The sequence below is a fragment of the Netta rufina genome (genome assembly GCF_964035555.1).
Source record: "Netta rufina genome assembly, chromosome: 2".
In the NCBI taxonomy this organism is placed as follows: Eukaryota; Metazoa; Chordata; class Aves; order Anseriformes; family Anatidae; genus Netta; species Netta rufina.
Window position 1 is genome coordinate 69,051,558 of NC_140124.1, and position 288,358 is coordinate 69,339,915.

A 288,358-nucleotide genomic window follows, 5' to 3' on the forward strand; every position below is an offset into this window, starting at 1 on the left:
GGGCTGTACTTCTCATTTCATAACAGTTATGCTGAATGTTTCTCTTATGCTGGAATGGATGAATTTAGGCATCACTCCCCGTTCTTATTCCTGGTATGCATGGCACTAAAAAGTTGCAGTTCAAAGCTCTAAATTCAGGAAGTAGTGGGAAAGTCAAATAATAATGTAGGTTGGTTGTCCTGTTCTTCAGTGTGCCTGATGTGCTAAGCAGCAGTTAAGTTTCCTTTTTCTTCTCCGAAGGAAAGATAGTACCTACCTCATAGGAGTGACACAAGGGCTGTTTCAGGAGTGTTTTGAAGCTACTTGAGACTTGCACAATACACTTCCATGAAGATAGTAAGGTATCACACTGCTGTAGTGTGGTGGTAACTGCATAGATTCATATTATGTCAGTTTAATCCCTTCACTGAAGAGTTTAGCAGCTTTATATTAAGACTTTTCTTAAATATGCAGAGGAATTGCAGTTAACTGATGGGGGAGAGTAAAGCTAGAATGAGCAATCACCTTCTGTGAAAGCTTAAAAGTGGGATAAGTAAGTTCTCCTCACGCTTCTCCATCTAACTTTAAATATTCCCAGGGATTTTTTAATCAAAGAAATGATATAGATTGTTCTTATACATACAATGGACAGTCAGAATTTAAGAATGACTGGTTGTTTTGAATGATTAAGTTCAGATATACTGCAAGTGAAATGTTAATTTAAGAATTTACCTGCTGGTTTTCATTTATAAGTGAGATCAGATCTCTTGGAAAATGGCTGCAGGTTTTTTTTTGTAAAGTAAACTTGAAGTTTTCTTAGCATCATGTAGCTGCTTTTTTTTTTTTTTTTTAAATAAAGCATGAGTATGGCATTAAAAAGCCTGAGTGGTACTCGGGTGCTCTTTTCCTTGATAAGTAACCTGTAGTAGCAGATACGCAAAAAGAATGAAAACACGCTGTACTTCAAAAGCTGCTATTTTGCAAATGTATTTGTAGTGGAAATAATAGCTAGGAATTATTCTGTGAGGAAGTATTCTGTGATATCCTGGACAATGGTTAAACACTTGGATTAAAAATCAAATATCCTTAGAAGGATAAGGGAGGGCACTCAAAATAATTTTTGAATCCTGATTTGTTAAAAACCAAGCCATAGTTCTGCATTTCCAGATGGACTAACCTGTAGGCAGTGTGAAAAGGATCTGTTAAGGTGCCTAAAGGCTGCTGAAACACAAGGTGGTAACAAGGCTAAATCCCTGCAGCTTTAAGGTGTGTGCTGTTGTCTGACTGAGAGAACACTACTCCAGGCAGTGATACCCGAAAGTATCGCTGAAAGTTCAGGTGCATGTACTACACCTAAACAGAAGACAGGGTAAAACTTCTGGGAGGGATTAACTCATAAAGCAAGGTAAGTTTTTAATCAATGTGATACTGCATTACATCTGTGTGGATGTAGAGTCTCACTAAGGTTGTGGGAAAGAATTCACTATTAAAACCTGGTTTTGTTCTATCTCTTAGCATTTAGTGCTAGTTGGAAATAATTGATGTGATAATACCTTATGATAATCTTTCACTTTGCCTCAGTTCATCTCTGAACTATCCTAATTAAGTGATTATGAAGTGGTAGATACTAATGCAGGTCACTATAGCAGAAGGCAGTGTCATTCATTTCCAAGTAATATAAAAATTGCGGAACTAGAGGAGAACAGCAGCATATCAATAGTACTTAGGGATGATCCATATAGTGAGTTGAGGTGATAAGATACTTGTATTTAACCCTGTAGTTGACTGATCTAGTGCCAGGCCCTCTTCTGCTTTTGTCAGTGAAGACTAAGAAAAGCAGCAAGATGACCAAGCAATCTCATATCATAACAAGCTTTTCTCTGCTGTGGCTTACTGTATAGCTGAGGTCTCCCTAGCCCCTATGGAGTAAGATGCTGGAAAGCACTGTCTTCTTAAAGAGCAGGTAGATATAAGCTGATGGCTTGCTTTTGCATTAAAATTGCCCTTTCAGTGTTCTCTTAGCTGTAATCTCACTGGTTCAATCACTTCTAGTGTGTATTTGCTGCTCTGTTCTTTTGTGCTTAAGGTATAATTAGTGATTCCTGGCTATAAGTTGCCTCAGTTTCCCTGTTACTGAAACTGTGTAAATGGGGCCTTTCAACTCCATGTGAGCTTGACTGTTCATAGACAAATAGGTTCAAATCTTGTTTTCAAAGTGTTTTTCCACTAATGGTAAGTCAGGGTGTAATCATATTCATCCAAAATTCTGAAGCATCTTTTCTGGCAGGCACAGCCCTGGTTCTGCAGCACTACAGAAATAAGTAATGCACGGGACTGAGTTTGGATCATGTGTGTTAGATCCAAACCTCAACCAGCAAGCTTCCAAGAGAAAGAATAAACTGTTTTGATGGCTTATTTAGCATGAGTCCATACAGAAAGGAGGAAAGTCTCAAAACAACCTAGTGCAGGCTTCCACTAGAAAGAAAAAGCTAGAATTTAAATAATATTGCTATTGTGCTGTGTTTCTGGGATTACAGCAGCTGCCCCTGCTTGCCTGCAGCAGTAATACATACAGGCTGCTAGCAAGGATCTGTTGACAAACTGCAAAGAGCCTCCAGCTGCACTTCTGCAGTAGAACACTACAAGGAACCCTGGGAGGAGCTGCTATCTCTTAATTGTTGTTCAAATTAAGTGCCTTCATTTTTTAAGCAGGTGTCTTACAGCTGCTAAAGAGACTGCTTCAGATCACAAAAACATAAGAGGTATATTCACCAAATGCATGCAATAAACACAGCACATGGCTTTGCATCCTGTGCCAAAATCTGTTACTCATTAGGTGCACAAGTTGCTCACTTCTCCAGATCCCTTCCTTTCTCTTATTTACAGCCCTGGCAAGCCCTTCTGACTGGTGTGGTGCAGAGCTGGGTTGCAGGTAGCTATGCAAAAAGGCTGCTGTGGTTTCAGCTCCTCAAGATAGACAGATAACAATCTAGGCTGGAGATCAAAAATCAGAACAGCTGTGTTGTGGTACAGACTTCTGATGGATTGTGATGTCTACCCAGACAGCTCAATACTTTGATTTTTCTTCATCTGTGGAATATAACTGACCTAGCAGGTGCAACCTTGAAGCCTGTAGGCATATAGTAAGGCTTCAGTCACAAGTGTCTTGAAGGCAACAGATGAAATGGTGTTAAATATCCTGCCAGCAAAAATCGATTAACTGGCAGAGCGAGTAAAGATGTGAGCACTGCATCCCACTCAGCAGTGTGTGAGTTAGCACATGTGCCCCCCCCCCCATGTTCTGCCTCCTCCCCTAGTTGCTGCCTGGGAGCTCTGTGCAAGTAGAACCACACTTTGACAGAGGGAGAGAAAAGTATTACATTGTTTTTTGTTCACAGCCAGGTAAGCACTTTTCTATTTCTAAGCACAGGTCACAGGTGGCAAAGCTTGACTTGGAAACACTGGGGAAGAAGTGTTTATGGGTTAAAGCAAATCTGCATCACAGAAACTCACAACTAGCACTGCCCTCACCCTAAAATAAAACACAAGTATCTTAAGTGCAGATTTACTAAAAGTCAAATGTTACTTATTTAAAACAACAGCTAGATTCTAGTGCAAATGTAAGCAGGCCTCCTTCTCTGTACCATCAGGTAAGAGGAGCTGGAAGGAAAGGTTAACACACCATGCCAGTACAATCTCCTCATTTAGGCACTAGGCATTGCAGAGCTGTAAGCTAGTGCGTTCCTGCAGTATTTTCCCTTGAGCACAGCAGAAGCTAGAATTAATACTGTAGCTAGCAGTATTTTACTTACAGGTGTGCCACTGTATGCACAGGCTGGAATCAAAGCTACTTTTAGTACTTTTCCCATTAAGAATTGCAGAAAGATTAAAAGGTTAGCTCACCAAAAGCTCCTTCTTCAGGGTACCTGGACCTTATCAGGTGCAAGGTCCTTGATATTGGTGGGACATGAGAGTGCTCAGCTTCTCCATGAGCTGAGTCTGCACCAGCCAACACATGGGTTGCTTTTACCCAAAAGTAACTGAGCTTGCTCATGTGTTCGTTCCTGGGTTTAGAGGAGGAGCTGCTAGGCTTGTGTATGCTGTATGCCTGTGTATGCATGCACATGCTTGCACAGGACCATTTTTTTTAATACCCACCACAAGCACACACATTTTGCTGTTCCTAATCATGCATTGCGACAGAGCTGTCAAGCATTTGGCTGACATTTTGTCCTAGCCTTTCCACCTTTTTACTACTAGCATGGCTACAGTCCACATGCTGCTACAGGCTAAGAATTACCCAGTGAGAGTCAGCCTGCAGCAAAGCTGGCCTTTACCACGTTAACCTCTGGCTCTAAGATGGTGAAAATTGGTTGGGTCTTCCCTGATAAGATGCCTTTTCTCCAGAAAGCTTCTTATTTACAGTGCAATACTAACTGATGTTTGTAAACTACTTTACAACCCTTTGTTGAAAGGCCCTGGAGAAGTTCAAATGATTTCACAAAAGTGTATTGCAAACGCCCATTGTACAGGGTTTCCTCATACATTACTGGCAGTTTTCCCTGCAAGACCAAGAAACAAATCTGGCAGGGGAGAAATAAACGAACACAACAAAGGAGGAAGCTGTTTTCAGTTCCTACTAAGACTGCTACAAGGCTTCCTACCACATTACACAGTGGCCTGGCCTCTCCTGGATGCTGTGCCATTGTTACTACACCATTCTGAGGGGCAATTACTGACATTTTCCTTTCCACCAACGTGAGAAGTGTTACACTCAGGGTCAGGCTCTGTGAGCCAAGTCTTCCAACTTACTCTTATTTAAAATAGGAAATGCCCTTCAATGTATTTTTTTTAGGCAGAGAGGGGACTTGAAAAAAGACTGAAAGTAGGAGGCAATACTGGAATTGTTGGAAAGCTTCAACAGTACTTCTCAGCTCCATCTGTACTCAGTGTCAGCGCCACGGGATGGTTTCAGGTGCATGCTGAAATGAAGGCATCTTGGCCCCCTTCCTAGGCATATCCAAATGTTTGCATTTCCCTAGAAAATTAAAACCAACTTTCTCCTCTGTTAGCCACCCCACCAACACTATCGTCTGTACACAGTTTGTGCCACTTACCTGAGGTGGCAGGCAGCCCACGACAGCAAGGTAGACAGACAGCCCCGTAGCACACAGGCTGTGCAGCCTCCTGCCATCAACCCGTGGTTTTCACTACTGTCCTTGAGCAGGCCGACTTCTCCACTGCCCTTCTCCTAGGGCCGCCTGCAGTTCCCCCAGCAGCAGGAGGCCTTGCTCCAAAGAGCACTGCCAAAGGCGAGCCGCTCGGCTCCCGGCTGATACCAAGCTCCTGGAGCACCTTCCGCTGAAGCAGGCAAAAACTGTGAGCTGGGCTCCTCGGAGAAACTTCTGCTGAGCATTGGGATTACAGATGCTAAACAGCAGCAAAGAGAAGATGGAGGAGCTCTGGGTGAGCATAAGGCCTTGTTCTGTAAGCAGCAGGAAGCCCCTCAATTACAGCTGTAGAGCAAGTTCAGGGAAGGGTTGTCTTCACAGGGTTTCAGTGTCCTGGGCTTCAGAAGCTGTAGAATTTCTTTGTGAAAATAAACTAATAAGAGCATGAGATGGGAACACAGCACAGAGCGTTCTCTGTGCTATTACAAGAAGAATCCAGTTAGTTTCTTTGAGGAAAAAGAAAAAAATCTTATTGGAAAAACAGTTTCATAAAGATCTTGTTATAATACAGAACACCTGCCACTGCTTCAACAGCAAGCACTACACCCACACACAACCAACCCCCTCCTTTAAGTAGTGATCCACTGATGAGCCCTGGCAGCACCTGGGGATGCCCTTGCAGCCCTCGCACCTGGAAGAGTTACATTTGGTGAGAGATCCTTAAAACATGGAATAATTCTCCAGAGTACTTTTTTCTGCTGTGCTCCCCCTCAGTCCCCTAGTAAGTCCCAACCAAACTTGTGCACGTCAGGACAAATGAATCTCTTAACTTCATAGGAACAAAGGCACGTGCCACCAGTGTCTGCTACCTACTCAACAGGTAGAAGAAACGCCTCATGCTTGTGTGGTATGGATCCATCCTTTCAGGACTGGTGAGAGGGGTTTCAGTCATCTAGAATCACACTCCTAATAACACAACCTTCAGCTGAGGTGGTTAGTGAGATAGCAGCTTGGCCTTGTTGAGAAAGGCTCAGAGCTGCTGAGCACAAGCTGGGACATCTGTAGGACATGCTTTAGGCTCTGGAGGAGGCTGCATTTAAAAAAAAAAAAAAAAAAAAAAAAAGTTCCTTGTCCTGCTAAATGTCTTTACTTCAAAGCCAGAGGACCAGACTGTGACCGTACACACCATTAGCTCAGGAATCCCAGCTGTGCTCAACCTCCTGTTATTTTAGGGACGTTGCCACTTTCTGTAGTCCTGTGAGCCAACATGGCACTAATTGCCTGAGACTAGGGAAATACTGTTGTCTGCCAACAAATTCACAGATACCTGTTGTCACCAGTTTTGGGACAGTGACAACATTTTGCTTCTGGACATTTGTTTCCCGTCTCTCCTGCGTGAGCACATGAGGAGATGGAGCCAGAAGAGGGCTGCTGCACACCCACTCCCTCTGCGGGCGAGGCTGGAGGCCAGGAACTCCAGAGCACTCCTGGGACCCAAAGTCCAGAGGTGACAGGAGTGCTAACAAATTTCAGTACACACACTGCAGCCAACCGATCATCTCCCCAGGCCAGGCACAGCACAGGGACTAGAGAGGGAAAGCACCTCATGCAGCTCCTAGGAAGGAGAGCTGAAGTGCCTAGCATCACCGACCAGGTGCCCACAGATCCACACTCCACACCACGAGAAAGCCACAGCACCTCCCTGCGCCTCACCACCAAGGTGGCCCAGCGGTGGCAGAGGCCTCAGCTCTACCCCAAGCAAACCTTAGCGCCCTGGGACGAGCACAGGGACTCCGCACCCACAGCACCGTGGTGAGGCGGGCCCACAACACAGGCCGCACGGCTGGGCCACGCTCTCCATCCACATCAGGGGTGCGAGCTTGCGGCTTCACCTTTAAAAAAGCTGAGAAAAAAAGCTTTGGGGAATAAAGCAGGGAAGGACCAAGTTCGATGAGAGCTGTGGAGCCCCCCTCACCTCATCCCTGTTAACTCCATACTTCAGGCCAGATCTGGGTATTGCTACCAGAGGGAGGAGGAGAGGAAAACGCCAACAAGGAGCAAGGTTCAGCTGGCCAGCCCAGTGTTACCCTGCTGAACACGCTGAACAGGGAAATTCCCCACCCAGGGACACCAGGTACAAAGTTAGAAGACAACAAGGGGCTGGGCAGACAGCTAGCGCCCTTCCGCCCTTCCGTGGCCAATATCAAGTGCTTCCAAGCCATCTACTTCGTAAATCATTGCTCACGATCTCTTCCCAGCCATGTAAGCTCATCCCACTGTTTTTTTTTTTTTTTAACACCTTCTGACACTGCTTGTACATGAGTTTCCCATCAGCCTCACAGGCTTGCAAGAGGAAGGGAGATGTCTCATGCCAATAGGTGTCAGAGGGAAAATGAGATTTTCTGTAGTTCTCCCTCAGAAATCATTTCAATCCCTTCAGCCACCCCCTTTGAGGTAATTCAGAGAGTCCTGCCTCATCAGATTTCCTTGGTTTTAGGCAATGCTGACTGGTTTTACTGTAACCTCTCCCTGTTCAGCAGTGAGGAATTGGATCCTCACCAAAAAAAGCCCTGTGGGGAGCCTTAGCAGCTGCCATGATGGCACCAGAGGCTAGAAGAAGGAAAGCAGAAACAGGGCATGCAGTAGTCCATGGGTATGGCTCTCTGATGCTGAATTTGTTTCACTTCTCTACCAGAAAGACTCATCCCACCAAGACTTAGGATGCAGATGCTCCGATACTCTATGGTTCCCTGGCCTCCAGAACTGGATACGCAACTCAGATGATTCTTCGGCTCACCATCCTGTGAAATGCATTTTATTTGTAAGAAAGCATATAAAATGCAACTAAGGCGGCTCCAACAAGATAAAACAAAGGATTTTTCTCTTTTGACACATGCTTGTGGCTTTCCAATACATCCCGAAGATTTCACAGCCATATGCATATACGCAAAAATAAAACAAGGATGGCAGAAAGCTCCTTTTACACAGAAATCAATCAATACGCTCTCCATCACCACACCGCGCCGAAAGGACGCTCCCTTGTGACCATGGGGTTATGGTTAACAACGAAAGGACATGCAGCTCTGAGTTAACACCTGTACAGGAAAATCAGCACCAATGTCATTTTCTTCTGCTTTCAGCTGCTATTTTAAGAAACTGCCACCAAAGAGGAGCACCATTTCAAAGGGTTTCAACTACCAGAGAACAAACGCACACGGATTTTCAAAGTGTTACAGCTACCGCTGGTTCAAACTCTGTCCAAATGAAGGAAGAGAAACAGTACTACTAGTTATGCAGGACAGCTCTGGTTTGCATGCTGTCCTCTAACAGAAAAGCTTGAAAGCAAGTTACAACAAACCCACAAGAAGAGCCACGTCCATTTTGTAACCTATAATTTTTAAATATAACATTTTATTGCTTAGATGGTTTGATACAGAACAACTTTTACTTTTATTTTGAATTTGGAAGTACTGTACAACTGAATAAAAAGAGGAATAAAAGTACCAAAACAAATGTGTGATTCTCTGTTCATGTGGCATAAACCAGTCTTGTACACAATTCGTAGCAGCAGTTTAAGTTCCCTTTAGAAAAATATGAATTCTACACATTTATTACTGTTTCCTGCATGGGATGAAATCACTAGGATTAAACTTCCTTCGTGGATAGAGAGAGGAAAGAAAGGAGACACACAGAGAAGAGAGAAAATTATGAATCATTCTGAAAATGGAATCAGACTGTCACATAGCCCCGAAAAGTTATTTCAGAATAGCCTCAAACAAGGTTCTCTCATTAAAAAACAAATAAAAATCTTTTTTTCCTTTTTTTTTCCTTTTTTTTTTTTTTTTTTTTTTTTTTGCGCTTTCACAGTCAAGTGCTTAATGTAGTGATTGAATTATCTCCAAGTTAAGTCCATTGCAACTCAGGCAAAAGAATTTCAGAAGATCCTTTTTTTGTTTGTTTTTTGTTTTTTGTAAAAGCCCTGAGAGAAGAAAAAAATAAAAAGATTCAAACAAAAATCGTATAGAGACAAATTAGCTGAACATGCAAACTAAAGCCTAAGATTCACCCATAGTTTAAACACATTATAAATTTCACAGTTTAATATTGGGGGAGGGGGGGAAACAAAAAAACCCAACAACAGCAACAGTTCTCAGTCAAACTCAGCTAATAAAAATGTCAATAAAATGTGGCAAGACCTTATACTCTACTAGGATATAGATAAAGGCTAAATAAAGCTTTAAATCAATAGTGATTATTGCTAGCAGATGTCCCGGCAGGCTGCTGGGAATTAATTACTTGCTACATTGTTCTGCAGCATATAGTTTAGTAATGGCTTCTCCCCCACAGTATTGCGCAGTTTAGTGTGGAGAGTTGCAAAAAAAACAAAAAACAAAAACAAAAAACTAAACAAAACAACAAAAAAAAGAACAAAAAACAAACAATAAAAACCAAAAAATACCCAAAATAATAATAATAATTATTATTATAATTATAATAGTAATAACAATTTCAGGGATGTGTGAACTGGTTTTAATTAAGTAGAATGCACCTGGGTAGAGTTTTACATGAATCATTGGTTCTGACTGATTTATCTATCTGGCATTAGCTTTGTTTCTGAACTGGTTCATACATCCCTATTTAAAAACAAAACAGAACAAAAACAAAATAGAAATCACATATACCTCAACCATTTTTTCTTATTCTATTTGCAAGAATATTACTCAAGAAGGTTTCTCTTCCTTTGAATTCTGGACAGTTAGATTTCAGTCTCCAGAAATTTTTGGAGAATTTTAATATAGATATAGATATATATAGATATATATTATATAATATAGAACGGGTCTGAGGCCCACTTCCTCCATGTCTGATGAAAGCAGGAAAAGCGATTCTGCAGGGGTGGGGAGGATCACAGTGCGGGCTTGGGGGGCTGCAGTGGTGGAATAGCACAGTGAGGCTCCGGCAATGCTATTATGGCTCTGTCTGTCCCAGAGGTCATGACTGAAGGACGATTAACAAACAACGACAAGAACAACAAGAACAAGAACAACAAGAACAACAACAACAAAAACACTGTGCGCTCCTAAAAGCGCACAGCTACAGTAGGAGACATTTTGCCTAACCCCTTCAATCCTGGTGGCTGGAGTGTCACCTGTTGCCGGCAACAGGAGCCATTCGGAGAAATCCCAGCTCCCAGCATTAAAGGGGTTAAATTATCGATATGAAATTTAGACACACACCTCAAGTCTTCAAGCATCAACCCCAAAATCTCAGGAAGATTTTTTTTTTTAATTTACTTTATTTATTTTTAACATGTCTTATATCTGTAGTTTTATTACCAGTAGTATTCTCTTGCTCTAGAACATGACAGTAGCAAGATCACGGTAAGGCTCGCATTTCTCTCCTGCTTGCTTTCAACTGGAAGACTGAAAAACTTTGCTCGTTAAGTAACACTCGCTGTCACCGACGTGACTGCAACGAGACCCACATCGTGCTTGCAGTGCCTTTCTCACGCACGCGGAGGGTCCTTCGGCCACCCCCTTCTCGCAGGCATCTTCTCCCAGGTGCCCCCCCCAGCACACACACGCACACACGCTCGCACACGCACGACACACGCTCACGCACACCCCACCACGAGTGAGATGTTCCCCTGTACGGGTGTGATGGTAATTTGCTGGCCTCCATTTGACTCTCCGGTCAGAGGAAGGGTTTCATTTAAAGTACAGTAGAAGAGCTGCAACATAAGAAGAGGAGTTGGTGAAAGCTTGAAGTCAAAAACATTTAGAGAGGGGATCCAAGCTGCATTATACATCTGCGTGGGCAAATATTGCCCATTGGTTTCTGCTGACTGCAGAGACAAGCGAACTGATGAATTTATAAAATAATAATAAAATAATAATAATAATATATTGAAGCAAATCAAACATATATAACAGCGGGTGCATAATTTCCATAGGTTACGTTGCTATGTAACTCTTCTCTGTATACACACTCAGTCCACGACGGCCAGAAAAAAACCCTAGTAACTACAACACCATTTCTAATGCTGAAAAGTGGAAACAAGTATGAGGTTGAAATTCTTTGTGTTTCCTGCTTTTGGCTCGAACCACTTTGAACACCTTCAACTGCCACGTTGTTAATGCCTGGAACAGGCTTAATGCTCCACCCTGTGGCAAATGCAAGAACATCTACTGAGAAAAAAAAAAAAAAATCAACATCTCATCTGCATTTCCTCTGACTATTTTGTATGAAATTCACATAATTTTCTTCCAGTTATTGGCTGTGGTATCCAAGGGCCTCCCACCCCACTGCCCCATTTCCAGCTCAGAGAACAAACACAGCGACTATCACAGATATACAAGACCAAGCTCACACACACCAATACAAAAGGTAACATTAATGCTTAAATGAAAAAGGTCCTCTCCAAATAATTCATTAAAATATTAAAAAAAATCATTTTTGAAAAAAAAAAAAAATCTATGATACCAAAAGATCTAATAAAGTAGTAAGGCACTCAAATCAGTATATACTGTAGTCTCTTGCATTATTATACTGAAAGGCATATGGCACTGCATCCAGTCTGCCATACTCTCCCCACAGCTCTAGGTCGCTCTTCCAAAACGAGACCCTGGAAACCTTGCTCTGCTGGCTTTAGTTTGTGTGCTGGGACGGGTCCGACCTCCTAGCAATTCATTCCACCCCCAAGAGCTGAGGCGCACTGTCTGCAGAGGCAAGAATGTGATTCATGGGAGACTTCTTGTTGTGCATCTCCAGCAAGTCTTGAATGAAACCCGGCGGTCTCTCGAGCTCGGAGCTACCCCGAGCTTCCTGGTCTTTTGCGGTCTGTTTCTGTGCGCTCTTGGTGGGCTCCGGGAGGCAGGCGCCAGCCCCTCGCCCGCTCGGCCTCTCCTCTCTGCCGGGGGAGTCCTTGGCCGTGCCAGCCACGGACTCTTTTCGGCTTCTCGAGGTGGATGGGTGGCTGCCAACACCCCCCGCGGAGTCGCACTCGTTTTCTGAGATGGGGTTGGTGCCGCTGTGGCTCGACTCGTTCTCGCTGTCTTCTCCGCACCTCGACTGGGTCTCCTCCTTGTCGCTCTCCTTCCCGTGGTTTCGAGTATTTTTGATTTTCTGGTGTATGCGCTGGTGACGAACCAGGCTGTGTTTCAGAGTGAAGGTCCGCTCACAGGTTTGACACTTGTACGGTCTCTCGCCTACAAGAGAATGGAAGTGCAAAGTCAGCCGTAAGGTCACAAACGCACCGCCCTCCTGTTTCAAGCAGCATGAGATGCTCCACACCCTGCAGATTCAGTACCTTCATTGAACTTGGGTGCCACATTTATGCAGGTTTTTGCCTCCGTACCATCAAACCAGCTCATGGTATGCAAGCAGGTATACAGACGAATGCCATGGGGCACAAATGAAAAACCAAAACCTAGGTGTCTGGAGGTTTCTACAAACTTGGTATGGCCCCGCTCTAAGCAGGGAAGAAGACCATACGCCCCAGGTGCCTGTGAGCATCCCATCTAGGTTAGCCAGCAACTTTTCTGGAAGAACTCTGTAGTCACCCTATGGAGCTTAAATGCGTTCGTGAAAGCAGCCACCTGCACTGCTACAGCAGCTCCCCCTCCACGGGTGCTCGATGTTACAGGTCAGGCCCCGGTATATGCAGAGAGAGGGGATTTGAGATGGAAGGGTAGGGATATTGCCCAGCCACCTGCGGTCAACAGGACTTAAAAATGAAAAAACATCTCCCTCTCTTAGACGCTGGCAGGCGAGTAATACCCGAGTTACTTAGCTAAGTCAAAGAGAAGCTGTCGTGAATTACTCAACACAACAACCCCTACTCTTTTTGTGAAGCAGGCTGATGGCATCGCTGCGTTTCAAGAAAGAATAAGCAGCTACAGGGCCTAGATTTGTCAGGCATTTACAGGACACCAGAGGTGTCTGTTAGAGGTGATCAACATTTACTGACCGAGTGGAAAACATCTGCCTTGGGATATTGTTTACAACGCTGTTGATATTCCTCAACCTGCTGCTCTACTCTGATCTCTGATAGGAGCAACAAATGAAAGCCCCTAAAAAACCTCTTTACACCTGTGCAAGAAATGTTACTCTCCAGGCAAAATTCTTCCACTTGCTTTGCAACCTTAAGCCTCAGAGCAGCTGCAAAGCTGCTCCTGTGCTGTAATTGACAGGCAGTTTGCTCTGCTTCCAGAACCGCTTTTTGCACCTGAAATGCTTCAAGAGTTTCCTGAGCATGAGTTCATGGAAAAACAACACAGCCACAGCCCCACTGATAAAATTCCCCCAAACTCCTGATGAAGCAAAGTGCCCCAAGGTGCTACCTGCCACTGCTGCCCTACCAACGCTGAAGAACCAAAGGTCCCACCCTGATGGATTCAGCTTGATTGTAGCTATTAAAGACTTCTCAGCAGTGCAATTCCACCAAGACACCAATTTGTGCAAACAAGCACACAGAACAACACTTTTGAGGCTAATTTCTCTGTTATAACACTTGGGATCATTAAAATGTAAATAAATTACAAAGTGTAATGTAAATAAATTACAAAGACTGGCTGCTGTGTACAAGCTGCTCCTGCTGTCCCCGAGAGGTGTGACACTTCTGAGCAATGTTTCTCCCTGGTGCCCTGCTCAAGCACCTGCTATTGACAGAGGTCAGGGGACAGAGCTCCAGCCCCGTGCCAGGAGCTTTTTCAGCCGGCAGCCTTTGCCCATCCACCACCTGGATGCAAACACTGCAGTGCCATGGCTCACCCTGCGCTTGGGAAGGGTGCCCCAGAGCCCCCTACAACTACGTGCCAGGGGGCAGCCTGCACTGGGTTGGGGAAATTGTTTTCAGCCTGATTTCCATCCATAGGCAGGCACTGCAACAGGGATCCCTTACACGCTTATGTGTGCCCCTGTGCTCCTCTTTCGAGTAAAAGAATTACAAAAACTTCCCACACTTATCTTAAAAAAAAAGTTATAACCAAAGTGTAGGCAATATTACATAGACAGCATTCTGCCAATATGTCTGAGTGAGTGGGATGGAGAGAGGAAAGAGGAGAGTCAACTGGCAGTATGGAGGCAAAACCATCACTTGAAAATGCACTGATCTGAACAGTAGGTACTTAAATTTATTTGAAGAAAGCACTGACCCATGTTTCTATTCAGCAGCTGGTCTATGTTGAAATATCCTTCAGTGTCAAATAAGACAGAGAAATGAACAGCAAAGAAATTGGCATGTCAACAAGGTCTGCCTATCTCAGTGTGCAATGAAAACATTTAAAACACACACTATGGGATCTCCACAGACACACACCAGTGTTACACTCATTTGGGTATAAAGCTCGGAGTTTGAGATACTAGAATCTTCCCAAAGCTTCTGTATTAGTATAAAAATAGGCACGAGAATGGGGCCCACCCCTTGTTTCACTCAAGATTTGAGTCTTCGATGCCAGAAAAAAAACAAGTCATCTCTGCACTTCAGAGGTCAATATTTACAGTTCAGAAGGTAAAACGTTTGGTTAAGGCACTGGTCTTTGGTGTAGGTTATTGAACCTTTACCTTCAAGTACAGCACAAATATTTTGTACTCAAAGTTAATCTCAAAGATACTGTCTTCAGCAGAAAGCGCCTTCAAAAGACACAAAACTTCAAACTGCACCAGCTTCCTTTCCCACATTGGAACAGCTCACTGACAGGTAAAAATACATCATTAATAAGGATGAATTAATAAGGATGAGTGATTAATTCACCCTTGAGCTGGCTCATGACTTCATCTCCTTCACAATGCACTACTGAAATTTATCCCATAAAGCAATCTCAAGTATTTTAACTGCCGAGCCAAGTCATGAGGCAAAGACTTTACTACCTGTATTCCACTTTCTCTGCCCAAGTTTGAAGGAAAAGCAGAGTGCCAATTGTAGCTGTGCCTTTCACTCAGGCAGCAGGTCATGCACATCATCAGCATAGTAGCATGTCTGACAATCAGACAAAAACCCTCTTTCTTTCAACTTCTGCTCAGAGAAGTCTTATCATGTACTGCCACGCTTCTTCACTGCTCATCAAAATACTGGGAAGAGTAATACTGGGAAGAGGTAGAGCCATGCACACACCGTGAGAAGGGAGTGAGAAGCTGGACAAGAACAATTGTGTGGAGCTCTCCATATCTGCCTTCACCCCTGAACACTCTAAGTAAGCATAGGGGAAAACTGTTTGGGAACTGAAGGTAAGGCAGTGTTGTGACTATTCCTGCTCCCTTAATAGGCTTTGTATGCAGCATGGAGATTGGGGCAGAGAAGATACCTTGCAGCTACCTGCAGGACTAAAAGCAGTGTCTCCAACCTCGAGTGCTAGCAGTAATTGTGCACCTCCAGATCAGATGCACCAGTCTGGTGGCAGACTGGCTTGCAATCTGCTCTGCCTTGAAATCTCCTCTTACCTGTATGAGACCGCATATGTCGCGTCAAATCTTGCAGGGACCAGAAACGCTTGTTGCACACAGTACAGACTTTCTTTCTTTTGTCTGCTTTTGCAGTACTCTTAGCCCCATCAGTCTTTGGTTTTTTGTCATCACTGCTCTTCTCAGTGGACTTTCTCTCTGTGCCTTCCCCCTCAGAGATGCTTTCGCTCTCTTCATTCTCCTTTCCTGTTGCCTCACAGTCCACAGGAGACTCCACTACCTTCAAGTCCATCGGAGACTCTTCCTGCTCAAGACCAGAGTCCTGCATCAAGGGAGCACCTGCATCATCCTGGATGCTTTTGCTTTCATCCTCACTGCTCCTTTCATCTTTTCTGTCCTCACGAATGTGGGCCTTTTTGTGACGGCTAAGAGTGCCAGCAAACTTGAAGGTTTTGCCACAAACATCACAGGCATGTTTCTTTTCAGTCTGAGAACTGCTGCCTGTGCTCTGGTCACTCTCTGCCAGCTTGAAGTCCATTAATTTGCTGGCAAAATTGAGGTCAAGACTTTTGTTACTTACAGAATCTTCTTCAGGGCCCTCTTCATATTCATCTGCTTTTTCTTCAGCGTCCTCTTCTGCCGGAGGGGATTCAGCCTTTTGCTCCTCCTTGGGGCTGCACTCACTCCCTGGTAGCTCTGTTACTTCCTCTGGCTGTTCCTTCTCGCAGGAGGTCAGGTCCAAGACTTCGTTTCCTGTGGTGGGTGTCTCCGCATCGGACTGGTTGTCTGCAAGCAAACAGAGAGAAGCTTTCAGTGGGACGCCCTCCGCTGACTCACAGCTATCAGCAGTAAGGCTTCACACGGACCCACGAGCAGGGCTGCTGATCAAGTGTCCCAACATCTGCTTTTCTTATCTGTGACCCAGGCCAGTAACTTACAGCTGAAAAGAGATCAAAACACCACAGAACCCAGTTAACAAGACGATTAAAAATCTGTAATAAGATGCTTTCTTTTCCAAAATACACACGCATTCGTGGCAGTTTCTTGAAGTGGGATGTAATCGCTTTTACAAGAGCACACAAAACGCTGAGACACTGAGGATGAGTTTAGGTCACTGCTGTTAGAAATACGCTGTATCAGAGACACACAGAGGTAGTATTTATAAACTCACGTATGAAATATGGATATAGGCTGAAGTAACACCATGTATTTAGCACATTTAACACAAGTAACACATGTATTAATCTAACTGATAAACTGTAAGTAGTGAGAAATGTTTTTCCAAGGGAACGTAAAGGCCTCATGCAACCAATCTGTACAATTAAATGTTAAAGATTATCACACGCATTAACACAGGGGACAGTTAAAAAATTGGGTATACATCATATAAGCAAAAGCTGCAGAAGTTTGTCTCCATGTGGGTATTTGATGCATGCTTGTTGTTACATCGATACCACCTGGAATCGAAATATTAAGCCAAGACGGCTTAATAGGTGACATCCTTTGCTGTTTCACCATTCATTCCCCCAACTAAAAACCAAAACACACCTAAAATGTCCACCTTAATGACATCCTCCATGACCCTATCAGTTTGCAGCAGCATTACCATTGCTGAGGACATAACATGTTCAAAAAATATAACACAGGTAAGGTTAACAAAGGGGCAGAGCTGCACCTCTCCCAAGCTCTATACAAATAGTGTACGTGTAAATAGGAAATAAGCTGGACTGGATCTGGATGCTAAAGCTGAGTGATGCACGGCATGTAACTGCATCTCCTGTGCCACTTTCCAGCGGCCGTTCCAGGACATGAGCTTAGCAAGTCATGCTTTCTGGAAGTTGAAACTTCCCTTGTTTTAAGTCATTCCCCCACCTCCTTCTTGTCGACAGCATGCAGCCAAGGCACCACACAACTTAACAGTCATTTCAGCATTTATCTGCAAGTCCAATAACCACTTAGTATCTACAAGGTGGACTTAAATCCTGCATTTGACACAGCATCATGTGTGCTTGTCTCTAAATTGCATGGATTGCCCATTAGGGGCTTTTTTCATAAGCAAGGAGTAATTGCAGAAGGTATGAAGGTAGTTCTCAGCCACTTAGTAGTCCAAATGTAGTTTTGCAGGGTAACTTGCATTGACCCCATCTCCTTGCAAAAGTGATAATCAATGGCTATTAAACAAATGCCAAAGCTAAGCAACATTTCCAGAATGTGAACTATCACTTAATACAGCATAATCCATGATACACTTTCTCTTGGGGGTTTGAAGGGGAGAAGTCATCTGTCAAAAAAATAATCTTACCTTTTAATCAAAACAGATCAGTTTACATAGACAGTGGATTACACAAAAGCATTTGACAAAATTCATTCCTCATCTAATTATCTACCCATTAAAACTTGCAACTAAGCCCTAATCTGTGTATAATGCTGGAGAGTTTGAGGATGTGTGCACCTGAAAACAAAGGTCACCTACAAGTGCCTTACAAACCTGCATTTGAATTCTGTTTTGACTCGTTGCTTCTTGTTTGGATAAATTAAGACAAAAAATTAAAGTTATTATAAACTGCAAGAGGCAATTTCTAAAAATCCAGATGAAATCCCAAAGCATAATAATTAAGGGGCAGCACTGCTTTACAAGCAGAGAAATGTGAGACTGGCACGTATGAGAAGCAGGGGGCACACAAAGCATTCTTGGTTCCGCGCAGGCAGCAGGATCTTGTGGCTGATGCTGCAGGCAAGGGAGCAAAACCAGAACCCAAACTCAGGCCACGTCCATACAGGGAAAATGATTAAAAACAAAAAACAAAACCAAAACAAAACAAAACAAAAAACAAACAAACAAACAAAAAACAGAGGAAGAAGCACTTCTGTGGGTTCCTGGCCTGCTGCCTTCTTACAGACGCAGCATTTTGGGGGCAGGAACAGGACATCTGTGTATCCCTGTGAACCCCTCATCTTGGCCCAAGAGTTTGGATGAAAGGAAGGATTAATGATGAGCAATGCGACTCTATGATGCTGCTGAAAAGGTCCTTGTCCTTGTCCCTGGCCACCGACTCCTGCCCCAACCCTTACGTGATCCTAACACTCACAGAACTGCACAGTCAGCAGGGTCTTTTCCTCACCGACATGGATTTAGGTTGGACTGAGGTGACCCCCAGAACCACTGCTCCAAGAGAGAAGGGAAACAAGGAGGAAAGGAGCTTCCTTGCCAGCAGCCTTTGGTTGCTACTGCCACCAAGACATATTGATGAATGATGGACAAAAAAAACAACAAACTGGTGTGGCAAAGTGGGCTGCGGCATGGAGATCCTGAAGCAATACCAATGGAAAGCACCCAAATGGCTGCTGCACACCCAGTGCTGGTGCCTCAGCTCCAGGCCTCAGCAAGGTGAGGTCCACGGGTCGAGGTCAGGAGACGCTCCCCTGAGGGTATGTGCACTAGGCTGAATTAAAACTGCAAGCAAAGCAAGGAGGAGGGTTTTACTGGGGAGCAGGGCAGGAAAGGCTGTTAGGATGGAGATGGGTAAAGAGCGTGAGGAGACCAAGATAGATGGAGTTCCTCTTCTGTCATGGCAGGAGCCATGCTTTGCAACTCTTTGCTGACCAAACACAAGACAGTGGGTGCAGAATAAGTTGACTTTTCAGACAGGAAATATTGGGAGCAATGTTAAGGAGGGGAATATGCATCAGTAGCACTCAAGCAAGAGCAAGCTCAAACTGGAAGGCTTTCTTTTAAATCCCTCAAATGCAGAAACCTTACCAACTTTTAAGTTCAGCATTTTGCTTATCAGGCATGATTTTCCACTTTTCCCCTTATTTTCCCTAACTTTTCCTTGTCCTGCTTACTCCATCTCATTTTTCTAGCCTTTGTACCCCTCTCAGCTGTTATTCTCTTCTTGTGTGGCTGACCCACGGTTACATTTTCATGTGGGAGAGAGAGGCTCTGAGGGACAGGCAGGCCACAGGTAAGCCACGCTGCCTTACCAGCACAGGCAGACGGATGAGGCTGACACCGAGAAAAGGAAGGTGAAGTTTCAACACCACACATTCAGGAAGGGCGAAGACTTGAGACACTGGCAGCACAGGCACACACGTGCTCGCTCTTCCAAAACTGGCTCACCACCACTGAACGAACACATTCAAAATTCAGGTACGGGCCGAGCCGGGATCACGTTAACATGCGTACGTGTTTGGGTGAGCGCTCTTCCTTCCTACCTGCACCAACTAGACCTGCTGTTTTCCGTGTCAGGGAAGAGTTTCACAGGCCCCTTACGAAACTGCATGCATATCGTAAAATGGCAGCTCCCGACTAGTCGAGCTGCTCTGTGGTTACCCCCAACCTGCGCGGTTGGTTTCGCAGCTGGTGAAAAAGTGACCTGCTTTGCACAAAACCCGGCTCTTTGGGGCTGGGTGAGAAATCAGCCCTGCTCCGCTGCAGACAAACTGGAAGAGCAGCACAGGAGCCGGGCAGGTGTGTGGGAGAGACGACTGTCGTGAGGACAGCCTCGCTGGGCGCCTGGGCTGGGATTCCTGGCAGTGCAAGAGGCACTGCTCTCTCTGCTCCTGCAGAGCTGAGGCCTGGCCCACGCTGATGGCCTTTCCCCCTTTACACGCATACTGCTAGTGACAGAAAACCTTGCTGGCCACACAGAAGGCTAGGCTATCTTACACAGAAGGAAGGATTTTGACCGAGCCTTCAGATCTGGGCAAACACACCTGCAAAAAGCCCGCGCTCCTCTCAGACGGGTCATTCCTATTTCCAGAACCAGTGGCTCCAGGGTTTTGCTGATTTACAGTGCCGAGCAGCCACATGTAGGCAGAGAGAAAGGCAGGTTGCATGGGAAAGGCCTGCTATTTCTTTCATCCTTTCCTATTCACCATTCACTAAGGCTGTAAAATGCTTTCCAGTCTACTTTTTATCCTGCAGATACTCACAGCTGGTGAGGACAAGAGCAGAGAGCTGCCCTTGCAAAAGCCCCTGCAGAGCACACAACCTTGTCCTGACTGACCACGTTTGTGTTGCTTCTCTGAGGCGAGGCAATGAAGGCGGCACAGTTTCACAGAGTCAGTCATGACACAGGAGCCAAAGAAGATTGGAGGCAAAGAAGATAGGAGAGGGAGGGGACAGGCAGGGAGGTGAGGCCGTAAGGAGGCGGCCATGTGAAGCTGCAGCTCGGCTGCTGCCTCTTCAGCTTCTGGGAAAAAACAAACTTCTCAGGAGATATATTCATAAGCAAAACCTCAAGGACTCCATCTGAGAATGCAAAAACTTTTCCTACTGCATGAAAGAAACCACTATATAGTTGTAGCCAAAATCACTTTTTCCTTCAAACTGTGGCAAGAGAAGACTGTTTTGCTGAAGTCTATTTACAATTCAAGCTGCAATTTTAAGTTGGCCTAGTCAGAACAGTCCACTTCATCTTTTAGAGATGGCAAGCAGAAACAAAACGAGGAGTAAACTGCTTTCCTGCATACACAAACAAAATTATCAGGAGAGACACTGAACATGGAAAGTTTCAGATAAAAGAGCAGATAGAGATCAAGGCGGGGAGGCTGGTGGTTTGGTTCTGTTCTCCTGCGTTTTTTTTCCTTGGAACTAAGGTGGAATAGAGAGTGAAGCTTGAGATGCTGAGGAGCTATTAGATAAAACAGGGTGTTGTAGTGGAAATGATTTGGGGACTTTAAAGCAAGTGTTTATTGCCAAACACTCCTGACATCCCAAGAGAAATGTCAGCAAACCCATCACATAAATAATGCTGAAAACTGGAGCAGACAGAGCACTGGAAATGAATGTTGGACAAGCAGCTGGCATTACCAGTCAGATGAGCCAATGACTTACTATTTTCCCTATGTTAACTGAAATAACCCCAGCTTTTTTTTTTTTTTTTTTTTTTTTTTTTACGATAGCCGCAGCCACCACTAGGTGGTAGCAGATTAGTAAATTTGGTACCTTTTATGAATTCGCACCGTGTTGCTCTTACTTCTACGCACAGTTCGGAGAACATCTTTCCAACCTGCAGTCAACTTGCAAAAACATGGGGGCTATCTTTGTCCATTTTTATTGTAAACACTCTAACATTTAGCCACCTTCATTACATCACTTTAAATCATACCCGAAGTTAAATATTTAATTTGTCCATGGTTGAGGGATCTTCGGTCATATCTGCATGCCTCTTGGAAATGAAAACATTAAAGATAGAAAAGGACTTTTTAAAGTAAAGGGAACTGAACACATCTGGGGAAAAAGGAGAGAACCAAATCTGGAAAAGAAATGGGTTATTAAATGAAACAGCTGGTTGAAACTAAAACTCTGGAGAACAGATAAAGAGCACGATGCTGTTTGCCCTTCACACAAGCTGGGATCCCCCATTACCTTCAAGTGAGCAGTTCAACTCACCAACACAAACAAAGGCATTCAGGACCAGATCTGACTGCACCTAGCAAGTGGAAATCTGCACTGAACTGGGGGGAAAAAGGCCAGAGACTTTCAGTTCATGCTGAATTCTCCTGTTTATCAGAAAGGCAGTTTTATGCAGAGCTGGCAATACACTCAGGAAGTTATATATCATCTCCTCAGTATCTTCTACACAACAGCTCTAGCATTCAGTCCAACTTCATGGCTCTTCTGTTTGCCACTTACTCCTGCACTAAGCAACTCTTGCTTTGCCATGAGCCACAGCTCCAGAGTGGCTGTTAAACTTTGCCTGACAGAAAATGCAGTTTCAAGCCCTTTGTCCTCTAGGAAATAACCACAAATGTAGTTCAGAGGTACAGACAGCTACAACAGTTTGGAAAAACAAAAAGTCCTCCACTATAACCAGGGCTCACATGATTTCTGTGGGGATCACAGAGTGGCAGATTTCTAGAGCAAAGATGAATTCTGCTAAACGCTAATCGGAAAATTCACTGTTGAGCATACTTACTTCGTAAATATTTGCCTAGTTAGCACAGAGCAGTTGTTTTTGACTGTCTCACATCAGAAGCAAGCTCTTTAAAGAAATTGATCCTTCCTTAGGAAAGTGTCTTTCTGAATTACGTAACGGATAATCCCTTACCCCATTCCCATCCCACATCTCGCCTCCATCGACTACATTTTGTCGCAAGAAAGGAGCATTCAGAAAGCCCTAAGGAGGCGAGGGCAGGCTTGCTTTAACGTGATGAAAGTGGGCGATTCACTGAATTGCTCCACCGTGCAGCTGTAGCAGTCTGCCCTGGCCCGAGCGCTGCGAGCCGCCCCTCCTGGATTAGATGTTCTCCTCCTGTGTCAGGAGCTGTCGTCAGGCTGCTCCTTCTGCTCCACCAAGCAAGGACACACATGAGCCCCATCGCTTACACACATTGCCTGACTCCTATTCAAAGCCACCATCCTGTTTTTCCTTTCAGTTTAAAGCAAGACCAAAAGAAGCCCTCTATAAACTTGTTCCCAATGACACTCTATTGAATTGCACTTCCTGTCTTACACCTCATCTTAAAGCTTTCCTCTCCGCTTCCTTTAGGGCAGACCAAATGCATCTCCCTTCATTCCCTTTCCTTTCAGCACACAGTGCATTCTGAACTATGATTCACATGCAGGTCTAGCCTTCGCAGGGCTTCTCCTGTGATTCCCAACCACACTGCTCACCCAGAACAAAAAGAGAAATGGCCCCTTTTAAACTGAGCCACAGCATCAAATTGTAATTTGCTTCCACTGACTCTGAAATCCATTTTGCTTGGACAGTGGAGGGAGACCACAGGTCCAAAGCTGCTGAATGATTCTGGCCCATGATTAAACACCAGCTGGTGAAGCCTGCTAGAAATATTCAGCCATGCTACAAAGTGCACGTGGTAACGCTACCAGCACATGAGCTGGGCTCCTTCCTTGCTTTCTGAAGCTGCTATTTGAAGACACAAAGCGTTTGATGGCAAAGCCAATTTCAACAGTATCCATCCCCAGCGCCTCCCAGGAGATGCTGCCAGCTCCACGCCTCGGCTGCATCAATGTGCTCTTTTTAGGGCTGCACCACGAGCTGGATCCGGGAACTGATCTCACGACTGCCGGTCCCTCCCCTTGCCCTTTTCATTTTTTTGGGCAGCTGGGTCAGTTACAGCTGTGGGGATGAACAGTTGGGAACAGGTCGAGCCAGTACCTACGAGAAGTGCTTTGTGTTATCCAACCGTGGCCCAAGGCTCTGTCTGCCGGGGGCAGGTCGAACCACTCTGACCAGCCCAGCGCCGCCTGCACAAGCACTAAGAACAACATTTACCTTCCACCAACGTCCTGCACATCCTACGTGTCACCCCAGCGCTCGCCGGAGCAACTTTAGGAAGGCTTTCCTTGCCGTCAGCATCCCTCTGGCTACAGGGGAAGCTCCCACCAGACCCCGTTAGGGCGCTGCGGCTTCGTCCCACCGCTAAGATTGTCGCAGAGCACTTCCTGGAGGCTTTTGTTCCGCGAGGGGATCGTGTTATAACATGAGTCTTCCTCTCCCAGGCTGCAACCATCTGTTGTCTGCATGGGCAGGATCAGCCCACGTGACAGCCGGATACCGAGCTGCACCAGCAGCCCCTAACTGCGCCGGGCCGTTAGCATGGTAACCAGACAGCCTCGTCCTTCGCGCTAGGCAGGAGCAATTCACGTCGCAACATGCCTCCAGCACGGCAGATTTTACTGCCAGACTAGCACCGAGACCTGAAAGACTGCGTCTGAATCACTGCAATGCAACCTGCCGTAACAAAAGGAAGAGAAAGGATGAGAGAGGCAGTGAGGACGGCACGCTCTTCTGAACAAACTTCCTGCTGCTTTTAGATTTGTTTCTTCAACAAATCTTCCATGAAACATACCCAGAGCGACACACCGCTGCCCTGCCTCTCTTGGAGGTGGCTGCTTTGTGCCGGCCCTTTCCAGGGAGGGGACGTGCACCACCTCCTGCCAAGCTTCCTCCGTGCATCGATTCCATTTGGCCAGCACAGAAGAACACTGAATTGCTGCACCCAGCGTGGCTTCATGTCTGCTCACCCCTTCTTCTGAATGCCACTCACCTGCCCACAACAAAAAGCCTTGTGTGATCTGACAGGTGGTCTCCTTTATTGCAAAACTCTCAAAAGATGACAAGTGAGTTTTGGTGCAGACAAATTTAAAGTAAAAAATACCTAGAAAAAGTAACCTGAACCATGCCTACGTGATGCTGAAGGTGGTACAGGCAGTATGCTTAGGCAGGAGGTCTCAGAGCCATCTCTCAGAGTTCCCCAGGATCATTGCCTTGGCCTGCATCAGCAGCCAAAATAAAGCCAAAAAACGCTGGGTATCACAAGCAAGGGTATTGAAAGCAAGACAAAGGGTGTCCCTTTGCTGAGGTGTAAAGGCCTGGTGTGCCCTCATTTCAGGTTGTGCATGTAGTTCTGGTCTCAGCGCCACAAGAAGGACATAGCTGGGATGCAGAAGGCGCAGAGCAAACCTGATCCAAGCGATGGGGCAGCTGCCCTGTGAGGAGACACCAGAAAGGCTCGAGATCCTAATTTTGGCAGAGAGAAGGAGCTGATAAGATTGAGGTCTGCAAATTACAAAGGCAGCAAAGAGAGCAACCAACAGAGCTTGGAATCCTGCAGTGCTGGAACAAAAGGAGGCTCTCTGAAGCTCGCAGGGGATCGGCTTAAAAAAATATTTCTTTACACAGCAGGTACTGAACTTCTGGAGCTTGACACCACGTATGTGAGGTCAGAGGCAGACAGCATCAGCAGGTTCAGAAAGCAATCGGAGAGAACGACAGAAAGCCGGACCCTTAACAGGTAGTGAAGGGAGTGGGCAGGGATGTGCCCTCCCAGATGCAACCCCAATGCAGTGGTTGCGGATGCTGGCAGAGCACAAGAGGCACAGACTGCAGGAAGTGGCCAGGCCCACAAGCTCACCCTAAATAGCACATCCTACTGATACCATCAGAGAGAGTACACGGCTGCATGGACCACTGCTCTAATGCAGCAGGACGTTTCTTCCATCTTTACGCTTTGCTCTTCTACCGCGCTCAGTACAACTAACACAACTCGGTCTTGCCGCTCTGAACAACCTGGGCGAGCTGCCTGCTCTAGGGGGAGATCCAGCATTCCTCACACTGGGGAATAAGCCCGTTTCTCCCCAGGGAGCAGATGGCAACTGCAGGTTTGTGCAACTTCTGTGAGATTTGGTAGAAAAGATAACGTATTTTTGACATGGGATGGAGGCTCATGACCTGACACAAGAAAACAGTGTGCTTATCTGTGCTTGTAACGTGTAGTAAGAAATCTCCTTGTGTTTTTCTTTCTGTTTTATTTTTTTTTTCTCTCATTTTTCCCCTTTACTGCTTTCTCCCTCTCTTTCTTTCTTGAGTCACCTGGTCAGTAATCTCTGAGACCAGCCTTTCGCAACCAAATTTTATCCTCTTCTGCTCTTGTGGGGGGAAAAAAAAAATCCCTAGTCAAAGTTGACCTGCTACAACAAGCTCATTGCAAGCTTTTCAATAACAGGTCATCTCCCGAGATGTTTATCACGTTTGAATTTTACACAACTTCCATCAAAGCCACTGGGCATCTTCCCATAGACTTCAGTGGAATCAAGCCCCGTATATTGAATAAACTATCAATTACTTCCCTACAGGAGAAAGTTTTTCATGTCTGCAATTCATTTAAATGACTAAAACAAGGGAAGGGACTGAGTACAGGACCGTCTGGAAGAAAAGCCAGGATCACACAGTGGAACGAGGGAAGTTGCCCTTCAAGACGTCTGTGTGATGAAGAAAGAGGTTTTGAGGATGGTTAAAAGAAAAAGATCTGCTCCTGCCAAACCTTTCCCCTCTCACACCAAACCCCTGAACACAGACATGCACGTGCACACACACACATGCAAACATACAACCAGCAGCCTCTTTGATATGACTTTGTGGGTACTTTTCTCACTTTAATCTTCCACGAGTTTGATCTGTCCTAATTAACATCTCAACCTGAACGAGGGATTCCCTGTATCTTGCGGACAACTCATGTAGGTTGTTTCTCTCTCTTCATTTTCTTGCAGTGTTAACACAACTTTTTAGAAGTTTCATGGCACTGCTTTTTGCAGGCTTTCAAGTCACTCACTCTTTCTTTTTATATGCCTGCTAAATCAACCATAAATTTATGGCTACGAATACCACCACTTTCTGCACTTTTTATTTGGCTTTATTCACAATGCAAATACAGAACAGAACTTCAAAGTTCAGCAGAAATCCTTCTCCTTCATGATAGCCCAATTCCTTTCCACATATTTTTTCAAGCATGCAATGACAGGATTAGCTGGGGATTAATTGCTTGAAACTCAACCTGCATCCCAGGTCACAATTTTCTCATATTTTCAGACTTGAAAACTTTTGTATCTACCAAGTATTTGTCATATGGACCAATAACTACAACAGATAAGGTAGTCTTCCTTCCACACAAACATCCCAACTGGAGGTCTCAAAACCCAAACAAATACCCTGCTTACTGTGCAAACATCCCCCCCCCCCCCCAAGAATACATTCCTATTCCCAAACGGAAACTACACTGCTTTACAAAAATGTCACCTTTAAAGGAACACAAAAAAATCAAAAAAGCAGTATTCCTTGCTTCCCATATTGTCCCTTAATGGCACCTGCTCTTCTGATAAAATATATAAACTTACTGGAAGGTAATCGAAGCAGTTATGGTTAAAATGCAATGTGATTTGCTTTTCTTATTATTATCTTTTTACATAAGAATGGTCATGAGTTGGATTAAAATACATCTGCATCTGTGTACTGATGCAGAAGTGATTGTAGAACTTGTTTAGCAGCACAGCAAGCCTATTCTAGGCCGGACACTTCATGAAGTCGTTCATTTGAAGGCAGTCTTTTTCAAAATAATAGGTCATCTAAACAATCACAGAATGTAAAAAGATCATTCCTTAATTAATACATCTCCTCCCACCGCTGTACTAGTGGAAATGCATTATTGCCATTGCAATATTGCAAATAAAAGATGTCTACAATTCTATTTTGACTTAAGTTGTAAAAGCAAGGAATAAAATCCCCTCTGATCCTATTTTACAACTTGCATCTGCCCATCAACAGGAAACATTCAAGCTCACAGGTTGGGCATAACTGTATACTATTTATTTATTCATTTATTTTGTTTATAGATATTTTTCTGTCCATTTAATTTCTATGATAAGTATTTATTTTGCATGCTTGGCAAGCCAATAGCTATCTGTTGTTTTTGTTTTATTTTGTTTTTTTTAAAAAAAAAAAGAACCACCTGTGCCATTACATCTTACCTACTACAAACAACAATGCTGGGCCAAATATGGCCTGGCACAATTGCTCTGAATACACCCTCAAGTGATTCTCTGCAAATAGATCTAAGTTATCTGTAACTAATTAATGGCCAAAAAGGACCATTACTTTCATTTTGTATTGAACCTAGTCTGATTCACACACCATAAAGGCAGCAAAATTAACTGCATCATCTGCAGGGCACATCCTATTTGCTGCTCTGAGAATGAAAAAAGTCAAGAGCAGGAGAGAAAAGCAAGACAGAAAGGCAAACTGAGTTGAACATAGAAGAGAAAATTAAATAAGGCGACATCAAGAGAAAGAAAGCATTAAAAGCAAGCGTTCAAGCATGTTCAAACAAAACACAGGTACCATGTTAAACACTGTATAAAAACAAGCTGTGCCAAATTCCCAGTGCCCCACTTGGTGAGCTTTGCATTAAAATCAAAAACAACAAAGAAGGTGTGTGCTTCCCAGGGAAATGCTTTTGAAGTAAAAACACATAGCGGTGTTGAGGCAAGACTGAGCAGTGTGAAGGCTTTTATCAGAGACTTTTGGCTGCGTGGAGGATACGGGTTACTGGTAGCAATGTGCGTTTGTGCCCTTTCACAAAAGGTAAATGTAACCTTGACACCACATGGAAGGAGTCCTCCATGCTGAAATTTTATTGAACGTGGAAGACATGCTTGTAAAAATTTTTTCATGTCGTACTATAAAGACAGTATTGTAGAACTGGTAATATCTATACTGCTTAAATGCTCAAAATGATGTACCTCTTCCTCAGCCACACTCACTCATTAGCTCAGGCCCCTGGCACAAATTATCCTGAGATCACCTTCCCTACAAATGGATGGAGCTGGTTGCCACTTCTGAGCTCATACGACTGCGCTGTCCTTCTCACAGCAGCGTACCACAGGAATCTTGGGGCACAGACCAGCCTGCCTGCAGTGCTTCGCTACAGACCAGGTACCCAGCGCACGTGCTTTGGGAGCAGATCACCAGGACTCCCACTTAGCACACTCGCATCAGCTTATCTTGGCCTCTTCCCTCCCCAGGTTAGGGAGCAGCAGTTCAAACAACAAAGTTCACTTCTTCTCTTTGCAGTAAGATCAGTGATCAAAATCTTTCCTCAGCTCCCTTTAAATAACAGAGCTATCTAACAAGTCACTGCTTGTGCGACAGGTGGGGACAGAAGAAATGCATCCTTCCAGGCCTAAACCTCCTCTGCTTTCCTATCTTACCTTTCCCCTTTCCCTCCTGTCAGTCTCATCTACGTTGCTGCCACAGGGGAGCTGCTGTGGACTCCCAGTTTAGAGACAAAGTGCTAGAGTCACCTGAAAGGAGATGCCCCAGGACCACAGCTAGCTGCAGAGTGGTTCTCCAGCACCAAATCTCCCTCAGCACTGCTCTGACAATGATTAGAAAGAGCTCGCTATTAGCAGTGCCAGCGCATACCAGCTTGAATCTGATTAGTGCCACTGCTGTGCCATCACCAAAATCTTGTACCTGCACCGAGGACCCAACCCTGCTACTGCTGCAGTTGTGTGTCCTGCCTGTGGGGACTGCAGCACAGGCTTTCTGAAAGGATGGTGTCTCCTTCCAAGCCCAGTTATGGTAGGGGAGGCAGGTTTTACCAGTATAGCTCACGGCCAAGTGCATTTTTCCTGTCTTCATTCAGGGTTTACAGCAGTGCTGCTACCTTGGAAGGCTGCCATCAATAAGCAGGTCAACCCCCTTAGTCTGGGCAAAACCTCCCTTCATTGTTTTCTGTCTCATGAACAGTTCTTCAGTAACGATGTATTATTTTTGGAGGGCAGGGTGTTAGAAAACAATTGATACGAGTAAAGAGTTCTCCCTCACCACTGAAAGCAAACCATATATATACGAAGTAAGATGACAGAATTTGGTCTGTGCAGGCCAGAAAACAATAGCCTCACTGTTGCACAGATACCTTGCAAGTTACGTCCTTGTGTCACTCAAAGCAAACGGTAACAGGGGCTGCTCCACAGCTCAGATTCCCTATAAACCTCTTAGCTAACCTCTTTACCTCTCCAGGGTTCCCATTTAGGACCAACATGAATCTGTTGCTTCATGAAAACTCAACTACTTCAGGGGAAAACAAAAAAGAAAATAAAGTCTGTACTCAATTCCCAGAAGCTTCTTACAAATATTCCTAACTTTTACTCTTTACAACATGAGTTGCGATTGCATAATGAAGAGAACAATATCAACAACTGTGACTGACTTCAAAGGGAGCAACAGCAAGCGGAGCTTCGTCCTCTTCCTCTCCAAGCAGGATGAGAATCTACTGTTGGGTTATCTAATTATTACAGCGTAGTGGAAAAAGGAGTGGACTTCAAACTGACACAGCATTCAACACACTACTTCCATTACAATGAAGAATGAAGAAGACCCCAAACCTAGAGCAAATCTTCCTCCCCAGGTCCTCCTTTAGTTTACCCCTCGGTTTGAGGTTACTTACTCACCAGCACAATACTACAGATTCCATACACACCTCCATGCCCCAGGGTGTAAGCCCACCTTTACTTGTGTCAACACTAAGAAGAAACATCTCCTAGAGGCAAGCTGCTGCATAATGTTTGGGATGATATTTCTTGCATTCACTTCCTTTGATCTGTCAAATAAAAGCCACCGCAAGAAAAAGAAATGCTAAACGCTAAGTTATTTTCCTTTCCTGCCACAATTCTGCATTTATTTGCTCTCGTTTTGATGGGATGTTTTTATCGTTACTGAAGTAGACAAACAGCCACTGGATGCGGCCAAACAAACCACGTAAGGCACAATAAAATATTCAGCACACATGTTCACGGTCAAGATGAGACAGTAATAATAGAAAACCTGAAACCAAATTCTTCTTCCATGTACGCTAAGTTACGCTGCTGAAGTCAACTGGGTTTAGCAGTTTAATTTGCCCCCTTGATACTCAAAGCCACAGAGATTATTCCATTACTAAAAAATTTACCACCACCACAATGCAACTGCAACAGCTGAGGCTTTGCAGAATAACGAAGAACATGATTCAGACATCAGAGAGAGGACAAGAAAGGAGGATTCCTCCATGGGGAGACCCTTTAATGAGGAAAATTCTCAGGCTACAGGCCCCCTCCAGGATAAGGCACTCTTACCTGTATGAGTGAGCATGTGCCGCTGCAGGGAACTTGGCCATGAAAAGACTCGAGGACAGGAAGGACAGGGGATTTTTTGAAGGCAGTCTGAGTAAGCATTCCTCTTCCCTCTCAGCAGCTTATCTTCGGCAGTTTCCTTTTCGTCCTCACTTGTTCCATTTCTGCCGCTTTCTTCCTTGAAATTGTCAGTGGACTGCAGAAATGGGCTAAATTTATTAGTGTCTGTGGTAGCCAGCATCTTCTCTATGCTGGCAAACTCCCCACTTGACTCCAGATCCACACCACTGCCCAATTTAGGCTTATTTTTCGTTCCTTTCTTTCTACCTCTTTTCTTAGCCAGCCCAGTGTCGGCGATGGGAGACTGCTCCGAGTCACACACCTGAGTCAGGTCACTGGGAAGGCTGGAGTCTCTCTGAACGGCGGTCACGATTGTCACTTTTGCTTTGGCGTTCCCTGATTTGTCACACCCAGTGGAGCTGCTCACTGCCTTGGGACTGGCATCCGCAGCCTCGGTTTTCAGCAGAGCAGGAGCAGAAGACACAGACGAAATGATCTGTGCGATGGAAGCCAGCGGTGGCAGCTCTTTAGTTACTGGAGGCTTTGGCAAGAGAGGTTGTGGTGGTGGTTTAGGCCTCAAGGGTCTCAGCAAGGCAGAACTGCCAAGGAGAGCTGGGGAAATGATCGGGACAGTCAAATGCAATGAACCTTTCAGTGGCTGGGGATGTCTGGCAGCCCTGTTTTTCTCTGAGTTCCCATTGGTGCCGAAGGCCAGAGGACACTGCTGACAGTTATAGGCTGCGTCACTGTTCCCAGAGGAAGACAGCTCTTGATTCCTGGCTTCACCTGGGACATCGCTATCCTTCTTCAGGGCTTTGGGGATGGACAGGTCAATGGGCTCCATGGAACAATCATAGAGGGACAGGGGAGAAGAGCCAAAGAGGTTCTCCTGTTTCACTTGCACGGCACTCAGGCTTTTGTTCTTCTGAGAGAAATCCAGCGGCTCATCAAAATCCATCGGGAAGTTGCCCGCAGGTTCAAGTTTGATGGGAACGTGAGATGATGTCCCAAGCAAGAAGCCGTTCTGTGGCTCCAGGAAAGGCGTGATGGGCTTGCGGTCCATGTAAGTGCTGTCCTCCAATAAAGGAGCATCTGCGTGGCCCTCCTGGGCGCTGCAGTCCACCGCCAGGATGTAATTCTCAATCTCCCTTTCCTGCACGTGCAAGTGCTGCTTGAGGATATGGTGAATGCAGTTCCTCTTGGCTGAAAAGGCTGTGCCACACTCCTTGCACTCAAACGGCTTCTTCTTCTGGCAGCCGCTGTGCGTCCTCATGTGGATGCGGAGGGCCCGGTAATGCTTCAGGTCCTCACCACACAGCTTGCACACCGTGTCCGGGGAGCAGAAGGCATCCACCATCTCTGCGGCGTTGCTGGTGACATACTCAATGTTCTTCTCTATATCCTTCCTGGTCACTTTGAGGTGCTTCTTTCGCAGGTGTCTCTCACAATTGGCTTTAACTGTGAACGGGTAGTGGCAGATTTTGCAAATGTAAGGCCTCTCCCCACTGTGTGTCCGCAGGTGCCGGATCAGCGCTGCCTTGTCAGCCGCAATGTAGTCACAGATGTTGCACTGGTATGGGGAAATACCCAGGTGAGAACGGATATGAGCTCTCAGGACACCAGAGAAGGCAAACACCTGGTCACAGAAACGGCACGGGTACAAGACTTTCCTCATCGTTGGGGCTTTCTTGTTTGCTGCCCCTGCGATGATGGCTTTGAGGTCCCCTTCCGTCACCTCTTGCTTGATCTTGGCTTCCATGCTCAAGGGCAGGAGAGCTTCAATGATGCTGTCCTGCTCCAGCTGTGTCTTCATCTCATGCTGAGTTAAAGGCTCTACTTTGGGTTGGAGGAGCAACTGCGAGGAAGGACTTGATTTGGCTCCTGGCTGGGGGAGGTGAGAGTTGGAGGAGGACTCCACCGAGTTCTTGATCAGCCTCAGAGGAGGCGGTGGGAGGCTTGGGCTAATGCAGCCAGGGGAGGCTTGCTGGGCACTGATGAGAGGAGGAGGTGTAGAAGTTGCGACAACTGTTCGGGGCGTTACCAAAGGCTTTGGCTTCAGTGGCGGCATATGCTTGAAAATGGACTGCACGGGGACAGAAGGTGCCTTAGAAAGCGGAGGAAGACTGATCTGAGGAGGAGCGGAGGAAGCCATCTTCAAGATCTGCTGAATGTCTGCCAGTTCGATGGCAGACTCATTGGAGATGGGTTTTACCACAATACTGCTGTCAGGCTGGATGATAAAACCCTTCTGGAAAGGCTGCAGTGAGAGCAGCTTTATGTTCTCTTTTGTAGGGGGGAGGACTGAAAATGACCCTCCCATAGAGGCAGCTTCCAGGGGAGAGAGGCTGAGCAGGCTGGTGCTGCCGGGTTCCTGAGGTAGGTTACTCTTCAGTGCTCTGAGCCGCATTTCTTGGACCTCGTCTTGTGTATCGTCCTCCTGCTTGACAGGCTTGATGTCTTTGGTGTACTGTAGGCCCAAGGATGCCATGAAGGCTTTCTGGTCTGGGTTCTCGCCAGGTGGGGTCGCGGACTGTGGCTTGTGCTTGTCTCTTCCCTGATCCATCACGTGAGTTTCTGTGTGCAGTTTGAGTGCCGAAAGCATGGGGAATGCCTTGTTACACGTCTCGCAAATAAACCGATGGAATTCGCTGATGCACCTTCGCAAATTCGTTTCACACCACACCTGCAAGACACGCAGAAATATTTAGAGTAGACACCTCCATCTGGCAAAGGCACCACAAGCTACTGCAAAACTACACCAGCTCACACTCTCTTCTAGTGTCCAAGTTAAGGAGTTTAGAGCAGCCACCACCTAGCTAGCATGGAAACGTTACCACTCCACAGCCTTCAGACACCTAAGTGGTGTATCTACATTAGGGGCTGATTCTCCAAAATTTCCCTTCTATAGAGGCAAACTCCTTCAGAGAGCTACTGAGGCTCTCAAATACCTTTCTACCCTGAACTGCCCTTCTAGAAATCCCCTCTCTTCATTGACAGGACGGTAGCTTCAGGGGACTATCCAGTTAACATCTCTAAGTTGGGAAGTAAAATCACCTCCATTAGCTTTGTTACTACAAAGACACTGGAAGGGAAAAAAAAAAAGCATCCAAGAAGGGAAAACAGAAAAAAATAAAAATAAAATAACATCCCTCAAAGCCAATCAATGAAACACAAAACCAAAACAAACAGGCTTTTGGTTAGTCAAGTCTGATTACATTCATTCTCCCACGAAAAATACTAAACTCACAAATAGATTTTACGCCTGTCCTTGAAAATGATCATAAATGTAAATGTTATATTTGAAAGCTACCCAGATGGCTCATATGTGGCAAATGTTCCACGCCAAAGGAGAGCACAAGTGATAATTTAAGTATAGGGCTGGTAGGATCTTTATGTACACTGTACATGCTTTGTTCTGCTAACTTGTAGGTCATGCCTCTCAGTGCAATCAGAACTATTTCAAAACGGCAGTCCCAACATTCAAATCCATTAGTAACTTCAAATGACTGCCACAAATAAAATAAAACCAATTTGCTTACAAAGTCCTCTCTCCTCCTCAATACGCAACTTTTACATCAAAATTCTACTAGAGTTACAGAATGACGTACATGTTCTCCTGGACTGGTGACAAATTTCAGGTCTAGCACCTTGCAGCCAGGAGAGCTGGAAATCAATGTTTTAATCCAAGGAGAGTAAGAAAAGTACAGATTGCGAATAAGCACGATCCTGCTGAATTGTGCTGTTGATTTCTATTTTTGTTTTTTTTTAAGTAGTTAAGCAACTTCATCTAGACCCACAATAACTAAGACAGGCAAAGTTTGAAAGAAGGAGGAATAATATAATCTAATAGAAAGCTTTAAAGATCTCAGAAAAAATGTTTACAGGCTACCCCATGCCTTTTCCTAGTCTCTTCCCCTCAAAGGTGCAAAACGTTCAAACCTCATATAAGGAATGTAGCACAAATGTGTAGCAATGTATTTGTGGATGTTTCATGAAGAAGTCACTGAAGAGGTCACCCTTTTGTAAGTAAGATGATTTCCCAAAGTTTTTCATGATAAAAATATTTCACACCACAACTACATCCTTGCTGCTGTAAATTAAAATAAATAATGCCTTCCCTTCCATGTCTCCTCCCTATTGATTTTAGATGTGAAATGGTTTGAGGAAGGAGAGAACTAATAGGCAGGATGGGAAGGGCAAGGATCTACCACCACCACCATTTTCCTTTAAAATACATGTATAGATCTTCATACCAATAGTTACCCACTGGAATACTGAAAGAAAGGAAGAAAAGGAAGAAAAGGAAGAAAAGGAAGGAAGGAAGGAAGGAAGGAAGGAAGGAAGGAAGGAAGGAAGGAAGGAAGGAAGGAAGGAAGGAAGGAAGGAAGGAAGGAAGGAAGGAAGGAAGGAAGGAAGGAAGGAAGGAAAGAGGTGAATATTCTTTAGATGAAAAATGAAAGGAAGTGTCTGAAGCCTAGGCAGACAGCAGTAATGTGGGTTCCACAGAGTATGGTATATCCAGCCTCTGGTGGATCAAGGTCAAGTCTTTCAATGAATTCAGAAAACAGGCACAGTATCAGCTGGTACCTTAAGCTACTAAGAACAAAGTGTACCTGAGAAATGCGGGGGAACTTCCTACAGGAGAAGTCCGTGAATCCCAAGTCATGGAAGCCTGCTGGAATTGAAGGGTTGTTCTGAATAAAAGGCTTTCCGGTGGGATCTCTGGGAAGCTGCTTGTGGATAACTGCATTATGGCGCAGCAAGCCCCGATGAGTACGAAAGGTAATGCAACAGATGTCACACCTGGAAAGGAAAGGAATAAAATAAAAATGACTTAGGGAATGCTGCAAGCATAAGGACTAGCATTCGTCTCACATTAGGCTGGCCTCCTTCCGCTTTCCCCATGGTACTAAGAACCTGCTAAATGGAGAACAAGGCCACAGCACGTCAGAAAACTATTGCCACAGAAAGACCATTTCAATCACAGTCACTTTCTACCAGCTTCTGGCCATTAAGTTCACTGGAAGTTCAAAGAATAGAGCAAATGAGAACTGAACATCACACATGGGCAGACAGTAAAGTGGCAGCTACGATTACAACCTCCTGACAACTTTCCTCATTATCCAACATAAAATATTTCGATGACTTTATACATTTCATTTCCCCAAGTTTTTACTTAAAAGTACTGTTAAGATAAAAAACAACAACAAAGAACATTAGTGACAAGGAAAGGCTAAAACAGACCTAGACAGCACACAGCTGCAAATGTCTAGGTAGCACCTTTTTAACTACTACTTAAAACATGCTACTGCATACCACTCAAATTCCTGCATGTGAATTTTCCCCAAATGCACTGCCTTTCCATAAACTTCCACTGATTCTTCTCAAAGCTTTTACGACAAATAAACTTTCTATAAAAGAAAAATGCATGCTTCTTGAAGGGGAGGAGGGCCAGGAGGAAGACCTGAAACACGTTCAAGACTTCTGACACTCATATATGTCCATCGCAGACAGCGTGAGCCCCCCAAAATGCAGAAGAAACATCTTCTCCTGTCCACACAGGATTTTTCTTCACTTCTCTTCACACATTCATCCAAACAAAAGTTTCCTGTGCACAGTAGACTTGCATGAAACAATCAAAGGTACGGGAAACGCAGCTATGCTCGAGGCAGCAAGGACTACGCAGCGACATTTGGCCAACGTGTCAGCAAACAAGCACTTTGAAACACCGGGTGCTTGAGCCCCGCAGCACGACAGAGCGCGTCCACTCTGAACCCAACAAGTGACACACAGCTTCACTCAACACGGCTCCTCGTGGTTACACCTCCAGCTTGCGACCAACGCTTGAGTTTCACGGAAGAGAGTACCAGTGAATGTGAAGCAGACAGATTGTGTCACTGAGAATATTATTTGCACTAGGAGTCTTTCACGTCTCTCCCCTCTTTAGTTCTCCCCATACTGTCTTTGCCTTCCACATCAAGGAAAAGGACATGTGCCTACTCATTAAGAAAACATCCTGCAATTAGAAATGAGTTCTGACAAAATCCTGAAACAACCCCCTCCCTGTCCTGTCCCTAACAAACTCCCATTGTTGTTCTTTTTATCACTACATAAACTTCCACAGACCTCTTTTATTCCCTGAAAGTGAAGAGATAACCGAGTCACTCACAAAGCAATCGGACTCGTAGTCTCTGAGTGGTGAAAGAGGCAAGTGTGAAGTATATGTACCACTGCTTTTGTTATCACGGTACCCAGAAGGCTGGGACATAAATATTATGCACTGCAGGTTTAATCTGTTTTATCTCCCCTGTCAATTCACTCGCATCCTACCTTTTTATAATCATTGCCAGCATAGTGCTGGCATTCCTTTAAACACAGAGCCACAGCCGTTTACAAGGCAAGTGTTCCCTTAAAGAGACCTGCTAAATGTGACAGCCGTCTCTGGTGGTGTGGGGGCAATGCCAACGTGCAGCGCTGCTCGAGCACCGGGACAGCTCGCCTGGCAGTACCGCCAACAGGCAGTACCTATTCCGTGATGCAAAGCTTTCATCTTCGGGGAAAACAATAACACACAACCACCAAAACCACTGGGGGAAGGAGGGCACCACAGGGTTAGGGCAGCCACCTCAAGAACTCGCGTGCTGCCAGAACAAACCCTGTTTTAGAGGTGGCGAAAAAGCCCGCTGTGAAAGCAAGCAGCGCTTCTGGCACACTCCTCCTGGTACCTCAGCACGTGGACCATGAGCAAGCCCAGCTGCTCCACGGAGGGACACAGACCCTCGCCCTCTCCTTGGGAGCCTCGAGGCAGCTCCAGGGGTCCCTGATGTGCCTGGCCTCCCCTGGGCCGGTGACCCGTTGTGCTGGCCGTGTCCCCTTGCGTGTGACAGGGCAGGCACAGCTACAGCGGAGGGGACTGCAGAGCTCCCTTCCCGGAGAGACAGCACCCACCACAGTGCCCCCAAGGGTTGGGCTGAGCAGAAGCCAGCACTGCTGGGCGAGCTGCCAGCCCCCCAGGCACCTCGTCCATACCGCGCTCCCTGCACTGGCTGTGGCAGGCTGATTTTCAGCATTGCTTTACCTAGGGCTCCCGTCAAAAGCTGCACCCGAGACCAGATCTTTTCAGAGCGTGTGAAAGGCCTTCGCAGTACACCTGTATCAACTATTACGTCTCAGGAGAGTAAAAATCTGCAATTTAAAAATGGTGTTTTCATGCAAAAAGAACCTCCCTCCCTCCCCCAAAACAAAATCCTTATTTCTGAAAAAGGCATACGTGTTCTTCTCTCTTCCATAAAGCATACAATTAAATACTCCTCTGGGTTTTTCTCTTTCCTCCTTAGTCTTCTTTTTTTCTTTCTTGTTGGGATCAAGCAAAAAGTCAGGAAAAAAGATTGAACTCTTTTTTTTTTTTTTTTTCCCATTAGGCCGAAACCAAGATCCTGGCTAAAAAAATAAAGAAACAAGCAGATAAATCATGCCTGTCATCTCAAGATGCAGGCACTGCAGGGAGCATCAGTGCTGCCCATCTCAGCTCGGCTGGTGCTGCAGCTTAGGGAACCACACTGGAGCCATGGACACCCCCTGCTATCCCCGTACCCCAGGGGGAAAGCGTACCCCTTCCTCCATGGTCCTGGCCCTAATGCCTCCCAGATGCCAGCACCAACCCCAATAACACCTGTTTGTGAGGAGTTCAGAGAGATGGAGTAAAATCTGCCTGAGAAAGCCCTCAGGGGGAACAATTGGGGCAGCCCCTCTGGGACAGGCACTGCAGGCGAGCTCCAGTGCCCTGGCTGGCACCTTGCGCCCCAGCCACCCACCGAGGACGAAGGACATCACCGTGAAGCTGCCCCTGGTGCTATGGGGTGCCACCAAGCTGCTGGCCCCAGGAGGTCCCTCAGGCCCTTCAGACCTCACTTGGGCTCGTCATTCCAGTATGGGTGCTGGCTAATTCAGACGCAGCGCCCAGTCGCCCAGCCGCATGCACTAAATTTTTTTTCTCGTGCCTTTCTGTTGAGTTCCCCCTGCTGCACCTCAGGGACTACGGGAATCTGAGTTTCTCCCCAGTGACATTAAATAAGCTTTGAATACAATTAGCACTGCAGATGTAGATAAGGACGTGTACCACCTCCAAGGAAAACTTACAGGTATGGAGCTTCAAAACCGAACTAGTTAAGGCAAGCATTGTGCTGTATTGACTAACTCGTGTGTTAATTTAAATTGGAGAAGGCTGCCATGCCTAACAATGCATTGACTGGCAGCTTTAATTTTTTTTAAGGAAGCCTAGCCATTAATTTGCCTGTTTTGACATCAGTACTATTTTCCTTCTTTAAGTAGTATCAATACCTACAATATTTTTAAATCCAGAAACACAGTTTAAGAAGCAAAGAGAAAGGAATCCTAGGTGATATGGACATTTTTCTTCATCTTGCTTAAACTGCTTTCTAAAAAATGGAGAATTAATGTGGAAAGTCTGAAAAGTCCAGCATATCAAATAAAGCATCTGAAACATATGGTAATACTTTGCTCATGATGAACTTAAACAAAACAAAACCCCTCTCCTTACAGTTTCACAAGTCTGCCCACGTGTAGTGCCAAGTCAAACAGGGATGGTATGACTGCAAAGAACAGAGATGGGAACAGGTTCTGAGGGTGTTAGCAGAACAGGCAGAGCAATGGCTCAACACCTGAGTGCAGATAAAAGCACCGTACTTGCAAGGTAAGTTTCCAGATGTACCAAGTAAGAGCTGTCGTGTTATCATGTGATTGCTGGCATTGGCCACCATTTTCCATTCTTCTATAAATATGATTACAGAACAGAGAGGAAAGCCGTTCGGTTCCAAACAGAGATTCAATTATAAGCAAAACCTGCTGTTAGCAGCTAAGACTGCTTTCCAGTGAGCTCCACTCTCAGTAGCCTTTACGTTACAGTCATTCATACCTGTATGAAGCGAGTGCAACGCTAGGACTCCAGCTTGCTGACAGAGGTGCACAAATCAAGTGGCTGAGAAAAAGAGAACTGCTGAAACACAAAAGCAGAAGCCTAAGGCAACTGCAATGACAGTGCAATGACCAGACTGACCTTGGTGCTCAGTCCACGTATCACACCAGGCGAGTCTGTTTAATTATTACTACACTGTTGCACTTTTTTTTTTTTTTGAAAATGCAGACAAAGCTTCTATGTAAAAACACACCATTAAAGAGCTTTCCATTAAAATAAATTAATATTCTTGAAATCTGTAATGCTAATTAGGATATAAAAGCATTTTAACATGCTTTAAGAAATAGTCAATCCTTTGTGCAGCTTGTTCAAGAGGCAAGCCAGGATTTGCTACACTTAGGACAAGCGGCACCTATGCAAGAAAAGTTTACATAAGTAATGCCTGTTGCCTTGCATTACACTCCCCTCTCGGCCAATTCCAATTTGCCAGCAATGAAAATAGTAGCTTGTTTTTTTTTTTTGTTTTTTTTTTTAGGAAAAGGAAAGACATTTTAGAAAGGAAATGCAGAGACCAATGACAAATTTCAAGCAAAATTCATCAGCCCTGGTTTTTATCACGGGTGATGCAGTCAAATAGCAAAGGCTTTTAATTTGATCCTTACAGATTTTGCATTTCAGTAGTCAAGATTCAAATGCCAAATAGTTATATCCATCATTCTCACCAAGGTATTAAACACGTAGCACACTCAGCTTCATCTGAGACTTGTGGGAAAAGTGCTCTGTAGTGTTCTTGTACTTAGGTATCTGAAAACATTCACGAGTAGACCAAAACCTGTAGTCTTCACCCATATAGCTCACTAACACTGCGTTGCACACTTTGTGGGCATTAACAAGTAAAACCAAATAAACTTCTAGGCCTTATCTAAAATAAAAAGCTTGGTACCTCTTTTTCCTTTCCTGACTCTGCTCTTTAGCAACTGCCACAAACAGAAGCAAGGAAAACAAAGCAAGGATGAAACATATCCTGAGACAGAAGTCATTAATACACAGTTAGGTTGTTAAATCACCTAACTCCTCCCTCTTAAATCTCTAATAGGCACCCTAAATCAATTTCCACCCTCGTTGTGTATTATTCTCCTTTCTGCCTCACATTAGCGCAGCTCTCCTTATGAGCAAAGGAAACTCTACCCTGACCGAAAATGAACACAGCTGGGCTCCCATCCATGGAGGGATGTGCCTACAAGTAGGCATGAGAGAAGGGTGGGCAACTGCCTCCAGCTGCCTGCTGCCTGCCCCACGGATGGGAGCAGCCTCCCAGCCTCGCCACCGCCAGCAAAGCGCTGCAGAGGAGACTGATGAGGAGCATGGGGGTGGAGAAGGGATGGTTTTAAACACGTAAGGGCTTTCAAATGTCAGGTTACAGATGTATTCCCCTTCAGGAGCAAGGTTTCTTTACTTCTCTCTCACTTCTTTTGGGGCAAGGCAAGGGGAGGGAGATGAGAGAGAGCAAATTGGTTTCTGCTCCTGTGCAACCCCACCCAGGTCCAGATACTCATCTCTTTTTGGATGAAAAACCCTTCCTGGCCTCCACACCCAGGGCCCTGGGAAACAACATCCAGCAGCTGCACTAATCTCCCCACTTGCTGCAGATGAGTGATGGAAAAGCAGCAGCGCTGTGAACGCTGCTCCTGCCTCCCTCCCAGGGATCCCTGCGGGTCCCCCCAGAATCACAGCGTGTCCAGCCCCGAGGGATTTGCTGCTCTTCTGCCTCCTCCTCACCCAACAACTCTTCCTCCCTCCCGCCAGCACAGAACAGGGGCAAACCCCGCTGGAACCCTGCTGCAGGTCTGTGCTATGGGGTTTGCACGACAGCACAGGGAGCCAGCTCCCAAGAGGTGCACAGGGGACCACAACTGCAGGGCTTGCTGCCTCCCATGAAGGAGGGACTTATTTTAACTTGTCCTATCTCCTGCCTCCCCACTGTGCGTCTGACTTTGCTCCCAGCATACCCCGTATCTCCCTTTCATCCTCTCCCCCAGAGAAGCCATGCCTGGCTGTAGCAAAAGCTGAAACCACCCTGCCAGGCCTTCTATTTATAGGGGGATGCCCAACGCTGTGCGCATTCCTGCAGCCGCGCTTTGGTCCAGGCGAGAAAAGTATCGCGCAGGAGCCGATGTGGGCCCGGTATGAAGCGGGGTGCTGCCGTGCTTCAGAGACCTGTCAGCATGCCGCAGCACCAGTCAGCACCAGTCCCAGCACCAGTCCTGGGGTGTTGTGACTCCCACTGCCAGAGCTCCTCAAGTGGGGTCGACCACCAGACGGTTTAGAAAGCAGGCACGAGCCATTTTTGGCATAAATATCCATCTGTGACATCTTTCGACTTCCTTTGTGTGTGAGCAAAGACGAATCAGAAAAAAAGATCTCACTTTTCCCTAACACTGTAATGAACTGTCTGTGCATGCCCAACAGGCTTTTAAAAAATAAAACTAACGCTCCTCACCAAGTCACGTAAGAAGAAACACATCTACAGGCACTTGGCTATCCTACAACCATCGACTGGTGACAACAGGGCTCACAAATGGGCGCAGCCGAATCTGGACTGAACACACTTGCCCTTATCTACATTCACAGGTAAGCTATGCTCAGCACGCAGACATGACTGTTAACACAATAAGCAGCAGCCAGTACTTGGAGAGAGTGTGCGTATAAACAAACCCTGGCCATCGGGACCAGACAGGCATGCTAATAACCCACTTTGGCTCAGCCCTCTTTCCCTCCTGTATTCCCTTTTACGAGAAGCTTTCCTCTGCAGTCAGCTTTGCATTTTACCCACTTTCTATTCTGGTAACCGAGCTAAGATATTCACCACCATGTGACACACCACACAGCTTCACATGAGAGCGTCACTCCTTGTGTCCATTCACTATCTGGTATTTTTACCCGGCTGCTCTGGACTCCCAGTCCTGTGGCACAACGAGCTCCGTGGTGTGAGCTGACCACTTCTGGGATGGAGCCGGACTTGCGCAGCTCTTCAGATGGTTCCCATCTCTCTCTTCTGAGCAGAAACTTCAGAAAGTACTTAAAATGCAATTCTGGTCTGCTTTTGCAAGACAGCATACAGACAGATGCTCAACCCACAGATTTTACTTCCCCTTTTTATTTGCTCAGTAAAAGGATGCACTCACCAGCTTTCCTGCACCCCCCCTCCTTTGCCTTATGGGCATTAAGAGTTGCATTGTACCATGCCATATTTTTGATCCCACTATTTACCAGAGCTGGATTTTATTGCCAACAGCTGGCTCATGGAGTTGCTCCTGCACTGAATATGCTTGGAACAGAGATCAGGATTCAGTTCCTAGTTTTTCTCAGCCAGGTACCAAGCAAGCAAGCAGCTTTCTGAGCACAGGAGAGTTGGCCCAGCTGGCAATGCCACACAACTGACCCTTGTGTCTCTGTCCTTGGTTATAAGAAGTCTTGGAGCAGTTAGCACTTGGTAACTCTAGCAAACATTCCTACATAAATTATCCTTGCTGGTAGAACCTAAAGCAATGACTAAGAAGGGAAGTGTCAGGGCTACAGAGTGCCAAAACCAAAGGTCAAGGAGTCCATGACACGTCCATGCTAGAGCATCCCCTCTCTCTCTTTCTCTGTATTCAACAGCTGTGCAGGTTACAACAACCTCAGAATTATCCAGCAGCATAGTAAGAGCTCAAGTTTCATATTTTGAAGTGCAAACAACAAATGAGACTTATCTATGCACACACCAATGCTTGTGATCAAGATGGAAAAGTATGGTATTTCACAATGCCACATGAAGACTACTTGTCATTCATGCTCAAAGTTGCTTCCAGTAACAGTGATGTCAACTACTAGGAAGAAAATTCTCTTCTCACCACAAACCTGTAGTTTTGGCTCACAAATAATAAAAATTGCATACAACATTTGGTTTTCAAACACATTCACTCTTAATTTTTCAGTGTCACTAACACCCCCTTCCTACAAAATGATGACTGTGTGTAGAAAGCAATGTGTTTCACAAAATTGAAGTCAGCAGGATTATTCTGTACTATATAAGGAGAGAAAGTGAATTCCTAAAGTTGCTTAAGTAGGCATTGGCAAAAACAGGAATGAAACTTAAGGGGCTTTTTCTGGTGTTTTTTTTGGGGGGGGTGGTTTTTTGTTTGTTTGTTTTTACATCCTGTACAATGTACTTTTACTCAGTCACATTGCTGCTCTGTTCACAACTCAGTCTTGTACTAGTCTTTTCTACCGCTGGCAAAGAATGAAATAATAATCTCAGTACACTTTAAAATAAGTGTTTTATTTTCCTGGGTATTTTATCTCCCCAAAACCAAAGTAGAGAACCACTGTGAAGAACGGTAACTGGGCAATGAACATGTAACATTCTAAGTACCTGGAATAATTTTGACTCAAAATCCACTTGGTTTTGACTTTACTTAAAATAGGCTGCTCATGTGCATTAGCTAAAATGGCTGGTATTGGGGTGCAGGTCCAAGTACCATCTGACCACCTGACACCATGCGCTGAAGAACAGCGGTGTGCTGGCAAAGGGGGGAGCCTGGTGACGAGACTGACTGAATCACAAGCTCCATGCAACATCTCATGAAACAATTTACCCACGGAGTCAAGGAGACCATTCTCAGAGCACTGAAGTTATACACCTTCCTTCTGAGCAAAGCCATGTTACACCAGGCCACCACAGCAGCATTTCCTACCTGGGAGTGTTTTCAGAAACTTGAGCTCACAGCGGTTACCCTGGCAAAACTGCAGGCAGATGACAACAAACTCCAATGGTCAGGGTGTCCTGACACTTTTCATTCCAGGTCCTGAGCTGCTCTGTTGCTGTATCTTTTACTGATCTAACTGTTCAAAACAACAGCTTTCTATGGGGGTGTTCACCTCCAGCCAATCTGACTTTACAAGTTTCAGCAAAACTTGGGTAGGCTAGTTTGAAGAACAAGGTAGACTGTGAATGGCTGTTGGTTCTTTGCTTGGAAGTTTTACAGAAGTACATTACCCTGGAGCAAGAGAACTGCTTTTGCTGTTCTTGTGAAAATATGCCTGGGATTTGGCAAGTTACGGAGCTTAATAGATCATATCACTGTTTGGACATGCTCTGTAAAAGGTCAGAAAACTTCATCTACCCTGAATCCATTCATGGCAACAGGCATCTACTGGTACTGGTCTCTAGGTCAGCTCAGTGACTGAGGCAGGCAGTGTCTTTCACACCCTGCAATGTCTTTTTTTTTTTTTTTTTCTTTTCCTGTCTGCTTGGTTCCTATAAAAAAAGTCAGCAGAAACAAATCCTGTTATTGTAAGCAACACCACACTTAACGGAGTGTGATCAAAAAGTCCACCTAGTGCTCATTAAGACACAGGCTTTTACCACATTTCAAACTGTACAATCTGTCCTTGCTGAGAGCTAATGTTGAAACATGCCTCTGTGAAAGGTGGGAACTGCCATGTTATCACCACCTCCCTCCTCCTCTCCGCGGAAAGATGCACGGCCACAAGGAGCAGTGTAAATGTCTCCTTGCTGCTGAGGAAGGAAAATTAAAAAAACCTCAGCTGCTGGTACAGAGAGTACTGTAAGAAGCCTCCTGGAGGAGAGAGAGAGGAAATGAAAAGGGTATGCTCTGGTTACAGAGAAACCCAACGGAGGAATTTTTCAGTGTATGTACTTTTTTAAAAGCCACACGTTTTACTTTAAGCCTGTTCCATTGTACTTGCCAAGGGAAAGAAGAGAAACCTCACATAGCGCCTCGAGAGGCTTCTCCCCAGGAAATCCTCACGTCTCCTTCGCTCGGGCTGCTGATGGTGCTCAGCGCTGCCTGTCAGGCGACCTTTACAAGCACATTACCATGTTTGACAGCAACCCTCAGCCACAAAAGTTTCCAGAGAAGTTACCCCGCTCCGCGAGGTTTCTCATTTTCCCTACTGGCTGCCCGGCGTTTCAGCGCCCTGCTAATTATATCGACGCTCAGATACAAACTCACCAAAATAGACGGTGTCCTGAGGCCCCGGCTGCAGGGAAATGGCTGTCGGCTTTAAATAATCCAGGTAGGGAGGCTCAGAAAGCACCGCTGTGCGGCTCCCCCTGGCTAACAGGGATGCAGGCAGCCTCGCCGGGACCAGTTGGTGTCACTAATTGGGGTGCGGGTCCCAGGGCTTCAAAGGGACAGAGGCTGGCCGGGGGGTAATGCGCGCAGGATATGCAGTGCCGCAGCCCGCTGTCTGTGGGACAAAGGGCCCTATTCTCGCTCCCTGGAGCAGGGCACTTCTTACCGTCATTAGGAGACAAAGATGCCCGATTTGGGCTTTTACATAATCGAGAGAGACTCTCCCAAGCGGGAGCCTCTCTCACACAATCGATGGATTAAGCATTGTTTATTCTGCTGCGAGTAAACAATGAGGTGCTCCCAGCTCGGGGCTTTACATGAAAAAGCCCTCCTCGGGAGGACAATGCGGGATGTCTTTTCATCCGCCTTTGAACAGCTAACCCTGCGATTCCCGGTTGTTCATTTGACGGTCTCTGGAAGGGTACGGGCCCACCCCGTGAATTAGCTGCTCACACACCCACCCAGGGGCTGCCAGACAGCCCTACCTTTCCTGCTTCTCCACAGGGACAGACAGATGCCTCGCTCCGGGAGAGAGGATGTTTGCCCTGTGGTCCAAGCAGGAAAGGCACGGCTAGGCTGACAGAGCACGGCTTATTTTTTGGCCGTGACACAACAGTTTGTGCTGGGCTACCTACGGCCGTAGCCGCAAACCAGCTGCCAGACCCAGAGCATCCGGCTGTGGGATGCACATCTGATACCTGCCTCGCAGAAGTCCTGATCAAGTGACTCTAATTTTACAATACTGGCAATAAAAGGAGACCGGGCATGTTCTGCTCTCTGCCCTTTGCTCATAACACAGGCGGTATGCTTTTTTGTTTGTTTGAACTTTGTTTAAGCAGAGTTCTTCCTCCTTGTCTTCTACAATAAGGAAGCACCAGGATTTGATGAATGCCTTCTAACACTTTGCAGTTTGCTCCCCAGCCACAAACACACCCATACACACATGCCTCCTGCTCTGTTATTCTAGCAACATGTTTTTTGTTTTCTTCATCTCTTTCACTCAAAAAAACAACCCTAAGCCCCACAAGAGGAATCATTTCAGTCACACTAACTCAGGGCTGAGAATGGCACACCACATTTGGCATATTTTGTTGAATCCTACAGTCTTGCAGAGCTCAGAACCAGGGAATTGCAGCCCATGCCTGCCTAGGATTTAACCCATCTTCTGTGGGATGAAAGAGTCACCTTAACAGCAGCCCTGACTGCTTACCAGAGGATTTTCTGCTAGGTTGGGCCAAGCAGACAGTGTCATTTGACTTGTCTAGAGCAGGACAAAAGGTGTGTTTTAAGCCAGATAGACAGGGCAAGCTGCATCTGAGTACGTTAGCTGATCAGGGGAAATCCTGGCTTCCTTGTCTTGTCCTATCTCCACTGAAATGTCTTAAATTGCTAAACCAAACATTTGACAAAAAAAACATTACCAGCATCTAGACAAGCCCATAAAGATCAGCATCCCAGCACCACCCTTAACTGTTGCCCACAGAGCCTGACAATCAACACCGACAGTCGTGGCTTTGATTTAGGGACACATTCTAGCCTTTGTTGCTCAACACAGCTAGGGGTAACAAAATCCATGTCAGGAGAAAGTTCCCGAAAAGCAAGTCTCCCCATCCCAGCAGAAGAGTTGCATGAAGACGAACAGCACTGTTTGCACAGCCGGTGTCTTTCTGCCTTGCAGCAGCAGACTGTAAAGCTGCCAGGCTAGAAGGGCATCTCTTCTGTTATCTTTTATCCAACACACAAAGCCAGAACACACCTCTCCACTTAGCTTCATGGCATATGGCCTAGCAACGAGGTTGTATCTTCATGGAAGCTTCAAAGTGAGGCTAACATCAGGTTAAGCCTAATAATACAACCATTTTCTCTAAAATGTCACTGAGATAATTTTGCCATACACTTGACTCTTCAGTGGGGGTTAAATAACAACTGTTTTAGTTTTGCCCTGCAATGAAAATTTACTTGATTTACTTCAGAAACAGTGAACTTCATTTAAATACCTACTATTTGCTGGACTAAGTTTAAGAAACAGCTTTTAAAATCCCTTCCCTGTTAATTACAATACATACAATGCCTGTTTAAAAAATGGTTTTGCACTTATTTACCAAGGCTTTCTGATTTAAAAAAAAAAAAAAAAAAAAAAAAGTTAACCTCAGGTCTGCTCCATCCCATCGTACTAAGGCAAAGTGTTCAGGAAAGAATGTTGACACTTCAAGATGTTGAATTCTGCAACCTTCTGGAAAGATCACTGGAGAGTCCAGTGTCCTAAAATACGCCCAAAACACTGACAAGCTTCTGCAAATGGATAATCTGGTTTCATAAAATAGCAGCTTTTCTACGTGTTTAAACTAGACTTGGAATACCTCTTTTATATCTTCATGTATCTGGCTCTACTTTTTTCTATGGTAAAAAACAGGAAATAAAAAAGTATCAGAAGTCCCAGGAGCAATTACTTGAACGAAAACACTAAACTGAAACACCTTCCCAGACAACTAATAACTAATTTTTCCTTGTTAAGAGATGCTGATTTAAGCCAAAATCCAAAACATTCCCTAACCTCAACAGGCAGAAAAGCATAATACATTTTACAAAAAGTTTGGAACCAGAAACTCATCTATCTTCACTCACTCCCACGACAAACAACAAAACTTTTATATCCAGTCTTCTTCTTTTCCTCAAGAAGAAAAATGTCATAGGTTTGTTACCTGAACACTTTTATTTTAAGCATCTTTAGTTTAACTTGTTAAAATTTTGCGATGGTGGCATTTTACAGTTTCACATAACAACTGTGATGAGTTTGGAGGGGAGGAAGGGTGCTTTAATTTCCTCTAAATACATTCCCAGCTATTAACTGGCAGATTTTCTGTATTAAAAAAAAAAAAAAATTACCCCCCAAAAATTAAGCCTTCCAGCACCCTTGTGACATAAGATGAGGCAGAAGGGTTTAAAAAACAGCTCAAAATCACAACAGGGGACAGTTAACAGTGCAGAGGTCTGAATGACGCCTGGGTCTCTCCCCTTCCCAGCAAGCTCCCTCAGACCATCTGGTGACCAGAAATGCTCTCAGGCCTATTTCTTACCTCAGCGAGTTATCTGGATGTGTCTCCATGTGGGACTCTAGCGCATACTTGCAAAAAAAATCTTTGAAACACACTGGACAGTGATAAACGTCGTCGTCCTTCTTATCCCCTTCACCTGACTGACCATCTTCGACGACCTTCAGAGACAGGAAAAAAAAACTCACTAGAGTGAATTTTAAGCAACAAACCCAATATGCAGTCCATTCAAAGTCCTCCTCTCAAAAACAAAGCAGCGGGCTTCACCAGCAACTCTGCTGCAGGTGACCAGAAATGGCTCATTTCGGGAGCAGCAAGAGGGTGAGAGGCACATGTGAGAATACGCGCGACAGAAAAGGAGGCTCAGCAAGAGATGAAGCGTGCAGCTAAGTCACGGATATATCAGTTCTAATGAGAAACTGTGATGGGAACAACTTATAAACCCCTATGTTTATATACCACTGAACTAGCATTCCTCCCCCTTCAGAAAGCCAGGCGAGCTGTCAGACTAAATTATTTATGCCACTGAAATACTGCCAACTGCTAACTCAAGTGGTCCATGGAAAAGCAATGAACTTCTGCATGTTTTCTATAGCCCTCTTCTGATTACAGGGAGAAAGCTTGCACAGGAACAAGGGGATACTGAGCTAAATGGAGCTGCTACTAGTTCGCCATTTAGAGATTGTAAGTGGAAAGGGCTGAGTTAAGTTTGGCAGTCACCATACATTTTGTATAAATGACTGAAATGCAATAAAATATTTCATAAACAAAACTCTAATGGAAATGTCTAGCCTTCAAATAAATATTTTCTGGTTGCTCTTGCAACTCAAATAATGCAGGATTATGCTACTGCAAAAGGGAAACATGCTATACATTTTTTTTCTCCAGACCAAAACAAAAATGCACTTAAGTTTTTTCAGCTTTTGAAGTAAACACTGTTTCTTTTTTAAAGTTCCAGTCACTATCCTGCAAGAATACTAATAATTAAACAAGGGAAAAAATAGGGGAAAATCTATGGTAGCAGAAGAATAGTTCATCCTCTTCTCATTCAACATCAGCTAATACAAATCATAAGCAAACCAGAAATTTATAAACAGCATAGAAAGAAAAAAAAAAAGGAATTATTTCAGTCTCTGAAATTAGAAATTCATTGTTGATTTCAGACAACAGTGCTGACGACAAAGGAAAAACATGGTATCTTAAAATGTACAGGGCTGTAACAAAGACCAAATTTATGTATTCCCATGCCGACTGCATGAACACAGCAGCTGGAAGTTTAGGAGGCAGCCAGGAAAGCCTTTCGCTGCATGCCTGGTAAAGAACCTTTTTTGCAGGCGTCCTCTCCTCTCTGTCCATCTCAGCATCTTGACTAAGTTTCCGTTTCGAAGACAATCGCCTGCGCTTCAGCGGAGACGGGGGAGTTGTGCTCGCTGTGCTGTTTGGATCCTTCTCATGAATCTTCATGTGCCTGAGCAGGAGGGGGAAGACGACACTGTCAGCGGGCAAATAATTGGGACGGGAAGTCCGCGTAAATTTTAGTGCCAACACTCCTCCAAGGTTTGCCTTTAAAGGATCGCGGCAGAGATCCCACAAACTGCATCGTGCTTCTGAAAGGGAGCTGGGGCACGATCCAGCATGGGCTCTTTACTGCGCCCCTGAGCGTGCGGGGTGGTGGGCATAGAGCCCAGCATCTGTCCCCGTGCCCCAGCCCACAGGACGGCTCTCACCCCGATACCGCCTGGCCCCAGGAGCACCGCAACTCTCCCCCATCACCCGTGAGGCCCTGCTTCTGCCCAAAGCCACGCGGTGATCCACACATCTGGCCGCAGTCTGGTGGTGGTCAAGCAAGTAAAAGCCTGCAGCTCAGCACCCACTTTTCTCAATGCAAAAGAAATGCCTTGTCTTCAGCTGGCTCTCCTTTTTGCTGCTTCGGACCATACCCCAAATTGCATCGGTATGCCCCAGTGTCAGAATGACACTTACATGCACTCCTATTTCCTTCTCAGCCTTAACACAGAATACTGGTGCACCCCAAAATCAGATTTCAGCTGCAAATGTGAAGTCAGGATGTATCTGCTAATACTGTTTAGCTGCAGCAGGTATGGCTTGAGAAATTCAGTATTGCCAAAATGTGTTCACAAGCCCCTGTCCCCAAGGACCATGACTATTTCTTGTCACAGAGGCACTGAAAAAGGGAAAAAAGATTTCACAGAGCCCATCCATCCTTGCCCCAGGTTACAAGTACCGTCACTGCAGGATGGGTCTCTAAACCCCAGCAGACTGATCGAGAGACATCTAGTGCATCTCTTTGGTTCCCTGATGCTGTGTATAAACTCGAGGGAGGAAGTGGCTCAGGAAGGAATCTCACGAATATCTGCACACCTGCCCCACTTGCCCCACAGTCTGCTGTGTTTGCAGCCCAAGGAAGGTACTCTCGCCCAGTTAGATGACAGGTATTACTCCTACGTTTCTTCTTCAGAGTACTCAAAGCTTAACTAGCGCTTTTTTTAAAAAACAGATGTAGGGCCTTGGGCCTTAAATTTTCTGTACTCAAGTGCTTTCAAAAATAATCTAACTGAGGCTCCTACCTTCCTATATGCGATGGAAATTCTCACTTCTAATAGTTAGAAATAGGAGTGTAGGAGAGAGGTGTCCTTTGTCTGTGTGACTGACTTCAAAGCAGCACAAGGGAGACAATGTTAATGGCATTTGGGCACGCTCCTTCAGAAGTCACACCACCAACTCAGCTCAGGACAGTGCCATTTCACTTGACTGCACGCTATCATGTTCAAACATGAGAGAATGTTGTAATCTAAACGAGTCTCATATGTCCTCATAACTGCTTGGGTGTTATGACATAAAATCAATTTTAGTTTTGAATGCCAAGGGCATGATGCTGCAAGATAGCACACCGGACCAAACTGACCCACGGGCAGAAGCTGCTGGGATGACTGTCTCCCAGCACAATGCTTTTTATTTGTTTCCTTTCACAATCTGTGAACGTTTAGATAAAGCCAACTAAATTACTGTCTCAAACTACACCCGGGCTTCTGAGGGTGTTATGTAGGAACAGCCAGCATTCAAAAGCCCCGGATGTATCAGAACCACTGCAAGATTAACATGGCTGGTCAGATGCTGCCAGCTTTCAGCTCCCAGCCTTTTGGTGGACCAGACTGAGCCCCCTGGTAACCCTCACCAGTCACATAACCAGGGGATGGATGCTGGTGACATGTGTTGATCACAGTGTGGGAGGCTCCAGAAGAAGAGAGCATCTGTGTGCAGATGTGTCCAGCCAGCTGGGTAGCAAGAGCTGCCCACAGTGGTTACAGATAAACCTGGAAAGAAACTGGGAACGACCAGCCAAAAACAAAGGATCCAATTCCAGAGGCACAGCAAAATGCAGAAGGTGGTCTGTTGGCCCTTTTTTTTTTTTTTTCTCTTTTTTTTGGTAAAGAGTGCTTTCTAGTTTTGATGAGATCTCCCTTTTGCATGTGCCTGTCCCCCCAGACAGAGCCAGCCAGCCAAACAGACAGACAGCCTGCACGCTCACCCTTCTGGCAGCCTGGCTGACACCTAGCTAGTATTACTTGGCCAGTAACTTTTCACAGAGGTAGAGAGTGAAAGCAGTCGAGCTAAATCACATTCACTTAGAAAACAAACAACAACAACAAACTGCTATACCTAAAGCGTGGGACTTTTTGTTTCTATTTTCTTTCCAAGTCTCTTTCTGTTGGTATCAAGTATACAGAACTTCTGTTTAGTAGCTACCCATGCAAAACAGCTTCCTCAGGGCTGAGCTATTTTCCCTGCTGTTCATCCATCTGCTTAACTCTGCCTGTTTCAACAGAGCTGCTCCTACGTGAGAGGGGTGCAATGGCACATCCAGGGTGTACCAACAGGAGAAACTGTGGAGACCTCCAGGTGAGTGCCAGTCCAGCCTGGCACCTCCGGCCGGCTTGACACAATCCATGCTAATACACCGGCTCCTGCAAGTCCCAAAAGCAGTCCACCTGTGTTTGCAATATAATGCATGCTAATAAGGCAGGGCTTGTTAATGTGGGTGCAGCACCGCAGCGACAGGGCTTTGCTACTACACCTGGCGCTGAAGTCACCAGCTGTCCCCAGCCTGCAGTTCTCCTGCCTGCATTCCCATGCACGCTTTTGCCATGCCCGAAAAGCATGAGCAGAATCCATACCCCCAGCAGGGAATACGGTAATCCCTTCATGTTTCAGCTTTGCATATTTGAAAGGAAGCAGCCTGAGCTATTGAGCTATAAACAGGAAGACACCCTGACTGCACCTTTGACTTTTACTGTGTAGGTCAAATATCACAGACACTGTGATAGCTCCCTGCATCCAATCATTAAGGAAAAAGAAAAATCTGAAACCAAAGCAACAGGTTCCAGAGTTCTCAAGGAGAGTTGCAACCTGTCCTCTTCATTACAGCAAGCAGGTTTATTCCTTTGACAGGTTAAGCAAGTTTCACTACATCGAGTCAAGGGTGGAGAGGAAAAAGATTACTAGAGCTACAACCCAAGATAAGCGTGAAGATAAAGCTGAGCAGTACAAAGGATAGACACAATCTTCATCTCCCTCTTTTACCTTGCAACATGGATGTCATTCTGCCTCAAGAAAACATTTATCACCCAACTTAGGTTGAACTGCAGAAGATGCCAAGTCACATCCACAGACTTTCTTTTAAAGTTAGATGTTCCCTTCACCAAGGCTCCTTTTACTTTAAAAGTTTCCTAACTAAGGGGGGGGGGGGGGGAGGGGGAAGTGTTGCCTTATTCTCCTTTAGAAGAGTTTGCCTTGATTAGATCTTACATGTAACACTGAAAATGCTCGACCTCACTGTTTAGCCTGCCAAGACACCAGAAGAACAGGAACAAAGCTGTGCTTAGAAGTTATTTTCCCATTGTGACTATAACAACATATTTTGGCCTGACAACACTGGCATACTTCGAACGCGAAAGTCCGGCTCATAAGTCAGCCTGGCTTTCAGAATCTACAGTGACAAAGGAAAATGATATGACATTGATAAATTCTAAAAAATAAAGATAAACACTCAACACTTTAAGTGAGGAAAAAAAAAAAGAAGGGCAAAATAAGGACATGCACGGAAATGCTCATGTTCAGCCACAGAACCAGCTTACAATAACACTTGCCAGCATCTCTGAAGTGACCACTACCTCGGCTCAGGAGAGCTGAGGGAACTTTACTTTTTTTCTAATTTAAATCAATGAAATGTAGCTGTGAGCCATCCTACAGGGCAGCCCACGAGCAGCAGACAAGCTCAGGATGGCGCAGAGTCCTGAAAACTGCACTGCATGCAGTGGTTATCAGTCCCCCCCAGCACGCAGGTAGGTCACACACACTTGGACAAGTTCTGTGGCGTGCAACACTAAAATGCAACCACGATTCACAAGATGAAATGAAGGAGACAAAAATCTGTGCTTAATACCAGCGAGGATTCTGAGCGCTATGTGCTAGTTGGCTTTGATTAAACTCTCCGAGCAAGTGATAGATCTCTATTTAGAATGAGTCCAGACACAGAGCCAGAAGAATTTGCAAAGAATAACCCTGAAACGGCAAGAGGAAATCAAGTATTTTCCAAACAAGGTCTGATCCACCTCTGATCTGAACTCTTAACGTTTAAGAATTGCTATGCAAAAAATGCAGATAACTTACTACATGCTCTGCTTTTCACAGCACAGCTGTACGTGAAAATGCTCTCCTCATAATCTCTTTCCTCCCCCTCACAAAAAGAATTTCACAGGTGAGCCAAGAGGATCCAACTGAGCTATGACTGTGTGCCAGTCGGCCCTCACAAAAAAACCACATTTTTCAACTGCTTCACTGCAGCTGAAAAATTCCATCCTCCCTGGGAGAATCACCTTCCGCTTCCCCTCTTGTGCCACAGCTTTCCTCTTCCCCCAAGCATCACGTGAACAGAATGACCAAGATGATAGTGCACAAGAATTCCCCTCACTTCTGCTCTTTTTTTTCTAAAAAAAAAAAAAAAAAAAAACTAACAAAAACAAACAAAACTAAAAACAAATGGGCAGTAAGTCTTTGTCCCAACAGCGCAGTGCAGAGCGTGATTTCAGAAGGGTGAACACTGGACCAGAACAGTGGCAAGCGAATACTTCACTGCTTTTCACTGAAGAAGAGACTTTTGTGAAAACAAACAAATGCAGAACTCAAGTGCCCTACTCCTTTTTCTCTCCTTGGATGGTGTTGGATCAGTGCCTAAGGGAGGTGACTCACGGGGAGGGGGGGAAGCATGTGCCCTACTGAACTGATACGCAGTTTCTATTGGTCACATCCCCATCTTTACTGCGTCTCCAAAAAGGGTTGCTGCGTTTTCTTAATGCAGAGGGGATTTGCATGTTGATCATATAAGCTTTCTGGAGGTCTCGAAACAGGGCAGCCCACATCTCCAGTGCCAAAACCAGAACGTGGGAAGGTTTTGACTGGCTGGCTCAAGGCTAGAACCAGGAGTCAAAGCATCCTGAAAGAGGCAACTGCACAACACAGCTGCTCCCAGCTCCGGGTCCCGCTGAATTATGAACAAAACCAGGAGCTCCTGCTTTGCATGCAGATAACCCGAGCAGCACCACTTTGGCTCTTGGGGAGGAAGCATCCCTCTGCCTCAGCTTGTGTGGGAATCCCTCACCTCTGTCTCTGGGGAGCAAAACCGCACCATCCGTGCGCCCCAGGTTTCCGTGGCTGCCGATGTGCTCCACATCCCTGAAAAAGGGCATGCCTGCCCCAGAGGCCCAGGCAAAAGGAAGGTGTGGAACAAAAGGGTGGGTCTACAGCCTCTGAGCAGGGTCCAGGGTTAAAGCCTCTCCCTTATAACCATGGCAGCACAAGCACTGCTGGCTTTCAGTCAAGAGGTTTATGCCAGGTAGGTCTGATTAGAAGGAGCAGCATGTCCAGAGGGGGAGCAGCAAGCAATTTCACTGGGGCCCGGTTGGGAAAGTCCCAGCATCTAAATCAAGATTAATTCTTGAGCACAGGATCCAGTGCATGTACAAACACCCTCCTCCTCCCTCACATCTCCACTTCTGTGAAAACACAGTGGGGAGGCCAATGAATCTGGGCATTATCAGTCCAGAGAGATCATCTGACAGTATCAAGTTCAGGTTCTGGCTTCATATCCCACATATTATTCTAAGTTTCTCCACTTTACCACTAGATGTACCCTATACTCTACTGAATTGCATATTGCTGTTCCTCATCTCCCTTGTGACTTCTGAGCAGTCTGGTATCAAAATCTAGGGGATGATTCTCACACATCTGATACTTATCTGAAGACACTCACAGAATGAAAATAAAAAATAATGCTTTTTAGGCTTTACCTTATTGAAAATATACTACTGTATTATTTTTTTCCCGAAGTAGAGTTCCTCAAGTTCACCAGGCTAGTCTGGGAAGGACTGAGCTGGTCAGATTCCCTACGCATGATTTGGTTGATACAATTGCTTTACTTCTTCCACTGTTTTCTACCCTGAGATTTTTCACTTACTTTACTACTTTCAAATAACAGTAAAATTTCTGAAGAATCAAAAAATATATATTTTCAGTAATCTGCAGTAAAGAACATACCTAACATTAAATATGTGAGCAACTTTCTGTTTAAAAACAAACAAACAAACAAACATTTGCTTTATCTAAGTTTCAACTTTGTGTCACCATATCAGGACCAACAAGAGCGCAGGAAGTGTGCACACAGGATGCAAATTGGACCATGATGTTATTTGGACCCCACAAAATGAAAAAAGTCTCAGAGAGCGAGAGAAGGCAGCCTTCAAAATTATACTGCTAATGTCTCCTCTGAGAAATTTCTATGTCATCTCAGCTTTGTCACTGTTGCTTTGTTCTGCTTAACAAATCTTACTTCAGCCCAAATGGTCCAGAAATGTAGCAAAACACAGGGGACTATGCTTCAAAGCTTCTGCTATTTGACGTGCATGGGAAATGAATCTTAAACAAACAGAAAGTGAAGCAGCAGCATTTTTTGGAGCAATCACTTAATACACTTCTGCTAACCCTCTCCTTAGTGTCTCGTGAATATGACTGGAACTTAAGTCAAAAGTACAGTAACATTATACCCTTGGGTTAAAGAGTTTAGTCAGTTGTTTGTTCGTTAAAACATGTACAGAATCTGTATCGACAATGTATTTCCAGTGCTAATTACAAACAGCAGCCACTTAAGAGAGCAATTCACTCAGCCCTTGCCAGTTGTAATCACAGGAACCAGAAAGATGCAGGTAATTTTGCAAATCAAACCTGATCTGTACTTGGATGAGTTTCTGTTTTTCTTCTCCATGGCTCCTTTGCTACTTTTATCCTCAAAATTACAAAAATGATCCCAAAAGCCCTAAGCCACACAAGCACACTTCACAGCAAATTGAGAGGCGTGACAACACAAAAAACTCAACTACTTGGGAAATGCTTTCTTACACCAATCTCAAAACAGATTTCAAGCCCCACCAAACAGCCTAGTCTTAGCCAGTGACGGATGCTAACCTGTGGCGAAGGGAACAGCCTGCAATCTCCAGGGCTCAGCTGCTGAGCGCCATGGCAATGCAGGCGATTCCACTGAAAAGCCCGGGCAGGGCAGACAGGTCCCGGGAGGACCAGGTGGGGAAGCACTGACTCACTTTGGCCGTGTGTCTGCAGCCACGTGCTGCCATGCAGACGTGCCGCCAGTGTCCCTCCGAGCCCAGTGCGGGCTGCTGGGCCTGTCCATCTCCCTGCGACATGAGGCACAGCAAAACCAGCCTTTCAGCGGGGTGGCAGGCAGCATCATTTGGGTGACACGAGCGTAATTATTTAGATCCGCCCAGACTACCTGGGAGCACCAGGGTGGCAAAAGCCACCTGTGACTGGGTTCAAACAACAGACTAGAAACCTCTTCCAGCACTACCAGGCTGGCCTGCAAAGTTAACCAGTGCCATGCAGCTGCCAGTACGTGACACCTAAAGACATATGATACATGTGCATGCACACAAAGTATTTTGTATTTTTATCCTGGAATAAAATTTTTCCTTTGCTGCCGAATAAAGGCAAGTTGCAAGCGTGACTGAGAGGAAAGATACTGATCTACAAATCCAAAAAGTGGGGGGGAGGTACCATTTCTGAATAATTATGCTGTATTCACAGATATTTAAGCAACTACTTGCGACGCAGAATCAGCAAGTTGTAACAGGCTGGGATTGATACAACTGCATTCCCAGCTTGGCTCAGTCACTCCTGTTCTCTCTACCAGAAGTGCTGTCAGAACACCTCAAAGGAAAAAAAGGGAGACAAATATTTGCCTGATGATGCTGTGACAGGGAAGTGATTCAAAACATGCCTCCAAAGCAAAGCTTACCAAAGGACAGCAAAAGAAAGTATTCATTTGCCGACTGCATCAAACCTTGCAGAAGGGAGGGCAAAAGAGGCGAGAAATACAGTCTGAGCTTCCCAGTATCACTTCACCAAACTGCCTGCCTGCAGCCTGCATTAAATTCAGAGCAGACCTAAATTAACATTGCCAAATACTGCATGGAGACTTCTAAGCCGTAAGAAACTCTTTAATAAGTATTAAACAAGATCCCTCTGCGGCCCCCATGCTTCTTTAAGCTTGGAGACAAAAGTTTATTAACAACAGTAAAACTAAGCAGGAAAAAGGCTTTCAAAGTGTATGAAAAACCTGGCCTGGGACATTCTGAACTGCTGTTTTCTTTCATCTTTTTGGAAATTTGTGGTTTTCAGGCACTTCCTTTAGTTATCATGGTATAAAAGGCTTATCAATAAATTCAGAATTGATTTTAAAGTTCACAGTAAAACAAGTGTGACTAGATGGTAAGGACAACTGAAGCTGTTTTAAATTTTAGCATCAGGGAAAAAAATCAGAGAGAAAAAAAAAATAGAGAAGGGATGTCAGAAGGTCTTATCCGTAACAACAAGCAAGGCTGAAGAAGTCCCAGGTACGTCCTGCCTCCCCCGACACCGCACCCTTTTAACAACCAAGCAAACATTAGCCTCAGCTACTTCCCAGAACCAGGCAGAGCCCTCGTGCAGTTGCTGCCCTGTCACACTCCAGTGTTGAGCAATCCCGATGGCACAGAGCAGAGAACAACTTGCTGCGTCACACAGCTCAAGGAGGAAAAAATAGACGGCCACAGGGCCACAGCCATGCTGGGGATGCTGCGCAGATGGAGCCCAGTACCTCCCCCCCCACACGCAGGCCTGCAAACAAGGAAGCTGAGCCAGATAACAAGCACATCTTCGTTAAAGCAGGGTCTCCACATAACCCTGATATCTGCAGTCACCAAGTGACTCGAGGGGCAAGGAAGTCAGGGTTATCGCTGCACACACAAGTTGTGCAAACTCCTGCCAGCGCTGCAGACGGCATCCTAGCAGGCCCGGCTTCACGTGTTCAGGCCATTTCCTCTCCTGTTCCTGAACATGTGGTCCTCCTTCCTCACCAGCGGTGATCTCACACACAGCACCAGGAAAAGGTTTCTCGTCTCGTTCCATGGCTCTGCTTTAGTCCAGCAGAGTCGCTGGAAACTGCAGTCCCCCCACGACTTCTGCTACTTTACAGGAGGCAGCAGAAACTGCAGCAGGACATGGGGAGTTCAGGATGCTGGGCCCACACAGAAGCTGCACACCTCCTCTGCTTGACGACATCTTTCCACACAAAGCACTGGAGTGCTGGTGCTGAGGAATTACTAAAAATCACCGAGACTGTTCAGAAAACTTCAGCTAAGGGAGCAGCCTGACAAAGTCAGCACACCTATTGATGCCCTCAAGAAAGAGAAAGCAGCGCTTGTACTCTGGGTGGTATTCACCAGCTGCACCATGGTGCTACTGCTTTATAGACCTTTTTTTTTTCTTTTTTTTTTTTTCTGAAGCTGTGCATCGTGCAGGTGAACATCACAGCTCAAAAACACGAGTGAAAGGCCCCAGTGAATGAAGAGCTTATTTTTAAAAGGGGAGAAAAGAGAAAGGCAAAATAAACCCGCTGACCCCGAGAGGGGGCACATACTGCAGTGTGCTGGTTGCAGCATGCTGAACTAGAACAGGTCGAGCAGGTTAGATACTGGGGGGAGAAAAGGTAAAGCTGGAAGACACATTAAAGGTGGAACGACAGCAACCACAAATGCAGTTTGAGATAGACTTTTTCCTCCTTCTCTTTGGTACGTGGCCCAGGAGTCTCTTCAGACAACATTCAACACGCACTCATTAGGGCAGCAAGGCAAGCATTTCTGACATGCACGCACAACAGGCTAAGCAAAGATTTCCCTAACAGACAAACTTTCCCAGCAAACTTTCTCAGCAACCAGCATTTTCTACGCAGAATTGCCCACAGTGAAGTACAGACCTAGAAGACAAACCAGAATGCCATCTGGACACGCTGCTTGTTAACCTTGAGAGCCAACATATCCACAAGACACGCTACAATGTCAGGCTCATGGCAAAGGACTAACAGCCCCTCAACTGGCTGCAAAGATCACCTGGATTTTCTAGTGCTTGCAAAGTTAAAGCTTGTATTTATTTTGTGGCTCTTTCAAGGTGAGAAGGGGAAGTAACATCCCCAGGAATACTAAACCTTTAGAGGAGGTGATGTTCCTGAAAGGGTACATACGCTGAAAGATCAAGGTCACCGCAGCCATGTGCTCTGCGACTAGCGTCTAATCTGTCAAGTGGCTTGTGCTCATTTGAGCTGTGACACGGGTAACAAAGCAGCACTAAGCTATGCTGAATACACTCTGTTACACGGAGATTTATGTTACTGCCTGTGAGGAGGGTGTTAGTACCCAGCAATGTCGGACCACCTTCCCCTCGGCACGATTCATACCCAAAACCTGAAGTGACCACTGAGGGCAGAGCGTCCCCACTTTGCCTGCAGAAAACCAAACCGTAATAACCCACAACCTTACAAGGTGCAAGCTCAGATTTAGGTATTAATTAAAGGACACGCACACACACAAAATCTGGGGCTGAAAAGCTCACGGAAGTGGTTCTTATGTTTAGGTACCGAAGAGCTGTGGAGATGCAAGTATAATGTTCCTCATTGTGTACGCTTTGGTTCTCAAGAACAATGGAGCTAATTAAGGTCAGCATATAAATCTTAACTCTGCACTTCCTTGCTTTGCTTGATTCTAATCAGATCTCAGCATTAGTGTTTTTGTGTTAACTTCCTTTGCTGTTCTTTAATGATAACTGAAGGGGGATACTGTCCAAGGCTGCAAGCAGTGCTCAACACATCTGAAATCATGGCATCTCCTTACAGCTCCAAGGGCTCACAGTGGTACTGTGACACAAGAGCTCCTTTAGGGTCACTTACAGCTGAAGATATCCATGGTGGGTTTTTTTTTGAGCATCCTATTTATGTATCATGTGAATTAAATAATGGTTTATGTAAAATCTTTACAAAGATGACCAATCTACTCAGCAACAGTGAGACAGACAGAAGTTTCTGCCTGGTACTATTAAAATTACTTTGTTCCTCCAATTCTTATCAAAGACACAGAGAAACAGACTCCTTCTGCTATACACTGCTGTTGAAAAGTCCTGACCTTTTCTTTCTTTCTTTTTTTAACATGGAGGTCCCAGCAGGGTACCCAACATTTACTCTGGACATATCTGCTGACAGGAGAGACCAAAAACATTTCTCTCCATCCGTTTCCCCACCTTTATTTACAAAATGTATTAGTGAAAACATAAGGAATATTTTTTAACCGCAAAGAAAACCAGAACAGGTATCACATCTCACTTGTCTCCTACAGCTACAGTTATCAATTACCAGAAGCAGAAATTAGTCCTTTGTGTTAGTTATCCCCGCTCAAGAATTAGGGCACTTGTATTTGCTGAAGCTTATATTTTACTAGCACGGTGACAGTGGTTAAATCATTCCCCACATATAAGGAATGCATTTGAAATGCATTCCTTATGGATGCCTGTATGCATCCTGCTTCTTCATATTTAAGAGCACTGAAATAAAAGCTCCTCAGGAGAAGACCAAAGAGACATTCCTGTTGTGCAAGACAATAATCGATGGCCTTTTCACGCACACGAAGTGTCAGTCATTTTCAGTGTGGCAGGTTCTTTGGGTACTTGTTTTTGTTTCAAGTTTTACGTGTTCAATCTTCCAACGCTACCCAAAATTCGATACCAAATTTCCACTTGGCCATCTTTGCAAACCACCATAAACCAAACACTGTTGTAACAAGACAGTTCCTCTCCCCTTCTGCAACTCCCCTCCTGTTACCTTCCCATCCCTCCCCCCCCCCAAAAAAAAAAAAAAAAAGAAACAACAGCTCATCATGCCTTTTTAGCTATGTTCTGCCTCCAAAAATTCCCATCTTAAGCAAATGCTAGACTGAATGCATGTGCTAGACTGCAGAGATCCTATTTGTACTTCGAGGCTGGGCATTGTTACTGCACTGCACCCTACAAAGCACACACAACTTACTGGAAGCGGGCCAGTGCCATAAATAACATAGGAGAAATTCACAGGTGGAACGCAGGGAGAGGATGGATTTAGCCAGATCTCGAAGACACTCTGTGTATTGGATGTTTGAGAAGTCACAGGCAGCCTGTATGCGTGCCTGCCCATAAAACAGAGACCCATGTTAAAGAGAGCTGGGAAATCGTTGAAGCATATGCATCTCAATCCCTGTGCCGTTATGGGGATCCAACATGCACCATCCAAACAGTAAGTTACAGCCTTCACTAAGTGTATGCTCTTCATTTGCCAGTGAAGGTGGCTGGCTGAAACAACAAAATTCACAGGTTCCCCTCCAGCACATGCATTTTCCATCTTTCTCAAAAAACCTGCACTCGGCAACATATACATACACACGAAGCATCGCTTAAAAAATCTGAATAGCAGAACAGGACCATGCACTGATAACAAAAACAGCTGTTTGTCTCTCTAAGCACGTTAAAAAAAGAAGTTTGGGAAAATTATCTAACACTGAGAATAGGATTGAGAATGAAAGTGCCTTCTTAATTAAAAGAAGAAATACCTTCTTTGATAGGACCCTTTGTAAGCATGCTTCAAAGCATAGCTTCTGCAATCCAGATCTTCCAATTTGAGTTTCAAAGACTTCTGCATGTGGTTGTTGCATGTGGTGTTTTGCATGTGCCAAAAAAAAAAAATCCCCAAACTTTGAGACCTGTTCCTGAGACAGTACATAAACAGCCTATGAGTACTTAAGCAGGATGCAACTAAAAAGCCTTTATGAAGAATTTTGCCAGGCAGAGGGCAAGGAGTGGAAGGGGAGAAAAGGTCAATACGTGTGCCATTCTGGTTCACAACGCTTCAGTTAATTTGCACGGTCACACTCACAGACAGCATGGCGACCACCAGCCGTAGACACTGCAGCTTAGTTTACCAAACTGGGGAAGTTGTGGTTCAAATACATATATTATCCCTTAACTCTTTTCAGACTTGCCACAGAGCCTTTAATAGCTACCCACTGGAAACTGGCAGGAAGGTCATTTCTCGCCTCCTGTCTGGCATTTATATTCTATTAACATTTCCAAGTTGCATGCAGAACATGTCTTTGGCAGGGAGGAAAATGTGATTTTAAAGTGATAGGTACAGACCATCCTTAGCTACAGAAATGGAAAAGGAGTTGTTGGCAAACTCTCCTACCCCGGAGGAAACCCTTTTGGAGCAAGTGGAGGCATCACTCTTCCCACTGAAGCCTGATGCATGTTCTACTGGAATGCAGCACAGTAAGTCAAGCAAACTCTTTTCTCTACCTTAAGGTCCCTTGCTAAAGCTCACAAATCAACACCACCATCAAAACCCACAGCAGCGGGCTAACTCCTCTGTCTACATTTCGGGGAGATGTAATGGGGGCGATGGAAGAAGAGGCTTGCAACTTCCTATTTGGTGGCAGAGTCTAGACCCAAAAGGGCTCCTCACTATTCATAGATAAACTCCCGAGAGAGCTACAGATGGAAAGCCTTTAGTAGTTGCAATCTACTGATTTTAGATGCTTCTTCGGAAATGCTCAGCTATTTCAGAGCCACAGAAAACTCTTATATGCACACACCTTCTTTCCATATAGTTTACGCTTCTGCTGGAGATCTGAGAGTATTCAACTTCAAGTTACTGCAACTGAGATAAAGCCCTAGTGCCTGTGTCTCTAGCACGGAAGCTGAAGGATTACCATGTGCTGTATTTCTTACGTACTGAGTTACGTACATTTTCCTTACGTCCTGATCATCACAGTTCCATTCCAGCTGCAGGAATTTTGAACTCAAAACTACAATGATCTAACCCCTTCCTCTGAATTCCTACAAACCGCAACAATACAAGCTCCTCAAACCCCACGTCGGTCCCGGTCCCTTATACTATAAGGCTTGCTCCTTCTGGAACTGCTCGAAAAGAAAAAGGCAGCACCCTCTCCAGCTCTCCTCCTCCTGAGCAATCCATGTTCCTGATAGGGATCCCAGGCACGGACGGGTTTCCCAGTTATCACACCAGACTGCAACAACCCCCCTCTAACAGGAGCCTGGGCACTGATAAAGAGGCAATTAGGTTGACAGCACATTCAGAAGAATGAGAAAATTAGCTCTTCACTCTAGACGCTGAGCAATCTCCAGAGACCTCTGCTCTCTCCAACCGTGACTGTCCCCACAGGAGGCTGGGGCCACTCCTGAGCAGTCTGGCAGCTTCAGGAGAGTTTTCGGGGATGCCCTGGGCTCACAGTTCTTTGTTGAAAATCCTGGCCAAGAGTCACCCTGGTCAGAAAAGGAAGCAGGTTTTAACCTCTTTTTCTGAATGGTGCTGCACAAGGGAGCCTTCCTTCTCCACCCCTCCGTTTGCTGTGCCCATTCAACTTGACATGTTGACAAGGAGCCAAGGAGCACAACAAAAAGAAACTGGACCTTATGTGAGAGGCTCTGACTCATTTACAAATGAAGTGTTTGCTTGTATTGTGGGAGTCAGGAAGGGCAGCATCAATTTAACAGGTAAAGAGTACAAGCAACACCCCAGCACAGCTAGACTAACCCGGAGGAGAGCCAGGCAGAAAATCGTGCTCCCACTTGCCAAAAAGTTTGGGTACTGCAACCAAGTTTTGCCGTCGTGCAAAAAAACCACCATATTAGAGGTGTTTTTTTTTTTTTTTTTCTTTTTTCTCCGTTAAGAAAGGGAGGGAAGAGAAAAATTACTTTCCACGGAGATGATAGGCACCTCAGAGTGTAAGAACACATTTTCTAACCCTGAAAACCAACTGGAACTTGTCTCCCTCCCTCCTCTTCTCTACCAAATGTCTAATGACCTGGCTGCTAGGAGGTAAAAAAATGGATCACAAATTTCATCCTCTATCGGAACAGTAATAAACACTCCTACAGTACAGCATTGCCCTTGACAAAACTATTTCATTGGGCTTTTAATCCTAAAAGGTCTTTAAAAAAAAAAGTCTTGATTCAAAAAAATAGCATAGGCAGTTAAGTAAGAGCGAGAACAAGGCACAGATGGAGAAAGAGAAGAGAAAAACGTACGCAGTATGTGCATACACCTTCTCCCCCCCATTCAGATCCCAGCAGACTAAATTCTCCCTTGGTCCTGCCCTGTGCACTGAGCATATTTGGTGTAAATACCGCAATACATGGGAAGACTCCTTCAGGACCTCCACGAGCTATGCTGATTCTTTAGCAGAACATCCACAACTTTCTGCTAAACCCACGGCTTCTCTCTCTGACCCCACATTTTGTGTGATGCTCCATGGGGACTGCAACCCTGGATACCAGAGGCACATTAGGAACCTTGTTCTTTGCTGGTTTGGACACCTATCTGTCACTACTTAGACACCCGAGCACAAAACCAGAGATCAAGGAACTGTGTGCAGAAGCAGAGAAAGATGCACTGGTGTTATCACCCAACTGGCGCAGGAGAGCAGACGTGGTACCACCACAAGCAAGACCTGCAGGTATTGCACACAAGGCAGGACCTGGCAAGCAGGTCCTTGCCCCCGGATCCTGAGGCAGAAGCAGTTTTGAATGGGATGCGAAAGGCGTTCATCCACAGCACTGGCAGGCCATGGGACCTGATGCTAGCTAGGTCTGCGGTGCCTACAGAAGAATTTCTTTCAGACCATCTTAGACTAGAAATACCTGTTTCTGAAGGAAGTACCTGGTGGGCAAAATGAGCATCTTCCTTGTGAGTGTGTCATAGTACCAGATAACAAATAAAATTTCACTTTGTATTTATTTTCATCTGCCTACTTGCACATTCATATTTTCCACCTCGGCATCAGGATTCACTTTTATAGTCTGTTACGGCATCAAGAAATGGTTAACTTGCTGAAAAAAAAAAGTATTTTGGTGCTGTCCTGCCAACCATTACCCTCCTTTTGCAAAACCACCCTCTGTAGGTAGGCTCAGGATCTTGCCTGTCCCAGGTCTGGGGCCACTTGCTGCAGTGTCAATGAGCTTTCTGCAATATCCCACCACGCTGCTGCAGTGTCGGCCTACACAAGAAGGAATTTTACAAAGCAGACAGGAACTGACAGCTGTGAAAGAACTTTTAACAGGAATCTTTTCCTTGCATGAACTCAGGTCCTTCTTAGTGTGGGCAGTAAACACGGCGCTCCATCCTGGAAACTTCATGTAGCATCTCATTAAGAGGAAAAATTTTAAATGAACAATCTTCTCATTAGAAGGTCTTAATCTATGGTTACTTCTTTTGGGCAAGTCAGTCAGCCTGGCAACTCTGATGAACTACTTAAAGCATGATAAGGGTTGTTATACAGGGAAACTCCACTAAGCAAAGGATATTACGTCAACATCTGATAGGCCTGAAGTAAAGTGCCACAGGAAGCCTCCCTTTCCAGTTTCTGGGAGACGATGAGGAGATGCCTAGGGAGCAAAAAACTACACAGAACATGCAATCCTTCAGCAAGCAGCCTGGGCTGAGGAACAGGACACAAAGGTGTCCAACAAAAGGTTCCTGGTGCTGGATTTCACCCTCTTGATGCCAACAGTGGCATCAGCTGCAACTCAGAAACAGCCCTGCCTTCCTCATGGCACATGAAGCAATGACCCAGTCTGGGGAACATGTGGCTCGCAACATCTCTGCCTTCTGGTCAGATGAGTCAGACGTGATTTATTCAATGCCCAAGGCCACTATCTCCTCCAAGCATCTTTATGTCCTCCCCTTCCCATTTTACGCTTTTCTCTCCAATTCTGATCAAGTACAGGTTAAACAAATAGAGTTACAAAACCACACACACTCTCATTCCTCCTCCATTTTTAAGTGACTGTTTAAACTGTTCAATAAGATACAGAAAAGGTAGAGCTGCAAGCAGGTACTGCTTTCTTTGTGCAGGAGTATGTTATCTCTTCCATTGTCACGCCTGAATGAAATCACGCCTTTCATTCCACCCTTTCCAAGCATATTCCTTGGAAAATGATTGGTAATAATCAAGGAAACGAGGTATCTTCCCTCCCACACAAAACCAGTCCGTAACCATTGCTCTTGTCATTTTGCTTATAAGCTATGTTCCTTTCCCCCACCTGTTTTACAGTTTCTTTGTAGGTTGTAAACTCTTTGATATGGGGACTAAAGCTATGTGGGAATTCACAAACTGTTAATCAGCTCTGAGGTGCTCCACCCATGCAAATAAATGAATACTGAATTGGGGGATGAGAGAGGGGGAAGGAACATACATGTGGTTTAACATTCAGTTTCCCCACTTCACAACTGTACATATTGCTTTATTCTTACTAAAGAAACTATATGAAATATGTTTGGCAACTCCAGTTACAGAGAATTTTCCAGATCCACAGTGCAGTAAGTTGTCTACAGTGCAAGTAAGTACTGATGCGTGTAGCTAAAACCAAGAGCAATTATACTAAAGATACATCTTCATGATGGCACTTGGATACCTCACTTCCTAACATCCTCCAACACCAAAGATGCCCTGGTACAACCATTTGCATCTGCTACACTGAAGCTATGAAATCAGAAGCTCCTCTACAGCTTAGCTATATATTTTTATCCTTCAAGAAAAATCCATCCCATTTGTCAAAATAATAATAATAATAAAACAAACAAAAAAACCCACAATACTTCTGGATATCCACAACAACTCAGTACTATGTGAAGAGAGCAAGGAGACCTGTCTCAATTCTGGTGCCCTCCCACAACATAAGCATCCTTGTAGCTGTAGAGTGTGCATGTGTGTCACTCCACATTTGATACCAGAGTCCGTACTTTCTGCCCAAGTAAGGATCTTTAATCTGCTTCAAAGTCCTTCCACAGAAACAAAACCAGCCCCCTATCTTGTAATGCTTTCCAAACTCCTGGGTCAGAATCAGCACTCACCTGTGCATGTTTCCATTGGTGGTGAAGGACTGTCCACATACTGAACATTTATAAGGCCTTTCACCTGAGTGCACCAGCATGTGGCGATCAAGGGAGCTCGCTGAGCTCAGAGACTTTCCACAGATGCTGCAGGAATGGTCTGTTCCTCCAGTGTCAGTGTTATGCTAGAGAAAGCAATGATTTTTTTTTCATTGAATGCCCCTTCTAAAGTGCCAGTAAAGTATCAGAGACATTTACAAACATCTTAAAAGCAGCTTTGAAGAGCCACTTAACACAATGCCTTGTATCAAGGTGTGCCCCATATAAACTTCTCTTTTCCTGAGCACTCCCCCCTCAACTCCACCCTCACCCTTCACTTTAACTCCTTCATGCACCAGCACAGGCAGTTGCTTTGTGCAGCCTGAAGTGCCCACCACATTTCCCCTGGGTGTGCAACAGAGGGGTACAGAAAGGGATCCAGCAACAACCCATCAGACAAATGGTACCTTGGGATACCTTAAGTTATGCAGTGGTTTGGGGTTGGGTGAGTGGTAAGGGGGAAAACAGAAAGAGGATGTAATTATGAACTTTATGGCAGAAGACACTTCACAATAAATACTCTTTAAGGATATTGATTTTGAAGTAACTGAGTAGTAAGAAAACAGAAGGAAGCTGCTTCTGAATTCACATGCAGGCTCCTATGGCCATATGAATGCATTACAGGGCAAAACATGGCTATTAACTACCTGTGATATATGTACCACTCTTTGTTACTTGCATTCAGATAAATGATTTTTTCTTCACATAGAAAAAAAAAAAAAAAAAAGAGAGAAAACAACAACAACAACAACAAAGCAGGTGTTGTTGGAAAAAAATTAAGTAACAGCTACAGCTTAATTAGGAAAAAAATTAAGTAACAGCTACAGTACAGAAGGGAAAACTGAAGTAGTATCTAGTGGAGTCATAATGGTGAACCACAACCTAACAACTAAAGTAGAACTTTCTGACAGAAAAGGCCAAAGCTCCTCATAAAATACATATATATTTCAAGAGGAGCAGGAGGCAGCCTGTAGCTGACAGAAAAAAAAAAAAAGCACCATATATTTGTAAAGTGTATTTTTAATTCTGCCTCCCAAAATTGCTGCACTCTGTAAAGGACAGAGAGGTTCTTCAATGCTGAGATGATTTTAAAATTGTGTCTTCCTGCTTCTTAATTTGCATGAACAGTAAAGGGAACTGTATTCAAACAGGATAACAAAACAGGACTTATGCTTCATGATGGAAGTGGTTTTCCGGATCCTTAGGATACCTTAAGCTATGCAGAACAGGACACACATCCTTGTTTGAGCCACTCGGGGGGTGGGGAGAGGAAGGGGAGGAAGGGAGGAGAATTACCCCGTTGTTGTTGTTGTTGTTGTTGTTTTAAAGAAATAGCAGGGGAGGGCTTAAATAAAAGCAAATCGATTGCAAAAAAAAGTTATAATGAAGCATTTCTGATTTGTACACGGAATTGTTTTTCACCATTGCAAATGCATACTGACAAACCAGGCACAATTAATAAAGAATCAAGCTTGTACTTCGTGTACCTGACGAATGTGCATAGTTAGCTGGTGCTGTGTAGTGCAAATCTTTTCACACAGAGGACAGGTATAGGAAGACTTCTCTTCTTTTGTTTCCTGTGAACAAAACAAAACAAAACAAAAATCAGAAGGAGTATCAATATAAAAGAACTGGAAAGCTGTTACTGCTGGGGATGGAAAAATAGAAGCCATCCTAAGTACAAAAGGCTACTGCTAACAGAACAACTTGTCTGTGTGCATTTATCATCCTGATAGATCCCTCAGGGAAGTTTCAGAAACTTCTGAATTTATAAATAGGGGCCATTTCAGCTACCACAGAAGTACAGCAGCTGTTTTAACAGCACACTGATACTCAGCAGTAGCAGTTTAGGACAGGAAGTGAAGGCAATTATTGCGACCAGCTCAAACTGCCAGGAGGAATTTAGGTGAGCAGAAAGTAATTACCCGGCCTGGAAACCTGCCAGATTATGCGGGCAAACACCACTAATCTTACAAAAAGATCTTTAATAAGCACACGTCTTCAGGATTTTGGGTTTTCCACCCCATCTTGGTGGCAGGGCGCTAGCCCCGTGCCCTTTTCTCAGAGCTGTGTGTTCTGCTCCTCGTCTGACTCAGAAGGAAGAGCGGCATTTACTGAATCACCAGCACCATTTCCCTGAGCATCCTGTGTTTCTCCTGGAAGCATCCCATCCAGGCAACACCGGCCAGGCCCAACCCTTCTTAAGCTTGCAAGATCTGATGAGATCATAGCGAGAAAGAGGTGACAACGCAGGAGTGTACGTGACTCAAAAAGAACACATTATGAACCCGGCTGTTCTCCACCCAGGTGAGAATCAGGAGTAACCATGGTCAAACCACGAGTACAAACAGTGCAGCCGACCCGGAGAGCTCAGCCTGATTTAAGTATGCCCTTGAGACACTGAGCAAAACCGCCACTCTTTCAGCCAAGGATGAAATGGCACTCTCACAGGAACCAAAGGCATTTGCCTGAATTGTCCGCAAGGATGACTACTGAGTAACATATGGGCATTTTCACCATCTCGCTAACAAGCCCAGATGAGGCTTCTGCACTCAAGCCTGTATGACTCAAAGCAAGAAGGTCTGGCACTGAGTTAAATCTTCGTTTTCTGTAGAATAATGCACATCTTTACCAGCTAGAGAGATCCACCGCCTGTTATCTCAGCTTCTGGTTATGAGAGTACCAAAAACCATCTCTGTGTGACCGACGGGAAACGACAATATTTATGCTAAAGGAAAGCATTCTAATGAATCTCTTTGCTGGCCACTGTAGGTATCATTAGTCAAAACAAAACAAAACAAACAAACAAAAACCAACCAAACAAACAAAAAACATAAGCAGCTTTTCAGTCAGAAATGAGAGGGGGTTGAAGTGACTGTCTATCCATTTCCTCTCCCTCCAAACAACTCTTATTCCCTATCGCTGTCCCAAAAGTCACCAGTTGAGAAAGGACTGTTTCTGGATTGTCAGACATGGGCATTTGTGGGGAACACTGAGAATGACTGACTCAAGCCCCTGTGACAAATCCTCGGGCATTTGGTGAGGAAAGATGCTGACACAATGATCAAGTTTTTTTTTTTTTAAGTCTCGACTTAATAAAGCAATGTTGCTTTCCACATCATTTTGGGGAAAAAATTCTATAGAGAAATCTAACTAAAATCTACAGAATCTGCTAAAATCTAAAATCTAACATTTTTTCAAACATAGGCTCCATGATACTTTTCTGTTAACTTCAGTGATGAATGAAGAGCTACTTTCTCATTTTGCCTCAAGTAAACAAAACTTCAGACCTCACTTCTAGAAGTATCAGGATCACATCAGTTACGCTCTCCCATTCCCCCGTATTGTTTCTCTTGCAGATATTTTTCCAAATGTTTTTCAGGGCTCTCCATCCTGAAGTTAATCACTGTAGGCCATGCACACGGGCCAAAGCCTACTGCACTGTTACTCAAAAAACATTAGAAAGCAAGCAAGAAAGGCTGCCATTATGAAGTCTGAACACACCAAGAAAATTAAAACGCATTATCCCAGTGGCCCCCACACACATTTTTATATACAAACATATAATTCACACACATGCATTCCATCCTACTTATACAACTTTAATTTCACTATATGCAACCAGTCTGTGGAGTAACGTTCGGCTCCAATTATACTGCAACCCTGTTAAAGTTGGCTCAGGACAGAGAACAAACACACTGTGCTGCGAGGAAAATCCCTGCAGCTGTGCTGACAGTTTAGATGGTGTTTAATCCCCAGGGTATTTCTGTGAAATTATCAACCTACTACTTTATTTTGCCCCCCTTCTAAATGTGCGATACAGTTCTACATGATGCAATTAATTGTTTCAGAGGCTGCTTTCTAGACTGCCTGCTCTTTGCATCAGCAAATTAACAGAAGATAGAGTAATTAATGGTTCACCTTGAAGCAAAGATCAGAAACACACTATAGCTCTGCCAGAGCTGATTACTATTGAATCTGGGGTTTATTATTAACTAAAACCCAAACTTTCTCCAGTGGTCACACAGGGTACATGCTGCATACCGTAACACAGCTCAAGCAAATCAAGGGTAGCTACAACTGGACTGCTGTTGACTGACTCAATCCAGACCAAAAAAACATTAGCATCCCTACTGTAAAAGCATCCCCCTCCGGCTCACAAGTGTAAAACATGGCACTTGCCTACTTCACTGGAGCCAGGCTGGTGAAAACACACTTCCTGAACTAAAAGATTAAATTAGCAGCTAATTTGTTAGCTACTCTCAAGTTAGTCAACCTGGCAGGACTGCTCTGCATTCAGCTGATGGCAAATGCTTCGAGATTTGTGCATTAGGGTTTTCTCCAGCTCAAGAAAGACCTTTGTCACATCTTGTCTTTTCTTCAAGAGCAAAGCAAATGAGAAGCTCAAATGGATGCAGGTTGATGTGAGAACACGTTTGTTAGACTATGGGTAGCCTAGAGCCAAGATAAAGTCAGCATTATAAAGAGAACCATAGACTTGGGACAAAGGTTCAGGGCAAAATGTTTCACTGCCAACTCATGGGAAACAGCAGTCAGACCCAGAAAACTAGCTGACTGTTATTATCCTTGCAATTGTACTAAGGGGCACATTCTGATCAGAATTGGAGATCTGTGTGCTGTTACACACTGAAACAATTCAGTGCTTTCATTCCGCTACTCTGAAAATGGAAATTCACTGTATTAGATGTTGCTAACCAGATTGATACCCACTTAATATTTCACATCACACTTTTATTTTCTGAGTAATGTAGCCATTTGCCCCTCTGGCAGTAACAATCTTTCAGCCTAAAAACAAATAGGCTATTTACTATGTTTTCAATGTATTTATTTATTTTTACACTGTAAGAATCCCTCTTAATCCTGTCACATTTACTCTCGAGCTTCCTTTGATTCGATGCCCATCGAAATATCAGGTGGAATAAAGGTCACCAACGCTAATAAACTTCCCTGAAGCCAAACCACATGGTGTACCAGCAGACAGCTGTGTAATAGCACCGCCACTGAGACTCGTCTGAACTCCAGTGCCTTACTTCACATGATGAAATCAAGGAACCATGGCAGCCCTTAACTGGGAACACTGCAAATAAACCTCAAAGCCAGGCGCTAGACAGTACGACCCCACAAATACAGTTGCCAGTACACTGCCCAGGCTCTTTATTTAAGAATTCCCACGTTCATTTACTGTTAACAGCTTTTAACTCCTTTTAAGCAAAAAAATTCAAGACAAGTCATAAGTCTGTCAACTGGGCAGCTACTCTGCAAGCTATTAATAAACTACTATAGGAACATCACATGAGTCATGCTTCTCAACCTTTCTGGTCCCTGTTATATCTTGATTTATTTACAAATTCTCTGTGCTTTGCCATAAGCTTTGAAGTCAAATGGGCAAAGGGATTTGGGGTATTTCTTGCTGTTCTGTAGCACCTGCATGTGCAGGGCTTGACACAGCAGGACAGGAACATGGGTATCAATAATCACAGCTTTAACAGTCTCTCACTTTTCTAGACCACTATTGCAATCAACTGATGCCATCAACTGGTAAATTGAAAAAAAAAAGATAAAAACTACATATATTTGCTCCCTAAGATTTATACAAAGCATTCTGCAATAGCTTTTCATACTTCCATTAACAATGAAGTAAGGGCTCCTTACAGTACAACTGTGTGAACTGAGCACCCCGATGGACCTTTCATTCCAGCACCACCTTTAACCTTCAGTCACTTGGGTCTTCCCCTGGAGCAATCACACACCTCATGAAGCCACCCCCACAACAGCTGAGCCAAGCCCCACAGCCCCCTGCCAGACCACCCTGCTCCTTCTCTGAGCAAGTTCAGTTCCTGCTACTTCTTTCCTCCTAGGTTAATGGAACAAACTGGTCTCCCAACAAATCTCACAAATGCAAGAGCCTGGATAACAGATGTGGCAGGGAAAATGTGGCAATTTTGGCTTTGCCTCTGCTGTTGTCATCTGGCAGATCAGCTTGCCCACTGTATGATATGGGAGCGTGTGCTCCAATGTTTTACATGTGAATCCAAGCAAGTGGACCCCTTCCACCCCCAGTTTTCTGAAGTTAAGTTATGGAGGGACACAAGAAAACATCCATATAGGAGCAATGGCAGAGGCAAAGCATACCCACTGAAAGAAAAACAGACAAAACCATCAACAAAACATAATTACATTTTATCACTTCCCATGCAGCTGTCTGAATTCCCTTCGTCCACTGCACTTGGGCTTACATACCTGATTCCTCCTGCCAATCCGATTTGGTGCAGGAGACTTGGAGGGGGATTTAACATTTTGAGAGTTCCCGCCATTTTCAGCTATCTTCCCCACATTCATTACTGCTGACATCATGGCGTCAATGGAGGACAAGTCCGCTCCGTCCAAACTGTTTGGTGAACTTGGTGATACCTTGTAACTGTTTAAGGTTTCCAGCTGCTTCTCTGGAATTAAAAACAAAAACACACACAGGAGTTGCTAGGTCATCTGAAAGAAAACAAATCCTCACAGTATTTTCAGCTGCCTGTACCTTGCACCACACTGTTTGATCTTCATGGACCATACACAATGGCCCATAATAATTGGAGGTTTTCTTGTAAAAGTTTCTTATACTGGAATGTGTAGGTTAAGGTGTGCATTTCTTCTCACAGAACATCCATGTTATCTTGATTTTCAACCTTAATTGAGTATGGCACATATGGAGCGATTTACCTTAAATTCTCTTGCTATAAAATGGTATTATTTGTGGTACCTAGTGATCACAATGAACTATTAGAGCAGTACTGATGAATGCACACGCCGGCAAACACAGTCATCCAAACAAGCATGTGTTTTGAGCAGAACTGCACAATTAAGGCATTAGTAACACAGCATAGGATACTGGGTTCTCAGCCTAGCATAGCTTAAGCCAGCTCTGCATATGAGTAAACTAAATTAGCAAAAATCCAACCCCAAATCCCCTAAAATGCCTCTTTACTGCCACAGCTGTCATCAATGTAGAGTTGTTTTCTTTTTGGTCTACCAACTCCTATCAGTCCATGGAGTATGTATTACATCCACGACTAATGTTGCCTTGCAGGCAAAGCTGTTCAGATTCAGACTTCTCCATCATGTTCTCTATTTAGTGCATCAAACATATAGGTAAGGCCCTCCACTCTCCTCTTTTGGAGTTTGAAAAGCAGAATGTTTTCAACCTAAATGCTCCTTTCCCTGAAAAGGAGTCTCCCAGCTGAACAGAAACACCCTGTGAGTCTACTGCTCTGTCATCTCAGGTGGACAGCACAGGATCTTAATGTGTGTTGTGAGAGTCACTCTAACACAAGAGGATGTGAGGGTGAACAAGGAGGAAAATGTTTGTGAACATTTGATCTCTGCATAATACTGTCTCTGAAAGATAAGCTTGAGCATTATAAACAGGTGTTTTTTGAGGCTAAGTAATGTGGTGCCAAGTTACTTGGAGCCAAGAAAATTTTAGTTTGGAAGCCTGCAGTGGTAGTTGAGAATTTATGTGCCCATGCTTCTGCTCAGCATATACTCTTCACACAGATAAAGGTTAGGGATGGGGAGAGAAATGTATGCACCAGTGCCTCTGCTCAATGTGTATTACACCCTTCACACAGATAAGGGTTATGGATTGGGTAAGAAATATTTCTACAAGCTTTAATCAATGTCCTAAATTAGAGAGTTACTCAGAGCTAGTCAAACCAGTTACCTTCATTTTTATCCCCTGATTGACTGAGGCTCTCTTCTTGATTGCTGGTCTCCTCAGTTAGTGTAGTAGGTTTAGTAGCGTCAGGCTCTTCAGCCTCTTCTTCAGCAGCACCCTCTAGCACTAGGTGATGGAGATGGAGAGAGAGAGAAAGGGATTAAGTTTTGCTGGAAGACGTTTTAGCAAAGTAAGACTACAATCCCTCAGTTTGAGAGCTCTCCCAATGGGTACGTAGGTTTGATGACGGAAGCACGTAAACAGCCAGCACAGCGCAGCCAAGTGCCTGCCCCCAGGAGTGGCCTGGCACGAGATACAGCTGCACGAGATAGATCTGCCTCTGCTGGAAACCAGGCAAACAAAGCGAGGAAACCCTCCCAACATGGTCCCCAGTATTCATCCAGAAAAAAAAGGAGGAGGAAACAAAGGAGAGAACAAGCCAGCACATCACTGACAGTTGTGATATCTGGTTAGGAGGCTGGAAGAACATTCTGCAGCTAAAGATACAATAAGTAATTTGTTTTCATTCATGAATATCCCACCCTCCTATTTCTCTTCTTGGAGGATTAACATTTACTCCAATAGAAGACTTCATGGTGACCTTATTCCTTCCAGCAGCGGTGAAATGACTACTGAGGTTTCTGGGCCCATTTGGCACATTCCTCACACCCACTGCCCAAGGGCTTTAGGTGAGCTGAAGACATAAGCAACCACCATATTTGCTGACAGAACTTCTCCACGCCCCTTTCTGAAACCACAACCTTATCATGCTATCGTTGGGGTTTCAGGAAGGATGCCTGTTCTGGCTGGAGAATGATAGGGCAGCTGAACACCATTTTGAGAGGTGATGGTGAACGATCGGCACAGGAGAAAGAGAGGAGTTCTTGCCTTGTGGCACCCATGTTGATAGCCTCTGAAAAAGGTCATTTGTAATACTGAAAGATACTAATACATTTTTAATGGAGAAATACACCTTTATAACTTTACAAGCAAAATGGTTCATTGCGTAAATTAACACACTGTGGACATTGCATCATCTCAGATTTCCAGATTGCATCCAGCAGACTTAATACAGATTTCCCTTTTTTTCAGAAAGCACAGGCCTTCAGTCTCAAACTGGGGTTGACGGGGTTTCTTCCTTTTAAAAAACATGCTCTCTAGGGTGACATACAAATCGGTCACTCACATAACACTTCCAAATGCTTTCTGAACAGCATTTGCAAACAAGAAATCACAGCATCCTAACTGTTAACACTTCACAGTGCACACCAAAAGGCAGACAAAGAGAAAAGGCCCAGCTTCTGCTCTCTTGACTTGTGTCAAGCAGATCCTTATTTCACCCAACAAGAAAAAGCAATAGGCTCAAGCTCCCTATAGTTAACTGTCTACCTTCTTGGGAGCTGCACACGGGTGAATGGTTTGACACAGTGAACCAGCACAGGATAGAGCCAAAATGCAGGACCTGACTAAGGCTAGACTAAGGCTCTAGATAACATTAACTTCTTAAAACAGCATTTTTGGTTAAAGTCTCCAAAAACTGACAAAAATACCATTTTGATGCTATCCTAAACAATTTAAGTTAATTTTTCCCTGGTCATTTTTGTATTTTTCTGCTAAGCAAAACACTAGTGTTCCCTATGATGGCAGGGACTGCCTGATCCAAAGAGAAGCCAAGCATCCATCCTTCTGTATTTTCTCCAGCAAGCACAAGAGCTATTGATTTGTTAGGGTCTTTAAAAAAGGTTCATCTTATTCCAGAGCAACACAGTCATTTATTTTTTTGTTCTTTTTAACCGCTTATGTGGTAGCTGGCTTAATCTTGAATAGAACAAACACTATAGTTATTTTCAAGACTGGTATAAATATTCTAAGTTGCTGCTATATCTGCTTAGTACCACCATTTTAAATTATTTGGAGGGATTGCTGTCAAAATTAATGCAAATAAGCGTTTCAGCACTTAAAAACAAACAAGCAAACCAACCAAAAAAACAAAACCAAAACAAAAAAACCCTCTTCCTTCCAAAGTAGACCTATTTTTTTCTCTTTCAGTTGATACCAATAACATTAATATTACCACTGTTACATCCTGGAAAAAGTTAATCTGTTGTATAAGTGTGAAGACTGCTGTGTCAGTGAAGGTAACTTTAAAATTGCTGAGGATCTTCCCAGAGTACTGGAGTCCGAATTCCTAGTGCTGGTTTTACCGAGAGTGAAAACGTGACTTTTTCATCAAAAAGAGAAGAGGCAGGCATACAGGCACACATTAAGAAACCTACCTCCTGATTTTGAAACACCTGCCAGCCTGCTTTCTGTTCTTCTTTCAGGAGGAAAATTATGTATTTGTGCTATTACAGCCTTTCACAATTTCTATGAATCAACAGCTATTTTATTTCTGAATCTAAAACATCTTACTGCTAATGCAAACAACAGACCTTGTTTTTAAAATTGTTTTCAATACATTAAAATTTTCCTAATTTATAAGCAGTTGGAAAAAATCCTTAAATTATCCAAAAAAAATAGATTTATGCATGTTTTTATTTACATATGTATTTTCCATTTTCTTGCACAAAATAAAAATGTGCCTCTGAAACAAAGACAACTGCATGAGCAGCACGCACCAATTTCAGAAGCCTAACTTTCTATTTGCAATAGGATATAGGAACAATAAGGATACTGGGCCAAATCACTCCTTCCTGTGGGAAAACCCATGGCAGAAAGCCTTCAGGCAGGAACATACTGAGAGGTTTCTCTTGCAGATTTTTTTTTTTTTTTAATAAATGCATCACTGAGGATGGGGAAATGTTTTCTTTCCACAGACCTAAGAAACCCAGGGAATCTGTGAGGCAGCGACCAGCATGGATGCCCTGCACCAGGCTGCCTGCAGGACCGCAAGCCTTCTCAGCTCACAGTCGAGGCCTCAGCGCAGAGGCCGTGCTGATGGAGCCTCCTTCCTCCCTTTCCCCAAAAGAGAACAAAGACCTCCAGGAAAGAGGGACAAACAGGAAACAGGCTGGCAAACAGTGCGGCCTCAGGTTGCATTCAACATCTGACCAGAGCCTCTAGGAAACAGGGAAGTGGTCATGAGCATTCAAGTCATCTTCTACTTTGATGAACCCCCCCCCCCCCCCGAGTCATCCTCTCTTATGAAAGCAGAGAGTGCTAAGACATGTGAGGAGAAAAAACAAAACAAACAACAACAACAACAAAAAAAACACAATACAAAATCCCCACAGCCCGCTTTGCCGGCCATATCAAGAGACCTGGCTCCCTCCACGTGATGCTGTTTCTAAAACCATGTAACTGGGGCAACTGCAATCCCACTGAGAAACCTGAGGGGCCTTCAGCTCCTCCTCCTGCCAGAGGCCCACCCCTGATGCTGCACATAACCAGCTAATGGGAGAGTCATCGAGAAAGCAGAGGGCTCACCACCAAAAAAAAAAAAGCCTTGTTGCTTCCCATTCAGTCTGTACAGGAAGACACTTGCTAGACCTATTTCCTCCTCTGGGATAAAGTGTGTCCACTGTACTAAGCCCATCAGCAGTTATTTATATTTAATTTTCTTGTTTGAAGACCACTCTCAACAGCTATATCTGCTTCTCCTTCTGGTGAAGAGCATCACAGACGAAGCAAAAAGGAGAACACAGGCCACAAGGGAAGGAAGAAGAAAGGAGAAGAGATGATGAGTCTTCAGAGTCACAGTCACTTGACTTGCCAGCCAGAGGTGGCTATACAAGCGTGGAGCTGGTACAAGTCTCTGCTCCAGTTTGCTCCACTGTCCCTGCACATGAGCTCTCCCTTCGGAATAGATAGGAAGAAATACACAATACAGGCAAGGAGGGGGAAAACCTTGCGTGTAGCACAAAGCTGCTCATTGTTCTGCCCTAAAAAAACAGTTCACATCAACGTTAAAGTAGAAGCCGTGCACTAATTGGGCCAGGGAAAGATTAACACTCTCCGCCAAATACTTTTATTGGTTTCATTAAACATGCCGCAGTACGTAGTACAGAACACGGTGGGAGGAGGAGAAACGGGGGAAACAAATGACAGTTTGAGGAATGCACCCCCCCACACACACGCATTTCAAACCACGTTCTCCCATGAGGCCCAAACAGGAATCCTGAGCCTTCCTCATCATTTCCATCTTAGCAATGCTATTAGCTTATTCAAGGCTTTCCCGCTGTTTTTTTTTTTTTTTTTTTTTTTCCCCTTAGTGGTAGAAAAAAACACAAGGATCATTTAAATGAAGGCCAGAACTTCTAGTATACAAATTTAGACAAGAACAGAACTTCAAAGAGGGATATCACATTTGAATAAACAAAAGTTTATGGTTTACCCTTGAGATTATAATACCTGAGAACTGCTACACCACTTTCAAAAATGTTTCTGATGCACTGGTCTCGCACCAAGTTTCTACCCGGAGGAGCAGATTTTCTTCCCAGGGCACGAGGTGACACTCCCAAGCACAAACAGCTACTCCCACCCCCAGAGATGTGCACATCGCTCCAACTACTTTTTGAATGTGATTTTGCTTCAAAGATGGCAGGAAGGAAAGAGGGTGAAAATGCGTTGTGTGGGAAGAAAAAAGGGTTAATGGTATTCAAAGCCACTGCCTCAAGGCAAAGGAAAACCAAAAGAAGAAAGTTTTCCCAACTGACCTTTTTAATACCAACTCTGCCCTTGCTACTGAAGTGTTGGTGCTGACTCGGCACCCCAGCGGTAGAGAATTATACTGGCAGCGTCACCTCACTGTCACCACTGCTGGAGCACCAGTACAGAGCAGCCTACGGGGAAAGGAAGACAAGCATAAAAAAAAAGACAGTGGCACGGGAATATTTGGTGGTCGTTTGTTCGCTTAGTATTTGGAAAAAAACAGACACTAAGAATATTACCCCAATGTTTTTGAACTTGTACCTCTAACTACAATCTTCTTCTGGGGACCATTGGGGGGGACCAAGGGGAAGCCAAGACCACAAACCTTCAAAAACACCAACCAAAGAGAGCTATATCTCTGGAAAGGCACTCTCTGAGCACTAAAAGACAGATTGCTCATCTTCCTATTTAACCTCTTGGCGCTACTACCGATACAGTTGTTTTACCTGTGTTAGCATACCTTGCCCTGAAAAATAACCCTACGACCCACCATGGCCATATGCCTCTTCTTATTTAACACAGACACAGACAGATATGCACAGACACTGAATAAACAAGTGAAGCACATGCTCACGGACATGCTTTAAAGCAGAGCTGGGGAGCACCACCTGTTTGCAGGGCAGGGCAGGGGAGGAAGCACCAAAGGAGCAAGAAGACCCCTGTGTATACAGATTACTTTGCACGCTGTTGTTACAACACCTAACTGCCAGCCTAAATTTTGAATATTCAAGTATGTTTAATCCTCTGGTTTTATTCCTTTGCAAGCACGATGAGATATGCAAGCGTATTTAGTTTATATGCAGGTTTTGAAATCCATGTCTGGATGCCTTATTGAACGTTAGTGGTCCTCAGGACTTTGACTTAGCTGACCAAAAGCATCTCTCATAAAACACACTGGAATTTGAACTCTGTTACTGCCTTAAGTGAACTGCAGCTCTGAATCATCATGATACCCTGGTACCGTGCTGATAAAGTCACACTGAAAACAAGGAAGCTACACTAATCTAACAGGCAGATGCTGTACTGGCAAAGAGAGGCTTCCTGGATGCAATGCTTCTGTATTTTCCAACTGGTTTACAGCAATACAAGGAGACACTAGACAGCATTAATATAAGACGCATTCATACCTGTCTCCTTGGCCTTGCACTCAGCTTTCTAACTTACACAGCATCCCCCCATTTGTTTCTTTCACAATGGCTGTGTGCTGTGGGAATCGCAGCTCACACAACAGCCTGTGGTCTTGCTAGGCTAGAAAAGAGAAGCGAGGCACATGCTGCTCGAGAGTGAAAGCAAAATCTGACAGCCCCCAGGCCCCTGATGGGAAAGCCTAGTCCTCTGCCAGCATGCTCTGCAACTCCAGGGGTTCAGTCTGAGCCTGCACGAGCACCTCTCCAGCATCACCATGCCCAGGATGGCCATGCCACACAACACGCACAGCCCTGCAGGAGCTGCAACCCCCCCTTGTTTTGTCTGACCAGCTGCTGAAAAATTTTGAGATTGCCTAACGCCTTATCCCTCCTCCCCCATATCAAAGATGTGTCTAAAAGCTGTTCCTCATCCTCACCGTTTGTATCAGCTTGCGGGCTAGCACCTGGCCCTCCAGGAAGCCTTTGTCACCAAACTGCAGTCAGCTTTGAGAACTTGTTCAGGCAAAAAGGACACTGAGATTTGAAGACAGCTTAACAAACTTGGGGCCACGATAGCCGGTTTCAGACACATGCAAAAAACTGAAGTCGGGAAAACAGCGAAGTAATGCAAGCAGCTGTAAACAGACGTCCCTCCACTCCTTCCCGTGTACAAACGCCCCTCCATCCTCATCCTTGCCAGCTCCCTGTGCACCATCAGGGTGCAAAGAGGCCTCTGGGGAGGGATTCAGCTCCCCAAAATGCGGCCAAGGGAGCACGCCAGGCAAGGCGGGCCTTCGGCACTACCCAGAGCGTCCCCTCCCCTGCTCCCTCCCCGCGTGCTGAGGAGGGACACAAAAGCAATACTGTCTGTCCTTATAAGCTCTGCTTTGCATGTGTTCGGCAAGCTAGGACAGCTGTGTGGACGGCTCGCAGAGTTCCAGGAAGTTGATGTGTTTCTTGGCTTCGACTCCAGTTTATTTGCCTTAGATGAAGTGGCGACCCAAGAAAGTCCCTTCGCATCCCCCCGGGCGGGCAAGCCACAAGACGGCGGCGTGCCTTGAGACACGGCGCAGGGTCTCTCCCCGGACCGATGGACCTTCCCCAGCCCAGCCACCACGGCCCTCCCTTGGGCCGGGACTGGCTCACGTCCCGCTGGGCAAGGAAACACCGTGGGACGTGGTGCAGGAGAGCGTGGGAGCCCAGGACCGCGATCCCCTGGCAGCGCCAGGGCCTGGAGGACCCAGCCCCGAAGGCATGAGTGATGCCGGGCTGGCGTGAAGGAGAGAGCAGGCCGGGCACGCAGTGCCGCACCGTCCGCTGCAACAGATGCTACCCAAAAGGAGCTGAGGAAAACTCAGGAAAATTTAGCGGTGCAGGAGCCCGAAATGGTGACCAGCAGGCACCCCTCGGCCTTGCATGTCCCCCTGCTGAGATGGGAGCTGAGCCCCTCCAGCAGCCCTTGGGGAAGCAAAACCTCACTCGCTGCTGCTGCTGCTGCCTGAGAGAGGGGCAAGGGATGTAAAATGAGGAAACAATCTGAAGCGAAGCAAGTAGAAAGCCCTGTGGGTTTTTCTTTTTCTTTTTACATTTTTGCCTTGTGCTGAGAGGAAGAATCTCAACACAGCCAAACCCAGTAAACTTAAAACCCTGGGGGAAAGAAACAAACAAACAAAAAAAGCTACACATTGATGTGCCATAACCTAGACAGCTAAGCAAGCACTGTGCTGAGAGAACGGGATGCTTGCCCAAGAGTCTGAGGGGTGAGCTAGATGGACTGCACTTGGGAAAGCCAGATGGAAAACATTTCAGAGTACGAAATAAAAGCCACCTCCCCTCCAGCCAAGGCAAACTGCAGCACCCCTCGACTCCGATGAAGAAAAGGATGCAAGGACAGGGTGCGGGCAAAATGGGACGCTCAACTCTGCCGGGTAGCTGTGACGGAGATGCTGGCATCCCCGACAATATATGGCCAGTCTAAACCGCGGGATGTCTTGTCCTTTTAAGGTGGGCCAAAAGCAAGCATCTGTGCAGCAGCAGCACAGCCCGAGCCTGCAATCAATAGCCCCTGGTGTCGCTTAAAAAAACAGGGGCTTCTGTGCCTTACCAACTGGCTGTGCAGATGCCCAGGCACACACCCGGCAGGGAGACAAGCAGTCTGGTTGTTCCTCCTCGCAGCATCACAGAAAGAAGAAGGAACAGTAACAGTGAGAGGAAGAAAAGCCACAAAACGCCGCCACTGTGCCGCTCTCTGGCAATCGGTGCCTGCAGCTGTTGGGGCAGGAGGGGGGGCCCGGCCCCAGCCCTCGCCCCTGTGGCCCTGATGGCCAACAGCTTGGCCAAGGGCAGCCTCGGACCCGCGGCTCTGGGCGAAGGTCCCGGGCAAAGCTCTGGAGGAAAGTGCTAGGAGAAACGAGCAAATGTTTCGCTCCTTCACGCCTGTTCTTTGCACGTTGCTGGAGCCGTGCGTGTGCAGCAGGACAGGTTTGGAAAGGATTAGAGAGGCAGGATGAATCACGCAGAGGAAGGCACAGAAAATCTCCTGTGCCAGTGCCCTGTTTCTTGCACAGCACCCTGGTTACGATCCTCTTCCTCCAGGGACGGATTTAAAGAAGGCTTCACTGAGGCGAGTTTACAAAAAGTGTTCTGAAAACAGGGCATGCTAAACCAGGAAAAGACATTTTCCTTTTGCACTATGTCCTGCATGGAGTTTTGCCACTGTAAGTGCATCCACACGCAGCAACGTTCCTTGTGTAGGCAAGCCCAGAGGGGACAGCATCAGCTCACTTACTGCATCCTTTGCAGCCCGACAGTGCTGGTTGCGAGGGAGATGCCAGCACACTCCGCATGCAGCACCTTACCAGGTAGCGTGCCAAAGCACTCTACACCTCACAGGGTAACACAGTAAAATGATGCGCGACGTGAAAAGAAAGACGGAAATTACAGGGATTAAAACTCATTTCCTGGTGGTGGTGTTGTCAACCATCACGATTTTATCATGAGCCCTGTAAAAATCTGATGGTATTACATTACTGCACAAGAATCTCAAACTTTTTTTTTTTTAAGCAAAAGTTCTAGTTTTCCGGGTTGTGGAGAAAGGTCAGAAACATTAGATGCTCGACAAAATATAAAAAACAAACCAAGGTGAATGGTTTTGTATCTTAAAGGCTCAAGTTTTTAAGGATAATCATGACCTCAGATGTTAAACCTGAATTAACACACAGATATCAACATGGAGTCTTTTCTTTGCACAGTGTGGTTTGTACCCTGTAACATACACCCTCCAAAACTAAAATGGCTTTTTTTTTCTTTCTTTTTTTTTTTTTTATTTATTTAAGAGGGAACAGAATCTCTACATCTCGGCACGTTTCTAACTTTTTATTTAAAAGCCAACACAGCTGCACTCTAATGCTACTTAAAGATGAGAGCCTCCACCAAATTACCAAACTCGTTTTAAGCAGAAAGGGATTCAACATGCAAATGTTTTGCAGAGAGAATGATTCAAGAGTTTGCAGCTCTTCTTGCTGCTCTTTTCCAGGGAGCATGACTTGCTGACAGGATTAACTACTGCCAGGCTCACGAAGCTGGGAGACAGCTGCCACATGGCAGCCATTTATTACAAAGCTCCACTCCTCTAAAGTTAGGCAAGGCAGACAATTTCATCTGTGTTATCAGCAGGGTTTCTCTGCTCCACAGGCTTTAGTGACTAGGCTTTTTCTAAACAAACACCTCCTTTTCTCCCTCACCTTGTTAACATCATTATCTTCCTGTCTTCTGTATCTGGTCAGCACAGGAACTATTCCCTCTATCACACTTTCCAAACAAACAAACAAAAAAATCTATAACCAAGACAATTTAAAATGTTCAAACACACACACACACACTGAAAGAGATTTTTAATTAGAAGGTTTTAGTTTGACATTATAGGAGGGAAAACCACATGTCACAAGGAGGAAAGAGAGATGTGCTGGAGCAAAGGGAGTCAGAAGTGTTTTGCACAAACCTCATTCTTTTTAACGTCAGCCTCCAGTGCAATATCCAACACAACTACACAGCTTTTTCATGATCAAGACAACCTGTAGTGCTCCTCGTATCCCCACACCAGGCAGACCCTGCACGGACCCACGAGCCAAAGCCACCCTCCTGCACTGCACTGCATGAGACACAACAGGTTTTAAGTCAACCACCTCCTACAGCCTGCTAAAGACCAGAAACATATATGCCATCTACATCTCCAGGTGATGCTAAGTTTAGATGACCATTGGATACTGTTCTCCCACTATTTTCAAGCAGAGACAAGAGATACAAGCTAGGTGTTCAATTTTACCTGGAGTGTTCTAATTCAATGTTTGCCGTAGATGCCGGAGTACCAGAAATCACTCAAACTGAGGCTTATTGCCTCCTGAAGGTGAAGGAAGAACCCAGCCTTAAGAAAAATACCTCTCTCCATCGCTGATGAACAAGTTGCTGCAGCCCTGTGCGCACACCCACCGGCTTATACCAGCTGGGCAGGTAGCCTCCAGGGTTGTTTGTGGAGCTCTAAATTCTGAAATACACTGTTTGCTTCTTGTTTTAGTTAGGTAAATTAGTTACAGCAGTAGACGGTGCTGGCAAGCAGGCAAAGCTGAGATCCTCACAGGAGAGCCAGCAGGGAAATTTTAAACAGCAGAACTACTTGTCAGTGGTATTCTTCAGTACGAGTTTTCATTCTATTTTGAAGTAAACACAGTGAAACTAACCTGTGGGAGGTGCTTCCTGCACACTGACAAAATGAAACAGCATCTGTCAATTTTCATAGAGTGCAGCACACATGCCAAACAAGAGCACAGAAATCCAGATCTACAGTTTTTTATGGAATTCAGAAGTCCCTCAGCTTTATCAGATGAGTACAAGAAGCCTCCTCAGAAAAGACATCTCTCTATCTAATCTGAAAAAGATGCATACTAAAACCAAGAATTGCCTACACACTCACAAACATAAATCCCCCTTCATCCACAACCACATCCAGCTGCTGACCTTCTACGTTCCTTGTAATATAGCTTTTGCTCTGGGACTTTAAAAGCCTAGCAGGCATTTCAAAAGGATTTTACAAAGTACACAGGCCCGGCCTTGTAAAAGCTCATGAGGAATCCATGGAGGTCATCATGGAGCTTAGACAGTCTGCAAACAGCATAATCCACGTGAGGTGGTGAGGTAAGGAATGACCAAAGTCGGGCGGATAGGCCTGAAGATTTCTGCAGCAACTGGCTCCTCCAACAATGCCGTAGCCCCTGGAGGAAACGCCTGCTGATCTTCAAAGCTCTTCAGTGGGAACAGTCTTAAGTTTTCTGAACACGAGCATTCCGGTGGCAAGGCCACAAGCCTCGTACACACGCAGAGAAAAACAAAAAATCAAAGTAAACAAACAAAAAAAATCCGCTAAGGTTAGTAACTACAAATACCAGCAAGACTGACCCTCTATTCCACAATAAGCTGTCAGATCCACCCAGCAAAGTTTTGATGCTCCTCGGCACCACAGCCACAGGGATTAAGTAGCAGTTTACAACCTCTGCAGCTTTCTTTTGTTTATTACGGGCAGTGCTCCCCATGTGTAGACTTCTGGAATGCAATACTCAGTTGTTCAGCTTAAGAGGGATGCTGCAGCCTGTAGGTGCACAAGGTATCCACTGTAACTCCGCCAAGACCACTGCAGTGTAGACCCGTAGGCAGAATTTTAGGCACAGCCCTCAGTTGGCTGACGGGCTGCACAAGTGAGTATGAGTAAAGGGGAGTCTGGACACCTGCACACTGCAAAGAATTGTAGGAAGTTTATTTCAGGAAAGCTGGGGGAAAAAAAAAAAAAAAAAAAAGAAAAGGAAAACAGACAAAATTGTGAACAGGTTTCTTCACTAAGTGAAGTTTCAAGTTGCTATTCCTCCAGCCAAAAACGTCTGCTGCTGGTCCAAAATCATTCTTCTCTTCCAAAAAAACAATTTCACTTCTAGCGCTTCACACATTACCATCAAACAGATGACACAGACAATTCTTCCCACAATTTATGTATGAAAAGGGCAGCTTATTTCCTTCTGCTCACTCCCATTGACATGTAAGATTGCACACCAAAACATTAATCTGGAACAAAGTAGCATGAATTATGCAAAGGTTCAACCCGATTCTCTACTAGTTGCAGATGTTAACCATAGAAAAAAAATGACCGACAACACATGCAAACAAAAATATCAACCAAGTGACCTGTGCATCCACTCATGGCCACCCCAATTCAACAGCAGAAGAGCAACAGTTCGCTAAGTGGAGCCCTGACCAATTGCTTTCACATGTGCACACATAGCAAAGCAACACTAAAGTATTAGAATCAAACTTGTGATACTGAAATTCATACTTATTTTCATGAGTGATGTTCTCACATGAACATTTTCTTGTTCATATACATACACACCCACACAGCCATTTTCCTTTAATTCTAAAAACGAAATCACCTTGCTTTACAGTTATAAGCCAGTCCATATTATGGCAATATATACATGTTTACACCAATCTTGCTGAGGTCATTTAGGATCTATTCCATGACAAGAGGTAAACAAGAACAAAAGTGTTTTAAGAGAGCCAAAAAAAAGAAACGATAATCATTGGAGGTGGTTCTCTGAATGGGGTACAACTCTTTAAAGGCACAAACAGTATTGCTACCTAACTGACAGATCTCATCCTCCAAACTTCACAGAAAATGGATGTTAATTCCAAGCAAAAGTAAAGGATGAAGAAAACTTCAATGCCAGAATTCACACTTTCAGTCAGATACTAAATAGCAGGAGCTATTTTCCACTTCCAGTTCAGACATTATTGCTCTGTATTGCTTTACAAAGCCTTCTGAAGCTCAACTGTTCAGTATAAAGAGGTACATGGGAAGAAATCGAGAAATTAGCAGCAGTCTCACCTGTTGAGCAGAGAAGTGCATATTTGAATGAGTTAAAACAAGAAACTAAAAGGAGAAAGAAAAAAAAACACCAGCCAAATAAATAATTTTTCACGGTAAGGTGAAAAACTTTTCTCAGCCTACCCACTCATTTCACACATGGTAATGTGGAAGTACCATTCTACCAAAAATTAGAAGACAGTCACCAGATTTGTTTCCCTTGTTCGTTCATCTGAACTTCAAACAGGGTTTCTGAAGCTAGAAGATTTTACCAGCCCAGCTTACTGACAGCTGAAGACAGAAAGGAGGCCTTTCCTCATTTGTTAGGGTCTTGCATGACATGGAGACTACGGAGGTAGACACTTCCATAAACAGAAGCAGCAGCAGCAACATGTTCAGCATATTTCACACCGAACTTGAAATGTTATTCAATACACATCTGACAGAAAAAAAAAGAAAAAGAAAAAAAAAAAAAAAAAGCTGGCAACTTCAAAAGTTCCTCAGCACATATAGCCCTTTAAAACTCCCTGAAAACACCAAAGCATGGATAATTTCTGAAATAGCAAGCTCTTTAAAATAAGCAAGCTCCTGAAAGGGTGGGGTAGTTGGGAGGGTTATCACACCTCTGGGGGAAGTCAGAGGCTCTATCTCGGCAGCATTTCATTCCTTCATATACCCTGGGGACTGATTAGTTCATGATAAGCAATTAGGCACCCCAGGGAGGGCAGTTAACTGTCTTACCAAAACAAAAAGGCTGCACAAATGTAAGTCTCACTAGATTAAAGAATCTCTATCTGAAGAACAGCAAATTTGTGTTTGTTCCCTTCTACTGGAACTAGCAAAGATTACATTTTGCCTACATATGGCACACACAGATCTTAGAAATCCCAAATTTGAGCACGTACTTGCTGCTAAATTGGTAACAAATGCTCTGAAGCATTTTCTTTCCCAAGACACCAGTGCTGTGATGCAGGAAAAAAGGGGGAGGGATGGAGGGGAGGAACACAGTAAATAGTGATTAGAAGACTTGAAATAGTAATCTCATTCAGTTAAATTTGTTTTCCTCATTGTTAAAATAGTGCCCAATCAAGGATAAGCTGCAGAAAGCGGAACCTGGAAAGGCCGTACGTGGGAGGCTCCTGCTTGCTGCGAGGCACCTATGTGTGTCATGATCCTGCCCATGTTAAACATTGATCTCCGGTGAAGCCGAGGGCCGAAGTCGCCTTTCACCTGCCAACTGATGTAAAAGCTCCAACAAGCACCAGAATGACGATGCTTCTGACTTACACCAGGCCCGGTGTATTTCAAAGTACTGCGACAGCTTACAATATGAAGGAATGCTTTTCAGTAAGACGACCCCCTGTTCTTTTCTGTCCTTTTATCTTTTCTTAACAGTTTGCCATCCAGTGATAGGAGGGAACCCCAGCTGCATAGCCTGAGCTTTTATCTTCTGCTGACCATGCAACAACACAAAGCTCAGTGCTGGATTTCCTGCTGCTTGCCTAAAGGGGCTGTTCAGCTTGTTTAAATATTACTTGCCTTGGGAGCCTTGGAGTTGTGCCCAAGCACTGTACTGTATCTTCCCAGCATCCATTTCAGCATGTACTTTAAAGGTCTTTAGGTTCGATGTACTATGCTCTCCCTCGCTACAGGAGGAGCCTGATGCCTCGAGAAAAAAAGAAAACCCATACAACTCCTCCCTCTCTCGCCGTTCCCCCCATTAATCCCCATGCCTCATTCTGTCACACAGCTAACAGAAGTCCCTCTTCATCCCAAAAGCATGCAAACATATTTAGTTCAGTACACTGAACCAAATACAACCAAGGCAAAGACATTCTGGTATGAAAGGCCACAGCTAGGAAGAAATCAGATGCCATGTATCACGTACAGCAAGCTATCAATGCCCCGTCAGCAAACAACCAAGAAAGTACACCAGAAGCAGGCTTTTAGGCTGAGCTGTGGTAAAGCAGCCTCTTGTCATGCTAAATTTAAGAAGTCTCCACAGTGGATTTCAGAAGTAAGAATCTTCAAACGGGACCTTCTCAGAATTTGTGTCTTTAACACAAAGTCGCTTTCTTTCCTAGTTCAGCGTGGTGCTGAAAATAAACCGTGGCTTTTACAAAAGCAAGTAAGGACAATCAGCCTTTGCAGATTCTTTCAAAACCCCTCATTTTCACAATTACTGTGCCTCTGAGAGCCTGAGTTCTGGCTACAAGGTCAGCAGCAAGATAACCTTGGCCAACTGAGAAGATCTGCATCAGCCCAAGCAGGGCGCGAGGCGGCCACCCATGCAGCCACCCCGCAGGCCTCACTGCTAACCCGCCGATACGGATGGAGGAGGAGATGCAAATCCAGTTCAAAATCTATTTGTGGAAGTCGTGAACACAGACGTGCCAATAAGAAAAAAACTGTAGCCAATACCGACTGCAAGAACTGACCTGTAAGAAGACGTCTCTCTGCTGAGATGCAGGAATACATGTCCCCCACACAAGCTGATTTAGAGCTACAGCTGCAAGGAAACTCAAGGTTAGAAGTGGAAAACCGTTTTTAATCCATTCTGCTTTGCCTCAGCTTGCAGAGTACAGGCTGATTTAACCTGATGTAAGCCACGGCTGTCATTCAGAAGGAGAGACAAGCCAGTCCTCACTTCACCCCTCAGCTCCAGCTACACCTTCCCCCTCCAGCATTGTGCCAGTCCTGGCATTTGAACAGCCGCACAGTGATCTGGGATCATGGAATTGGTCACACTGTTTTGGGATGTGTGGTTTTTTGGGGGTTGTTTTTCTTTATATATGCACAGACATACAGTTTCATCAACAGCCTTCAAACAGGGTAGCTGAAGCATCGTCAAATTACACCCTCTATTTGAGTGCGGGATGAGAGACCTGAGCAAGAATGTTGTCTGTAACTCTATTCCTGCGGTGCAGCAGTACCAGGGAAAGATGAAAAGATGTCGGGGAACGAACTCACTGCCAGCTCCATCTGCAGTCCCTCCTCCTGCTCCTCCTCTCTCCCTTTGCTCCAGCTCGGAGTTCGTTTGCAGTCCTTCTGCCACTGAAGAAAACTCCTTCCACTTAAAAGTCTACCTGAAGTTCAGCTCTCCAATTAAACACAGTGAAAAGACTCTCACAATAAAATGAGCTACAACAATTAAAATGTCTGCACTGCATCTCTCCAAGGCATCCCTGGAAGAGGGCAGCAAGAGAGCAGGAGCAGTCCCAGGCAGCCAGTTAGCCATTTTCTACTTGCCTGTCCAATCTCTCCCAGATCAAGGACTGGGTGTACCTTTTGTGCAGTGCTAAGCACAAAACAAACAGAAGTCTACAATATCTCCCTCTGGCCTCCCTCAAATTTTTCAGGGCTGAATAAAACTGCATTTTCAACCTTTTTTTGCTTGTAAACCTCTGTAAATGACCCCTTCCCCATGCACAAAGATGAAGTTATCCCCTTCCCAAAAAAGTACAACTCTTGCTTTGTTAAGCCACATCAGTAACAAAGCTGAAACAGTCTGCCACCACGTGCCACCACATGTCTCAACCAGAGCTACAGAGTACCTGGTAAGTAGGGCAAACGGCTCACCTGGAGTTCTCAGGTACTTTAGAAACAATATTTACAAACCTTGGACCCTTGGACTTAACATGCAGCGCGGTGGGAATGGCACACATGCTCCCACGCCAGCAGCTGACCACCTCCAGAGAGCGGCATTTATTGTACGGTGCATCACCTCAAGGGGATGGGGTGGGACAGAAGCGGAGAAAAGAAACCAAAGCTGCACTGAGAAAGGACGTGTTGCCTGGCTGCATGTCCTCAGGCGCTGCTAGCTCACATTGCTTGCACCATCTGATCGCTCAAAGCTAAACATGGAATGTAGGTAGCAAGTCATAACGCTGTGCAGGGCTGGAGACGTGACCCATCAGCTGTTTCTGCATTATAATTATTGCACTGGGGTACAGGAGGACCAAAAGTTTGCCTGCGCAGATTTCTGTGATGTTTTAATTTGTTAAAAATAACAATAGGGGCTGCATACCGCTTACAGATTTGAGATTACACTCGCTTTTCTGCAGGCCCAGCACACCCTGTTTAAGTCCTCAATCCTCCAGAGAAGTGGAGGGACCAGAATTATTTTGCTTTAATCAAAACAGTATTAAGAAATCAGATTTCACAGGGCTGTGATCTCCTCCCCAAGACAGAAAGGAGTTTCTAAGGAAGAAAGCAGTACCCCTGAACCATCACGCTCTGCATTTCTAAAGGGGACTTGGTCATTTCCCCTTCAAGCCACTTCTGCTCCCGTGCTTTCTCTCGCTCTCATCTTATTTTTAAAGTTTCTGCTAGTAATAAAAATATATATATATAAAAAATAAAACCTTATTGCAATACCATCGTTTCCTTGAATTATCATATTCTCTAGTGAACTGATTAATTTTCAGAGTGATCCTGACCCTCAGCTCCCATGGGCCTCAAGTGATGCAAACGGTTTCTTTCAGCTCTTCCTCCATTTTATTTTTGTCCTAACATGCACTAACTACAAGCACAGGGCTAGGTTTTGCAACCCTGGACTGAAAATGCAAATATCTTCACTGGTACAGCTGGAAAGGAGCACTTAAATTTTAAGCAATTGGATTGTTACTCTTACGTGTTCAGAGTAAAGCAAAGCCCAAACTGTACAACTGATTTAAACCAATACCTATTCAACATGACTTACTGTTCAGGCTTTGCCCTACGAGTGAAGCTTCAGTTATTAAGAACACGATCTGTCACCCTTTGACATTAATTATAGTACGACAAGTCAGCAGAGAAACAACAAAAATTGTATTAAAGCAGACCAAGAACCTGCAGCAGTATGCGGACAAAGGGTTTATGTTAAACGAAATGTTACAGGCAACATCAACCTTGATAGCACGGTCCCTTTCCAAACAATTGCAGGCCAGAGGGATGCTTTCAAGATATTCACAACTACTTAAAGCTCCCCATTTGAGCGTGGACTCCCCCTTTCACCAAAACAACTGAACAAGCCCGTTAGCACTTCTAGATAAAGGTGTCTTCAAAGCAAAATGCTTGTGAGGGCTGAATGCAAAGGGATACTCCCCAAACTTCAAAGCTGCCATTTTTTGCAAGGGCAGAGATGTACCCAGATGCAAGGTGGCTATCAGGAAGACAGCAGGAAGGGAAAAGCACAGCAGCAAGCTACAAACGTACCCTTGCAGGTCAGAAAAGCACACTCGTGGCTAACAGACCAGAACTTCTGTTAGCACCAGAAAAGCACCCATCTCTAAGAAACCACTTCCTATCCGATCCTCCCCATCCCCTCCCAGGCAGCCTGCTCCCTCCTGCAATTCAGAACAACCAGGCAACTGATCTCTAACCATCCATCAGAAGAATTGGCTAATACAATGTCACCCGGCCTACCACATGAACAAAAACCACCAACGATCCGAGCCGGTGGTTAACTGCACGTTTTTGCTTTACCGAGGGTATTGCACCGAGGAGGGAGGCTTCCCTCGCCCTTCCGCGGACGCTGCTCTCTCAGAAGTCCGCCCTGCACAAACTCAGATTTACAAATACGTATACAAATACTCTACACATTTGCTTCCACCTGGTGGATTACCAGAGAGGGAGACGACAGCGTTTTTTAGAACAAACATGTAAACCCACCTCTAAAATTAGATGCATGGTAATTCTGTGGGCAACGGCGGAGGGGAAGAGTGGTTAGGGTTTTTGGGGGGAGGGAGGAGGTTGCAAGAAAAGGAATACAAAGCGCTATTTAACCCCTCTTCAAACTCTTTTTTTTTTTTTTCTCTCTTGGAAAGCAAACAAAAAAGTGATTTTTCTTTCGTTTTGATGAGTTTCTCAAAACAGAGATGGACAGAGCTAATCAATTCTGCTCCTGGGTGGTTAACGAGAATAAATGTCTTCAATCACGTGTTTTGTCAAAGAATGTACAAAATACTCTTTCCGTTGTGTCTGCCTCCATAATCAAGCAATAAAGGAGTTATTTTTAAGGTGTATATTAAAACACACACTATACACATATACCGTATATAATCAAAACAAAAACATAAAGTAAAACCCTGAACTGATTTATTAATTGCTAGCCTTAGCAATGGAAACCAGGGGTCCTTTTAACGCTTCAGCAAAACAAATGAAACAGATCAGGGACTGTCCTGCAATACTCTCTGCTGCTAAACCCCTCAGACCTAGTTTCTAAAAACTACGATACCTGCAAATGCAGCTTTGCAGTCACTTCCAGTTCCGTTTTCATATGCATATTTTTACAGACAGCGGCCGCCTATGCCCTGTGCGTGCAGCACCGGTGGAATCTCATCCTCTGCGCTCGCAGCTCCTTTGTGCTCCTGGCTGGAAGTGAAGGTGGTGAAGGCTTCTGCAGCCTTCCTCTGTTTCCCTCTCACACCCACAGCAGCTCGGGAAGATGCAGGCAGGCCACTGCAAACCACACTGCAGGGCTCACCACAAATCAAGGCCTCGGCCTTGCAAATGAATTCATACCAACAGGCTCCTTCTACGGGAGAGACCCATTAACGTCAACAGAAGCTTCTAATCGGCATGGCTGAGAGGTCCCTGGGCAAGCTGTGGTCTGCAAGGGAGGGCTACAGGGCCCGTGCATCATCAGGCTTATTTATGTCACGTGCCCAGGTATTTATGAACTCCTGGGCCTCTGTTTTAATTTAAGAGACCAGCTGTGTTTGGCAAGGTGTGCAAATCTCGCCAGACAACTTTCAAGCTACCCTTACTCCATATGGAACAGAAGTGCCTATAAAGCTCAACACATCCACAAGAAGCATTTCCATCTTACACCAGCAAACCCCTCAAACAGAAGGTCTATACCCCTATGTCACAGCGCAAGAGAAATATTTGGGCATTCACCACACTTTTTGCTAGTGAAAGAGCACACAAATAGACAGGCACACGAGGCTGCTAACTTGATAAGGGGCTAGGTTGCCAACGTGAGTATTCACAGAGCTGAACCAACTTAATCCAGTCCAGGGTCAGAGGGACTAGAGGATGCTTGGCTTTCATCAGCCCTTTTTCCCCACACACATTACGACAGATGTTAGGCACAGAACACACCAGACTAAGCGTCACTGCTGACACCTCTGCTAGCTTATTCAACCATTAGCTGTAACTGCAACCTCCCACCCCCTTCCCAAATCTCAGTGCTCCCGCAGTAGTGCTTTAAGGACTAGAAAAAAGGTCAGGCTTTCTCCCCCTTTTTAGCTATTCTTGGTTTGTTTTGTCTTCTTTCTAATAAGAAAAGAGAGGTCACAAAAGAGAATTCAAAAGCTGAAATTATTTTTCCCTTAGTTGCATTCTTAGAAATGACTGAAGGATTTTTTTTTATTATTATTACTTGTTTTTCTTTCAAACAAAACAAATGTGGCCTGAAGCTAAACACCTGAAATGTGTTGTTTCAGTGCAAATGGTTAAAGCTTGGTAGAACTGTATGCAAGTGAAAACAGGGCTCATAATAAAGCTGCCTGGTGATCTCCAATTGAAAATACTCCCGGCAGCCCAGCTTCTTTCATGCAGAGGAATTTACCACCATTCTCCTGTTCCTCATGGCTCTCCCAGTATACCTGGAAATTAGGAAGCTAACTAAGCTCCCTAAAAACTGGTTAGGTCAGTCCCAGTCAACCCCATTCCTAACCAGCACAAGTGGACAAGTTCAACATCTCAAAAGATGAAGTGAAATCTTGGACTCCACTGGTGGAATTGCCATCAAACATCAAAAATATCTTTTTTCCCCAAGTCCAGTCGCTGTCATAGCCCCTCAGCCCAAGAGAGATTTTCAATGCATTTTTGGTGCTTGCTGACTTTAAGCCCATGGGGTAAACTCCACTCATGGTCATTCACGAGTCAGAAAATGTTTGCTTGGAAAAACAAAGCAGAGCAAAGCTGCACTTCTCCCACAATCACTCGATTCCAAAAGCCATAGGCTTTAGCACTGCCAGTTTGCCATCTAAGTGTCTTGCAATACTTGTTTTTGTAATCGTTTTCCATGCTGTCTACACAAAAAGCTATCTCAGAAGCCAGAAGAACTACATTCCTTACACGTGGACCCTTTCCAGATTCACCCCAATACTTTCTGTGCTTAAGGTCCTATACATTCATAGATCACTCCAGGCCCAGCAGTTAATTTGTTTTCAAGTTGCCTTAATTTTGAGGTTAAACACTTTTTACACTTCTCCATCCCTGATGTTCCCTTAACTCTTTCAGGGAAGTCAGACTGCCTTCCGAATTCTCTCAGTTCACTGTTGCAGTGACGCCACTACAGCATCCCGACTTGCCCTCTGAAAAACCAGAGCCAGCCTGCATTTCCATGCACGCAAGTGCCATTTGCACTAAGTACTACATCTGCAGCACCTTTCTTTCCAATAACTTTTGAGTGATAAGTCGCTCATTTTCCAGTTTTCCCTTTTCATCTCCTGCAGGACATGGACACTTCTTCCCCCTCTCTCCTCAGCACCTCCATTCAGCACGACCACAGCTCGCGGCCCCCTTAGGAGATGGCAAGGCCTTCAGAGTGCCACTCAACGGCTGTTAGCTACCAGCCTCACTGAGGTTTGGACAACACACAAAGCACACACACTCCTCCAAAAACTTTGAAACCCAAATGCAAATTCTCTGCCCATCGTCCTGAAGGCCAGGCAACATTAATGCTAGTAAAGGATGTCCCAGTAAGAGAAGTCCTCAGCTAGCTGTCTGGAGGCTCAAGACAAGTCCTTGGGAGGAGAGGACAGAGACGCTGCCACCACTGGTGGGATATATGGGGCTTCTGAACACCTGCCCCCCTTAGCTTCTCCACAAGACCTTGTCCTGCTGGCTGGGCCCCACGTCCAGCTCACCACAGCCCTTACCTCTCTTTGACCTAATGAATGACTTACCACTGAGCACCACTAACAGTGGCTTGAATTCGCATGGACAGTGTGTGTGCCCTCTCCTCTTCCTCCGGCTATGCCACAGACATTCTGGGGCTCAACAGTACAAACTCAGAGTTACAGCAAGAAATAAACCGGTGGTCACTTCCCGAGGTCAGAGTGTACCTACAAATGCAGGCACACAGTGCAATGCGCAAACATTTATTTTCTCTGCATACTTTAACGTCCTCGGAAAGCTTTTTTTAAGAAAAGGAAGAAAAGAAAGAACAAAAAAAGCCCAGTCCTTCCAACTTCTGTGCAAGGAGCAAGTCCTCCAATACTCCCTTTGTGTGCTTAGGGCCCTGTCAGCCGCCAGAAATAGTTGAAGGATGGGGGGAGAAGAAAGATTTCTGTGATGAATCCTCCTTTTCAAAAGGTTTTAGAATTAATTGTATAATCAAACAGATGTAATGCATTGCTCAAATCAAGATGAAAACTCAAAATGTAAACTCTTTCAAAAATTGGTACGGCTTTAGGTTTTCTCCTTCTACTTATTTACAGTTTTGACAGGAAAAGATGAATCATTTCCCATAGAATAAAATGAGTTTTCAACTTCAAGACACAATATGATACAGGATCTTTGCATTCATAGCACAGACTCAATGGTACAAACACGAGGATGGGTATCTGCAAGGTTCATAACCATACCTCTGCATCAAAAAGGTTACTGACCAATCTAACTGAAGGTTGTTTTCTTTTAATACATACAATTCAGTATCACTCAACCCATTTGCAACCTGTAGTACTGATACCATTTTACATAGGAGACAAGAGGAGCCACATTTCTCCCTCAACCAGAAGCAGCAAGTGCACGGAAGTCAACACAAAACCAGTCAGAGATGCAAGAATCAGGCCTTCAGGATGGTGCGCTACTGTCTCCTGCATGGCTAATTTTGATGAGCTTGAAGCCTTTAGCCAAGTGCTTTTTCATACTAACTCATCCATAGAGCAGAGACGATTAATCATCATTTATTACTCACCTTCTGGCAACACCCACTTTAAGCTAGGCACCATCCAGACTCATCAGGAAGACGGCCCCAGTCTGACGGCTCTGCGCTAAAAGGGAGCCATAAAAACGAGACCCGATCCCGATGGGCAGAGCACTACAGACACCAGCAGTACACCGCACGGCTACCAGGATCTGCCAGAATAAAGCTGCTCACAGGATACCTTAAGCACACATGCAATTCTTTCAAAAAGTGACAAGGTATGTAGTAAATACACCAGCTGTACCTACTTTCACTGCCTGCCAACTCCTGCCGGTGTTACGGTACAAATAATTCTCATGAAAGGATTTTGTTGAAGAGAGATGGTGAATCTTCACAGACTTATCACAGCAGTTAAATGATCAGAGCACCTCGCTTGGTTACAGTACATAGGAAAGTAGTTATTCTCTTCTTCTGGAGCATTAGTAACTTCTCAAACAAAGAAGCCTGATTGAGGCAGACAGTGAGGGGCTTATCAGCTTAGGAAATGGGAAGGATGGTCCAATTAACTGCCAGGCAGTCAGACATAATTCACTCTGACGAGGCCAATGAGAGACAAGTCAGAGAAATGCATGTCCTGTCCATTTATGTAACACCTAAACATTCCCCTGCTGCAAGCGCTCCCCTTCTGGGAGCTCTGCCTAAATGAGGAGCAGGCCACGGGAGGAAAATCCACCTGTATCCATCTGCACCTAATGGGCACCCTCTCCGATTCAGAAATCATCTCAGTGCTGTAGGAGGCATCTCCACTCACTAAACTGCTGGAACCAGGTGCTAGCAGCCATTACCAAGCAGAGAGACGAAAAGCTTTGTGCAAGGCTATCTTGGGTCCGCACCACTGTGCTGTCTTCGCATAGACCAGGGAAGGGAGCAAAAGGCAAACAAAACCTACCCCAGTCTAGGTAGACAGGCTTCATCTCCTTTTCCCAAACCACTTCTGCTAGCACAAAAAGAGTCAGAACGTTACTGAAAGTCATTTCACAACATTAAAAAAAATAAAAAGAAAAAAGCTGTAGGCTATTCATACATAACAGCTGATTAAGAAAGCTGTGAATCCACCTCAATGCTGATTTTCACGTCCTCTGCTGCGCTGAGTACACTGCTAGTGCTGGGTAAACAAAAGGAGGGCACAGAGAAAGAGGAAGGGCAGAAATTCTACGAAAGATGCTAGAATGAAAAGAGAAAGTTCTCAATGAATCATAGCTTGAGCTTGGGACCCAACCCATAGGAGGCAACAGATACTTGAAGTGGAGAGAGGAGAAAAAAGAAAAAAAAAAAAAAAAAGGAGTCGATGAACCACTGATTCATAAATATGAGCTTTGTCTGACATGTATGGCAAGAGCAGCATCTTTGCTCTGCAACAACCGTGCATGCATGGGACCCAGCCCATCCTTCCACAGGCAACTTGTTCTGTGCAATCCTCTTCGTTGTTCAAAGCGCCAGACTTAAGACTGTCATGGTCAGCACCACAGGCTTTATGCTCTATGGGCAGGACTATAAAAAAAAACAGTTGTGAGGAATATTTATGTTACATATGGCACCATCCTATTTGTCAGCCGGTTACCAGGAGCTGAGGAATCTGCACGGTACTGGTGAAGTCGCCTTGCGGCAGGGTGTTATAGCGAGCACGAACCAGACTATATATGGTATGTTTACTGAACGATTAGGCATAAACATGTTACAGGAGAAAGGATGTCTCGTATTAGACGCCGGGCTTGCTGCTGCAAGGCGAGCTGTCTCGCTCGGAGAGCAGTTTGTCACATATTCCTCATACGCTCCTGGCTGCGGGTGCCAGTGAAACCTCTAGAAAACAGGAACAGGTTATGCTGCAAGTAATGATTAACTACGGGGAGTATCAGCCCGGCAAGCTCCACCCGCCAGCATTCCCCATCTCCTTGCTTCTCTTCCTCCCCCGCTACTTTTCGGCTCGGGCCGTCCGCAAGGCAGCCAGGCGGCGGGCACCAAGGCACACAGGGGCGCATGCCGCGCGGAGCGCTGCCTCTGCCGCGGGATGACGGGCACAGACAAGTGCACCCTCTCTTTCTTAAGAAACAGCTGGCAGCAGGCGAGCAAGCACTGCAACTCCCCGCCTGCCCCGCATGCGAGCCACGAGTCCGCGCAGGACTATTTCATAACGGGGGATGGGGGAAATCCTGAAAGGGTAGAGGGAGGAGGGTGTACGAAAGATGCCTTAAAGTGCAGGAGAAGGTTCGTATCTGGCTTCAGAGTCCTGCCTAACCTGTTCTGTGGTATGTTTCGTTTAACTCTCGTTTTGTTGGTCTGGGTTGTGTTTTTTTCTTTTGGCAGCCAGAGCTGGGTTGCAGCCCCTTCTCTCCTCTGACACCTTTCACACTCCATCGCACTCCAGCACAAACATCGGCCCACGGAAAGGAGACGCCAGAAAGCAAAACGCCGAGTCCGTCGCAGGCTGAAACTGGACACACAGCCTCTTTATGATAGGGGACTGGATCTTCCTTATCAACTCGTCAGGACCGCCAGCCCTCCAGCGCCAGACTTCCCGCCTTCGTCGCTGCTTTTCTACGTTAGCAACTTCTGCAGCACCTCAAAAATAAAAACTATGCGAAGCGGTAAGGGGTGGGGAAACAAACAAAAAAAACAACCCCAAACCACACACCCAAAGGACTGCATGCCACAAAAATCTAACCAGAGTGCGGTGAGGGGCAGCAGCAGCGATCGCAGCATCAGGACCCACTTCCATCACTGCAGCAGATTTATTTCTTCCTTGTGAACAGTACGCACAGGGTTAATGGATAGCCTGAAGACCAGAAATATACCAGCTAAGCAATGCAGGCATCAACTCAAAGCTTTGCAGGGTGGTTTTGACACGGGCTAAGCAGTTTCTTACTGATGGCAAGAACGTGTTTTTGCTCGGTAGCCATTTTAAGCAACAGTTGTAGTAATCATGGGAGCACCGTAACAAAAGAACCAGGGGCAAAAACATGGTAGAGAAACAAGGGCCCCTAAAAGCTCCGCAACACATGAACAACTCGATAGCAGCAGCACCATGCGTGAGCTACGCTGAAAGAAACCAACAAAGAAGAAAGATTATTAAATGACCTTCAGAGCACAGCAAATCCCTCAGAGCAATGAGTGCTGGGCATAAGAAATGTCCTGGTTTCCAGTCAGTTGTTTCACATGTTTTCCGGGGAGTTTTCTTGCTGTGGGAAAGGTTTCTAAGTACACTGAAAGTAAGCCTGCAACATCCCCTTCCACTCCCACAGCAAGTATGCAACCCATAAAAGATTAAAGTGCTGGAGACATATGCTTGAGCTGTGACTCTCTCTTTTTTTTTTTTTTTTTTTTTTTTTAAATTGTATCAACAGTTTAGTACTTGATGCGTTTTATCAAACTATTTTGCCATCCCTTTTTTAAGACAGTGGGGGGAGAAATGGAGCACGAGAGCAAGATGCATGCAGCCTGTAAGTTGAAGAGTTTTACAGATGTATTTACGATACTACTTGTCTTTGGGGGCTTTTCAGGCCAGGGCTGCCTTTGTCTCTGCGCACTATACGCTAGCCAGCTCCTAACAAATGAGCAATCACAGAGAAGGCAGATCTGGCTCCTTCCCTGGACCTGCTAGGAAGCCGAGACACGAAGATGTGCCTGAAAATTTTCCCTCCAGTTACAAGAAACGAATCTGATCGATCCCTTTGGTCACAGGAGCGCTTGAAGCCTGCTACAACTATTAACTGTGCTGCAGTCACATGAAAGAGAACAAGCTTCCCCCTCCCGCCCTCATCCCGTGGGCAACATTATGTGGGCAGTGAATATACAGAGGAACGTGGTGAGAGGGGGGCAATGGAAACCTCCACAGAAAGGCTGCAAAGCTGTACTTTTTATTATTTCTCTTTAGCTGAGGGATTATTACATTTCAGACGAGCCTGCCCAATGCTCAGTCGTTTGGGTACCCAAAGGAGGGTGAGGTGGGGAATCCCCATCTTCTGTACCACTGCCTTCTTACAAGCAGGAATATTAGGGGTGCTTCTAGCTTTCCCCATTTCTTAAATACCATGAAGGCGGAGCAGGGAAAGCATTTTTACTGATGTAAAAGTGGGCGATCTTTGAGGCAGCGGGGTTGCTTTGGAGGTGTTTTTATGTGCTGGGGACACTCAGCAGGTATGTAAGTGGAGAGACGGGGGAAGCAGTACCTTGTGCTTCCGAGGAGAAACTCCTGGCACTGAGACAAACGAGGCAGGCAGCGTGGACTAAGCCGTGACTTAGCCGCTGGGGCCAGAGCCCCACGCAGCCTCCCTGGTTTGCAGCCTGCACTCGCAGCACTGCACATGGGGGCTGCGCTTCCAGAAACTGCGTTTAAGGGGAGAAGGGGAAGGGTGGTGAGAAGGCAAACAAACAGCACAGTACCCACTCACCCATGGCCAACTCTGCCCCCATCGTGGCACCTTCCCTTCTGCCAGGAGGCTGCGGATGCCACGTTATACACATGAAATGCTGGCTGCAGACATGCAGCCGGTGTGGAGTGGTGCCCATGCAGCCCCTCCAGCTGCCCCGCACATGTTGTTGTCCGAAACTGATGACTTGTGCTGACCTTGGAAAGGGGGTAACTGGTGGAGGCAGTGAGGAAAAGCACCGGGTTTCACATCACATGCCACTTCTTAGATACTGCTGGAACATGTGAAACACAGAGCATCTTTAATTTGGTACATCTATACAGTCACCGACCCTACAGCACTCAACAAAATAAGGAGGGGGAATACTGCGGGTTGATGACAGAGAATAAAACATAAATGAGCACATACGCTTTCAACATGCTAAATGCATTTTCACTGAAGTTATAGTTGAGCGTGCCCCCAATAACACTACTACATTGGTAATGTTACACCCTGCATCCATTTTATAAAATATTTAAAAACTTGTTTTTGCCTCGGTCCGCCTACACAAAATAACGAAGAAATATCACTCATCAGGAACTCCCTAGGAAAATAAACCTTAAAATGGAAATGTATGCTCACTGAGAAACACATACTTCTGCAAAACTGCTGCTCTTTATATATTTTGCATCTGAAAGCTGCAAGTCTCACACGCGCACACACAAAAGACAGACAGACTGCTGCTGTGGACAAAATGGTGCCATTTAATACAAAAATCTGGTTTATGCACAGACTGGCTGTAGTGCATGCTGGTCCCAAGCAGAGTGGGATGCAGCCAGTTATATCGAACAGTTGTGCCCTCAGCAACAAATGGTGCATTCATAAAACTGGAAAAGCCTCTGTCTAGGGGCTCTACGCTCTGCAAAGGAAACAATCGGTTGCTGACATTTTCTGAGGGAGGGTATGGCGAAAAGAGGTTGAGGGGGAGAAGTATGATCTACAGTAAAGTTATGTACCGAAATATAAGGAAAAAAAAAAAAAACACAAGCTGCCATTGAGCTACCTTTGCACTCTTCCTGCATTAGCTAGACTCTAACAAAAGAGCGACGCCACCTGAAAAAGACAAGCACTTGGAAAACACTTGGCCAGTCAAGAGTATAGAAGAAAAGGAAGAAGAAAAAAAAAATGGCTTTCTTCTAGAACACTGGCCCATGAAGACGCGACAGACATCACGCAGGCTGCAGTACACAAAGCCGCATCTGACAGTCAGCTTCACACAAGTTTCTCACCCTTGCCTTTATTAGCCATGCCACCTCCACACTGGTAACTAAAAGCCAACATCTGGTAATAGCTAAATGTCAGCACAGACAATCCCTTTAATAAAAATTTAAAGAGTCTGGGTCCTAACGAGGAACTCATTAGTGCTTTGAATGTAAGACCCTGCACCAGAGCTGCAGGACTGAAACAATCCAGGCTTTTCAGCTGGGCAGACCGGGGGCTTCGGCGTGAACAGGGAACCTCCCAGGCTGCCCACCACCTCATGATGGGGATGCTCAGTGCCCTGTGTACCCGTATGGGGGATTCACCAGGCCAACACCCCACGCCTGGGTGTCCATTAACAAGCCACAGCATGCAGAAACCCTGTTGGGGTGGCAGCCTTCATCTTGGGCTCTACCACTTCCCACTCCGAGGTGCTCCTGGACAGAAGGCTGCCAGACGCCAGCTGTGGGTGAAACCAGCAAGTGCCCAAAATCCCAGGACATCCCTGTGTGCAGACAGGGCCTGTGGATGGCCAGGTCCTGCTGCAGGATGGGGCCATGCCCTACAGTCAGCCCTCGGCCCAGGAAGCAGGCACCATCGCCTCCCTCTGCAGCGCTGAGGTGGAATCCTGCCTGAACCTCGGACACGTGAGGCACCCACGCAAGTCAACAGAGAAGGGATCCTAAACGGCAGCGAAGAAGTACAACGTATTAATAAATACTTATGACCTCCTCTGTTCTACTAAGGTTGGCCATTAAAAACCAGCCCAAAGTCACAGACTGTACCTAAAGATCAACAGGAAAGCCAGCAAGAGTTTCTCTAAGAGGAGAAATGCACTGAGGCCTGCCTACACGTCGATAGGAAATGAAAAAAGTCACACCGACCCCTCTTGGCTGCCCCAAGGCTGTGGTGGGGCATCCACTGTGTCTTCTGTGAGTGCCTGCACAGCACGGAGGCCTCTCACATCTCACCATCAGACCAAAGATTTTGCAACAAGTCGAGCCTGAACACAGTAGTTACGTGGTAAAGAGATGTCTTCCCCAGCCAGGGGAGGCCCAGCTGAAGGAGAGAGGACACATTTTTGGTAATGGTTGACAGAGCGAGTCTCTACATGACATTATCAAAAGACTTGGTACATCAGAGATTTCAGAGAGTGCTTGCGCACTGAAGCCTCTGCAAGGGTATCTAAAAGGGGACACAGATGTAATTCTTCCTGCCCACAGCGTACCTAGCTCTTCTTTGAGAACCTCTCATGAAACAGTTTCAGAGGGGAACAGGACTGTGGTCTCACAGACTGACAGCACACATATTTTTCCACAGCGCTTTTTAAAAAAAAAAAAAAAAAAGGCAAAACAGGATGAGCGGTTCTTCAAGAGTGAGCCCTTCCTGCACCTCAGTGCTACGAGCTGACAAAACCTGTGGGTGTGCTGGAGACAAGGAATAAAAGCTGGGAGCACACACGGCCAGCTAAAGTGGAGAGAAGTGAGCCGGCTTTCTACAGGCTATCAAGGCACTGGAGAATGAATGGCAATGCTTTTGTTTACCAACTGTGCATTGTAAATAACTGTGCTTGCAATAAAGTTTGCACTGTATTTGCATACATAATTTCAATAAAACTGCATGAAAAGCCGCTTCATTAATGCTGCTTATCAGTGGAGGACCTACGGCAACCACATAACTGCAAATGCCTTTGCGGAGACATTAAAAAATCTAAAAATCTTTTTTCTTACTTTATTCCTTGGTCAGTTTCCAGGCAAGACAGAAGTTAACACACATGTAATGTTTTGTCCACATTCCAGTTAAACTTGCCCTTAGTACCAAATGAATATATTTTGGAGTTCAAGTTGAACACATGATTTTTTCCCTCTGCAGGCTTTATAAAGGCTGCTAATACCACACATGATCTACTTATTAGGAAAGGAAGGGAGTTTTTTTTGTTTTTTTTTTTTGTTTTTTTTTTTTTTGTTTGTTTTTTTTTTCTAAGCTTCAGAGGGAGGCGAAAACACCTGGGAAGCTGTGGAAGAACATCATCAGAGTTAAAAAGAAAATTACATCCTAGCCTCCTGAAAAAAAAAAAAAAAAAAAAAGTAAAATAAAGCTCTTTAAGGGAAGTCTGTGAATAAGAGATGAACAAAGAAGTTCTCAAATTGAGAAATGTCTTCCCTTTGAACACTGAGTCACAGAATACAAGCCTCCGTATTACCTTGCAAAAGAAAAATAAAAAATAAATCCTGCCTCAAACGTGTCACTTTTTGCTGCTGTTTGTTTGTTTGTAGTGGTTTGCTAAAATCCCACAAATATTTAAGACCGAAACCACAGTCCGTATTTTATATTTAGACGAATGGTGGCATCTTCCAAGAGGCTGCAACAACTGCTAGCCTGCACTTCAAGCTCCTCTCCCACTGCCACCCCCAGCAGGATGTGCAGCCACAGCAGGAGGAAGGGCTCAGGCCACCAGCAGGGCTGCAGCGCTGGCCTCCTCCATTTGCCGGGCTGGCCACCCCGCAGCTCGGCTGTGGCAAGGGTGCAGGCACTTGTGCCCCTGCACCTCCTGTTGCAGGGCACAGCTTCGAGCAGGATGGCTAATATCTGTAGTTAAAGTTAAAAAAAGCACCAGCAGGAGATTCCCGTCTTGTCTTTCTTTGATCTCTCAGCTGCTCCAGGTAGAACGAACAGGAAGGGATTTGCATCTCGCGCCGAAGCTGATTCAAATCAGCAGAAAATTCAAGAGAGAAAGGAGCCCAAAGCTTTCTAGCTGGGTGCTGAACACCATGACCTCCTCACACCCCCGCCCCACAAATGCTTAGCTGCTGAATGAGATTCCTCTCGTTTCCTGCACTGAATCATCTGTGTCACCACAAAGATGAGATTTTTAACTGTGCGCACACGTTTCTTATTTGAGGGGCATGCAGCAGAGGGTGTTTCTCAAACTACTGTCAGATCATCCACAGACTGTTTGGATTTCTTGTGTGTTTGATGTGTCATTTAAGTAAATCTGTGTTTTTCCAGTGAGGTACAACCTTTCAATAATTCTAGCTTCTAGGAAACACACAGGTGAACACTGCTGCTTCCTTCTTTTGCAAAACGTTATTTGACTGGAATTAGGAGGGACAGGATATGTTGATTTGCACAATTAAAAATAACTTAGAATTTGAACTGTAGCATCGGATGTTTCTACAGAGTTCTTTAAGGCAGGTTGCACGCTCTTTTCAAAATGCTCCTTTTCACACCTCAACTTAAAATTAACTAACTGCATTTTTCCCCCTTTTCCTTCGTAAGCTGATCAACTCTTTTTTAATCGCTACAGCATATCACTTTGCATCAAAATTAGTAGCACTGCACCCCTCAAAAGTATTAAAGAAACATCCATGCCACCCAGAAGAAAGAAAGGTGAGGCAAGTTGCTAAACCATACAGTTTCTTAACCAACTCTTCTTAATCAGGATGGCTTTGTATCATCGCTTCATGCAGGCACGGCAGGGAGGAAATTACGATCTCTTGCTGCCCGTGCTCGGCTGTGCACTGCTGAAGTCAACGGGAGTTCTGGTGATGCTGGGCAGGAGCAGGCCACATAAAGATGTGACAGCGATAACAAAGATCATACCCTGCTCTGATTTGATCCAAGTCAGGAGGAGTTCACGTTGCCAGCCGGTGTGAGTGTGAAAGAGCTGATGTCTTCTGATCGTCTCACTACAGCAGAAAAACACTTACAATGCACATCCTCCTGGCAGTGGCCCCAAGTGCTTTCACCCTGAGGAAAGCTGAAGGACAAGAACTGGATTTTTCACAGACCTTTTTCCACAAAGTGGTGTCAACCTTCTTCACCCCGTATTTTAGTAAAGGAAAATCTACCATCCTTTTGACCTTGGACTTGTTCATTTTCTCTGTCTCTCTCGGTACATGCTCTTTGCTAACCATTCAACATGCTGCGAGCTCTGATAAAAGTAGTTAATGTTTACTGAAACCTGCGTATGAACTGTACTAAACCCGATGGGGAGGAAGGCAAAGTTCTGCTAGCAGCATCCATGACCAGCTTAAAAAAAAAGTTTTGTCTTGTTTTTCTCCAACTCATTCCCTCCATACTAAAGCAGACATCAGTAGATGGGCAAGCAGCAGAGGGGAAGCACTTCAAAATGCTTCCAATCCATCTACCTAAACACTTAAAGCACTACGCTGAGTATCATATACGTAGAACCACGGAATCCAAGAATACACAAAAGGAATGAGAGAACCGATTATTGGAGTTTTCTTCCTCGGGGATGCATATTTTATTGCCAAATAACAGTTTTCCAAAACAATCTGAAAACCTACAAGTTTAGCAGAACTACTGATTTTTCCCTTCCAGCTTTCCTATTAGGAAGTTCATACATCCTTGCTTGAGCAAAGTCTTCAAAATATCCTCTCATTTAAATAACTGACAAAGCGTAGCATTACTGCTGTAAACTGAACCTACAGCTAACATTTGACCAAGATGTTTGAGAGACCTTAAATTCATATTAACTTCTTCTCCTTGAAGACATACATAGAAATAGAAATTTTATATGTCCTTAGAAATAATCAAGTGTCTCAACAGTGATACCTGTGTACTATTTAGGAATAATGTTTCATAGCACAAAGCAAACATATGCATCACCACTTCTTAGATTACTGTCATTTTCTTTGTCTTTGTTCTAATAAACAGCCCAGAGAGCTATACCCTCCCACCATCTCTGGTGACAGTGGGATGCTCTCAGGTGTTTAAAACCAATTTTTTAATTATTTTTTTTCTTTTTTGTACTAGAGGGCAGCAACAGAGCCACAGTCACCTTGGAAACAAACATCACCCACTGTTTGCAGAACAAACAATGGTACCTTTTCAGCCAGTATGAGGCAGGCAGGGCAAGGGGCAGCCAAGCAATTCTGGGACTTACAGGAGTGTTAACATATTGCATTCATTCACTGCGTCAAAAAATAGTTCAGCACAAGAAGCAAGGCTCTCTCAAAGTGAGAGCCTTTGGCTGGAAACCACAGACAAGCGCATAAGGCTAAGAAGGTCAAACACGTCTCCCAAGTCAGCAGTGAGGTCTTTCCTCTGATTTTTTTACTTGCCCTTCTGTTCCCCTCTCTCCTACACACAGAAGGAAGAAAAACCCACCTATTTAAACTGATCTTAGCCACAAAAAGTCAAGTGCTCGGCTTCCAAGTAGCACTCACTGAAGTTTTCTCAGTGTGCCAAAATATTTTAGAGATCTATTTACCCGCACTTGTAGTGCTTTGTACCCAGTGCATCAAGAGCAGTTTCCAGAAGCGTTCCTTGAGAAGTTAGCTGCGATTGCAGTTATTCAGCATTTCAGACCCTACATCTAAGTACTCAAGCAGTTACATACCCTTCTTGTTTCAAAATAATCCCATTTTCATACAACCACAGACCATCTGACTGCTTTAAAACACAGATAATATACAGCTGCCTCAACAGTAACTTCTGAATGGTTTCCTATCTCCAGGAGACTTTTCCCCCTGCTTAAAAACCAAACCAAACCACAACCAAGCCTTTTTACCTACATCCAGCAGGAAAAAAAGAACTAGATGGATTTAGGGACGATTTAGGGATTCAAATTTTATCAGCTTTAACACCCTCTCACGAAGTGCTCGTTCTCCTGGATTGTTCTAAGTGGAACATTTAAAACAAAAGGGAGACTGAGGTGTCACGTAGGTATTTCAGTGCTTTTTAACCTTCCCACAGCAACTAAAAAACTCCTAGATGGTTTTGAACAAACTGCCAGAAGCCCAACTGCCCAGCTCATCTGTAAGGCCATTCAGCAAAGGATTGCAAGGCCCTATGAAATCATGCTACCATTTGACTCGCACATAAAATAGCATTCAGGTGTGCTGTGAAGGAGTGCCAGGCACAACACACCCATTTGAGAACTGCGCTGAGGCGATGAGAGCTGCACAAAGGTAAAACAAAGCAACTCCTGGTTGAGATCTGTAGATTTCCACATCGCAAATATAAACATTTTTCTACAGCCTTCGCTCACCTTGCTCCGTGTTTGTCAAAAAAAAAAAAAAAAAAAAAAAATTAAAGCAAATCATCTTAACTAGGCCATTAGAACCACTGGTGCTGTATTGCTAACTTAAGCAAGCTTGTCCAAGTGGGCTAGACAGGTTCACTCACGACTGCAGTCGTGTCAGCTCAGCTGAGTCAGACTAACATTACTAAAAATCCGTCTGAATGTTCATTAAGATGCAGGTTAACACATTAACTGGTCTCACGCAGCCACAAACATGGCTTCGGACATGGCAGGCTGTACCTTAAGGAGCATCAAGAGGGCTGTTTTTTTTTATTATTGTGTTCAGCTAACTCAGTTGACCTCAAACAATTGAGACACACACCCTTTTTGCCTGTCAGGACAGGGTCCTTCTCTGTCTTGCTGCTGGGACAGGAGAAGTTAGGTAGGTATGGAGGTGATTCACAAGTAACCCATCCTTCGCATACTCCTAATGGGGGGTGGAGGGGAGGGAAGCACATGGGCAAAAAGCCACAGCTGCTCCAAGGCTGTTCCAGCTTTACAGCATCCGATTTACGGAAAACAAAACGAGAAGCACAGAAAAAATGGGATTTGAACACTTTCGACTTGCAGGAATCATTACAAACTGCTCCTGCTCTGTCTAAAGGCTACCTCGGGCTCCATCTGCCTTCAAGGCCAAGGAGGAAACATTAAACTTGAACAGTAGCCAGGATTCGCCATCCACTTTCCTTTCGGGCTGTGCTTGCACAGGGAGGGCCCTCCCCGTGGCAGGCCAGCAGGTAGCAGTGACAAAGCCTCGCTAACAGGGCTTGGGGCCACCGGGGGACCAAGGGGCAGCTCTGACCCCGAGCAGCTGGCAGCAGCACCCAGCACTTGCTCCTCACACCCTGGTGTGTGGGCTCCAGCACTGCAGGAGAGGCTGGGAGGCCTTCCCCCACCGGACGGCTTTCCAGCGGGCTGCTGTGTGGCATCTTAGCCAGCAAGGATGGCTCGTCCCCTGAGCTGGGACATCGCCACAAAAGCTTCCCAGTGCCGGACAGGAGCGTGCAGCCGCAGGCCTGGCCTCTGCCCCCTGCGCCAAGGGAGGCCGGAGCAGCAGTTGGCGCTGTAGCATGGCCGGCCCTTCCCTTCCCCTCCCTTCCCCCCGCGCAGCCGCCCCCACCCTGCAGGAGCTATCACAAATCCCCAGGCTGCGCCGGCTGCCAGCTGACATAACTGTTTAGTCAGCAAGCAGGCAGAGGAGCGGCCGCCCCCCCTCCATCCTTCCCCAGCTCCTTCCCGTGGTACCTTCCCCACCGCCCTCCCGCCCGGGGAAACAATCTCTGCCCCCAGGGACGAGGAGTTCTGGAAAAGTTGGCCTCGCTTCGCCCATAGCCAAGTGGTTTGGGTTTTTCCTGCCTCTCCCCCCCCTCGGTGCTGTGTGCGGCCCGCATCCAGCCCACCAGCCCCATCCCCCTGGCGCGAGGAGGCCGCCGCCAGCGCCACTTCCTCCATTTGCTGCGAGAACATCACCGGGGCTGGCCCCGCGCGCCGCGCGAGGGAAGTGCAACGTAATAGCCAGGCCCCAGGTGCCAAGGTTAGCTCGTCCTTTTCCTCTCCCTGAGATGACTTCCAGTCCCCCGAATGCCAGCCTCTCGAAAGGCTCAAAAACCATGTGGAAGTTAGAAGCAAAGAGGGGAAAAAAAAAAAGGTAAAAGAATGCCCAAGACTTCCAAAACACCACACAGCCTTTAACTTGCGTTTCAGGGAGAGAAAAGTCAGGCTTCATCCACACACACAGAGACTGAGCGATCATAACCGTACCTCTTCAAGGCAGCATTGCACAACCCTGGCTAGCATGGGGACAGCATGACAGGCACACCAAGCAGCCCCCGACTGCCTTCTCAGCCCACCCAGTGCAGGCACAGCAACTGCACTACTACAAACCCATCAGCCAAAAGGGAAACTGTGTCCCAGGCGAGGCTGGAATAACGAAAAGCCTCTGCAAAAGGCAAGGTCCAATACTAAATGCTACCAGGGACTGGAGTCATCCCCCAAACACCGTGTGCAGGAGCACCGGGCTCCGAGCCCCCGGACACTGTGTCCATGCGACGTTCCGAGAACACCCGCCTAACCGAACGCACGGCGTGCTTGCAAAAACAGCTTTCACCAGGAAACCTCACAGCCTATCATCCCACATCTCCTGCACATGCACAGTATGAAACTGTGCACCTACATACCCCGGAACACAAAGGCTCGCAATGTCACGTTGGCAAGCTGAGGGAATCTATGGTGGCTCATTTTGCAAAATCCCCTGCTTTGCCAGGTTGAACTACGGGAGATTAAAAGGTGCTACAATGCCGCCCAGAGTTTATCCAGAAACAATGTGATCCAAACCAAAATGATATTACCAGTGCTGATGTTCCTAAATGAAAACGTCATTTGGCGTATACAAGAGTCTATTTAATGGAAAAAAAAAGTTCAGTCTCCCCTTTCCTCCCCTCCTCCCTGTAAGAAATACACACGTGCTCCATTTCCTCCCAGCTTGGTATCAATGCAACTGACTACAATTCATCTGATTACTAAACTGCAGAATAACTGAGAAAATTAAAGAGCGACCTGTCTCAGTTTCTCATCTTGTGAATGCAAGGAGTTACCGTCAGAAAAAAAACAAAAAACAAACTCTACAAATAGTTCCCAAATAACTAAGCAACGGTGAAGACTGAAATTCCCTAGAAAAGAAAAGCATTTTAAGTCCTGCACTGCCTTATTTCACTCTTTCATGCTTCAGCACTGAAACCTCACATTCTACACCACGCTGCCTGCTGCCAAGAGATAGACAGCTGCAACACGTAGACACAAAAAGGAGGTGTCTTTTGGCTGGCGTTTTAGATTTCTACAGGCCGTCCTGTTTTACATGCTACTCCCCGAAACAGTACGAAGTAACTTCAGAAATCTAAAAACAAATGGACTATTGTAAGTGATGATAGCTGCTGATAGAGCCTGCATCAAGCCTGCATATGCCACAAAGCCCCTTCACAATCCATGTTCATTTTTAACAGGACAGTTTTCGTAGAAATGTGCTGTTGCAGTTCTTACTTGGCCTTTACCATATATTTAATTATTTGTCTTATAGCAGAAACCTTGCCATTCAAATAAAATCTCCATCCGTTCTCACTATTATTTCAGTTAACCCGGTATCTCCATGCAGTGATTGATACTCTGCTCCTGGCTACACAAACCAACTTCTCCCACAGAAGACACTGCACCAGCATTGGCAAAGGTGCACCCGATTTGTACCAGTTCAGCCAGAACAAAACCTGGACCACAGTCTGACATGATGAAACATGACCTCCTTACACAATATCAAGCGTAATTAAGAAAGATACTCTCGTAAGATGGAAATTACTTTGGGAGCAGAAAGAACAGCTGAAGACAACACAATTTACAGAAGCAACAGATTTTTTGCACAGCTAATACAATGAAGTTATTTGCATCAAGAGAGCAGCCAGCAAATGTGTGGTAAGGTGGGAAGACGAGTCTATCTTCACAGCTGAAACTCTAAAACCTATTTACACAAACAGCATGTAGTTTTGTGATGCCTGCACTTAGGGTCAACACCTCTCCAGAAGCTCTTCCCCTTCCTCCAGATGCTCATTCCCCTGTCAGGGAAAGCCTACAGTTTGCTTCCCTTTCAGTGAACAAAACAGAACTTTGCAGGGTGTGACTGTTTAAAGAAAGAAAAAAATGGAGGAGGACTGGCGACCTGGATCACTTTAGTGATAAGGCTTAGAGGGAAACCCCACAAACACTTGTATCAGCACCTCTGGAAAGGAGGCAGGAGTGAATGGCTAGAGGAGAGGGGGTAAACAAATTATGGAAAACAATAACAAAAAACCCTCCAAAGCTGTTTTTGTTGTAGATTGTAAACTGCTTCTTCGTGCTCTGATGCCAAACACACATTTAGGTTGCCAACAAAACCATTCCGAGGTCAGTAATTTGACATCACTACGAATTTTTTTAATTATCCAGGTAAAAACACACCAGAAGGGAAAGATGGAAGGAAATACCTAAATATCAAAAGACGCTTAAGAAAAAGGCAGCTTCAAAGAGATAACAAACATCACGCACAGATCTCCATTGAGATTTTCCCTTTGCATTGTTTGTAGTCACATACCTGGAAGAATACTTGCCTTGAAGTGGTGGGAGGAAAAAGCATTAAACACAAGTGGTGTTAAACACAACCTTTGAAGGCAAATACCACAACTGTACCTGAAAGACAGGGACAAGTAGGAAAAGGAAAAGGGGGAAGAAGGAGGAAAGTGACTCTATTAACATAAGCATGCCACTCTTTCAGTACTTTGCTCTCATCATGGTACAAAGATGCCTCTGAACTAAAAGCAACCATGGACTGGATGCTCACACTTACCCTCAGTGACTATGGAAGCCAGAATGCAGGTAAGAAGATACTAAAATTAAAAATAAAGCACCCCCAAAAAAAAAAAAAACAGGCCATGCTGTTTTTTCAACATTGCAACTCCAAGCCGGCAAATATCCTAAGCCCAACAGGAACAGAGCAGATGCAGTTCCTATACACCAGGACAGATACAACAGACATTGCTAACGACCCCCCACCCATGGAGCAGAGCTTGGATTAGGCTCTGTGAGCAGGAATTAATCAACCCAGCAGCATAGCTGCATGGAGTCTAGGATCCATCCTAGCAAACAATGCCTTCTGGTTCATCTAAGGTTGATTTGAGGCCCCAGCAAAGATGAACTGGCAAAAAGGCATTCCATGCAGTTCCTCCACTTTTCCTCCTGGCCCTTGCTTTGCTACAAGGATGTGGTGGTTTTGATGGCTTGAGCACTGGTCTTTTTAATGCTGGTTGCACGGTCATTTTAAATCTCTCCTGTCTGTGTCGCAATCAGAAGTCCTGTCCTCTTCTGCTATGTCTTCTCCACGGCCTCCTTGTGCCAGCACAGCTACATCAGCTGCACAGCAAGTCAGATTAGAGAATTGTCCAGCCAAGTTTAAACTTCTTTTGGAAGGCAGAGGAACAAGTAAAAAAACATCCTTATCAGCCTCTTGGTCTAGCACTGTAAGATGTACCTTTAAGAAATTTAAGACCTTTAATATTTCAGATATGTACCCTAAGAAAAAAGGCAGTAATGAAAATACTTCTAATTAAAGCAACAAAGATGTGCCCTACTGTTTACACATACACAGTGACTCCATGTTAGCTTTTAGTTTTTCCCGGTCCGACACCCAACAGCAGAGAGAGAGTTGCAAAGCGAATGCCATGCTAGAGCTACATTCCTTGGTCCTTGTGCGACCCTTAAGATACTAAATTTAAATGTAGGATACTAAATGCACAGGGCAGCAGCAGCGCGCTGCAAGACGAGCTCCGAATTCAACTATAAGAACTACAGACACAGCTTGATAGTTTCAAAGGACAGCCCCAGCCTCCCTTCTGCGAACAGATATGCTAGCTACTTCCAAACACTACATAAATCACAGGGCCCACAGAGTGCAGGACTAAGTGCTCAACGGCTTATTAGAATGGTTTTATACACAGCTACATTGAAAGATTATCATTATAAACCAGTACTACACGACAAGCAGGGTTTGTTTCTCATAAGACCGCTATATTTCATAAATCTTCACATGCTTAATAAAGGAAATAAGTAACCTAGATAAATTTGAGTTCTGTTTGTGAAATGCTTTCTTTACCAAAAGGTTTGGAATCACTATTGTCACCATTCATATTACTTGGAACCAAGTTCCCTGTTCTGGCAAGTCAGAATAAAGTTTTACACCAACTAAAGGCGAATCAAGTAGCACACATCATTTGTTACACAGGTTAAGTAAGGTAGGGCTTTAAAAGCCACGGTTCCTTTTTAGGCTATGTCAGTACTGAAGAATGTGCAGCACTTTACACAGAGAAAGGGGTTAGCATGACCTGATCTACAGCTCCCCGTTCTCACTCTGCACTTCACAAGTATCTGCGTTTCAGTAAGTATTGTAGGCATTGATTTGTGAAGCAGCCTGGGAGTGATCTAACGTAATTAAATACCAGCAGTATGGTAGTGCTGAAGCAACATTCCTTCGGTTGCAAGAAGCTAAAATCACCAAGTTCAGCAACATGCAGCAGTCCTACAAGTGGACAAGGGGATACAAACATAAGAGAGTTACATCAATAAGCATTTCACTTCAAGGAGCTCAAAACAATTCCTCTGACAGCTGCTGAGACCGTACAGATGGGCAAATCCCAGTTACCATCCCATGTGAGCAGTGCAGATGAAGAAAGGAGGCTAACTTTTTTGTGGGCAGTATCACTTGGCTCGGACGGAGCTCAAAGAAATACCCCCACAGCTGGCAAGGACAGATGCCCATTGTCTCTGACTAAATTCCACTCACTAAGGTTTCAGATGTGCAGGGCGTGCTTCAGGCTGCCATCTGTAGGGGGAAAAAAGATATTAAGTGGAGGGATACCCGGACACTGCTCTTAGAAACCAGTAGTATACCAGAAGGGAGGAAGGCAGAGAGCTAAGCACCATCTAAACAAGCAGTTCTCAAGTAATCAGGAGCTCAGCAGCTGAGCCAGATCTGCAAACACCCTCACCAGTCAGCATCTCCTGCCTGTAACCTGCCAATACAGAGAAAGTTCCACTAAAAAAGCTGCTGAAGAGGAGAATCCTGGCAGCACCTGGAAATCTTTAAGCCTCTCCAAGTATATGTCTTACAGCAATAAATATGTAGGCAAATAAAGTACTTTTGGCATGTGTCTGTGATAGATGTTAACAAGGCAAACCATGGCTTTAACAAGTGTTCAGTGAACAACGTAATCAAGAGCATGGAACAGCTTCTGCATAACCACTGATATCAGACCGGGGCTCCAGCCTGGGAGGAAGGCCACAGATGGGATACGACAGAGGTCCACACAACCCCAAAAGACATGAGGACGGTCAGTAGTGGTCAATCACGCATTACTTCCCATAGCCCACGTCCTATATCGTACCAAGTGGAAGCATCAAATGGCAGGTCTACAAAGTTGTTTTTTTCACCTTCCCTCCAACAAAGCATGTAGTGAAACTGTGAGACACATGCCAAGTGCCTGTACAGGTTCAAAGAGCCACTGGGCAAGCTCAGGAAACAGGATTCCTGAACCTAAATACTGAACCCTTTGGCTGAAGAGATTCCAGAGGCTACAAAATCCTGGAAGACTTCACTAGGAAAAGCATCAGCAGCAGATGCCCTTTTGCTATACTCTGTCTTGATAAACTCACATCAACTGGCAACCTGGGCTAGATGGGCTTTAGGTCTGACTTGGTATTAGACACAAATAGCATTCACTTGAGTTTTCAGGTTTGCAGTTGAAAAATGCAGCATGACGTACTCCATGGGTCTGAAAAACCTCCAGCCAGAGATCCAGAGGCATTTCTTACAGCAGCAGTGCCAGCTCGAAAAGGCATTCCCTGCTGTGACCCAAAGTTTCAGTGGAGAAGCAGGTACCAGGAACTGCTTATTCCAGGGCAGGGCAGAACTGGGAAACATCCCTGGAACCGCAGCTTCAGCGTGATTTAGGTCAGAGTGAATTCAGAGGTTACCATACCACAGCTGTCTTCCCTGTCTGACAGCCAGAGGTTACCACGCTTGCAGCAGAGACGTGTCCAACACCAGGGCTGCCCATAATTGAAGTCTTAACTATCTCTCAATTCAATTTAAGCACAGCAAACTCTGAAGTGCAGCACTTAGGAGGCCCCAGACGCATCCACCCTCCTCCCTTCTCAGCTACTCAAACCAAGCCCTTCACCCAGCGTCTGAGCAGAGCAGCAGGACGAGAAACCTCCAGGAACACTGAAGTCAAATCTGCAGCAAACATGTGCCTGAGGCCCTCACCTAGGCAGCGAGCACAGGCACCCGTATTTCCCAGGACTTACATGCAGGCCTTTGGGCAGGCATGGAGGGTGGCGAGAGGCAGACCACCTCCAGCAGAAGAGCCCAGCATAGAGCCAGGCCTCCTGTTGGTACTGCCACGGGCCATATTAACTTGTCGCCTTCAATATGCATCCAGCAGAGTTCAGGTCATGGATTTGTTGGAAGTTCATCACTTATTCAGGCTTTTGTGCGAGAGGTCATTGCTGTCAAACTGTCTGCTTTCACAAGCACAAAAGCTCGTGTTAAAATGTAAATACTTACAGGTGTTCCACCAGGCACTCAAGATGAAAGTCAGGACAAATATATTAGCCCTAGCTGTATTTTCCAGTGTTGGTAGTACTTGAAAGTCATCTGTTTGTGAACCAGGGGTTTTATGTGGGTTCATCTGCCTAGACAGGAAGCAGGATCTAATGGTGAAGACACGGGGCAGGATTTAGAGTGTGTGGGTTCTTTCCCTGACTCTGTTCCTGCCTCTCTGTCACCTTCAGCAAACATATTTTTCATGCCACTCTCCGGATCGAAAAGCACACGAACAGATGCTTATCCTGGCCTGTACAACTTCTGTGACCCTGTGTCGTTTCTGCTAATTGCTACAAGAATTCTGCAACGATACAGGAGACGTTAACCCGACTTGTAAAGTTAACAAAAAGCATCAGCCTTACACAAGAGCACAACGACCTCCTCCCTGAACGCCTGTGTCACGCTGTTTGTTTTTCAAGACAGACTCTCTGCAACTTATTATTACACTGGCCTTGATGGAGACAGCATTTTGCAAATTCAGCTTTGCAACAAGCCTGGATAGGTTGGCTTACCCCTGTCGCCTAGATTTGTGCGCTGCACACCACTTGCAAGCAATTCAAGCACGACTTCTGTGTTGGGGAAACACCACAAGACTAGCAGCAGGACCATGCTGGCACAGGCCTACTGGGAAAATCAACTCCCCAGCTGTGGGAAGAAGCAGAGCCGGCGGAGACTGCAATCACCACGTCACCCTGGAATCCAGTTTCATGTCCAGTCCAACCTCGTTCTGCGATCGAGCTGTACAGTTCTGGAAAAGCTGGTATCCTCTTCCCTCAGCACTGCAAGCCACACGTCAGATTCTCCTGTGACTTTTGGAAACTACTGCACTCGTGTTTAATAGGAAGAAGCCGTCTCAGGCCTGAGAGGAACTCGCATTCATTTGGTTCAGTATCAGCCGAGGGTAATTCTGCACTGTGAACCCCACATCAGGGCGGCTACACAGACACCCCCACAGCCCTTATTCACAGAGGGACTCCGGCTATCCACGTACGGGGAAACACAGCTTCAGTAAACCACAGGGTGAGGCGGGTGCCGTCTCTCTGGATCAGCAGAAGGGAGCACAGACAACGCTGCTCTTATGTGCGCTCCCTGCCCCTGCTCAAGCCAGCGCAGGAGGCAAAGTGAGCCTACGCTACACGCTGACTGCAGGATGCCACATCCTGCCGTACTTCATGTGGCTCCCCAAGGCAAGCCAGATACTTTTCAAACACAGTATGATGTTTGACAGTATGATCTGTCACAGTATGACAAGTTCTCAGAGACAACACAGGAGAGAGAGAAGGGAATGGCACTGACAGATTTCTCCAGCAGCACCCAACTGTTCTTAGCCACGCTTCTCTTAAGAGGAAAAAGGCAAGCAAACAGACACACCGCAGACACACACAAACTTTACAACGCTTATTCTTTCTGCTCCTTGCTTTTGGAAACTCGTTCGGCTTTTACGAATTTCTTGTAACTCACACTCACTCATCCAAAACCTTCCCATTGCTACAGAAAACAGAGGTTTGCTTCGAAGAGCAAACACAGGGGGGAAAGAAAAAAAAAAAAAAAAAGCATTTTTTTTATGCACTGCTTTCCCCCCTCGAACCTGCTCCCAGCCGTGCCCCCCTGCGCCCCCCACACACGGTGCGGGGTTTTAAGGAGCGCTGGCTGTGCTGACATCAGTGAGGCTCCGGGGGCCATCCAGGCAGCTGTTCCTGCTCCTGTTCGTGGCCGGGAGCCAAGTCGCTCTGCCTTTTTGGTGATGTTCCCTCCTGCCGGCTACCCCCACTCCCGCCCACACGTCTGCAGGGTGGGGCGAGGTGGCCACTGGCAGCCTTTCCAAGGAAACCTTAGCAAAAAAAAAAAAAAAAAAAAAAAAAAAAAAAAAAAAAAAAAAAAAGGCTGTTTTCATTTCCAGCCTCTGGTCAGAAGCATTCAGTAACTTTTGACAGCCGGGCTGTGGGGTGAAGGAACTGCAGTTCTTCTTCCCGGACAGGCAGGGCCCACGTTGCCCTGAGGACTTTGTCACCTAGAGGAGAAAGACACGTGCTCTGTCCTCCCCCTGCCCAGACGCGGGGACTGCCTGCCAGCCCGCAGGCCCCGCTCTGTACAGCTGTTCCCCTGTTTTAAAACAGACCCCCATCCTCGGAGGCAGCTGTTCTCCAGCCAAATGATGATAGCAGAGCAGCAGAAAGCTCGCCCAGACCAACCCGAGAGCGCAAGGCGGGTGTGAGATGTCTTCCAGAAGCAGCGAAGGGGCCACTGTGGGACTTTTCCTTCCCTCTGCTGCTCCCTGCAAAGGCACCAGGCAGCGCGAGGACGTGTGAGCTGTGCCAGGACACCTTTTGGTCCGGCCGGCCCCACGGGCGCAAGTTTTCGGCAGCTGGCTGCCTGCAGTAATCCCAGCGGCAGAGAGCATCCCTCCGCTGAGCCGCAGCCAGACTCGGGGAGCGAAAAGGTGGCAGCCAAGCCAACTTCACGTACAGCCTCGGAGCCTGCAGCTCAGACCCCATGTCAAGATTAGGAAAGTATGCACACACAGAGAACACATGAGCTGCTGGAGCGCTTTGCTTTAACTCTTGCAGACACCGTGTGCCGCAGGAGTTTGGCTTTGCAGCCACGTCTAGCGCTGCGTCTCCTCAAGGCTGGCTCTTCTCAGGCCACGAGACCAGCTGCACCTCCGTGAGCTCAGCACTGCTTCCTCAAGTAGGTCAGAAATGGAAGGCAGCAAGATGCATTCAGAGACACAGCTCAAATGGGTTAAAGATTCTGGCTTGTGTCACGAATACTTTTTCTGCAAGTTAAACACAGGCCCCAGTCCTGAAACACTTCCCTTAACTTCACCCATGCCAGCATTTTAACTTAAATGGAACAGCCTCCTGAAGCAGAATTGTATCTATGTTTGAAGTGTCTGCGGGATCAGTGCTTGGCATGATCTAGGCTTGCCTCCGACATACACACAGAGGCAAATTTTAAAAATACCGTGAGAGCCATCAGGCCAAGCTGCGATAAGACAAGAAGAAAAAGGTAAAGATGGTAACACCCAGCACAGCAAATTTTACATCTGTGCATGTTGTAGGACAAGACATCGGGACAGGAGAAGTAGAGGCGCCTGAAAGCTACAGCGGGAAGCAAGAGGAGGGTCCCCACCACTTGGTTTATCAGGGCAAAGGTGAGTCTCAAGATCGAGCAGCCACATACACCACCAGCTCCAGACACACTGACCCTTCCAGGAATCGCTTGGGATTTTGTTAAAAGTTATTATTCCTTAGAAGAGGTCCAACTGAGTGCAGTAATCTTAGCAATCCTCCTCTGCAAAGAAACCCCCTTCAGCCAAGAAACAAAACTGACTCCTTCCTTCTGTATACCCAGCACAAAAGTGGCAGATAACAAACACGAGTTTCTCTGGAACAAACCAGTCAAATTCATTCAAATCTTCACGAAGTGCAGTAGGGTAAAACCCATTCCTGTTCCCAGAGCTTATTACAGCAACATGACTAAACACGCTCAGCAGTCCAATTTGATAGGATGCATCCATTTGCTGATGCCAGAGGAAGATGCATGTCTCTTATACGTGGCACCGCTCTCACAGGCTGCTTTTCAAAAGATGTTTTGAAAAGCGACCTGCTGCGTACATTCTTAACAAGTCATAGTATCACCGGCTGTGCAAGCGTTTGACCTCTACTTGCTATGCACTGTGGACAAAAATCTGACATCAGCTTATTCCAACCTTAGTAACACCAAACTGCTCCTATAAAGGCGGCTGCAACAGCCTACGACAGCGCACCGATAAACTCCCAGACGGACCCCCGGAGTGCTGAAAACACAACTAGGTTAGTACATGAGCCCACATGTTTTAAATTTGGTTTGGTTTAATCCAAGTAAGTAACCTGATTAAAATGGGAGTCTTCTCCGGAGGTCTAATTTCTAGATGTTTCCATTACTCCATATGCTTTCATGTTGTATAAACATAACGAATGATACATACATCACTGTTGGGGTGATTTAAGAACTCATTTTAAAGCTACAATGCAAGTCACTCAAGGCAAGAGAATTAGATTATGTTCTGAACGGCACGAGCCAGCAACTGCACTTCGTTTCAGTCCTGGGAACAGGACGTGTCGAGGGGTGATACCTTTCTAATCCCAGTTTCTTCTAATTTCTGCGTTTCATAACTTTAATATTTGTCATTTTTACATTCAGACCTAAAGCAAAAGCGAGAGAGGATGCATTCTGACCGATGTTTTCAAACTAGTATTAAATTGAGGAGCGTATCTCCTTCTAAACCAAGCACCACGCAGCCCCCTGAACATGTGCATATTCTTGCACTATTACCTAGAAAAAAACCACCCGAATCCTTGTCCCTCGTGTGCAACCTAGGCATTCAGGAGAGCTACCCAAATTGTGCCTTGCAACCAAAGCTCTCTGTTTATACACGGACACGTCCGCAGCAGCAGCGCAGGTTCCCAGCATGCCTCAACCTTGATATCTGGAAAGACTCCACCACGGGGTAAGGAGATAGTTATAATTAAACATTTATACTGAGGTAGTGCCGAGCAGGTCAGTTCCACAGTGTGTTAGGTGGCTTTTCAAAACTCAGTAATTGAATGCTGATCCCTGCCCCGAAGAGTTTACAGTGTAGGAAATCAAAGCCTAACACTTGGCATCTGTATAGTGGGAATTAAACAAAGACCACCACCAGCTCTTTTCTCGGGTCTGTGGACTAGGCAGCTCGTATAAACATCCATTACCAGAAAGAGGGGGAATTTTTACATCAGCAATCTGGACTTTCTTAATCCACATCTGTGCTACCGAGTTGCGCAGCCCTGTTCGAATCACCCGCCGGGACAGCAAATACAGCGCGCCGTTTGTACGTGCTGCTGGCATCCTCTTGTCCAACGTAAATTATTTTTGGCCCACACACTTTTTAGTGATCATTTGGAAAAGAAAGACAGTGAGCACACAGACGGAAGCATTTACTGCAAGTCAAGCGCAGGCAAGACAGAGGCTGCCAACGCACCAGGCCAAAAGTCAGGCACCAGCAGATCCTTCTGCAGGGGGTGCCTCGCTGGACGACCCCAGGCAGGCAGCAGGACTTTTCACTATGCCACACCAGCACACGTCAGCCGTTGGGCAGACCACAGCCACATGCAAGCCTGCGGCAGTCCAAATCTACTAGCCCACATCTTTTCCTATGGAGATTAAGGGTTACGCAAGGGTGTAAATAAAAACTCCATCCCCAAAGACGCAGGGGCCATCTCTGCCCCAGATCCATCCTTGGGGAGAATTCTCTGCATTCTCCTTTTCCTGCAGGGAACAACAGGCTTGGGAAGGACAAGTCCTCCTCCCACTCAGCAGAGGGAATATACTCACGAAAGCTAGAGCATAGCCTCTACGATTTAGAAAAGGGATGCCCACGCTGTTTCAGCATTGCCCAAACCCAGGATGGAAGAGAATTTAGTCAAATAGGCTATTATAGCTCAAATTCAGTTTGTTGTTTATCGAACAAGCTCCTAAAATAGATACACTGAATTTGTAACTACACCTGTAGGAATTTCAAGCAGCAGAAAAATACAAAGGCACCATTAGTGTTTCAGTTTTTTAAAGTTTCCTGGCGTCTTTCATGCTATGAATGCTCAAGAGCTTTCAGCTGTACATACCCCACATAAAACCTCAGTCCAGTGAAGTCTGAAAGAATTTTGCTGTTGATTTGAGTGAAGCCATGTTTTCCACTTCTACATACTATTTACACATCTATTGATTTATTAAACACGTAAAAGCAACCGTAATGAGACACAATCTGTGTTCAGCTTGGCCCACTTAGCAGCTCCGTGAACGCATTCGCTGACTATGGAGCACTTAAGATGAGAAACCTTACCACTTATTCCAATCTTTTTTTTTTTTCTTTCTCAAGGGAAAAGGGAGCCATGGAAAATCCTGAGTCACTAGATTTAAAGAGCTTAAAAGTTCCAAGAGCTTTGAAAGTACAGACTGGGAACGGCTTGAGGTGCAGTTAACAGGGCTACCAAGCGTACAGAATCCACCAGTTCCTTCCTGCAGAGTTTATGATCTGCATGGCTTCCTTCTGGGGTAACTGGCATCCACTCTGAGGTATCGATCACTTCGCCCACCCCTAGGAATTCACCCTCTGGGTAGGCAAAATGCAGCAGCCACTCCCAGTCACTTCACACGCAGCAAAACAACACTGATGCTTCCCAAAAAGGAGGAATGGAGACAGAGGACCAAGAAGGCTTCTACTTCAAAATGTAGGTGACACTGATATGAAAATGAGAAATTCCTTGCAGTTTAAAGAGAAGCACGGTTTCCAACAATAAACTAAGTTTACATCAGGGAATTAGGGGCACGGTGATACAGCTCTCTCTACCATTTCGCAACACGACAGTCGGGCTCCTGCCAGTTCAAACACTGCTAAGAGATCTTCCCAAGCAGAAAAGCCACCTATCTGCTGTGAAAGCTGGAAGCTGATCTAAGACTTGTTCCAGAAGCTGCCAAGGACCAGAGCTTTGAACCTTACTTGGAAACGTGGTAAGAGGTACTAGCTGGCACCTGGCTGGGCCGTCTGATAAGGAAGAAGAACCACTGATACCTGCAGCTGCTAGAGAAAGAGAACAAAAGAAATGTGTCCTCCAAATCAACTAAACGCAAGGCATAAGTTACACCTCCACTGAGAAGCACTTGTAATTGCACTCATACTTCCTTGCCTGGAAAGTAGAGTCAAAGCTCATAAACAGAAGCCCCCAGTAACCCAGCTCCATCTCGTCCACAACTGTCTTCTGCAGCACGCAGATCCACCTCCTGGACCTTCAGAGTCTCACCTAAAAAGTGAGCCTCCTGCTGCAGCTTTCCTTCCTTCTATCCAAAAAGATCAGGACGCTCAGACTGCAGAACATCTGAGCGGTGCCACAAGTTATCCAAGTGCACACCAGTTCAGGATCCCTTAAGGCTTTTGGGGAGAAGAAGAGGACAAAGCCAGCAAGCACATGCCCAAGACGCCACAGCCACCTGTTGTCCTCAATACACAGGCAACTGCATGAGCAGCAGAAAAACACGTGCACTTGGATGAAGAACAGTACATGGGTATTCATGTCCTGGCCGCTTCTCATGTGCTCAAAACCCTAAGAGCAATGAGACACAATAAACTTAATTTGAGGAGGAAAATGCATTTTGTGTAATAGAACAAGGAGAGGAACTTAAACTAGGCTCTTTCCCCTACCCAAAGCTGCGAGTGGTCCAAATTAACAGTGATGTTGCTCCCCAAAGGAAGCAAAAGGAAGTACTGCTGCTGATTACTGCAAAATCCAAAGCAGTTCTCCCTTGCCTGAGCTGCAGCACCAGCAGTGTGAAGGAGCACGGCCTCAACACAGGAATGGATTTATTGCTGTGATGCAAGTACTGCAAGCAAAACACTCCCAGGCGCTGATACATCTGAGCACTGACATCACCTGCCGTAAGGAGCGGGACTAACAAGGGCTCCTGCTAACACCAGCTCATCACACACGGTAAAAGCAAAGGCCAGCTACACTTCAACGTGAACATTTCATTCCTCTCACCTTTACAGAGGAGATACATACCTAAATTAACTAAAAAAAAAAAGTTTGTCAGCAGTTGATCATCCTCAGTTTTCAAAGGAGGGGTGATGCAGGCCACCCATTCCTACAACACCTACAAGTCAGTTTGTGCTGTATCAAGAAAGCATGCTTTAAAATCTCCACCAGGAGATGCCAACCGGAGAAGTCTTACATGTATCAGGGGCTGACACTTCCATCATTAACCACAAAATACATTTATTTTCAGCGGCAAATTAGCAAGTCGCCCAGGCATACCAGCATAGAAAACTTCTAGGATGGCTTAATGTAGTTTTTACTCAAAGCCACTGAAAAGCCAAAATTTAATTTTTTGAAGCTGCCAGTGATTGTGCTGGTAAGTCAGTGTGTGATCAGCTCTCCCAACACTTGTTGCGTGTTCTGCACGAAGTAACATCCCTGGTGCAAACCCATCTTCAGAGCAACATCAGACACCAGGCCAAGGCAGGCAATGTCTTCTTCACAAGGAAAAAATCTTTCAAGTTGCTAAGCAAATAAGATTAAGCACAAGGTGGTTTTGGTGAGTAAGGTTAGATGCAGGAAGTCAGCGGAATGTGAAAGTTGCATTCCAGGTGCTCCTGCAGGGACACCAGCAAAGGAGATGGGGGAGGCAATCAAGGCGTTAAAGGCCTCTCTCTCTAATGGTCCTTGAATACCTATTTCAGGCCAGGAGCCTAACAACGCCCCTGGGGGATATTGACAGCTTTTCTTTTCCCTTGCTCTAGCATCTCTGCGGACTCTGCAGGTGAATCCTGTTGTTAAAACAGCTGCCTTTCCCTACATCTCTAAAGAGGTATTCAGATTCTCTTAGCATTACTTAGTTGAATCACTCTGAATAAACAGTCTCCACCCATCAACTACTTCTTTTGTGTAAAGCACCTATTCAAAGGCAAGCACCTTTACTGATTCCTAGGCTGGCCAACCTGAAGGCTGAAATACTACTACTACTAAAAAAAAAAAAAAAAAAAAAAAAGTAGGATACACCAGAAGTGCCTGTGTCATTTCTGAAGGAAACACGGGTCCAGGTGCTGTTCGGTTACATCAAGCAATTCACTTCTGACTCCAGCAGGCATCTGTAACAGCTTTACTGCTGGCACAGCTGTGAGCCAAGTATCCCACTGACTCTTCTCCCTTTTGTCCAGGCCCTTTTTCTTGTTCCGACCCTTTTCCACCACTGGGGTAGTGCAGCACAAGCCAAACGAGCCACCCAACAGGAGTCCACAGCATATGGCCCAGCTGGCAATTACCTGCACTTTTCACCTTTCCCCATAAAACGTTAGCGTGAGCTCTAGGTAAGTTTTGTCACACCCTGCTCTGAGCAACACGCCAAGGGAAGGTGACTGAGATGCTCTGGTACTGCTGCCCCGCGCTCATTTCTGAGCCGCTGGCCCTCAAAACAAGAGGACAGTTTCAGGACAATTCCTCTCCACAAGTACCCCAGAGCAGAGCCAGCACTTTGCAGCTCAGCCGAGCTCACCTCCTTTCATTTGTAACCACAGGCTGATAACCAAACCGGACCCGGCAAAGCTCGGCAACTTTTGAGCCCTCCCCGGCTCCAGAGGACCAGCTGCCTATAAAGGTACCTCTAAATGGAAGGCAGGGGGCAGCTCCCACAGCTGCCGTTTCACGTAGGATATTACAAACCACCACACACAGGAAGGGCTCATCTTGCGCCTCCCCAAAGAAAATCTGCTGTAACTTCTGGACAACAACACGGCAAGTCAAACCTCCCACCTCAAAGCCAGAAACAAGGCTGTTTAAATCATCGCACAGTCTCAGGAGGCAATTCCTTCTCACCCCCACAAGTTTACGTTTGCTCCTCCAGACACTTCTCAAAAAAGTTGCCGGGTACCTGAGCACTACATCCACGATGAAGCAAAGCAGTTCCTGGCCCCTTTCCAACGCGCAGAATACTCCTGAAAAAGCATATTTTAAAGCTGTAATCCCACGACCGGCCGTTCTGCTTGAACTCACAAAAGAGGTAAAAGAAAAGGACACGGAGCAACAGGCATTCTCCCTGCCTCCCGAGAGCTGCAAGCAGCGCTGCCGTCCTCCTCTGAAGACGATTACCTCCCAGGAAAGAAACTACCACATCATCAAGGCAGCCGTCTCGAACTGCTACCAGCACGGTCCGACAGCACGCTCCCTTCGCAGCAGCCTCTGCTGCACGGGAAGCAGCAGACATGACTTCACACGTTGCAGGAGCGTACACCTAAAACACAGATTTCCAATCTCAGGCATCATCCATCAAAAAGTTAAAAGGGGCTTTTTTTCTGCACTTGCATAGATTTGAGACTAACAGGATTTACTTGTTTTCTGCTTGCTCCTGGGGAGCCTTTGCAGTTTCTTTTTTTTTCCAAGACCGTCCCTACAGGCTGCTATCCAATACACATCAGATGCTCTCGGAGAAGTGAGCAACAGATAACTCTGGAAGGACATTTGCAAAGGGCACAAATGGAGGGCCCGATCCTGGTAACATTTAGGCATACTGGGGGAGGCTGGAATTACTTCTCTGCTTAGACAACTTGACTGCTCAGCACAGTCCTCTGGAAAGCTTTATTCACACATCTAAACATTTTTTTTTCAGATGTCTTACTATCAGAAACTTGCATTTTACGTCAATTAAAAGACCACTGCAACTTAAAAAGTGAATCCCTTACAAAAACACTCAGGTTAATTTTAGCATCCTTCTGTTTAGCTGCTTAGCAACACTTATCCTATGACCTTCTAAGCACCACCTACTTTTACAAGGGATAATGAATATAACCAAAGGGATTTATCTATATGTTTTTAATCTACACAATGTAAGTACAGGAACAGTTTTTATTTAAATAAGAAATCCAACCGAGGGCAATCCAAACTGCATTTCTGCTTAAGAAGAAACTTGCTTTGGCTAAAGTCAAGCTTTTGTTATGATTGCCCTGTGACTTCAATGTAGACAAAGCGATAACATCCTTAAGGACTGAGAAAAGCACTACAGAAGTCACTGTCTGTATGCCTTGGGAAACACCACACTTGCCTTTGGTACCGATGGCGATTGCAGATATTACTCACAGATAATTAAGACATTCAGCTTTCCCAGTTTTGAAACTTCGAGCATCTCCTGAACCCTCAAAATCACAGCCAAAAGCCATTTGGTCAGAGGGCCAGCAAACACAGCAAGGAGTTAAGGGGTGCACGACCTGAGTAAGCAGAGGTGCAGTAAGATGCTCCACTACACCGAAATCTGCAAGCAAACGAAGCTCCAAAGCCCAGGATTGGGTGAGGAGGAAAAAAAAAAAAAAGAACAAAACAGTCAGCAAACACCCTGTTATATTGTCTTAATAATTAATATTGTTTAAAAAAATAGGAATATATACACACGTATACATACATGCATGATATCTATATGTATATAGTAAATAAATGATACATATATACACATATGTATTTTTTAGGGTCGTCAGTTATTAAAGGAAATGTGAAATAGTGGCGACAAAAATAGCCACTCCTGACGGACAAACGGCAGCCTGACAATTAGAAGCTTCCTGCGAAGTAGGAGCAACAGAAAAGTTTACTCAACTGCACCTACGGGACGGTGTTTTTCCAACTGCACGATGCAAATTCCGCTCCGGAGACGGATGCTGGGAGGAGGAAGGTGAGGCAGCGAAAGAGGCCACACCAGGCTGAGCAAAGCTGCCCCGCAGCCAGAAGGCAGGCAGGTGAGGGAGAGCCCCGGTACTGGGGCTGACTGGGTGCTGGGCTCACACTGGTTCTGGGTTTCTAGCAGACAAAAGGCCCCATTCTTCCCTGGACGTACCTAACCCCCGTTAGGGCTGCTGGGCATTATGCAGGCGCGCCGAGAAGAGGCTGCACACCCTCCAGCCTTCAAAGGGAAACCCAGGACCTAAAACAAATATGGCTGGCCTGACCCCGAGCCCCTGCATCCCTGCACTTCGGGCAGGCTGACCCTGTGGAAAACAGGAACCGCGCTAGCAGCCCTCGGTGCCCCTGCGAAACCTGCAGCCTGCCCTGTGGCTGAGCACACGGGGCACGGCTCGGCTGCCTGCCTGCCTGCGAGGGCTTCAAGCTCTCCTGGTTTGCTTCCCTCCGGGGATCAGCTCGGCGGCTCCCCGGCAGGATGCTGGCTGCTGGGCGGCCGGCACCAAGGCAGCATCAGCCCCAGCCTGGGCTGGAGGAGCTGGGGGGGGCTCGGTGGGCCGGGAAGGGAAATGTGCTGAGCCAGGGGAAGCGCCCTGCTCGCTCCTCCCGGCCGAGGATGCCGAGCAGACAAGGATATCGCAGCCGAGAGGTGAAACGAGGGAAAGTTGGCTCGTTTTAGGGTGAAAAAAAAAAAAAAAAAGACTAAACAAAAAAAAAAGAAAGCAGAAAAAAAAAATACGAAAAAAAAAAACCAACACAACACAACCAACCCCGCGTGCGTGCGGAGGGGAGGCGGGGGGAGAAGCGCAGGGAGAAGAAGCCAGAGGAAACTTATCTGCGACATGACAAAGTTCAATCCACCGCCCTCCCTCCTCTGCTCTCGGCAGAGAAAAGCAGCCCGTGGGGCTGCAGCAGCATCTCGGCGCTCCCCGCCGCCCTGCGCTGCCCCCCAGCAGCGTGCCGGGGCGGGGGGCACGGCAGCGGAGCCCCCCGGTACCCCAAACCCGGCCCCCCCCGGTCCGGCTCCGCACGCCGCATCCCCCCCAGGCTGGCCGCGGAGGAGAGAGTTTGGGGGGGGGGGGGGGGGGGGCAAAAGTTGGTTTCCAGCCCCGGGGCAGCCGGATTTGGGGGCTCTCCGAGAAGGGGACGGGATGGGGGCACGGGGATGGGGGAGAAGAAACAGGGACCCCCCCCCCCCTCTCTCCTCGGATGCTGCCCGGCTCCTTCCTGTAGCGGCGCACAAAGGCGGCGGGGCTGGGGGACACCCCGGGGGCAGGGGACACCCCCAGGGCCGGGGGACACCCCCAGGGTCGGGGCCGCGTCCCCCTGCCCCCCTTACCCCCATAACCCCCCCCCCCATCCCAAACCTCCCCGCCCCGCCGCGCAGGCCGGGAGGGGAAAGGACACGCACGTCCCGGGAGAGGAGGGGGGGGGGGGGGGGGGGAGGAAAAGAGAGGGGGGAAAAAAAGAGAAAAAGCCCTGAAAAAGCAGGAGAAAAGAGGGACGGGGCAGCGGAGGGAAGGCAGGAGAGGAGGGGGGCGGCGGTGTGTCGGGGGGATGCCCGGTCTACCTGCGGAGGGGCGCCTTCATCCCGGCTCCGTCGCTCGGCGGGGGCCTCCCGGCCGGGCCCCGCTCCCACCGCCGGCCCCCCCGAGCAATGGGGGGGGCACCGAGCCCCGGGGCAAAAAAAGAAGGGAAAAGGGAAAAGGCTCCGGGCCGGGGGGGCTGCCGGAGCTGGGCTAGAAGATGTGGCTTCCTCGCAGCCCCATCCAAATTGTGGCTGGTTAAAAATAAACTTTGCAGCGGGAGGGGGGGGATGAGCTGGCCGGATTCCTGAGCTCAGACGGTTTAATATGGATGAGCATCAGGTCCTGGAGGCAAAACGCCGCGGCTGGTGCCGCTGGTTGGTAGAAAGTCTGCAACAGGGAAGGGGGAGAGGAAAAAAAAAAAAAAAAAGAGAAAGAGAAAAAAAAAAAAAAAAACAGGAGCCGCGGAGGGAGGAGAGGAGAGGGAGGAGCGGGGGAAGGGAAGAGGGAGGCTGCACGAACTCATCATCATCTCCACCGCTGCCAGCCAAACTTTTTTCCTCCCCCTTTTTTTTTTTTTTTTTTTTTTTTTCGCAAGGAAACTTTTTCCTTCCTTCCCCCCGGACGAGCGTTTCGCTTTTTTTCGCCGCTCTCCCGGCCGGCCGACAGCACGCCGCGACCTCCTCACCCCCCCCCCCCCCCCCCCCCCCCAGCAAGCAAGCAAGTTTTTCCTTTTCTTTTTTTTTTTTTTTTAATTTTCTTTCCACCACCACCACCTCCCTCCCCGGGTCCGGAAAGAGCCCTCCTCCCTCCGGGGGGGTCCCGGGGCTGCCCTTTGTGCGCGGTACTTACGCCGGACTTTGCTGGGGCTGGGCTGCTTGCGGCGCGACATGCCGGGAGGAGCCGGGGCGGGGGGGGGGGGGGGGCACCACTTGGGGAGAGGGAGGGAGGGGGCACGGAGGGGAGGGGAGGGGAGGGGAGGAGGCTGCGCGGCCTCGCTCCCGGAGAGGAGAAGAAGAAGAAGAAAAAAAAAAAAAAAAAAAAAAAAAAAAAAAAAGAAAGGAAAGCGCTCAAAATGGCGTTTGTGTGGCTGTGCAAAGTTCATCAAGTCGGCGCTAAAGTCGCCGTCCGCCCGCGCCGCCCCGCAGGGGAGCGATGGGCGCGCGGCGGGACCCCGGCGCGCTCCGCGGCCCGCCCGCCCCCGGCCCGCCCCCGCGCAGCCCCGCGGCCCGGGCAGGCGCCGCCTCACGGGGACGGGGAGGCCGCCTCCGGCCGGGGGCGCGCCGCTGCCGCTCGGCAGCATCCGCGGCTGGGCTGGGATCCCGTCCCGCCCCATCGCATCCCATCCCATCCCACCCGACCCGACCCCATCCCATCCCATCCCATCCCATCTCGGCGGGGGGCCGCCAGGTGCCGGGGCTGCAGCCCGCCCCGTCCCCCGCGGGCTGCCGCTACCTGCGGGGTCGGAGCGGCGCCGGCACCGGCACCGGCAGCGGCTGGGAGCAAGGCTGCGGGGGGTGCACCCTCCTGGAGCTGGGGAGCTGGGGAGGGCTCCTGGCGGGACGCAGGGAGCTGGGGGGAGGCGCAGGGATGCCCCTTGGCAGCAGGGATTCACACTCGCCCTGTGGTGAGTGGGAAGAGCGCGTGGAAACCGAGCACTCGGAGCTGGACGGGGGAGAAGAGTAAAACTGGATGGGAGGAGTGAGGTCGTGGCTCTAGGAGGAACTGGGTTAGTCTTCAAGGAAATGGGTATTTGCGCTGTTTCTGAGCGCATACAGGCAGGCCTTTCGCAGCGGTTCCTTGCGAGGTGGAACCTGAAGTCGCAGGCTGGCGTGTGAAGAAGTTGAGATCTGGCCTGGAGGCAGGCGGCTTGCACCAGCCCACACGGTGTGGTGTCCTAGCTCTGTCCTGAAAAGGGATTCATCACATGGAAAGGAGGGCTGCATTCCAGGCAGGTGACAGCGAGCCTTTTGCCTGCAAGGTGCCCTCGTTAAGTTTGTCTAAGCACCGCTCTTTGCACACGCTGGATGAAGGCTTCATCATGTTGGGAAGAGACAGAACCCATCCCAAGGCCATCAGCTGTGTCTTGGGCCAGGAATAACCATCTTCCCTTCCAGCCTCCAAGTAAAACATCTGCAGTTCTGGTGATCGGGGACCTGGGAAGGCCACAACCACAAGGCTGAAAGGCTCACACGTGTATCCACAACACAAAACATCAGCTTTAACATACATGTGTTTGCCGCAGTGGTTTCTGCAACCTGAGTTTTTGTCAGCTGAGCTTTGTGCGGTACTACATGTGAGTTTTGTGTATAAATTTCAGTGCCAACGAGGTCTGTTAAAACCGGGATGCTGACTGACAGAACAGCTCTAAAAAGCTGTCCCCGCAAGACAGCCAACGTTAGAAAGTGCATTCCAGCTGTTCTCCTACAAGGTTCTTGTTTTGCAAAAAGCAAGCAAACAAAAAAATAATCGAGGGAAGTCACCGAAAATTAATTAATTGTAAGGTGCCTTTAACTATCTCTGCCGCTGTCCTGACTGCCAACCCACAGTGATAAGGCTGTTGGTAAATGGAGTAGCAGTGTAGCCACCTTACCTCTTTACTTGAGTATCTCTTGCTGACAGGCATCCCCTCAAACCAGAAACGGAACAGTTGTCCACTTCAGGCTCAGCCTTCGACATGTTTTTATTCGCATGAGCAGACTGCGATGATTTCAGCCTGCATGGCACATCCATACAAGCTGGCTGTAGATTAGGCCTGAGAGTTTACAACCTAAGGCCTCGTTTGCACAGACATTTACATAAACTGCTCTCGTTTAAACTGGTGCAAGTTCTTTAGAGGCTGGCAACTCGTGCCTAATTCACCTGCTGCTAATCTCTGTCAAATACTCCTCGGGGATTTTTGGACCACCTCTTGGTGAAGTTTCTGATCCACCCTCCCCAGACTTTCCAGCTTCAGAGGTCCTTCAGCAGCCCAGCACAGGAAATTTAGCCAGGGCATTGATAGTGTAGGAAACCAGCTCTGATCAGTTCAGCATTTGAAACCTACTCTGGAAACATGGAAATGCAAGTAATGTAGGTACTGTAAACCTCTCGCTGGAAAAAATCAGAGGATTTTATTGTTTGGGGAAAATAGGTAGATCATTTTTTTAATTGCATTTATATTTTTATGGTTTAAGCATCCCTACTCTTACAGACAGATGTAATAATGAAGGGTAAATCAGTATATATTATGTTATGTTAATACTGTAAATAATAATAATAATAAAAAAAGTAAAAATGCGATATAATAACTAAAAAAAAATTAACTACCAAGGTTTATGAAAGTGTCAAAAGATTGATATGTCTTTAACGGTTTAGGATTTAACTCCGGGCTATCGCAGGGCAAGAGAAATTAAAATAACTCAGTTTTCAAACTTCCCCTCACTTGAAATTTTATTATCTGTTGCAGAGGTCAAAACCCACTGTGGTCGCAGGCTGAATGTGAAATCTCAAGCAAATGGTTTCATTTTTTTTGTATTTCAGTGAAAGGGAAAGTAGATATAATTTCGCCTGATAGAAACCACTACTATGAATAAAACGACTCCCCCAGAATGTTGCTACATTGCTTAAATGATACAGATCTCCTTTTCTTTCTCAGTTTTCTTCCATTTCCATTCCTGTGCTTCGTCCCATCTCCTCTGATCACCGTGCGTGTGACAACTGAAGCGTCACGTCACTGTTTGCCTAGGAGTGCATGCGGCTTGTACGCTTTTTGGAATTGTGACATCAGCACTCAGAAGTGATGGTAAGCATGCTAAGGAGCAAGAAGACTTCCTCCGTCTCCCATATAACCCTCACACACCTCTCTGATCCTACACGGTGTTGTTAAATACATTTAACAGTAGTACAGACACAATAAATTGTTCTGTGATGATATTTTGTGTGGTCTTAATTTCATTAAAAACAGTGGGCGATGTAGCCGTATTGGTGACATAAACATCACCTGCTGCGGTCCCAAGGAAAGGACAACTCTGCCCCCACCCACAATTCAAATATCAGAGATGCTGATTAAAGGTATTCAAGGGGAGAAGAAAAACAGGATATGTAGCTTATATAAAGGCCACAGCTTGAGGATACAATGATGTCTTAAAGTGAAGAGACCAGAGCAAACAATGGCATTAAAAGAAGAGGTAAAGATTAGCTAGAAAATATTTTGTTTTCCTTCTCTTATTAGACATCACCAGTATTCTCTGCTTCAGAGCATAGCATTTAGAAGTAACTTCAATTTCTTCCAATGCTTACACTTCCGTTTCCACCAAAGCAGTTTTGGTAAGTCAGTTCTACTAGCCAGGAGTGTTTTACACACTGGGGAGCCAGCGGTGGCCCCTGACTTTCTAGCCCTGGCTTTCTAGGCTGCGATGAAGGCTGGGCGAGGCCAGCTCCCTCACCCTGTCCAGCTGCAGAGGAGATTACGAGTATCAGAGGCCCTGTGTGCCGCTTGAGCTTACGCCTGTACAGCATCTGGTGCAACAAAACTGGCATCCCCTTGTCCCCTCAGCCTCCGTCCTACTTCTGATGTCCTCGCTCATGCCGAGAGGCAAAATCCAGCTGACATACTAACACGGGGAAAAGCGTACTCGAAGGATCAGAGAACACTGCCCCGAGGGCTTTGAGAAATAAGTCTTTGTAATACCTAAGACCAAAAGAAATTCTAGAATTTCCTTTACATATCAACCAAGCATTTCTTTAAATGAATGAACATGCCACTGCTGGGTCTCCTCTGGGGCCGGGGTTTTGTTTTGATTTGTTTGTGAGGGGTTTCTTCTCCAACAATTCTTGGATCAAAAACTCCATTCGAGAACCAGAACTGTCAACAGTGGCCGCTATACAGGCAGGGTAATTATACAGAATAAAAGGTGGCATGGTCAATTAAATATATTTCCAACAAAATGTTGGGAAAGCTAAAGTTAATGAATTCCAGCAGAGGAAAACAACACAGAATGGCACTTGGTGTAATAGCAGGAGCAGAGTCTCCCAGCATTTGTCAGATAACACAGTACCATACAACGTTCCCATTTTCGGTACCTGGGTTAATGTGATGCACTGCCATGCTCTGCTCTCCTGGCCTCTGGAAATCCTGCAGCTAGGGTGCACAGGGGTGGAACTTGCTCCTGCAGCCACCCCACCCATTAATCTCCAAGGGCAGCTTTGGATGATCAGAAAGCCAAGACCTACATTTCAGTCCAAATTTATCTTCACATTAGCCTTTAGTGAGTGAAAGAAAACCAGAGGTAGCACAGAGCACTTCAGCAATTTGCCTGACATCTCAATGGGAGAGCAGCTGTAGAGCAGGAAATAAAACCCAGCTTTCCCTCGAAATCCTGGAGTGGTTCTTCAGGTACTAAGCCATCCCCACTGGTTTATGTCCTATCCTCAGCATACAGTATTTTACTGAGTACACACAGCAAAAATTAGAGATTGAATGTTTAAGTTTTACTCCCTGCTTGCTTCAAGCCATTCCAGCAGTGCAAAGGAGACCTGCTGCTGGCTCACCTGGCCCGCTAAGAGTACCTCCTGTCTCAAGACTCATCTGGCAACACGAAGACAGTGTGAAACCCACATCGCTTTTTTCCCCATAGATCACTGAGTGTAGGGCATACTGCAGGACCGGTTGAAGCCTCTGTCTGCCACAGCTGCTGCCCCCATCTCCTCTCCTTTCACTGTGGGAGTCTCCAGCAGATGCAATGCAGAGCAGCCCAGGGACTGGACCAGCTTGATGAACAAGTCCCCTCCCCAGCCCTGATTTTCAGGGTATAAAAGGTAGCATAAACTCTCCCACAGAACTACCTTAGCAGTGGCCAATGTTTCTAAATCATTTCTGGGAAAGATAACAACCAAAACCTATTCTTTGAGGAGACTTGGAGGTTTATATCCTATATACAGCGGTAACTGCAGAGAACGGCTGCAGTGATGTGCAAGCAACTAGCACGTCCTCGAGCCTCATAAGTGAAGCAAAGAGCAGGCGCACAAAAGAGGGCTATTACAATTCTAATAACTGAAATTCTTGAAAGAGGAGGGTTTAAAAAAACAGTATGTTTCAACTGGATACAACCAAGTAAGACCTACTCACGCATACTTAATTACTTAGCAAATTTTGGAACAGCACAGCCTACTTATTGCCCAAACTGTTCAAAAAACATAGCGTGAAAACCTAACAAGCAGATGTTTGACATTTACGTTCTCAAACAGTTCTCTGATCACTAATGTACAGTTTCAGAAACAGGTTGTATAGCCCATGTGCTGTGTGTAGAGACAGAGCAGGAAAAAGAACAGCGGTAAGCAAAACCACCCACTGCAATATTTTTGCTTCTTTTAAAGCTCTGCATTTTTGCCGAGAAGCTTTTGTTGCCAGGTAATGCAAAAAACACATGCGTGAAAAAAAAGTTAGTGTTTAATGCCCAGCTTGTGCTTTGGTACTGCATACGACAGGTTTCAATCTTATTGACCACCCAGCCTCTCACACCTAATTGGTCGTTAGTATAAATGTGATTATTTTCCCCAGTGAAGGCAAGCAGTAAGCCAGCTGCATGTTTCCCCATGTCCAATTTGTTATGGAGAGCTGATTCTGAAACCTCTGACAAACAAAATAAATTCCCACAATCCTTTTTTTTTTTTTTTTTTTTTTTTTTTTTTAACAGCAACTTTTTCATGTTTAGTTGTTCAGGAGCACCAACAGAGACATCAGGAGCTGAAGGAAGGCAACGATATCCACCTAAAGCAGTATTTACTATCCGTTGGTGTCACAGGCAGATGAAAAATACCTGCTGTTCATCATCTGAGGCTGCCACAGTATAGCTCTACACAATATATTTTTTTCAGAACTATCTTAGTTTAGTTTTAAACATCCTCAATTATGGATTTTTCAACAGCTTCCCTTGGGATCTTGCTCCATACTCTTTCAGACTTCGCTGTTGGGATGTTTTCCTTGATTTTTCCAGCCTACATTTGTATTTTCCTAACTTCATGTCATAGCTAATTATAGCTGACAGACTGCAAGTAGAAAACTGGGCGGGGGAGAAGGAAAGCCCAGCCAGCTCAGGGAAACATGGTAGGCAGCGCTTCGAGATGCACCCACAGAGCAGGAGAAACCAGGCAGAGAGGGCCAGGAAACAGCAGAGAAGTGAAGAAATAGGAAGTGAAGCAGCAGTCATGAAGAAAGTATGCAAGGGAGCAGCAACCCTGCAGGGAAGGAAAAAGCAGGACGACTTTCAAGGGCAGAGATTAATGTAACTCAGGGGAGGATGCAGTGACAGGATTTGGGGAAAAGAACAGAGGAACAGAACTATCAGGGAAGAAATGGCCGGAGGATGTGATAAACAAAGAAGCAATGGGGAGCAGAAAAAACATCAGGTAAATGAGCATGAAAATTGCCCCCTGAGCTTTGTACTTACTTAAATCTGTGTGCCTCCTTAAACCAGAGGCAAAATTGCCTCGGGCCAGGTCTTTGCTGTAAAGTTGTGCAGGCCTACTTATGCTAGTCAGATATACAAAGGGGTATGATTTGCAACTGAGGTTAAAACTGAGCCACACTCCCCAAAGCAGCTAATGTTCACAGTTATGCAGGCAGAACTATACTTTCACCAGCACATCTTGTGTCATTCGGACAACGATAAGATAAGCCACACTGGCAAAAGCACAGTTTTGCTGATGCAAGTTGTATCTATGGTAGATATACCTCTGCTACAGCATACCGAGGTGTAACTACGCTGGAAGAGCTCTTTGCTTGTCAAAACAGTCACACTCACACAGTTAGCAGACTGTCCGTAACACAGACATGATTAAGACAGGTAAAAGGACTTCTACTGATATAATAAAATTGCTTCCAGGCTATAGCAAAAACTGTCAGCAGAAGGTTTCTCCTCGTAGAACAATGCAGGCTTGTAGACCTCAGGGCCATCAGATATGAAGTGTTTTAGATCATTGCTGGAGCTTTCATATAGGAAAATACTTGCTTCCACAAAAAGAAGACTCAATGCTTGCGAAGTGTCTGAATATTAAGAAAACATGGCTAAGAGGATTTGAGTTGAGATTTTTGCGTTGTTCCTGTCTTCAGCCTGTATGATAGATAATGTTCATAATCTTGTTTTCCTTCTGTGAGCTACAGAGAGCTACAGAGGTGAAAGCTCTCTTAATGAGCATCTAGAGAGCAAAGATTTGGTAGAAGCTAGATTTGGTAGATATGCTACTAAACGTTTTTTTTTTCCCCATTACAATTACATTGGTGGTCAGACGGGACTGTGCTCTATCTAAACTGAAACTTGAAAAGGAAAAAAAAAAAACCCAAACCACTATTATTAAAATGAGCGTAAGAAAGCTGCTACCTGAAATGATTCACTGTATGGAAATCTCGACTCTTGAAAGAAATGTTTTCTAAGCACAGTGCACAGACATCTGTGCCTTCTACAGAATTCCGAGTAACTACGAAGGGCAGAAGACATTTGAAGTCCACATTTTCAGCTTGCAGCCAGTGGCCCACGTGCCTACAGCAAAGGAGTAAATTGTGATTAATACCTACATGAACATCCTGAAGTCCTAACAGTCATACAAATTTTTTCCTGCAACCTGTTGTGAACTGATAATACACTGCTGTGGCTCCCTAATTTCACTGGTGAAATAGTCTTCACAGATATTACTTTTGATTAGATGGCAACTGCAAAAAGTCTTTCTTTAATAATTTTATGAACAGTCTTATGTACTCAGTTCACAGTGACCTTCCAAATTTGTTTGATTAAGCTGTCTCTTTTACTCAATACCATCCTGCCCTCAGAAGTAACTGAAAATATAGAGTGCAAATGAATAGTCTGAATAGTTCAGCAAAATTATTGAAAAAAATGGTAAAATGCAAAGAAAGAAACAAGAAAAGGCCTGAGGGTGGAGCCTAACCACTAAAAGAAGCGTCGTATAGAAGACAACCCAAGGGAAGGACTGAGGAGAACACTAGTAATGCACCCAGTAGCACAATGGATTGGAGCACTGGCTTTCTACCTCTAGAGACACGGATGACTTAAAGTACACATAGAAATGAATCTGATGAACTCTCCCTACTGTCTTCTGAGCAGTCCACATGTCCACATGTCCACATGTAAAAATACCATCTGTTGAAGGACACCGATGTCCTCCACCACTGCTTATCCTATACATGCACACACACAGCTAGAAAGTTGCATTTAAGGTCTCTCAAACTGAAAAGTAACCCTGCTTTTCGTTTCCTGCTCATTTTTCCTTGGTATTTATTGGGGCTTTGCTATGGTTATAGTTACATGTAATAAAGAGCAGATAAAGACATGAAATTCTGAACTGTGGTTTCTGCTATAAGTGGCGATGATTCACCTCAGAAGATCTTCTCCATCGTTCTCTGGGCACAGACTTAATCAATAGAAATACTTGTTTTTGTGTTAGTTGTTAAACCCTCAACCCACCAGCCAACGGGCACGATTCACCACAGTCTGCACACTTTTCTTGGCTTAATCTTGAAGACAGATCTGCAGATGATGTTTCTGGTCTAGACTCCTGGTTACTGACACAGCAAAGCAGAGGAAATACACACTGTGCTTACTTGCATGCGGTGATTAAGTAGAGCTGGTATCATTAGTCCCGTCCTATTACGAACACCACATTACCTGACCACGCTGGGAAAGAAAAGAGCGGGCTCAGATTTCATATTTGGAAATGGACAGTTCTTTTAAAGCTTGTTACCTGGATAATGCTGTGTGTAAATAGGAACTGCAGCAAAAGCTTGTGGCAGCAAACAGCCTAAACATGAAAAAAAAAAAAAAAAAAAAGAGGTTTGGAGGGCCAGGACAACAGTGGAATGATGAAAATGAAATGAGAGCAGTGTACAGTTCAGCATACAAAAGTTTAGTAACATGGAAACTAATAGAGACAGTTCCTGGCATGATTTTGGGGTAGTGCAGACTGCAGAGAACTGGTATACAGCTGGAGTACTCGTGTGAAAATGTTAGCAGCATATGTAATAAAAACCACCGAATTGGAATTATACAGAAATAAGTTATTATTGAAACACAGCTGTACTTTGAACAAAGCGTTGAGGAATTTAAAAGACAATGATTTGCCAAAGGGAACGGCATAAACTTATCTCAGCCAGAGAGCCACAACCAGTTCCCGTGGCTGCTCCCCACCATGGAGCGCAAGCCCTGTTTGCCTGCAGTAACAAAATGGGGACCAAAAGCTTTAATTACATGGCACCCTCCACATCAGTTTCTATAAATTGATATACTTTCATCATATAAACTAAAAACACGTCGAGTGTCTTGCATTTTTTTCACTTTTTTCTTTTATTTAAACCATTGCTATCACGCTTATCATATGAAAGTTGATCACAAGGGAACTGTAATTATTCAGCTAGCAGCTAGTGGTGATAACATCAAAGGAAGAGCATGTTTATAGGGTTAATGCATGATTATTTTAGCATCCCAAAGGCTTTAGGCTGCCATACCACCCAATTATCCCAGGGCTACGTGAGAAGAGGGAACTTCATGTAATTAGGAGGGCCTACACTAAGCTTTCAGGATCAGTAAAATACATCATGGCACAACACACACTGCCAGTTCTCCCCAAATTCTACAAAATATAACAGATTTTTTTTATAATTTAGAAAATGAAACAAATATGTTGAAAATCAGACTACAGAATTCAGTAACCACTTTTTAGCTTTGGAATAGAAAAGACGCAAAATTTGCTGGACAACATAGACCTATGTATCAGATTTACCATATCTGAATGAGCAAGAGATCCATTAAGTCATGTACTGTGCTTCTGCTGGGAACCAATACTTCAGCCATATTCAATTAATTAGAAAATAAAAGGCAAACATTTTTTTTTTTCCAGGTAGGATGCCTGCAGTTAGATATTTGATTCTATGTTTCCTAGGTGCCTACATAGCCTGCTTTTCAGAGATACTGAGCGCATTCGTTACTTAAATGGCTTCTGAACAACCCTTAAACTTAAGCATATGAGTATGAGTTAGATGCTGAACTATGGTCATTCCATTTAAAAGTTTAATGGCATAACACATATAACTAGTTGTGTGATCTCTGATGAAAACTGGAATGAAAATGAATGGAAACATTCTTCTGCATCTCAGGTAACTGGCCAAGCTCCTGGGATATTGAATGAGCCACCTTTGACTCAAAGAAATCCTTGCAAGAAGGGCTTGATCAGCGCTCAGACATTTAAGTGAAAAATTTGGGATGTGAGAGAATTGTATCTCAAAAGTTTGCAGAAAAAAATCCAAAGCAAATCTACTTATCATAATAATACCAGGAGGTTAATTTAAAGATGAAGCTTGGGAAGAAGTGTTCATTGAGAATCCTCTACAATTTGTCCAATGTGCTGCAGCACGTTGAAACACTTGAAAAACTATTACAATAAGAAAACAAGATGAATTCTTCCCAACAAATTCTAAACGGTTGGGAGAAGTGATGGAGGCCACTGCAATTAATGGGAGATAGGAAGGTTACCATGAACACGAAAGAAAAGGCTTTAAGGAATGCAAATAATATAATGAAGAAATGGGTTGAACTTTAAAGAAGAGTGGCACGAGGTAAGAGCTATTTATTTAGATAATTTCAAAACACATATGGTTAGTAAGTTTTTACTTTGATTATCAGGCACCTATGATAAGGATTTGCAAACAGGATAACAAAATGACCTCCCCAAAAGGCTGTTCGCGACAGCCATTATGCAAGAAAAATGAGAGGATGGAGTTAGCTATCTATGAAGGGAAGGAGGTAGTGCACAGGTAACAGCCAAAAGAGTTGTTAAAAATACTGCGTATAAAACATACCAGATCAGACATCTGCTTATGAACGTGACCTGCAAACATCTTTAAACAATCCAGTAATATTAGACGATGTTTGCCAAATGCTTCTGAATATCACAATCCATGCTTTATGAATTATTAACTTGAACATTAAATAGCCTTGTGTTTTGTGACAGGGTCTCTACAGAACTCCGGCGATCTGCTCTTAACAATGATCCCGCGTGCTCTCTGCTGGTCATGTCTCATCCATAAACCCTTTCTGCAGACTTCAGAGGGCCCACGGTTAGAAAGATAAATGTTGTCTTATTACAATGCTTTCCATTCTTTAGGGCCTATTTTTCATTTCAGCATTTTATTTATCATTTGGCATTCACATTAACTCTCCAAAGCAAAATTCCTGATACCATTACGCAGACACACTGCTCCATTGTAGGAATATGCAGCATTATAGCATCACCCACACAGTGCTTTCTGGGGCATTCTTTACAAAACGGGTGTCTGACCCAGTGCGAGGCAGTTACAGGACCTGGGGACAAAATGCTCCAAGGATGAAGAGGCTCACTGTCAGATTAATAAACATACAACATATACAATCATTGCACAGCTTGTACAGCCTGCTGCTTCGGTGGATTTTTTTTTTTTTTTTTAAGGGATGGGTTGGGGGAGGATGAAGGTGCAATGCAATTACTTTCCTTCCAGAAAAATACCAACCCTAAACACGCACATGCGTTTTAGTTACTTTGAAAACAAAATGAAAGATTTTTCATTAAGATTTCATCAGATTAAGGAACAGAGCCTTTGGTATCAAAGTTTTGTACTGGCCCACGATTCAGTGCAACAAATTTATTCATTTATTTTTAGTTGGATGATTCTCACTCCAAGTTACTTTGAGCTTATCATAAAACAAACTCAATGGCAAGCTGGGCATTGAGCTTCTTCAGAGAGAAAATCAGGCTGTGTGGCTGAGAGGTCTAAATGCTTATCAAACCATTACTGAATCACCTAATGATAGCTACATCCTCCAAGAGCAGTTTCTTAGTCCTGCTCTGCAGCACATGAAGTTGTAGAAATGCTGACATTCCCAACTGTAAGGAATTCCAGAACTGTGTAGTTCACTTAATATCAGTTTTTTGTAAAACACTGAAAGAAATACAGTAGCACTTCGTAATAAAATAACAACACTGAAATGATTAGAAACCACACTGATTTCACAGATCAAAGGAAGAGATACTATGCTTAAGACACTAAACTACCTCCCTGTAAATATAGACTGTCTCAAGGTTAATAACTGGTTAAAAGAGAAATTGCTTTTTTTTTTTTTTTTTTTTGGCCTTATTGCAAATACCTGATGCTCACTTCTGCCAGGATCCTGACAAGATCTTAAGAAGACCACAGTAATGATATCACACTGCACAAACATTTTCTTATCTAAGATGCTATTGTACCCTTGCCAGGTTGAAGAGTAGAAGATGCTAACTGTGAAAAAAGTTTTGCTGCTTCATGTATACTAATACAATGTGCCAGAACTCCCTCATGCAGTGACAATGGTGTGTTAATACTTTTGCAGCCGCTATTGCTGCCTAATTTCATGTCATGTTCTTCGTGATGAATCTTAAAGTACGTTACAATAAAAAGGACAGTTTTGTGAGCCTCGTTCTGCAGCTGAAGGAACTGAAGCAATGAGAGGGGAACTAATCAACAAGATGTAGAAAGGCCAGGAATAAGAGCCACCTCTTCCAGCTCCCGGCCTGCTTATATCAATAGCGCTCATTTTAGCACAGGAAATAGAACTGGCTGTCATTAAATGAGGAAGAGAGCTGTCAGCCATATAGCCATGTTAAAATTAAAAAAAAAAGAAAAAGAAAAAAGAAAAAAAAAAAGAAAAAAAAGATAAAACCTTAGAAATTACAGAAGTCACATCATTGACTGATGCAGTTCTACTTTTACAGCTTTTGAATGCAAACCAGACTGTAGCTGGAGTCTGCACACACTGGTAATAAAGAAGAATCTTCTGTTCCCTGGCCACTCAGGAATACATACAGAAATAAATATAGGGAGTGATGGATTGATGCTTTTATGAAAGCAAGCTGGGGGTTGAGGAATACAGAAGAAAAAAGCAGAGAGTCAGAACTTAAAACAAAGTGGGAGATGAGAGGAGGGAAGGCTTAGGGAAAAGATTTTGCCTCATCCGATGTTTTTCCTTGAGGTAGCTCCTGACCCCAGCTTTTAGGGTGAGAAGGCCCTGTGACACAGCAGCTCTGGTGTGCGTTTGTTACACAGAGAAATAATTTGAAGAGGGTGTACAGGTGTTTCCTGTGTTGCAAAAGTCATCTCTACAGAGACTCGTGTTTGCTATTACCTAAGACTTCAAAGAAAATACCAAGATGCATGTGCAAATGATCGTGTCAATACCAGGATCCACCATCTATTCTCTACTTACCAAAGCAGACATAGACACAGCTCCTGGGAATGCTTAGGAGGAAGCACCATCAACTGCAGCTCTTCAAAACACAGCCCTGGATGTAAAGAAGATTCTTCCTTTACTGTTCCCTGCCGGCTAGCTACTTCAGGAAGCATCTCCAGTGACTCATGCATGTTTCCAGAGTTGGGCGCTATATAATAACACAAGATGTACATTTCCAGAGTTGGGCCCTATACTTTTATAATAACACAAGGTGTACATTTCTCTCAATGCCTTGATTTTTTTACTTTTTACATTATTTTTTATTTTTATTTTTGTACTACTGACTGATCGCACTGGAAGGCCTTCCACCTTTAGGAAAACTTTTTTTTTAGTCTGAGCTGGTATGCTTCAGACTAAATTAAACCCAGCTCCCCATGCTCTGACATGATGCTACTGCTTGTTTGCATCATTTTTCATGTACCTATCCTGAAAACTGACGTATGCAACTTCTTCTAAATCCTGTTTTACTTTTCTATTCCACTCAGTTCTTATTTTTCAGAGCAAGCCACGTACAGTGTGACTATGTCTTTCAGAGGTGCTGAGTAACTCATTCTGACCTGAAATGCTTTGCTACCCATCAAAAAGGGGTGATGAGAAGTACTGAGAACTTTGCATTTGGAAAAGGGGAAGCAAATAGGAAGCTAGCACGCTTTGCAAAGGCCTTATCCACCTGTGTCCTTCCTCCTCAACCCTACAGAGCAGAGCGAGCACTGCCAGGTGGCTGCAGAGGAGCTGATCTGCCAGGCACTCATTTGCTCGGGGCTGGTGTGGGAGGACCTATGCATAGCCCTGTGACCTGAAGTACAGCCCTTTTGCGGGAGAGCAAAGAGTACAACCTTGGGCAATGAAACCTATTTTCACTTCAAGGAGTTCTAGTTAATGAGAACTCAGAGAAAGGAGGATTGACTGTTTCTGATGAAGTACGAAAACCTACGTTTCCCGTGGTCCAGTCACTACATAGCCTCTCCCGTGGGTGTTGGCTGAATTACAGTGAATTAAGATAAGGGGAGCTGGGTGGGTAATTAAGACTTTTATATGCATGTTTTGAAACAGGATCCAGTAAATTCATGGCTAAAGTTTTGAAAAAATTGGGTAGGTTAAACATTTTAAGTCCACCATGTTCTTACTTGCAAGATGCAAATCTTCTGAGCTCCTTCTGAAGCATCTGACTGGAAAAGGGGCTATAAATCATTCAATACCTGACTTTTGTTGTTTGGGACACTACAAAAATCAGGGAAATGTGTTTAATGAACATTCTTCTTGTTCAAAGCATTTCACTAGTTCAGCTCTGATATTGTTTCAAAACTGTTTTCTCAAGGCCCTCCAGCACATGGCGTTACGAAAAAAAAAAAAAGAAAAAAAAGTTGTCGGACTGGTTTTAACACATCTTTTCAGTACTGATAAGCAGAAGTTCGCTGAAATAATTCCGAATAAGATACATATGGAATATACCTTCATTAAGACTTTCTTGCTGAACCCAAGCTTTAAGGAGAGTTGTTGCATTACATGCTTAAACAGACTCTTTCAAAGGTATTAGAAAAGTACAGGGATGTGTCACATAGTGCTCTGAAGAGAGTCTATGTCACATCCTGTTAACTGTGTCTGCTTTTAAACCTGTTTTGTAAGTACAGTGAGCGGCTGACAATCTTCAGCTGCAAAAAGCTTTGAAACAGCATGAGTGAGTTTCAAAAGAAAGATAGACACTGCTGTATTTTGGTAGCTAAAGGTACAACACCCAACAAATAGCATGTTTTTCTTAATGAAGTAAACGGTTTCATCTCAAGACTACTTTGCTTAACAATGCCATCATTAAAATGGTAATAGGCTCTGAGGTCCCTATTCAGCATGGTGTGGGATTGTACCTTTGCTGTTACTGTTTCATCCCACTTACAAAGAAGTTTCTGCAATCCAGTCTGGTAAGAACAAGATATTAACCAAGGAAATAAAGCTCCAAAAATAGCACGTGGCCAAATCTTTAAATCTATTTTAGTAGGGCCCGATCTATTCTCTCCCTGAAACCAGTCAGACACTTTAGTAGGATGCAAAATAGTTCCCCTGCAAGGTGGAAACAAGACAAGCTAACAACTTTCGTTATTATTATCATTTGTGTTGGAAATGATGGTTTTAGAAGCCCAAACATGCTAAAATTACTGAGAAAAGAAGTATAACTATGCACACTAGCCTGTTAACATGATTTGGTAAAACTTCATACATCTCTTTTCCCTGTAATAACCAGGAGACTTGATTGAACACCGCTAGAAAAAGGCCTATTTAAACAGGATTTTTTTCCTCCTAAATTTTCAGTATTAAAGTTAAAGCAAAAACAAAGCAAAAATACTTCTGCAGATGAACTCAGACAGCAGACCCAAAACTTCTCCGTATTTCCTTTTCCATCCTTCTGCATTAACAAGCCTCTCATGGCAGACTAGGCCCATGCACAAAGTTTACCAGTGAAGAACTACTCTTAGATGCCACAACCAACTCCCGTTCAAAGGCCTAATTCTCTGTTATACCTAAACTGTGTGTCGAGCCCTGCAATTTTATCCAGTCCTTCTGGGGATCACTAAGACAGCAATGCAGATTTAGAGCAGCGTCAAGGTCCCTGCTATTTACCCTTGAATTGAAAGGCCTTTACCAAAGCCAAGAATAACTAGAAATCACCAAGTTGCTGGCCACACCTCCCTCCTCACACCGCACCATGCATCCCTACAGAAAGGGGTGCAGGGAAAAAGATAGGAAGGACCATGCTCCCACACTGAGCACAGGAGGATTTTCTCGTGACTGTTTCCATAAGGCTTAACATGCCTTTTGCTTGTCTAGAGGGGCATAAAAAAGGCCCAGCAAAACAATGAAATCAGGCCCTCCCTACCAGTAAGTGAAGGAATGCTTGCTAAGACAAGCATTTCTTCCCCATCATGTTTAGTTTTCCCAGCTCGCTAGGTTGCCTCAACACGTGGAAATTTGCTGGTAGTAGGTAGGACCATCAAGATGTTGTCTTGCAGTCCCAAAAGATTAAACTTTCTAACCTTGTGTTTTTCTCCAGTAATGAGGGATCCTTGTGGGATTCCCCTGCCTGTATCTGCAAGACTGCACAGAAGCAGGGGCCTGTGCAGACAGATGGCATGAAAGACTGTGTCCACTGACTCTTCTACATTGCCAGGGGAGTTGACAAAAACAGATAATGTTTGTCCACAAGAAAAAAAAAAAAAAAAAAAAAAAAAAAAAAAAAAAAAGCATAAAATACCAAAACAACTATTGATTGTAAAACTGGATAAAGATTGCCTAAATATTTTCCATGACTGGAGGCAATAGGCTACATTCATCTGTGATGTATCACCCAGGCTGACCACTGAGTTTTTTTAAGAGCTTTGTGCCCCACAGCACTTCAATCATTATCGGTTCCTACTGTTTTCTTAAAGCAGGAGTAATGTTACATTAAAGTAGTCATATCTCACCACATTTTGCTTACTTCTATATAACTTCCATTATTAAATGTAGCTTCCAGTAGCAATTTATTTGGGAAATCAACTTCACAAGTTATCCCACATAAAAAGTGAAACAGTAAGATTCACTGTGCATCCTTGAATGTCCACAAATTATAGGGTATAGATGCTTTTAAAAACTGAACAGCTTTCAGAGATTAATGAAGCTAAAGGGGTGTTTGTTTTATTTATAGCAATACCTCCTCGACAAATAATTCAAAGAGGTAACAAAGGAATAGCAGCGCAGTTTACTCCGGTGACTTTGTTCCCATAGAAATGTACACGCATACCCTCATCCATCGGCAGGGTGCATACCTATGTGCTGCATGGCCTACAATGACATATTTGGTGTGTCTCTAGCTCTTGATGCATCTGCGGGTCTGCCAGCTCTGTTCTCCCCTGTTGATGCTCAGGCTGCCAGCAGGACTGGCCCCATCATACAGCAAGACAGATTTTCTTCAGAAGACCAGTGCTTCAGAAAAAAGCACAACTCCAGAAAACAGTTAAAGAAGAAAACGATATATCACAGTATCTGCCTTCTGTGTTTCTTTTCAGTTCTTATTTCTCACTCTGAAAAGCAATTCCCCACCCCTGTGAATAAATGCCTGTTTCTCTGTAAAAGGAAGATGGAAATCAGGCAACAAAAGTTGGGAGGGAATAGAGACGAATGCTGTGTGACTGGGCCTCAAGCCGAATTATTTTTCGCTTGTTCTTTTAGTTTGTTTTCCACTTTGAAAGTACTTAGTTTGAAGATCTCCTTTAAGAGCAGGGTTGAAGAATTCTCTCTGTTAATCTAAGTAACAATACTGAAAATTCTTAATCTAAAGTAGTGATGCTGAAAGAAGCAGAATGCAAATCTTTTTCAGTCAGCATTCATCTTCCTTCATACCCCTTTACTTTCAAAAAAATTAAGGCCATCAAACAAAAATTACTTGCATCCCAATTCTGCAAAAGAGCTGTGCTACTACAGAGTTGTGAGTGAGCTCTGCACCTCCTGCTACATCAGTAAGGCAGTTTATTTCTCTCTCTGTTTTCTTAGTAGTCTACAATACAGAGGGGATACGATCTGAACATTCTACTGCAGCAGGAAATGCAAGCCATGTACTTAAGTAATACAGCTTGTTGGGACATTTTTTAAATGTTTTCTGAGCTGCCTGCGAGAGTTATCCAGCCTATGCAGCTCCAGCTTCCTCCTCCTCCATTAGCAAGGCTCACCTATGATATTTACTGCATCATTGCATCCAAGCCAAACTTGGTTACTGCGGCAACTAAGTTTTTCTTCTCAAAGGGTCACAGGGAAACACATCCTTCAGGATCCCCTAGTAACCGTCAGCCGTATGACTGGGGAACATCAACAGTGAAATGCCTGCTTTCCATCGCTAAGGCAGCGCCGCCTGTGCCTGCAACAAGGGGGGCAGAGTCTAGTTACATTCCTGACCCACTTTCACATCCCTCCCTCCTCCATCTCCTCCTCCCTCGGAGAGCACAGCAGCAACCAACAGGGCAGCAGGAGTCTCCATTTAGCAAGCCTTGTAACACCCGTAGCCACTGAGCTGTGTGCTGTCTCCTAGCAAGCAGCAGAAGCGCAGGTTTGCCCAGCAGCGCGCGCGGAGGGAACAGCAAACCTCCACTGCAAGTGAGGCCTGGAGGGGACAACTTCCCTCTCCCTGCCCTGTACGTGCAGTGATGGTGCTTCTTTCTTTTGTCCTGGCCTTTCATGCACCCTCACCAAATACAGCGCAAGGCTGTCCCCCTTCCCTCCTCTCCCTGGTGGGGACGTGAAAGGCTAGGAGTGTGTTTCATTTCCTCTCCCAATACCTATTCTGCCATCCCCTCATCTCTGGATTAGCCTCAGTGTGCACGTCTGACTGCCCTGCTCTCACCCACCTCCTTTATGTAACCTCGCCATTCCTCTCCCACTCTTATCCTCCCGGGGCTCGTCCCTTTCCCCAGATATTGCAAAACCTCCCCCCACCCGTGGCAGGCAGGTAGGTGAGTAAGAGGAGGGCAGGTTCTGCATCCTGACGGCTGCTCGCGGCACCCATTTGTTACCCTGCGAGCGACACTCTCTTTCCCCACAGTCACGAGGGATTTCACCCCATCTTGGGGCAGACGTGAACCCCCAAACCCCACCTCCCCTTGCCCCACCATCAGGGCACCCCACACATCCCCGGCCTTGTTCCACAGCCTGCCCTGTGCCTTTTGAGGCCATGTAGAGCCCCGTATGCTTGCAGGGTGTGCAGACAAGCTCAGGATGGGGGCGTGCGGGTGAGGATTGGTGACTGCACCCAGGCTGGAGGTGCAGAAGCCTCGTGAGGCCTGGGGGTGGCTAAACGTGTGTATAGGGGTGACAAAGGCAGCCTGCAACCCCCCCAGGGGTGTTGGGTCTCAGCAGGAGCTGGTGAGGGCCTGTCTTCAGCCCCACCACCAGGACACACCACGCTGTGGGATGCCCTGCCAGGGAGGCTGGCAGGAGGGGAGGGCAGGGTGCTGCCTGGCCCCATCTTGTCCCCTCCTGTCCCCCACTGCAGAACTGGGAAGCGTTGCTCCCCTCAGAGCATGGCGTTGTTAAGAAGCGCTGCTTAGCGGTGGGATGGCCCTTTTATTTATTTATTTATTTATTTTTAAAGAGGATTTTCTTCCACGAGAGATGCTAATGAACGCCTTTGTTGTTGTTGTTCTGTTACTTCAAAATACCTGCTGCCAATGCCAGTGGGCTGCAGAGCTCTCCCCGGGAGCCACAGCACGGCCTGGCCAGGGCCAAAGGCCTTGATTCGCTGCTAGCGTGTGGTGGGGACAGCCTCAGTTGTACAGCTGCCTCTAGACTTCACGAGATTCTTTCTCAGCCTGCTATCTTGTTGCTGTTATTTGTTTATTTCTTCTTCTTCATCATCATCTTTTTTTTTTTTTTTATTTTTGAAACAGAAATAAAAATAGCTGTTCAATTTCTGAACGCAAAAAAATAAAAGCTGCTGCTCAAGAAAAAAAAAAAAAAGTTCGCTGCTCTTTGTGCTTGTATAACTTAAAACCACCTGTTTTCAAGTTTGGACTTGATACATACTTCTGCTCCACTCCTGTAAGTGCTTGAGCACATGGTACACACATGCTTGCCTCCGTGGACTTGGGGGCCTTAATCTTCAACATCACCCTAAATCTTCAGAGCTGGACCAAATTAACAAAGATAGTTGAGTAATAGATTAATAATGATTCAAAATAACATGACACACAAGCAGTATATTATTTCCAGCACCATGAAAAAGGTGGTTTTCCAGATTCTCTCTATAAATGTGAATATAACAGAGTTCTAGATACTGAACATGTAGTACATTTGTCTTTTGACTTATTAAATTTGAACTAAATGTTCATACTTCTCATTAACCTAATGTTTCACACATAAAAGGGCCCTAAAACACATCTAACTATTGTTTACCTAAGCTTTAAATTAGCCTGTGCTGTGCTGTGTACGGCCAATACTAAACTGGCAGTAGTACCTGAAGCATCATATTTAAACCTTCCTCAGGTATTTCTGCGTTAGGGCAAGTTCACTCTCAAAGCTCACTGTGTGCTAGGGAAAAGTTCTCCACCTGCAGGGGTGTTAACAATGATAAAAGACTGTACCAATGCTCTTGTGCTCCCCAGTGATGTTTTTTTCAGGTCGAGTAAATAAAGTGGGCTTCCCTTCATCTGCTGTGACCATGACAGCACTGCATGACATGACATTCAGTTGTCACTGAAAAACACTGAAGTGGAAATGGGCAAAGAGTAATTAGAAAAGGATGGGAGAAAAACAAGAAAATATGAAACATAGAGACAATAGTGATAGGTGTAAAAACTACTAAACTTTGATTTGTGATGCTGTATTTTTCACTGAGATAACCAAATCTCGTGTTTGAGATCAAATACGCTTCCGATTAGGCAGTAGCAGCAGTGCTACAAATACCTTTTTCCATCTAGTCAAACTTCTCAAGAAATTACTGAACAGTGACAATTTGCAATATGGTTTGATAGTTTATTATTGAAATACTAACATCCCCATCCCTAATGTCAGAAGACATGACCAAAACAAATTGCTAGGCTGTTTAATGAAATGTATTCAATGATCAGTGTAAACCCTTTCCTATAAAGAATCTCTGCTTCTGACTAAATATACAAAAATCCTGTCCAAATCGGCAACTGCATGATATTTCCAAGAAGAACTATAGAAAATAGCTATATATCAGCTACAATAGCTAACATATCTAGGTATATAATAATATAATAACTAATATATAAAATATATAAAATATTGCTTTGTAGTAATTTATCATGAGGATTTATTAACTAAAGAGCATGTTTTGAGAGCTTTTTGTGCTAGTTCCTAGAGCTTGAAGAGTGAAATTGTATGATGCAGGTTGGTACAGACAGTAAATGTAGCTACAATTGCTCAAGTTTGAAGGTGTTCTTTCTGTATTGTAAAGCACATTTTAAGGTGAGATCTTTACCGTATCTGCTGCAATGAAGTCTCAAGTTGTAATATCCTGGCCAAGAACACTTCGTTGACGAGTCCTTTTTATAAACAGTGGTTCGCTATGGGACAGTACTAAAATACCATTTGCAGAATGGGCACATATTGAGCAGGTTTTGGGAGGATTGGAGGAAAGCAGCCAGCAGGCAGCCCCAGTCTGGCAAGGTGGCACGAGGGACAGCACACAGCCTGGGGTGCACTAAGGGCAGGAACTGGGGAGCATCCTGAGGCTGTTACCTAAGATCACCTTTCTTCAGACTCCCCCCCCGCAAAATGGCCGTAAAAGCAGGCATATGAAGGAGCAGCCTAGAACAGTGCGAGGTGTGCTGCCATTATGGGTGAGGCCTGGAGCAGCCCTGCCCCGGTGAGCGGCGCCGGGAGCACCCTGAGGAGAGCCACGAAGGGCAGCACAGTGCGAGAGCAGCCAGGCCACGGCAGGAATCACTCTGCCTGCCTCTCCTCCTTCCCCATGTCCCCCAGCAGCACAGCCAGCCGCGGGGCGCAGGGCTGGGAGCCAGGGCGAGGGAGCATGGCTGGGGAGGATGGAGCAATGTGGGGGAGCGTGAGAAGGGAGAGGGAGAACAAGAGGGAAAAAAAAGAAAAAAGAAAACAGACAAAACACCTTTTATGCCCTTAATTTCGAAACAGATGTTAGGGCCTGTCTTTCCTGCTCTCAAGGATTTTATTTATTTATTTATTTATTAACCTTGCTGTAACTGCTGCTGCTGTGGTGAAGTAGGCCAGCAGCATACCCCCATTTGGGGTGCTGACCTTGCCTCGTTTGCCTCACAGGAGAGCTGAAGCTCCTTGGCTTCACCGCTTTTACCTCGGGATAGGTCAGAAACATTACCCTGAGGTTAAAAAGCACACCTCTTTCAGCTGTGAAGGCAAGGCCCAGCTCTGCCTCAGACATCTCCCTCCGAACTGGAATTTCAACAAGTACCTGCCCCTAAGATTAATGTTGCGCAGCATTCCCAGGCACGCCCCGCCACAAACACGGATGATCTTCCTCCGGGCCCCAGCACAGCACCAGCAGCCTTCTGCCCGCAGCAACGCGCCCCAGCTCGGGAGCAAGGTTTCCAGCTTGGCCTGAGCTGCTGATCCATGCCACTTGCCAGTAGGCAAGCGAGGAAATGTCTGGCCCATCACAGGACCTGCAGTGCGAGCTCTTACCTAGGCGTAGTGCATGCTTAGAAAGGAGATCTTTTCCTTTCTCCGCTGACCCTGTTCTTGAAGATTTATATGACCAATTTATAATCTCCTTTTAATTGCAGAGATAATATATTTAAAACATATGTGCTTCCCATAGCACTGTGTGTGCTTTGAGCGTTGTCTGTCTTTTGCCCTGTGTGCATTCACCGAAGGTACTTGTGCATATGGAAACAATCAGACTACCCAAAAGACAACACACTTGATACTGCTAATTACATGGAGTAAACACCACTGGGACTATAACCGGTCTCTAGATCTGACTCAGTATTTTGCTGCTGAGCTAAAGAAGAAAGTCCATTATGTGCACTCATATAGCCGGCTAAGTCCCTGCTGCACACACTGCTGATTTCTGTACATGCTACATGGCAGAGAGCCAAGGAATTGTAGCACAAACAGGATTTTATAACCAGAGTTATTTAAGGATGGGCAAACTGTGAAACTCCAAAAGTCAATGATTCTAGCACACTTTCAATTAATTTTTATTGTCAAGCTGTATTTCAGGATACTAAAGACCTCTGTGATGACAAGAGGGAGGCTGTGGGAATAGGCAGGAATACAGTATGCATGGTTATTCTCTGTGATTTATAGCTCAGTGAACAACCTATCTGGATAGCAAGTTATTTCTTTCCTCTCATGTTAGATGGAATTCATCTTTGTCTTGAGCTCCCCTCAGAAAACACATTTAAGCAATATAAATACAGCATCAGGCATCATATTGTGCAAATGGTACATCTGAGTCCTTGCATTGAAGAAAATATCACTTTTGTGTGTGTGTGTGTGTGTGTGTGTGTGTGTGTGTGCGCGCTAAAGATGGCTGTAATACTGGTGTTGTTCAGACAATTAATCTTATGATAGTCTGATACAGAAATAACTGAACAGAGCTAAGAGCACTAACCACATCTCAACAGTTTCCAGAAGGAACTTCGGAGAGGATGCTGCATTTTAAAACCTCAGCACACGCTAAATTCTCCATGCTCAAAGTTTCCAGCTCAGGATTAAATCGGGCTGTGCATGAACAATCAAAATGATAAAGCCATCCTTCCTAGGGTGAGTGTCCAGTTCACCATCTCGGCACCCTCTGTGTCCCTCTGAAATTTGTAGGCCAGACTCTTGTGTTGGCTCATCAGGAGCACTGGCTGGCAGCTGAGTTTTTCTTGCATTTCTCCCTGCAGAGAGACACCAGCTTGGGCTTCTACACAGACGCTGGTGGTTTAAAGAGACATTGCACGTTCAAGACACTTTCAGATTTGCCTGAGATTGGGCAGAAGATTTGGAAGGGATTGCAGGAAGGCTGACAGACAGAGCAATTGCATAAACCTTTTTTCCTTAGGAAACATAAAGAAAACAAAACAAAACAAAAACAAAACAAAAACACATGCTTTGGAAAGTAGTGGAGGAGCTAGGCCACAGTCAGGTGTCCTGCTGTAGCTTGCAGCTTAGTGAGGCAGCAGTGCTGGTCGGTTTCTTTTCGGTGGCCCCAGGTTACTGCTTCATCGGCTGTGCTGATTCAGCTGTCTGTCTAGCTGCCCTTTAAGCCGGGTCTGTGAAATGATCCACTTAAAAGAAAATAAGTGATTTTTAGGGAGGATGTATGGAGGTTTTTTTTTTTTTTTTTTCTTAACCCAAAAGTCCTTAAAAAAATCTTTAGAGTGGAGCTACACCAACACTTGATTCAGCGTCATGGGACTGCGGGTATAAGTCTCTGGGGGTGTGGGAGGGATGAAGGGCAGTGATACTGTGGGGCTCCACTTCAGCTTGAACAGATGGATGTCTGCAACTTGAAATGGCAAAAATGTGTTTTTGTGTTACGTCTGTTCTGGTCTTCCTACTCCTCTGAAGTCAGCAGACAATAAAGCGACCTTACGCCTGCCTGTGTACAGTATGCATCTCCTGGGTGGTCACTTTGTGGTCGGCTGGCACCCTCACTGCATGCTGCCGCTTGCAACAGCAACTGCAATTGTTCCTTTGTACAGATGGGCTGGCACCCAGAAATCCTGGCCTGCGTATGCTTAGCTCAGCTTGGGATGTGTTGAATATCTTCCTTTGGACCCACCAGTTTTGGCAGGTCACCTCTATACTGATTTTTGCCAGTGAATCTACATCACACCAATTTGAGAATTTAAAAAATGGCAAAGCTATGCCTGCAATACATAAAATGTTAGCCAAGCTGGATGTGTTAGCAGCAGGCTTATCTCCACGTGAAAGCCAGCGTGTGACAAGCCTGAGTATGAACGCCTTGGACACTGTCACCCTGCACGTAGGCAGCAGTTATGCATGCAGGCTGTGGCAGAAGTTACCATCACTGGCTCTTCCCTAGTGCTGGGGGTTTCTGCTGCTTTGCTTTCAGGTCCAGGGTGCAGGCTGTGGGCTGAGAGCTTCTCCTCATGCACGGAGGGGGTAGCTTGTAAAATGAAAATACTACGTTGCTGCTAACCTGCCCCCATTCAGGCTGAAAAAAAAATGTGTGAAGCATTCAAGTACAGTTCAACAAAGCAGATCTGAAGGGATTGTAACCACAGGCTGGGAGGATAACCTTTTCTACCAGCACTTAGCTTGGGAGGACATGCATCTGTAGCCCAGCCCCCTGTGTGGACTTTGTTAGATTATCTCTAGGGAGATGATTGCAAAGAGACCTGCTGCTTATTTCTAGCACAAAACCATGCAGCTCCTCCTTTGGGCTGCCATTGTGCTCCTGCTAATGGGGACAGCAACTTGGTTTGTCCACATCTGCCTTAAAACTAGGTGAGACATAATCTTTGTGTATGCCAAGCATGAGGTGGCTTACCCCTCTGTGAAACTCAGGTGAGCTGCTGCTTGGCTGATTGCAAACCAAGAGCATCTTCACAGGGAGCTTTGCTGCTGAAATCAAAGTGAAACTTTACCCTTGGCTTTCTTATTGCTACCTCCTGAGTCACCACATCCTTCTCTTGTCACCACCACCTTTCAGTTTAGAAAGTGGCAATGAGCCACAGCATTCAGCAGTAAGCGAGAACTCGGCCTGCGTGTGTGTGTGTAGGGATGAATTTACAGAGGGGTTAAAATTTGCTCTTTAAAAGCAGTGAGCACTGAAGGGTCCACCTGGGGAGTCAGTTGTTGGCGTGCTGTAATTTTACATTTCTTCCCTATGTTTCTTGTGGAGGCAAGCCCCAAGGAATCTGAAGACTTGGCTTATTTTCCTGATCCTGCAACAGATTTCCTGTCTTGCCCAGCCATGGGTAAGTCCTTTAGGTTCACATATTCAGGCTTGGGCTTTAATTTTAGCCCTGTAGCTCAAGATACCCAGAATCTGTCTTGCACATGTATTAATCACTTACAGCTCCAGCCAGAATTAACAGAAGCTGCCTGTACACAGAAGTGCACTGAAAATTAGATGCTACTGAGAAAAACAGGGCCAGGTTTGTCTTACTCAGCTTGCTCATACGTTTAGTGGGGATAACACCTGTCCAGCTGGGGAGACATAAGGCTAAATTAATTAACTTTAGTAAAGGATGTAAAGCGATTATTCTTTTTATATATTTTTTTAGCATTACTTGCACATGTAAAGGAGAAGAGCTCTTTGAGCATTGTTGCTCCTGTTTTGGTCTTTTATTGGATTCAAATAAGGATAAACATTACCTCCTTCGCAGCAAGCTCAGCTAAATGTTACATGCCCATAAAGAGGTTGGTTTTGCTTCGAAGGATTAGGGCATGAGATTTTGGTTCCTCTCACTTGTTTATGAGCATGAATTTACTACACATAAATCATTGCAGGTCAGAACATTGCTATTGCCTTAACACAAGGTAAGAGAGCACAGAATCACTCTTTAATGTTGTGCAATTGGACAGGATTTGGCTTGTCCTGATTTTGTGTTTGGAGAACTCAGGCTGCCCTTTGTGCTTGATGTTTTACCTCTTTTTCTCTTGAAGGTCCAGTGGAGAAATCTGGCTAGGTGCGTTTGCATCACTCACTCACCGCCTGTTCTTTGTCTGTATGCAGTGTTTTGCTGAAATTAAAGCACAGCTTTTTCTCTTTTGCTCACAGTGGGATTTCCCAGCATTTCACAAGGCTGCCGTTGGATGAACACTCCAAGCTGGCACTGATGCTGAAAGAAGCAGTCATGTTTTCTTTATACCTGTTCCCTTTTATCTAGTCCAGGGTGCACGTGGCTGTAGGGTGGACCAGAGCAAGGAAGGAATCTGGCTCAGAAAATAACAGTTTCTGGGTTTTCATCAGCCTTGTTTTATGTGGTTCGGTTTCGTGACAGGGCTTAGCAGCAGGGCAAGAACAGAAGCTGCAGGGAGCCAAGGCCCGATTCTTCAGGTGGCCTCGCATGGAGGTGGTTGCAGGAATGTGGTCTTACCATTTGCCACCCTGTGTCTCTTTGCCTTACTGCCACTATCTCTTGGTGGTGGGGGTGGTGGCAGTAAGTTAATGTTACTCAGGACCCAGCAGCAAGGGGCTTGCTGTGGATAAAGACCCATATTGTGTCTTTCTGAACCCAAGGCTATCCCCCTCCCCCTTTCCATTCTTTGGTTTACTCAGCAGAGCTACCCTGATTCACATAAGCTAACAATCTGTTTAAGAAGAAACAATTAGGCCTGTAGAAGTTGTTGACATCTTATTTTTTACTTTATTTTTTTCTTTCAATGGCATAACGGGTACTGCAGCTAAGCTTGTCCCTTTGTGCTCTCCATCTCCTGCACCGCTCCCAGATGCAGCCCATGAGGATGGGGGCAGAACGGCGGCCCCCCCAAACAGCCTGGACCAAGAAGCTGCCTCAGACACTTAGCATTTCTCACAGCCCGTGACGTGGCTGTCGAGCAGGCTGTTAATTGAAAACACTGTGCATTTCACTGCTCAAACTCGGCAGGCTCCCTGGCCAGCTGCGGACGGCTCGCCACGACCCCTGAGCCCACAGTGCTGGCTGGGATGAGCTGCAGAGGATGGGCTGTGGTTGCAGGAGGCCATCGGATCGGCTCGGGTGTCTTTTCCAGGAAGCCGAGTGCACGCTCCCTGCTTCTTCTTTTTCTGTGGTCGTTAGTTCAGCTTAAATCACATCCTGAAAACAGCATCCTGCTACAGAAGCAGCGGCGGTCCTGGAAACAGACTGCTTGTATAAAAAATCCTGCGGGAGCCAGATGCCCCCTACCCTGACAAGGCCTGATCAGGTGGCTGCCGGTATCACCTTTCACTGCTCTTTGGCAAGGGGAGCAGCACAGGGCGATGGTGGCTTTCCAGGTGGCGATGTAGTTAATTTTTGTTTAAGCGCTGTGGAGGGAAACAAGTCGTTGTGCACGGAAAGGGGGCCTATAGGTGCCTGGAGGCAGAGGTGTATTTCCTGAAGGCAGGCCGTGGTGGATTTGTGCTTTTTCCCTGCCCAGGCGCCGTGTGTAGCAGGTGTCGCCACGGAGGAAGGGGAGGCCGGGGCCCAGCTCCCGAGCCCGGCCGCCGGGTGCCGCCAGAGGGTGCTGCGCCGGGCCGGGCCCGGCCGGGGGGCGGCGGGGGCCCAGGGCAGCGAGAGGCTCCCCGGTCCCCCTCGGGAGCCAGCCCCGGCTCCCAGCCCTCCTGGCAGCAGAAAGCAGCCGGCTGTGGCTGCAGGGGCTGCTCGGTTTGCTGGTCCTGCGGGAGAGCTACCGCTGCCTGGCCAGCCCCGGCTCCCCCCTGAAGAGAAGGCTTGTGGCCATGTTGAGCTGTGAGGGGAAGGGTGTCGGGGCCGCAGAGCCTGCCTGGTGCAGGCATCTCTGGGCACCCCGGGAGCAGGACCATAAGATGAAATTCAGCCTCCTTGGAATAAGTGACTAGCTGGGGGTTATTTCCTATTCAGCTAGCTAGCAGATAGTTTGCTCGTTCTGCCGCGGTTTGCAGTCTCCAACGAGATGCGGGTGGATGCTGCTTGTTTTCCTTCCTCTTTATATTTCCAGCCTGGGAAACAGCAAAAAGTTAGTAAAAGAGCAACATCTGTGGGAGAGAGAGAGAGAGAGAGAGAGAAAGAAAGGGATGAGGCAGGCTGGCCAGGCAGCCAGCCTCAGGAGATGGTAAGACAGAAGAGCTATTCATTGTGAGAGCCAGTTGCTCCTCACCCTGCTAGATTATAAATTGGACACCTTATTAAGAGCTGATCCTCCGGCAGCCCCACCCAGGGCTGTGCTCACGCTCCAAACCAGAGGAACGTAATCCTGTTTCGCTCTGGGTGCCTGTTACTGGCTGAGCACATGTGCAAGCAGGACGGAGGATACGAAGCAGAAAGCAGCAGCACCCTTCCTGGTTTATGAATCGACAGTTTAGGAAAATAAGGCAGGCTTTGGGGAGGGAACGGGGAGGAGGTTGCTTTGCACTAAAGCTTGAGCACATTATGATGCTCCTTGCCTTACCAAATAACGAAACTATTTTTTTTTTCTTGTTTTCTCAGTTGTAACTTAAAAATGCTGACTCACTGGTACTGTGTGCCAACCCAAATGTTGCTGCTGGAATCAATCACCAGGAGAGCCTGGCGAGATATAAGCCCACAGTGGCACAGGTTTTGACTGGGCCTCTTTGGTGATTCCACGTTTCTTCTGCTGTTTTGCCTGGTCACTTCTTCCCTGTCACATGAACCCAAAGATTTGGACAGACTTAGGCAGATGTCACGTTGAATGGTGACTGTGAAAAATTCATGGGAATGTAAGGCTAACAAATTCAGCAAAGTTGTATCATCCTTGGCAAGACTTCTGAGCTTTACAACCTTCACACACCTTTTAACAATTCAAAAGGTTCTCGGACTTGCATTTGAAACACACACAAGTATTGCCAGTTGTTGTCAGAAATAAATATCTGACGTATTCTTCAGAGCTAATTTTTGTGCTGAATTAAACAGAACTTAAGGACACAGATTCAGGTGCATTTCAGGGTATTTTCTAGACTTGTCGACTTATCTTGCATTTCATACAATTGAAAAGCTGCTTTTGTGTTTATTTTAGTTTGTTGTTGTTGTTGTTTCAGACCTGATTACCTAGGGCACTGTGGTGTGGATTTATTTAATTTTATTTATTTATTTATTTATTTATTTGTGATTTTCTCAAGTTTTTCATTGCCTAACTGTTGCTGTTCTATTGAAAGGCTTATGTGTGACTTTATGTATCTGCCTCTAATTATTTTACAAGCTCTTGAAAACAAACACAAAGCACCATCAACATTTGTTTCTCTTTTTCTCTCCTACATCTTACATAGGGCACTTTTTAGGTGTGCCAGCTTTGGTTCCTAATAAAACAATCTCTCTAATTCATGCTGTGTGTGTGTCTGTGCATGTGAATCCATTGTGCCCTAACTCCCCCCATCCCCAAAAGTGTGGGCCTGCTGGTCAGTTTCAGCTGAATTTGGCAAAAGAACAGAGATTTCAAACTGAAGTTCCTATAACATTTTAAAAAGAAGAGGCACAAGAGAGAGCTTGTTTGTGCTAGAAACATCACGATGCTGTCAGCTCAGGTCACCTTTTGTCAGGCACCGGGGAACCTGCACTGGAGTGTGCCCTTGGAAATCAGACTTCATCATGCCTGCCAGTCATGGACTACCGGTAGTTTTGTACTGGTGGTTTTGGTACAATTAGAATAGAGAAGGGAAGGCTGGGCTGAAAAACTGGAGTTTCCTTTTTGTTCTGGACTTCTGAGATTTATGGTTTTCTCCTGCATTTGGTCAGGACTCTGTAGTTGTGTCCTAGGCACCAGGGAACCTCTGTCCCTGGTGGGCGTATCCTTCAAACTGAGTATTTATTTTGTTACAGAGCAATGTAACTGTCAGATTCCAACATAACTGTGGCTGTCCTTACACCATGTTTTTTTTTTGCTAAGGTGATGAAGGCTGTGAAAATAAGACCTTTGATTTAAACTGGGACTGAGTGGCGAGCAGAGCAGAGAGCTCAGCTCAAGCTTGCTTGGTGGTCTTGTGTTGCTGAATAAATAGACCGACACATTTTTGCACAGGGTATCTTTTCTAAATGTTTTTAGAAATCAAGCATAAGGGCCAAATTCAAACTAACAAGTCATCTGATCAGAAATAGTAGTGAAGGACAGAGGATTTTGCTGCAGCAGCTATCGGAGTTTCCAGGAGGAATGAGTTCAGATGAACATTAAATCTCCAGTTAGTCTTAATGCCAGTGATGGAGAATGAATGATATTATGGAAATGTGAAATACTTTCCTCTACCATCCTCAGCCCAGGCTCTTGTGACAATTCAGCTTCTGCCAACATCTCTTCATTCATTTGCTGATCTCAGCCAAGCCCTTGAAGAGCTGGGTAATGGTGTTATTTGCATGGGAGGTGAAGATGATGTAGAGATGGGTGTCATGTGTGTACTGCTGACAAGTCAGTCCATGGTGCCACCGAATCTTCTCTACAGGCTTTATATAGATATTGAACAGGCTGGCTGAGGGGAAGGAATCTTACGTTATTCAGCAGGTGGAAAAGGTTCTGGAGGCTAAGGAAAGAGCAAGTGTTTATCATAAATCTCTTGAGTGCACTGGAGATTTATGTAAGGATGTCTGAAGATGTACCAGCTCAGTGCCACAGGACTGCGGACAGACATTAATTTTCAAACAGCTGAGCTGGTTGGAGGTCTTGCAGCCATTCCAGATGCTTGCTACCAACCCTCTGCTGATGGCTCCCGTACCCGCTGCTCTGCTGTTAGAAAAGGTGGTCCAAGGTCTTCCTAATCTGTCAGGTGAAGTCTGTCAGATAGCTTTCAGTGCTGACAAAGATGGTGTTAGTTGACCCAGCTGACATTGCTTTACCTTTAAGAGGGAGCATTTGCATTACCATGGGCTTTAGTAAGGAGGGACAGGGAGAAAAGAAGGCTTCAGCCTTTCCCACAGAACATGTCTGCAGCCTCAGGCAGCTCCTGCATTGCCTCCTACAGGTCTGAAGACAGGCAATGCATGCGTGTGGGTCTGGATACATCTACGGGGACAGATAACGTTGCTGCTGTTTCAGGTTTGTTTTTTTGGGGGGTGAATACATACTTGGATATTTTGTACAAAGCATGTGTGTAAAATACGTGTAAAATGCTCACTTCTTACATGAGCCACTGGAACGGTGTGTGTGGAGCTGTGTCACCCTCCTGCATAAACAAGAGCTCTAGAATGGGTACCCAGTGCAGCAAAAACCCAGATACCTAAGAGTTTGTTATTATCCAAATTTACTAACAGTGATTTTACAAGACATTTATGTTAATTATTATGTTAATACCACTGTGGTTAAAGCTGAACCAAAAAGTTGTAATAAAATGTTTGAGAATATCCAGTTGGGGCAAACAAGAAAGCTCCTGGGCTCAAGGGTTCGTTCAGAAATGTGAGAAAGCAGGAAGAAAATGTGCACGTGTTTTTTAAGGATCCTTCAGGATTTCCAGATCCAAAAATACAGAACCGTCAAAAGGACCCTTGACATGTACACAGACAAAACAGAGCAAGCAAGAATACTGGTCACCCTTACTGGTCATCCCATTTCTGAACTGGGCCAGAACGGAGCATCCTACCTTAACAACAGTCCAAAACTGTAGTGGAATTTGGACTCGGATCCAAACTCAAGGCACAGGCTCTTCTCTAAATAAAAATAACTTGATCACAAGTTATTTTTGGGTGGTGACTTTCAGACAAGAAACGTAGGGCATACATAGGTTTTTACTTCTGTTAAATACATCTGGATGCCTTACTCCTTCCAGCTGATACTCTGAAAGTGCTTTCATCAGCTCAGAGCCAAATATCCCCAACTGGAAGGCAGAAGCTGTAGAACAACTGATATTATTCAAGGTATTTTTTTTTAATATTATTATTATTTTCTCCCAGAGAATATTCTGCTACTCTGGTGGCTGCTGCTAAAACTTCTGTCATGGCCTGTGGTGAACAGCATGTAATGTCAGCTCAAGATAAGAGCTAACAGTGTGTTGGAAAGACTTCTCCAAATATGAATCCCCATGGATCTGGCTGTCTTGACAAGGAGGTGGTTAACAAAACAGCCATACCTGGCACCATTTACATAGCTGCCAAAACTGCCAATCGCCATCCTCCTCCCTTCCCATGGCACCTGATAACAAATCTTCTGTCTTTTCCTGTTACTTGGATATGCCTGGTATAATGATAGGAGTAGTTTCGCTTCATGAAGAACGCAGTGGGATATAGCTGGCTTTAAGGTGCAGGAAGCACAGGAGGAAGCAGTATGCTGGGCCATTATTGTTAATGGCAGTACAGTAAGCAGCAAGTGCTAAAGCATGTTTTACATCAGCGTGAGTATTGCTGTGGATGGTATCCTACTGGGAGTGCTCGTGCTGTGCGCAGCAGATGGGTGGCAGGAGGGTTTTGCTGCTGGGTTGTAAGGTAAGAGCGCTTTTCACCTTGGCAGCTCCAAGCAGGCTGTAAACTTCAGTTAATTTAAAGCTCTGATCCTTCTGAATTATTGTACTGTTGTATTGAGGAGCACAGTGGATTTGCTGAAGATGTCACAGGAAGTTTTCGGCTCTGCCAAAGGTATAAACTAGAGCTTCTGACTCATAGGTCTTGGCTTGAATCGAAGGAGTTTTCTTCCTCTTAACGTAGCTGGCCTGCCTTCTCTTTGATATTATCCCTCCCTCTCCTAATCACTGGGTGACATCTGATCTCTGTGACTCTTGTACAGCCTCCAAGACCTATTGTATTAGGTCCAAGATCTCAAGTTTTATTTCTGGCTGTTCTGCGTCCATCCCTGGCAATTCCAGGAGGCTCATCCTGAAACCAGCTGCAGGCCCCTGGAAAGTGGGGTGCACCTTGGCGGTGGATGCTGCTGCGGAGCAGAGCTTTCCCAGAGGAACCAGCCAGAGGAATGGTCGCAGTGTCCTCCACCCAATGCTGGTGAGGAGGATGGCTGCTGCCACCCACGTGCTTCCTGCAGTTGCTGCTCAAGCATAGTGTTCTGTGCTCTCTGCCTGCAGTCGGTAGGTAAAGCTGCTTTCTGTAGATTTAAAGCTGCTGCCTCCTCCAAAGGGGCTTTCTTTTAGTGCTCAGTTCAGTGATTCCTACAGAGTCCTTAACCTAGATGGTATCTAAAGTCCAAATGTTTTACTTAGACTTAACTCATGGCGTTGCTTCTATTGACATTATTAAATTTTCTTGTCTTTAACTTCACTAATTGTTCTAGGGTTACTGTCTCTTTTTTCCCTCTCCTCTAAGGATTTGCCATTTGCCCTATGGATATCATGGCCCAAATCCTGTCCTAACTTACAACTGTAAGACCAGTGGAGGTGCATACATGCACACGAGAACACAACTAATAGGATGCTGAAGTCATCTCACCAGTTTGAAAAGTCACATTGAGGACTGATGCTCGGAAATGCCATTTAAGGTCACATAATTCCTGAATCTGTAAAATCCTGATGTATAGACAGCTTATCTCCTGGTGCTATGCTTTTATAGGTGAAGGGAATTTCACTTTCTTTAATTTCAAATTTTAGACGCTGTACTACTAGATCACCTTACTGGAGTTAAAACACTTTTATAACAGCATTTTACACAACACAGCACTTGTCCCATCCTACCTACTGGTAAAAGCTTATCTCCACCAGGAGATTTTTGTAGATTGAGAAATGAATTAAAATAATTTCTGACATTTGTACAGAAGCTGAAAATTCAGTTTTCAGTTCAGTTTTATAGAGGATGGCTTTCAGATTTTATTTTATTTTTTTTACACCCAACTCCTTTATTTGCTTTGGGTCAATTGAAAGTTTTGATTTTGAGTTTTGCAGCTTATCTGATGCAATACAAACAGAAAATCAAAATGACAGTAGTGTTTAAGTTGTTGTTTTTTTTTTTTTAATTATTATTATTATTTTTAAAAAAAGCTATGTTGCTCTGCAAACATGCTGAAAATAAATGTTTCAACACTGCTGGAACGCTTTGTTTTCCTGGTTTTCTTCCTAAACAAAATCCTGGCGAAACTAGCTGGATTTTGCGATGCGTTTTGGCTGCAGCAGAGCAGGATCCCAGCAGCATTTCTTCTGATGGACTGAGAAGAGCAGGAGCAGCAGAGCTCCCCGTGCGGAGGGTTTTGTTCCAGAAGAAGAGCACTCCCTGGCCCGTGAAGAGGAGCGATTCAACATGCCTTCCGTCCGGGGGTAGGAGGGGAAGGAGGGAGAGGGGGGACGAGGGCGCTTCCTTCACAGCGCTCGCTCGGGGCTTCTGGCCAAGAATGCGAGTCTAAATTCAAGTCGGTGAGTGCTGTGCCAGATCCAGGGAGTTTGGGAGTCCCTTTGTCCAGAAGCTTGCAATACTTGAGGGAGTTGCCAAATGGGATGTGTGGCATCCATGTAATACATCTGACGCATGAAAACGGGTTCCCGTTGAGCTTACCGTGGTGCCTGAGGCAAAAGTACTTCTGATTCCCTGCATGATGCAGTAATCACCAGGCTGCTGCTGCTCCCCTTAAACCCGGCTACAATGGCAGTTCAGGACAACCGCCAGCCTCGGGTCAGGCGGAGGCAGATGGCATGCATGCGGGGAGGAGAGGTGGGGCTGCCTTTGACCCTGCTCTCTCCCTGGGAAGGGAGGACCTGATAGCATTTGCATTTCTCCCTAGGCTCAGCCATTAAGTCTGATGACAGAAATGAACCTTTCCCTCTGGACATGAGCCAAGAAACTTTTTTCGTTCTTTTTTTTTTTTTTTTTTCCCCTCCCGTCTCTTTCATAACCGTCATTTTCACGTATCTCTGGAACATATCACGTACTACTGTCATGTGCTGTAGGTGTGCTCCTCTTTTTCTTCAGCTACATTCTGCTTCCCGTCTGCCAGGTGAGAGCCTCTCCTTGGCTAGCTGATGCTCGTTTGCCACAGGTAACAGGGCAGGCTGGAGCCTTTGTTTCTGCCCCAGAGAGAGCCTCTGCATCTTGAAGAGAGGGAAGTCTGCTCTGGAAACACCATTTAGCAGCCACTGTGAGCTGTGTCAACAGGGTCATAGCATCCCATGGGATGAGACTGTCTGTTTTCCCGTGCCTTGCCGTAAAGTTCAGCCAGTCGTGTTTGTGCAAACCCCTGGAGGGCTCTGAGGCTGAGCAGGTGTCAGCGAGGACATAGCTGGGGTTGCAGAACTCCTATTACAGGCTGTGCTGGGTAGAGAGGAAATAGGTCTTGGTAGGAATTGTCTTTGTGTTTCATAGGGATGCCGCTGGAGGACAATAATCAGGGGGAATCCTGCAATGACATTTCCCAAGCTAGTAGACTAAGGTGGGTTTCCTATTTTTGTACCATTAGGGGCAAGCCCAGTGTATATTAATACATCTGTTGAGTGATGTCCTGTGTCAAGGGGTTGCAGAAGGCTGCCTGTAGATTATCTCTGGTACAGGACACGTTGTCTTTGCAGAGGCGTCGGTTCAGCCAAGGTGGAGGTGGAGCACAAGCAAGGTGGTTCAGTGCAGCATGTTTCTGTCAGGCTTGAATCCTTGCTAATGTGGGTCTGAAAGAGCCCACTGAGGTGTGTGTCAAGAGGTTTATAACCCAAGTCTATGCCTGGACCCAGGCCATTGCTAGAGAGACTAATGTAGATGCGATCCCTCTACCCCACATCCTCCTGAGATCAGTCATGATCCTGGCACATGTTCCTCTGGCTTTCTCTGGCTTGTCAAAGCTATTCTGCTGCACTGAGAGCAGGAACTTTGAACCAGAAAACAAGAGCTAAAGCTTTTTTTTTTTCTTTTTTTTTTTTTTTTTTCCTGGGGCTATCGCAGCCTGGACAACTGTGCTGTTTCTTGGGCCACGGTTCAACCTCTCCGGCTTCACAGACAGCAGCACTGCTTGTCCCCTGCAGCCAGTGCCAGGAGTGAGATTTCCATTGCAAAGCAGACCATGGCCTCTCCTGTCTTCCCTGGGTCAGGGACTGGAGAGAATGTCCTTCCCTGGATATCTTATCAGCACAGGAGCAGGGGCTGCCCGATCCCTCCGACCATCTCTTCCATTTCCATCAGGGCTGCTTTTTTTCCTGTCTTCCCCAACAATACTGAGCCATCCTCTGCCTTTCCGTCCCATGCTGGCTGTGAGCGAGGCTTTCTGTGTGTTCCTTCTGGGCAACAGACTCATTTCTAGTGCACTACAGGCAGGCCTCTATTCGGATGAACATCCCTGTTAAATATGTATGAAGCTGATTGACTGCAGCTTCCTACTTGTCCAGGTTTTATTCCTTTATTTTTTTTTTTAATCCATTCACAGATGCCTCCTGCTTTATTGGTACTTTTCTCAGAGGAGGAACGTGCTTGTCTCCGTGAATTGTGACTTGTCTGAGAGGCTGCTCTCAATCTGTTTGTCTTTAAAACTTCCTCCCCTCCTCCTTCACTCCATCTCTCTCTTGCTGTTTATTTATTTATTTATTATTTTCCCCCTGTGCAGCTGCTGGACAGCTTTGTGACCACCAGTCAGGATGGCTGTTTGCCACTCTCTCATGATTGCTGCCATGTGCTGCTCTCTTGTGCCTGCTGCCTGTGTTCTTCCCCAGTCAAAGAGGGATTCTCCTCCACAGAGGCTGGACACAGTTGTCCCTGGGCTGAAGCAAGAGCTCATGCTTAGCTCTGACCCCACTGAAAGCCTAGCTTTTTTATTTATTTTTTACAGTCACCAGTGATTTTTGCCTTGTGCTTCTCAGTACAGCGTGAGGTTTTTATTCCTGTTCTGTCTGTAAATGCTTTGCATTTACATCCCCATTGTCAGGGCTTTGACTCACCTATGCTTGGCAAGTGGCAGCGGCGGCTTTCTCAACCCAGATGTTCACCGCCGCTCTACCACGGCTTACCAGGCAAACGAAACACGTGCTCACACCTCAGCAGCGGCAAGGCCAAGCCTGCCAATTTCTTGAGAGCTCGTGACACAGCCAGGGTTGTGGCCGGCTCTCCTGTGTCTGGGGAGGCAAGGAGGAAGGGGGTGGCTTCGCCGTGGCCACAGCACTTCGATGAGCTGGAGCTGGCTTGTCAGCGTTTCCAGCACTGGCAGTGAAGGTGGATCAGGAAGCCGGGGCTTTATAAAAAGGCTCATTGTTGTGAGTGGGGCAGAAATCCTATTGACGACGGTGCCTGCGTAAGGGCATACTCATCTAGTGATCTGGTTTAACCTACCTGCACTGTGCCTGAGGGCTTTGGCTGGGGTTTGCAGCCGTGCATAAGGAACTTCAGTATCCAGCTTGTGCTTAAGTTTTGCCTTTCAGGCCTTTGGGACGCTGTAATTTCCCTTCCTCTCCAGTCACTAGGGAATCTCCCAAGATTAAATAAAAGTGAGAGAGATTTCCACATGCAGGCAGTGGCCTACAAGGCGGATTGTTACCTGCTGAAGCGAGAGCCAGTTAAGAAGCTGCCCTAACCCAGCTGCCATCAGCAGCTCAGGGATTTTGGAGCGTATCAGCACAGCGACAAGGCACTCTGCCTGGAGGTGCAGTGTGAGCCACTTCAGAGGCTCCTCTCGGCAGCCCTGCTGCTGCCCCTGGGGGAAGCTGGTAAGCCAGCTGATGCCTCAGCTGTCACTAGCCTGGGAAGGCGGACATCTTCTGTGCCCTGCTGCCTTCCCTAGAGGTTTTATGCTGGGTGACAAGCACCTTGATAGGCCGTGACATCAGGTGTCCCCATCCTGCTTAACCAGGACAAGGAAGGGCTTCCCTCCTCCAAATCTGCCCTGCTCCTTCATCTCCCTGCTCTGCCTGGGGCAGTGCAGGGCTCCTGCTGACACCCAAACAAGGCTGCCTACAAAATGGCGGTGGTGTGGCACCTGCCCTCCTGCCCGTGTGGGCCTGGTGCAGGGAGGGGAGAGCCCTTTGCGGCCTCCACGGCCAGCACCCGGCATCCATCAGGGTGACCTCTCTGCGCCACCAGGGTTCTTGTTCCTTTGGCTCTGCTCATCCAAGGGAGTGATGTGTCTAGCCCCATGGATGCTATAAATATCCATTTACTTTGGTATTGATGAAGCAACTCAAAACTACTCTTGGTAAAATCTCAGAAGGAAGAGCAAAATTTTAGTCATCGTTAACCCAGGAGGCTGACTGATGCTCTCATCCAACATTACAGTGCCTTTTCCTTTGATATTTTAAGATGAAGCCATAAAGCCTGTCACTTTCTAATTTTATGATGGAAACACATTCACAACAACAAAAATATCAGGGAATTTAATACTGTTGAGGTCAAAGGATTAAAAAACATCTATCAATTTGTTTATTCCTCCACCTATGTCTTTTCTTGCACCTGTTTCCACAAGTGCTGGAGCATTCGTGTTTCATCTGTCTTTTCTGTGGCCAGATGAAATCATCTTGGAGCATGGGTGCGGTGGTGAAAGACGAGTGTGGTGGATTTACATCTCTGGGATAGAAGAAGAAGCTGAAGAAAGATTCCCCAATAAGCTGTCTCTTATTGTCAGTGTTAGCACCTTAGTCAGCACAAGCCCAGACTGCCAAAATTGCGAAGTTGTGTGCTGTCATAGCCACAGCTTCTGCAGCTTCCTGGTTCCCTGGATTAAGCTGAGGATGAATCCTCTAGGAGCTGCTGTTCGCTGCCAGAGATGGCTGAGCACAGGTCAGATGAGTGTCAAGTGTCTGAAACTGAATGCATGTCCTTGTTCCTCTGGAAGTTACTAAAACCCCTCCCATTTGATTTTAACAAGTAATCCTGAGGCCGGGTCCTTTAGCATGTTTAGCATCCATGGACACTGGCTAGAGCTGAAAGGTAGCAGGAGAAACCTCACACTTTGTAGAACTGTCTCCATGATACAGCCATGATACTCATGAGATATTACGTATTTAAGTACCCTAAGTTTCCAGGAAGCAAGGATGTGCAGATACTGTGACTCACCAGTGAAAAATTACTTCTAGTGACTCAAAGGCTTGGATGCTGTTATTTCTTAGTTTATCTCTGTACTCTACCATGGGTCCAAAATCCTGCTTCGGAGACTGGAAAAAGTTGGCAGTCTCAAGGATCCTCCCGGCTCTGGTGCAGCTCTCTGGATGGAGAGATTAACCTCTCATCAGGACAGTCTAATTCATTTTGGGGCTCTTACAATAAATGCGTCAGTAGCCCAAGGCTCCAGAAGCCTGTTGGTGGCAGTTTTACCTAAAAGGTGGACTTTTTTTGCCTAAAGGGTGGAAAGTTTTGCCTAAACAGTGGCAGCACAGGTCACTTGGGCTTTGCTGGGATTACTGCACGTCTCTACAAGACTCTTTAAAGGTGATGTGCCAGTTTGGTACTGATTTTGTGATTTGAGGACCCTGTGGGTGCACTGAATCTTGTGTGGTCATGTCCAGGAAGAGACAGATACAGATAAATTTAAAGCTGGGGAACCCCTCAACCCTGCCCTTTTTTGCAAGCAGACTGTAGGAGATGGCAACCTTTGCCCTTATTCCCCATGGTGTGTCCGATCAACCAGGAAACCGTTCCCATTGGGCAAAAGGTGAAATTTATATCCCCCGTAGCTCTGTGTTTTAGTTTGCTATGGTTACTGCAAGGAACCAAACTGTACAAAACTTGAGTATTATGCATTCAGGTAGCTCATCCCCTGCCCTAAGACCAAAGCATGTGCTCCTATCAGCCTAGAAAAGTAGTATATTCATGGATGGGAGCAATGAATATTTCTTAAAGTTTGTAATAAATTCAATTAATTTGTACCTTAGAAACCTAGTAAATCATATTTAAAAACTGAGTTTTCTTTTTCTTAAAACTAGGTCTTGAAATGTAGCTTGCCTTAAATATCCGAGACTAAAAGGCAGGCTTTTGAAAGAGATGAAGCATGCCCTCATGTGGCAATATTTTTTCCTTATAATACCTGTTTATTTTGGTTTTAATTCCCAAATAATCTATTACAGCGAGTGATGTCATTACATCAGAATTGGCATACAGAACAGGCATTTTGATACAATGCTGGTGTACACACAAAATGTTCAGAAATAATTACACGGGTTCTGACTCCCTAGTTACTTGAGTCTGTGCATGAGTGCTTTTATTCCAAAATAAGAATAGCTCCACACAGGAATTCTAAAATAAATAAGGGTGTGAATTAAAACTTGTCCTGTCCTCTGCTATGTGGGAAAGTTGCTTCCCATGACTGAAAGCAAAGTTTAAAATTATTACAAAGCTGTGCGTGGACAACTTTGTTTTAAACCAGAATAATTGATCTTGAAGTCAATTTTAGGCTAGACCAAAATAAACCAAAAGCTAAGTAAATGGTCACAGAGCCTGAGTTGGCCTGAATAACTCACCTCAAAAATCCTGCTATTTGTTGAGCTGGTAGAACTTCCTCACTGTGTCAGCATGAGGCCTTGCAAATGTATGGGTAAAACTTTGGAAAAGTACCTGCGTCTGTTGTAAATTTACATTTTTGACACAGAGAGATTGTGTTTTAAAAACCTAGCTGACACTCTTCTGATAAATGTTTTAAGGATCAGGAAGTTCTAGCCTTTCAAGAGATAGCATCATCTGCTTTTACCATAGACGGATTTTCTTTCTTTATTCCCTGAATTTAAACAGCAAATGTGATTTATAACAATAACTGTGTCTTAGCAGCTTATCAGGACTCTTCTGTAGCACTTTTTGTGCAATTACAGACGGATTGATATGTTTCACCCCATGCACCATGAGGAGAATAAGCTAAAAAGGGATGAAGATCATGGGATACCTGATTTGGAGGTGTGTGATGGTCACCACCCTCCATTTCTGAAGGTGGTTTCCATGGGTCAGGGAATATGAGAAGTAGGGAACGGGGCAGCTGGTGATCTGCTAGGCTCCCCTTCACTCTGCTGGGGAGACCTGAACATGCACGACAGCTGTGGGTGGTCTGAGTTTTGGGTGCTTGAGCTGGAGGTTTTGGATATCAGCGTGGATATGCAAGTTCCTTTGAGAAGGCTTCAGGTTGAATGAGAAATGAATTCCTTAAATCTCTCCCCTAGGGTCTAATTGACTTCAGTGGAAGCGAAATCCATCCTCAAAGACAACTCAGCAATCTTCATTCATCACATCCTCGACAATGCTCTGCTATTGAGTTTCCTTTGAAAAATGTTTTGTGCTGTAATCTTCTGGCTGGTTTTTTAACTGGTGCTGCTTACAAACCGCCACTAGTTGTTTCATGTCTTGTAGTTTTTAGGGTTTTATTTTAGCTGCTTTGCAAAGTGTAAGGAAATGGATGATTAGCAAAATTCTTCCCAGTATTTTGGAAGCATTAGCAAATATTGAAGAAAGGGCAGTCGCACTGTTGTTCTCATGGGAATTTTAACAGAAATTAAGAGTGCTAGATTAGATACAATCCTGCTCGTAGAGTACCAATTCTCATACACCGTTTTTTGTACTTTGGTACAAAACTCATATGTGAGAATGTGTACTTGTACCAAGCCAAATAATTCAGCACCACAAGAATCCCACCAGCTTCATCTCCACACTAGTAATGAACACGGGTCTGGACACGTTCAACCAATTTGTTTGCCTGCAGAAACCATCTTGTACTGTTTACAGTCAACTATAGCAATGTCCTTCCAGTGTTGACTTTGATGAAGTAAACAGAAGTGCCAGTTCTGCTTTGCTTTGTCTTCTTGCTCTGCCCTAGGCTGTTCGTAGCTGTACTCCTCTTGCTGTTACCAGGCAGAGACGCTTTGGATCTGGAAAAAGGCAAGTGGGGAGGCTCTGTTGGAGAAACTGAGTCAGCCCTCCAGTGGCTGGTTCATCCATGTGCCTCACTGCACGTTTGCATGGCCTCAGTCCCTGAGCTGGTGGGTGAGTTTCCAGCTGTGCCCGAGCAGCGCTGATGTCCTGGCAGCAGCTCCATGGGGGACCAGAGTGTACCAGCAGCACAGTTTAAGTGGAGCTGTTAGCTGATGCTGCTGACTAGATGAACTGGTCGACCGGCTAAATACTAGTGGTGCAGCAGCTTGAAAAGCTGCTCTGAAGAAGTGGGTGGGTCCCAGACACCTCCCCACTTGCTTTTGTGTCAAGCTCTCAAGCCTGGTTTCCGTCTTGTGGACACGCTTTGCTTCCTGCTCTTCTGCTTGTTTGGCAGATGCCAGCCAGCTGGTTGTGGTAGGCATTCGCAAGTGAATAGAGACCTCTGTCAGACAAACAAAGCCTGCAGTTTTCTGCCCAGACCTAAAACCTTGCAGAAGGCACAAGACATCCAGTCACGATCCTGTCACTAGTCTGTCAGTCTGAGGGAAAACCACGAGGAGACGAGTGATGGTGGCACCCCAGGGCACAGCACACTGGATGCTCTGCAGTTAGACCTGTGGTGGTGTGGCCTGGGGGCAGGTTGGTGGTTTTCAGATGTAGGATGCTTAAGGCAACAGATCTGTGCCCTCTCTCGGAAGCTGTTCTTCCTGAGTCCTTCAGCAGTTTTTAATGTTTTCAGTTCAGAGTTTGGAATAGGTAGCACAGGGCTACAAGGCTCCTGTCACTCTTCCATGAGGGCCTTCACCCATGCAGGCCTGCAGAGACCTGCTGTGGCTTCCCGCAACCACGGAGGTGGCATGACGGCTGTTCTTGCTTCTCGACATACCCCAGCAAAACCCCGGCTGCTTGTTCTCCTACGTAACCAGCAGCACCAGTGGGGCATGGAGGTGGCCAGGAGGAGCAGCTGCTGAGGAACAGCCAGCTGTTCCCCCGGCCCCGCTACACACAGGAGATGCTGTTGAGGAAGGTGGGGGGCAGGCAGGGAGGGATGCCTCAGAGAATGAGCTGGGCCACTGCACTCGCTGTTCCCCAAACCCATCTGCCCCTGCTTGTCAAGGGCAACGTCTGCACGGCGGTGGGAGGCTTTGAGGCACGTAGGCTGTAATCCAGCTGGCTCGGGTGCCGACCAGCTGGGAATCGCTGCCCCAGCCTTTAACCACCTGAGCGAGTCCCCGTGCTGCCACGTGAGTCTGGAAAGCTCACCCTGAAAAAGGCAGAGCTGCAGCCTTTTTGTCCTTGTTACCCCTGTTTGCAAGTGTAAAGGCAGTGGGGTTGGGACTGGGTGTCCTGTCTTAGCCAGGTTGTAGGGCAGCAGGTGTATGCATAGCCCCCTTCACTCCACTCTGCTTATGGTCCTTCAGGTTGCTCAGGCCACCTCCAAGGTCAGCTCAAGGTCCTGGTCTCTGATGGGTTACATCCTTGACTTGCAAGAATAGCAGTGCTCGTCTGTACCAGGAGAATCCCCAAAGCATATTTCCAGTTCTGCTCCTCTTCCAGAAAGCCCTACAACAACAGGGATGTCGTACAAGGAGGGGACTTAAACTGGACTGTGGGATTTAACAGCACGTGGACCCCCTCTGCCAACTGAAAGTTTGTGTAAATACCTTTCGAAGTAATGAGTTTTTCCCCACAAGTGGGGAGGGGATGTTTAGAGGAATGGCAGGTCTGCTATGCCAGGACTTCCAGTGAGAACTGTGTCTAGTACCGTCCACTAAAGGTAGACCAAGTATTTGGAAGGCTCAAGTTGAGGAAGCTCTTCAGGATAGCTGGATTTACTTCATGTTTTAATGCATGGAAGTAAATTATGCCAAGAAGCAGCTTCTGTGGCTGTGGCAGAGGGAAGACCAGGAGGCCCCATGACATCTGTTCAGGAAACCTCCATGCAAGTCTGATGGACCAGAGAGATGTCCATACAATATAAGGAAATGTACCGTCAAAAACTGCAGGAGGATCTCTGCACTGTGTTCTCTGGAGGTGTAAGAACAGCACAGACAATGACATGCAAGCTGGTAGATGAAGTGCCACCCACCCAATCACCACTTATGGTATATTCAACCCGAAAGCCCAAGAGCCACCCCTTTTTTGAGGAGAGGTTTGATGAGATGCTAAGGAAGCAGGGGAGAAATGAGTTCACTTAGAGTTACTCTCCTACAGTCTTTTCCCTGGTACTTCTCAGAGCATTTTCCAAGGGATGCAGTTATTGTTATTCCAGCTGTACCAATGGGGAAACTGAGGCACGGAACAGTACAGTGACTTTTCTGTGGTCAGTGCAAAGCCTGGAGAAGGACCTTCATCTTTTGGGTCCCAGCCAGGTGCTCGCTACATGTTAAGTTATAAGTGGTATAAAAATAGCTGATCTGATATCTTAATTTATGAAGACTAATTTGCGAAGGGAGGCAGGTAGAGGGGGAAAATTGGTAAGCTCTGCTACTGCTGCTTTTCCTTGCTAGTCCTCCTGTCAGTTCCCTTTTACCATTTTACATATGGTCACTTGATACCAGCAGCTGCTTTGGGACATCTCTGTCTGTCACATCCTTCCTTTTATTGCAGTGTCCAAAAGCTTCAGAGTGTCACAAAAAAAAAAAAAAAAAAAAAAAAGCATTAAAAAAAAAAAAAAACATACACCATAGTAGCTGAGTTTCCTCCCAGGCTTGGTTCTAAACATGTCACTTTAATGATGTCTAAACTACGCAGTGCTTGATGAGCAAAACATTACTATCTTCTAGCCACATTTGTTTTCCCTGTCTCCCAGAGCACTATAGTCACCCGGGGAGAACTGCGTGTTCTACTTTGCTGCTGTAAAGCTATTATGGGTATGAAAAGTTCCCATTAATCTGCTCCACACATGGATGTTTCTGGATAAAGTTCAGTAGCCAGATCCCTCTTTCTTTGTGTGCATCAAACGAAGCAGAAAAACGCCTCCAATTTAAAGACACCAAATGAATAACCAAATAGATGAGATTAATTTTTGTTTAATCCACGTGGGCAGCAAAGCCAATGGCCAGTGTTTGTATGCGGACTTCTCCTGGGAGTTCATTACCAGCTGAGCCTGTAATAAGTTAATGCAGAGATTCCATGGAAATAGGGGGTTAATTATATGCAGAGGATGTTGGCCAATGTACAGCTCTGAACAACAAAAATAGCCCAAAGTCTTGTGCTTTGGATGTGGAATCAATTAACGAGGTCCACGGCATGTACCAGAATTTGTTAAGATAGTTGTTGTACTATAAGGATGCTTTATTATTATTTTTCTCTAAAAAGCTAAGAAAATAAGTGGATAATAGAAGACCAAGGACAGAAAGACATGAGACTGGTAATAAAACACTGGACTTTGGACTGGGGCCAGAGCAAGCTTTTCAATGGGCTTGAAGTTTGGACTGCAGCAGAGTTTGAACAGGCTTTCACTAACTTTCCGAAAGGCTGCAAGTACTAGACAGGGAGAAGAGGTTGCTGTTAGTTTACCAGCTCCCTGCTCTCTGCTGGCAAGAGCGTTACGCTGCTAATATGCTGTAGCCCTTAGACTGACTGATACCAGCATGTGGTACGGCGTGCTGCAGGCTCAGCTCCGAAGCTGAAGCATAAAAATCCTCCTCGATGCTGGCTGGCACAAACTTAATTTTTTTCCCCCTTTCCACATCTGGTCCTAATATAAAATGTGTCTTTCCGCCTTTTTTTTTTTTTTTTTCCTTGCCACATCGTTAGGAATGGCTTCTTTAAAAAAAAAATAGTGTCCCCCCACTCTGTATTTCTAGGTTTTAGAGTTGTGTGTATGTCTGGTAGTTTAATAACACAGTTTGGGTACTGAATAGAGTGCTGTGTGTTTCTAAAGGGATGTTGTTTCACAGAAAAGGCAGAGAAAGAAGTGATTGCTTTTACTTCTCTTCTGTTTTCAGAGTTATGAAATACACTTTCAGTCATTACAAGGTCTCAAGGAGCCCCTTGAACAGGTAGAATACAAATGCAAAATAAAAAGATCCGACCCATTTTCACCCCCTTTAATTTTAATACAAGCCTTGGGCATGCTCCAGACACTTCTGAAGTTTAGCAGCTTCCACTGCATTCGCCTTTTTTTTTTCTTTCTTTTTTTTTTTTCCTCTTCACAGACTTTATCCCTAAAGCCATTAGTTTGTTCCTAGAAATTATCTACTTGTTTGTGGTGTTTGCTGTGTTTTGGTTGCTGTTGTTTGTTTTCCTCAGAGAATCCACAGGCCAAAGCAAACAGCACTTCAGAAAAATGTTGTAAGACAACTCAGTTTTGAGCCAAGTGTCCCTGATAACTTCCCAGCACCTTTGCTGAAGCAGTTGGATGGTGTCACCCCTGGTGGGGGCAGGGACTGCTGGGTTTCCATAGAAATCCCAGCCGGTGAGATTTTATTGAACTAATTAGTGTAGTCCTGAGCAACTCTGTGGGCGTTAATTTGTGGGGTTCCCACCAGGTTCTTCATCTGTTTGTGCTCAGCCCTCTGTGGAGAGGGTGGGCCTGGACCTTTTAGCGCTTGGACCCCTGGAGGCACCTGGCAAGATCTGGAGATCTCCGAGGGGCCCACCTGAGGCCAAAAGCACCACTGAAGCCCCCCGCCCGGGCTGGCCAGGGCCAGGGCAGGATTAATGGGGAGGGAGTCATGGTGTTTTACAACAGTGCGAGGAGGCCGGCTGCAGGAGCAGGGACACGCTGGAGAATTGGACTCGGGGAGCAGAGGCGATGCCCGGGGACCACCCTGACCTCTGGCCTGCCCGCCTGGCTGCTTGCAGTTAAAGTGTCACCGGCCAAGGTAGCTGCGGCCTCTGGCGCATGCCTCGCCTCCAAGGGCAGCCGGGGACAAGGTCGGAGCAGCAGGAGGGGAAGATTATTTTCATGGCAGCTTGTTAGGCAGATGGGGAAGAGGACACAGAGGGGGTCAGGCAAGAGAAGGATGCAGTAGCCAAGTGGAGGCAACCCGCCTCAGGCAGGCAGGTCCATGAGGAGACACAGAAGCTATGGGGCTCGTTAGTTAAGGGCCCAGCCTGTCAAAGGAGCCATCACTAATACTTGTGCTTACTTAGATGTTGCATGAGCATGGGCACCTTAGTTTGCCTGCGAGGCCACGTTTGCCTTCAGGCGCTGAGTTACAGGTGCGCTACCAGCGAACTCCTGCATGGCAGCATGCAGCTCCCCCATGCCCCCTGTACCTAAGAGGCATTAGAGCACTAGGAGGCTGCTTCTGCTCTCTGGCTTGCCACCATTTTAGATGGGAAAGGTAAGTCCCAGGTACCCAAGTTGAATATTATCACTCAACTGCCTCGTTAGTATTCTGCAACTGGTTCAGTTAGGGTCAACATCAAAGGAAATGTGAAGGTCCAGCCCCGTGCATAAGTAAAGTATAAGACAATGTCATTTTCTTGTTTTCTGAAGAATTTGGGGATAAGGAAGGGAGTTCTGGCAGACTCTGGATTTGTTGATTTTAGTTCTTCCTTGTTTGGAAGTGCTTTCGGATGGGGTAGCCAGCTGCTGACACAGCTGTGTAGTGCCATGTCCCGTGCCTTCAACCCAACAGAAACTATTCACAGAGCAAGAACAGACGACAGAGTCTAATTGCTTTGTAACTAATCTGAGTAAGGAAGTATAATTATGATAACTATCACTGGGGGATGTTTCAAAGAGAATGCATGCTAGATACTGTGACTAAGCACTGAATTTTTTTCTATCAAAGTGCTTCCATCCCAGCAGCTGGCCCTACGTACATAATAGCTCTGTTGGCTTCAATTAGATACTCCATCTAAGGTCAGTCGAGTACCTGCCCTGTCAGAGTGGGCCACAGGGCAGATGTGAGACACTGTGGTGTCACCTCATCCACACCTTTCCACTCCTCCTGCAGGCTCCCAGCCCACAGGCTGCTTTTCAGCATTTTGCCTTGTATAGTTTTAAGTGGGTCAGGCTACATCTGATTTACCTCTTAAACCACTTCCCTATTAAAATTCAGGTATTTGTTCACACTCAAATAAAAATACATATCAATATTTTATAATTTCTGCAGTGTATCCCCAGGCACAAATTATATTGTAATATTAAATTGGCTAGCTTGTTTTAATAGTTCCCGGCTTTTGGTTTTACGTAACACTGCAGGTGTGAATCTAGTAGCAATACCGTAGGTGTGAATTGTTATGTTAGCATAATAGTTTGTACTTTATTGTACTTTATTACTTAATTGGATTCTTCCATAAGGTTTCTGCAGTTATTACTAGGAAATAATGCCAAGCTTTTCCAGGAAAAGAGTGATACAGGTTTGCTAAGGTCAGTCTGATTTCAGCGCATGACTGGGTGTGGGAAGTGAATGAAAGATGTCATTAAGTGAATTAAGAGAGTGCTTGTTGATTTTTTAATAAAAAGCAGAGCAAGCTAAAAGATGCTCCTTGTTATGCATAGATATCTGTAGCCCCTAAGAGCCCTTTGGGAAAACAGCTGGCTGAGTTTTCTGGCAAAGGAAGCCCTCTCCCACATTTGGGGGATTTCCAGGTGGTGGGTGCTTGCATACTCTGTGATCTCCTCTTCCCTCTTTGTCCTTCCCACTGCCATGCTTCTGCCAGAAGACAAAAGAAGATCAAAGTTGTTTTTACAGCAACACAGAGGACCTGATGCCGCGGCCACTGTACCCTAAGGGAGCACGCCCCTGAGTCACCCCACACCAGCCGGTCCCAAAGCAGGGGGGATGCAGGCAGCCCCTCACATCAGCACAAGCCCCCCCAGAATCCTGTGGTTCTTGCTGCTGTGCCAGTGAATTGAAAGGACAGAGAAAAGTCCCATGGGCCTGCCACTTGAGCATCAAGATATCTACTGTAAGCGTGGAGACACTGGGGTGTGGGGATCAAGGGTATATTGCAATGGTTGGAACGAGTGAAAGCTGCTACTCCTGTGAGTCACTCAAATTCCCTCCACATGGTCTTGCAAAATGGTTTCTCCTCTCCCTTCTTCTCCTTAACAGTTTGCCTACTCATGCTCAAGTTCATCATTTGCTTCTGTTCTTCATTTAAGTTCTGTTCTTCATTTGATGTCTGTCTGGAACTGCTGCCTTAGAGTAGGGGTATGTATTTGCTTTCAGCTGGGTGAAATTTTTATGCCTAGCAACTTGTTTTGAGGAACAGTAGGGTAGCTGAGTACCCGAGTTTCATCATCCATTCATCATGCAGAATAGGAAGCTTTTGATTTGAATTTCTTGTATTTTCCAAAAATATTAACGAAAAGCATGTCTGGGCAACAGCTACAAAATATGGATGCAGAGGTAGATTTCAAAGGTGCAGCGTTTTGCATGGGGTCCCCAAAACAATGGGATATTATGTGTGCTGAATCTTGCCATAACAGGAATCAAACTGAAAATCTTCACAGCTGAAAGCCCAATGCACACAGCATTAACTGTGGGGTTAACAGGACCTAGCAATGCGATGGATTGTCCTTTTGTATGGCTGAGGCACATACAGTATAGTACTTATGTCTTCCTTTTTCTGGGTCTCACCAGGTCCAACCCCTGGAGAATGAGTACCTTTGATCTGTGTTTTGCTGTCTGCCCAGGAAGAGAAAACTTCTGTTACTGCAAATCCAGGCAAAGCGTGAAATGACCCTCTTTCTTATCTTGGAGGAAATGCAATGTGCTCCAACCCTGCTGACTCTGAAAGCCAGCCCTGCCCTGTTTTGGTCTATGTGAATTGTAAGGACTATTGGAAAAGCTCAACCAACCTCAACAGCATAATCTACCCAATGAATTTTGGAGTATGTTGGGAAGTACTTTTTTTTTTTTTCTTTTTCTTTTCACCTTATGCAGCTCCATGGAAACCCTTGTGGTTCTGCAGGTACATACTGAATTATGAAGGAACTGCAGGCACTTAGAGAGCTGGAACATGATTAATAACTGTCAAATTATAGGTAACACTTAAAATCCCTTAAATCTCTCCTCCTCTCCCTGCTTTCCCATCTTTGTTATTAGGAACTAGGACATGAGCCTGTGGCTAACCTGTCATTCCTTGATACAGTCTGTTTGTGGTTGGAGAAGATCTGAAGCCCTGGGCAAGGAGTTCAGAAACTTTAGGACGAAGTCTTGACCTGGAAGAAAAATGGAGTATTGGTGAGCTGCAGCTCCGAGGATCTCATGAGGGAGTAGCTGGTATGTGCATGCCAACACAAGAGTCCTCAGACTCTTTCATCATGCGAACCACATCTTGACTGCCAGATAAACCACCTCCTTTTGTACTTGCAATTGCAAAATAGCTCCGTAGCAGCTCTAGCAATTGCTCAGAGAGAAATGAAATAGAAAAACATTTCATGCATCCTTAGTATAGCAGGTGTTTCTACAAAAAAGACTAATTGTGCATTTTCATTTGGCCTTTTGCTGCATCTCTGCTCTGTGTCTGAACTGTTTGCTCTGCCAGGAGAAGAGTAGAGCCAGCCAACTTTTTGCAGACCTCTGACAGTGTGTTTAGGTTTGTCAATTTTAGGGTTGTTTTGTTGTATGCATTTTTTATTTTTATTTTTGTTTTAGATTGCACTGAGTAAATCGTATTTATTGTGCTGTCATGCAGTGTTTTGTAGAAAAATTTAAGAAGTAACATTTTTTCTCATTCCTCTTTGCCGTGGAGGCCTCAATCTTGCATTAAGTTACAGGAGAAACCCAGAAACAGTTAATCGAATGTTAAACAAAACGAATGAGGCTTGCACGGTGCCCCGAAGGTCATTAGACTCAAGGTCTGAGCGGCTGCCAAGGGGAGCGAGCTCCAGCGCAGGAGCACTCATCTGAGAAATCCCCACTGCTGGACATGGAGGGGTCGAACCTCAGCGCTGGCTGCAGGCGCCTCCCAGCTAATCTCAGCTGCCATGGCTGGACACGGGGTAGGAGCTCTTCCCTTCTCGTACTCTAGTCCAGAGAGATTTGCAGGTGGGTGGGGGGAAAGGACTGGCCTATTGCTCCAGCCACTTAGCTGTGGAGCTAGCAGGTAGCTCTAAAATCATAAAGACAGACTGTCGCTGGAAGTCAGGTCTGATGAAAGAGCCCCTAAAGTTTGGAAGTGGCACAGAGTTGAGGGGTGCAGTGGGCAGTGCAGAGGGACCCCAGTGGTCGGCTATGCTTCTTTTGAACTGCTCTCCATCCCACCCACATCTTTCTCTCCCCAAAACAGTGACTGTGCAGAGGAACTGCTGGTTTATTTTCCCCTTGAGTCCTGTCTCTTTCCAGCTTTGAGGTGGGAGTAAAACCACAGGATATGGATGCAAGATGGAAACAGAGAGGCACATCATTGTCTGTTCAACTTCAAAGCGTCTGCCAGTGCCTCTATCTGGGTTATAGAAGAGTTTTGACTAAATGGAGTCATTAAGGGAAAACTCTTATGAGCAAGGGTGAAGATGCATTCAGGTACCTGTGCAGTGCTACTCATGAATGTTAAGCCTATAGATCAAACGGATTCCTATAGATCAGTTTGTGTATCTGTAGGATGGTCTTGCTGTTATATTCCTCATTCATGCCATAATTGCAGGAATCCTTTATGCCAGTGTAAACATTGATCTCACTGCATGTTGGAATTACATAGTATATAAGATGAGGAGAGCTGGAATAACAAGAATGTGTATTTTCTGAAAAAGTAGAAGGTTTCTGAAGGAGGAGTTTTCCCAGAGGGAGCTAAGTTTACAGATCTAACTCATTCAGGCCTTTCTGGTTCTGAGGCTGACACACACATGCACAAACACACATGGTCTAGTATCTATTTCATGGACACATTCTTCCCATCTCAGTGCGTAAAGGTCTTGAAAGCAATAGCTACTGGCAGTACCCCAATTCAACATAACTAATAGGTCCTTCCCAGTTACAAAATCACTAGGGACACATACCTAAAGGAAAGCATTGCTTAAACTACCTTGCTGTCAGAGGCAATGAAACAAGCTGTGTGTCCTTTTGGGCTTGATTTGTGGGTTCTTTGTTTTTTCAGTCCTGGTTTGCTGACTGCATCTCAAGAACTGTGTTGCTAGAGCAACCTCACTAGCATAACTCCTGCAAGTAATCCAATGGTCTGCAGGAGTTTTTAGATATAATTATAAACTTGAATGGGTCTTCATTATTTTGCAACTTTCATGGATTAATAGGCTGCAATTGGAAGAAAAAAAGGACAGATCTGGCTCTCTGTAAACTGTCTCTGACTCAGTGGATCTGCTTGGATTTAAGAGGGCATGTCCTACCTGTATACTTAAAGCAGGTATTTTGGATCAGCATCAAGTGGCCTAACGCTGCTGACTTACACACAGCATCTTCAGTTTACATCTTCTCAGTGTTTGAACCTGGTGTTACGTGTGTAGACATGTAATTACTGGAGTGACACTGCCGCCTTGCAGCTCAGTACCTTTGACCTTCTGCTTACTTGTGTGTGTTCGTAGTGTGAGTATAGAGATATGGAAGTATATCTATAAGCAGAAAATATCTATGCTTTACTGTCTTTTCCTGTGTACCTAGGTGGGAAATCTTAGCTACAATAACTATCCAAGAAAGCTTTTTGACGCAAATAATCATCAGAGGAAACAAATGCCCTTGTGGTTTCTACCGGGTAAGTACATCCTGAATCTCCAGGCTAACAGGAACAGTTCTTTACAGGCTGACATTCATTTTCCAGGTCTAAATTTCAGTTAAGAGTTTGTTTTTACATTGGCATCCCTCCTAGCAATTGTTACACTGCCTGTTCATACTTCCCAGCCTAGAGGAGCCATGGAGAGGTTTTATCTTAGTGGTCTCTATCTCTATGGTCACCAAAACAGCTTAGGCATATTCTTTGAACAAAATTAATTATCGTCAGGTTATCTAGGAGTTTGACTCAGGCACTGTATTTCACTAATAAGCATCCATTTAAAGAGCTTGTATTTAAAAAGAATTGTTATCTAACGCTTACTGGCAGGTTTTGAATCTTACATCCCTGTTGAGATTGATTTCCTGTACATGCCTAATTACTGATGACACAGTAAGATATAAGCTGAAGAGCTATCTTGCAACTGAAAAAAAAAAAAAAAAAGCTTTAAGCCAAGTTCCCTTTGGCTCAAACAGAAGGAGGCTTCATTTTATTTCATTTAGTAAAGTCACCATGGAAGGATCCTCCTCCAAGTACTTGCAGAAGTATAAGGAGTGTGTACAAAACAAGTCCAGACATCAAACAGGGCAACTCCCAAAATGTCTCTGCATTTGTAAACATGCTTCACATCTGCTCAGCTTTGCAGTAAGCATGAAATATAAAACTTGGGATATCTGTCCTATTTGTTTGAATGGATGCTAATTCAGGCTGTGGTTTGACGAGATGGAGGCTGCAGCTGCATCTGGATTGAGAAAGTGTTTTAAGAAAAAAAAAAAAACACCCTGAAGAATGAAAGATATTTTTATTAAAAAAAAAAAAAATAGAAAAGGAACGGTTGCCTGATTTGATTTACAGTGCAGCCCCATGAATAGTTGTAGGAGCAAATGCCTAAGCAGCGCACTGCAACGTAGGAAAGGGGAGAGAACAGGAAGCCGTAAGAGTAACTTTTAGCCTTTTCTTGAGATCCAACAACAGTCTTTGCTCGGAAGGATGCTCACTGATGATAAGAACATGGAGGGAAGGAGAGGAGTTTCTGTTTCACAGAGATACATGTCATTTATGCCAGAGTACGCGTGAAAATGTCTGGGGACGCCTTTACTGAAGTTGTGTTTCACCACAACTATGGACTGGCCTGCTTCAGCAGGGGTACTTTCCCAAATAAAAACCTTCAGTGAGAATGTGAGCATGGCACTTTATATGCATGTAAAGAGGGAGGGCTTATTCCCAAGTTAGAAAGACAATATACTTCATCAGGGAAAGGCAGTTTTATACCAGCATAGGTACCTGCATAGCAGGGACAGTACTCTTAGAGCCTACATCAATTAAAAATGTATATATAGTAGTATCCACCTATATTTGGTACACAATTATAACATATGAAGAGTGCGTGGAAAGCAGGGTCAAGACGTGTGCCTAAAGCAAGTGGCATGAGATGACCTTTGTCCATGGTAGGGCACTAAATGAAACTGTTTTAAGCATCAGTGCAATGTTGTAGGCACTACAATGTCACCCGGATCCAGCTGCTGGAAGAAGTTTTTGCCCACGGTGGCTTATCACTGTCCTTTTTCTGCAAGTTACTTCTCTAAGATTTACTGATGGAGATGATTATCTGATCTACCTCATGCATTTCAGTCACAAATCTACCTGTACATCTGACCATCAAAAAGGGTGTCTGCCCACAGCCTGAGGCTTTTGGCTTGGGGGAAATCATACTGAGTACAGGAGTGAGCTGACCAAGACCATTCTAGACTTTGAAGAGTCTGAGCAGTCTGAAGTTAAAAGAAAAGGGTCTAACAGTTTTACAAGCTTGTACACTATTTGATTCTGTAAATACAAGCACCATGAATCATGCTGTCACTGGACCACTTTCTTACATTAATTAAACTATTTTCTTTCTCTCCTCATGCCAATGTCTGGTCAGACTTCCAGCCTAGAGCACTCATTTCCATGGGAAATGCTCTTCTTTGTGTAAAGTATTTTTGTGGATGTAGAGACAGTAAATCTGTCACCAGTTAAACGTGTAAAGCACAATTTCAAGAGTGCTGCAACCTCCCGGAAAACCTTGGGCTTCAGGATGTAAATGTTAAATAATGTGTAGCAAAAACTATGTGTATACGTTAGTGGGGGAGAAAGGGAAAAGTAACGCATCCTAACAGGTAAGTCGATGTCTGCTGCCCAAGGACTTGAAATTGGCTTGACTTTCCGTCCGTGACAAAACTGCACTTTATATGTGCTCTGGGGCTTGTGTCACTTGGCCCTGTCCCAGCCTTAGCTCTAGTGTGGCTGTATGTCACCTATCCTGCATGAGTTATTATTTATATGACAGCAGAATCCAGAAGATTAAGCTAGGACTGTACCCCATTGTGTTAGGCACCGTGCAAATACATACCTAACTCTGAAGATCTTATGCTCTAAAAAGTCCAGCAAAAAGAGCAGGAAGGAAAAGGGAAAGAGAAAGAGAGGGAGAAATGAGAAAATACATCCAGGGTCACGCAGCATGGAAGCAAGGCAACAGAGGCTTCTGCTCCTGGGTGGTGGCTGTTTTCGTGCCTTCCCAGCAGCAAGTGCTGTGTCACTCAGTGCTGCAGAAGCTAACTTTTGGGTAAGATCTATGTGCAGGACTTTTCCTGCTGTGACTGTCACAATGTAAGGGCATTTCTCTTCCTGTATGACTGCTACACCCTACTGCCAGAGTTACTGTCCTAATGCCCTGGTCAGTGAAAAAAGGCACATGTGCCTGCATAGTGGTCTTTCTAGGGCAAAGTCCCGCTTTCCAGGTCCAAACTGCTTGTGCTCAACAGGTCACTGAGTAGCTGTAGGTAATGCCCACTAGCCTGCGCACACCACTTTGGGCTAAAAGATGCTGTGCGAAGGATACGACGTTGTTAATGCAGTCAGTTTTCCAAGGGAGCTGTGAGAGGTTATTTTTGTTCTTTGTTGTTTTCCTAGCTCAGAAAAATGTCAGATATTCTCCAGAGTACAATAGACCTCAGCCATGCCGCTCCTGCCTGTTTCTATTCATCTCCGTAATAGGAGTGAGGGAGCAGCGACAGGGCAGCCCCCTGCAAAATCCTTCCTGAGTCTTGTGAGTGACGAGGCGGGTAGGAAATGATGGCAGAGTGCTGATGAGATTAGCACTTCTTGATCTTCATGGTGTAAGAAATCCCCAGGACTAACTCATCCTTCAAGATCCTCAGTGAGTAATAGGTGTTTTATCATCCTTTCAATTAGAAAGCATTTATCAGCAATCTTTGCTAACTCACTGCATGAATTGACCTGTCATTCACAGCCTCAGCCCTTGGAACTGGTAATTAAATTTAGCAATCTGTCTCAACAGCTCTGACTGAAATATGCAGTATGTTTCCATGTGGGCAGGCAGACACTTTGGGTTTTCCTTCCCAAAACGAAAGAGTTTCAGGAAAAGTGAATGAATGGTCCCGGATGCATAGGCGGACACAAGCCAGTACCTGCAATCATCAAGTCCTTGTAGCATCGTGGGGCATGGAGCGGCTCCGCCAGGGCTAGGGGCTTTTCTTTGTGTTAGTTGACATAAGATAGGGCCAGCACACAGAGCTCTCTAGCCAGGCAGTACCTGTTTCATCTCAACACTTACCAAGCTGCCTGGTTTGGGGCTGTGAAGGAGAAACATGCCTCACTCTTGACCCCTTACTCAACTTCAGAGTTTCATATCCATACCTAAACTCATGTCAAGCTATGGCACCAGAGGACATGTTTTACTGACAATGGAAACATTAAAAAGTCAGCCAGTCTCCTGCAGAAGGAACTTATTGAAGGAGTTAGATCCTATGGAAAAATGTCCAAACACTGTGTGTTACCCTGAGATTTCCTGGGCTTGACCAGCCAATAATTTTACATGCATGAAGGTGGTGAACAGAGGCCTGTTCCCCTATAAAAGAGTAAAATGGCTGCATTTTTGAGTTTGCAGGGATATGGTTTTGCAAACTGCAATTCCAAATGGACTGAAAGTTTGTTTTTCATGGTGGAACTGTGCTGTGTTAGAAACTACTTCCTTACATCAAGATTACATTGTACTAACTTGAAGATAATGCTAGTAATATCACCAGTACTGCTGACATTGAGACTGCATCTCTCTTGTTATTTCTTGGCCTTTCTCTAAGGTGTCCAGGTATCATTTTCTTTTTAAGATGAGAGGAAATTTGAGGGTTGCTTGCACCGAGATGTTACTTCTAGTACATGAACTTCCTTTCCCTGGTCTAAATTTTTGGTTGATGCTAGTTGATATAGGCTGATTTTCAGCAGCTAACCCACTGCTTTCTTTAAGCAAACTTTGCTCTGAAAATACACATCTTAAAAAACAAAACAAAACAACAACAACAAAAAAACAACAAACCAACCCTCTTCACAACTGCCAAAGGGCACAGAAATGCCAGCATCCCCACTACTCATTCCAGAATTAAGTTCAAGTTGCCTGGTTTGGGGTTTTGGAGGAAACACACAATTTGCAGAGTTCACTGAACCTCACAGAGATTTGGTTTTGCATTTGTCTGGAACTGCCCTGAAATATTCCTTAGCCCATTTTACCACAAGAAATGTCCTGAGGGGATTTTTTTTTTTTCCCCCTTTTGCTACAACAGCTTTGTCTCCATGCTGTCTTAAGGAGACCACCTACGATTTAAAGAAATAAGGACCTCCGTGAAAAGTACAGGCCAAACCTGATATTTAAGGGCCAGCTCCCCACAGTATTTATCTAGTTGCCTGAGCTGGTTAAACCACAGGAGGAAAAAAAAAAAAAAAAAAAAAAAAAAAAAAGCATTATCATGTGAGGGCTGGGAGGGTAACCTCTGTTAAAAAACAACAACAAAAACAAAACCAGCCACCTGAAAACAATGGGAAGAGTGCCAAGGAGAGGAAAGGAAAAGGACTGTGATATTTATGAGGTATAGCAAATAATAGCACTGGGAGGTAGCACAGCTTCCCAAGTATGTGCTTCATGAGCGTAAAGCAGCAGACATACGTCCTCAGTTTTGGAGCTAGAGAAAGGGCCCTGCCTAATATGATTTACTTAAGAAGTTTCCCTGCATTTTTAAGGGGGAAAAGTGGTTCTGGACAGGGAAAAAGGATGGAACTTGGACAGCAGAATATATTTTGTTTTTTCTTTGAAGCTACCCAAAGGTTCCTTGCAGCTTCCTGCTCTCCAAAAATCGTGTGTGCTAACTTCAGCCCAAAAAAAAGAGAAGGAAAGAAACCATCACAATTTAGTGCAAAGGCCACTTCTTTCTCACCAAGGCTCTAAGCAGGGACATAAATTATAGGGTATCTGTTTCAGGCCCCTTTCAATATACTACTCCTATAAGAGCTCCAGAGTAAAATAATCCTCCAGAGATCTGAGGCAGCGTGTTATTAGCAGAAGCTCATAGGTTACTTTTACTGGTGTCTTGGGTACCTTTATGCTGAAGTGTTAGTATCAGCTTGAGAGCACATAATCTTTCTCCTGAGTCTAATTATATATTCACTGTGCGGGCAACAGAATATTCATATGTATTTAATTAGTAAAAAGGTTATGTTTTAAACCCACAAAAGCAAGGCAGGAAGAAGTAAGGATGAAAACTCAAATAGCCCTTAAATTGCCCTTTTATCTCAATGTATCGCTTACTGCCTGGGAGCCCCCAAGCCCCAGTGTGAAAGATACTGTAAAAACATTTAAATATAAAGTCATAGTTGAATAAGCTACAGCCAGAGTGAAAACCCAGACCTCTGTTGCGCTAATGATCAATTAAATTATTCTTCATTTGCACCAGCTCATACAGAAATGGAAACATGTAGGGTTTGTGTCTACTCAGTACCTCAGCTGGGCAGCCTATAATGTTTGTGGTGTGAGCTAAAAATCTTCCATCATTTGCAAAAGCAGTTCGTTATCTGCTTTAGAAATTTCTCATTTACATTTTCCCATTGCAGAATATTAGGTAAAGTTCTCAAGGATTTGCATTATAGTTCAGTTAATAGCTTAACCAGCAGTTTATATTAAAATAAAAACTGTAAAAGCTGTACACTTGACAATATAATGCCATTGCCTTATCTTTTCAATTGCTTTTTTTTTTTTTTTGGTAAGTTTATTGGGTTTTGCAGGTGCTTTCTGAAATGCAGTGGTGACACAATTATATAAAGTTGTAGCAGTTAAGTTTTTACCACAGAGTCTGTGGCTAAAGAAGTGACCAGGGAACTGGGAAGATGGAGGCTCACTTTGTGCTTCTGTGTAGCCTTGGGTGAATTCTTTCAGCTAAAATCTTCGAGAGTGGTCACCTTGCTGACTATCGACTGCCCCAAGGAGACAGCGGATTTCCAACCACTCAATGTGCCCCCACGTAACCCATCTCTAGGCTCATGGGGTGCCTGGTGCCCCAGCCAAAATCTGGGTCAGGCTGTCTTCATACAACTTTGGCTTTGCTTCTCCCTTGTCAAGTTGCATAATAAGTCTCAGAGAGATACAGATTGGAAAGGACTACTGGAAGGACAACTTCAAAGTAAGGCCATCTTCCATTAGATCAGGTCTTCCCCTAGTCAAGAAAAGCACCTACAGATACAGGTTTTCCCAACATGGTCTGCAGTATCTGACTTGGTGCAATGAGTACAAGACCAAAAGACCAATAAATAAATAAATAAAAGCTGAAAAAAACAGCTCCAAGAGTTAGAGGGAATGGTTTCCAATGCAGTTGGGGGATTAGGTCTTGCCGTAACAAATTGCAGACAATTAAAATATGCCATTGCTTTTGAGGATCAGTCAGCACAGTGGGAAAGGATGATGACTGCCCTTCACTGGCCCACGGCTGTCTTGACACTGCTCTCACTGCCTGCTTTTTGGAAGCTGCATACTTTCCCCAGAAAAGGGCGTCAAAATAAATCTGTTCAGTATCCAAAACTTGAATATTCACAGAGGTTTTGTCCTGGAAAGACAGGACCTCAGTGACAACGGAGTAGAAAATAGAGGGCCTCTTTATGCTTAGCTCTATCATACAATATAGCTATTGTTTGTTTGTTTGTTTTTCCACACATCTAGGCTGGGATCCTTGGGCCATATGCAGAGAATGAATTGGGATACAGTGAATTTATTTCTTTAGCATCACAGAATGTGATTCTTCCCATCACATGCCTGTGTACACACAGTGTGTGGAATTTGTCATGCGAAGACTTCTGTTTTCTTCGAAATACCCTTATAAGAGATTTGAAAGGAGTCTCAAAGAATGAAAGACATTGAGGGACTAACTGCAGATCTCTGCATAGAGCACAGGGCGGGCAGCCATGACTCCTGTGTTGTGGTCACTTATTCTTGCTACAGACACTTACTGTGGGAAGCATAGATCATAGTACCTGAATGGTCTCTTCCTAGCTCTGCAATAATTGCTGTGTGATTTTTTATCAGCTCTGCAGACCTGGATCTTCAAAAGTATCTGGATACCTAGTTTGTGTGGTGTGCTTTCTTTATTTTTTCTTTTTCCTTTTTTTTTTTTTTTTTTCCCATCCACTGATTTATATAGCTTGGGGGATGCGGTCATAGGACCTGATTCTAAAAGCTCTGAGTGCTGTGACTGCAGCAAAGCAGTGTTTCCTGAGCTAGTCATTTAGACTAGTCAGATTAGCAGGCATGAGTTCCTCAAAACCTCTTTGCTGCAGCATTACAAAGCAGTGGATTTTACTTGTCTTGCCTCCGTGGGAAAGGAGCGCACACTCAGGTTTGTGTTGCTGTAGCTAGACTGCTCTTCCATCTGAGATAGTTCATGAAAAGCTGGCTCAGTTATCACAGCTCTCCACTAGAGACAAAACATCAGAGGTGCTGAGAGCAGCCAGAGGACTAATTACCTGTGGCCAGCCAAGCCCACACTCTCTTTTCAGCTTGTCCCATCTCCTGCGCTCAGACGGGTTGAGGTTTGCTGCAGAAAGCTGTTTTAGAGTGTTTTGAGATCCTGGATTGCTCTGAGCCTGAAATACAGCAAGCCCTTGACTGCAGACTTCACCTATCTTTTGCACCACTGAGTTGCAACATGGAAAATACCAGGTAATAGGAGTCCTGATGCAAGTAAATGACTGGCTGTGCTGATTCCTTAACAGAGAAAATCTGTTAAAGCCAAACTTTCTTTTCACTCACCTCTATAGCTTTGCTCATTCAGAGATGTAATTGGGGACAGAGTTCATGTCAGTGGGGCTTCTGAGAAACAGCTTGGTTAGCTTTTTTTTTTTTTTTTTTTTTTTTTTACCTGAGGGGGATAAGTGGGAGTTTGCCCGGCTGTGGAAGGGGATGTTGAAGGGACTGGAGACCTTCTGGCTAGTGGCACGGCTGGTCACATCCTACCTGGGTATTGAAGAGGAAGGTGTGAGACTGCCATTGCAATTGTAAGCACAACCTCTGGCCCTAAATGTGAACGAAAAGCTCTGTGAACGAGAGGGTTTGCAGGAGAGTGTGCACAACAGAGAGGTGTGGTTTTGGGAACTTGGAGAAGGAGTACACATCTTTTCTCTGTTTCTTTTTGTTTTTCCATCCTCAAACACCATCAGTTTCAAGCATGCCTCTGTAACATCAGGGCTGAAGATTCAGGCTTTGTTTTATTTCTTTTAAGAACAGGGGAAAATAAAGGATCAAACCAGACTCTGCAGTGACTTCTTAAGGCTCTGGTTACATGGTCTGGCTTTCCAAAGCATTGAGCAAAATTGTCTTTGCAGCTCCACAGGAATACGATCAGATGCACCTCCTGTTTCACAGCGCTGCAGGCTGAATTAACTGAAAACTTCTGGCCAGTCTGGGTACTTTCAAAGTTTATGCCACTTATTAGGTACCTAAAGATGAAGGTTTTAGAGACACTTTTTTTTTTTTTTTTTTTTTTTTCCCAGCTGCTAATCTCATGGGGAAATTTGCATTAATTTACATTGAGGGACTTCACATTTTAGTTTAAGTGATGTGAGTGTTTGCATCACACTAGCAAAGCTGAAGTTAAACCAGTGCATCTTTCTCATAAAGATAACATTTATGAGGTAAAAAAAAAAAAAAAAAGATGTAACACATAAATAAAGTCTGTGAACTGGGAGGACAGCATTAAAGGCGAAGTGCAACCTTGCAGCTTCCCATAACTGTCTTTCACTTCACTTTTCGGGCCAGTCACGAGCGCTGGAGCAGAGGGCAGCCAACTCTCCCCACTTCACATCGTCCTCCACGGGCAGCAGGAGTGCCGGTGGGACTTGGGGCAGCGAGACCGCTGCTTGGTGGGCGAGGTGGACCAAGAGGCATCACAGTCCTCTGCAGCGTGAGGTATGTCTCCCAGAGGCAGCCCTTTGTCCCTTGGTGGGAGGATGAGGTGAAGCAATAACTCACAGCCCGCTTCCCACACAGTAACCTCCAGGTCTTTACCTCTGTGCAAGGTTTTGCAACCCCTGCAGTGGGCGGAGAGGTGGCTTTTGTGTTCCTGGTTGCTTACCCACTCAGGCCAGCCTGATCCTTCACCAAAGTCCATTGCTCCAAACCATCTGCAACGTATATCTCTGCTGTGAATACAGTTCATGACTCTGACCCCAACATGGGGTTTGTGGACATCCACATCTGTGTGAAAGTGGAGGTTTCCCCACTTCCCACCCCATGGGTCTCATCTCAAGAGCCCTGACCAGAGCTGCTGGAGGGGAAGGGCAGTGCAGGTTGTATTGTGCCTGGATCTGACCCCAAATCATGGGAGGACATGTCAGATCTGCTGTCAGGAGGCAGCAGATTTCTTGGTTAGTTTGTGCTTGCTGACACAAAATGGGGAAAAAAAAATGAATTGGGGAAGGTGGGTTTTGCCTTCTTCATCCTTACATTATGTGCAGGTGTGAAGCTCCAAAGATGTAAAATTTAGCTAAAGCCGTTGACTTCAGCTTTTTTCACACTGGAAACTTGGTCACTTTCCCAGGAGCAGAATTTGGCCAAGAAGCCCAGAGCTGACTACAGTCAGCGTTTAGTCAGTAAGGAGGGTTGGGGCCGGGAGGAGCTCCAGGATGGGCCCGGCCTGTGGCCGGCCGTATCTCGCCACTTGAGTGCGAGTGGTGCCCAGCATTTTGGTTGGGCTGAGGACAAGGGCTTCCTATGGAGACCAGATGTGGCCGAGTCCACAGGGCTCGTTACCACCTCTGCTGGTGTGCTGAGGGACAAGAAAGGAGGCTGTCACTGGAGGAGTCCCCAGCATTGCAGCTGCAGAAATCCCAAAGCAAAACAGCAGGAAGCCGGCTGGGTAAACACAGGAGGTGCTTGGAAATAAATGCCCCACAGAGGCACAGACAACCTTTCCAAAATCCATTTAAAACAATTGGCCTCCACCTGGGTTAGGCCGGGGGGCGGCCATCGGGCTGCAGGGGCCTGCTGGCGTCCCACACGAGGCAGTCAGTGTGGAGGAACAACACGGGGCCAGCACCGGGGCCAGCACCAGGCCCTGCTGGAGGCCAAAACCCTCCCATCCCGGGGCCTGGAGCAAAGTTGAGGGCATTAAGCAAGACACAGGGCCTAGCCCAGCAGATGGATGGCTTGTGAAGGTGGTGGGGTGAGGACACAGTGGGGCTGCGAGGCAGAGATGTCCCCTCACACGCATGCAACCCTGCGTGCGTCGGTGCTGCGGCGCTTTAAACGTGCTAACATGTTTTATGATGCAGTGCGGGTGAAACAAAATAGTGGCTCCTGGCTCCTCGTAACTTGTGTAAACTCCAGATGTGACAATCCTGCTGCTGGCAAAGGGAGCTGTTTATCCCCGTGCTCTCCTCGCATTGAATTAGCTCCCACTATTAAGAGCCTGCTGAAAATGTGCCTGCATGCTACCAAATGGCTGCCTAATTGTGCCTCTGCCCCTTCCCGGAGCCACACATGAGAAGTGCAATCCAAATTCCTGGGCAAACCATGCAGGGCCCTGGAGAGCACTTTTTTGACCCCCCACCCCCTCCCACCCCCCCCCCTTCAGGAATTGAATGTCATTCCTGAAGGATAATGCAGGATTAGGGCAAGGGGAAAATGAGTGGCTTAAACAGCTCCAAACTGCAGCAGGGCTCAGCAAAACGGGTCCTTCTCCCCTCCCCTTGCAGACTTTTTTTTTTTTTTTTTTTTTTTTTCTTGCAAGGGGAAGGAGGAAAGAGGGCCTCTGGGTTGTGAAATGGGCAGAAGAGGAACAATCGCAGTTCCCTGAAAGCCCCCAACCCCAGCAAGAGTGATGGGGCATGAGCGTAGGAACGGGGCACGGTGATGGGGCACGGTGGCAGCCGCTGTGTGTGGCTCCCCTGCTGCCTCTCCCAGCACACAGGCACTGGTTGTTGGGGATTAGGGGGAACAGATGCACATAAGATGCTTATGGCCTTTTCCAGACACAAGGCCGCTTTCCAATCAGCTCAGAGGAAACAGGGTAATTAGATGGAGTCGCAGGCAGGGAGCAGGGGGGAATTAGCTTGTTACCCAACCAGAGACCGCAAGTCCACCTCCTCCATTCCTCCACCCATTTTTCCCCTCCATTCCTCTGCTCACTCTCTCATTTCAAAGCTTTTTTTTTTTTTTTTTTTTTCTTTCCTTTTCCAGGCGGCAGCTGATGCTGGCTGGCTGCTGCCAAACAGGTCTGGCCTCCGCAGCTGGGACTCTCTCCATACTTAAGCAGAGCGATGAATCAGCCATGTCCTTTAGAAAAGGTGATGTCTCCTGGATGTGCTGCTGGGATGCTCAGTACCCCTCCCCGTGAGCGTGCATATTAAGGCACCTTTGGCTGGAGTGCCCTTCAGGCAAAAATCTGAATTGGGTCAGGCCGGTCCCAAAAAAGCCCCAGGAACTGGGGTTTCTGCCCCTACCCCTGGAGTGTAACCACTATAGACAGAGGCTGCCATTCCTGGGTTGCATCGTGCCTGACAGCTCTGTGATAATGCAGGGGATTTTTCCTTTTTAATTTCTTTAAAATGTTGTTTGAGCATGCTTACACTTTCAGTGCATTGTTATCTTTGGTGAGATTTTGCTGGTTAAAGTTCTCCAAATGTGGAGACATGTCCCGTCACCACTATTCAGAGGGCAGCTGTGACAAGGTAATTGTCCTCATGCCCCACAGGCAGTGATCACATTTTGTGATTAAGAAGCTCACTGCTGCATTTGTTACCAGCTCCCCCCACAAACTCCTGCCTTGCTTGTTTAGCTTCTGAGGCCAGCCTATGCTGCTGTTTACTGGGAGAGCAGTGCTCTTCTCCAAGATGTTTTGTTTCAAAACCATCAGAATGTCCCAGGGCTTTTGAAAGGGGCTTTACTGTGTCACGAAAGGCAGTGTTCCCCATGGAAAGATTTTTTCCAAATGACAGGTCAGTTAGGCAGTAAACAGCTGAGAGAGGATCACCATTATAGCTGTAATTGAGCAGAGAAAAGCTGACCCCAGCTCTGAGGCAAAGAAACTGGCCAGTTTCTGAACTTCTCCAAACGAACGTGCTGCTCCTTACTGGTGGTACCCTTGAGCACATCCTGTAGATAATTTTCTGAGATTGACATTAACCTCTTCTCATATGTATGCGGAGATCGAGTGTTGAAATCCACTCGAGAGCTGGATGGAAAATTTCTGACAATGGTTTGCTGTCAGGAAATGCTGGTTCAGCAAGAGGAAAAGATGTCAGCTTCAACAGTAAAAAAAGGATCAGAAAGAAGCAGAAAAAATGATACCATTGAAGATAGCCTCCTGAGGGCTTTTTGAAGCAGTGTGGTTTATTTTTCAGTGCTGTGTTTTTATTGCTCAAGTTGACATGGCCAGAGCAGTGGCTGCATCATTTTTTTTTTTTCCTGTGGCTTTGTTCAGTATGTGGCAGAGAAGAGCTTGTGTACACCCAACACCTTCATACAATATGGGAGACATTAACAGTGCAAATGGGGGGAAAGAAATTCTCTCCAGTGTCCCGTCTTGTGTATGAAAAGCACCACTACAGAGCACAAAACTCCCTCAGAGATGTGCTTGGGCCGCTCGCTCCTGAAGCCATCTTATCCCCATCTCCTGGCTATGTGAGATAGCCAACCACCTAGGAAAGCTGTCAGCACCCTCGTGCCTCAGCACACTGCTTGTTTATGTACCTCCAGTGCCTGAGGTCCAGTAATTCTAAAAATGGCATCTTTCCTGAATGTCCAAGCCCTCGCAGGAGGACAAAAATAAATACCCAGAACAGGAATAAGACATGGGTGAACTGGAAGGATAAACACGTGTTGCATGGCAAGTATGTGCAGCAGTGCTTACTGCTCTGCATTTTTTCTCTGAGATTGCAAAGTAAACAGACAAAAAATATATGTTGAAGTAAAAACCTAAGCTAAACAGTATTCTAGTACAGTTCTGGAAACAGCCAACCAAAAAAAATCCTCCCAAAATACACAGCTTCCCTACAGAGGGTGGTTGTTTGGGTCAGGACCGTCCCAGTTAGCATTAAAACCAGACTTAGTGCCTCAAGTGCTTCAGCACAAATATCATAAATAGATTATTACTGTGAGATAGCAAATGAGGTGATCCACCAGCCTAGTCACTCTCCTGGCGCAACACAGGCAGCACATCTCCCTCCAATACAGGGCCAGCTGTGCAGCAAAGCCCCTTGGAGACATGGGATGGTGAGAGGATCGGGGGGGGGTGAAGCCTGCAATTTGCATCAGGACGTGGCCCGTCCCGAACAGGGCCGGGCTCGTGTTTGGCGCTGGGTGGGTGCAGCAGCCTCTGTGCTTGTGCACAGCCACATGCCCACTTGTTCCCCGGAAGGAAACCTTGGACGTTTCTGAGGCTTCCTCTGGTATTTCTCCTGATGGGGAGGTTTCTGTCTCAGTAGCCGTGCTCGTGCTTTATGCTCCTTTTTCAGCGCTGCCCCCTAAGGGACTGGCCTGCAACGTTTTCTGGCTCTCTCCGGAACACGTGAAATGAATACCGCAGCGCTAACACGCGACAGGTAGTTTTGTGGTGACCGTACTGGCAGAACCAATGTGTATTTCAGTGATACTAAGAGTTTTGTAGCTGTTACTCATTACCAGGACAAGGACCGCCTACACATTTCCCTATCAGTTTCTGCAGTAGCAGCACTTGTCTTGAAAACCTGCCCATCTGCCTCCCCCCAGGCACTCGCCTGCTCTGCCCCCTACATGATTTCTCCAGGCCATGCTGCCCATTAAGCATTTCCCCGAGCTACAGGGGACAGACTGAACGTCTGGGAATGTGTGCACACCTCACATGACCTGAAACAGCTCTTTTTTTTTTTATTATTTTTTATTTTTTTTTTCCTCCTGTTGCTAGATCTCTCAGGTACTCCCACTTTGACTCTCCCTTTCTTACTTCTGGGGTGTTTTTAGCCGGCAGTGTGGCCCCGGGGCAGCTTGACATCCACGTGTGCAGCACTCAGCACCGAGGCGCAGGCTGACCTGCTTGCAGGCTCCATGCACCGCTGCTCTAATGACGACAATGATTTTTCATGCAAGATACTGGAAGAAGGAAGTAGCTGTTTCCAGTAAGCCACGTATTAAGCAGGAGCTGGATTTCTGGGGCCTTTTGAATGCTTGTGTTCCTCTCGGAGCTGCTCGCCTCTAACCAGGATGCTTTGAGGCTCTGAGCCTTTGTCAGCCCTGCCGAGGTCTGGCATTTGTCAGTCACTTGGAAGATGGGAGCTTAAGTGGGAGTTTTTCCCTGTTGCCAAATGCCATCCGTATTTAGGGAGGCTTCTGGTCCTAGCCTCAGAAAAGCTGTCAGTTCTTGCTGCAGGGTTTTCCATCAGGCAGTAGAGGAGAGGCAGGGATGCTCAGGGCTCCCTGGTAGTGCCTGGATTTCACCTCCCGCATGTGATGCAGCTGTTTTGCAGCTTGAGCTTGCAAGTGCTGTTCAAAACTGAAGAGCATGGGAGAAGAGGAAGAAAAGTTTAGTTTCTCCTCTCTGCTCCTCTGCCTGTGCTTGTCATGCTGCTGCTCTCCTCCTCCTGCCCTGCTCCCCAGCTTCTTGGCAGATTCGCTGCCATTGCAAATGTACGTGACTAATCTGTTACTTGAGGAACGGGGAAGGCGTTTTCACAGGCTGGAATGACCCAGCCTGTCAGGAAGCCGATGGGATTCACTGCTGGGAAAAGTTTTTTCAGAGGGCTGGTCCCCTTGTTAAATGACGGGAGAGAGATACTCATCGGAGGGCGAGATGCTGCCGATGTGGCCTCCATTAGAGAGGCGGCCATCCTCCTCCCAGCCCGGGAGGCTGCGGCAAGACGGTACATCCCGCTCCCACCCCGTGCACGTGGCAGGCATGCTCGCTTGAGGAGGGAGCGCAGGGGCAGTCGTTGAAGGTCTGGCCTTGAGATTACGGCAGGTCCTTGCTCGTTCCTCTTGTAATCAGCCCACGGGGAGGCTGGAGGCTGCAGGGACCTGCATTCCCCGAGCTGAGCACAGCTGCAGCTGTCACCTCCATGGCCACGTCTTGCTCTGTTTCAGCCGTGCTTCTTTAAGTGATTCAGGGGCTCAGGGCCAGAGGGCTCTCTGCCTCGCAGAGCTGATCCTGGTGATTTGGGGTGATGTGCCAGGAAGCCTGTGAGGCGAATGTCATTTCATCATTGTTCTCCTGGGAGAGGTAGAGGCATCCAGCATGGGAACAACGGGGGTGGGGGGCAGGGGTTAATCAGGAGAAATGGGATAAATTAAAACAGGGAAACTGTAGGCAAAAAACTGTATTGGGGAAAAACATATGTTTTATAATAAACATTACATGTTTAAATGCTTGCGAGCCAAGAATTATTTGCTGAAAAAAAAGAAAAAGTAAATTCCAGAGAATGACTAAATCATTGGATCAGCTCCTAACTAGGTACCAAGGAAATGTGCTGGATCAGTCTGTTCACGTGCATTACTAGCCCAGTTCTAGAAAATATACCTCAGGGAGCACTGGCTTTCCTGGCTTTCCACTGATAATAACGCCAAAGTGAAATCTCCTGACGTGAAGGGCTTGTGCATTCACTAACTTACAGTGCCATCTAGCCCCATCTCAGACTTAAGACGTCTACGAGTGGTTGCTAATTTTGTTCCTGTAACTGGGAGGCTGAGTCACTTTAGCTCAAACCCACCTCTTCGGTCATGTGCTTGTGGATGGAAGTGTACCTTGGCGTGTATCTGGCGGATATATTTGTGAAGAGTCACCCATGAGTCGCAAGTGTAAATGCCCGAGTGGAAGCCAGCCCAACCGGACACGTCGTGTGTGTGCTCATGGCTACTGTGTGTGGGGATGGCAGCTCGGTGTTGCTTAAGCCTGCCTGACACTTCCCATATCCCATTGATATGACCTGGCTTTTGATGGCTAAGAAATCTGATGGAGTGCAACTGCTCGGGCTGAAAGCTTGCTGTGATGCCTGCTTGCATCACTCCCATGCATGAGCTATGGACCGACACGTGGCTTTGCCCATCCTGAACAACCAAAAAGGCAAATGTGAAAGCGATAGTGTCGCTGCCGCTCGCATTGCGACATGCGGCGGGGGAGAGGGCGGTAGCTCTGGCCGTGCCCCTGCACAGTTTGCCTCCCCCATAGCAGCTGCATCCTCCCCTGAGGGATGGGGCAGGCTGCGAGGTCGGTGAGCGTGGGGTAGGAAGGATGCTGTGGGCTCCTGGCACCAGGGTTCAGCTTGCCTGAGGCCTGGGAGACCCAAAGCTGCTGGGTCGGCTCCTTGGGCATCCTCTTTTTGCCCACGAGGGCCCTGGAGGGCTCCAGGGGTGCTGCCAGGGGCTGTGGGTTTGGTGCAGTGCAGTGGGTTGGAGGCTTACGCAGGCCTGAGCCTTTCTGCCTTGCAAAAGACTGATGTGGGGAAGCTGACAGGACTGCCAAAGGTAGCCAAGTAAACTTCTGCTATAGAGGAAAAAACCTTTAACCTAAGTGTGTGTGGATTGCCAGAGTGTTGTTTTGCACTTTCTCCTGTACGTTTCCTTTCCTCCTTGTGCGCTAGCAGTAACGTCCACGGCCAGACTTGTGCTCACAGCCTGGAATGAAGCCGACTGCAATTACATCCTCAGGGAGTTGCTCAACGGGGGCTTTGTGCATGCGGGACGCAGAGTTTGGTGGAGTCTGTCACTGCTGCACATGTGCTTTTGGACCTCCAAGTGCACTTACCCAGCCTTCAGCTTTGTGTGTGCTTGTGGGAACGGGGAGCAGAAGGCTCGGGAACAGGCTCAGCCTGCTGCACATCTGGAGGCAGTAACTTGAGTCAAAGTATATGCCTCCTGTAATTCAAACTTTTTTTTTTTTTCTTTTTTTTCCCCTGCATTAGCAATTAGTGCATCAGCACTGAAATGCTTCCTTTTAAACGGCACCCGCTCTGTGCCCACTGTGGGCCCACGCTTTCTGCGAGCGTAGAGGAGTTTGGAGCTGGGTTTTGGGGTCAGACCTCTCTCTCGCTGTACTTCCTTTATCTCCCAAAGCAGCAAACAGCACATGCTGTGGCAATGTAATCATTTAATCCAGGCTGGCGAAACCTGTTCTCCAGATGAACAACCGGCATATCGTTTGCTCTGTAGCTCTGCATATGAATGCATTGTTTGTTGGAGCGGCAAGACGTCGCTGCCAGTTTTCCATCCCGTTTCCAGCAAAGCCCAGCCTCAGCCTGATGGTGAAGCTGCTTCCAGCTCCTTCCCTCTCCTCCTGCACCATGCTCACTGCAGCCACTGTGGTCTGAGGGCTCTCCCTCCCCGGCTGCTCGCTGCGGATGCGGTGTGTGCAGAGGTAAGGTACCTGCCGGGCGAAATCAGCCCTCAGAGGAGTGCACGAGGCCAGTGGAGATCAGAACAGGAACGTGTTTGCCTGGGGAGGCAGGTGATACCTGAAAGGGTGCAGCCAAAACTAACAAAGGTGTGTTCGGAGAGATAGGGTTTGATCTTTAGCCCCTGATACAAAACTTTGGCTGGGGAAGCTGCTGCGCCAAACCCGTCCGTGAGGGCGTAGCGCTGTTGCAGATAGCTGGGGGATGGATGTGACAGCAGTGCTTTGGAGGGGAACAATTGCTGTTGTAACTGCTGTGGGTTCGCAGGGCAGGAGAGTGGTGCTTCTTTTGCTTCAGGCCCCTACCAGCCTCATTTCTGAGCGTCAGACAGTGAGGCTCATTGCACACTGCGTGCTCACCCGTGTTTCCTGGGTGCCTACCGCTAAAACACTGTCCTCTCCCAAGTGCCAGCATTTCTCTCTGTGGGCAGCCTTTCCTGCTCTGCTGCGGGAGGCTGCTAGGCCTTGTTTGCAGCTTCTCTGGTTTCAGCTTCCCTCTCCCTTCCAGATTTTGTAATAGGAGTCATCTGGACGGCCAAGGCACAGCTGACCACCTCACTGCCCAGCACAGTGGAGGTGCGTCATCCGTGAGGGGACTTTGCAGCCACTGCTCCTGCAAACAGCACCAGAAGATCTCTGTGTGAATATGCAGTGGTTTTGCTGCTGCCTGCTTTCTCTCTGGCTTAAGGAGGAAGCCTGAGCCTTGGGCTGAGGCTCTTTCAGAGCCAGTGTATGCCCCTTGGATTTCTTGTTCCTGCATTGCCTCTGAGGCAGGATGGAGAGCAGAAAGCTGCTTACATTCGGACTGAATTCCAAATTTCTTCAAAACGACTTTTTCAAGAAAGGCACGTTTTCAGGGCCAGCACCGTGCGGCTGGCTCAGCCTCCAGACACACTTTCCAAATCTTGTTGCCCAGAATAGCATGCTCTAAAAACACACTGCAGCCCCCCTGCCGTAGCTGGCCCAGCCTTTCACCGTGCCTGTACGACGAGGCTTTCCTTTCAGCTCAGATGGCGGTGGTCTCATGCAGATGGCTGCAGAAGACCCCTTCGCAAGGGCAGTTCTCCTTCCAGGCTTGGTTGGCTTGGCCTCATCTGAACCATGTGAGGCAAGGAGCTTTGAGACCCCTTGCTCCAATCTTACAGTACCCCCGTTTGCCTCCTGTTTTGGTCTGCCTCTGATCAATGGTGGTGTAGGTAGCTTTTCATGGGCACATCTTATTGCTCATGGATGATGCCAGACTGACGGATGTGGACATATGAAGTAATCTGGGCAGTGGCTAAACGAGCTCCCCCATGGCTTTCCCAGCGTGGCTGCCATGGAGCAATCCCCCCTGTGGGTTATTTCAGTGCTCTGCCCAGCTTTGACCCATCAGCCAGGACTGAAAAATCTGTTCCTGCTGCCACAACACTTAACACTGCTTTTACTGTTTTCAGACTGTGCTTTGGAAACCCTCTCATCGATTTGAATGGGCTTGGGATCCAGCCTGGTGTTCTCGCATATTGCAGAGTTCAGCTGATTTTTCTTGCTCGTTTTTTCTTACACACCTTCAGGATCTGGCCCCGTGCTAAGGAGCAGCGTTTGGAGGGCGCAGGTCTGGGCATCGCCGCGTTGCCAGCACTGCGATGGGGGAGGCGAGCGCATGTGCACGGCTCAGGGCAGCGCGTGCTCGGGGGGTGGGAAGTTTGGAGGGATCATTCATATTTTATCTTCATTTTAGCACGGCTCAGATTTGTCAGCAAGACACCACAGTCCTGAAACTTAAAGCCTGAGGCAGAGCTGGGAAGGAAATTGCAGAGCTCCTGGGTCTCTGTCTCGGGCTTTAGCAGTGCCTCCAGTCAAACACTCCCCCTTCCTAAAAGCAGAGAGATGTCAAAGTGCAGTGTTTGCATTTATTACATGAAGTCCACTCAGACCTGTTCAACCTCCTGCCTTCTCATAACATTTTTTTTCTTTTTTCTTTTTTTTTTTCAAGGGTAACTAATAAGGAAGTGAGCAAATCTTGCTCGAAGTTTTTCTTCTTGCTGCCTCCGTGTCCCACCCCCAGGCTCCCCACGGCAGGTGTTGCAGAGGCGAAAGTCAGCGCCCCTGCGGAGCAAGACGAGAAGCACCCAAAGTCACCTCTTTCCTCCGCGTGCAACCCAGAACCCGGAAACTCCCACATCTCGCCCGGCTTGCAGCCCAGCTGTCTGAAACCACAGGCAGCAGGGGTGGATAGCAGCCGGCTGCTCGTTGCGCTGCAGCCGGGGCGATGGAGGAGATAGTGGGGAGGATCTCTAGGTGCAAGTAGGAGCATGAATCCACTGAAGAAATATTAACCCTAGCTGCGAAAGAAGAGGAATATCAAGCAAGGAAGCGAGCACACACACACACACAAGACTCAGACTGGTGCAGTGCTGGAGGGTTTGGTTGTGTCTGAGTTTTTCTCTCAGCATTCAGTCCTCCCGACATGGCTCCACTGCTGGGGTGCTGAGGAGCAACGTGGCGCTGCCAGCTCGAGCCTTGCAGGGCGATAGGTGGGGATTTCCTTGAAGCCCTTGTGTCTCCCTGCCAGAGTGCTGAGATCACCTGGGAATCTTGGCTTTCGATGTAAGAAAAAGAGAAAAAAACTAATTAAAAAAAAAAAAAAAAGAGAGAGACTCAAGCACTCACGAGTGTACAGAGAAATTTAAAATGGGAAATGCGTGTGACCTGTAGCCAAATAATAACTGAAAGTGTGTTGCAGATAACATCCTGGTCTTCAACTTGAAAGTTAAACAGCAAATGCTTTTGGAACTCTTTAAAACCTTGCTTGATGCTAGCAGTCTTGAGGAATGTGAACTGGTGCATTGGTTAAACTGCTCGGGAGCGGCCTGATGGTGCAGCAGCTGAAGCAGCAGCAGTGGCCTTCGAGTTGCCCTTTGGCACTCGAGGCTGCACAGGGCACGCGCTTCAGCTCCCCGCTGCCCAGGCCAGGGGAGGCCAGGCTGCCTTGGCCCGTGTTTGCTCTCAGCTCTGCCCCTGGATGGCAGCATTTCTACTGGTGCAGCAAGGGAAAATTGCTCAGGGGGAAAAAAAAAAAAAAAAAAAAAAAGCAGGGGCAGATGAGGCTTTTGGGTACTGCCAGGTTAAGGTGTTGGAAGGCAGAGCGACCTGGCATGCCTGTGTGATGACCAGCAGTGCCACAGCCCATTGCGGCTGGGAGGGGAGGCTTACTCACAGCTGCAGCCCTGCTGCATCTGCAGGGCAAAGAGCAATGAAAATTTTGCTACTTTGGATGCTAACTCATGGCAGCAGGTGGCTTTAGCTGTGGCAAATGACACAGTTAATGCTTCCTGCTCCTGGCTGCTCCCTTTAGCCAGAGGTTACTGCAGAGCTGGTAGTGGTGGCCAAGCAGAGGGTGTGTTGGTCCCTCATAGATTAACTCTAAGGCCTTACATGTTTCACCAAGTGGGCTGCTGGTCCAGTCCATGAATATCTCTGTCTTGACTTTTTTATTTTGAATGTTAGACCCTGCCCACAAAGATGAAGCCTTTTCTGGCCTCAGTTTCCAGTATTGCTGCTGTTCTTTCTTTCTATCTTCTCTCTTCGTTGCCTTGACCATGGGTAGAGGTGCAGGGGCTGTCAGTACCTGCATGTTCCCATCCCGTGTGTGAGTAGTGCTCTGCACAAAGCGGGCTGTGAGGAGCTGGAGAAGCTGCAGGTAAGCATCCGAGGAGTAATGCTGGCCTTCTCAGTGAGGCAGCGTGTTCTGCATGGCTAGGGCGGCAGAAACAGGGCTCACGAGTGATGGAGCAAAATCAGCGATTACTATTTGGCAGGAGATGCTTAAACTTTGTCAAGCCAGGCAAGTATCTCCATTGTGGTCTCTGACTCACAATTCAAATATGCTGGGAACATTTGAGGGGGCTGGGTCAGTCCTTCAAGCAGTGGGAAAAACAAGGCTTTAATACATCGGCCGCGTAGCTTTGGGTCTGTGCTCCACTGTTCTGCTTTTCTTTGAGGAAAACTGGTGTGGCTGGTGGGGCGGAGAGGGAGGTGTTGTGAAACCATGCACACACACACACACATGTGCCAGGCCTGATTTCGATCCCTTCTGACAACGTTTCATACTCCTTTGGCTGCAGTGATGGAGCTGCAGTGCTTGTGACCTACCCTCTGAGGTGAGCCGAGGAGCAGCCTGTCTGTGGTTGCCACCACATCCCCACCTCTGCTGCAGCATCCCGGCTGAGCCGTGCCGTGCAGAGGAGCTCGTGGTGGGGCACGGGAGCTGATAAAGCCCTGCGGCCACCCAGGGCATGCACTGATGCTCCTGCTGAAGGTGCTTCCTGCTGATACGGAGGGCAAGGCAGATAAGGACCAGGCATCTTCCCCCGGATCCCATTGCAGGGGTGAGAGTGGCTGCTTCCTGCCAGACCCTGCCCTGGTGGCTCCTTGCTGTGTCCCCTGCTTGGGGATGCTCCCGGTGCCCTGAGTGTCGCCGAGCGAGGGGTGGCCATGTGGCAGAGCCACCGTTGGCTCCGCCGTGCAGCCGGCTGCTGGGACGCGAGGCTCTGCTCGACTCGCCTCACAGCCTGGCTTCCTGTGTGTTCTTCCCCGCTATGGTTTTGACCAGAAATTCCATTTTTGACCCGAAAAATCTTCCAGATGAAAATTTAATTAAAAAAGTGATGTATTCCCACAAGAAACTTCAGTGTCAGCAAATAAGCTTTTTTTTTTTTTTTTTCTTCTTTTTTTTTAAATGAAAAACCGTTTTATTCGCACACAAAAATGACATCCAAACTGGCTCCCATTGAGTCCACTGTAGAGCATTATACTCCTAAAAGCCCTAGAGTTTTGTTTAAGAAAAAGTATTCACGATTCACAATTAGCATCCGTTAGGCATACAGATCACAAAGAGCTGGTACCACAAGGGAGGTTCTCCTGTACTGGACATGGTCCGTCTGTGAGTCATTAAATCATGAACTGTGATCTGTAAATGTCGCCGGCAGTGGAGAAGTGGGATGAAGGAGAAGTGGGAGCCTTAACCCAGAGAAAAGGAGTTGTTCCTTTTGTGTCACAGATTACCTTGCTGATCACCGGCTTCGGCATCATGCCTTTCCACACAGCAAAGATGACGGTGCTTTCCTCCATCTGATGCGATTTGTACATATTTTCCTGCTGCAGAGGTCTCTGCTGGCAGCTGTTGTTGGTTGCACATTTACTTGGGATCATCACATGCAGAGAAAGGCTGTTGGCTTGGGCAGAGCAGCTGCTCCAGGGCCAGATCAGTCTCCTTGGGATTCAGCGCAATGTACAGAAAGCCTGCTGGTGGCAAGGTGCACGTCCACACAGCAGAAAACTTTGTAAGGCCATTGACAAAGGCCAAATAAAATAACCTGTAGGAAGTCAACAGGGGGGAAGAAGCAGAGACAGGGTGTGAGCGTGTGTATTTATGTGAACAAAAGAATGATAAGCTGTAAACTACGAAATATCTGCTCGCTCATTAATGCTTCTGCTTCTGACTAATGCTGGGGTGTTCCTGCTGTCCAGCAGCCAAAGTGCAAACAAGGGGACTGCTGTGACTTAGTGCCCAATATTTAAACACACGAGGACAATTCAGGCCACCCACACTCCTATGTAAATACGACTTCTGCAGAGTCATTTCAGAGCGGACCTGGGGGAAGTCAGGGCAAAACTGGCCCTTACGTGGCCGGTGCAGGCATCGGGGGCCAGGCATTGCCTTCTGCTAGCCCAGGGAGCCCCTGCTTGCTCCTCGGGACTTGCGTGCACCTAGCTGTGGGCAGAGCTGGCTCTTGATGCTAACTGGACTTTTTTTTCTAGCTCAGTAAGTACAATTTTGCATGTAAATGTGAGTGTGGAACAGATCTGGACTCGATTAGCTCCTGAGTCCTTGACAAAAAGCCGTAATTGTTTATCCAGATGATTTTTCTTTGTCTCCCTTTTATTTTCTCGGCACTTTAAAACCTAGGTTTTAATGAGCTCGTAAAATAAATACGTGGGTGTCGATTACAGCGGTATACAAGGCGTGAGGGAAAGCCTTCCCTTCTCCTCAGCAGCAGTGAGCACTGCCCTGATGCAGGGTGCAGCTCCTCTCCCAGTGCCTGGGGGCCTGGTGGCAGCAGGGACACGATTTCTGAGACAAGGCTTAGCCTGGGGCTCCCATCACAGATGTAACAGGCCCATGACATGTATTATTTTTCCTGGTAGGCAGTGAAATTGGTGCTGGTGTCACTACCTGGGGCACAGGCTTGCTGGAGGAGGGGCAAGAGAAGGGAATATGAAAAAATGTTGTATTTATCAGGGTAATCTAGTCTGGGAGGACAAGTACTAAAACATTTTAATCACAATCATATGGCTATGTGTCACTGCAGGGCAGAATTCAGGCTGCTTGTATGCCTCAGTTGCACATTGCCACACTTCAACAAGTTTGAATTTACTTTAGGCATAACTTCAACTCTGATTTCCCTGGGTTTGTGATGCCTCATCTGGAAATATGTGCAACCTCTCTATGATGTTCTTTCCTCTTAAATTAGGCTTTCCACTTTAAATCCATTTATTTCTGTTGGCTTGGTCATAGCACAGGCTGTCATTTCCTGCCCTGTGGAGTCTGCAGTTTGGATGGACAGGACAGTGTATCAGAATAAAGGGATACAGCAATAAAAGCAGTGATGGGTAGAAACACCACCGAGCACTTTCAGGGCTGCTGTGCATACAGCTCAGTTACTTCTTTAATTGTTCACACCTGGCCATTCACTACATCAATGCATGGCTGCCCTTCATGCACAGGTGCTTTTGTTTGTGGACAAGATGAGAAACTGGAATTTGGTGTCAGGCTGTGGAGGAGATGCTGGGATGCCAGTCCTGAGTAAGGGCAATCTGAGCACAGATTTTTCCCATCAGAGAAACATGTTGTGGTGGGAAGGGCTGGTGACCTAGCAAGCTCTGGGGATATCTTTGACAATTTTTTTTTTTCAGGGGAAGGCTCTTCCTTGCTTGGAGGGAAGCAGCATTTTCCCTGGAGCTGCTCTGGATGTGGCTCCTGCCTGCATCCATTGCCTCCTCCCCCAGACCCGAGCTCTTTCCTGCCTGGCTTCTTGCTGCGCAGCATCCAGAGACACGGTGCATATGTTTTCTCTCTTGTGTGTTTTCACCCCCTCTATCCCTCACTTTTCCATCCCATCCACCCATGCTCTACCCCCTGACTAAAGCAAAATTGCCCTTTTTTTTTTCTTTTTTTGGCAGCAGGCCTTCCCAGGGGCCCAGGCTAACAGAAGCCTGAGCCCTGACTCTGCGCTGTGGCCAGAGCGGAGCAGCTCCTTGCTGGCAGATACGCTGCCTTAAAGGAGAAGGGATGCTTTCTTTCCCCAACCCTGTTTGCTTCCTGGCTCCCGCTGGGAGGAGACCACTTGTCCTGGACCCAGGGCCACCCGGTCACCTCCCTAAGCTCCTCTCTTCCCTGCAGGCTTGTCCCTAGCAGTAGAGCTGGTCTCTGAGCCAAACCTCCTGTAGTTAATGCAAGCCTGGCTGTTGCCTTCAGCGAGCTTCGGATGAGGCCTTTCCAGGACTTGCAGCTTTCCTCCGGCTCGCTTGTCGGATGCCAAGTGATGAGGCTTCCAGGGCTGCTCCTGAGGGACGGCTCCAGCACATACATCTCGCTGTCAGGAAGCTTTTCCTGCTGCTCCGCTGAATTTTTCCCCTTTTCAAATGTCATCCCAGCACTCCTACTTTGCGTGCGCTTTCTGCGTTTCTCGCTGCCTCTGAGCACACTGGTGCCTTTCTCCCTGCTGCCGGGGCCCTTCCGGTGCTTGCTGGCTGCTGCTCGCTTTTCTTGCACTCGCCGTTGCTTAGCCAGGCTGGGCACGCTATCTTACAGCTCATTTCCCTTTATAAATCAAACCTCTCAGCCAGTCTTTTTTTTTTTTCTTTTTTCTTTTTCTTTTTTTTTTTCCTACTCCCTGTGACAACGGAGAGATTTTTGGGGGGCATCTGGCCCATGGTGCAGAGCATTTTTCCCTCCCGCTCAGGTTGATGAGGTTTTTGGGGTAAAGTCCTGCTTGCCCTTTTTCTGATGGGTTTCATGGCTGTGAGGCTGCTGCATTTGGTCTGGGTGGGCAATGGCCTTGCGTCCATGAGGATGGAAGGGAAGGAGAGGCGGCCTCCACCTCAAGCTATATGAAACAGCTGAATATGCCTCATTTCTGTATAAATCCAGGCTAACCATGCTTCCTCCCGGGGGAAAAACAGCAGCATGATAAGTGGCAGCTCTCTCTTTCTCCTGCATCTTCTCCTTCATCCAACCTCTTTGCTACGGTATCAAGCCAGGCTTTGCTGACTGCCGAGGAGAAGGTGCTATGCAAGAAGCAGAGCAAAAAGCTGAGACCCCTCCCGCCCATCCCCACACACTTTTTGGGGTCCCGTTTCCATGCTGTGAGCAATCCAAGTTTCACCGTGTGAGCGCGACCGTGCAGGTTGCCATGACAGCTCCGAGGAGAAACTGGGTCAGGCCTGCAGCCGCTCGGAGGGGACGTGCCGCGGTGGCATGGTCGTCACCCCCAAGCCTGCGGAGCAGAGGCCTTCCAGTGCTCGCCAGCTAGCTGGCCGCATTCCTTCCTTGTGTCCTGGGAGGAAACAAAGGAGTTGTTAGCCAAGGAGTTAACCGAGTTGTAACTTGGTCACCATTTTCAACTTTGTGTGCCCAAAATTGTTGGTTGTAATCTGCACCACTGCCATGGCAACAGATATATTTATATATCCATATATATATATATATATTTGAAAGTGCAAGGAGAACAACTTTTCCTGGCCATAAGTAACTTGTCAGAGAAGATGTGGAGTCAGAACAGCCAGGAACAAAGCACTGAGGGGCTGGCGACGCAAGGCCAGCTCAGGCCTACAGGCCTAAATGCAGGATCCCTTCTAAGTTAAAGCAGAGAACGGAAGGTGCTTAGGCCAGTGAATTTCCTTTAAAAATAGTGGTCTGCATGGGTTTAAGACCATGATTAGAAGTGTGCCACTGTTTTGATACCAAAGTAGATTTTTCAAAAGAAAAATAGGCTGGAGTGCTCATTGATTATTGACACACGTGGAGAATGTGGTCACACGCCTTTCAGGCGAGGCTGGCTGAGCAGTGGAACAGCTGTCCTCTTTTCCAGCCATTTACCCTCCTCACCTTCCATATCTCCTTGTCCAGGGTATTACATTCATCCGTTAATTCCCTTTTTCTCCTCCTCCGTGCCACTTTCTAGGTAAATTACAGCAATTTCTAGGATCTGGGCACCCTCCTCGGAAATCAAGAGGTTCTGGTGAGGCACATTGACAGCCCCTGTGGCAGAAAGCAAATCCACTGCTGTTTCTTTCCTTCCGCATCACAGGTAACAGTCTTTACTAAAGGCAATAGCAGACACCAGCGGCCTACTGCCTCGCAGGTCCTGTAGTATTGGCAGCTTCACCACAGGAGAGTTTCAGGCTTAATTCTGTCTCTACTCTTGAGCTGAGTAGGCCCTTGACAGGCACTAGTGTGACCTGTTTAACAGTGTGTCTACATAATATGTGGCTATTACTGTGTTGAAGATGCTATATATCTTTGTAGCTTCTCTCACTCCCTGGGAGATTGTAGACTTGACATATCAATGCATGCACCGAACTGCGTTTGGTATACACACGTGCAGATCCAGTTCCAACCTCTGCTCCATAACATTGGTGTTGATTTTAAGGATTTGCTGCTGCCTCTTTCCTGCTACAGAGGTAAGCAGCAGCAGGCTGTTTGCCCTGCGACGTGTCACTCTGCGTCGGGTGGCTGGAGGTACGCTGAGCCTGTTGTCACCTGCTAATAGCGAGCCAGCCATTGGAAAGAGACATCTCTCTTTCCGGATTGATAGCAAGCGTTGTGCTGCTGGGACAGCGGTTTATCCAGGACGGGGAAATGATGACCCTTTTCTGAGCTCTACCACCGCATGAGTAGTGGTTATGCATTTGGAAATCAAATTCAGCCTTGGTTAAATCTGCTGGCAGAGGGGGGTGCACACAGGCTGGAGCAGGCGCGGGGTCTCTCTCCATGGGGACGAATGGAGCACCCTGGAGGCATCAAAACGTGCAAATCCTTCCTGCCAGCATCCTCATGGCCCAGTTTTCCTTTCCGTCTTGGCCATTATCTCTTCTCCAAGTTCATCTGGAAGCATTTCTTTTAAATGTGCCTAGAGTCCCAGAAGGAAGCTTAATCACTTCAGCATCCTCCTCATGCACGGTGTACCTGGGGTGCCGGATGGCTGAATAACCTCTTATGCACTGAGAGCCATTAGCATTTGAATTAGTGACATGAGGATAACAGGCGATTATCCCATTTAACAGCTGTTGAGTGCTGTTAAAGGGACACTGTCAAGAAGTAGGAACAAAAGTGTGGTTGTTTTTCCTTTCCCAGTAAGGGCTTCCCTGACTTGTATGAATACTAACGCCCTCTCGAACGTGGTGAAGCTTCCATGGGGACATTTTATAATCTGAAAACCTTGTCCCTGTGCAGGACTGGGAACCTAAATGCAACCAGAATTTGCCAGCACATGAGAGTGAGAAAGTGGAACTGTCCCCCAGCAGAAAGGGAAATGGTCCCCTGTATTTGTGAGCTAGGCTAAGCCAGGAGTAAAGGGAAGCAGTCACAAGCAAGCTGCAAAAAGAAGTGATCGATTCCAGGGGCAGGAAGAACCAGGCACCAGTGACAGCCCCCGCAGCAATACAAAGGATGAACAAAACTGTCCCTGAGGATTTGGCTACATCTAGAGGAGAAGCACATCTTGAGAGTGTATGATCTATCATATGCTGCCACATAAGAAAACCTTTCTGTATGCAGAGAATTTTTTCTAGAAAGACGAGCAGTAATTATTGCGGTTAACAGCCTAGGTGATACTGCGATACAGATAAGTCTCAGTCATGGTCCTTGACTCCATGTCTCTTGTTTTAAGCAGAAGTCAGGAAAACTGTCCTTGCCATCACAGGGAAGTGTTGTCCACACTCCCACATCAAAGACATTGAAACATAACTCTCCTCGTCTCCCATCCAGTGTCTCAAACATGACTCATTTTGAGGCTCTGCCTTTTATTCTGAGCGGGCTGATGCTGCTGCACTTCTAAAGGAATTCGCCCTCTGCCAGATCCTACTGTGGTGCTCATAGCCAGCTCTTCAGCCTGTACTCCTTCAGGTGCTTTGCCAGTGCCTGACCACCTTTTTGAAAGCTGTCTCAGACTGCAAATGCTGAGATGGTTGTGGAAAATTGACTTGCACATCTCAGAAAATTGCATCTCTCAGAAAACAGAAGTAAAAGCCCAGGCTGAAGGTAAAGGGACATACCAGCGTGGGCAAAGTGAACAGTCTGTTTTGTTCCTGTGTGATGTCTGAGGAAGAGCAGAAGTGCTGTGCTGGATTAAGGCAGCAGCAAGCAGCCTGTTTTGGGCAGTGCTGAGCACCCCAGGGCTTTCAGGCCAAGACAAAAAGCTTCATATCAGACACTTAAGGGTCTGGTTGCCTGGAGGGGGACCTTCTTCCTAACCATTGTGCAGTGTCTGGTGCCATATTATGAAACCTGAGGGCTCATGTCTAACTGGCAAAGACACAACGGTCCATCTGCACATGATGCCCCATGCTGGGTCCTAAGCCTGTGGCATGAGGTGTATCTTGGGGCAGGTTGTCCGTGCAATCTAAGAAAAACAGTTAAGGCTGGCGAAGTTGTCTCTGGGCCATAAGAAATTGACAAAGAGAAATATTTTACTAGCCTTTTCTGTAGAGCTGTCTGTTTTCACCTCCTCTAGTCTTGAGTGTGTTAAGTCTTCTATAACAAGCCATGGGAGATGGCCTGTGGTGTAAAATCCCATAAGTCCTTTCCAACTCTTTCCACACCATTTTTGTCATCTCTCTTTGTAATCTCTTCTTTCTCTTGTAGCTAACATCCTCTGAGGTGGGTGTAGTGGCAACACCTGAGCACAGGCGAGACTGTAGAAACATTATAAAGATAAATAAGACTCCTCCTATTAAGTCCTCCCTAATTATTTTTACCCTCTGTGGTGACATTGTTTACGGCCTAAACAATGGAAGCATTATTTCCCTTACAAAGTAGTGGTAGTAGCAAAGATGGAGATGCCTGTTTTTAACATTGCTTGTTCCTAAACAGACCTTTTCCATACCATTCTTACCACTTATCTGACCAATAAATCTGCAAATACATGCAAGTGGTATTTACTGTGTTGTTACATGTACCTAGAGGCAGATGGTGAGCCAGTACCAAAGCTCACATTTTTGTACCTTTATGCAACATCTTGGGAGCTGGATTAAATCTCTACCTTAGTTGGGGCTTCACAGAGGCCTCTGCATACATCCAGGACCTGGACTGAAAGATCCCAGCCTTGCCAAGATTTAAGCCCATCTTGAACCGAACTTGCTACGTGCCTTGAAATCTAAGCCCTCTCCTGCGCTCTCTCTCCTGACAGCACCAAGCATAACTCAGAAGTCACCATGGCTGAGATGTTGTCCCCATTGCCTCCAGCTGCTATCGGTCAGAAGGATCAGGAGGAGGAGCTGGCAAGCTCCCCAGAACTGCTGCCGATCTCAACCATATTATTTCAGGGTATTTTTCTTCATATATTATTAATAAAGGAATGTTGAAAACACTTCCTCCACCTCCCACCCCCTTGTAATCTTTCCAAAGAGCCATGCCGAGGTTTCAAGCTGCTGCTGTGTGCATTGCTGCTGTCTCAGTCACCTGGGTGTCCTCCTTTTTTTCCCTGTTAGGTGGCCTGGTTCAGCTGATATTGCAGCATCCCTTTGTGCTGTGCGGGGGCTGTACAGCGTGGGGAGCTGGGGGAGACGTGGGACCGAGCCCAGGGCAGAGGGGTGAATCTCCCTTTGCACTAACGTGGGAAAAAGAGTGGGAAGCACATCTTGCTGCCCTAGGGCTGGGGCCAAGCCTGGGGAAAGGCTCCCTGTGACCTCAAGGCATGTGAAGGGCTGTGGTTAATCGCCGTAAGGAGATCAGGACGGACTGTCCTGTGAGCAGGGCCCGCAGCAGGCTGTGTGGGACTCAGGTGGCCCCAAGAACAGCGGCTGCTGCCCATGCTGCCCTGACTCACCCGCACGCAGAGCAGGGAGGAGAGGACGATGGCAGCAGTTATCTCAGCAGGCTTCCCAAGCCAGGGCCTAGATGGCAGCCTGTTTGAGAGGTGCCCGAGCCCACTTCTCATGGGCACACAGAGGGCTAATCCCACTCCCGTGGGCATCACTGCTGTGCTGCAGCCGTGGGCTGGGTGACGTACTGCTGTCCCTCACGGTTTGTCCTGCTGGACATCACTGATGCCACATGCACCCACTGCCTGTGGAGGGACATGTGCAAGATGGATGCTGCCAGCAAAAGTGAAACCCACCTGTGGAGTTTTCTCGGGAGAGCCCTCCCCACTGACGAGTTTGGGAGTGAAGCAGCACAGAAACCTACTCATGTTTCCTTGGGCAACACCCAGGCCTGGGGAAAATTTCCCAGGAGATCACCCTCAAACATGCACATGCAACCCTCATCCCAAAGCTCTGCCCTTCTGCTTGCCACCCAAGAGCAGGGAGTTGTTAGACAGAAGGATTCATCCCCTGGAATTTGATCTCTGCAGTGCAGTTGATTTTTTATGGCATCGTTACTGTAGATCCTCTTCTCAGAGAAAAGCAGATGCGTGAAGTAGCTGACATCTGCTTTGGGATGAGATGAACTGCACCTTCAGTACTTCAGTTTCTTGAGTGGATCTGACATCTTCATATGGCCAGGTGAATTCTTTCACCCCACAAAGTGACCTTTCTCATCTCCACAGACTTAACTGCTGGCCCCCGTGCTGCACCCACACTCATTTTCATCATCCTTTCTCTCTTTTTCTCACTTTGTTTTCTGGAAGCCTCAGCTATGGCTCACTCCTTCCCATCCATGTGGTTCTCCTTTCTCCTGCACCATGCCTCGTGGTGTCACTGTTCCCTCTTTCCTCCTTGGACTTGGTGCTTCTCCGTGATGCTGCTTTGCTGTATCTTTCTGCTTTTTTTCCTCCCCGCACCCATCCTTATCCCTCCTTCTTCCTCGGGGCAATGCCTCGCTGCCTCTTTGCTGAGCTTGGTCCTTTGGCAAGCACGCGCTTTCTCACCCCACACTATTTGCTCTATGCTCTGCCAGCACAGCACAGGTGTGTGTGAGGTACCACTCACACACCCAGGTCTGTGATGTCCAGTGGTGAGCTCAGCTGGGGAGCTTGGCATGTTTTGTGCCTCTTTTCCCGGTCTGTGGCCAGTGGGGTGGTTTGGCTGGGGATGGACCTACTTGTAAAGCATCCCTTGTCCCTCAGTGCCCAGATGAGCCCTCTCTCTTCTGCTGCTTCAGACCCAGTGATGGGAACTGCTGGGGAGAGAACGGCTTCAGGACACGGTCTGTTTTCCCTCATGGCTGTGGAGATGCTATGTTTATTGCTTCTTTCCCTGAGAAAACACAATTCCCCAGGGTGACAGCACTCCAACACTAGCTCGCTGCTACAGCAACAGCTGACAAACTCTTTCAGCTCTTGGGCTGCCATCTCGGTGCCTTCTGTAGCAAGATGCAACAAAACAAGGAGCCATGGAGATCAAGCGGAGACGTCTGGGGAAGATGCCAATGTTTGGAAAGAGGGTGTTTCCCTAGACACAGCTGTCATTTCTCTCAGATTTGGTCAGAGTACCACTGGCAGCACAGATGCAGAGTAAGCCTCAGGATAGTAAGTTCAGAAAAAAAAAAAAATCCACGTCCCTGCACATCTGCTCTTTTACCTCCACACCAGAAGGAATGGCGCCTGTTATTTCTCCCAGCCACGAGGGACGTGGTGAGAGCCTGCAGACAACCTCTGCATATCCAGCGAGCACGCTCTGGGCATCGGTCCTGTGCTTAGAGCACCAGGGTGCCAGCACAGCAGTACTCCTGGGAGCACGGCTCCAAGTTACCCTGATTTACAGCTGCCTGCTCGCAGGCATCTGCGAGAGATGGGAGATAACGCTCTGGCACAGGCATCTGCCAGACCGCAGCATGCCTTTGACCAAGGGGAGAGGGATGCAGCATCTCCTGTTGACTGAGAAAGCTGGGCCGGTTTTGCACATAGGAAGCTTCTTAAATGTGTTTCCTCCCACCCTCTGGCCTTTTGTTTTTCAGCCATGCCTGATGCTGGTGCTGGAAAGCTGAACTCCCTGAAAGTAAACTTCCTCTCCCGCTACAAACTGGCCCTCGCCGTCACTGGGGTGGCTGCGTGGGTGCTCCCCCGTGCTTCCCATGCTGTGCCTGAGAGGCCGAGCCCTGGGACGGGCACAGCGACGTGGGTCAGGTGGGCAGCTGTGCAATGCAAGCCCAGCAATTCCTCCTCTTCCTCCCCTCTTCCCCCTGCGGGGAGGCGAAGGCAGCGGGCTGGCAGCAGGCACCAACACGCCTGTCCCTGGCGGATGCTCGCTCACACAGCACGGCGCTGCGGGAACCTCAGCCAGGCGCTCACCTGGGGAGCTTGAGCAAGAGGCGGAGAGGTGTGGTGCAACCGGGGCCTCCGCAACGCCTGAGCTTCCAGCTGTGCGGGAGGAGCAGCTGCATGGAAACACGCTCACAGCTCCTTCCCCATAATTAGTTCTGTCGACCAAGTGTTAAACCCATTGGTTTCTGGGTCCTCCGTTGCTCACTTTGGTGTCAGCCCTTCCTCTATCTTTTTTTTTTTTTTTTTTTTAAATGCATTTCATTAGTGCCTATAGCTGACTTTCTGAGTCACCTCCCAAACGCTGATGCTTGTGTGTGACTGTATCCATCCCTGTGAAACCAGGTCAGGTATTTCAGCAGCAGCAGCCCGGATGGCATGCTGAAACACAAGGGATGTGCTTCCCGCGCAGAGCAGGGCATGCTTCCCCCAGGGACACTGCAGATGGTCTTCCAAAATGGCAGGGACCAGTTAGCCGGGGATTTTGTCCCACACATTTTGAGGAGGTGAGCGAAAACACCTTGCCAGGGGCAGGGGCTCAGCCAGCTCTGTTCCCACCACCCCTAATTTCCAGCACCAGGAGGAGTTCAGCCACGAGGGTCTGGGAGGTCCTGTGCCAGCCCGTCACTCAGGCTCTTCTTGCGCTGCCAGATGCGGCCTTTGATGCAGCAGGTGGAAAAGGGCAGGAGTGATGCTCTCAAGAAATAAGGCTGCCGTCTCACCACAACAGCCAGACACACGACTGCCCCAAAAAGCGCAAAGCACATTGTCTCCAAAGGTTTGTAAAAAGATGCCTCTGCTCCCTGCCACCGGGAGGGCCCATGCCGCACAGCCAGACATCTTGCAAAACACCCACCTACATGAACTGCCGGTACATATTTGTGTTTTACTATGAAGATTTCCTGGCGTGAGAAAGGATGTGATTATGTCATCCCGTCACTATGTGCCTGGGTGTCACCGGCCCAGCTGATCGATTGGTACCTTTGATCTGACATCTGGGTGTACGGTTGCAGGCCATCCGGAGGGTGCCTGAATTTCCATCCTTTCCGCTTCATCTGAGAGAGCACAAGAGCTCCGCTAGCAGCGATGCTGGCAGACCAAGGAGAGAAGGAGGTTTCTGGGCAAGTGCTTGTCTGTAATCCTAAACATGTCCCTGTAATCAGAGCCTCTGACTCAGAGCTGGGGGGATGCGAAGGGTCGACGTGGCCCACTCATCCACCGCAGTGAGTCACTACGCCCCAAAGAGAAAAGGATCCTTCAAGCCTCACCCTGATCCCTGTGAGCGATGGCAACGGGACATGTTGCACAAAGTACACTAAATCACAGGCAATTCTGTTGTGCAATGCATTACAATACCCAGTCCCTATAGCGCCTCACTTAACAGATGGCAGGAGCTGAGTCTTATTAAACAGGGTTTTCTGAATCACCCACACAGACAACAGAGGCAGACAGAAGAATAAAGCAATGCCCAGCTTGGAGTGCCGTCTCGATCTCCGCGGGTTTGCACTTCTCTGTTCACGCTGTGCCCGTCTTGATACAGCGTTTTAAAATAAATTGGCTGAATTAGTTGGTAGCAATACGTGGTCCTCCCTGCTGCTGCCAGGGGACCACCAGGCACCCGGCTCCCAGCTCTCAAACCAGCCCAGTGGCAAGCACCGCTGTGAGCAGAAAACCTGAAACCAGGAACGTGCTGACACCACCGATGTGCCCCATTTTCCCTGGAATTAAAAGTCAGGTGAATAAACTGAATAAAACCTACGTTTGTGTAGGGGCTTAGAAAGTGGAAAATTGGCCACACGCATCTGTGAGTAGCTGGAGAGGAGACGGCAGCATGTAGGGCTGGGGGAGGCAGGAGGACGGGCACAGCAGATCTGCTCTGGCAACTCTGGGAGCTCAACGATTGCCAGCCAGGCGAGCTTATCAGTTTTCTTTGCATGAAAACTTGAGCCAGCTTGGCCCCAGCTAGGGGTGGGACAGCCTTAGATGACGTGGCACCTGAATTTTGTCCAAGGAGGACAAAGAGTCAATTAACCTGGGTGCTTTGCATCCTCCTCCGCAAACCTGAAGAGACTGGGGCTCTTTTGTGCAATTTTTGGTAATCCTGCTTGGGGGGCCACACAAAAAAGGGCACAAGTTAGCTCTCCAAGCCCGGCTCCCCATGTGCAAGGCTGCGTCTGGGCTGAGACGCTGGCGTGGCACAGGGGCAGGAGTAGGTAGGCGCAAGCCGCAGCCACCTGTGGTCTCGCTGTGAGCACAAGGGAGCTTTCCAGCCTTTGCCGCATCTGGCTTGGATCCAGCTGCAAATGATCCGGGGATGCCCTTTGCAGCTGCGGACTGACACCGTGGCGGGCTGGGGAAGCTGGAAATCGCTGGGGGAGGGAAGGGGAGAGGAGGCACTACTAGCACAGTTGGGCTTAGAAGTGCAGGGAGGATCAGGCTGCTGCAAGCACTGGGGCCACCCGCCCTGCTGCAGGGAGCGTTTCCAGAGGCGCCTCTGGCTGCGTGCACGGCGAGCAAAAAAAGCCGCAGCAGCAGCGTCAAGCTGCAGACGTGCAGAAGGGCTCACGCCAAGGCTGCGCAGTCACAGGTGATCTTTCGGTCTGTACATTTTCCAGCAGAGCTGGCAGCCGCGTGTGCGGTGTGCATGCTTCGTTGGCTGTCCAAAGAAGGAACAGGGCGGGCGCTTATCCAGTCCAGGCGGTTTCGAGGAGCGAAGGCAGGAAGGAAAATTACCAACTTTGACACACGTTGCTCCCTGCAGGTCTCTCCTATTATAGCCTGGCAGGATGTCAAGGTGCACAGACACGACCCAGAGCCTAACACCCGGTGGCTGCCTCACCTCCTGTCCCACCCCTTTCACACAGGCAGGAGTGGCAAACCCGCTTCTGGCATACCAGGAAATCCTGGTTCTTGCTGTTATCAAGCAGGGAGGGTGGCGTTAGACAGCCTCGAGCTGCCACCAGCAGGACCTGCAGGAGGGAGGGAGGAAGGGAGGAAAGGAGGGAGGGGGAAAGAGTTCCCTTGGAAAAGAGTGCTGCAGCGCCGGGCAGTGGTTTGGACATGCTGGAGTGAAACTTGGCATCCGGGAACGGAGGGAATGTGTTTGCCCCGTAGACGTGGCACTTGAACGAGAGATCAAACGGCATGGCCGTGGAAATCTTGAGCCATCTTAAGAGGCAGCTAGTTAGCACAGGGGATGTGTCTGCAGTCCTGGATGCAGGCTTCACTGTGTTGGCTGCCCGTCACTTTCTAATAACTATTATTTATATGACCCTGTAGCTCTTTGCTCTGGCCAGCACATGAGAAGCCAGTCGTGCACACACAGTCCTACCCAGGATTGGGACGCCCCCTTGCCAAGAAGAAACAAGGACCCAAGGCTCACAAGCCTTATTCTTGGGAATAGTTATCTGCTCTAGTGTGCCAGGGAGAATTCAGTGTGGCATAGCAGCCACCCAGAGTAGTGGGAAATATTTGTTCCTGGTAAAAATCATCTTGCAATATGTCTTAATTCACAGCATATAGTCTGTCTTGAAGCAGATGAGGGTGTCTTTCCACACTGCCACTCATTAAGAACTGAGTCCTGAAGCGAGCACTTTTGTGCTGGGAGAAATACACACATGCATTGAAGAACATTAGGTGTATATTGGATCAACATTCTTCCTCTTCACAAGTTCCTGCCAAGGGCTCGACTTCTAAACAAAATATGCTAAGCTTTCCTCCTCACAAATTCTTTCTTCTGGGGCAAGTTCCCCTTTGCTCACTCCCATGCTGAGCTTTCAGTCGTTGTTTTTGCAGTCTGCCAGCACAACCTTGAGAGAAAGGACTTTGGCTGAGAGCTGAGCACACGGTACCAGCTGTACTGATTTCTACCTCCTGGTATGCAGCAGTGGACTTTTGCACTGTGCCTTCTTCGCCTCCCCTTGTTAGGCTGAAACCTCTTGCCAAAGTTTCGGCTCTTCTGCTCAGCTAAATTGGCCCAGCTGCCAGAAGCAGCAGGTTTAGGCTCCTGCAGCCCTGCTGCCAGGGTGGGAGCTGCTGGCCGGACGCAGGCGGCCACGTGGGCTGAGGGACCAAAGGCACGGGAGGAATGCTGCTCTCCCAACAAACTTTGGGGGTGAGCGGGGGGAGCTGGAATGCAAGAGCAGACCAGAGAAGAGGAGGAAGCAAGAGAGAAAGGGAAATACCCTGTGATGGATGGGAAGGAGAGCAGAAGGGCAGTGTAAAATCACCCAGGCGATGGGCAGGGTTTGAAGAATAAGGACAATAAAAGACGAGGGAGTGTTACAAGTGCCTAACCCTCTGGGGACCTGGTGGCAAACTGAACTCTTTTCCCAGCATGTCTGATGGGAATTGTGTTTTGAAAAGAAGTAAAAAGGATATTTTAGTGACTGTCTTTATCATTGTGAAATAGTCAGGATCTTACACTATGCTTGCATTGCTCTGGATATTAAAAACAAAAGCACCACACTTTGTGTTTTGTCACATGCTTTGCTACCCTGTCTTTTTCTCCTTTCTGTACCTCTGGCAAAGAGAGAAGAAAAGCACAGCACTCTCCTCCTCCTTAGCAGGGCTTTACACTGACCCCATCACCTGCGTAGTGAAGTGCTGTTACCTGGCAATTCTTTTGCTCTTTAGCCTCAAACAAAGGTCCGTATGAAACACAGGCTCTTTGTGTGAATAGAGGGAAATAAGGTGAAGAAATCATGTAATGCCAGAAGAACAGCATGCCTGGAGCAAATGCTTGGAAGGGTGATGTGAGAAGGGAATGGTCCAGCCTCTTCAACAAACATTCGCAGGGCACTGGGACATGATCCGGAAAGTCCTCATTGTCCTCATGTCACTGAGCTGTAAGGTTTCCATCCTGTCATGTGGCCTGCAGATACTAGTGACTTCTGACTCCTTTCACCTGCTTCCCCTCCGCATGCCTTGGAAGAGGGTGCAAAACTGTATTTCCACCCTGTCTCCTCTCTTGCTGTTGTTTTTCCTTCCAAAATGTACCTAGCACACCAATTTTCTCTGGTAGCACGGTGTCAAAGTTTTATTTGTTACCCCAGGGGCCTTGTAAGAATTAGGGTCAGCCTGACACAAGAGGAATACTGTACAGAGGTATTTACAGCTGTGTGCTACTCTTGTGTTGAGACCAGCAGTAATTAGGATCCAGGCCAGTGCCTTCAGTGAATAATGGTCTTGGTTACTTGGAAATATCAGATGGCTTCATCTTTATGCAGTTGCTACGAGGAGAAAAAGTTAAGTAAACAAAGAAAAAGAATAAGAGGAGGGAGTGGTGTTGGCATACTCAAGAAGGGCAGTCAAAATGAGAGCAAGAAAATGGAAAACAATGCCCTGGGTCTTCTCTTGCAGCCCAGAAATTTTCTTCATGCATCCTGATAGTCAAAATCCTTCTCTGTGAACCCTTGTGGTCCCTGTCCCTCAGGGACCTTCCTTGGAGGCCAGTTTCATTATTCAGGTGCCCCAGTGTTTCTAAAATTTGTTTCTGATGCCTGACCTGAGGTCTTCATTGCCATGCAGCCCTGGAACACCGCATCCCTCATGTCCCATGGCCTCCTCAGCAGCTGGCGGTACTCGACACCACATATCTGGGGGACAGCACATGGTGCTTCTTTTAAGTTGTCCCTCTTTTACTAGGTGTATCCTAACATATAGGGTATGTATTACCCGGTATAGTCCACCTGGCTTCCTCGGGGAGTTTGAACCCTGAGATGGGAAGCTGAAAGCGAGATGATTTCTGGAGGTTTTCCAGAGCTGGTGCACTGCCCTTTGCCTGTTGCATTATGCCTTCCCCTCCTTTAGGTAAGGGAGAAAGGCTTTCAAATTCCTTGAAATATTTTGATTTTGTCTTTCCTCAGATAAATAGGATAACCTGAGGGAAGCGATTACGCAGTGTCAGTGTTACTGAGTGTCCACCTGTGGACACTGCTCTTGGCCACCTTTGCCAGACCGGCCTTGGAGCCCGTGGCACAAGCAGCGGTCCAGGCAGGTCCCATGAGTTGGAGGCCTCCACATGGATTTTTGGGCCCACGCCTCTTGAGGAGCATCTGCAACAGATGAAACCCAAAGTGAGCAGGGCGGCAGGGCTTCTCCTCCTCGCTGCTGTTTTTCCCTGGGCTTAGCAGGGGTCACTTCCTCTCACTGTGTTCCTCACTGTGGCCTGCGCTTCCCTCTGGAGATGCAGCCTCTAATGAGATCAAGATGGAGGGCAGCCTTGTAGCAGCCCTTCATCCTGCTCGAGCATCGGAGGAGGGCTGCCAGCACACTTGACAGTGGGACCAGGTCCGGTTAGTCTTGCCTTCAAGCAACCATGGAGCTGTTCCTTCCAGGGCAGTGTATGCTCGCTGTGATGACACCAAAAAAGCCTTGGCTCCTTGCAGACTGCTGGCACACACAGCTCACTAGAGCACTGGCAAGTTTTTAAGGTTTTGTCAGATGGGAACAGTGGTGGAGAAAAGAAAAGTGAAACCAGATGTTTTTCCTTACGGTTGCTTCATATTCATATGGGGGGGAGAGGAGAGGCCATAAAAATGTCATAACCCTTGATCCCTGAGCCTCAGCATTATACCCTGAAAAAGCCAGTGCCATAAATCCGCACCTCCACCTCAGCAGCCCCAGGGTCCTGAAGGGGCAAGACTGTCGCGATGGCTGTGGGGAGAGCCTTTGCATTTGTCAGCATGAACAGAGCAATAAGCCTTTTGGAAGTTAGCACCAATAGGCTACTTTCATGAGATCAGTTATTTTTTCAGATTTCTCTGGGGATCCGTCAGTGGAGAATCCTGAGGCTGACTGGCAGGCTTAGAAATTTGGGATGCGTCTGCACAGCAATCCATCTACCCTGCAGGCTGTGCTGAAGGAACTGAGTTAACTTTATCCTCCCCAGCCTGGGTGCCGCACCGTCCCCGGCACTGACGGCACTCGGCCTGCGCACCGCCAAACTGCAGGCAGTGGCTCTGGTCACAGGGACTGGCTGGCACCAAAGGAGAGCTGCCAGGGAAAGTCTGACTCCAGTTGACTCCTTTTTTTTTTTTTTTTTTTCTTTTTTCTTTTTTAGTATCAGAGAGGCTGCTTGCTGTAGGCAGAAAATGAGGAGTGCCAGGCAGCCTGCTGCAGGGAGATGTATGTGTGTGTGTGAAGGAGAGAGCAAGAGAGAGAGGAGGAGAGGAAATGAAAGTGGTGCACACACATGCCTCCAGCCAAACAAGGATTTGAACAGAGAGCAACCAGGCCTTTTCTGCCCCGTGATGTGATAACTGGAAGTTTTTCTTGGTATTGCTTTTCTTTTTTTTTTTTTTTTCTTTTTTTCTTTTCCCATGCCTGTTTTGTGCCTACATGCCAGGTGAGGCAGTAAGGAAAGGCAATCCCCAATCTGAAGCAGATTGTGGGTGCTGTGGTGGGAGGTGACTTCAGCCCCCAACTTGGACTCTGAATCCCAATTTCCCTGCAAGGTGACTAAATTTAGTCCTGTTTTGGTGGGTAACCGGTGTTATATCCCATATGATGCTGTGCTGTGCAATGTGTACTTATAGTTACGCATACACGTAGCTATACATACTGACGGGTAAAAAAGAACAGTATGGAGGGTGGGAATGTGTGTAGGTGGTGATGGAGAGGGCAGTAGGCTTGAACTCAGAAGATTTCATTTTGGATCTCAGTTTGGCCAAAGGCTCCTGTGGTTTCTGTGGTCAAATCATGTTAACTAGCTTCTAGTGCCTTCTGCCCTTTTGCAAAGCAAGCATGCTGCCTTCCTTAGTCTCCACGGGGTTCTGCAATTGCAAGCTCCCCAGGTAGTATGAGAGAGTAATACAAAAAATTGGTTAGAATAATTTTTAAAAGTATTTTCATATGTGGGTTAGTCATCCTGTAAAGTAATTTTGTGGAATGAGTGCAGTTTTCTTTAACTTCGCAAAACGTTTTACTCATGAAATGACTGAAAGTTTGGACATTTGGTGACAAGAATCACAGACATTTTATCTCACTGCTTGATTTCTCTTCTCAGTTGCCACACAAAGTGACTGAAAGTTGGAGACATTCACAAACTGCCTGGCATTGTCGTCACACTACTTGTGTGAATGCTGGCACGCTGGGCATCCTGGTGCACTGCAGCTATCAAAAATAGACTTCTGTGGGTGACTGTACTTCCAGCAATTTTATATCGATTGGGATATTATTGGATAGATGCAGTTCTTCCAGTCCTTCATCACTGACTGTGTTTTCTAGACCTCTGATCTATCTCATTTTTCTTTCCTGGACTCTTTCCAGTTGGTTGGTTTTGAAACATTGCATCCAAAACTGAATGGCAGTCCAGCTTAGGCCTGGCTAGCCCAGGATGGAGGTATTACTTCACTTGTCCTGAGGGATTTTCTCTTGTTTATACATCCAGCGTGTTGTTTGCCTTTTTCACAATGGTGTTGCAGGGCTGGATGACATTCAGTGTATGACTCTGATCCTGCCCTGCAGAACATGTACCTAGCCAGTGGTGTCTCCATACAATCACAGCATCATTTAGGTTGGAAAAGACCTTCAGGATCACCAGGTCCAACCATCAACCTGACCTACCAAGTCCCATCACTAGACCATGCCCCTTAGTGCTACATCCACTACTTCCCTGCGCAGCCTGTTCCAATGCTTGACCATCCTCTCCATGAAGAAATTCTTCCCAATATCCAATCTAAACATCCCATCCTGTATCTTGGGAACTTAGGTATTTCTCCCAGTGTATGGCACCGTGTTCTTGGGACATGTGAAACGCGTTCTCTTTTTCTGTGACCATTTCTTCAGTTTTCCTGGCGGTGAGGCTGGTAATGGAAAGAAACTTTTATGATGGATTCAGACAGATGATCAATATTAATTTGGGGAGGTTGGCTTGGGTAATGGAGTTGCAGCGGGCCAAAGCTCCACAAGACAGAGGCAGATGTTACGTGTGAGATTGAAATGTAAGGGCTGATGTTACAATACACTGTTGTGAAAATACTAGTTAGCTCTGTCAAGGGATGGGTGTTGCTGACTGACTTTAGAAGTAATTACAAAAGATTGTCTGGTTGTAGAAGTGAACGTAAGAATAGTTTTACATCTCTCTTTGAGTTAGTGAGTTAGTAATAGCCAGAGGGTGAGGATTTCATGTGCATACCTACTACCTCCTGGCATTTTGCAAAATGACTGAAAACTTTAGCCAGTTTGCGAAATGACTGGTTTCACAATATGAGAACTTAACGTATGTGCTTTAAAAGGCTGCTGTAACTGAAATGGAGCTGTAACTCAACAGCAGGTTTGACTGTTCAGCGAGAGATGAAATTCTTCTGCAGAGACAAGAGGCTGCTCTCGCCTGTCAGGCAGTCTCCGGTCAGCCAGGGCAGAGCACACTGGCGCCATTAGAAAGGAAAGACTGGCCTTTAGACTTCTGATAGCCTGGAAACTCCCCTCGTGCTGGAGTTTTTTGCTGCTGTTAACAGCTTCTTCCCCCACCCGCTCATCCCTGCTCCTTTTGCTTCAGTTGAGTGCAGCAGAATTTCTCTGGGATTAAAACCCCCTCCTTTTGCCATGCAAGTGTTGGGAGAGGAGGGCGATTGCTGGGCAACTGATGAGCTGGGGTGAAACAGTGTTGAGAAAGAGAGCACAATGTTCCTTTCTTTTTATGGAAAGTGATATATTACTATAGGCCACAGTAATCCAAGGTCTGCTCTTAGCTACTTCACCATTAGCGAACAGGCCCCACTTGTGCTGTACCGACCATTTGTGCAGCTGTGGTAGACACGAGATGTCAATTAATCTTGATTTGTGCTGTAGGATTACTTCATATGAGAGGAAATGTATCGTAGGGTTTGGTTTCAGGGTAAGTAGATGGACATCACGCTATCTTTGCAGGGAACACGTGGGCCTCTGCTGTGCAGCGCAAGCTCTCGATCCTCGCTGGAACTACCCCGGCTAATTCCCTCTCTTCTTGGGAGCCCCAGCTTGGTATAAAAGATGGAGCAATCAGCACAGAGTACAAAGTGTTTCGCAAACTTTGCCCAGTCTGTGCCTGTGTCACACCCATTTTAGGAAAAAAAAAAAAAAAAAAAGGCTTTTGCTCAGCCATATAAATGGTTGTATTTATTATTTGCATGGCAGCTCAAACTTTGTGAGATACAGGGTAAACACAGAAACAGGTGAAGTCCTAGTTCTGCACCAGAGAGCACAAAGTCTCCATAGACAAAACAAATAAAAAGACAAAAAAGATGTAGGAGAGCACACCCTCTGAGAACAGACAAGTGTTGTGTTTTTGTGTTCCTTTTAGTATTCCTTCTACCACCATTCTGAATCAGAGAAAAATGAGTTTACCTTCAAAACCGCAAGGCTTAGAGCGATAAATAAACAGCAAACCACACATGTGGCATTCTTCTTACTTGCTTCTTTTGCAAGATGATATTGGTGCAGAAGAGTGAAGCTCTTGTCTCTAAGGTGTGATGAAAAATACAAACTACTGGGACTTTGGACAAAAACATGAGACCTGCCAAACTATTTCTCAGCTCAGTGCCCGTGTGTACTTGTTTTTTTTCTTTATCCGAGGTACCAACCAGCCCCTGCTACACAAATCCACCCTCCCTAAGGACCAGACTGCTTTGCGATCAGAGCAGGGCAGCACATGCTGGCTGACCTAGCCAGTACGGGTCAAAGCAGGGGAGAGGGAACGGCATGGGCTTCGGCAAAAACTGCTCAGGGACCTGGAGAGCTGGGGCTGAAGTCCTCGCTTCTGTGTGTACGCAGCGACTGCTCCCTGCCTGACCTCGCTAGGCTGCAGCTAGCTCAAGTATGCCAGCCATGCTGATTGCAATGTGGAGATCACTGTACGTGAGCCAGAGGAGAAAATAGCTGGGCAGATGGTGCTATATTAAGGCGAGTGTCTCAGAATTGTCTGCTGGGACGCGCTGAGGGCAAGGGCCTATCTTGGCCTCACTTGCTCTCTGCTTTCCCCGGCACCTCCTCCTTTTCTGCCGTTTTCTTTCTTCCTGATGGATCCTCCCTTGCTGAAGGCCCTGAGGCTGCTACCTCCGCCTGGAATTTGGAGGAAGATGACACCTGGTTGTACAACGCCTGCGCCCCACCTGTGTTCAAGCAAGCCAAAGGCCCCCCTCATTCCCACGCCCCTGGTCCAGCTCTCTGCTCCACCATGGGTCTTGGGGCAGGACCGAGGCAGCAGTTTTCTGCAGGGATGGGCTGGCACGGGCAAGGGAGGGCCTCCTAATCTTCCTCGTCAGCAATCAGCTTTCTTCTCTCCAGTCATCGTGGGGGAAGGACTTGCAGCAGCATGTTGTTCTTCTTCCTCTCCCAGCCTCAGCTCCCCTCCTTCCCTACCCTCCCCACTCAGCACCAGCCTTGCTCCTCTTCCCTGCCAGCTGACCGTGCCTCCCTCCCAGCTCTCCCTGCTGGTTCCCAGCTCAGCTCCAGCGAGCAGGGCAGCAGGCAGGGGTGGGAGGGGAGGACAGTGACAAGACACAGCTGCTGGTCTCTCCTCAACAGCTCTGAGAGTGGCCCCTAGTGACCAGAAGCGGGGCGGGCTGGGCATGGACCACTGCATGGCATCCTCTCAGCAGGTCAGCATGCACTCCCCCAGGGTCGCCTTCTGCAAACAAACGAGATCCATCCAGCACTGAAAACAAATGGAAGAGAAATGCTTGGGTTGATACAACTGAAGGGCCTGAAGATTTGTGGCTTTGCGTTACCTTTAAGCTTTTTTTTTTTTTTTTTTGGTGTCACTAAGATCATTTCCTAGGGCAGGGAGGTCTCAAGGAAGCTCGTTGAAGTTCCTTTCCCATCTCTTTCCCATCTCTGCTGCAGTACAGGGTCCATACATTGCAGGGTTTCTCCAGCCCTTTGAAACATCCTAGTGGATATTAAAAAAAGAAAGCAGCTGAAAACATGTGGAACAGTCATCCTCCTTTATCAGTGCAGGCATCTGGTGTTTGGGGGGCTCGGAAAGGAACGGAGCTGTCTGGACAGATGTGATACGAGCTCCAGCATGATGCATCTGGGCTGTGGCTGGGACCCAAAGCTGGTCACCACAGAGAACTGGAGCACAAAGAAGCCTGCTATAAGTAACGGTATTTACATGTTCAGGATCTAACACGTACGGAGAAAAAAATGGCTCCCTTCACCAGCCGGCGAGTGAAGGGATCAAAGATGGCAGTGCTGGGAGTGATCATGATGGGTGTCAGAAGGCCTGCTGGAAGATAAAGAAGCACAGCAGCAATGCTGGAACAGTGACACAGGCACATAGGGGTGCTGCAAAAGGCATGTGGGACAGTGGCCATCATTTGCTCTTTATAGCACACATCTTACTTCACTCTACCATTGTAAGAATAATTTTACCATCTGTGAACAGTTTTCATGACACTCCTTTTCCACACAGCCCTTCCACAATTATTTTTTCCATATTAAATTTGACAGTTTTTAAGTGTAAGATTGTCACAGAAAAAGATTTTTTTTTTTTTTTCTGGCTCTTGAACATTTAAAAATCTTGTCTACAGCATTGCTCCCAAATAATTTTTGTAGTTGTTTAACTATGATGCTTCTGGGTTTATCTCGTGCTTCATTACCATTGTGAGCAAGTGATATTTCACCCCAGCATGTCATGGTAGGAAAGAGCCAAGTGAAATCCCTGGCTGCCTGATGCAAAGTATCTGTGCTTGAGAGAGGGAAATACTAATTCTGTTGTAAAAAGCAATGTGACATGCCATCTGCACAATGCTGGGCAGTTATGGTCATTCACGTTCAAAAAAGATTGATTCACACTGGAACAGGTGCAAAGAAAGGCTGCGGGAGGATTAGGGCATTGGAGAGCTGGTGTTATAAAAGTAGATGGAAAGAGCTTGGCTTATTCAGTCCAGCACCATGAAGGCTGAGAGAGGGATATGATCGCTCTCTATAAATACATCCTGGAGGTTAACGCTAAGGAGGAAGAGGAGCTATTTAAGTTAAAGGACAATGCTGACACAAAAGCAAGCAGGCATAATGGACTTGTCCTCCATAAATCATGGGATCACAGAATGGTTTGGGCTGGAAGGGACCCACAGAGATCACCTACAGGCAGGGTCATCTTCCACCAGGCCAGGTTGCTCTAAGCCCCATCCAACCCAATTTTGAATGCTTTCAGTGCTGGGGCATCCACAACATCTCTGGGTGATCTGCTCCAGCCCCTCACCAGGGCCTGCAGGGGCTGTGGGACAGGCAGGGCCCTGCCAGCCGGCCATGTTGTCTCCTCCTGCGCCCTCCTGTGGAGGATGGCTGGGTGCCTGCCAGGCGTGGGCTGCCTCCGCACAGGGCTTTCACCAGCCCGTTGGCTGCAGCCATCGCAGCCTCAGTCCTGCCTGGAGAAGAAGGAAACCCCACGTGCGAGAGGCCAGCTTTGTTCTGTGGCTGGGGGAGGAGAGGCTTCCCTTTGGACACGGGATTTGGGGCTGTGGAAGGAGATGCTGCCTGGCCTGCTGCTGGCCTCATGGTGGGGCTGGGATGGGGAGCACCAGCAGCACCATGGGCAGCAGTGTGTGGCCTTGGCTGGCCAGCCGGCATGTCCCCAGGAAACTGTGCACATTTTGTCCCTGGCACAAAGCACGGTTGGCCTCTGGATTCAGCCCCGAGAAGATCCCTCTGGGTGTGTGTCACTTGAAATCACTCGCATCGTGTTGTGCATTGAGGATCTGACTTCTCCTCAGATCTCGCTGCCTAAAAATGTTGGCAGCGTGAGCCTAAGTTGCTCTCGGTGATGGGAGCAGAGTCACTGGTGGCTTGCCAGTCCCGTTTTATTTCCACCCTGGGTCACACGCTCACAGCGTGAGGAGATTTCACCTCCAGACCAGCAGGATGGAGAGGCGCTGCCCGTCCTGCATCAGCATGAGCCTTTGTCTCCTTCTGAAGGGCTCAGCAGAGGCAGGAGTGGCCAAGCCGCCTTTTCCCCCAGGGAAAATGCTGCCTTTTGCTTTCAGGACGCTGTGCCAGCGCAGGGCTTTGGGCACATGGCTGCTCCGCGGTCAGGCAGTTGACCTGAGGACCGGGTCATGCAGAGCCATGAAGACCACGTTGAGGTGGCAGGGTTGGCTTTCATGGCTCCGCACTGCAGTCACAAGTGTCCTGGCTTGTGTGTTTCAGGGCCTTTTTTCCCCTCCTTCTCTATTTTCATTACGTGAGGCTGAGGGCAAGCCATGGAATGCATATTTCACAAAGGACTTCCATTCAGCTGTTAAGTCAGGAAGTTTGCCAGAAATGTAATTCTTTCATATATCTCCAGGATAAAAGCTGGGCAGGATGGAGGATGGCTCATTCAGGATGAGACATTACAACACTTTTCTTCCTGGCATAAGACGGTATGTGGCTGTACTGCCTGTGGCTAGTTGCTTGGCTAACAGTGCTTCTTTAAGGGGAGATTTAATATAGTTTTTTAAATACCTCTTCTCTTGCTTTGCCCAATGAGTTTAGCTTGTTGGGACATCCTGTACCAGAAAGGGACGCTTTTCTGTTTGTATTAGATACCTGCTGCCCTCTTATGGCTAACTGTCTCTATGAGCACTGTGACAGCATGGTTTTTGTGCGTTCAGTGCAAGGAACCAGCTTAGCTCAGAGGTTTTTTCCAGCAATTTCATAGCATGGGACAAATCTCTGTAGAGAAAGTCTGGACAGATCTCTTCATCACTCCTGGTGGTATAACATGTCTCTTCCTTTTCCCCTCACTCACTTCAAAACCCTTCCTTAGCACCACTTGCTTCTGCCACATCTCATCCTGCTTAAATCCTGTTAGGAAAGTACTTGCCTGTCCTAATTTCTTTAACTGTTCAGAGGATGAACAAAGAAAGAAAACAACAGTGCATCCATTGAACTCCATCAGCTTTCTGCAGACCACAAGAGACCTCCAGAACATTGTCAGGGAGACACTGGATTTACCAAACACTTGGAGAGAATGCAGACGGCTGTATTTGTGAAAGGCTTTACTGTGGTACCAGAGACATGTACTGTCAACTTCTGCTAGTTTATTACCAGAAGTGTAATAATGTCTGTTCTGTTCTGAGAAAGCTATCGGTGCCCTGCCTGCCTTGTTGACTTAGAGGGATTACGTTTCTTACTGAGTGGAGACCGTGCGGTTTACTGCTGAACTGCTTGCTGCTGCTTATCTATGGGCAAGGTACAGCCTGCTGCTCCCTCAAGAGCATTTCCTCAAACAGCATGGGCTCTCTGGAAAGCTTGATGCTCATCACGTGTTGTGAAGTTCCTATGGTTTTCTCCACGAAAAGAAAATCTTAAAGACTGTCTGGAGGTACACTGCTGTATTGCAGCAGCAGAAAGGAAGAAGTAAGATATCTGGAAGGAATTTTGCAGATGAGTTAATGATCAGCGGAGCATGAAGAATGGTACCGAAACAGCCTGCATCTCTTTGCCAAGGAATCTAGCATCCTACTGAGGACTGGAGGCCATAAGCGACAGGGGAAAATGAAAGATGAATTGCAGTTAGGCAGACAAACAAGCAGTACTGGAGGAAAGTTCCAGCTGCTGGAGCTGAACTTCATTCACAGTTTTCTCACTCTTTTGACTTAACTGCTTTTGCTAATTTTGATAACGATCTCAATGAGAACGCGGGATCACGACCGTTGTTGTTTCATCGTAGTTAGCCAAACTTGGTGAGAGTTTAATGAAAACAGCAAGGCTGCACCCTTTGATGTTCCCTCTTCTATCTAGCTCTGGAAAGAACAGTTTTAGAGCACTATTTTTAAAATGTATTTTAAATCTGGGTTTGTACATTGTGGAAGGTGGGGGTGAAAGTCTGGCTTCATTCAGATCAGTGGGAGTTTTGCCATGATTTGCATGGGCCAGAATTTCATCCTTGTTTATGTAGTTTTGCAGCCAGGCTGAAGAGCTATTAAGATGCCTGGGCCAGAAAAAGAGATCTTGAATCTCAACATTTTTTTCGCTATTGCAAACAGTTGGGGTAAAAATGCTGGGAAAGTCCCAAGGAAATTGAACTGGTATAGAAGTCATGTGCTTAGCTGGCTGTGTTTTAGATGCTTTTTCATGTTCTCCATCTCCTCTCTCACTGCCCGAACTGAGAGTGATGTGCTGCGGATCAACCCGATCTGCAGAAAGCTGCAATCCTGATGCGGAGCCATCTGCATTGCCTTCAACGGCAGGGGAATGCTGGGTAGCTTTTTAAGATCAGATAATAGCTGGGTGCAAGACAACCTGAAGTCTGAACATACTTAGTAAGCAATGTTCCTGACTAATGTAGGCAGCAGTTGGTTTAATAGCAATCCACATCTGGTAGCCAAGGCACTATGGGATGTGCTTGGATCAGGTTTGGGCATGCACTGGGTGAAAAACTGCTCTGTTAGGCGAGTTGCTTTTTGTAAGCTGCCATTACAGGTCAGTGCAACACTGAGCCATGTGTGAGGTTTTCTAGGTCACACTTTTGTAACCGTGAATTAGCACCCATGGGGTTTTCAGGTGGTCTTTCTATATCTAGTAGCACTCATCAGCTTCTACATTCCCCAGTCTGTTTCTGCACAGCCAAGAGCATGTGCAGCTGTTCATTTCATTTGACAAATCCTGCACCTCATATTCCAGGATAAGTCAACATACTTAAAATTTCTGTTTGGGGTAGAACAGTGAAGCCAGTAAGTGGCAGTGTAGCTTTTACCCCAGTATTTGCACTGATTTTAAAAATGGTTACAGCTATGCAGCTTCATTCCCTAAAACACCCCTGAGGATGCAATGTGCCAGACAAACTAATCTGAACATCCGCAGAAGTCTGTGACACTTGAAAGAGGTTGTGTGATTTTAAATTGTTTCAGTGTAATCGTGTACCAACCAAGCATGTTCTGTAGGGAAAGTTACACTGGTACCACGAAGGCTGTACTGCATTATTAGAGCAGGCATCTCTCAAGGTAGAGGTTTGAGCTAAAAATAAGCCACTCAGTCCAAGTGGCCACATAAGGTTGTGCTATGCTACATAGCTTATCTGGTAGCAGTGACTTCAGAGGAACTACGCTGAAGAATGCAAGAAGAAAATTTGGTCCCAGGCTCTGACCAAAGCTCACGTAGGCCCCAGAAGGGTATAAAGCAAGCATTTATACTTGTTTGGTGCAGCACTTTATCTTCTTTGCACAGAATATGCCTCAGAAGCATGAGAATCCGGTCAAGTACAGACTAATCCTGAACCTGAACATGATGGCTGAAGAGTTGCTGGACTGGATCCTACAGGCCTTGTTAAAAAAAAAAAAAAAAAAAAAAAGAGAGAGAAAAAAAAAAGGACAAACCCAATAGTCCTGCTGACACAGGTTGGATTTTTGCTTGAGGGAGACCTACAAGGTTTGACACTTGGTGAATGAAAAGTGAAATACATGTAGTTGGGGTGAGTTTCCCATTTCCTTAAAATAAAGATGCCAACACTCCCATCGAAAACAACGCTCTGAACAGAACCACTTTGTCTTCGTCTCTTAGTCAGGACCCACCAGAGAGAATTCTGTCGAATCTTGCCAAGGTGCTGGTGGCTGCAATAAATTGGATATAAACAGGGCAAAGGGACAGCCCACAGGACTTCCCTTGCCCCTACCAGTGTAAAGGGACGGGTGAGATTTCCCTGCTGTTCGTTCAGCTGCCGGTTAACAGAAGAAGCTGTTTTCTATTTGGGCTTGCACTGGTTGAGCAGCTCCGTCTGCAGCTGTATCGTGTTACACACTGTTATGCAACCCCATCCTCTTGCAAACAATGACAGGAGCAACCTAAATCATGAAACATAAAGACTATAATTAAAGAGGGGAAAGTGCTTATTTTGCATTCGGATACCCACAGCCAATTCAGATTAGCTGAACTAGCAAATCTCTTGGCACAGGCTTAATGAGGATAACATTTGCACTGGACTAAATGATGGTTGTTTTACCCCACTGTCGGCCAAGACAGTAGTGCAACCTGACTAATGCTGTCATGGCTTGGACACTTCTCTCTCTTCTTGACAGACAGGGAGATTTACACCAGGAACAGGAGCCTTAAAGTCAAAGGCTCTGCCTCAGGTTTCAAGACTGCTAACACCCAGGGGAGCCCTGGTCCAGGATGATGCTTCAGGTCCATTTCTTATGAAGGGATGTTTTCAGGCCCACAAATCTGACAGCAACAGCTAAGACCTGGAACAGTAACTCCATGCTGGGTGTACTCCTGCACGCGGCTTGGGAAATTTGTGTATCCTTACAGCTTGTTGCTGCATTTGGCTGTGAAAAGGGGAAGCCCCCAGCCAAGAATTCTCAATTTGAAGAGTGCGTGACTGTGCAAACCCCTTAAAGCTTCAGAAAGGAAAATGTTCCTGAGTCCCCTACCTCCTCCCTCCCACCTCTTATAGAAGAAAAAAGTCATAGATTTTAAGATCTGATATTTTAGATTTTTTCTTGCTGGAGGTCTTTCTTGGGGAACGTAGATTAGTAGCTTACTCAGGCATTAATGGAACAGCAGCTGTTTAATGTTAAACAAAGAGAGATTTTCGTCCAACTGATTGCTAGATATTTGAGTTAAATAAGAATTAATTAAGAATAAAGGCCCTGCTTCCATTTTTGTGTGCAGTTTTTACACTTGTGAGCATCTCTGTGGGACTCATTTGAGTTTTCTGATTTGTGCAACAGTTTTTTGGACTCCATCAGTTCTGAGTAAAATGGAAAAAAAAAAAAAAAAAAAAAAAAAGTGAATGTTACCATGTAGCTGCCTTGGTGGCACATGAAACTATATACCTGTGGGATCTTCAGCTGACCCCAAGGATATCCAGTGGGGGGGGGGGGAAACAGCCTAAGTGTAAAACGTAAAATATGGAGAAGATGATTCAGCACGATTTTGGTGCTGGAAGCTCCACCCATCTGTTTAATCATACATCTTCCCCTTTTCCTGCTGTAATCATTTTCTACATGTAGTTAGAATTATTTTGCAGATCACTGAATGCCAGAAATGATGCAAGTTGCACTGTCCCAGTATCAGTGACACCCACATCTTGCTAATTTATATTGGATATGAAGATAATTACCCGTGACTTTAGGCAAGTAGGACAGCAGTTTAGTTTATGGAGAGTTCTGCAAAATACCGATGATAAAACACTGCAGCATCTGTACCGCTGGTTGCAAAGTGAATACTTTCTTGTCCCACTGCTGTCAAAAGCCTTGCATTATCCCCCGCCACAGCCATCCCATCACAGCCAAAAGCTTATCTATCTGAAGGGTCAGGCAGCTCCTCAAATAGGAAGACGTTGCACGATATTGAATAACAGCTCTGTTTCTACATACGCATGCATTTTTCACAGTTAATCCCTCATTCCTTTTCCTCACTCTCTGAGAGGAAAAGTTCAGGCATCTTAGCCTTGAAAACAGCTCTTTGCTGCCCAGACAATTAGCTAGATTTGAGATGCAACAGGTTACTCCGCAGAGGCATCGTTAGGGCTGGGGGCTGTGTATAAGAGGGCGCAGTATCACATTTTGCTGACTGCAGGATCAGTCAGACACGAGGTCCTGCCTGTGCCAACACAGAGAGCTAGTTCTCCAGCCCAGACGTACCTACAGCCCGGCTTTCCCTCCGGGCCCCACAGCCACCTCCCCCTGGGTTTTGGGCCCCCCATTTCTGTGCACATCCTGGGACAACAACCGCAGCACCCCAGGACCAGCCTAGTCCTGCTCCTGCTCAGCTTTGCCATCGGCTTTGGGTGGGAACCGTGATGATTTTACACGCTAACATGCCCTTAATTGCATCTGCTTTTAGATGCCTCCTCCCCCTAGCTTGGCTGAGCTCAGAGCACTGGGTTCATCCTGTGCCTGAACGTATAGCAGCAGGTGACTGGTTTTACGTGCTGGTAGCGATGAGGCATAATTTCAAGGCTACAGGGCACAACAGAGCCTGGGCAGGCTGCTTGCCTGGGTAGGCAGGGGGGATTTGCAAAGTGGAGCTAATGGGGTTAACCCCGCACTCCCTTGCCTTTAGGGCTGTCCCAGCTTGCTCACCTGCTTTTAGTCAAGTGATGAAGAAGCAGCTGGTGCAAATCACCATTTTCATTACCGTTACATTTGGCCCTCCTGGAGGCAAGAAGCAAATTCAGAGTTGGGGGTCAGGGGTAGCTTTTGCCCTTCCTTTAGAAAGGACAGGATGGCTGGAAATGCTGCTCCTAGTGCAGGTTCCTCCTCTCTCTCTCATGGAGAGATAAAGAGCTGACGTACTGTTTGTCTTCAGGAGCTTCTTCTCTCCTCTTGTTGCTTTTCTCAACCTGAGGGTGCTATTTCTAGATAAATTCTTAAAAAAAGTATGTAATTTGCTTTAAATTCTATAACTATGGGTTTAAGTTCAAAGACAACTGCTTTTCTTTTTTCTTTTTCTTTTTCTTTTTCTTTTTCTTTTTTTTTTTTTCTTCTTCCTAAAAACCAAGAAAGGCCGTACAGAAACATTCAGAGCTCAGCTGATGGTCAAAATGAGGTGGTGGTTCTCAGCGATGCTGCAAGGAGGGCAGGGAGCAGCAGTTGCCTATGGAGTACCAGAGAAAAGGAGGGTGTTTTGCTTGTTGTTTTTCTTCTTTACTAGTTGCTGGTGTCTCCACTGCAACAATACCAGGGAAGATTTTTCTGTGGATCACGGTGCCTTGTTGCATGGAGGAGCAGTTGTGTATTTGATACGTCTTCAGAAGTCGCATATTTACAAAGTCAGATGCTGACATCAAACACTTGGTAACTTAAGGAGATGGAATTATGTTATGCTGGTGTATCCTTCTCTTTTCCTCCATGTCTTCCCTTCCTCTAGATTAAAAGTCTGTTTTCCACTTTAACTCTCTGCTGCCAAAAATCATTTAAAGTAGGTTGTTCTCTTTTTCAGCTTTCTTTGACTCCAGTCAAAGAGTTAATCTATTCTACATATGCTAAATACAAAGCTTCTCTTCTGGCTCAAGTGCTGCTTTGCAAAAGTCTGTCCTTCCCTCCCTTTTCCCTCCTCCTCTTTTTTTTTTTTTTTTTTTTTTTTGAATCAAATTTATGGTTGCCTCTCCACAGAGCGCGACAGTTTCTTTTACTATTATTTTAAGTAAAAAATATAACTGCCGTGGTGTCCCACTTCCTGGATGACATTGGCAACCTTGTGTGTGGCTACTGACATTTCAAGAGAACCATCTTGTACGGGCAGGCTGTGTTTGGCTAAATTTAGCAAGCCACGGATCAAGTGGCAAGTATGTTCCACCCTGGGACCTATTTTAGGTAGGGACTCGGCATAGGCACCAAGAGGTTAAAAAGTTGTGTGGGGGAGGAGGAGGGGAAAAAAAAAAAAAGACAAGAAGCAAAATATTTTGCAAGAATTGTTGCTATGTTCTGAGCTTCAGCTTGCGAGTGCTGAGGCTCTGAATCACGTTCACTGGGGAAACAGCTGCAGCTGTTTAAGATGCTACTGCTCCTCAGCTGTCTGTTACCTTCTTTTTGCAGGCTGGGGCCTTAGCACAAACCTTCCTCAGCAGCTTAGGCTCAGTGGACTGCATTAGGAACTGAAGTAAATAAGAAACAGGCACGGGCCCCTCTCCCCAGCGTTACGTGGGAGGGCTGGGGTGGGCATGGACACTGCAGGCAGGCACAGCAAGTTTCTGTAATGGGTCTGGAAAACTGCATTTACGTGCACTGAGTGCCCGAGAGTCCTGACTGTGCTTCGGCGTCCCAGATACTGAAATACGCGTCTACAGCTCAGCTGTGACTGGGTTAGTTAAAATTGTTTTGGAAAATTGACTTGGCTAAATCACAGAGAAACCATGGTGTGGACACGCTGGTCTGTAATTAATTGATGAGCGCTAACCAGATAAAAACCGGTTGTCAGCTCGCGTAAGTGCATTCATATGGGCTCGTGCGTGTTTAGCCAAGCAGTTCAAGCCCTGTTTTTATTCAAGTGCTTCTAGACCCAGTTTACTCCCTCCTGCAAAACCATATGTTTTCAAAAAGAAGATGTGAGGCTCTCCCAGCACAGAGGTGCACGGCCATGTGCCCATCCTCTCCCTGCTGCCAGGGCTGCCCAGAGGTGGGAGATGCAGAGCAGACTGCTTCCCTGGGAGCCCCGCCAGCGACTGACTCAAGGCAAAGTATCTTGGGGACTGGCTGTAATGGATAAGAGCCGCACCCGGGCTGGTTAAATAGCACACCTGGTGCCGTCTGCTCCGGCAGCAGTTGGGAAAGATGCTTGGTGTTTCCTGGCATAGCCCCCTGACAGCGTGCCCGTGGCTCACCTGGGCTCAGCCGCAAGCAGTCCTGCGAGCTTGCACAGCTTCGAGGTCTCGTGTTGCCCCAGCCTGCGCGGGTGGGGAGCTGGCACGGTCCCTCTCCTTCCCCGCCGGAGAAGGGAGATGGGTGAAACTCGGCTGGGGGCAGCTGAGTCACTCGCTCCGGGGGCAGCTTGCTGCTTCTCAGTGCAGGATCCAGGCAGATGTGAGCCATGGGAAGGGACAGCTGGCTTCTGGAGGGGATGCTGGGCTGGGAATGCAGAAGCGTAAGAAATTCCCTGCTGTGCTACTGGCCTCAGTTTCCCTTGGAAACAAAGTGGGGCTAATAATTACTCTATCACAAAGTTCCAGGTCTGGAATACTGAATGCTACTTAAGGGAGTATTCATGGCACTATCATTTGTTTTGTGGTTTTATTTCCAGCAATAGCACTTACTAAAATGGAAACAATCTGGGGATCTAGCAGACTTCCCATCACGCAGTTTGTTTTCTTTCACGGAGCTCCCGTCAATTGATAAACTAGTTCAGGGTCTTCTATGCCAGCTGTTAGTGCAGGGTGAAAATGAGCACTGTGAAGATCTTAAAATGTTTTGGTATCATAGTCACAGGAAAAAGAAAAGGGTGTTCCCCACATCTTTGTTACGATGCACTGAACAGGCCCTTGTTACTAAACGTTAGCATGTGGGTTTTGACCAGCATCAAAAAAGGCATCCTGGCAATGGGGAAACTGGTGCAGGGAGTGATTCTGGTGCCCAGCGTTTAGGAGAGGTGCTTTTCGAAGCATTCAGTACTCTTACTTGTCACAAGAAGCACAACAGTACTCAGCCCTAAAAAAAAAAACCCTTTTAATTCTCTACAAAAACAGAAGGCTGTATTTAGCCATCTCCATAATCCTACAGTAGGGGGGAGGAGGGGAAATAGCCCTGAAAGGAACCAGGCTTCTTCCTCCTGCTCCTGTCTCCCACCCTCCTCATGGGGGGCAAGGAGCCTAGGTTTTCCTCCTGAACCTCTCGGAAAAAGAGCAGAAAACCAATTTGATAATGATGATTTTAAGCTAAGCAAAAGATGGCAGAGTTCAACTCCTGAATACGTCACCTTGGCTTTATCTAGGGAGACCCAGGTAGGAGTACAGTCTTCAGATCAGACTCAGTCTCCCCCATTTTCATTTTTATGGATGTGAGCTGAAGAAGAAAGGGCTGATTCAGTCCCTGCTTGTAGGACTCAGCAGTGTTAAAGAGAGAGCAATACTTCAAGGCTGCTTGGAAAGAGAAGGAATTTAATTCCCACCTTAATCAATGAAATGGGCTCTTTCCTATTGATTTTGGTGAGTGCTGCAGCAGATGCTAATAAACTGGAGTGAAATTGCAAATAGACTAAACCTTGCTGAGACAGGTGGTAGAGAGGGGCTCTGCTGCCCATTTATGATGTGAATAAGGAAAAGGTTTCCAATGGAAATCAAGAGGTGCAAATACTTGAGCCCCAGGTCCAAGAACATGCTCCTGACAGGCAGCATGGGCTTCTGCTGGCTATTGACTTTTCAAATATGCAAGGACTGGGAAGAGTCAGTGAAATTACGGTGCAATGGAGGAAGGCCGTCCTAACGTTTAATTGCTGCTGAACACACTGACTCTCCTTTTGCCTCTCTTCCTTGTCCCTGACTCTGAAACAAACCAGAGGGAACCAAAAGTTAACCCTATGCCTCTCACACCCCAAACAGTATTTCTTTCTTTTTTTTTTTTTTTTTTTTTTCTCTAGCAGGATCAGCTTGCTCAACCCTCTTGCTTTGGGGTGGCAGGGATGATTGTGCTGCCCTGAGGGAGAAGCACAGCTGTGGATGGGGCTTGTGAGAAGGAAAGAGGCACCACTCTGAGGGTGATTCTCAGGAAAAAGTCTGCTGAACCTTGTGCTGGCAGCTGAAGCTGTTAATGAACAGGCTATGCATCTGCCGTGGGGTATAGGCAGCTGCGTTAATGTGTGGTGTTGACAAGTTTGCTGGCACGCCGTCCTGTCAACAGAGGTGGCTGGGGTGCAGGTACCTGCCATGGGCAGCTCTCCCCTCTGTAGGGGAGGTCACCGAAGCTGGCAGCACCCTTGAGTCCTGCAGCAGGAGTAGCCAGAGCTGCCGTCAAGATCTGAAGAGGCTTTCAAAAGGAGCATGAGCTTCAAAAAGGGACACGAGAATATGAGCAAATACATCGCTTTGCGTTGTTTGATCTTTGTGCTCGCGGGGGGGGGAGAAAAAAGGAATTTATGCATTCTTGGTGAGGGATGGAGGGAACACCTTATTCAGCTACCAAAACGGCTTGTAACGGAAACTTGCCGCTCCCTACATTTTTGGCTGGCTGCTGAGGTCAGATGGGATAACAGCAGTGCTGTGCTGGAGTTAGCGTTTGTCCTAGTTACTGAGGAGAGAGCTCGGCCTTCTTGACACAGGTTGAAATCGTCTCCCTCTATGGACACATGATATTTAAGTCATTAGTGTGTGAGGAGACATTTATTGCTGAAGTGTTAAAGTGCTAGGAAGGTGGCTTTGGTACAAGTCAAGAGGATTGTTTAACTGGAAGCTTTCTGTTCTCATGCCACTTGCCTGGTGTTGGTGTGTGACCCTAGCTACACCAACAAGCAAAGGCCCAGCAGGACAGTTCACACAGCTCATAGCTTGGTCATTGCTTTGTCTTTCTTCTTTTCCTTTGGAAGGATGTTCAGAGCCAGCCACTCCTACCCTGCAGGTGATGGCAGAGGCGGTGCCTGGGGCACATTTTTTGTTTCATGATGGCCTTTCCTGTAACAGAGTCCAGGTGTGAGCCCTTGTTAGGGGAGAGGAGGAGCTGCCAGGTCCTCAGAAAAACTGCTAATTGGGCTGGTTGCCAGACAATCAGTGCTTGTGGGTAGCTCCTCTACTAAATTCAAGGAACTCACAGAAAATGGCTTGCTCATGAGCCATTGCTCATAGCCCAGGACCCCTCTCCTGGTAGCCTTGGTGGGAAGCAGGGTAGATGCAGGCTTGCATGCATGCTTGCTGCACAGGTAGCATTTCTGAGAGGTGTTGAGCAAATTGCATGTACACAGGTTAGTTCTTCCACCTGGGCATGCTGTGCTATGTTCAGGGAGGATCAGATGTGTAGCACTTGCATACGGTGAGAAGAACTTGTGGCCTATCTGGCTGGAAAATTGGACACCACTGTCCTGGAGCACATAGTTTGCAAAGCCTCATTTGCTGGTAGTTTCTGCAACTGTGGCAGAGAAAGGCCAAGTTTCAGGGAGGAAAAAAAATGGCCATGAGAACTTTTAAATCACTAAAAAAAGACACAAGCACTGCAGTCTTTGCTATGACTCATCTGGGCTGTTATTTGAAAGAGACAGTCTGATGAGCAGTTGTAGACCTCCTTGCTCAAGGGGAACAGTACTCATTTGTGAACTCACTGAAGTCCTGAAAGCAGAATTGGTGTAGGTGAGTGGTTCCCATGCTGAGCCTCTGACCACTGATTTCCCTCCAACCACTGCCAGATGCAGCTTCAGGAGAAGCTAGCAGGTCATGGCTGGCTGCTTTCTTCCCACCTGTTGCTTCCACTGCTACTGAGCAAGTCTAAGAAGTTAAAATCCAGCAGATGTTTCCTCGTGGTTATCTTTCTCCTGCAAACAACTAATGAAATAGTTGCAAGAGTATCAGTGATTCCTGGATGATAGGGTTTTTGTGCTGCAGTGAGTGTTGCAAAGGGGCTGGGGAGGGTCTACAAGGAAAGCTGTTGCCTGCATTACTGATGTGAGTGGAGATAACTTCAGGATGTTTCAGCCAAGTTTTTTCCACTTTGTACTTTATTCCAAATTCACTGAGAGTCAAAGCACTGCTGTGAACTGCAGTAGCTTGTTCAGTCACCTCCACAAGCCATGTTCCTGTGGGGCCGTGCTGGGACATGAAAGTGCCAACAGGAGTTTTGTTAAGTCTTGCAGCGCTGCTACCTCCTCCCTGGAGATTACGGACCCGTCGAGTCCCAGCAGGAGCGAGTATGTCCCCCCAGCTCAGCAAGTCTCGGTGCGAACTGCTGAGGGAAGGTAGGTGTGTGCCATTTCCCTGCCTGGGAGCCTGCGTGGCAGGCACAGGGCAGGTGAGCTGCTGTGAAGGATTGTGGCTGTCCCCATCCACCACTGCTGTTTGCTCAGGGAGCAGGAGTCGGGGCGCTGGGCTGCGATAACGCCTCCCTCCTGATAAAGGGCTCTTGTTGTTTGCCCGCTCGGTCAGAGCCAGGTAGGTGTTCTGCCTCGCAGTGCGCTGAGGGTGTAGGCTGTTCAAAATAAATTAATTAAAAGGGACTTTGAATGGGCTGGGGCCAGGTGCCAAAGGGTTAAAACAGAGCAGTTCCGGTAGTTGCTGGAGGGAGAGAGTTGTATAACATCACCTTGCACAGGGCAAACCTCTCTGCCTTAGCCAGTCCTTTACCGCTCTGATGTGGGAGAGAAACACTCGTGCAATCATACAGCCATCGTCTGTCCTAAGGAGTCTTTATTCTTAATTCAGCCCAGCTTTTTGCGATGGTCTATCGCCATCCTCAAGGCAGGAAAAAACAACAAAACAAAACAAAACACCACAACACGACTGGCGAGGAGGTGGAAGGGAAAACAGACGGCTTGTGGCAAGCCTCAGTAGTTGAACAGTGCCACCTCCTGGATGCCGTGAGAGGCAGGGATGTCCCCTGCCCGGGACAGGCTGTGCCCTGACGTGTCCCCCGCCCAGGAGCTGCCAGCAGGACAGCGGGTCCCACGCACACAGCGCCTCGGGGCTCCTGCAGAGTGCTGAGCAGCCTGGGGAAATCGGCTGCAGCTTATACCTTATAGGTATATGCACCTTACAGGCAGGATAGTTCCACTTAATGAAAAAATATCCACAAGACTTCGGTATTTTTTCATTAGGGGGGGGGGGGGGTCTGCCCTGATCTCACCCTCCCTCCAAGAGATGGAGGGCTTGCATTATGAAACACTTTGCTTCATGGGGAGGGGGCAGGGGAGCTCCTCTTTGGTAAGGTCAGATCAGTTTTTCTGATATTTAAGCATTATTTATGATTAATTATCAAAAAGTGATAACTAAACACAAGGTAGGAAGCTATTTTAAAATTAAAAACCTCGTCCTATAACACTGGTCCAGGAAGTTTTGACATCAAAGCGTTTCAGGTTTTTTGTTAATTTCTCATGAAGGGGGTGATCCTCTGAAGAGTTTTTCAGCACAGCATTTTTTTCTAACAAGCTCTTCCCAACAAGCTGTAGGGACACGTTGGGCTCACAGCTGAGGAAAAGGTGCAAGGGTTTACTGGTGTGAAGGGGTTACCCGCTGCCTTGTCCTTTGGGCTCCTAACTTCCCTATTAACACCAATGAATCCAGGGTGCTCAGTGCTGCTACGAATGCATCCTGAGCCAGGATGGTGTTAGGGCAGTGTGGCCCCTCCTCAATGGGGCATCAGCTCTGCTGTGTCTTCCACTGAGGAGCTGGGGCTTGGGGCAGTGAGGAAAAGGCCATCCCTGGGAAGCCAGCAGGATGTGGCCCCAGCTCTGGAAACCTCTGTCTGGGAGCTTTGCTCTACCGTGGGTGCTGTGTCTGTGAGCAGCCAAGGCAGATGCTCAGGCCCAGGGTGGATTTTCTGGGGTACACCAGCTGCTTCAGCATGCTCTCAAGAGCACCTAGAGATGGTTAGGACCTTATGGGTCCTAACCTATCTTCCCTCTCGAAAGAGACAATTTATCTTTGCAGAGACTCTCACTTATGCAATGTAGCAGAGCATTTGTCTGATTTTTTCCCTCTGTTGTACCACTTTGGCAGTGTTCCCTCCCTACCTCCTCACTTTTGTCCATCCTACGGTGTTTTCTGTGGGTACAGTCGCTATGTAGGAAGCAGGAATGAGCAACCTGGAGCGGCAGAAACTTCTTGAAATTACTTTGTCAGAAAAGCCTGGTAGTGTGATAGAGCCTCCTGAATGGCACTTCAGCCGGCAGCGGGGCGATACGGAAACCTCAGCAGTGCTTTAATCACAAGGAATGCAGCCTCTGGGACTTTGACCCTTCAGCTGCGAGGAAGGATTTGTGGTAGGAAGCAGGCCAGGGAACTAACTGAGCCTGAAATAAGCAAATAAAACCACAGCACAACTCCTGTGTGTTGACAGGACCAGGAGCTCCTTCAGCCAGTTCTGCTGCTGAAGGACTCACAGCAGCAGAATGCAACTGAAGTGTTGGGCTTCCTTCAAATTAGATTGAGTCTTCCTACCAGCCCTTTCTGCTGTGTGACCACAAGTCTGTGTCTAGGAGGCCTCTCCACTTATTTTATCTTTTAGACAGCAAACTGCTCTCCAGACAAACTGCTTTGCTTGGTCTGGCTGCTTCATTTTAGGTTGAGCAGAAGATGTTTCACACCTTAATATTCTTCTGTTGTTAGCTCTGTCTCATCAGTGTTTGGGGTTTTATTTTAAGTAGGAGGTTAAAAAACAAAACAGAAGAACCAGAGAGAAACAACACAGAAAATCTGCAGAGAATGTGCTTCATAACCCTGATAGAGATCACAGTTGTGTGAAGGTCTGCCCGAAGAGACTGTGATTGCAGTCAAAACAATGCAGAAAAATTTCCCTGAACTGCCTCACAGATGGACTGGGGGGCTGGACGTGATGTGTTGTGCCTTTGTGTGTGTGTGTGTGCCACGGGGTACTCAGGTGTGATTTAAAGTTTGAGGTACTTCAGGGTCTACTTGAATTAAAGCTTATTATCTTGGTTGTTTTGGGGATTTGCATCCGTTTTGCTCTTTCTTGCTGGCCAGCAAATGCCAGTGTCAGAGCGGTTTGCTATTCAGACAAGATTGAGAGACTTGTGTGAACAAGCAGCAGTGGTGTGGAAGATAAAAACTCTGCAATGTTGTTTCCTTGCCATATTCTGCAACTGCAGAAGCAAAGCTCATCTTAGCAGTGGCTTCAGGCCTGCTCGTTTGGTTGTACGCATCATCCAGAAGGTAACAATATGTTTATAAACATGTCTTCTGTTGTGTGTTTACCTTTAGAGGTGTTGATGAAAGAAATAGAGATGGAAAATATTGTGTATTCCTGATCTGGATCTACAGTTCCCTAACATACAGGGAGAACAAACCAAGCTATGAATAATAAATACAAGCTCTGGGGCAAAACTGCTTTCCATTCATAAAATTCAGTAAAGGCTGAGTAGTAATTTCTAAGCATGTTGAAAAACAACAGGAACTCCATCTTGGGACCAGAAAGCTTCTGATGGCTTCTTCAGCTTTTGCTATGCCACTGTTAATAGGTAAATTGGTTCAACTTTGATTTTTATCTAGAGACAACAAGGATGTCTCCAGCTGACTGATGCAGCCTGGTTTAGTTCCCAACCTGAGTAGTGTGAATTTGAAAAAATAAAGGAAAAACAAAACCCTTTTTTCCTTCTTTGATTTTTCTCTTGGCTTTCAGAATGGGAAAACCAAATGGGTTAGCGGGAGCATAACTTGAATAAATCAAGTCGGGAGAACAGATGAAAGCTGTAGCATTGTGTTCTGGGCTGAATTAAAAGCTATTGCACAGACCCTGACATTTCGGAGATGATGGGGTGGTGATTCACATCTTGTGATCTGATGTGGTCCTGCAGTTACCCAAGGGGTTCTCCGGGGCAACAGGCAGAGAGCGCTCCTTGCAGGGAGGTAAAGCACCGTCATTTGATTGATTTGATCATACTTTAGGATTTGGGTATTTCAGTAAAAGGCATCTCGAGCATTCAGTAGGAAAAGATTATGACTTGCTCTCCTCCTGTCCTGGAACAGGTTTTCTGTTTGTCAATTGGCTAAGGAGGTGAAGCTTTGCAAGGGACAAGAGAGCACCCTAGATCAAAGTATCTCATTTTTCAAGGTATGGCTGCATCTAACTCTGAAGAAACAAATCAGCATGGTGAAGAACAATCTGTGCATTTTATCACTCTGACCTCAGCTGTAAAACTTGCCGTAAGAAAGCTAATAAAATGGGAGCCACACAAGCAAACAGAGGGCACGGGATTATCAGCAAACATTTATTTTGGCTCTGGTGGAGCCACTCTCCCGATCAAAGCGGCTGAAGTTTGAACCTCTTAAGTTGTTCCCTGCTTGGTTTGGGAGTGCCTTGCTCCTGCAGTGATGGCATCAGTATGCTCTGTGCAGCTGAGTGGAAGAGGGAAGATATGGTAGGGAGAAGGAAAATGTGTGTGAGGCTGTTGTACTGCAGTGTGAGACAACAGTAGCTTATTTTAGCTTTGCCAGCCGCTGCCTGGGTTAGGAAAACAACCTAAGGCTTATTGCTTAACTAGATAGTACAGGCATTATCATAGGGCCAACGGGATGCTTTACCATCTTGCAAGCTCATGCCTGGCAGACTGAGAAGCTCTGCAACCCTTATCATCAAAATACCCCGCTGGCAGAAATCCCCCAGAGCCTCAGGCAGGGCTCTTTGAGAGCCTCTTCTTCTGTCCAATCTCTTTGTTCAGACTTTGCCCCAACTGGAGATGCTTGAATCCCTCTTAGCGATGTCTCCTGGCTGAGGCTATCTGCTCCTCCGTGACCCTGTCAGGCTCCTTGGTTGGTGTCCTGTGACTGGGGGGGGGGGCTCTCAGTCTCACTTGTTGGGGAAATTTTTAATGAACTTCTGGGAGCAGCTGACATGGGTGAAAAGCACTGTAATGGTATGGAAACAGAAGGAGGAAAAAGTTTTAAGGCCTCATGAGCAGGATCTTTCTATGCAAATATTTTGTTTCACTGTATAGGTTTAAGAGCAGAACAAAGGCAGCTTTATTTCTGACTTCTGTTGCTGTTTGTTTTCTCACTATTTTTATTCCTTCTGTATCTTTTTCCTTGCATGCTCTTGGGGAAGTTGTTGATACTGATATGCTTCAGATCAGGTCCAGTTTAAGGCCAGCTCCTCGTATGTTTAAATCAGAGAGTGCTGAGAGACAGATGGGGGAGCTGGGCTGAGAATATCTGCTCATGTGATGGCTTTTCTCACTGGGGCAGGACAGCCCTCGAGAGCCGTGTAGTCCCTGTCCCAAAGAAGAGAGCAGGGGAGTGCTAAGGGAAGAGTTAGCCCTGTAAGTGTTGGTCTGTAGAGGATTGCATTACATGTATAATGCACATTTGAACAATTCTTATTTTTAAATGGCTTTATGTCACCTAGACAGAGCTAGGTCAGGGTAATAATATTCTGGGGGGACCTTCTTGGAGGTGTGGGTATTGGAGTGGGGGAATACAGCAGTCTGGAAGGCTGGCAGAGCATAGAGGGAAACCTCTTTGTCCCAGGGGACTGCATGTGACTTTCTGTCCTCTTATCTTCCACAGCCAGCTCTTGTCATGTGAGGAAGATGCTGCATCCATCACATGAGGTTTTCCTGTTCACGGCTGCTTGAACACTGACACGTGCTCCAAGTCTGGCAGAGGGCTTTCCTGGAGGGGCATCCCGCCCTCCTGCTGTGCAGGAAGGGGGGTTTCTGCAGTGTACAGCCACGTAATGAGGCTGGGTGGGTGAGAGCTAGAGTTATGGGTAGACCTTTCTGCTCACCTATGGGTATGCTCTCTTAGAGTGCTGGGTGCTCTATTCATGTCTGACAACCCTGAACTTTGCCTGCTACGATGCTCTGGAAAGTACAAGCATGGCTGAAGTCTCTGACAAGGCTGTGCGTGACTTGTGGAAACACTGGTAGCTGTTTCATCTAGGCTTTAGCCGATTATTGAATATATTTGTGGCATGCTGATCATTGTGTTTGCCTGAGCCCTGTGGGAGCTCCTGGGGCTCAGGATCCTGTCCTCTCCCTCTCACTGAGGCATTTGTCAGTCCTGGGAGGAAGGCTAATTCAGAAGAATCCACTAAAAAGACAGGTCCATATTCCAGGCAGATCCTTTGTCATAGTTCACTACATGAGAATAAAGATAACTTTGTGCTTTACCTTCCCTGTGTCCTCAAGGAGAACTGGCTAGAAGTACTCGGGTGCTTGTTTCTGCAAAACTCAGCTGCCTACTTGCTTGGGCTGCAAACCCCTGGAGGATATCTCACCCTTGCACAGCTGAGCTATATTCAGTATCTGGATGTTGCTGCAGTGCCCTTATTAAGCTTTTTGAGGCTATTTCAGAAAAGGTAACTGCAGTGACTGTCAAGTGTGTTTGAATTCAGGTGTGACAGTGTGACTACAGCACAAGCCTGCTGGGATAGCAAGGAGCTCATTAGCCGTTCTGGGATCAAGGAAGATAAACCCTGTGTTTTTTTTTGTTGCTTGACCATGCACAATGGTTGCTGATGAGAAACAGGAATTCAAGCTGAGGCTGGAGGGGCAAAAGTTGTTCAGCTGCTGCCAGAATTGAGGCTCTGTAATGGGTTTGAGTAATTCAGGCATCAAAGGGTCAGTGACAGAAGATCTCAAGGGCAGAAGTGTGATGCTTCCAGTTGAAATTACCAGTTTCTGGGCAGCTGAGACCTCCTGCTTTTGCTGCATTGGTTCCAGGGGAGCACCGTGTGGAGGCGAAGGCTGGTTTGTTTGCTGTGTTTGGCTGGGCTTGCTCTGGAGTGTACAGAGCATGGCACATTTGACTAAGAGGAACTTGGTTATTATGGGATTTTATTTTTTTTTAAAGCATAAGCATTTAAAATAGTGCAGGTTTGTTTTCCACCTGGTGAATCTTTCATCAGATAAAAAGACCAAGAGGCTCGGTGGCTGGCATTTGGGTTTTACTCAGGCTTTTGTTCTGGAGTTGCAGTGGAAGGGAGCTGAGCAAGCAGACTCTTGTGCAAGTACTACTGTTAAATGCAGCTTTGTTCATATCATCTTAAGGTCTGTCTCTTCTGATATGGGAATCATAGGGAGAGGTGAACCTAAACTACTGAGGTGAAGAGAAACTGAGCTTGTATCTGTGTTGTGGTACAGTATTATTAGTTATGAAAACATAAAACGTAGCAACTGTGGTGACTTGGACAAACTATTTCTAAAGGAGTATCAGTGTATTAGAGCTGAATCCTTATCTGGGAAGTGGTGAACAAAGCTGTAATGGGAACTTCCAGCATTTTTTTCCCCTCTCCAAATCAGGCTTTAATAAAAATGGGCTGAAACCACAGGATGTTGTTCTGTCTTATCCCATATTGTGGCGCTTGCTGGTTCATGTTCAGCAGAGGCGAGCCTGCCTAACACAAGTTAGGCCTCAAGGACTTGCTCACCTTTGGGATGGCAGGTGAGAGTTTCACTGTGCAGGAGGGAAGCAAGGGACTATCCCTTGCCTGCCAGCTGTTGGCTGCTCTGCAGTGTTGGTTATCTGTGCAGCAGGGATGCTCTTGCTGCTCAGGAATTTATTTGTGACACAAGCATGTGGGTGAGTAGGACAGAGACCATGTGTGTCAGAGCTCCTGTGTGGCCAGCTGTGAGCCACAGCCCCTGCTGCCCTTGGCGAAGCGTGCCAAGGTGAGGCATGCAGCACCATGCTCATTACCTCGTGAACCTGTGCTCAGCTCCAGCACCCTCCTGTGGCTCTGATTCATGTCCCTACCTCTCAAAATGAACATTCAAACCCACTCTTGATCCTTCTCCTACTTCTCCAGTCCCCTAAACAGGTTTCCAGGTCCACATTCTCCAATCCAAGCTCCTGAGCCCAGGTGTTTTCCCTATGCTTGGCTATCGACCTACCCGTCAGCTATGCCAGCTGCAGAGGCTCCTGGAATGAGAAGTTTGGGGGTGTGCTGTGGCTGGTAGTATAAGTTGTGTTTACTTCTCATACTGCTCGTTGCTCAAAGCAAAGAACAGTCTGTCCTCTGCTGACATAAAATGTGTATCAGCATAACTCATGTTTCATATTTAAAAAAAAAATAATAAAGGAACATGCTCATTCAAATTATTTCCTTCAATATTCCCCCTTGGTTACTCTTTCCCTCCCAAGTTTGTGGGTAGTTTTTTTTCCCCCTTTTGAGTTTTGGAACAATCCCAGAATCATGAGGAAAATTTTCTTTTATTACAAATTGATCAAGAAGCAAGACAAGCACATAGATTAGAAATAGAACAATTTGCATATCACAAAAACATTGATGAACAAACAAATGCATGTAGAGTCCTGAAGCCTGACGTAATATCAATACCATGACTGGACATGGAGTGCTGAAAAGAGGCACATTCATCATGTTTTTGTTCTGTAGTTATAACAAAATCTATACAATCAGAGGCTCCAGACAGGCCTCAGGGAAGATTGAAAGCATTGAGGGGTGTAACTACATAATACATATGAAAATCTTCTTTAGCCTGTGTTAGAAATGGATACCTCCATAGCTTACTGCAAAAACTGTTTTGGCTCTCGCCTGTTCTGCCTCATCCTATTTTCATCGTGAGATGAGAATGTTGGTATCAAATGCTTTCTATTTGCAGCTGTATGTATTAAAAGCAAAAAGTGGGCTACAGTGTGCATTTAGAGATAAAATTACCACTAGAGGGTCTACTGACTTCTTGAAAACTGAATTATAAAGAGGAACAGCATCAGAACCACCATATGGGAATTATTTCCTTCAGAATTATTGCAGCATGCAAGCAATTCAATTGGCTTGAATAGTTTTGGTAATCTGTAGCTTTAATGAAATTGGTCTGGGTACGTTATTTTAGTTGCTAATAATAATCTAAATAATTTTTCACAGTAAAATCAGCACAAGCAACAGTGGCATGATCTTCATTAGTCAGCCTTGCTGAAACAGTGTACTCTCCCTGTATGAAACAAACACAAAGCGAGAGATTAGTCCACGAGTAGTAAATAATTGCTTCAGTTTCTATGAGCGAGTCATTTTCCTAGAAACAAAATAATACTTTTCCCATCAAGTTTCTCTGAAATGTTTCCTGTCCAAATGTTTCAGCTGGTAAAGGAGTTGCCCATAGTTTCTGCCAAAATATGCTCTTCAGAAATATCAATGCTGACAGCACAAGTTCAAAATTAAAACAATGGGGGGAATGAAATGTTTTGATGCATAAAAATTCCATTTAAATCTGTATTGTTTCTCATGTTTCTTGTGAGCAAGCACAGTATGGCCTGTGCTGTTTAGTAACTGGAAGGAGAGGAGGTGCTCAGTTGTCTGTCTGGCCCTTCTTTCTTGGATCTTGTTCACCGTGTACACTGTTATTGATGCATATGAATTTCTATAAAAGATGGCATCTTGGGGATGTGTGTATAGATGAGTCAAACTGTGATGAACTCTTATTCAGTAAAACAAGTGGTAGTTTAACTTCAAATTGTGAGGCAAACACTAGTATCTTTTTTTTAGGGACAGAACTTGTATTGTCGAAGGGCAAAAATCTCAGCCTTAAAGGTGCCATGGCTTTTTTTGTGTTGGTCATAACTGCTCTCTCCAGGTGTCTGGAGGTGCAGTGGGCAGGGAGGTGTCAAGGCTCACTTATGAGGTTCAGAAGAGGTGAATGAAATTTCATCCTCTTGAAAAAAAACTTCTTTACTGTGAGCATGGCAGAGCACTGGAACAAGTTGCATGGAGAGTGTGTGGAGTCTCCTTCTCTGGAAATATTCAAAACCCACCTGGATGTGATCCTGTGTGATGTGCTTTAGGTGACCATGCTTGAGGAGGGGATCAGTCTGAGACAAGATGTCCAGAGGCCCCTTCCAACCTCAACTGTTCTGTGACGCTGGGTTGCTAGCATTGTGGCATTTGTTTTCTCTGGAGTTTGTAAGGGAGTAAAACCTGGGGTAGGCAAACCAGCAGAAGAGGAGAACTTGGCATCAGTGGCCTCCTGGCCTTGAACCATAGGAAGTTCTTGCCCTGCTCAGGACTTCTCTGGTTGTGAAGCAGAAAGAGGTACAGCTAGAATTAATTGTGCTCCTTGCCATTCTCCTTTTACCATGGGATTTCAAAGGCAATATCTGCCATCTTTCCTCACAGAGAGTATCAAGCTAAGTGTAACATCCAAATTTAGAGAGAGGCCCAATGGCAACATGCTCATGAGAATACAGCCTTGTTGTAATTGCTGTACAGATTGTCTAAGGGTCCCTTGGGCTGGTCAGATGAGACTTCTCTGTAATGAGCAGAAGCTGATTGCTGCATGGAAGAATGGCATTATTTGCCTGATCAATTAATTAACAGTGAAGGCTTCCTATTCCCTTTCTCACAAGCATGTTAATTCTCCAAAAGTTTATAGTTTTATTCATGGAAGTGAGTTTTTAATAACTCATTTCCATTGCTCATTAATGACTAGATTTTTTTCATTCTCCAGAATAATAATTTCCTCATGGGTAAAAATTGTTATTAAAACAAGATAGCGAACAGTCTTAATGTTTCTGGCTCCAAATTCAGCTAATTTGCCCATGATTGGAGTTCTGCTGCTCTGTGTGGATGTTTTCAAGGCTTTCTCCTTGTCTGGAGACCTGTGTCTAAGTTTCTTTAGAGCCTTTACTACAGAAGTGTCATCAGTATGTTAGAAAAGCTGCTCTTGGAGCAGGATGCTGAGTGATCCAAGCTTGGGTATTTCTCTGTGCTGTGGTGGGGGGAATACACGTTAGGCATTGGCATGGTATCTCTAGGCATGGCATTTAGGGAAGCCTGGGATGTAAGGATGGGATAACAGGGATAACAGCCTGCGTAAGGGAGCTCAGCTCCCTGTAGGAGAGCCTGGAAAGTGAAGGCTATGGTTGCAGCTATCAGCGGAGGAAGGCTGAGATGATAGCTGCTTTTATGGAGGCTTGATCTCCCCAAACCCAGCTATCATTCTTCTAACCTGTGCAGGACCTGGCAAGCTTAGCTCTCCAGGACGTGTGTCCTTGTCCTCTATCCCTATTCTGATCCTGTCATCTTTTCTTGTGCCTGGACCAATCCAGTGCTGATTAGGCCCCAGATCCCCATTTTTGAGGCTGAGGCATAAATTTTTATGTCAGCTGTTGTAGAACTGAGAGCTCATGGTGTACTTCTCTGTGCCAGTAAATCTAAGGGGTGTTTGACTGACCACTTGAGCTGCATGCTTTCACAGTGGTGACTGTGGTTCCTTCCTCCCCATGTACTCAAACAGATCTCTTGATGATCCAGATCTAGCCTTCTCCCCTTCAGTCCCATTTTTCAGGTATCTGGCTAGAAATCATTTGTTTTTGACCATAAAATATCGCTTCAAGTTGTGCCTGGTTACGACAGACCATATTGCTTTCAGCATTTAAAACCTATCTAGCTTTGCAATGTGATTTGGTTGAGGTTTAGGAAGGAGACCTAGCTGAGTGTGAAGAAGACTGCTTGTAAAGAGCATCTATAATGGACAACCAAGCAACTCAGTAAGAGCAATGCCTAAGCACTGCCTGCTTTCTCAGCCTTCTGAGAAATTCATCTCTTATCCTCTGGCCTCGTGGAACCTTAAAGTGCTCTTGGTCTCATAACTTGGACTTTTATTTGTAACTTAGAAGAAATCTGTCACTACCTAAAACTATATACGTACAATGAAATGCATGCAATTGCAATAGTTATCCAAATTGCCTTTATAGTCTGTGAGGATGAATGAGACTCTCCAAATTATTCAGCACAGCAAGGAGTGAGTTGAACTGCAGCTTTAGTCTCTCAGGAGTCACTTGAAGCTGCATTGTTTGTTGCCAGTTTAAGATAAATAGAAGAAAAGTCTACTAAAGAACTGTATGTCTGTGTGAGTTAGTGCTGGTAGAGGGGATCTCCTATTTGAAGAAAGCCTGGCTGTCTCTGGATAATGGTGTCTTTGTTGCTTTTTAAACAAAGCCTCTTAATTTCATGTTGACAAAGATTAGCCATGATGCAGTGTGCCAGCTGGGGAAGCTTGTAATATGCTGCTGCTGTTGCTTATGGTCAGAGGACTACACCTCATCCAGAAAGCCCTTCTGCTTGAGAGCACATCTATGGCAATCTTACCTGTGGGATTTCTTTGATCCCCAGTGTGACAGGTCCCTCATAGTAGAGGTGTTCTGAAAAGCAGAAATGAGGGGTGGTTAGACACCACATAGCACATGAAGGAAACAAGCCTCTGATAGACATTTTTTTTTTTTTTTTTTTTTTGGTAATAGCACTTCAAAGTGCTCCAGTGACAAGTGTTACAGAACTGCAAAGTGCTCAATACACAGTCTTGCAACAACCCTCTTGAAAGAAATGTCAGGACGTGTACTGCCTTATGGGGAAGGCAGAGCCTGGGCTCAAGAAGATAAAGGAGGGGGCCCCGGCTTTGCACAACCAGGTGGGTGTCCGTATGTCAGTATGCATCCTGCAAATGGGGAAATGAAAGGGGAGCAGGAAATTGCTAGACATGAGCCCTTTAGCATGATCTGTTAAACACCTGGGGATTCAACAGTTGAGCTGTACTTTTTGCTTAGAATTAGCAGAATGGTAAATCTGAGCTGAGTGTTTCTGTAGGTGTAGAGTTCTGACTGCTTGCTGAACATGACCTTAAAGTAATAAGAACATGTCTATCTCACTGAAAGAGCATTCACCAAGAAGTTACATGATGTGCTAAAGCCATCGTGAGTTGTGTCGGTGACTGGAATGGAGCCCAGGAGTTGCACCTTCCAATCTCCATCTCCTTAATTGCAAGACATGCTTGCTCTTCACTGTGGAAGAAAGGGCAACTTTAGCATTAATGGACAGAATTCACAAGCTGTTCTGCAGTTCCTCCTACTTTTTCATAGCTTACTGGGCCAAACTGTGTAGACTTGACTGAAAATAAAATTCGTAGATGTTTTGGTACAGAATTTCTTGCACAACTTGCCCTACAGAAGTCATGGAAAACTAAGAACTGTTTAAGGATTCTCTTTTGTAGGTGTCATGAAATATTCTTCACTTTGACAGTGACAGAGGAGTAAGTGTTTCATCGTGTTTGAGCATGTGCTGGCATTTTGATGCTTGTCAATCCTAAAAAGTTGTTTTAGTCCAGTATCTCTGCGTTGCTTTAACTGTTCCTTGTTAAAGGGTGGACAAAAGATTTGTCACATGATTGTCATATGGTCCATCCCACCATGCGATAGGTATCTGAAATGGAAACAAGTGTACAGAATGTCTTCTAGTCAATGCCTTCATTTAACAAACTTAAATTAAAGAATCGTAACTATAATATGCACTAGGAAATGAGTAGCAGAAACCTGAGACATCACCAGTGTCCCACAGCTTTGTATTAATGAGAAGTTTGTTAAATGTAATGCCCTGATGATTCTGGGAGGTGGAGAAAAGCAGGACTTCCCAGTGTCTCCCTGAAAAAAAATAATACCCAAATTGAATAGAATCAGTACATTCTGGCTTCTCACTCCAAAACTGATCAACTGCATTATAGCACTCAGACTGTTTTCCTTCCCCTCTGCTTCCCTGGCCACCTCACCCAGACACCAAGAAGTCTTTTATTCAAAGAGCAGTTGCCATCACTGCTTGCTTCTGTGCATGAAGAAAGCCCTGGAGTCTGACACATCTCCGCGGCAGAGAGTGGTGACTCAAGAATCTTAAAAATACAGCACAGCCCACTTCTCAGTTCACAACTTACTAGAGCCTAAATAGGAGTTAAAGGCATTGCTTACTGCACGACTTATGTGATGAGTGACTCTCTTGGGACTTGGGATGTACATGTACGTGTGTGGATGTGAGCTAAGGCATGTTGTGAGCTGCACCCCCAGAGTGGTGCGGACCCTGCATTGGAATGGCTCATGGTTTATATGCACTTGCTTTCAGTAGAGGGCCTAAAATGGGCCTTATCTGTCCCTCCTTCAGTCATCTCTGAATTTAGCACATCTTAGATGACAGCAGAGGAGGAGAGAGAGTAAACTGGGCTGTGAACAATCGCCTTTCCCTGAAATCCTTTTCCTCTGGGATATGGAAACTCGGCTTGGATCATGTAGTTCTTTAGTGTCTCACCTAGGCTGTTGGAAAGCTGTCCAGATTCTAAATGCAGAGAAACAGTATCCAAGCTCTGCAAAACCTATATGTCAAAATGAAATAGAAGTCATCAGGCCATATGTTTTTTTTTTTTCTGAAAGGATGGCAACGCTGATCTCTCTTTTGCTACAGGCAGAAGCCGTTTTGTCCCTCTTTGCTATGACAAAGTAATGATTACATCAGTTAGATGAAGGCAGACTCAGGGCTCTGCCTCACCTCTCCCTGTTTTCTTTGATTGCTCTGACTTGTGGTAGCTCCATATTTGTTCCGTAACAAACATGGGAGAGAGCCAGGCTCTTTCCAGTGGTGTCCAGTGACAGGACAAGAAGCAATGGGCACAACCTGAAACAGAGGAGGTGCTGTCTGAACATCAGGAAGCACTTCTGTGCTGTGAGAGTGACTGACCTCTGGCACAGGCTGCCCAGAGAGGTTGCAGAGTCTCCATCCTGTGGGACATTCTAAAGCTACCTGGATGTGGTCATGGGCAACTTGCTTGAGCAGGGGGATTGGACTAGATGATCTCCAGAGGTCCCTTCCAGCATCAACCATTGTGTGGTTCTGTAGCAGGCCCACACAAAGCTCCTGTGACCCTCCTTGCTTAAGTAACTGTGAAAAAGGACTGTGCTGCTTTGCATGTATATTCTGATAGGAAAGCAAAAGCAGCTTTACTTTTCATTTAGTTGAGACCTGCTATGAAATAATATAGAATCGTAGATCTGTGAATTTTATTGTTCATACTCATTTCTGACTATAGCAATCTTCTTGGTGCCTAAATTGTCTGGATCAGGCTTCTCACAGCCCATTCCGTGTTCCTCTCACATGGAGATTTCTGCTACAGTTCCAGAAGTGTAAACATTCTCCAAGGCTTTAAGGGCTGTAGTTTATCACAGCATCCTTCATATACTCATATACTCTTTTGCATTCCTACATTGAAAGAGGATGAACACATCTGTTTCAGTGGCTGTAACTGTCACAAACACTGAGCCAAGCTCATTGAAAGAATTCTGTGGTCTTCACAGAGCAAGCCCAGATGCTTTTGTAGTTGCACAAATGCATGACTGTATATTTACATTATTGGGAACAGCATAAATCATGACTACATTTTTCCTAATTAAAGGTCCCCTATGTCATTATTAGTCTGGTAAGTTATAGCACCTATAACGTGTGCTGTCATCAGTGATGTGCTTTTAGCCTGCCTTCCATGTTCAGCTCTTCTCCTTAAAGACTTAACTGAATGTGATTTCTATAGAGCATCCTGGGAAACATTTCTAATCCACCATTGATTCAAGGTAATATTACTGTATTTGTATTAGCTTTCCTCTACTATTTCTACCAAAAGTAACTTAGTCCTTTTCCCTGTCAGTGAAAAGGCCTCTGGTAGCTTCCAGTTTGACGCAGAGTTTTCAAATGTGTAAGAACTTCCCGAGAATTACTTCAACTTACTAGTTACCATTTACCACGAAGATGCTTCTCATTCCTGACAAAACACCTATAATGAAATTCTCACTCCTCTTTCTCAAATCTTCCTTGCACTGAAAATCTTAAACGTTCTCACACTCTTGTACTATATAAAGGCCCTGTACATCTGCACCCACCTCTTCTTTTTCTATGTTTTAAATCTTTTTAGAACTTAAATGCTCCATGTTGGAGTTCTTCTAGGACACGATCTTGCACCCATGCAATTGACACAAAACTTTTGTGAGTTTCAGGGATGCAGGAATGATCTGAATAACTGCCAGCTATAGATATACAGTTGAGTGAGAAAAATGTATATAAATACATAGCTGGATGAGAAACATTCACTCTCTTTACTGGGGATGAAAAAGTGATATGAAGGGGCTAAGCAAGATGGCATTGTATATCAGTACAAGACCTAGCTTTGTGGTGTAGCTGCTTTTTTGGAAAAAAAAATGTATCTAAACTCCCAAAGTGATACCCAGTTCTGTAATTTATGCCTCGTTCTCTATTTTTATTCATAAATACTTTTTTGGAAACACTCACTGTAAAACCTAGCAGAAGAAGCAATAATGCGTAGAGTGGAGGTCTAAAGTCAGGGGTGTTTTTGTATTGTTTTGAGAGTGCGCACAGGGAATTGTGCCAGTTCTCTGGTGCTTTCTTCAGTTGGGGCTGAAAGAAAAGTTGCAAACTTGCAGAGTATGCTAGCATCTTTCACCAAGAAGTTTTGTTGAAGCCTGCAAGTTGTGGTTGGCACACTGCTAAATATTACCACGCTAGGTCTCTTTTTCTGATTTTAGTGATTGCATTGAGAAATCTGTTAAATCTTATGTAACTATTTTCTTTAGAGGAAGTGGAGAATAACCACTTTCTATTAAAATAAAGGAAGAGCTGAGCTCGTGTTATACCACAAAGAATTTAGCAGTTGTTTTTCTTTTTTTGTTATTGCTGTTCTTAAGTGAACAATGGCCTATTTCCTTGCAACCTTTGAGCTTGCAACTTCTCAACAGGGATATAACTCAAACAAAAACCTTCAATCCTTTTTGGGATTCCCGGTGAGCTGTGCCAGATGTGAGGTTTGTTTAACATAAATAGTAAATACTATGATTATGATGAACATGAAACCTGCAGCCATACTAGGTATTATATACTGTATATATGGTATATAATTATTATACTTGGAGGGAGGCAACATCCAAAACTTTGCCAAATCCATCTCTTACAAATCTCTCTTCCTTGTAACTTCCTCTCTGCTTGTGCATGCCAGTGGACCAACAAAATCTGCAATAGAACTTTTATTTTATGTTATTTGTCACTTTGGAAGAGGGAGGCAGAGGTAATTTTTGTCCTTCTTGTGGTAGGCAAGCATGCTGTGTGTAGAACTGTATTTAAGCTCATGTCGGATTTGACTAATGTTGGAAATGCTGTCCATACAACATGGAAACACGGCTCTGCACGCAAAGCTTCCATTGTTAAGAGTCATCTACCCTACACTTTTGCTAGGCTGCATACTTGACTATTCACAATATTGTCTTTTGTGGTCAGATTTACAGTTGTGCTAATATGGTCAAAATATGGTTGTGCTGAATTGCCTCAAACAGGTATTGAGCACACTTTCTAAAACATGGGTTAGAATCAAATGTCAACTAATTAAGAAATACCATGCTTTCAGTTTGAACCTTAGTCTGAGAAAGTTCACTTCTTTCCCACTGTGATTTAATTACTAAATAAAAATAGCTACTGAACACGGTAGGGGTGCAGAGGTCCTCAAATCAACTTAGGGATGCTTCTAAACAAAGATACGTAATATTATTTCACCAGTCAACTATGGCTTTATATCATTGTGTGCTTCAATTAGTAGAAACAATCACCTGTCAGTCTAAGATTAAGAGAATTGGAAACCCCAGGAGGTTTTGGCTTTGTAGCTTAATGTGTGAAGGGCAGTTTGTGCTCTACTCAGGACTGGCTCCACTTCTTAATGTGTTCTCTAAAGGACGTTATTAAGTACTTCATGAAAACAAGGTAGTTTTTCACGAGGTCTGTGGTAGTTATTTTTTTCTTATAATTTAATACACAATTGAAGAAACCTCTAAAACTTTCTTTTTGTGTGTGTGTGTGTCTATCTGGCTTATGGGATTTACATAATTGGTTGCTCATGCAGCATTTCTCTATTATTCTTTGTGATATTTCTATACTGCATGAAATGTTTTAGTAATTTTCCAGGGGCAGTCATAGCAATAGTGTTGCGCTTGATTGTCAGACTCATAGCCCTTGCACATGAATTGTTGCAGCATTATCATGATGAAGATGCAAATGAATGCAAGGAAAGTGGAGCTCCTGAAACTAACTGATTCTCTAAGAGCTCTGTGGCAGACTTCCCTACAGTTCCACCTCTTTGTTTTAAAATCAACATAGAGGACACTCATGATGTAAGAGGGATTTCAAAATGACTGTTTATGATATGTGAATTTTACAGTCCAGAGACATGACCATAGCTCTTTCTGGACATATTGTGGCTAGCTTTGCACTACCTGGCCTGGATCATGGCAGAAGGACCTTGAGGTGCACAGGCCCCCATGAAAACAACAATGCCTGTTTTTTGCGGTCAGCTAATGCTGCTGTAAACCAACTAGTGTGAGGCTGGCAGCTGCTGGCTGGCAGCTTGACTGGCATGAGCTGTATTCATCCAACTGCAGCATAGTCACACAGTAGGCAGAAACAAGGTGCAAAGCAGAGATGGTATCAAATACTATCTTGATCCAAAGATCCTTATTCAAGCATAGTCCTTAAAGTGTGTTAGAAACTGCCTTTAAGGACAGGATGTGTTATTTGCTTAATAGTAAAGAATGTGTTCAGAATGCCTTGTTTGTTTGCTCAGCCCTTCCTCTGACAAAAATAAAGGCTAGTTCCGTAGTACTTTTTGCTCACATGACAACCATGTGGCTATAAATAGGGCTTATGAACCTCTCTGCAGTTGGATGTGGACACATTACTAAACTTATTTTTTATGGATGTGAAATCCCATGTGTGCGCAATATTCTGTGATTAAAAGAAAAGCAAGCAAACAGGTTAAGGAAATGCAGGCTCTAAAATTAAAACATCTCTTTCCTACTGTGTTTCTGTCATCCATTAACATGCTGTTGAAGTAAACAGAACATTATGATGTATTGGTACGTTCAGCAGCACAGCAGGTGCATCCTGGTTGGAGTATTCAGTAGCCATCAAACATTTCAGAGTGCTACCTAAATTACCTCCTTTCTTCTTTCCACAGAAAATAAGCTGAGAATGACCAGGCTCGCAAAGTGTGTCTGAGTAGCTTAGAACGGTCTTCCCACCTATGATCAGATCAGCCTTGACGTACAGTTCCTTAATGCTGTGTCCTACACAGAAAGAAGGATGGAGTGTTCAGAAAAAGTGCAAGAGTAAACAGCTTTAATTTATTTTCCATTCACCCCATCCTCCCCTCCAGTTTTTAAGCCATTAAACATTTTCTCTTCACTGAGGATTCTTGATACTTAGAAATACATGTTTCAGGAGCAGGTCTCCAAGTTTCTCAAGGTAGATATAACGAGAGGCATAGCTTATATTTTTATTGTAAATTATGCCCATGACAATTCTCTGATCCTGAGATCAAGTGGCATAGGAAAGCATGTGTCCACGCACCTAAACTCTTTTTTCCCTTCTGTCCCTAGCAGCGTGGCCATGTCCAGTGTGCCCCCTGGAGCAGCCTGTGGCTGAATATCTGGCTTGGGATGGTTGCCCTGTGTCAGGGACCAGCATGGCAGATAAGTAGTGCTAGGAGGCTACCAGATCTAGAGGGAGGCCCTGTAATCTGATTTGGTGGTGTCCTGGTTTTAGTTAGAACAGAATTAATTTTCTTCCTAGTAGCTGGTGGAATGCTGTGTTTTGGCTTAGGATGAGAAGAGTGCTGATAACACCCCGATGTTTTAATTGTTGCAGAGCAGTGCTTATACCAAGCCAAGGACATCTCAGCCTTTTGCTCTGTCCTGCCAACAGGCAGGCTGGGGGTGCAGTAAGAGCTGGGAGGGGACAGACCCAGGACAGGTGACCCAAACTAGCCAAAGGGGTATTCCATACCATCTGACGTCATGCTAAACAATATATAGGGGTGGCTAGCCGGGGGGAGGGGGCCGGACTGCTCGGGGTTAGGCTGGGCATCGGTCAGCGGGTGGTGAGCAATTGCATTGTGCATCACTTGTTTGTACATGTTATTATTATTTTCCTATTATCACCATTGTAACATTATTATTATTATTGTTATTATTATTTTGTTATTATTTTCCTGTCTTATTAAACTGTCTTTATCTCAACTCACGGGCTTCACTTTCCATTTCTCTCCCCCGTCCCAGAGAGGGAGGGGGGAGGGTGAGCGAATGGCTGCGTGGTGTTTAGCTGCCAGCCAGGTTAAACCACGACAGGTGGAAAGGTATTTGCAAACGCCTATAATGTGGTGCGCAGGCTTGTTTAACTTTGCAGCCATCTGATAACAGGTGCTCCAGGGAAAAGGGCAGCACATCCGTCAGGAGGATGACCTTTACATGTAAGGAAGCATTCCTAAGTGTTAAAAGATGCTTGGCACACAAACTCCTGTTCAGAGAAGGAGTATACAGCAGCACAGTCTCATATTTGTTGTAGCAGTAGAGGTTCAAGGTGAACTTGGGGCCAACGGGGCTGCAAGAAGGTGCAAGGGTAAGCCTTGGCAATTTGGGAAGCGCTGCGGGTGCTGACACGAGATTGTGGGTGCTGTAGCCATCTCATTCAGCAGGACTTTCCCCAAATGATTTCTTTGTGAAGAAAAGCTCTAGAGCCAGCCCCCACCTTGGCGGCTCATATGTACAGATGAAGGGTAGGAGAGGGATAGGGGCTGAGGGCTGAATACATTGTCTGAGGCAGAGCTGGTAACAGAACTGCCATTTCTCTAGCCTCAAGCAGGTTTTGAAACTTCTCAAAAATGAAGCCCATTTTTATTTTATCGGAGGTTGTCGCCCTAGCTTACTTAATATCAGCACTTACAGGTGAATTACCTGCTTTTGGCACAAGGAAATAGTGATTCACTTACTTAGGACCATGGCAGCTCTGATGTTAAAGGTGTGGGTTGCGACATCAGAACAACGGTCAATGCTGAAAGCAAAGTCTTGCTGGGGATCTGTCAGGAAATAGAAAGCAATGGGTAACAAGAGCAATAAAACTACAAAGTGCTTTAAAAAAAAAAAAAAACACACACACAAAACAACAACAACAACAACAACAACAAAAGCATTACAGATTTCCTAGAAATGTTCCAAGATGGGCTCAAAGCTCCTACATGCCATGTTTACTAGCTACTTCTGTCTGTCCTTCCTGCCACTTCAATCTGAAACACGTTCAGATGTGGCTACAACCTGCTGGGTGGAAAATTTAACCAAGTTCAGGGAAAGCAAATTCCTCTTAGAGGTGGGTTGGCTGTACTCATTTGACACTGAAGTCCTAGCACTGCTGTTCGTAGGTTGTGTGTGTCACCATTCCTTCATCAGCACAAACAAAAAATTGATTACGATGACTGTTTTTTAATGAATTTGTGTCACAGGATCGCTTGGTGATTGTCTGGAAACCTGTATCCTGAATTTAATTAGAAGGTCCAAAGACAAAAGCAAAATTTTGTTGCTGAGATCCTGTAGTGGTCCATGCTGGGTCTGTTATTGTGTGATATTTCTAACTTGTTTCTTCTCTTGGAGACCTTAGCAGAGCTGAGGGCAGAAGGAGCCGTAAAGCTGCTTACCAACATTGGATGTATGTGTTTCTTGCTGCTTTCCATGGTACCCCTTCCTCAGCACAAGACTCCAAAACTCTTGAACAAACACAACTGCTTTCCTCCTGCTTCCACCTTCTTCCTTCCTTCCCCAGGCTATGCACTATGCCTGAAGGCTTGCTGATGTGTCACTTTCTGGTGACAGCCAGCAGCAACAACTGACAGCTCAGTTGCTGCTGGCATGGCTGCAATGAGCAGCACGTGCAAGAGGTTTCCAGAGCTGTGGCTGGAGGTAGAAGATGTGGCCAGTTTGGCTGGATGTCATCTAACTCATGGATGTATGCTGTAGGAGAGCCTCAAGGCGTACTTGGCCCTCACGGTGGCTTCTGTGGAAAACCAAGAAGCTGTGGGCGTGGACCCAGGCACAACTGCAGCACACACAGAAGCAGCTGTAGGCTCTATGGTTTACACAGAGCTGTTGGTGACAAATTATAGACTTGAGAATTGAATCCTGTTTCTAACTTATTATTGCTTGTGCTTTGAGGTGATCATCTTACTGAATGGAAAATTATGGGTTGGGAGAATTTTACTTTGGTGCTGTGGTGAAACTTGAGTCATGAGTGACTTCTGCGAGTCTGAGCTAATGTGTCTGTCATCTTTTTTGCTCCTAGTCTGACCCTATTTTTGCAGCAGTGCTCCACAGCTGTAGCAGCTGACAGGGAACCAGCCTGGGTGACCAAAGCTTGTTTGTCTATTAGGCGAGCGTGAAAAGAATGAAAGCACTGGGAGGACCTGGCATCTTCAAGCCAGAATCTGCAGCATGTGGATTGTCAGTGTGGTCCAAAAGGATCTCCCAGGTCCTAGCTTATGACAATTTAAAATAACTGTTTGTTATATGTAAAAGTCACAGTCATTTCCCACAGCTCTGTATCCCTATGATTTTTTTTTTTTTCCTTCCACATCACTAAACCAGTCTCTACAGTTATATGACCTGCTTGGGACAGGCGAGTGAGTGTTCATTGGTTACTCAAGTGTGACAGGGGTCAGAAGGGGGTCTTTCCTCTTTTTCCATGTTCCTGTCAGTTTTTGCTTTGTTATTGCAGCTTCAGAAGTTGTTGCAATCAGGTAGGAGAGCAGTTTCCAGCTCCAGATGGAAAGAGTGTCAAACTTCTCCTTTTTTTTTCTCCAGGACTGTTATGCCTGCTTCCCCTCTGGTCTCTGCCACCTCTCAGGGCTTGGTTTCCGCTTTCTTCTGGACTTCTGCAAGAGCCCCTCTCATTTCTGTTTTTGGTGTGTGGTACATGGATAAGTTTCAGGAAGCAGCTGCTCAGATCCTGAGCACGTTGGGTACTGTTGCCTACAAACTGTACTGGTTGTCAAACGACAAAAATTGCCAGTTCCTTAATTTTCAGAGGGGAACGTGATCAAAGATGGCACTGCAATGAATACTCTTTTGTTTTCAAGAGAAAGAGGCTGTGCTTTAGTCAACAAATTAAATATTTATTTATTAGTATTAGGTATTAGGGTTAGATTTTTTTGTTTGTTTGTTTTGTTTTTGTTTTTAGCTGAAAATTTATCTTCCATAACTGCTTGGATGGAAAGAAGGTGCTCATGAAACCAAGCCTCCCTGGAAAACATGTATTTCTCACAAGGAACTCCACCTCAGAGCTGTTTAAGTTTAGTACATGAGCTGAGCTTTTTTGCCAGGTGAATTATTTCATGGTGCAACATAACCATGGTGTCCCATATTCCACCACAAGTGGTGCAGCACAGAGGGACACTTGTGTGTTGAGGCACGTGTTGCCTGATCCCCAGTGAGGAAGTGTGTGTGAAAACACTCACATGAGGTAGTCCAGCAAAATTCGTGAATTAGAGCACTCAGATTTTGTGTTGGTACTATTTTGCTGTGAAACAAACTTTTCTACTGGTGAATTAAACTCCAATTAATTTTCTGACCATCTCCCTGTGGAAATTCAGGTGATGACTTTGCAATCCAACATCTTGGTTACTATAGTGTACATGGCAGACTCCTGCTGACATCAATTGAAAGGATGGCTTTGTTGCTAAAGGATGCTGCTAAAAGGAAATTAAAGGAAATACTTTTTTTTTAAAAAAAAAAAAAAAAAAAAAAAACAAAAAACAAAACACACTACTTGATATGCAGAGATGTTTGTGGATTGAGCTGTGTGCTGTGAACTAAGGTAGTGTGCCTTACTCCTTTCTTCAAATGTAGAGGAGTCCCTCATGTGTGACAAAAGCAACTCAAGGCCATTGCCATTTCTCTGTTGCACAACTGTGAGTCACTGTCTCTCTCTTACGGAGGTTTAATTCTTACTCTTCCTTGTTGCCTCAATCTGAAGTGAGCTGGTTAGACTGAAAAACTACAAGTTATGTCTTTCACATGTGCAGAGCAATAACATTTATCATTAAATCTCTAAAATACGTGGGGCTGCCCTTCAGCCTTCTACTTCCCTGCAACATTTCATAGTGCACAGTACTGTATGTTCCCAGACTTCCCTCCACCCACTCCCTTCAATCTGCTCCCTCTTCCATAATTAAAGCTAGAAACTCTTCAACTGAATGCGGAGTTTTGCTTTTCCAGTTCAGCTTTGATATACTACCAAAACTTAAACGTTGCTGGAAATTTTGCAAACATGTAGAGGTTTATTAGTAAAAATCTGCTTATTGGGGGGAAGGTGGGGAATATTTTTTGTGTTTTTTATTTCTCTGTACATCTGTGTGAGAAAGACTTGGGTTACAACATTTTCGGCTATCATGAAGGTGCCCAGGAACAGGATTTGGCTGAAGTTTCTCTATAGACAGTTCTAAACCTTTCAAGCAACTGCCTTCAGAAAGATGTGAATCTTTGTCCTTTGTAAACAGTCTGAAGATCTGAAGCATTGTAAGATCTCTTAGGCCTGCTGTTTGAACTCAATGCCATGCCTAATGCTGGGCCTTCAGCTTTATCTCACACTGAATGTACAGCTTTTATTAAATAGCATTTTCTGCAGTACAGTCCTGCTTTGTGGGAGGTAACTTTGGGATGTATCTGATCATCAGTTACAAGGTGGAGTGACAGCTGACCCCTGTATCATACCTCTTGTTTTACTCTTTCCCAAGTACTATGTTGGAGATTGATTGCAATATTGACTTGGTATATGGTTTTCCTCATGTACAACCTGTAGTGTGGCACCATAGTTCACAATTTTAGCCTGGCTTAATATTCTGAGGTGCTTGCAGTGGTGAAGTTGGCTGGGCATTTCTAGATCACTGAGCAGACACAGTTAGTACTGCTTAGAAGCTCAGATAAATTCTAGGAAGAAAAGTTCAGGAACTCCTTTTCCTACTCCTTTTCTTAGCAGAAGGTCATGTCCTAGGTAAGTTAGCTCAGGCAGACTTACAGTGGTATATCTACGTGACCCTCCTGGCTGCAGGCATTGTACCTTTGACAGAGACAGGGGCACGCTTTCATGCCTCAGTTACTGCAGCTGCAGGGCCACCAGCTCACCCTCCTGCTGAACACGGGTGTGCACCAGGACACAGGGCTGCGAGCTGTGGCTGTCCATGTGCCCCACATGTCTGTTCGGTCTCCTGTTCTCTGGGAGTTGATCTTCATCAGGGAGATGAAGTGGACAGCTGGGAATGATAATGTCTTAACCTGCTACAGCTGTGTCCTTCAGAGCCAGAGCTATTAGCAGACCACTAACAGGGGATTACAGAAACTGCGTGATCAGATGGGAAGCACCTGTTATGGGAATTTTACTGGGCTACTCTAGAACAGCCTGTCTTATCTTATCTTTCTCCCCACCATCCTGTTAGCTATCCTCTGCTGGCTTTACTCTTATCTGAACTTGCTCTTAAATCCCATTGTTCTTATATGAATACGAAAATAAGTGGCATGACCGAACCAAGAGCAGCAAGCATTCAAGCTTTTCTTGCAGGAGAGCACATCTGTAACTCTTGCAGAGGTGAGAAGCCTCTCCAAATTAGTAAGCTTTGGGTCTTTAGAAATTGTACTTCTAGGACAAAAGATGTACAATTGAGTGGAATGACATAGCTGGGCTTGGTTAGGGTCATACAAGGACAGACTGATGCTAGAAGAGCTGGAAATAAGCACAAGGAAGAAACATTTAGTAATTACCCAACACTCCTCACCTTCAAAGCTCTTAATAAAATTAAATCATTAGTCCTTACAACATTCAAGGTGATGAAAGGGGGGGAAAGAATGAGGAACTGTTTGGGATCTCACTCTGTATTCACTCAACATTTTCCCTTTAATGTCTATTTAAATAAATTAACCTGAATGCTCAAGGTTATATTTGACACTGTGGAATCTACTTACGAGGTACTGAGGAAGAAGCACCAGCTGAATTAGATTTCTAGTTCTATGTCTAGATTTCCCTGAGTACCTTCAGTTTAATGAACTTCCCTTCAGGTCTGCCTTCACTGTGTGCTGCAGCCATGTTCATACGTGGCTGGGAAGAGCAGAGGGACCCTCTGTTCAGTGTGGAGCAGAATAAATTTTGAGAATCATGTCAGTTGTGGCTACTTAATCATAAGGATACTTATTTTCAAAGCACTCGCCCAGGCTTTTTCTTAGTTCAGATAGGCACACTGGTTTCCTTTGCAGAAGCCATGGTATGGTTTATCTCCTGTATGTTTCTGACATGATTAGGCAACGTGGAGGTTAAGGAACAGGAAAATCACAGTTGATGTATCTTTAACATCCTGGGAGCTACAGACCATAGGAATTCCCCACTGCCTATAGTCCTATCAACTTGTGGTCTCTGAGATCTGCTTAAACCTGAAGCTCTTTGAGGTGGCTAACAGTCAATAACTCTGCTTCCTTTCTGATAAGACATATGTGGCAGTAGAGTGGAGTCTGAAGATCAGTCTCAGTACAGTCTGTAATCTAAAAACCCCCTACAAGACTAGAAAGAGAAATGTAGAATATGGTTAAAAAATGTTCATGCAATATTTAAATAATTTCCACTCCTCTCTCAAGAATACTGAACACTGGTAATGCAAATAGCAATTACAGTTTTGTTAGATTAAGGCAAAGGCATTACTGGCCTGTTTTTATGGCCCTAGTTTTGGAGCCAGGTAATTCCAGCATTTTATGAAATAATTTCAATGAAGGACTAAGGCTTTGTCTCTTACTAATTCAAATACAGCTCATTGCAGAGTATGACTGATGCCCAGATTTGCAGATGTTCAGAAACTAACTCAGAAGGCTGGTGACCTCCAAATGTGTTGCTGGGGCAATAACTGCAATATTAACAGCATTTGCAGTGTGAGGACCAGATGTGGGATGGAGGGCTCAGCCCATGAGCAAAGATGTGTGGCAGATAGCAAAGAGAGGAAGAGATGTGCCCAGTATCAAGCCAAAGAGCTGGTGGTGAGCTGGGTGGAAGCCTCTAAAGGCAATGTAGGTGAGGGGCTCTCTACAGCCTGGGGCTATGTCTGGGGATGAGAGTGTCATTACCTTGCACCAAAATCAGCCCTGCCAAAAACTTAACTCAATTTTCCCTGCTTTTTCCTGCCCAAACCACCTTTCTTGACAGCAGACTTGTTAAAGCTATTTGCAAGGGCTTGAGGGGGGGCCCAGTGTCTCAGGGTTCATGAAGGCTTTCCTTGCTTTTGCCAGTGGTGATATTTGGAAAGGTGTGGGTGGGGAGATATTGCTGTGCTTTGAGTGGTATGACAAAGCTTTGTCTAAGCCTGTTTAAGAAGGCAAAACTGAGAGATGCTGGCTTTGAGAGACAGCACACACGGATCTGCATTTGTATTTGATAATCCTGATTTGTCCTAGTTAGCCTGAGAGAGAAAGGGAGGCAGGGCAGGCTTCAGCTACAGCAGTCTAACAAAAAAAAAAAAAAAAAAAAAAGAACTGCATTAATTTAGGCCCAGCAGGGAATGTATTAGAGAGAAAGTCTTTGTTCTTCTGTTCTGTTGGTAAGAAAATGCCATGCACTGCATGAGTAAGATGCATACGGTAACTGCCTGTATTCCTAATCAGATCTGTCTCTTCTTTCTTCACGTGCTTCTTTATCATTTTTTATATTGTTCTGCTTGAGACAGATCTCTGGGTATCAGGGCTTGCCTCTAGGACTGAGGATTCACAACAGACTTGCAGGCCTGTGTCAGAAATAGAACCAAACATTACCAGCAGCTGCCCTGCTGTTAGACACATGCCATGCTCTGGGATAGCAGGCTTCACTGCTGATTATACAGAACAGTAATCAGCAGCATATAAATGGACTGAATGTTCCCATTTTCCCAGGATGGGTTGAAGTCCACCACAGGAGTGTGGCAGTAAGCTATAATTAGAATGGCATGCTCCCTCTGCTAAGGAAACTAGCAGGGTTCCCGCCTGCCCAATCGCCACTGGATCGTTTGACAGGAGTCATCCATCTTCAGGTGAAGAGGAAACTGGTGCATTGAATTAACTTGTGGTAGTTTTCAAGATCCTAGTTTTGGCAAGCGGCAGCTCTCCTGAGTCTAAAAGCAGCATTTATGACAGATCAGAGGTTTGGGGTTTGGTATATGGTGGTTCTTTGCAGAGTGTTTGGGCATCTTGTCCCTTGTTGTTACTGTTCCTTTCAAATGTTAGTTTGCCATAAGCTCCCTTCAGGTTGCTGCAGTGACACCAACATAATAATGCAGAAGTCATTTTGGCATTTTTGAGGTGTACTTTCATTTTTCTTGGATTATTCTAGGTATTTTTGCTGGTGGATGTTAAATTGCTGCAAGAAGCTGATCATAGAATCACAGACTGGTTTGGGTTGGAAGGGCCCTTAAGGGTGATCCAGTTCCAACCCCCTGTCATGGGCAGAGACACCTCCCACCAGACCTGTACAAAGCCTGGCCCTAAATGCTTCCAGGGATGGGGCATCCACACCTTCTCTGGGCGAAACCTCCTACCTCTTTCCTATTTTCTTTGGTAAATTGTAGGTATTGTAGGGTACAGAGCTTTTTTTGGGGCTTTCATGGCAGCTCTAAATGAGGTGATGTGGCCATGCCCAGAAAGCCTAGCGATGCTTCATACACTTACACAGAAAGCTTTGCCCTGGAGCACTTATGAGCTTGTTCTTGTTCCTAACTTGATGCAGTGAATGTGCCTTTTGATAATTTTGACTTTATATAACCCAGGAAGTTAATCTCAGTTTTATCACATTGCTAACAAAGCTGTGTTAACATACAGACTCAAATTCTGCATGCAGTAGCAAATGGTGGTTCTGCCTTGCCCACAGTACTTTTTAACTGTAGTGAAATGCACCTTTTTTTTTTTTTTTTTTTTTTTTTTAATATGCATCTCTCCTGTTTTCCTCTTTGCTCCCAAAGAGAAGAGCACATTTTTGTTACCCCTTCTGCTTGTGATAGCTTAGTGACTCAGTGGCTACAACAACTGAAGACATGGTAAAAGTCAATAGGTGGAAAATGTATCTGTTATTTTAGATTTAGCAGCTGCAGATGAGCAGGATGGGCTGTCACAAACAACCTTCTTTTGCAGTATGTGATGCAGGACCTTCATTGATTTGATGGGAAAAAAATGGGCACCATGAGGAAATCTCTGAGAACTAAATTAGATGGGAAAATTTAAAGCAAGGTGGCAAAAGTTCAGCTGAGGTTAATTTTCTCCACAACTAGTCTCATTGAAAGCATTAATATTGATTTTGCTAAATGGTTCAAAGTCTACATGCTGAACCTATTTTTTTTTTTCCAAAGTACCACAGAGGTGTGAAATTGTATCCTGTTCCTCCTTACTGTTTACATTTTAAAACTTACAAAATACCCTTTTCTCTCTGAAATGAGGTAAAATTAAGTTAGAACCATCTAACATAGGGAAACATAGGTCACATAGGGAAAGAAAGTTTTAATCCTTTCTAATGAAGTGGAGAAAGAAACACACTCAGAAATTTCAGTTCATGGAAGGATCAAAATTTTTTAAAAAGTTTTACATGTGCAAAATTAAAGCAAATTTACATGTGTACTCACATCCATTCTACCTTGATTCTGATGGTAGCTTCAGTCTGTTAGGATTCAGTGCCAGAAATATGCCTGTCAACATCTGGCCTTCCCCCTGGAATAAGTAAGCTATACCAGATGAGTGCAGCAGCCAGGCTATGACAATAAGATGGCTTGGACAGAGCAAATAAAAAAATGTTTTCAAGTGAAATTCTTAAGTTCTTTGATTGTTTGCCCATTAGCAATCTATGCAACAAAAGATCAGAGGGGAGTTGGTGTCATGTGGCTTTAAATAATTTAGAAGCAGAAGCAATTGCTGGAGACTGCTTGAGGGAAATAAATAAATAAGTCCAAGGGAAGCATCTGGCTCAATCTGTCTGCCAAAAAAAACAAAGAATAATGGAAAAAGAGCCTTCCTTCACCAAGCATCTAGCAGAACATTTGCCCTGAAGATGCATGAGGTGAGAGTTTTTGCAGACATTTCTTTGCCGGCTGAAGCTATCGGATTACTGTTGTCCTTTAACTAAAGGATGCATGTGTTTGTGGCCAGGGAGGAAGGGACCAGCAGCCTTGGTTGACGTAGGAGCAGAAAGGGATATGCTGTGAAATTAGTGCTGCAGCAATGACAACATAGCAGGATTGCTTACAAGTTGGTATTGTTGATTTAGCAGGATGGCTGTTAGGTTGTCTATTAGAAAAAGAAAATAAGGAAAAAAGGATTTTTAAAAGAAAGTGTATTTGATCTCTGTATGTAGGAGAAAGGATGTGATGGGCCTGAGTGTGTGAGGGGGACACCAATAAGACCAAAACTATTAGCACAGACAGACAAATCATCGGGATAATGTAATCTAACCAGCCTATCAGTCTTCACTTTTAAAACTAACAAACAAGCAACCTTCCTCCTTCCCAAAACAAATAAAAACCAACACTGAGAAGTTCCCTTGAAGTGGAGTTTAACAGGAGGGTTAACAGTTTATCTGAGCAAGGCAGATTCTGCACCAGGACAACCCTGTTGACTTCAAGGGGCTTTTTCCGGCAAGATCCAAATCTGAGCTTGCAAGTTTAAAAAACAATACAAATGAGATTTTTCTCTACCAGTAAATGCAATCCAGTGCAAGCTCACACCAAAGCAGGCAGTGCTGCTCTCTTTTACTCTATCAGTGTAGGGCAGGAAAAATCTTCATAAAAATAACCCTGCTTGAAGTGTGACATAGAACTATGCAAGCAGTCGTGGATCTCAGTGGACAACACATGTTCAGTCTAACTGCTCTCTTTAGGAAGAGGCATTGGCATGTAAAAATAATTCCCTGAAGGGGACGAGAGAGGCTGCTGCTATGTCTAGCAGAAGGCATTAATTATAGCAAATGGTTGCCCATATCACTGAGTGTTGTTATTTGTTTGCATGTTTGTTTTTAAATTTGTAGATAGATAAAATTGTAAAGACAGGGTACAGTCAGTTTTCTGTTTAGGTTCTGGAGTTTGAAATGAATGGTGATTGATTCCTCCTCCTCTCAAAACTTCAGCTAGTGGCTTCAGATGAAAAAAAGTCAAACGTGACTTGGGAAATCTGCTCATCTCTGCCTGATAGTCAAAAATCCCATATGCTCCGAACAGCATTTTATAAAGCCTGGGGAATATCCTTCAAGACTTAGCTTTTGCTGGCCTGAAGCTCTCTGAAATTCTGTGTTATTTACTCCTGTGCTTAGGAAACAAAGTCCTTAATGGTCCGCTCTCTCCAGACCCTTTTTAGGACCCTTCTACCTTAATAGTAGCCTTTTCTGCATTGTCAAGAAGTCTCCATTTTCAGGCAGCAGAAGTTCGGAAGTCTTCAAGGTCCTAACCTTCACACAGAGCTTTTTTCATCACTGGGAACCCTGGTCTGGGCATGCTGGCTGAAATAAAAACAGCTGTTCTGGAATACTGATTTGTTGACACAGGCCCAACTCAAGTTTTAAGAAAGAGCTGTAAAAATGCTTGTAAAATTCTTTTCATGCACCTGTAGTAGCAGTCACCTGCTTTACCCTATGGAGAGAGTCCCATTTGAACAGTACCTCGTAAGAATGTTTTCATGGCTAATTGGCACAAGCTTATGTGAATGGTCTAGAGGCAGGTGCTGGTAGATGCATTGAAGAGTTACATTTTGTAGTTTCTGACTGCATTGCACTTTGCACTTTCAGCTAGATGCCTGACAATCAAGTACCATTGGAATCTGCTCAGGGCACTCTGTTACTGCTGCCTTGCTGCCTTTCCCTTCCCACAGAATTGCCTTTTAAAATGTAGCTAGAAAGATCAAAAGCATTGTTGCTGTAAAAATCACTGTGAAATTAAAAGGGATAGGAATCAGCCATTTGTGTAGCAGATTCTTTTCACGTCTCTGCATAGACTTGCCAATTACGGTTCTCTTTTCTCAGCTGGAGATGTTAACCTGTGTGGCTTTTATCTCAGGATCCCTGCCCAGGTTTCTAAAGTGATTTATGGTCATTTGAGATCTTCCTTCGTTTTTGTCACTTCTTCCTGGGAGGAAGAGTGGCACTGATGGGAAATGTCTTGCTATTTATAGACTGTCTCGGTGTTATGTCTCCTGCGGTTATGTGGAGGAGGCAGCGTACTGCCTATTTACTTCTAGACCACCCATCTCTCAGCCTGAATTTCTTGCAATGGTCTTACTGCTGAGAATTTTCTTCTGATTTCCTTTAGTTTTTTTTTCGCCCCAAGTGAGTGACATTGATCACTGGGGTTTTATCCAGCCCTTTCTTTTGATACATGCCTTAGGGTCCTGTTTTTGGACTGCTTAGTCTGATGCTGCTGGGTGTGAATGGGGATGCTTTCTGTAGGATCCAGAATACGGGGTAACACTGAGGCATACAGGCATGCACTGATGCATGCCTGTAAACTACCGCACTATAGAGGCAGGTTGCAGCTAGGTCAAGTGCTTTCAACAGGGAACTGGGACTTGCTCCTGGGTATAGAAGACTGCTATTCTTTCTCTATCTTCAGTTAGCCAGCTAAGCTTCTCTGCTACGCTTATCACTGGTATATTAACTCTTACTTTTGGCTTTAATCAGATTTTGCTGCCTTATAGGAGAAGATCTGATAAACTGCAAAGCATAAATGAACACACACCTCCATTTTAAGCTCTCAGACTGAACTCTATTAATCTGCTGATAGAGTTTGAGAAATAAAGTTGTGAAGTACTTGGTTAAAATTCTCCCGACCTTCTTAGATTTTACTTGATTCAGCCCTGGTGTACTGATATCATCATAGAATTCATTGTAACCGTAATAGTGGTGAAATCCTGACCCTCTTGAAATGATCAGGGATTTTTTTACCCAATATTTCATACTAGAAACTTCCCTGTAGATATTGTATCCCAAAATGTCTCATTCTCTGGCATCTTCAGTGGATCAGGAGATACCTTGAGGATGTATCAGAATGAAGAGGACATGCAGGGGGGAAAGTTTCATGGAGGGGGGCTAACATTGATTTGGGGATTGGGTGCCCTGCGTGGGGAGTCAGCTTAAAATAAGTGTGGTTTTAGTTTTGCAACATATTAATGTTCTTCAGTAGTTTGTTGGGATGCCTTCTGTGGCTGCTAGGATGTGTTATCATAGTCCCTTTTTCCCAGCTCTGGTCTGTGAGCCAGGAAGCTGCTTCCACTTTTTTTTAATCTCACACTAACACGTTGAAGGATGAGCAACCCTATGGTTTTGGGGTACTCCTTCCCTTGAAACACCTGAAGTGTATGGGCAGCTGCCTAGCATTGATGCTGTGCCTGCTGACATTACAAAGTTTTCATGAGAGGGTTGGTTGGGAGAGGGTCTTGTCAAATCCAGGCACTAGCATGTCTTTTCCTTCCTGGGTGAGAATAGCTGATGGGACATAGCTAAAGAAAAAAGCTATGTTCTTTACATCAAATGATGGTTAAGAGTGAAATGAAGTGCAGACAAAGCTTCCCTCCTCCTGAAAGGTTGATCACTGTTGCAAGCTGGCCAGTGAGTTCAGGAAGAGCAGTATCTTCTCTGAAGAAAGGGAACGCAGACTGTATTCTGATTTATCCTCCCCATCTAGCAGGCTTTCTATAGATTTTTGGGCTCATCCCAAAAGACTTTTTTTCGTTTGTTTTGTTTCATGCAAGCTACCAGACTATGAGATAGATCAGCTAAGATGCCAATGGTGCTTCCTGGTCTGGTGCTACAGGTACAGGTAGCTTGTGGAAAAAGGCAGGGCAGAACACTTTGAGAGCAGTTGTGAGTGCTGCCACAACTGAATCTGCCTGAGCTATAAGGGGCAAAGAATCAGGCTTCAAACAAGGAATCTGATTTAATTCTTGCATTGCTTCCATGTCTGTGTAATCCTCTCATCTCCCATAGCTGTGGCTAGGAGAACAGAAAATCACTCTCGTGTTGGGACCTGACTTGAGATCTCTGGCTTGTGCTTCTCAAGCTGTGAACTCCTCATGAACTCCTCCTGTTACCTTTCTGTGTGTGGCAAACCAAACAAGTGATATGTATGCTCTAAACAAATGCATTTTGTTTGTCAGTCCAGTGGTGTGCATAGTAAGAAGCAATGCCTGACTGACACGTGCCCAGCAGACAAATTTCATCATCGTTTGAATCAACTCAAACTGTAGCCCGTGCCCCTGTGTCAAGGCATCTCATGCTAACTGAGACCTGTAGAGGGAACAGAATTTGTTTATACAACGAATTCTTAAAATAAAGGTAATACCAGTGCTCGTATTCAATATCTAATTATATATTTTCCTAATGCAGTATACCCATTTATAATATGTGAAGCCTGACTTTGTTCTCCTGGGAGCAGGCCAGTGAAGAATTGCATTACAAATATTTATTTACTTCCCTTGTCCCTCACTGGTTTTATTTTAATGGGTGTGCAAAACTGCATGAAAGCTACAGGGGAGAAAAAGCCCCCCAGGAAAGCCTTTGTATCTGGATGAATTGGAAAAACAAACTCTAGGGTGCTCATTTGCCATGAATCACTTTTCACATCACGTGCGGAAAATGAATGAGGCGTCTGTGAATCTAATTCCCTTTGTCCCAGTTGTAAAGCCGATCAGCACAATAGGAGAGGCACAAGGCCAGCAAAGCAAGAGGTGGAAAGCAGGCACCATTCAGTGAATTCATTTTCAGTCATCCCTGTGCCACTTGCTCCTTTTCTTCTCTACAGATTTAAAGAACAAACAAACCCTGAGGTCCCTGGGAAATGCCTCTGTTAAGTGCTGCTGCTGAGGTCTTGCTAAGCATGGTGGCAACTGCTGAGAATGCAACTCCTTCCCACTGTCACACCAGGTCCCTTGTCACTCCAAGTGGGAGGACAGAAAGCACATCACCACAGCCTAACCACACGGTAAGAAAACAGCACATTGGTGTGTTGAAGAGTCTGTGTCAGAGGTAAAAAAAAGGATAAAGATTTAGGGTCTTCCTGTTTTTTGTAACTGAGCTTCAAGTTAAAAATCCTAATTGTCTTTCATGCTGAACTGAATTTTTGGCAGCTATTTAACAATCTGAATTAGGTTACATTATTTCCTATTATATTCCATCTAAAACCAGTTAGATTTGTGTGTGTGAGAACCAACCCCATTATATTTGAAAAACTAAAAACATTCCAGCTGCAAAACCCAGTGCTGGCCTGAGAATGTAACCCTTCCATTCACTGCCTGGTTTATAGGCTTCTCTCACTGCCTAAGAACAACTTTGTTGCTCAGCTAAAAGGAAAATGGAAATGTTAAGAATCTCACCGCAGCTTTTGTAATGAATTTCCAAGTTGTCCTCTTTGCAGACTGTGTGCGTAGGCCATTCTGTGCTGGCTCTGATGGAAAGCAGGACTAAGATGAGAACGAGAGCATTTGATGTCTTCATGGTGACAGTGGCAGTTTGCAGGATCAGTTCTCTCTGTCTCTTGCTAACCCTCTCTGGAGGGAGCTGTTCCCTTCTCTGAGGGAGACAGGAGTTACTACGTTCACGCCTGCAGAAAGGTTAAGTGAGCCAAGGCAGCCTCCAGCTTACCACAACGTGGTATAAACAAGAGGCTAATCGGAATTGGAGGGTGCTGTTTCCGTGTGCTCAGACTTCTGCTTTCTGCTTCATGTTAGTTTAAACTAATGACAAATGAGCTAATCACACCTACTTGCTGCACTGCATAGCCCTGCCTTGATGCCTGCTGGAACAATGCAGCAAACTGTTTATTTTTCTTCTTACTGCCAGTTTCTTCTCTTGAAGTCAAAGCATTTGGGTCCAGACTTCAGACAAACTTATTTAGGCCCCCTGGCTGCAAAACATTTTGATCCAAATCACCCCATCTTAATTGCACAAAGTCAGACTAAATTTTGCAAGGTGGCCAGTTTGGTTTCTGTGTTTTTCTTGGTTAAAAAGAAAATAAAATCACTCTGCTAGAGGGAAGAGAGATTTGTCTGACACAGCTGACACACCAGATAACCAAGCCTTGAACCTTTTAGGAATCCTCTCTGCTTGACTGTGCTGAAGGCTGCGTTTTTGTTCATTTTGTTCAATGGTTCTTAGGAATATACTACTTAATTGTAAACCCAGTCAGGTAAATGCAGACATTACTTTTTTCCTTCTGTCTTCCTGATTATTTAACCATCCAGTACTGACACTGCATTTGTTATTCATGCTAGCTTTTGCATGAAGCACAGCTTTAAAAAAAAATAAATAATGGTGGCTGTTGCAGATGGCAAGGAATGATCAGTAAGGAAAGGAGGGAGTGTTGCCTCATCCCCAGTAAAATTCTCTGATTCAGTTTGAGATCCAGGATTTGGAACAGCATTTCAAAACCCAGTTGCCAAAAAGGACTTTCCTGGACAAAGTATTAACTGGAAAAAATCTACAAGCTAAACTCAGCCATAAAGCAAAAGTCTGGAATAGTGTTCTCGGAGCTGGAGATGAGGAGAAATTGGCTCTGTAGCATGACAGAGTCGAATAAAAGATTGCTTTGGTCATCTCAGTCTTTCTTGCTCCAAAGGCTACAAGTATCATTTGCTCTGTCACTGAGTAAATTTGAGGAGGGGAAAGCCTATGTACTTCAGCAAACAGGAGAGCACCTGACAAGATAATTATAAAATAATGATACACAGTAGAGTTGTTCCTGAGGTGAAATCCTAGCCTGAATGAAGGTAACGAAAGTAATCCCATAGATTAAAGAGGGGGCCAATATTTCAGCCAGGATGTATTAAATTGAAAAACCAGTTTAATGCAGTCCAATAAACCTTGCTTGCTTTGAATAATGAGCTTCAGGTCTGCTTCATGGTTTTGGTTGCTATCATAATAGTGAGTTATATATCCAGGGCCAGGGTGAGAATCCAGGCAACTGTCTTTAGGCATAACACATGTGTACAGGTCATACAAAAAAAGATTTGAGTTACAGATCTGTCTGGTTTGACTGGACTTCTGGTGATACCCAGCTGATAGCTGATGAGAGCTAGCACAATTCCATAAGCAGAGACAATGTCCAGGATTGTTATCATGCATTTAAACTTGAATCATGTAGAGTAAAAGTCCCTTTCCACTAAGATCTATGAAGAAAATGAGAACTGGATGTAGTGACTCCTTACAAAATGCAAAGCACTGCAAGTCAGAAATGAGAACATAACATAACCTCTGTTTTATTATTATTATTATTATTATTATTATTATTATTATTATTATTATTATTATTATTATTATTATTATCATGAGTGACATTGTCATGGTTCTTCCTTTGAAACATCAGTATGATGCTCAATAATAATGAACAAAGAAAACCAAATAATAGGGCAAATACTTGAAAGAGAGACCCACTGTGGGGGGGTGTCAACTAATAAACCATATTAGGCTTAAGACCTCTTGTAAGATGAAAATCATTGGAAGAGGGGAAAATGTGGGAGAAAGACTATAGATGCTTGCCCTACTCTTACTCTTCTCTGCATGCCTGATCATAGACAGCACTGTGGCAGGTTACTGAGCAGAATGGAGCCTTGGTCTGGACCAAAATGGTTTATCTGGACATTGTAAACATTACCCTCCTTGCCTCTCTCTACCCCATCCTGCCGGCACTGTGTTTCCAGCGTCAGTGACTGCTGAAGTGCTGACTTAAAGCAGCTTTTCTTCTTCATGGAAGCCCTGTGGTGGCTGTTCTCTTCACGTCCAAAAGTCTAGGCTGTGCTTTGCAGAGATTTCAGTCTAAGCACGAGCCTGGGAGAGCAGAACATCAGTGGACTTTCAGGATATGGGTTTTCCTGCTTCACTGAAAGCAGGACAGTTGGTGTAGATGTCCTAGCAGAAATCAAATGTGACTTTGTAGATGAGTCCAGAAGTGCTGTTATACACAGACAAGTGCCTGCACTGTTTCCCCGTCTGTTGCATAGACTCTCTCTTGCTCTTTTGAGAAAGCTACTTCATCCTTTTTTTTTGGCAGTGCTCCTGACACTGACTCGAAATGACAAATCACAAGATTTTTTTGTGGGTGCGAGGTTGGAACGTGTCTCAAGTAGTTTCAATAGCCGCCCTTCTGAGGGGAAGCAGCCATGATGGCGAACATTTTGGAAAGCTGTGCTGCTGCTTCCAGTTTTCTCCACCATGTTGTTCTCAGTGGGAAGAGAATTATACTTTGGGTGGTTTTAGTTTACAACGTGTACTCCAGACACTGTTTCGCCATTTCATTCCCTGTGTAATCCCTGTATCTCCTAGAAAGTGCTTTATTACCAACTCCATCTGTTCTGAGAACTGCTTTCCCTTCAAACAGCCGAAGCCTGTGGGATGAGAAACTACATCTAAATGAAGTGGTATCAGTGCTGGCAGTGGGAATTCTGTTTTGGCAGCTTGCTTAGCTGGCCAACAAGCATGTTTCTTTATCTGATTGGAGGCTTTGACCATGGAGATAAGCAGCACAAAATGCTAGTAAAGAAAACTATTTACTTGAGGAGAGGAAGTGGCTTTGTCTCTCTAGAGCACTTTTCACCTTATTTGGGTGCTTCTGCAGTATTAAGGAGTGAAAATGCTTGTTACCTTAACAAGGAAATTACATCTGTAATATAAATGGAAAGAGCAAAAAGTACAAAGAGAGACTAGTAAGCAGGTAAATGTTCTGTCAATGTCTGTAACTATTTCTTGGTTTTAGTGATACAGGATTGTTATGTGAGCAAATCCTCTCTTACCAGTAGCTTTTACCACTAGCCTCTCACATCTCTAACCTCTTAACAATAACCAGTAGCAGCTCCTTGGAGAAAGCATAGCAATAAAGAGACTTTTTTCTTGTTTTTCCTCATTACTTCAGGTCCACCTCTTCCCTTTTAGGGAAGCTTGAGTCATAACTTTTAATAGACAGCAATATTGATTAAACAACATACTATTAAGTAGCCTAATGATAGATATTATGAATACAGATGCTGCTATCATTAATTTACAATTGTATTATTTTGCAGTTATAACTACAAAACTACTAAGTATAATTCTCAAATCTTTTAAGATTAACCCAACTATGCTATTATCATTCTGTCACCCTTTCTTTCCACCCACTTGGTGCCAGGGCGTGAGCCTGTCCCTCTTTATTCTCTCCACTGAGTCTTTTGGACAGGGACCATTGATGAACAGTTGTATGAATTATCCATGGGGGCTCTCTCTAGCATCCTGGTGGGCTTGGGTATGCAGGTAGCTTTGCTAATGTTTGTAGGTGTCTGAGCTCCCGTTGTCAGAAGATCCCACCCTCTTTTGCCCTTTGCCTGATTTTATGCCTTTCTCCCCCCTTTTTACATTGCGGAACCTGCCTTTTTTGCTGTTTTTACCACTTTTCTTTCTTTACCCAAACTCCTTGCAAATATGCAATTCACCTCATTTTTTTTTTCATTGTTGTCCCCGATTCTGCTACTTCCATTCTCAAATTTGGTGTTTCCAATACTTTTATTCACGTCTTGGCCTTATGTAGTGTTACTGGTACAGTTGCTTAGGTAAAGGTAGCCTCCTAAGATCTGAAGACTGTATCCTTAAAGCTCCCCTACAATTATCTAGTTGATACTGACAATGCCTTTTTTTTTTCTTATTTCTCCAGATTTCATACACTCACTAAGGCAAATTATCTTCCTCTAGCCTTGATTCTTTTACCTGCCTCCAATTAATGCAAGTAGTTTCATATCCAAGGCATAGCCTGCATACCAGGACAACAAAGCTACATATTTTTCATGCTCTGTTTTGTGCTCACACAGCATCCTTGCCCTTGAATTGCTTTAATTACTCTCTGGGTTCCCTGCAGAGGCTTAGCTGGTCATGAGACCCGATGCCTCTTGTGGGGCCTCTTTCTTGCATACATACAACTGTACCTGCACTCCAAATTTTGCAGAATAGTTATGGGTATGTTTTTTTTTATTTACTCTTAGCCAGGCAGTTGTGTTTACAAAACTTTTCCAAATGTAGGCCTGGATAGCACTTCACCTCATCTCTGCAACTGGTTTTCCCCTTGAGTTTCTCTTCTTTAAAGAATTTTTACTGCAATGTGCAAGTCCAGTGTAAGGTGAGTTCTAAACAAAGTTTACGTTTGTTCTTTCAAACAAAATTATTTCTTCTTGCCTTTGGTATCTTTGGGTACTCCTCTATCGTACAATGAAATATTTTTACAGATAAAACTTTGCACTAAAAATTTTGCTAATTTATTTTCTCTTGCAATTCCCTCTGAACCAAAGCTTTCTTCTTCAGATGTCTCCGTGTGGGTCTCCCATGAGTAAAAGATGACAAGATAAATGAGATTTTCAGAGGAATTACCTTCACTAACTGCAAAAGTCAGCTTTTCCTAGTGTACTGTCACTAAGGTTTCTAATGTTTTAGTTAAAATACAGCATGGCTTAGAAAAGCAAAAACAGTATTTCATTTGTCCTCAACAAAAGCTAATGCTCCACCCCCTCTCCCTTTCCAACTGTTCCGAAGCAAAGGTGAGTTTTGCATGGTGCTAGGGGGGTGTTTGAGCTGCAGCACTGCCAGCAGTGTGCGGACTGGGCTCACATGTGGGAAGGCTTCTGGGACCTGCTGGCCCTCTTAGCTGTCACCGCAGCAACCTGTGAGCACCCGCTGTCCTCGCAAGTGCTCCGGGAGCAAGGCGAGAGTCAGAGGCTAAGACAATGAGCAGAGCAACAAAATTTTATAAAAGTTTTATAAAAGCAAGGCTCGCAGATGGGGCTGCTGTTGTGTGCTTTCTCTGGGCACCATGAAGCTGAGTTTTGCTCAGCCCTGGCAGGCTCTCAGCACAAGCCTTCTGTTGGCTGTCTGGGGTTGGGCTGCTTCTCAGCAGTACCCACTGCTGGTTGGTGTATGGCATGAGCCCATGTGGCTTTATACAGGTCAGGTTCTAATTACTTTGTCACCTTAAATAGTAGTGGAGCACTATTTTAGGTGTCGTGCTAAATTTGGTTGTTCTTTTTAAAAATCAAAGCTTTCAGGAGAAGGAATTACTCAGTGGTATGGAGAAAAGTTAAGGACATTCTCCTTCGTATCATTTACATTAAGTGTTCAGAAAACTATATTAAGGTTGTACGTTGTTAGGACTTTTCAGTACTCACCTGGAGTCTACACTCTGAGACACAGACTGGTTTGTCTGCTACAAAGTGAGAAGGTGTACATTGATTCAACCTACAGTGAAGGCCATGCAGCTGTAATAGGTACATGTAAAACCAAAGCCTTACACAGCTTCCTTCTGGTTAATAACAAAGCTTTTCCAGGAAAAAATTGATGGCCAGTCATAGAGAAAGGACAAAATTAAGCTGCTGTCATGAAGGAAGCATGCTGAATACTTATAGATTTTAACACTTGAATCCTTACATTTACAAAATCCAATATTTGAAAGATGTATGCAATTCCTGTGCTGTGATTATATAGTGTCTTCATATAAGAACACAGAATATTTGTTAAAGCTCTATTTAACTCCTTTCTAAATTGCTGGAAGTTAAGATGAATAAAACCTGATTTTCGGGCTTGTAGACTTCTACTGTCAGTAGCAGAAGCATTTGAAACATAGTTATGAAGCCAATGGGTAGTACACAGGCAAGAGTGCTTGTCTGGGTTCCAGCTTTCATTTATCATTATATTCTTTTACTGCCTTTGTGTTTGCCCTGCTGTACCAGGGACCCTTCTAGCAATGCAAACTCAGTGCTAAACCCCAAGCAAAGAACTAGGTTGTGTTCTGCCTGGACTCTTCTCTCACCTTTCTTCCAGGAGGAAAAGTGTGTGAGGACTTGGTACTTGTCCGTGGTAGGATTGGGGCAGGAAGGTGGTACCTGTGTAATATTCCCCTGCCCTTCATTTGCATGTGGGAAAGAAATGTAAGACAAGTTTGTTCTGGTGCTCTCTGAAGAGGATAGACATATGTGTGAAGTGGCTGTGCCATTTGTCTTGGATGAGTGCTGCCGAGTGTGCCCATTCCTCCTGCAGCATGTGCCTTGGAATACGGGAATGGGAAGGAGGGAGGCAGGCTTAGCACTGCTCAGAGCAGAAGCAGTGGTACATGTATACATGTACTCGTGTTTGCATTGCCTGTTTCGGATGCAAATGAACACGAGCCTAAGGCTAAAAAGAAATTCTGTCCTTTGAGCCATGTGGTCTCTCCAACTGTAGCAGGGGTGAAAGCAGTGGAAACAGCTTTGGTGCAAAGAGAAAAGCATTCATCTGCTTCTGCATCTCCCCTCCTCGCTTCCACCAGCCCATCTCAGGAGCTGCGTGGAGCTGTTACTGTGACAGGCAGGTTTTGAGGTGGGTGGAAATTTTCTAGTGAATACTTCTCTCAGAAAATACCACTTCACTGAGTCCAAAACTTCTTATGGTACAATTTGGTGGAAACGTGCATACTAGAAGGGGAGCTTTCTCAGTAATGGCAATATGTGTTGTGGTTAGCAGAGAACAGAGTTAACAGAGTTCTCTGCTAACTTGTTCCACAATAGCCTATATGGGCTGGTAAACTTTTTTTGTGAGGCTGGAATTCAAAGCAGGGACTTGTATCCACTTTTATACTTGGCTAACAAACTCTGAGCTACCACAGGATGTCCTCTGTTTTTTTCAGATGAAGTCCAAAGATGGTAGCAGCTTTGAAACCTCAAACTTCAAAGGGGTGAGAGGGTGTTTTGTGCTGTTGTGCTGCCCCCCAGAATGTGGACTGCCTCTCAGTGCATGGCAGTGACAGCAACGTGGTGAAAAACTGCTCTGGTGGGAAACCTTATGTAGTTAAGAAAACAGCCTCTGGCTCTGCATGAGCTTGGCAGGTATAGTTATATCTGAAGTCACTCTCTTCTGTGCTGCTTTGTGGCTGTGCTCACGAGCAGCTGTTTGGCCAGGCATTATGTCTACCTTGCTGTTGGGATCAGGATTGCAATGGGGCCAGTGGTCTGCATCAAAACCTCTAGTCCTCCCGGATGGAGTGAATTTGTTTGCCAGCACTGCAATGCCAATGCACAACTTTGGATTGATGCAGATCGGTGCTGGTTAGGCAGCAAGGAACAGCAGCCACCCACGCCTGGGACAGATGGACTGGGGCGTGGTGTTGGCTGTTGGAAGTCTGTTGAAAACGAGCATTTCTCCATCCTGGCTAATGGAGTTTCCTGTGTTCACGGGGAAGCGACTTGGTGGAATAAGCTCACTTCACTGCCTGGAAATGCTCAGTGGTGTCCAGGCATTCCTCTCATAATACAGCCCGGGGACTTCTGACAGAGCAGACCTAGCAAGGCACCGGTTGAGGTTTGAGTTTCTGGCATTACAGGTTAATTGTGTTTGTAGGTGATTCCAATACAGGGACAGGAAGTGGAATCCATAGATATCAAAATGAAAAATGCACACAGTGGAACTTCACAGCCACACAAGAACTTGGAACCTCAGTACAGTTTTGGCTTAAATAATGATCCACAAGCAGGGAAGAATGTCCAAAATAGCTGACCTTCTACTTCTGGATCACCTATCATGGATAGTTTCTCTCTCCTAAAATGATTAAATTGACTTCCACACAGGCATGACATGAAATCTTTAAAAATGTTCTTGTAATGAAATGCTGGCAGGCATGGAAGGAAGCGTGTGCTCCAGTAACACTGCAAAATGGAGGCAGAGGTCTCTCACCAACAACAGACATTGAAAACAACCTGCTCAACCCTTCCAGACAAGAAAGTAGGGCTTTTAAATTAGGCAATAATTCTGGATTTCATCAACCTACTTTGCCACTTGCAGAGGCTGCATTTTGATACCCAAGTGTTTGCTATCCTATATTTATTCTTTCTGATTGATGGTTGGTGAAGTTGGGTTTGTTTGAATGCCTGGAAACGGGGGCGAAGGAACTAGAGCTCAGGGAAGATTAAGTTTAAACTGGATTCTAATGGATTCAGAGGCTGAATTTCAGATTGGTCAGCCTACTGCCAAAAAGTTTCTGATGCAAATGAATTTGATAGCTGCTACTGACGTTCTTCCAGTTACGTTCTTCCAGCAGAAGTGGTGTCTGGTAAGGCAGTTTGCAGATGCTCCCCATGAAGCAATTCCTGAATTAATCCAGCAGGTCTCAAACTGTAGAAACACAGGATTTTTGAAACTTTTCTTCAGCATGATGCCAATGAAGAGAACGCATGGAGGTCAGTTTCTTGGTTGGCTTGTTATTTCAAATACTGCTTCAGTGGAAGATACGCCTCCCTATGTATTGAGCATTATTGTAATTGTGCAGGGGGAGCTCAGCTGCTGCAACCAAATCTAAA

General features: G+C 45.7%; 3 protein-coding genes and 1 long non-coding RNA gene across 9 annotated transcripts in view; 2 read left to right on the plus strand and 2 right to left on the minus strand.

Moving 5' to 3' along the window:
• SSR1 (signal sequence receptor subunit 1) overlaps positions 1 to 9,650 on the plus strand; it is a 21,144-nt gene extending 11,494 nt beyond the window's left edge. Inside the window, exon 9 of one of the 3 annotated variants that reach the window (XM_084281961.1) lies at positions 7,850 to 9,650. In XM_084281961.1, the coding sequence (XP_084138087.1) occupies positions 7,850 to 7,934 (85 nt within the window). In that variant the 3' untranslated portion in view covers positions 7,935 to 9,650. Of the gene's footprint in view, positions 1 to 7,845 lie in introns of all 3 variants that reach the window. The other 2 variants (XM_084281962.1, XM_084281963.1) reach the window with 2 other exon arrangements.
• A 1,905-nt stretch (positions 9,651 to 11,555) lies between these two features.
• Positions 11,556 to 132,397, minus strand: RREB1 (ras responsive element binding protein 1; the record flags this gene model as incomplete). 4 transcript variants are annotated; one of them, XM_084281958.1, is made up of 12 exons in its annotated part: positions 11,556 to 12,358; positions 15,591 to 16,337; positions 30,970 to 33,709; positions 35,640 to 35,829; positions 49,179 to 49,315; positions 50,478 to 50,622; positions 68,506 to 68,669; positions 70,071 to 70,160; positions 74,845 to 75,047; positions 76,316 to 76,435; positions 80,965 to 81,090; positions 132,353 to 132,397. In XM_084281958.1, the coding sequence occupies 9 exons, from the start codon at positions 74,956 to 74,958 to the stop codon at positions 11,838 to 11,840; spliced, it is 4,848 nt and encodes a 1,615-aa protein (XP_084138084.1). In that variant the 3' UTR covers positions 11,556 to 11,837. The 4 variants fall into 4 exon arrangements, with proteins under 4 accessions (XP_084138084.1, XP_084138085.1, XP_084138083.1 ...); XM_084281959.1 differs by lacking the exon at positions 132,353 to 132,397 and adding an exon at positions 131,545 to 131,720; XM_084281957.1 differs by lacking the exon at positions 80,965 to 81,090 and having other exon boundaries at positions 132,353 to 132,392.
• A 50,947-nt stretch (positions 132,398 to 183,344) lies between these two features.
• LOC311222425 lies at positions 183,345 to 215,536 on the plus strand. The gene is made up of 3 exons (XR_014619350.1): positions 183,345 to 183,474; positions 185,084 to 185,174; positions 215,368 to 215,536. It is a non-coding gene; the product is annotated as an uncharacterized lncRNA (long non-coding RNA).
• Positions 215,537 to 252,577: 37,041 nt separating this feature from the next.
• On the minus strand, positions 252,578 to 279,659 carry LY86 (lymphocyte antigen 86). Its single transcript, XM_084282039.1, has 5 exons — positions 279,401 to 279,659; positions 265,009 to 265,095; positions 263,180 to 263,308; positions 256,476 to 256,528; positions 252,578 to 253,323 (listed from the first exon to the last, which is right to left on the minus strand). Exons 1-5 carry the CDS (start codon positions 279,519 to 279,521, stop codon positions 253,228 to 253,230), a joined length of 486 nt encoding a protein of 161 aa, XP_084138165.1. The 5' UTR covers positions 279,522 to 279,659; the 3' UTR covers positions 252,578 to 253,227.
• Positions 279,660 to 288,358: the final 8,699 nt, after the last annotated feature.

Coding starts and splice junctions, on each gene's coding strand:
- LY86 (XM_084282039.1), bottom strand. CDS start 279,521: ATGAAGACATCAAATGCTCTCGTTCTCATCTTAGTCCTGCTTTCCATC. Junction 265,096..279,400: donor AATTCATTACAAAAGCTGCG/GTGAGATTCTTA, acceptor ATTTCCTGACAG/ATCCCCAGCAAGACTTTGCT. Junction 256,529..263,179: donor CTGTGGAAAGAAGAAAGGAG/GTAATTTAGGTA, acceptor TCTGCTTTTCAG/AACACCTCTACTATGAGGGA.